Below are 288,358 nucleotides of genomic sequence, written 5' to 3' on the forward strand. Positions count from 1 at the left end.
ATGTGGCCATCATGATGCAAGGGAAGAGCGCCTCACCTTCGTGTATTCTCCCAAATCCGTAACCATGCTCTAATCATGACAGAAGGTCAGAAACATCAAATTGAGGGACATTCTACAAAACACATTACCAGTACTCACCCAAACTCTCAAGGTTATGGAAAACAAGGAAAGACTGAGAACTTGAACAGACTGACCAGCATATCTTGGACTGGATCCTGGAACAGAAAAGAGACAGTAGAAAAATTGAGGAAATCCACATGAAGTCTGTGGCTAGTAGTACCAGTGTGAATTTCTCAGTTTTAGTAAATGTACACTGGTCTCAGTTGTCAGTATTAGTGGAAGCTACAGGAAGGGCATAGGGGACCCCCTGTGTGCTATCTTTGAAACTCTTCTGTGAATCTGAAATTATTTCAAGATGAGAAGTCATTTTTAAAGTAGTGGAAAATAAACAAGGTGAGGAATGGTCTCTCCTCTTTCTCTTAAACACTGTCTGATCTACAAGGTAGAATCATGAAAGGAGAAAAGTGGGGCTGCTAGCTGGAGCTAAATTTACTGCCAGAAAATAGGTCTGCTTTACTCTCTTTGCTGTGATTTACGGTCAAGGACCTGGACCCCCATCGATCCTTGCTCTGAGCCCCCAGAGCAGGCGCAGGGTCCTCTGGGCAAAATCAATGTCTGGAGGTGACTCTGTGCATTTCACTGCCATCATAGAAATCCAGATTTATGTCCTGGGCAAGATACATCCCAGGGCAATGGGAAGGGGGAGAATGAGGAGTCAGGACGTTTGGGTTCCAGGCTCAGATCTGCCATTTACATCTGCATGATTTAGGGCTATGGGCTTTCCCTCTCTGGACCTTAGTTTTGGGAAATGGTCTCTATGTTCTCTTCCACCTCATATCATCAGGTTTCTTTTGACTGCAAACAACAGAATATGGCCATGGATAGAAAACTGTGAGTATAACAGAATATTATTGGGAGGAATCAATTGAAAAACTGAAGGCTCAGAAATGGGCACAACCAGTATTAATCAAGGTACAGTAATTGTTGCAGTAAGCAACTCACTATTTCAGTGGCTTAGTGCAGTACTATGTGCCACTTAGGTTACTGGTGGTGGTAGGGCTCTTCCTCTACACAGTCATTCAGGGGCCCAGGTTCTTTCCATCTGTGGCTCCTCCCTGCTCTAAGTCCTTATCATCCTCTCCATTAAACATTAGATGATGGAACAGAGTGAGGACCACGGATGGGAGGGTTGCCATGGGCCGTGTTGGGAATGGCACACGTTGATTCCATTTGTGTCCTACTGGCCAGACCTATGTGCACAGAAGCCTGGGAAATGTGGTCGGCAAGTGTTCCTAGGAAGACATGGAAGTGGAAACAGTACAGAGCACCAGCCACTTCTGCTGCAGGCCATGAGAATCACCCAAGAACTTTGCTGAGGTTTGACCACTGGGATGAATAAGTCCCAACCATCCAAAAAATTTCCATCCTTGCATCTCTCTGCCCAGATTTAGAGTCCTAAGAGAGTAATCAGCCCAGCTTGGTATCATTCACACTCCTTGGCCCAAGGGAGGGCGAGTCTCCCACACTGAGACTTCCCACATGGCGCGCAGTGGGGAGGGGACGTACCTCACAAGAAAACATACCTGCCGAGTCCCATGAGATGTGGACCAAAGTAAGGCAGGCCACTGGGGCCTGTGTATACCCCCTCGGGCCACATGTAGGATACAGAGTCCCTAAGAGAAAGAGCCGGTCCTTCAAGGCCTATCAAATGATCTGTTGATTGGAATAAGACTTAGAGGTGACAGGAGAAATGGGAAGTGTCCCCAGAAAGACTCACTTTGTTTCCATAGAATAGGGATTGGCAAACTGTGGCCTGCAGGCCACTGTCAATTTTTATGACAAAAATTTTATTGGAATACAGGCAAGCTCATTCACTTACTTACTGCCTATGGCTGTTTTCGCATTACAGTGGCAGTTGAGTAGGTGTGACAAAGAAGCATAGCTCAAAAAGCCTAAAATATTTACTTTTGGCTTTTTAAGAGAAAGCCTGCTTGCCCCTCACACAGGGGTGGCAGGAGGATGGATTGAAAATGACCTCAAATTCTTAGACATGCCTCCCATTGAGAAATGGGTCTCCTCTCCCCTGTGGCTCTGGGATGGAAGAAGTGAGGCAATGTCAGCTTAGTCATAAAGACTATTTCAAGTGCTGCTTCCTGTCTCTCGGAGCCATGAGCCACCATGTAAGAAGTCTGCCCACCTTGTTGGAGAGACCACATGGCAACAGAGGGGGCCCCAGTGTGCCCAGCCTTCCAGTCATCCCCACCAGGCCACTGTCCCTGTAAAGCCATCTTGGACCCTCCAAGGCCAGGTCAGCCACTAACTGAATGTCCCTGAGTGACTCCAGTCAACATCACCTGGAACAGAAGATGCACCCAGCTAAGCCCACACCAAATTTCTCATCCACAAAGTCATGACACACGATAACACGGTTGCTCCTTGAAGCCACTGCTGTTTGTCACACAGCGACAGAGATCCAGAACAAGCAGGGACAAGGGAAAGATGTGCTGACCACCATTCCTAAGGCCCACGACTGGGCACCCGGAAGGGGCTGAGGGGAAGGGCAGAAGGAGGGAGGTCGCCGAATCACACGGGTGGTCTGGGACTCATGGAGATGGACTCTGAAACAACCCAATTTTTAAACTTTGACCGTACAGGGAAAGCAGGCTGCTCTGGGAGAAAGGCAATGGCGTTCGACACAGTGGCATTGAACAGAAGCTGCAGATTCTTCTGGTCACTGCGGCATCCTCCTCCCCAGGCTTCTCGTGTGTTGGTGACAACAAAAAATAGAATTGACAACTGGTGTCACATGGCGGTAGTTGAGGAAATGACACAAAACAAATAGAGGTATGGAAGGGAATTCAGAGGAGGTGGTAGATATGGAAAAGAAAGAAGACCTGCATACGCATAGCTTTGTTTGTAAAAGGAGAGCGGAACAATGTCTGCCTCATCTCTCTGACCTGGCCAGGGAAGCTTCTCCACTCCTAAGGACCCACGCGATTACATCGAAACCATCCAGATAATCCAGAATAATGTCTCCATCTCAGTGTCTTAACTGAATCACACCTGTGTCAGGTACCAACAGGCTCTGCGGTATAGGATGTGGACATCTTTGCGGGTCTGTATTCTGCCTACCACAGTTGGTGTTTGTTATTTCTTGGAATCAGGATTTGGAGTTGTTTTTATTTTCTTTAAAATTTCATAATGAATCCACATCTTTTATACAAGAAAATACAGATTATTGCTTGAAATACAAAGCAGCTCTCTTGCCTCTCCTGGGTTGGAACTTGTGTCACAATTCTCATAATCAGCAATCTCTGTCCCGATGCCCCCAGGGTATTCATTGCTGGGCAGTGTTTCTGTCCCCACCCACATTTCTCTGGATTGTGTCAGAAGACACCTGGAAAATGCAACCTGCACACAAGCAAATCTGGACATGAGAAGGTGCTGAGGTATCACAGCGACGCTGGCCAGCTTCCATTAGGAACTGACTCTGGGTGGGGAACTTCCCCTGCCTGGCCACGCTGAACCTTCACACAAGGGTAATGGGGTGGGTTCTGTCATCTCAGATTTTAGAGTGGCTCAGAGAGCTTAAGGACTTACCAAAGAGCTGAGGGCAGATGGGCACATGCCATCTGCCCCGAGCAGCGGGGGGAGATCTCTGACCCCTTCTATTTCCACAGTGCAGAAAGGGACAAGCCCCTATTGGAAGGGGTTGGGACCCCGCAGACCCTTCTTGTCCCTGCTCTGTGTCAGCCACCTACCCACCAGGCTTCCTCTGTGCCAGGCATTGAGCACAGCACCCTGCAGTGAATACACACTAAGCCCCTTGTAACAGAGGAGGAAACTGAGGCTCAGGGGTCTCAAATGAATCATGTAGGTGACACATCAAAGACACGGGGCATTTCCATTCTAATCTGTGTGACTCTAACGTTCTGTATTTTCTGCTGACTCCCAAACCAGCTGGGGAAACATTAAAAAAAATCAGTGACCACTGTGTTAATGATCTGGGTGGACAAAACTTGTGTGTGTGCATATGTGAGAGCATGTGTGTGTGAGTGTGTATATGTGTGTGAGAGCATGTTCATGAGAGCACTGTGTGTGCATGTGTGTGAAGATGTGTGTGTACATGAGAACATGTATGTGTGTGAAAGGGTGCATGTATGCATGTGAGCCTTGACATGCATGTGTGTGCATGTGTGTGCAAGGGCATGTGTGTGTGATCACATGTGCCTGTGTTCACGCATGGGTATACCTGCATCCCTGTGCATGTGCATCTTACTTTTCAGTAGTCTGTGAACTACCTTCGGAGCCCGTAACCTTGGGATGAACCTCGTCTGCGTCACTGCTCTCAGAACAACCTGGGCCTCTGTTTTGGACTTGGAGGGGATGGGCTGGCAGCCGGGGCCTGGAGCACAGGGGTGAGGTTGGAAAGGGAGGGGCACAGAACCCTCCAGGGGCGTCCCAAGGAGGATGCCATCCATCTGGGACTGTGCACAGTGTTCACTGTCAGAAACACTGCTTGTGTTTGGGCCTAGCCTCCTCTGTTCCAAGGCTCTGACCTTCCCTGACCTTGCATGGAGTCAGAGGTTAAGGTGCACGCCCCACCTTCCTCTTATTAGGGTCAATGCCTCCAGTCCAGGAAGTAGAGTTCAAGGCCTCTAGGGCCGCTGCTGGCTCTGAAACGGCCACTGGAGGGAGCCCTTGAGCCATAAACTACTGACCAGACATTGGCTGAAGGGTGGAGGAAAGTTTGTAGCCGGCTGAGGAAGCGAAGCGCCTTAATGTGTTTTGGTTTGTGGTTTTCTCGTGTCCCACAGCAGTTGGGACTTTGTCACTACTCCTTCAAACATGTGTCCTTGAGTGTGGCAGAGCTGGGAAGGACTTACTAGTTCACCTTCCCTGCAGGAGGGCAGGGCGGGCGCCCTAAGCAGGTGGCGTGCGGCTCTGCCTGCCGCGGAACTGCTGTGACTTTGAGCAAGCGCCTGGCTTTCTCTGTGCTCCAGGGTCCTGATGCATGTGAGGATAAGGTACCAACAGAACCAACTCTGAAGGAAGCTGCTCCGCAGGCCCACGGAGCTCAGAGGAAGGCAGAGAGCTGGGCGGAACCAGAGACAAGCAAACCGGGCTGGCAGCCCAGGACCGAGCTGGGGCGCCCTCAGCGCGGGTTGGCTCAAGGTGCCACGTCCGTCCCTGTCCCCACCGGCCCTGCTGAAGGCCTCCTCTCCACCACTGCTGCCAACTGTCCTTGCATTTGTGTGGCCTTTCTGCACAGTCCCTGTCCTGGACGGGGGTCATCACATGGACACAGCCCCGCTTCTCAAGGATAGGGAGAGGGGTGTCTGCCCCTCCTATTTCCACAGTGCAGAAAGGGCCTGGCCCCCAGTAGGAGGGGTTTTGGATACTGGAAGGTAAACATAACCAATATCTGCCACATTCCTTACCTACATGGCAGGGGGATGGATCTGCGGGGACTCTCACGCTCTGAATAATAGTAACCACAATTTCAAGCACTTAGCTAGCACCTACCATGTGCCAGGCAGTATTCAAAGTTTCTTATGTGTGTATAAACTCATTTAATCCTCACAACAATAGGTGCTGTTATCGTCCTCATTTTGCAGATGAAGAAACTGAGGCATGGAGTGCTTCAACGGTTTTCCTAAGGTCACACAGCCGAGAGCTGAGCAGGGATGTGGCTCCGGGCGGCCTGGCTCTCTCAGCCCTGGGTTATGCTGCCATGCTGGGCTGCCATTTATGCCCCTTGGGTAACGAGTAAGGACTCTTGTGACCCAAGAAATGGAGCAAATGACAAACACGCACATCAGCTTGGAGCTTTTCTAAGCCTTTCCTCTATGGTCTAATGACAAAACCACTTTTCTGTCTGTGTAGTTCACCTTCACAAGAAAATCTTCATATTGTGCTGAATAGAAGGAAGGCAGAAATTGTTAAAGAAACTGCACTATGAATAAATAGGGATGAAATCTATTTCTTTGTAGACATTACCTCAAGAAGTTCACAGGGTGAGAAAGAGCACATGTTTATTTCTCAGGAGTGGACTTCCTGCCAGACTCTTGCAGCATTCACAAGGCGGGAAGCAGGTGTTTTTGCATGAAACAGACCACCAGGGGGCAGACCGTGCCTTGACGCCACCTAGTCAAGTTTTGACTTAAGAGGTGAATCTCCCAAGTTCGGTTTTTCCCAAGCAGGCTGCTTGCAAAGCAGCCAGGAGATGTGGCTCAAGGGACTAGAATTTTATTTTTATCTGCTGCTCATTTTCAGCAACCTGGCGGAAGTCTCTCTTTGGCACACAAAGGAAGCTCCTGCTTCCTGTAAAACGTGGGTGACCTTGTTTGGGGAGGTGGTCTAGCATGGTGGACCCAAGCCCCAAAGGATTTTTGCCCACCCTACCCCTCTTGGGGAAATTCATCTCTGCCCCCCTTCCCCACCCTTTAGCTATGGCTCTGGGTTTGCCTCTGACGCCTCTTCCCTGCATTTCCTACGTGGCCAGAGGAGCCGACTGGAGACAGATGGCCACTTGCCGGCTGCAGCCAGAGGGCTGGCTCGGCAGAGCACCCCAACAGCCTCCTGGGGCCAGATGGAGCCCCCCAGCCCTCCCATTTGGGGAAGAAGGAAGGGATACCACCACACCCCCTGGGGGAAGGGGGACGTGGTGCTAGAATTCCAGGTCGGAGGTGCCTCCAAGGGGCGCTCCAGGCAGTGTCCTCGGCCTTCGCCAGCCCCTGGTCCCAGGCAGAATCTGATCACACCTACCCCCCCACACCCAGCCCTCAGGACCGGGAACCCGCTTAGGCGGCAGCTCACCTCCCTGAGGGCCTCTCTCCTGAGGCCCGTCGCCAGCCTACTCAGGCCCCACTCAGGCGAGGGGCACCTTCACAGGTGCGAGTCCCCTGTGGCCCACCTTTCATCTCACTCTACCCTAGGCTAATGGTCCCCTGTGAAGAGTTGCCTCCTCCAAGAAGTCTGCTCTGACTCTTTCACTGCTCTGAGGTAAACAGCCACGTCTGAGCCCTGTGGGTCCCGGCCCCTGGCTCAAGCCCCAGAACACATACCGGGAATAAGAGGTGAGCGAGTGAACTACCCAGTGTTCGCCCCTGACAGTGGGTGGGTGTGGCTGCCCCCCCAGGCTGTGGCCATGCACCTACACACATGTACGTAGGCCTCTACGCATATCCTTTCCTCTACAAATGGGATTGTATCCTTTGTCTTATTCTGCCACTTGCTTTCTTATTTAAACCTTTGCCACAGGCTCCTGGCCCATCTCCTGTCTTCAGCGCCTGCCCAGCAAACCAGTCTCCATGGTCAAGTCCCTCCCGTGGCTCCTGCCTTCCCCGTTTCTGGAGCTCGGCCCCCGCCCCACTCCCAAAACCCAAGCACAAGAGGCTCTGCCCGGTTCTCTACACGCTGCTCTTCAGCACCTGCTGGCCGTCCCTTCATCCCTCTGGGCAACTCCAGAGATCAGCTCCCATGTCCCTCCTCTGTGAAGCCTCCCTGGATTCCTCCAGGACTAGATAAGGACAGAAATGACAGGGCTCTGCCTGTGAGGGGGCAGCTGAGGTGCGCCAGGACACCCGAGCCTCCTGGAGAGGCTACCTTCATTCCGCGCGGGGATGGGAGAGAACCACTAAATTTCCTGGGTATCCTTCACCCTGTCGTGGGGAGACCCCGGAGCCTGCTGCATTATTTAGCCAGAAAAAAATAAGATTCTGATTCATTGGCCCAAACACCCACAGGACATTTAGCGTCTGATAAGAGTAGATATTTATGGATGATCCTCCTGGCGAGATGCTATGGGGCACCAGGCCCTGGGGAACATCTGGGGACAGAACCTGACCCTTTGCAAAACCTCAGTCAGTGTATCAAGTCATCAGGTCACCTGAGAAGGCAGGACAGAGCCTGAGGAGGGGGAAGCCCAGAGAAGCTGGGTGGCTGCCCCGGACCCCGCAGTGGGGGGGTGCTGGGCCAGAACCCTTCTCACAGTCTGTCCCAGGGTCCTCACCCTATCTCCTGCTGGTTGCGGAGTCACTGTGCTGCAGGCAGGTGGGGGACACTCCAGAGAGCACCCAGTGTAATAGTCCCAGGCTCACCCTGCCCACAGCTGGCACGGAACACCTACCATGTGTGGCCCAGACCGGTGCATCTTGGGAGCAAAGAGAGCCAGGGGAGCCGGGGAGCAGGAGACAGCTTGTAAATGTGTGCTGTGGTTTCAACTGGGAAGCCCAGGGTAGAGGAATTTTGGAAAACATTGAGTCGTATTTGAAATGCTCCAGGAGATCGTCTCATTCAAAAGAAGCATAGGGTGGATTCCTGTCTAATGCAAGTGTTTGTTTGTTAGTTTGGTTTGTAGTGCCTGGATTTGAGAAACTTTTTATTTATTGCACAATCAACAGAGCAATAGTCACTTCTGTCCAGCTTGAGATCATCCTACACAGGTTTCCAATTGTTCTATAGTGGAATTTGTCAACCTTTCCTTCCACGATTTCTTTCAGAGCTTCAAAATTTAGAAGAAACTCATTACTCTAAGGAAGCCATAAATACTTAATTTTGGCTATTTTTTCTGTAACTCAATTTTTACCTTTAGCTCTTTAATTTTTAATATTGTGCTTGAGATATGAATCTAAATATCCCTTTGCTTTCATCAGATTGCAAGTCAATCATCTCAGTGTTTTGTGTGCCTGCTTTACCATCAGCTATTTAACTACAGCTGTTTTCATCTGCTGCCTTATACCTGCTCCTCTTGCAGAGGCTGTGTGCACATCCTTCTGGTTGTCTGTGCATTTGCACACACATATGTGCATATACACACTACCTTTCTTCTATGTAAATAGAATTCTGTTACATGCACTATTCCCAGGCTTGCTTTCTTCACTTCACACTACATCTTGGAGACATTTCCATGCTGCACGTAGAGGCCAGCTCCATTTGTTAGTGACCACACAGTATTTCCTAGGATAGATGTAACATTTTATTTAACCCCTGTCAATGAACATTTAGGTTGTTTCAAATTTCTTACTATTGTAAACAATGAAGCAAGGAACATCTTTGTTACCTGTATCTCTGAAAATATGTGAAGCATCAGAAACAGATTCCTAGAGGTGGAATTATTAGATCTCAAGAGTAGTTTGGAAACCATTCAGCTGGCAGCAGGCTTGGCCTAATAGGCAGGACCAGGGCTGACAGGTATGGATGCAGACTTGAACTTGGCACCGATACAGTGATGAATCTGTACAAGACTCTTCCCCTCTGTGGGTCTCAATTACCCTGTTCAGAAAGTAAAAGGGACAGTGCTTCTATTATGATGGAGAAAGAGCACCAGATTTTCCCTCCCACCATAAATGAACAGAAACCAAATAATACATAGGAAAGTTGGGCAGTGCAGGACACTGATTCCTAGAAGAAGGGAAATAAGCAAGGGGGAGCCCAGTGGCTGCCCTAGCTCACTACTTGAGGAGGTTACCCCATGCAGTGCAGCGAGGGGAGCTCAAACAGAGCTTAGTGGTCTCACTAGGTTTAGTAGACAGTTCAGAGTTCATGAAAGCCAAAAAGGCTAGAATTTTTGAGAAAAAATAACAGAGATGAAGGAGCTGTGCAGGAAGAGAGAACTCCAGAAATGTGAAATGTGAGTCCTTGACTGAATGTTGGTTGACCTGTATGTGTATGAAAGGAGATCAGCAAAAAAACACCCAAAAGGGAAGTAGAAAGGGCTAGAAAGTCTTCCTAGTACATGGGACATCAGTAGAATACTCAAAATGCAGTCTTCCATAGTGGGCAAAATTTGCCCCAGACTGAAGGCTACTCAAAAGCTCTACTCCTAAGTCCTGAGAGAATTCAGATAGATTCTAAGTAACTGAACTGTGCTCCAGATCCAAGCCTAACACAATCTGAAGGAATACAATGAAATCCAGCAACCAAAACCAATAAAATATGATCAGGCTTTCAAGGAAGCAGGAAAATATAATCGGGAGAAAAATTAATCAATGGAATAGACTTAGATGATAGAAATGAGAGAATCAGCAGACAAGAATGTTAAAACAGCTTGATAAATATATTCCAAGTGTTCAAGAAAGTAAAGGAAAGCATGCACATGGTAAGGTGAGGAAAGGAAAACATAAATTAAAAATTTTGTATCAGACTTCTAGGAATGAAAAATACAATATCTAAAATGAACAATACATTGAATGAGATTAAAAGTAAGTAGAAGATAAATGAGGAAAAAGGAAACTTTAAAAATATTATAAACAACAGTGATCTGGTTTTATATTTACAAGACACTTTTTAAATAGAAGCTGAAAACACAATAAATTTCCTCAAAACAGTGCTAACTTCATCCCACAAATTTTGATATTGTATTGTTTTGTTTCTTGTAATTGGAATTTATTGAGCTTCTTGGATTGCTGGGTTTATAATTGTCATTAAACTTGGAAATTTTTCTTCCATTACTTCCTTAAATATTTTTTCTTCCCCCACTTTTCTCCTCTCCTTATGGACTCCAATTACATTTATGTTAGGTTGCTTGAAGTTGTTCCATAGCTTGCTGTATGCTGTTCATTTTTTAATTCCTTTTGTTTCATTTTGAATAGTTTCTATTGCTATGTCTTCAAACTCACTGATATTTTCTTCTGCAGTGTCTATTGGCATTAATCCTGGCCAGTGCAGGTTTTTATCTCAAACTTTGTGGTTTTATCTCTAGAAGTTCAACGTGGGTTTTGTTTCAATTTTGTTTTTTTAGTTTTCTATATCTCTTTTTAACATAACAGCCTTTTCTCTGGCTTTTGAACACACAGAATATAGGTATAACACTATTAATGCCCTTGTCTATGAATTCAAGTGTCTCTATCAGTTCTAGGTTGTTTTTGATTTATTAGAATTTCTCTTCATTTGGGGCCATATTTTCCTTCTTTGCATGTCTGGTAAATTATATTGAAATATAATTTTTATAACAAATATTGGTTTTAGGTGTATTGCCTTATAGTTTTTGATTGGCTATCAGACAGTAAATTTTAGAGCTGAGAGGTTTTGAATTCCTATGAATATTGTTATGCTTTGTTCTGGGGTGTAGCTAAGTTACTTGGAATCAGTTTGATCCTTTTGGGTCAAAAGATGCTATTAAGATGTGTTAGGTGAGACCGGAGAAACACTTAGGCTCTGAGTAATTATTACTGACTTTACTGAAGCAAGACTTTACTGAATACTCTACCCACTGGCCTGTGAATTATGAGGTTTTGCAGTCTGGTTAGGCACTGTTTTTGAGAGTGTATAAGCTTTGAATACTGTTCCCTCTGACCCTGCAGGTGGTTCATTTCCAGGCCTCAGGTAGTTTACTTAGACACATGCTCTGATCTGTACTTAGCTGAATACTCCTGGGAGTTCCCTTGTAGATTTCTGGAATTCTCTTTCTGTGTAGATCTCTCCTTTCCAGTGAATTCTAAATTTTCTTGGTTTCTCCAGGCTCTTGGCCCCATCTTCTCAACTTAGGAAGTCTGCTAGACTCTGCTAGGTTTTGCCTTCCAGTCTTGAGGCCTGGAAACTTTCTCCAGGCAGTAAGCTGGGGCAGTCTAGGACTCCTCTCTTTGTTTTCCTATCATTCAAAAATCACTGTCTTTTTTTTTCTTTTGCCTAATGCCCAATATCTTGAAAACCAATGTCTTGAAACTATTTCCTTTGCTGTGTCTGTTTTTTGAGTTGTTTCACATGGGTGTGTAAACCTGGTGCCTGGGACTCCATCTCCAGCTGTAAGCAAAAGACTCACCCCAGGGAATTAAATTAGAAATCATTAACAAAAGGATATTTGGAGAATACTCAAAAACTGAACAACGTGCTTTTAAATAACCTATAGGTCAAAGAAGTACTAAGAGATATCAGGAATATTTTCAGTTAAATAAAAATGAAAATAACTGATATCAGAATTGGTGGGATGAAGTTGAAACTGCTTCTTCAGAGACTTGCACGGCAAAGAGGCCTTTATCTGTGAAATAAGATGCCTTGAGGCCCCCCTTCCTTATAACAAAACTATGGAAGAGATAGTGAGATGTTTCTTATTTGGAGAGAAATGCTCATTTTTGCTTCTTTCTAGGTCTGGGAAGGGCCAAAGGAAACATTGCCTTCAAAAAACCCACTCAAATGAGCAGATATAAATAGGAAAATATTTGTGGGTACACATACTGAGGGAGACGTTGGTGAGAAAGGCTGCCCAGCTCCCAGGCATTTTCCTCATCTGGAAATGACCCCAATTCATACAGGGTGGCCCAAAGTGTCTTTCCAGGATGTATTCTTGCCTCCATGGTCATAGCTGATTGGCCCAAATGTAAACATTTGACCTCAGCAGGACCAATCCAACTTCCTGACCCGACATTTGAAACCTGTCGCCAAGAGACACACAGAGATCTTTGGAACTGGGACACTTTAAAAACAAAAACTTAGCAAGTCCCAAGGTAACCCCACTGAGGCCCCCAGGGCTTTGTTCTTAAAGCAGCTCTGCTCTGGCCTCCAGTCCCATTACCTCCTCCTGTGCCAGGTCAGGGAGGTTTGGTTTTAATGATAGGCTGCAGGGCCTGGACCTTAGGATGTGTCGTCACCCAGGGTGAACTCCACTGGGCCCCTGGAGTGAAGGGGACCATGTAGCTGAGGTGTCATGTGAAAAATAGGAGCAGGGCCTCCATGTACACTTCCTTGAATGTTTCCCCCGGCCTCTCCAGAGCAAGGGCTTCCTACACTGTGGCTTGGGCTGTGAAGTTCTAAAAGATGCCCTTTATCATCCACAAATGTCTGATCACCACTTGCATTCTTTATAAAGAGTTATTGTTTTTTGGGTGTTTGCTTATCTGTTTGTTTTTAAATAAAAACGCAGTGTGGAGGAAATCAAGGGCAGCTGAGACCGCTTTGATGCATTTGAATCCAAAATCTCCCTGGTTAGATGAATTCACTGTCACAGGCCCCATTTCAAGGTGGGCCTGGGGCAGATTTGGGGTCTGCTGGAATGCTCTCTGTAAAGCCATAAAGAGGTGAAATAATGGCTGGAACATGAAGACCAACATCAACCACAGAATAGTATGGGGTATGTGTGTGTGTGTGTGCGCGCCCGTGGGTGCGTGCAGTGCAGCACAACTGGCTTGCCCACCCAAGATGGGGGCCCTGGTTGTTTCCTGGCATTAGACACAATCTCAGCCACTCATCTCACATGGTAACACAAAGGCCATGTCAGCCTGGACCGCATGTTCTCTCCCCACATCATGGAGGGAAAGAAGGGGCATCTCCTGCCTAGATTGCCCAGTGCCCCACAACCCCCGTCTCACTGTTGCTGGGATGGCCACCTTGGAGCCAATTACTGTGGCCAGAAGGATGGAGATGATGGCTCAGGCCAGTCCCTCCCTTCCCTCATGACTTTCCAGAGTAAAATCTGGGGACTGTAAATGGGACACAGGAGATGACCCCCAACATCTTCCCCACTGTCCACTTCCCAGGCCCAGGGCTGCCTCCCCATCCTGCCACCAGACAGCAATGATGGTCGTGAATAGAGACACAGCCCTGTGCTCTCACACACGATGTCTCACTGGAAGCGTAGAAAAGCCTTAATTTCAATTATTGCTAATTTAGAGAGATGGGATTAAGCTTCACACATGGAAAGCTGCTGGCCAGAGAGCACAGGGGAGGTCAGAGGAGGGCCTGAAGCTGAGCCCACAGGCTGGCCTCCAAATCCTCACTCCTCTCCCTACCCCTGGGAGGCCGCCTGTGTCCAGTGCCCCTGAGATTGTCAGCACGCCCTCCTGGGACAGCCTGCAGGCTTGGCCATTGCTCCATGGCTCATAGTAGGTATATTGGTTTCCTATGGCTGCATGGAACGAATTCCTACAAACGTAGCAACTCAAAACAGCACCATTTATTAGCTCATATTCCTTGACATCAGAAGTCCAGACCCAGTGTGATCGGTTGAAATCCAGATGTTGGCTGCTGTGTTCTCATCTGGAGCTCATAGTCCTCTTCCCTGCTTATCCGAGTGGTTGGCAGAAACTGGTTCCTCTGGAACACTGTCTTATAAGAAATATAAGCCCCTTGTTTGTTTATGCCACTGTCAGTTCTTGTGTGAGCCTCACCTGAGCACAGTTACTCAGGTAAGCGTCCCCACTGCACAGATGTGGATGCAGAGGCACGGGAGGCAGTGGTGGACCTCAGCTTGGAGACATGACTTCAGGGCCCACCCACGCATTTATAAGGTATTATGAGACCCCCAGAGCTTCTCTTCTGATTTTTTAAAAAATTGCTTCTTTATAGATGGAGAAACTGAGACCCAGAAAGATGAGGTACATTTCTCAAGGATTTTTTCCCTCGTAGGTTCAGAACCCAGGCCCAAGTGGGGACTTCCTTACTCCTAACTCAGAGCTGGGCTACCACTGCCCCACTGCCTGCCAGCCCCGGTCTCCGGCCTTGCTCTCCTGTTGGCTGTGCACAAGTCAGCCTCCTAAACAGCCCTCTGCCTGGAACAGCACCCAACCTCCGGGAGGTGGAGGTGGGCGCATCCTCTGGCAGACGGCACAGCCCATCCGCACACACCTGCTGGCATTTTATGTGCATCTGTGCACACCTCCCTAGCTCTGGCAGCGGTGGCCATACACTGCCTCCTCTGTGTGGAGTCAGAGGTCCGGCCAGGGCTTTGATGGCAGGGCTGGGGGTGTCCGGTCCCCAGCACCCCCAGACACGCTCAGCTGGGACCCCAGAGTACCATTGTCAGAATGCAGGCAGATCTCCTGTGCCTCCCACCAGCACTTCCAGGAGCAGCCTGTCAAAATAAATTGTATATTATGGATTCCGGGGAACTGGGGGAAACAGCTGTTACCAAAACGCCTGGGCTAATTTTAAATCTATTCATTATGCATGATTAATTACTCAAGCCCTGAGAAAGAGAAGTGAACAAAGCTCGCCTAGCACGAGTCAAGTCACCCAGGGATTTTATTATCAGAGCTGCCCCTCTCCTTTCGCTGTGGTTGCAAACATTATAATCCAAGGATAAATCTAGAGTTGTACAAAAGTTGTGATGGTGGTGCAGTGTTTGCACCCTGAATGCAACTCCCATGTTATTAACATCTTGTGTTAGTGTGGTACACCCGGCACAGTGAATGAACCAACACTATTACTGAAAGTCTGAGCTTTATTCAGATTCCCTTCGTTTTTATCTAACATCCTTTTTATGTTCCGGGATCCCACGTTGCACTTGTTGTCATGTCTCCTTCGGCTTCTCTTGGTTCTGAGAGTTTCTTAGATTTTCTTTGTTTTTGATGACCTTGACCTTTTTGAGCAGAATGGTCAGGCATTCTGTGGAACAGTCCTGGATCAGCATTTGTCTGCTGTTCCCCCCCTAATTAGACTGGTGGTACGGGATTTGGGGAGGAAGACCACAGAGGGAAAGTTCTAGGGTTTGAAGAATGCGCAGTGCCGTTTCTATCTACATACAGGCTCACATGGAATAGTTTCACTGCCCTAAAATGCCTCCAGTGCTTTGTCTGTTCAGCCCTCCCCCCACCCCAAACTTCACGGTTATTTTTCCTTTTCTCACATGCTGTATCCGTGGAATGATGCAGTGTGTAACTTTTTCAGACTGGCTGCTTTCCCTTAGCAGTATGCGTTTAAGATTGTCCCACGTCTGCGTGTGGTCTGCTAGCACATCCCTTCTCATCACTGCGCAGCATCCCACTGTGTGGCTCTGCCACGTGTGTCACCCATTCGCCCATGGCAGGATCCCTTGGTGCCCTCCAGCTTTTGACAGTTATGAACATCCATGTGCAGGTTCTTGTGTTGGACAAAAGTGTTCAGATCAGCTGGGTAAACACCTAGGAGCATGATTGCTGGATTGTATACAATATATAGTTTTATGTTAAAAGTTGCCGAGCTGTCTTCCAAAGCGTCTGTCGTTTTGCGCCCTCACCAGCACTGAGCGAGCACCCTTGCTGCCTGGCATCCTGCCTGTGGCCAACTGGTATCCAGGTTTTGTTTTATTCTTTTATTTTAGCCTTTCTAATAGGTATGCAGTGCCTTTCATTTTTTGTGTGTTTTATTTTGTTTAGTCTTTAATCAGAAGAAGAACCTGGAGGATTGGATAGGGTTGCATGACTGATATGCCTGCTTCCAGTGACGTGGGGTGAATGCCCAGACCTCAGCTCTGGGTGGGGCCTGAGCTGAGTCTCCCGCTTGTGATCGTCTGATGTGAACATGATCGCTGATGCAAACAGCCCTCGTCCTGCACGACTGGTCCTGCTGCTCTGTGATGGTACAGGTTTTTGAGACAGAACAGAGTTTGAATTTATCTACCACTTACTAACCAAATGACATAAGCATCTTACTTGAATCCTTGCTGCTCGAAGCGTAGCCATTGGACCGGCAGCATCAGCAGCTTGTGAGAAATGCAAACCCTCAGCCGCACCGCAGACCTTCCGCATCATTTTCACATGCACGTTAAAGTTCAAGAAGTGATGGCACACTAAACTCGGGGAGTCTCAGCATTTGTGAAGTGGAGGCCTCCACTGCTTCCCTGGGTCCCCATTCATACCGCTAATGTGCTGACGTCCCGATTCAAATAGGAGGCTGTTCCCCAATGCAGAATTGAAACACAGTGCTAATTCAGTTCCCTTGTATTTCAGTATTTCCCTGAGCCCGAGACTTAGATGGTCTGAGAGAAGCCCCCTAGGAGACCCCCAACTCCTTTTTCTCCCAGATCAGGAAACTGAGTCCCAGAGAGGGGAAGCATCTTGCTCAAGATCCCAGGCTGAGTGCCAATGCTGTGTCTGCAGGGGGCAGTCTCCAGGGTCCTTGCCGAGCCTCCTCCAATCCTGGGAGTCATAGGCACCCTGCTTCCCCACCCTGGCTCTGTTACTGCTGGATACTCAGGGATGCCATTTGTAGGTGAAATTGTAATATTTCCAGAATATCTCACCTGGCTTTAGTGCATCTGCATATCAACAGATATTCCTCAGGGGTGGTGAGCAGTTTATCTCCATATCAATGGGTAATTACTTGGGCACCCAAGGGCTTATCTGAACCTGAGAGGTGAGGGGGAGGGCTGGTTTTGCTTCTGCCGGAGCAGGAAAGAGAAATGGCCCCGGACTGCAGTTTGTAAGCAATAAACGGATTTTAAACTTTATTTCTCCCTTTGACTGATTTCGGTTTTAGAGGTATTTCCCTGAGGTTTCCTCTCCTCAGAGTCACACCATTTCCCTAGGGAAACTGTGCCCAGAGCTCATTGAAAAGGCTGTTCTCAGAGAGCCCGGCAATCGATGCAATCAGATTGGAAGGTCTGTGCCTCCTGGTAGAGAAAATGCTACTGGGAGAATGTCTTCTCTCTCACATCTGAGTCCCCCCTTGGGGAGTTGGGATCAGGCAGAAGCCCCTGCTGCGCCCACTTAGAGCTGCCCCCACCCCCAGGCTTGCAGGTCTTCCTTGAGCTGAGGCCGGCTCCCCTCCACCCACCCTCCGTATAGGGAGGTTCTCCTCTTCTCCTGTCCCCAGTCCATCTTCCACGGCACATGGCATGACTCCCACCCCCCGCCTCTTTCCTGTCCCCACAGTGCAGCAGGATGTGTGCAGCTCAGAGGGGCCTCCCTCCATTCCAGCTGCCCAGGCTCCTTCAGGCCCAGGGACACAGGCCTCTGAGGTCACGCAGCTCTGCACTTCACAGATAGCCGCCGGGGGGCTCAGACTTGCTCAAGGCTCCCAGCTTTACGGGATGAACCAGAACTGTCTAGACCAGATGTTCTGTCATGAAATTATCATCTATCATCTATCATCCATTTATTATCTATTATCTATCTATCTATCATCTATCTATCTATCATCTATCTATCTATCTATTATCTATCATCTATCTATCTATCTATCTATCTATCTATCATCTATCTATCTATCTATCTATCATCTATCTATCTATCTATCTATCTATCTATCTATCTATCTATCTATCTATCTATCTATCTATCTATCTATCATCTATTAAAATCTCCTGTCAGCCAACTTTGCTAGCTCCCAGAGTGGAAGGCCCAGTTGTAAGCCACCCTATGGGACCGAAAGCATCCATGCACCCATGGGTGGTAGGGCCCTGTTGGAATCCTGAGGAAGGGAAGCTTTCCTCACATGTCATTGGCTCCCAGCAGCCTTCGGCACCTTCGCCAGCTTCAGGGTCACATGTCAAAATGTCCGTGTCCTACAGGCTACTGGAAGCTGTGTGGAACCGCAGGTCCCCACCTTGCCAGAAAGAAGAGGATTCCTACCTGGACAATGGCAGGCTTGCAGAAAGTGAGGAAACCTTTGAAAGCTCCTGCATTTGGCCTCTTAAAAACACAGCCAGTTGCCTCTGCCTCCATCTGGGTTTACTAGTTTGGGGATGGGGGTCACCTGTTCATCCTAGCAAATAATCCAGAGGGTTCTGAGTCCCAGCTCATTTGAAAACCACTGTGATGGGCCATTTTTGACCTCAGGGGACTCTGCAAGGGACAACCCTGTGGGACTGAAAGCATCCATGCACCCATGGGTGATGGGGCCCCACTGGAATCATAAGGAAAACTTCCCTTCCTCAGGACTGTAAGAAAGTAGGTGCTGTGAAAATCAGGGCTTATGAAAGCACCCACTCCACCTGAGGGCCGGGGTGCAGGGAGAGCGCTGGACTGGGTGCCGTGGGCCTGCCGTGTCATCTGTGCCTCTCTCACCAGCGTCCAGTCAGCCAGGGGCCCAGCCTCCAGGCAGCGGGGGCTCATGAACCTCTGGAGTTACAAGGGGAAAGTCCCATTGCCCAAATTCAGTTCTCCTACCACTGCGTTGCTAAGGGCGATTGCTCCTGAGAATTAGCTGATGCAAGACTGACGATAGGAAAATCTTCCTTGGGAAGTGGCATTGCTTGGACTTGGGGAAGCTACCTGGTGTGCATATTGTCTCCATTCTTTTTCATCTGTTTTTCTCCTCCCTCCCCTCTCTACTTTGCTTTTACTTCCTATCCAGAAAACATTTTAATTTTGGAAAGAAATGCTATGTAAGCCAAAGTTATGTGATTTGTGAGAGTGTGGGAGTGGAGGATCAGAGGGGGGCATCTCAGCACCTACCGGGCAGGGATTAGCATTGAAGAGGATTCTGGAGAAGCATCACGCTAAGCCACTGTCCTTAGAGTGGCCCCAGAGGCAGCCGGGTCAAACACCCGATCATGGGGAGGCTCAAGGACTCCTTCAGATCCCAGGGGCCTCATCCCAGAAAAGGCTGGGGAAGAGGAGAACAGAGGGCATTTGGCTCCCATAGGGCACTTCAATTGAGTGTCGCTGTACCACGCAGCCTCCCTGCTCCTGGCTGAGCCTTTTAAAACATGTGACTGGTAAACCCAAATTTGAACATCTGGATTGCTCGAGGAGAGTCATAAATCCAGTAGTGAGGATGAAATCAATTTCTCAAATCAGTAGGAGCAGCTTAGTTTGGGGCCTGGAATGGCGGCTGCTGGGTTAGTCAAAAGGCTGCTCAGGAGAGAAGCCCTGGCAGGGGGTGGTGTGTTTTATGGAGGGTAAGGGGAGGGCCGGTCCACCTGGGGAGGCAGTCAAGCAGAAGTCAGTCAAAAGAGCACCTATGCTATTTGCAGCTTCCCAGGTAACAGCTCTCTGCGGTGTGGTGGGTGGGCTCGCAGCCTTCCCCCACCCCCGTACCCCGCTCCCCATGCTGGGGCCCTTAGGGCCACTGTCACACAGACCTGCTGGAGTGGATGCCTACCCTGGTCCATTGTTATTGCAATTAAACAGTTTACAAAAACCAGGCAAAGAAGAGTGCCAAAAGAGAGTTGTTCCATAAAAACAAAGTTGAATTCTTTGGAAAGGCTCTTTCTATACAGGGAAGTCCCTAAAAATAACTGCGATTGAATTAGGTGTGGGCGAGGTGACTTTCAAAGATTGAGCAGAGTTGTATAAATCTAAAAATACCCACACTTAAAAGACTTTATCTTAAGTTCTCACTTATCTTAAAGAAACCAAAATTAGAAATTGTAGATGATGTATTTGGGGTAGGTTTATGTAAGAAAGAGGACTGGGAACTCCAAAGGACTCAGAGAAAAACTGGCATTTCATGAGATTCATAGATTTTAATTTAAAATAAAATGTTTAGTATATTAGTATTTTATGATTATGTGGAATCGTAATAATCCTGATGGGTCATATTTGCCTCCTAAAGGAGTTTAGATTTTTCCTGCAGCAATGGAAAGCTGCTGAAGAATTGTAAATAGGTAGTGACATGACTGGGTTGGCTTCTCAGGTAGATCACTGACTGTACTGGGGATGGTCTGCAGGGATGAGGGGTGGGATGGAAGAAAGAAAGCAGTGAAGAGGCTAGAGTTTGGGTGAGTGTAAGAGTCCTGAATAAAGGAGATGGAGATGGAAAGAGAATCGGCAGATATGGAAGAGGTGGAACAGATGGGATGCGGTGACTGGATGTAGGGGTTTGTGGTCTGGGAACGGAGTGGATGGAGATGCCGTAATTAGCTCATGATGGCTGAGCAGCAAGTACCAGGGACCAGGCAGAAAGGTGATCGAAGCAAGATGGGAGCTGGCATGTGCTCTGCGCTGTGTCTCAAATGAGCTTCCCCTTCTTGCCTTTGTCCCAAGACCAACATGTGTCCTTCCACATCCACATGGAAGTGTCCGGTCTTTGACACCCCACCACCAGAGTTGATCCCCCAGCTGGAACCACACACCCACTCTCTCCAGAGCTTTTACATTATAGCACTGAGCTTACTGCCCTGAATCTCAGAGTCCTTTGTTGGTTCATCTCCCTTTCCTGCTAATTGTGAGTCTCTGATGCCAGAGGCAGTGTTTTCTCCAACTTCATGCCCTAATTCGTAACCCATGTCAAGCACATGCTGGCATCTCAAGTGTGTATATGTGAACTAATCAGTAGTGTTGCCTTCCAAATAATTATTTGAATTGTATTTGTTTCTCCATCTGCCCTACATGTGTCCATAGCTGTCTCTGTTGATAGTAATTTTTATGAAATATTCATTAGTTCTATCTTACCTCTTACCTCCAAAAAGAATATGATGCTAGGTATATAAAACACAGATGATAACAATGGCATTAACTGTGTAGGAATATTTTATAGAAATTAAAAGAAAAAGTAAATTTATCAGAACCTAAGATTATTATAATTTAATAATTTTAGATAACATGGTAATCGCATTGGATTTATTTCTAGGATTCCTGGCTTCCCAGTGTTATAAAGGAAATTATTTAAGCTATACACAGAGTTTTTCAAAATCATGTTTTACAAAACAGTTCCGTGGGATGCCAATAGACCATGGCAGTGAGCTAGGGTAAAGGGCCCAGGTGCGGGTGGTCTTTTCCCAAATTAGTTAAAAAGTTAAAGCCATCCTCTTTACTATAAACCTTCCTGAGGCTTGTCCGTAACAACGTGGGATCCTGAATCTTTAAGGGGCGTATTGGCAATTTCTGAAATCTCCCAGAGCAGTTCTCTCTGGAACCCCAGCCTGGGGAATATGGGTGTAATATAAGCAAGGATGCCACAGCATGAGGAGAAACAATGTACTCTGGGAAGTGAAATCTGCAAGGACTTCTGCCCATCCTCTTCACACAGGAGACGTGGGCTGAGGCCGTATGGTAGGAGATGGTGGAAGGACGGACGCAGAGAGCCTGGCTGTGGTCTGGCCTCCCAGAGCCCTTTGGCACATCAGCTGTGTTCCTATTTTAGGACACCTTTCTGCTTCCATTCTGTGCACTGATACCTCTCCATTTCCTTTTAAGGCATAATTTACATACAGTAAAATCCCACCTTTTTGTGTTCATTTGAGCCAACTCTGACAAATGTGTGTAGCTGTGTGACCACCATCACAATCAAGATACAGAACAGTTCTGGAAACCTCCCCCAGTTCCCTTGCATCCCTCTGAAGCCAGTCCTTGCCCCCACCCCTTGCCTCAACAAACACTGATCTGTTTTCTGACCCCACAGTTTTGCCACAGAGTGCCACATACATGGAGTCACACAGGACGTAGCCTTTTGAATCTGGCTGCCTTCTCTCAGTGTAGTTTATGAGATTTGTCACATTCCTGCACATGTCAGTGGTTCATTGTCTTCATTGCTGAGCAGTGTTCCCTTGTAGGGGGAATCATATTCGTTGCTTATTCATCCACTAATTGAAGGATACGTAGATTGTTTTCAGTTTTTGCCGATTACTAAAAAAATTCCTATGAATTTGAACATACATGCTTTTATGTAAATATAAGCATCATATCACTTGGCTAACTACCTAGGAGTGGAAAAGCAGGTATGTGTTTAGCTTTATACTAGAGTGCCACACTGCTTCCCAGGGTTTAAGGCCTCTGTTCCATAGGAGAGCTGGGGGGCAGGGTCTGCTGGGGCTCCCCGTCCCTCTCACTGCAGTTCCCTCCCCCATAGGGACCCCACCCATGAGACTTTGCACAGGTCTCTGGCCCCCAGTCTTTGTGGGAGCACCCAGTGAGGTCCACGGGGAGCACTTCACCTGGGTACAAATCCCCTTGTGTCTATAGCTCACGGGCTCCTGTAGCCTTTCCTTTGCCTACACTCAGCCTTTAGCGACGTATTAAAATTTTCGCTGAATCCTCGGTGGCGTCCTGGTTATGCAAGCGCTCACACAGTGGCACCGGTCTGTCCTCAGATGTCCGGTGAGTTGTTCGCCCTGCCAGCTCAGCTCTCTGATGGACGCAGGGTAAGGGTGGCCTGCGGACTTTGTTGTTGTGGTAGTAAGGGAGGGGATGGTGCCCCTTCCAGCCCTCTTCATCCTCTGCGGAACCTGGAAGTCCCGCGGCTAGAAATGTAAGTATCTGAACTTGAGCCCTGGTGCACTGCACAGGACAAGAGATGACTCTCGCCGCTAGTTGCCAGTGAATTCAGGGAGGTTGCTTGTTCCCAGCGGGGGACAGACCACTGTGGTCCAGTGAGGCAGAGGAAAGCGTCCCAGAGAGTGACTGACATCTGAGACCTGCTTGAACTGGCCGGGCAGGGAACAGGGTGTTCACCTGGCTGGAGCACGGCCGTGGGAACCAGAAGGCTGGGGAGGGTTGAGTCTGGGGTGCTAAGCAGGTGGATTCATGGAGGAGTCCAGAGTGTGGCTTCTGGAAACAGTCCTGCTGGCAGGTTTAGTCCTGGTCCTGCCACTTAGCCTCTGGGTGACCTCAGGCAACTTATTTAACTTCTCTGCTCCTCTGTGTTCTCACCTGTGAAGTCAAGAAGTGGCAGAGCCTACTTCGCACATTCGAGAGGGAGTGTATGTGTTGTGATGCAGACGGCACTGAGCGCAGGTGAGGCCCATCAGGATTGGCTGAAGTTCAGCAGGAGCCAGGCCATGAGGGGTCCGGAGAGCCGCAGTTCTGGTTCCGGACAAGGTCTAGAAAGGGTCGGGAAACTGCTGGAAGGTTTTAAGCAGGAGAGTGATAGGGCGGGTTTTGCTTTAGAAAGACTGAACTGGTGCCTAAACAGTGGAGCAAGGTGGAAGGAAATCAGAGGTGAGGAGAGCATTTGGGAGGCTGGGACGATGGGGCTGGAGTCATCAGGTGGCATAGGGGCTGCGGAGAGAAGCGGCTGGCTGGAGGGGTGGCTAAGGTGTGGGTAGACACACCTGGTGGTTGGTTCAACAGTACATGAAGGGGAGAGAGCCAGGGAGGGAGCCCAACCTTCCATCTGTTGAGGATGCTGCCCGGTCAGGGGTGGTGTAGAAATGCTCTTAATTCTCATCAGCAGGAATCACATATTCTGAATTTTCACATTCCCTGAGCCTTGTGTAGTAACTGGCATAGAGAATGCGTTCAGGAAAGATCTTTTGGTGGGAAGTGGGGAACGTCATCAGGTAAATCTCAGTGGAGACCTTTAAACCTCTAGGTGGAGCTTCACTTCACTGCTTTTAACCTTTCACTGAGTCCAAAAGGTAAAAGTACACTTTGAAGTGTACTTCACACAAAAGGTAAAAGTACACAGTGAAAGGTACACTTTGAAGTGTACTTACACAAAAGGTAAAAGTACACAGTGAAAGGTAACCTTTCACTGAGTCCAAAAGGTAAAAAAAATGAAGGGGTCCCAGAAAGCAAAAAATAGCAGTAAACCCACTTCTCTGGGAAAGATCCAGCTGCTTGTAACACAAATGCAGCCATTTTCTGCAACTTGCAGCTCGGCCATGACCGCAAGGCAGCCTCCTCTTGCATCGGTGGGAAGGACTGTCACTGCCGGGGAAGCTTGCAAGGAGCTCGCATCCATGGACGTTTGATAGAGAGGGTATCGCTTTTCACTCCCCCACTGAACTTCATCAGAGAGGTTCCCCAAACACAAAAGACACCTTTCTTTCCCTCTGTCTCTCTCCATCACCCATTGTTCCTGGTCTGCTTACTGCTCCCTTCAAATATTTCCGCTGTAAAATTTGCACGATTTCATGGTCAAAAATGGGTCCATTTTCCCTCCAGTGAAATGTCTCACACACTCATTCAGTTTATAGGAGGTGATCATGGTACTTTGTCCTTCAAAGGCCTTTTTGGCTTACAGTGGCAGCAGGAAGAAAATTCCTGAACAATCCTCTTTGAAATGCATTGTGTCTGAAGAGGACAGGGGCAGATTTTTCCAATAGGACATTTATTCTGCATGTCTCCTGTGGTCATCCAGGAGCACTCGGTTATGGATAAATTGAAAGAGGGAGACAGAGAGACAGAGACAGGCAGAAACAGAGAAAGAACCATTAAAAAGACCATCTTGTGTGCTGTCTTGTCAGTGGGTTTCAGCCCAGGGCAAGTTCACTATAGATTCAGTGAGACCAAAGAAATGACAGTAGAACGTTCTTGGGGTGAAAGCGTTATACCCAACTTTATTTCCACGGTGGCAGGTCAGTCACTAAAATCCCATCCACTCAGAGCGAGTCTGCATGCAGCAAGCCGGTCTCTGCCTCTGGGCCTTTCTGCCCACACAGCCGTCCTCTGGGCCTCTGTCCTCGGTGCTGCCACCACTCTGGCCTCTGCTCAGCCCAATGCTCTGGGGACCTAGGCCTTCCTTGGCAGGAGCCTAAGAGGGAATAGGGCAGAGATGCCCCTTCCTATAAAAGGGAACTGAAGCTCAAATTCTCAGAGGCACTGTCTCTGGGGTTCACCAGTTTTCCCAGAGGTGGCATACCCGGGCCCCCTCTCCTGCGCCTCCAGCCCTCACGCCTCTTTGGCTCATGGCCCCCACCCAGCAGGACTCCTGGTGCTACTGTAGCCAAATGGAGCAGAAGGGGCACCTGATTCAGCAAAGCAAGGTTTGCAAAGAATTACAGTTGGGGCTTTTAGGTTGTGAAGGATGGGAACAAGTAAAAAGAGGTAAAGGGGACGAGGGGACAGTGCTGTTAAGGTACCCCAACTCCAAGGGCAGAAAACCATTGCAGCCAGGCCTCTTATATGCTGGAAATGGCAGAAAGCCGCTGGGAGGCCAGTCTTCTCTCCCATCTCAGGCCCCATACGCCCTTCCCACCAGGCTCCTCATCAGGCATCCGCTATAGGTCTCCCCACTGCCAGGAGATCATTGCTGCTAAGCCACAAACGGTACTGGATTTACTGAATCATGCATTTATCATGATACCTCTAAGTCAAAGCCACTGCCATGGGGACCTCCCTCACCTCCCCAATCACTTCACCAACAGTGATGGGTCTCAGTAGTGTCACTATGTCTATTCATTCGGTCTGTTCTGGGACACACACACACAGTCTCTGACTCATGATCATCATGGCCATCAACAGACATGCAGCATCGGCTCGCTGTTCTTCCATCCTCAGGTTATACCGCAGGGAGGGCGTGCGTTCCTGGGCACTACTCAGAGGCAAGCGCAGTTCACTGTGATGACTGACAGGACATCCAGGCTCCCAGAAGGCGAGGCCCTTTCCAGTTCACCTGCCCCACAATGCCTGCCCACCCTCTGAAGCCCAAACATAGCCCTGGAAGGGCTGCCTGCCATGCTCTGTGATACAAACCCTCAGCAAGCTAGGTGACCAGATGACTCTATTTGACCTGGTGTCTAAAGCCAAATAGAGCTTCCAGGATGCAAGCGTCCATTCTAGTCCAGGCTCGGGTCAGGCAGCTCTGGAGGCAAAATAAACATGCCTGCAACAGGTGGAGCAGTTTCTTGGGGGTATCCGTGGCTGCTGCTAAGCAAGTTTCTATTCATTCTTTGCCCATTGATGTGCCTTCCCCGGGCAGCCATTGAGTAGTCGGCACTGAGTACACGGCCAACAAAGGCCAGTGGTTATTGAGTGCCAGTCATGTCCCTGGCACTCTCCTAGCTCTGAACACAGCATGCCATGTAATTCGCACCTTGTGACAACCCAGCAATGAGCATGATTATCAATTACACTTTACGAATCAAGGAAGAGTAGGTATTGGAGCCAGGGTTTAAGCTCACATGATCTGCCTCTAGGTCTCAGTCTTAACTGTTAGCTAGGGCAGCCTTCCACATGGTGGAAGGAATTCACATTAACACCAAGCAACATCTGACTTAACAATGTGACCAACTCATCCTGGTTTGCAGTTCTTTCCCCGTATTAGTAAGGACAGCCCCACATCCCAGGAGGCTCCTCAGTCCCGGGCACACCAGGGAAGATGGGCACCCTCAACACCCCTGGGCTCTAGCTTTTTTTTTTTAACTCTCCTCAAATAGAGCCTTTACCGGTCATCTCGTCTGGGCCTCATGCCAGGCTTGACCTCCTCCCATCGTGTCCCTGTGATGGGTTGTTTTTATCTATGCTCTTGCTACCCAGGGACTGGAGGCTTACCACTGTGCTAGGCAGCCCTTGCCGTCTGGCAGCACCGACTCTGAGCAAGGCAGTGGGATGGTGGAAGAGCAAGGGCCCTGCAGTCAGACAGACTCGGGTCAAATGTTGACCTTGGCATTCACCAGCTGAGTGACCCTTGCTGAGATACTGGGTCACACACAAACTCCTACTCAAACCTCAGATCCCCACAGCCCCCCTCCTCCTGCCTGAAGGTGCTCCAGGCCCTGGACCACATCACTGGGCTTGTTGGCTGGAATCCTTGCTGAGCTCCCCAGGTTGTGGGGGCCCATTTGAAGCCCCAGGCCAGTACAGCCCTTACTCCCCATACACTGATTTTTATCCATATCAAATGGCCCTGCACTTCTGGATTTGGATGTATGATCACACTGTGCAGCTTAGGACAGCTTCCTGAGGGCTGAGTGACGTTCTGGAAGTATGAGGGAGTCAGGACCTGCGGGACAAGTCTTGACTCATAGGACGCAGGAGCCAGGCAAACCAACCCCTACTACTTCCTTCCTCCATGCCAATGGAGAGTGGGCACAGGGCTTCTTTTGGTGATGAAAGGGTCTAAAATGTTATTGTATTGATGGTGCACAACTCCAGAAATACCAAACACTATCGAACTGTACATTTTAAATGGGGAAATTTTTCGGTGTATGAATTCTATCTCAATAAAGTTCTTACAAACACAAAACAGTGAGATAAATATGTTATTTTAAAAAGTGTGCATATTTAATGGAAGATATAGATATATAAAGTGAAAGTGAGAGGGAAAGAGACAGCCAGTGTGGAAGATGCTAGCAATTGTGGTGAATACAGATGAAAAGCAACCCAAATATATACATGTTACAGGTATTTAATGCACTTTGCTTGTTCTATTCTTCCAGCTTTTCTGTAGGTCTTTATTTTTCAAAATAAAACACTGGGGAAAAATGTACTTGCCATCATAGGACTGAGGGGAAAACCCACCCATCTGAGAATCAGTCAGTGGTTCCTGCCTCCTGAGGACTCTGCAAAGCCATTACTCTACTTACAACTAATTAGGCTCCTGCCAAATCGGCACTGCCTGGGCTGCTGGTCCCTACACTTCACAGTCAGAAAACTCAAGCTTTCAAAGCCTGATCCTCCAGGCGCTGTCCTGCTGTCCCACAGTCAGCAGTAACCTGATTTACAGTATTCGGGTCCCCCAGGAGAGCTAACTGAGTGCAAAGGCATCCAACGTGAGTCACGGTGATTCCCATGACTCTTGCCAGCTGGGCAGATCCCAGCGCTTCAGCCTGGACCCTCAGAGTCACAACCTCTGGCCCAGGTGTTGGTGTGTTGGACAAGCTCCTGAGAGATCCTTGTGCACATGCATGTTGAGGAACTCTAGATTAGACTGCGTGCGGCTCAACATGTTCTTCCACCTTCTTCTGGCTATTGGTTTTGAGGTTGCACAGCAAAGATTCTAGGTCAGAAAAGGCAGCTATGGATGTGACTGACAGCGGCAAAACAGGGTCACCCACCGGGAAGCAGTCACTGTAGATGTCCCCAGAGACCCAACAAATGCACATAGCCATGGGTCCTCTTAACAATGTGCCCTCAAGAAAGAAGCTTTGGGGTTGTCCCCCAGGCCCTAAGGACATGCCTATGGAGCAGTAAGGAAAGGGAGCTGGCAACACCCCCAGTTTTGTTCCCCAACTTTGGCCAAGAATGGTCCTGGCAGATGCTCATGGATCACTGCATACATTTCTTCCCACTCATGCCCTGCCTGGTGCCCCACATCAGAGGGATGACTCAGCCGCCGGAGGCTGCCTGGCCCAGCAGCAAACAGGTCCCCGGAGGGGCCCTGAGTAAAGATACCTGCAGAAGGGCTTGCTTCCCTAACATCCTTGTGCTTTTGAAAGAGGTCAGCCTTATTTTTCCCATCTTCTTTGTTAAGCTACTGACCTTTCATACCTACCTCCAACTGGGAGTTAGTAACCTGAAATATTATCTATGTTTACCTGGAGGCCTTTGACAAGCATGAGACAAAATAACCTCATTAAGTCCTCTATTTTTAAATGGTTAGAAAATGTGATCCACTCAGAAGGATTTCAAGTTCTGCTCCATTGAATAAGAAGATGAATCTTGGCAGGTGAGAGACATTTAAGTCCATTTACAAAGTTTTGTTTATATGCTGTTGAACTGTAGACATTATTTAACAGCTGAGTAAAACCCCGAATTAGTCATGGTCTGAGCTCATGTTTGTGAAAATGGAGAAAGAATCTCTCCAGTCTGAGTGAAGCCATGTTCCTGGTTTGAAGAAGGTTGGAGGCTTTGCTCAAATAATCTTATGAAGTTTCTTTGAACTGGAAGACTTTTAAATATAAGCGATTGCTGGTTTGCTGGTATCATTAGGTGGCACCAATTCAGGTGTTTGCCTGACTTCAGCTGACTTGTCCCCTGCTCTGAGTTCCATCAGGCCGTCATTCTCCACTTGACACTTCACATAGAAAGAGACTGACTGTGGTTGATTGTCCCCAGAAGGCTGATTATCTTGGAGGTCAGACCCTCAGAGGAGAGGCAGGCCTTGGGGTGCTCTGCCCCAGGCTGGGGAGTGGTCAGGCCAGTGATGGCTACAGCCAGTTCCCTGAGTCCAGGCCCCAGGTGTCGGGGCACAGAAGGAAAGCTTTCTCCCTTCTCGGCTGGCTCCAGGAGTGGTCAGCGGCCTGAGCAGTTAGAAAGGGGCTGCTGGGGTGTTTAAATGAAGTGAAGTTCTGGGAAAATTGAGTCTAGTCACCTAAGATCTTAGTGAGACAATGAGAGAAGTTTCCCAAACCATATCTGGGGGATGTGTATATAATCAACCTCACCAGCCCCCCAGCACCTTCTCAGCTGAGTCAACCTCATCACTGAAGACTTCAAGGGTCGCATCCACCATTCTGAGCTGTGTTCCTGCTTCCTGCAATATTCTCATGGCCTGTCCTTGGCTCAGAGTTCTTCCTTTGTTCAGAATATTTTGGAAATGTTATCTCCAACACTACCTACTTTTCTGGGCCAGCTTAGATGTAACCTCTTATAGGAAAGAAACCTACCATGATTGCTCTGTGAAGAAATTGTATCTTTCTCCTTTGAATTCCCTTAATAACTCATTATTTTCTCTCTCTCTCTCTCCCTGAAATTCAAATTTAAGTGGGTGCTTGCTATTTTTATTTTTTAAATCTGATGACTCCACCAGTTTGTCTGTATACAGGTTAGATATTCTCTATTAGAAATATAGATTAACACACTGCCTAAGGGCACAGTACCTCTGTAGTCAGACAGACCTGGATTGAAAGCCTGGCTCTGCTCTTTAGTGGCAGGACTTTGGACATAATTTTACTTGGTGTCTTAGTTTCTTCTTCTGTGAAATGGAGTATTATGGGCTGTATATTTGTGTGCCTCCCAAAATCATATTTGAAGACCTTAACCCCCAATGGGATGCTATTGGGAGGTAATTATGATTAGGTGAGGTCATGAGGAGAGGGCCCGAGAGGATTGGTGCTCTTATAAGAAGACTCCAGAGAGCTGGTTTGCTCTCTCTCCCCCCATGTGAGGAAAGAGCAAGAAGACAGCCATCTGGCCAGTGAGCAGGGCCTCACCAGGAACCAAAGCTGCTGGTGCCTTGATCTTAGACTCTCCAGCCTCCAGAGATGCCAGCAACACATTTTTATTATTTAAGCCACTAAGTCAGTGGTACATTGTTATAGCAGCCAGAGCTGACTAGTATGGGGGATAACAAGGGTCCTGCTTCTTCAGATCGTTGTGAGGTTGAATGATACAGATATGGTTGTGAAGACTTGGAACACGGAAGGGCACATAGTAGATGCCCAATGCACGTTGTCATCACGATCAGGTTGTGATCCCCTCCAAGCACAGACCACAGCTTATTAACTCTGCTTCCATCCCACATTTCAGAGCCTGTCAGTGCCTTGTTCTTGGTAAACACTCAGTGACAGTTTGCTAAATCAAAGAGTGTATTATCAATTGATATTTGAATCAATTATCAATTGAGTGGTGAGAAATGGTGCCCTCACCTGCTCTTCAATACAGCAGGTATGGCTTCTCCACAGAAATTCCATGACTGATTCCAAATTCTTTACTACAGGTACATACAGTTCCTGTTACTCAAAATCAAAAGCTTTCAGGGGGCTTTCCCTCTACTTTTTCTCTGGAAATTATTTGGAAAGTGACCCAAGGCAATTTTAAGAATTTGGAAAGGATCAGGTAAGAGGAAGGAAACATACTGGTTGATGTTTTACTCTGTTCTGAGCACTGTACATGCTGGTTTCTTTCACATTATCTCATTTCAATCTTTAAAACCATGTTATTATTTCCCTTTTTCCCATAAAACAATTAGAACTTCAGACAGCTACAGTTTATCCATGGTCACACAGACAGGAAGCAGTAGACTAGCACTGACACTCATCGAGGTGACTCACCTTCCTCTACCTTCAGCGTGGGGCCCCGTGTCAGTGACAGGATCAGCAATGGCTGCCTGATTAGCTGACCCACAGTTCAGAGCAGGGGAGGGCCAAGCACAGATTGAAACAGGACAAAGCTGGCACCTGCAATGAGGGCCAAGACTTGCTGAAACTAATAGTGAGGCTGGGGAGATGTTGGGATCCCGCAGAAACATGGAAGCAAAAATTGGGAGAGGTGCGGTCAGCACCAGGGACAGCTCCTCCAGCGCTTCCTGCTGAGGGAACATGGAAAAGCTGCTGTCCCCTGGTCCTGGCCAGCTCCAGCCCCTCCATTAACTGTCGAGTGGGCTCTGCTTAAAAAGACTGGTCTGTAAACCCAGCTCCAGGTTTCCTTGGGAGGGAATCGATCAACTGTCACCCAAGACTGGTGATGTCTGTTGTGAAGTGCTGGCAGTGGGTGTAGGGCTTGGCTGGGCTCTTTGGAGCTCTGCAGGCTGGTGGAGATGGTCTCACACACCGGCACCTGGACACTGTGTCACTGGTTTCCACTTCTCCCAGAGCCCAGAGCACCCTAGGTCCAGACAGGAGTCCCAGCTGAGACCCACTTACCCAAGATCTTGGCCATATGGTTTCAGGCACTCCTGGGAAATGTTACATTTTTATAGAAAAGGTGGGATGAGTAGCAAAAGATTCATTAAATTCCCCCAACTGAAAAATGGCATCTGGCTACAGTTACTTTAACAGCATTCTCAAACCTCTCCCTGAAATACCCACAAAATTTAGAAAAAGACAACCAATCACAAGTGCTTTGAAAACTAAGACTGATGATGGGTGAGCTGAGGCTAAAGTCTGTCATTTGCTGTGAGGCGGCTGGAAACAGATAAACCTAACCAGGCTTTCCTAATGGAAAAGCGAACCTCTGACAGTTACCACGTTCCACACATACACCACACACACATCACACGCGTGCTATGTACAAACACGACACATGAGGCAAAATGAGGAAGGGGCCTTAGAGACTATGTTTAGGCCATGGCATCACTTACAACTATTACAGAGCAAATTAGTCCAATTTACAATATTTCAGCAATAAGCTAATTTACCACTCAATGTTTAGCCAGAACTCCAGCTGGACGCAATTTCATCTGCCTCCTAATTTCTCTGCTGTTTGCATTGCACAGTGACAGGTACTTGGAGTGCGCACATTAAAGTTGGATGGAATTGATTCCTGGGATCAAGCATTTCCAGAAGGGTCTAAATAGCAACTTCTGGCTTTTGTTATTTTTTCACTGCATTAACTGGCTCTTTGAGCTCCCTGAAGGTAAAGCTTGGGCGAGCCAGTCCTTGTAGATATTGTCATGGAAGAAAATCAAGATGCAAGATTGCCCCTGGCAGGGTCCCCCTGGAAGGCCAGGAAGCCTTGGAGCTGCCCATCCCTGGCCCAGGATGAGAGGCTGTGGGAGGGGCACCTGCAGCACAGGCCAGCCTCGATTCCTCCTTAGAGAGCATATCAGAAATCGTAATACAAGCCCACATATTTCTGAGTGACTTGTGAGACGGCACTAGGAGGCAGACATTGGAGGGCTGCCTTCCAGGAGGGAATGGAGCAGGGAGTGGAGGCTGGGGGCCTGTGTGTGCGGGTGTTACAGCCACCTTCCCCGAGCCTCACCTGCCTCCTGGACCACAGCAGCTGTGACCCTGATGGCCCCTCAGAGCAGCAAGAGGAACACGGAGCATTTGGGTGCTTGGGTGGCAGCCAGATGTTTTGCATCATGGCACAGCCATCATCTCAGTAACCAGTGCCTGCTGGGAAGTAGGTGGGAAATCGTGCTCTTCTCGTTATACAGAGGAGGGATGTCGAGAGGTGTGGGAACTCTCAAAAAGTTGGCAGTCTGGGAACATTGATTAAAAGTGAATTATCCCTCCAGAAAAGAATGGACAAATGCAATTCTCCCCCTCCTTGGTGGTGTTGGGTCCTTGGGGAAGGCCTGCTAAGGTTAGGAAGGAGAGATCTTTCCCCTCCTTTCTCAGAACTCTCTGTCATCTGCCTGGGCCCCACTCCCATCCTGCGTTGAGGAAAGTCAGTCACTGATCAGGACAAGAGGCCTGTTGGGCCATGGTTCTGGGGTTCAGAGGATACAGCATTTGGATGAAGGCATTTGAACCTCTCCTATTGTACCCTCACCTAGTACACTCGCCTGATACCTTCACTGATACCCTCACCTGGTACCCTCACCTAGTACGCTCACCTGGTACCCTCACCTGATACCTTCACTGGCACCCTCACCAGGTACCCTCACCTGGAAGCACTTGCTCTCGTAGGATAGTCCCCTTCTGGATCGCATCTTTACTCCCAGGGCCTTGTTTGGTTTGAGAGGAGATACTCATCTCTTCCTAGGAAGTCAGGCAGGGTCTGGCTGGTGACCAAGAGGAAAAGAGGTGTGTTCAAGTTGCTTAGGACCAGCAGAGGCGGGAGCCCAGCCCGGCTCATGAGAGTTTGGGACCAGGGAGGGACCTCAACTGAGGAGTTTCCTCTGCATTTGAACAAGAGCAGAGGTGCTGGACATTTCCTAAGGGGGGTTGCCTGTCAGATTGGGTGCTGAGCCCTTTCCTGGGTTGTTGTGTGAATCCTCAGGGCCAGTCTGCGTGGCTGGGTCTCTGCAGGGAGGGCGGGCCCTGGCCCTCCTAGCCCTGCTGCCCACCCACTCTCATGCCAAGCTGTTTCTGCTCATCCAGTCATATAGCCTCAGGACTACCTGTAGAATAGCCATTTCTATTTTAAAGATCAGGAAAATGAGAGTTGAAAGAGACATGGGATGTGCCAGGAGCCACATGGGCGATAGGCAGCTGGGCGAGAATTCGATGGAGGTGCAGCTGCCTCTGAAGCTCCTGCTCTTCTGCATACACTTCGCTCCTCCACTCGCAGCTCGGTGCTCATCTTTTCTCTACCACCTGCAACGCCAGCTGCCCTCTGACACCTGTGATGCCTCTCAGATGCAGGAGGGCACTCACTGTGACCCGTGGCTAATGCCACTCCTTCTCAGCTGGCCACCGGGATTCTCACCCTTAGGCCATGTGAATCTTGGCATGTGAACTGGCCAGTGCCTCAGTCTCCTTATCAGTTAATACTTGACACAAATGAAATAAGATAATGTTGTAAAGCTCTTACTCCAGAATATGACACATAGTAGGTACTCGGTACCTTCTGTTGCTGATGTAGTGGTTACTATTATCATCCATGAACTGTTAGCCATTGCTGTTGTTAGCAGTTCTCTGTATCTGGCCTGTCCCAGCCTCACCCGCAGGAGGCCGACTTCAGGAAACCCATTCCTACATCTCCAAGGCACTTTTTCTGAACTGGACGGTGAAGTGATGTGAAAAAAGCATATCCCAGAAATCACACCTTCTAGCTAACCTGTGAACTCTAAGGGCTGGAAAAGGTTGAGAAAAAGAGAGAGAAAAGCAAAATGTCTATTTTTGTGCCTCGAGACAGACAGCCTTAGCAAAGTAACAGGTTCTCTTCAAAGTGCTCTTTGAAAAAAAGTTTCCTATTTTAGCTTAATGACATTCCAGACTGAGCCAAATGATTAAATATTGAAACAGGACCAGAGATCTTGAGTTTCATCCGGCTGATCAATTTAAGATGAAGCAGCAAGAGGAAAATGCAAATGTCAAATTACTAAATCCAAGTGAATGCTGAGCCTTTGTAAAATGTCACAGGAGGTAACCTGGGGCATTTTATAGTATTTTGACCTGAAAGGTAAGATGCAGAGAGACGTGGTGAGGATTCTTCCACCCAGTTCCTCCCCCCGAGAGGCTGATGCGATGAGCAAGGTCATCCGTGATGACTTCCAATGTACACGCTGTGGGATCAGAGCAGCAGCGAGCAAAGCCGGAAACAGGCACGACTCCTGCCTGGGTTTCTTCCTGTGAGTCTGGAGCCAGTGCCTGGCAGATATCAGAAAACTCTGGCACTCACTGAGTTTTGGAAGAGGAACCCACTGGCACTCACAGCTGGCCGCTGCGGCTCAGACCCTAAGCCTGAGTGCTTTAGTATGGGATTGACAAAGAGCGCTAAGTACAGCCTCGCCACTATACCCCACAACTAAAGACGCTGCAGCCATTGTTTACAAGAGCAAAAGACCGAAAAGGCTTGAATGTCCGTGGGGCTGGAGGGTCCACTTAAAGAAAGGTTTTCAGTAGAATTCCTTGCAAGAGGATGAGAGAGAGATTCTTTCCATTGAATACCCATTTGTACCGTTTGAAATGTTTTGGCATGTGTGTCCATCACCTTTATAAAAAATGAAGTAAAAAATTGAAATAAAAAATAATTATGATTAACGAACAAATCAAAAAACAGGTAAAGTCAAGAATTGCTTTTTCTGAAACCCGACTCCCACCTGACCTTGCCCTGACTTATATCTGCACAATGTTAAAGCACCTGATTTATTTGGAGGGCTGAATCTAAGTGGTTCAAGAACTGTGTTATTCAGTTTGTGAAATTAACTTACCTAAAGAGTTGCTTGGGCTGCCCCGTCTGGACACAACTTTTTTGCAGACCCAGGAGACATCTTTCCAAAATCAAGTCACATCCTTACTGAAATTCCTCTCACACTGCCCTTTTCTCTGGCACCAAATTCACATTCCCTGCTCACCATTGGTCAGTTAACACCAGTCCCTGGAAAGTGAGATACTGGGACTTTCTTCTGACCTCCCCCAAGATAGAAAAAGAAACATTAAAACTTTATCAAGCAGCTCACAGCCAAACGCCCACGAGAGCCACAATGTGGCTTCTGCCCTACACGTCAGTGATGTTCTGCATAAATTCAAGGAGCCTCGCAGAGGACTGGTAGCCAGAGTTTGGTGGCCTTGGATTTCCCGTCTCTTACTTCTCAGTTAGCTGCCCTACTGGGATTGAGAAAAGACAGATTTGATGCTTCCTGCTCAACTTATGGGAGAGTAAATCTTTGACATGAAGGAGGGACACAGTTCAGATTTGGCTCACGAGCAAAGAGATTCAGCACACAGAGATCATGCATCAATCGCACGCTGAGCTGTGACTTAGCTCCAGGTCACTTTCTCTGGGCTCCCAAAGCATGCTTTATTCTCTTTTCTTTGCCTCCTGACAGAGTAAAGGAGAGAGCTGAGAAGCAAGTCCAAAAGGAAACGCTGTATCTTGGATGAAAAAGTCTTAGGTGGGAGCTGGGCGAGGCAGTGAACCCAGTGGTGCTGGAATTAACCCAGAGGTCAGAGGCTGAGGCTCCGGGTTATCTGGAAGAGAATGTGTTTTTCAAAACGTTTTCTTTTGAAACAATTATGGATTCACAGGAAGTTGCAAAAAGTGTGTAGTGAGGTCCCAAGTTCCTTTTACCCAATTTCCCCCAATGTTGACATTTTATACAACTGTAATACAGTAGTACAACCAGGGAATTGACAGGAGCACACCCCACAGAACAGATTCCACCTGTTTTTTGAAAGCACCTGTGTGTGTGTGTCTGTGTATTGTTTCTATGTGACCTTATCACATATATGGATTTGTGTAACCACCCTCATAATCACAATACAGAACTGTCGGTCCCCACAGGGCCCCCTCGGGCCACTCCTTCAGAACCATCCCCACCTCCCCCACTCTCCACTCCCTGATTCCCGGCAACCACTGATCTGTTCTCCACTTTTACAAATTGTTATTTTGAGAAAGTGATATAAATGGAATCAAACAGATACAGCCTTTGGAGATGGGCTATTTTCACTCAGTGTTACTGGGAATGGATTGTTATTATAGGATCAATCCTCCATATCAATTAACACAATATGACTCTTCAAGCCTCCGTGTGTGGCTGTCTGACTTATGGAAAACCTTCCATAGGGAAGAGGTGGCCCACCCGCAGGCCAGCCCACCATGGGTGGCGGTAGGAGGATTGTAAAGAAAGACAAAGGGGGGACAATGACGCTGTGATCAAGAAGGTGAGGATGCTGAGGATGACGAAGATAAAAGTGAGATAATGATGAGGGCAATAAAGGTCTGGAGAAGGTGACGACGGTGGTGATGAGGGTCACAACAGGTTACGCTGATAATGAAGGTGCTGACCATCCTGGCAATGGTCACAGTGCTGCAGGCAGCGTGGACGACACTGTGAGGGCAGGAGGAGGGTGAAGGAGATGGTGATGGTACTACAGAACTGAGAGTGGTGCTGCTGATGAAGACGTTAGTGCTTATAACACATCATGATTTACATTGCTGCGTGCTCCCAACAACCTGGTAAAACAGCTGTGGTAACCCTATTTTATAGGTGGGAAATTGAGGCAAGAACAAGGGAGCTGTTGGAGTCTTGTAAGTGATAAAATAAGATACTTGATATTTCCTGACTCTAAATCCTGGATTCTGCATCTTTTGCATTCCACTGATCACTAACGAAGAACATGAGTCCTTCTGTAACACGGAACATCTTCCTGTCCCTTACTTTGCTAGAGCTCTGTGACAACCATTCTGGGTAGGCAGGAAGGCTAACCGTGGAACATGGGAGCCAAAGGAAAGGGAATTCTTGATCATTCCTGGGAAACCACTTTTAACTCATCTAGGTACCTGCAATGTTGTGTGCTCTGCTGTGAGAACCACGGCACCACAGCCGAAACCTGCTCTGCTGATAGTTACGACAAACCTCCAGGTGGGGCTGGGGTTCTTCTCTATCCCCCAAAGAGATCACAGCTCAGCTCCACCTCCGCCGACTTTGCACGAGCTTCCACGCCTCTCCTTCTGCAGCAGCCAGTCTGTGTGCAGCCGAATCAGACGCAGCTGATACCGTGTCTCCTCGGAGATGAAGAGGAAAGTAACTATGACCTAAACCCAGAAGTTAACTTGAAGCAAATGATTTCAACCCCCCCGACACACACACACAAACCCACTGGCTGACAGCCTTGGCTGCAGCCCCAAATGCCTCCTGCCGATCCCTCAACTCACTATTCTGTGTCATTGAGGGCCACATGCTTTTCTCTCCTGGGACTCTATGAAGTGTGGGAGCCAGGACCCCATCTGTTTCCTTCAAGGAGTTCATAGGAGGAGCTCAAGAAATCCTTTGTTGCTACAAATGAAGCAATGGGCTGCTTCAGGAAGGGGAAACTGTCAATGTAGTGTTTCTTGAAGTTTCTGAAGGCTACCTTCAGCTGAACTGATTGACTGGCCTGCAGAAGAAGGTTCTACAAACCCCAACTGGTTGAAACCTGTTATTTTGGATTCTCAAATCGAAACAAATTAGATAATTGACATCTGTGAGTGACCAGCCTCAACTTTAACCCAACTTTTGTCTGCACCACCCAGTTCCTCTGCAAGAGTTTTATTTTGCTTTTCACAAGTTTGTTTCAATGTAATGGAAAAAGAAAAGAAACAAAAGCACAGGTAACTCTGACTGTGCCACAGGAACCAGTTCCAGGGTCGGGGAAAGGTCAGGAGACCTCGCTGTCCACAAGGCTTCTAGGATACCAAGCACCCCTAACATTCCCTTTATTTCTTTTTTCACATGGTTAAAAATCCTCCTAGGGCAGTGGGCTCAGCAAGGAGGCTCTAAGCAAGCTGCTGCTGGGCTGAAATTCCTCAAGGCTGCCCTGGTGATGGCGACCTGCCCAGGTCTGGACCCGTGACTGCAGCTTGGGGCTGTGCCGAGCAGCCCGGGGTCCCAGAGGCAGCTGGACAGGGCATCACTCATCTTGTGCTTCCCAGGGTAGGAGAAGGGACGGGGTCTGTGAGGGCATTTCAGCCTCTTTTTCCTCGTTTGTTTTTAAAAAGTAGACAGTACTTCATAAGCCAATTTTTGGTGTAAAAAGATCAAATAGTACAAATATAGGAAAGTCTCCCTCCTTTGATGATTTTCCAAATCTCCTTCCCTCCAAGACATTTTTTCCTTCTCTGAGGTGCCTCTGTTGCTGTCATTTCTCACTCCAAGTTTATCCATTTCTAGGATTTGCTGAAAGAGGACAAAATCTCAGGTTTCCCCATTTCCTTCGTTCCTTCCCCCTACAGCTGCCCTCACCAACCTCCCACCCCATCTTCCCTTCTCTGTCTTTGTCCCATGAAAATCCCTTCCAAGGAAAAACATGGTTCACTGAGGTGTCACTTTTTTTTCTATGTATATTATAGAAATGCACAGAATGAGTTTTGACAAAGTATTTGTGACAGCGTAACTATAGATATCTCTGGGCATTTGGGGGAGTCTTATTTTCTGTTTGATGGTGTAGCTGAATTTTTTCTTTAATGAAGATGGATTATTTATGTAATTAAGGTGTTTTTTAAATATTAAAACATTTAAAATTCATACTTCTTGTATGATTTAACATCATTTGTCTACTGAGAGAAAGTCCCCAAAAAGCTGCGGTCAGTGCCTGGATGACTTAGACATCATGTGCCAGGCACAGTGGGGACTGTGCCTAACCTAACAGGGTTAGAAGGGGCTGAGGGCAAAAGGCAGGCTCACCCCTTCTTCAGGTGGGGATCAGAATGAAGGAGACCAACCAAGATGCACTCCCTGCATGGGACTGGTCAAATAAAGGTCAGAAATGGACTGCATGTCAACAGGCAGAGCAAAGCTTGCTAGGAAGGGCAGCAGATCTCTGCCTGGAACCCTGAGCCCTGCTTTGGGCGTCCAGCTCTGCCTTAGCTCTTGGCAAGCACTGTGACCTTTGCAGTTTCCTCATCTGTAAAATGGTACAATAAACCTTCCCTATACAGCTCATATACAGTGAGACCTACATCTCACTCAGCTGTCAGGATCAATGAGCATCCAGTATGAAAGGAATTGGAAAAATTAAAACTTACTCTGCAGTCACAAGGAATTATTATTATTGTATTATTATTTTATAGGACAGTTATGTAAGTAGGCAATAATAGCACACAGAATAATACTTCGGGCCTTAAAGAGATACAAATACTGCTTTCAGCCCCAGCTTCACCATTTATTAGCTCTGTGACCACGTATGTGCATTTAAGCAGCTTCTCTTTACTCAAGTTTCTCACTGGTAAAGCTGAACTTATGGGTTTCACATTGCATGGTTTAGTCAAATTTACTGAGGTATAATTTATGTACCAACAAATGCATCCACTCTAAATGTAGAGTTTGATGATTTTTGACAAATGCATCTACTCATGTAAACACCACTACAATCAATATTTAGAATATTTCCATCTTCAAAAAGGCTCCTTGTGACCCTTCCCAATCAATTTCATTCCAGACCCCAGGCCCAGCCAACCACTGATGTGCTTTTTTTTGTCACTGTAGATATTTTTTCCTAGAGCTTCATGTGAAGAGAATCATATAGTCATGTAACAATAAATAAAATAATTAATGATGAACAACAGCATGAGAGACATGCTCTAGCATACATGGAATAGAACCCAAGAAGATGAAGAGGCAACGAAGTAAAGGCAATATCTGAAGAGATGATGTAGACTAGTCCAGACAACAGTTGACTTAAGCACATCATGGTAAAACTGCTGAGAAGTGAAGACAAAGAAAAAATATTAAGAGCAGCTAGAGAAGGAATTACCTTCAAAGAAGGAAAAAAATAACAATAACCACTGACTCCTCAGCAGCAGTAAACAAGAAGCCAGCAGGCAATGGAAGATAATCAGTAAAGGGTTGAAAGATGAAAAAATAAAAGCTATGCATCCAGAATTTTATACCCAGTGAAAAATCCTTCAGGCATAAAAGGGAAATAAGGATGTTTTCAGACAAAGCAAAAGCTGAGAGAATTCAAGAATTCAAGAAATGCTAATGTGAGCTCTTCAGGCGATAACAATGAGCTCGGGTGGAAGCATGATACTGCCGGAAGGAATTAGGGACACCAGACATGGAGACTGATTATACATTATTTCCACATGAGCTGCACCACAGCAATTTTGAAGGGATTGCAGATGCTTTACCGTAGCTTAGCGCCTCATATAATCCATAATGGAACAATATTGCTGGCCAAACATTTTCTACAGAAAGAACAGTCATGATTATTTTGCAATAATACTGAAGAATGTTATTGCCATTTCAGAGGACTGTGAGATCTGCATTATATGCCCCGATTTGTTTCATTACAATAATCACTATTTGTGGACAACTTACACAAGCATTGTCCTAGGCATGGGGAATATCTAAGCAATAAGTGCTCCCATATAAGTTTGGGACATTTACTTCATATTTTTCCACTTGTATGAAGAGCTCTTGAGTTGTATGTTTTAAATAGGAATAGAAAAGGATAAATATAAATAAATTTGAAAATGTGTCTATTGGACAATGCCTGCCTTTCCATGTATATGCTGCCGTGTTGTTTTGTTTATTTTCGTTCAGCTTTTTAAGAGATGTTGATCTTGCTGCTTGCCTGAGATATATGAAAGATTTATATTAGGAAAGCAAAAATGTCTGCTATTTTTACTTTTTAAATTTCAAATTCCTAGAAGGTACTTTTAAAATCAGAATATTAAGTTTTAAATATTCATGGCAAATGCATTATATTCTCAATGGTATAGTTACAATCCATACTATGCTTTTATATTTTATTTTCCTACAAGATCATATGTAGGAAGATGCATGCGTTTTTAAAATTGTTGCCCATTGGTTAGATTTGAACTTTATTTTGTACCTAGTGTGAATGTAATACTTGTCTTTTTTCAGGGTTGTTTTTTTTTTTGGTCTTTTCAAATAAAAAAAGATGAGTCAACCCATTGATTTGAATTTTTAAAAAAATTACATGTTTATAAAGATGGTTGATTAAAAGGTAAATTACTTAAATCTTCAGAATTTGAATCTGTTCACTAATTGTTTCCATAATTCTAAATGTTTTTATTGTAATATATGGAAACATAAGCAGAACTGATAAATGTGAATCTGAAATGCATAGAAATGCTTGATTTAGATATCTTAATCTCACAAAAATTAGCAAAGTAGAAAAGATGCTTTTGTATAGGCACTTATTTATAGTTTTATAATTTTTCTTTTTAAATGTTCTATACCCTGAAGCTTTTGTGTCTGTAGTAATTAAGTCTTAATTGTTCCCATATTTCTCTCTGTCTCTTACTGGGTACTTTTTAAGAATCACCTATATTTTAGAAAGATGAACTTTTTTTATAAAGCTGTTCTTCCTGCGTGTAAGAAAATTGCTTTAGGAAAGCATTGTGTAGCCAAACTCCTTACATAAGCTAAATGGAAAAAGAATATATAAGATTTTTCCTCCATATCAGCTCAATGTTGTGACTGAGTGTAATGATTTAATGAGTATTCTAGACATTTTTTTTTTTAGCTATTAAGGAATCATCAGTGGGAAATAAAATATAAAGTTACAAAAAAAGGTGAAGTAATAGGATAGGCATATATATATATATATATATATATATATATATATATATATATATATATATCAAGCAAATACTCATAAAAAGAGAGCTGGAGTAGCTATATTAGCTTTAAACAAAATTTACTTTAAAGCAAAAAAATCATTACAGATAAAGAAGATCAATGCATAACAGTAAAAGAAAAAGTTCCCTGAGAAGAAATAATAATTCTAAATTGGTATGTATCCAGTCATATAGGTTCAAAATATATAATTAAATAAAGAATGAAAGAAAAGAAGCCATTCATCAGTTTGGCAAAAGTTTCTTTTTTCTCTATCTGTGGAGCATGGCTGAAAGAAATGTAAGTTAGCAATAACCTTGGCAAATAATTTGGCTTTATTAAATGAAGCTGATGAAGAGCAAATACTCAAGCGCACAGTCCCGTTCCCAGGCTCACTGCAGAAGGCCTCTCCGCCCCTGCACATGGACAAGGACAAACATGGTCATTCAGAGAAACTGCTTGAAATGGGGAAAAAATGGGATGCGCCTAAGTGCACCTTGATGGGAGTTGAGTTAACTGGAATATTCATCTGACTGGGTGACTTACAGCAGCTAAAATGAATGAATGGAGCTGATGCAAAGAGGTGGATGAATCTCAAAGACGTCATGTTGAACCACAACAAAAAGCTCTAACTGTTTATTATGTCACTTTCCCAGATGGCATTTCCTCCCACTGATGGCATAGGGAGGTTTGGTGTGCTCCAGGCCTGGGCATGGGGTGCACGTCTAGTGTCACTGCTGTGTTTCTGCAGGTATATGATCAGGCAGCTTGCCTCCTGTCTGTGGAGTGCATCAAATACAACTGCTTGGGAGCACTTTGGTGGAAACGTGCCAATTAGACTCATAGATACTCAAGAAGAGGAACTGAAAGAGGTGTCTGGGACCAACAGGCATAGCCTCATTCGTGCGCCATCAGGTCTGTGAGCAGCGTGGAGGGACCCCAGGTCAGGGAAGGTGCGCCAAGTCCTGAGATGTACTCTGGATCTTGCAAAGCTGACGAACACCTTTTGTCCTTTTGAAGTATAGATAAGGCTGAGTTTTGTATGTTTGCAGCTCTTTTAGACTGTTTTAACTTCAAAAGATGCAAGGTAGAGACTCGCCTTGATCAAGAGCATCATTCTTTAAATGTTTATGGCTTGTCTTCCCAACTAGATCCCTTGAGAGAACTGGCTGTCTCATTCCCTGTGCCGTCTACTGGGGGACCAAGCAGTACCTGCCGTGGTTGTTGGTAATGAGTGGTATTCAGTGACCTGTGCCTGACATTTCCTTGTAGACACACACATTGAACCCATCTGCATGCATTCATTGATCTACTCATGGATTCAGTGAACATATACTGATCACCTGCTCTGCGCCAGGCACTGATGACTTAAAAATGAACAAGATATGACTTACTCTTCAAGGAGCATAATTCAGCAGATGATGCAGAGATGTGCACAAACATCTGTACTACAAGGATAGGTGCTTCCAGAGTGTGATGCTCAGTGTGGTGTAGGCCCAAGAAGGGCCCAGGGAAGGAGTCCAGTCCTAAGGGCTGAAGGGATAAGGAAGGCTTTAAAATGAAAGTAACTTTGAGTTGGGTTATGAAAGATGGCCAGGGGAGGAAAAGACAGGATTTGTGGAATTGTAGAGATGTAAGCTAGATTAGTTAGTGTACAAGCAACTCCATGTGAGTGGGACACAGGATGGGTGCCTGGAGGGAGGGAAGGAAGGCTGCATGGGGAGATGAGGTGGGGCCTTGGGCCACTGGGATGGAGCCACAAACACCCTGCTGAGGAATTTGGACTCCAGTGTCTTGACAATGGGGTGGGGCAGTGAAGATTTATGGTTACAGAGGAAAAACGCAATCCGGGGTGTCTGTGGGCAGTGGTCAGGAATAGAAAGGAAGTCAAGAGAGCATTGCACACATCTAGGCTTGCGACAAGGACGGTCTGAACCAGAGACACCAGGCTGGACAAGGAAGAGGTTCTCTGGTTGGCTGTGACCATCAAGAGTCCACACTGAAGAATCACTCATCTCACTAACTCTCTTGGCCTCCTCAACTACAAATTTAGGCTGGGTCAGCCTGATCCCAAACTGTATAAACTTAAAAGATCAAAATTTCAATAATTTACATTGATGAGTAGGTAGCTTTGGAGACACATAAGCTTGAACTGTGGGTTGACTTTGCATCAGGTTGACCTTATGATGGGTGATTAATTTAGTAAGTTACTTATTGCTGGAAGTATTTGAGCAAAAATGATGACCAGCAATTGGAGGAACGATTGAGAGTTTTTTCCACTGGGTGACACTAAACAGGGTGAACTCTAAAGCTCTGAAGTCTAATGTCCAGGTAGATGGTCAAAGAGAAAACCTGCAGTTGATGGGCTCATGTTCTAAGACTTTAACTCATAGCTATAAAGCAGAGTTGAGTTTCTAACCAAATTTTATCTGGGTGATATGACTGTACATTAAAAGCGTCCAAGTGCTAACAAATGCTACTGGTGACTCATCTTATTGAAATATCTTTCTAAGCCATGGGAATTCAAGGATGAGATACAGAGTTCACCCCCCAGCAGGAGAATTCAGGCAGGGGAGAGAGTCTGTCGAGGGGGGCTACAGTTTTCTCTATGCCACTTTTGACATATTCATGCCTTTGTGACATCCCCTATGTGTCATCCTTTTCTAAGGTGAGGAAGGAAATCCCAGTGGGGCTCGAGGAGACTGGAACGTCACTAGCTTGATGTGTGGCAGCACTGCTCCTCTGGTTAATTGGGAGGATGCCCCCACACATAGGAAACAGGCTTTTGGTCATTTGAACAGCAAATGACTTGGAAGCCAAGTGGGGAAGTATCAAGAGTCCCTCCCTGATGGAGGCAAGGTTAGCTTGCCTGGAGTTCCACGTTTTCTGTCCCCCACAGTGTGACTCAAGAACAGAATGGTCGTGAATTGCTCAGACATTTTTCAAAACTCTCATGCTGGCTTTTCTGGTCCACACTGCAGGGTCAGTGCAAGGACAACCATCCCCCCACTCCTGGGGGCACTTAGGGGCAGCCTGACATTTGTCTCTGTCCTCAGTGGATATCAACAGGCCAGGGATCCTCATGATCGAAGTATCAGGTCAGTGGGGGTGCTCGTCCCTTTGGCACACCTACCATTCTTGGCCCTGAACCTGCTCTGTAACTTGCCCTGTCCTTCTCCTGTTTTCCTTCCCTAAGGTTACCCTCCCCACCAAACAGGGCCATAGCTGCTCTCCTCATACCCCAGCATCTCCCAGCTTCTGAGATGCCACTTCCTTGGCATGTGAATTTCCCACAAATCCAGTTGCTTGGAGCTGTCTCCCTTCCCCTAACACACCCAGACCTCCATACTCTTGTCCTTCTTTACACTGGGACTTAGTCTTGCCCCCATTTCATACTACTGAATTCTCGTCCCTCCTTCAAAGCCCAGTTGAAATGCCACCACTTCCATGAAGCTTTTTCCTAATCCTCAGCTGAAATGAAACTTTCTTTGGGGCTCTTACATGTTCTACTTATAATGATGCAATGAAACCTCTATGCCCATATTACAGTGACTGAGATACATGCCCTATAAGCTATACCACAAGCTCCTTGAGATCATAAACAGAATTTTATTCAAATTGATATCCCTAGCCCCAAGCATGGTGCCTAGCATATGGCAGATACTTCATGAAGGATTGTGGCAATACATGTCACGATGCTTAAAATCACCACCACCTAGGCACGCTTCAGATCCCTATGGAGACTGGAACATCCCATTAAGGACATTATCTGTGGACAGCTCCTTCCAAAGCTACAGTGGCTTTACCATTATGGCCATGAAGAGACTGCATTATTTATATACAGACATGGACTTAGAAATCCTTTTAAAATACAGTGAAAATGAGTGTCCTTTCAGTTTATGAAAAATTCATTTTTCCTTTCATGTTATAGAAAATCCATTTAAAGATGATAAGCACTCAAGGGAAATACATACAGCGGAACGGTCTCCCGCAAACACCTCTGGGCTGGAACTAGGTCTGCATAAACTTCAGCCCATGTGCTCTGGGCCTTTTGCCTCTAATGACAAAAACAAAGACAAACAGCCTGATGAAAATGGAAACAGTCTGCACATTGAGTATCTGTCTAAGTATTTGAAAATATAATTGGCTAAATTTTTACAGGTCTACCTAAGTGTTTTGTGTCCCAAGAGCTATGGCAATATCGGGCACAAATCAAACACAGAATATTTGAAGAGGCCAAACGGTGCACAGTGTTGGTATTTTTCCCTGGCATTAAAAACGGAAAATGAAAACCAGAAAGAAAAAGAAGCATTTGCCTGCATCGGGCAAGGAGTAGAATCAAGCAGATCAGTCAGCCACGGAAAAATGGAACGTGTGCCATGGCTTCTTTACCATCTTTGCCCACAAATGTGAAGTGTTCCCCTTTCTCGGACTGGAAGCCTGGGTGCCTCCGCAGGAGGTGAAGCCCCAACAGCCACTTCCCCTGGGTGCAGACCAGGTGCTGTCTGGGGGGCTGCAACGGACACGTGCAGTTAGCTCCAAGGTGTGGCTGCACTTGCGGGGGCTTGAGAAGCACAGCCCTGAGCTTCCCCTTGCTGTCCAAGGAGCCCCGAGAGAGGACACTGTTACTAGCTAGGGCAGAGGCCAGTGTCCCCACGCAGGGCTTTGTCACTGCGATCTGAGCCTTCCACGGTTTGGCCTGTCATAAAGGAAAGAGAACGACATCTGCAGAATCCAAGGGTAGCCTTCCCTCATTGCTCCTGACAGACTCCTCTAAAAGTAAATGCCAAGTTCCCATTCTTTTAGAAGAGTTTAGGCCCATGCAAAACTCAGGGATCAAGTTGTTGGATTTTTCTACATCTCATGAGGGAAGTTTCAGCCGCTTTAACAGCCAGTTTCCACACACTCAGTTAGGTTGGCCACGTAGGCCCTCAGACTGGGTCAGCATTAAGTATTAGCTTTTCTCTGGATTTCCCTGATCTCTAGTTTGACGTAAGGATCTGCCACCAGCCTTCCCTAAACGGAGCCGCTGGACCAGATGACTTCCAACCCCGGGGAAAGCTCTCCCGGGGGATGCGGAAAGGCAGTTGAGCTGCACCATGGGGCAGTCCTAAGCCTTCTGAAGCAATGGAAGAAATGGCGGCGCTGGAAAGGAAAGGGAAGAGGGACAGGAAAGCTGCATTTCTCTCTCCAGTGTGTTTCCTTTCGTGATCATGAGACTGAACACATGACAGACCCAAGCCACAGAACTGGTGACATTGGAGGGACCCTTTGCCCTCCGACCATATTGGAAAGTCACCTCTTCCCTAAAGAGAACAGGAAACAGACTGTGGGCTGCAAATTCTCTGCTGGGATCAAGGCTGATAGGCCTTGGTGAACAATTCCAGTTTCAGAATAAGTCTTTCTTACTCACCCAAAGAAAACTTGCAAATAGCTCAAGTGAGTGGGCTGACCTCACTGCTGTCTGGGGGCAGCAGGACAAAGAAGCACCAGTGGGGTTTGGGGGTCATTATATCAGAGATGGAATCTCAGGGCACCCCATACCAGCAGAAGTGACCATGGGTGGGAGATTTCACTTCTCCAAAACTCAGTGTCCTCTTCAGCAAAGATGCTAACAACCCTCTTGCAGGGAAAGGATGACATGGAATGCCACTGGGATCCAGGAAGAACTCAATTAAGGTTAGTGTCTGCTCTTCCCTGGCAGAGCCTGGGTGGGAACCAGGGACCAGCTCTGTGAGGGTTGGAACGTGGTGTTTTTGCCCAGAGTGCTGGGGTAGTGTGAGCAGATATCATCTGAGACTGCTGACGGGCACCCAGGGGAGAAGAGCAGCTTCAGGGACCTCAGGGTCGTGCCCTGAAATCAGGGGCACTCATGCAGATGTTCTTCAGTGAGCACTTTTTATGTGCCAGCTGCAATGGGGGGTGCTCAGGGAGTGCGACATCGAGTAGGCCATGCTGTCCAGTCTCATGGAATCTCTGGGCTAAGGCAGTGTTTGAAAGACAAAGGGCAACCTCTTAAAGGAAAGTGTCTATTTATGTTTATTCTTATTATATATTATTTAAATGTATTCAAACAGAAAACTACCCAGCAGTTCCTTAATTTTGTGGGTAACTTTTACACACTAGGTAAATAAAGCAAATTTACAAATAAAATATAAATAAAACCATATAATCAGTAACATTTAAATTCTCACAGTTTGATGTGACAGAGATGCTGTTCTCCTGAAAGTCAATGTTGGTTTAAAAAAAGGGATTTAGAAGTACAAAGATGTTGCCTCACATCTAGTGCTGTATTTAATCTAAATTTTAACTTTAATAAAATGCAGCCACCCACAGAATGGGAAGAAATATTTGCAAATCATATATCTGGACTTGTATCCAGAATGTATAAAGAACTCTTACAACTCATTAATAAAAAGCCAAAGGACCCAATTTTAAAAACAGACACAGAAAATGAACAAAACAGCAGTAGACTCATAGACCCTGAGAAGCGACGGGTGCGACGGGTTGTGACCATGGGGGAGGAGTTGGGGGAGTGAAATAGGTGAAAGGGATAGAGAGGCACAAACTCTCAATCATAATTTTAATTGGTCATGGGGACCAAAGTACAGCACAGAGAATATAGTCAATCGTTCTGTAACATCTTTCTATTTTGACAGATAGTAACAATACTTGTTGAGGTGATGATTTAATAGATACAGATAACTGTTGAATCACTATGTTGTACACTGAAAATCAATATAATATTGTGTATATCAACTATACTTCAATAAAAATAAGGTAAAATAAATTTTTTAAAAAAGAAGAAAGAAAAAGTTTACAACAACAAAAAATATCAGACTCTAAGGTATGGAAGCAACCTAAGTGTCCATCAGTGGATGAATGGATAAAGAAGATGTGGTACATATACACAATGGAATACTAGTCAGCCATAAGAAAGAAACAAATCCTACCATTTGCAACAACATGGATGGAGCTAGAGGGTATTATGCTCAGTGAAATAAGCCAGGCGGAGAAAGACAAGTACCAAATGATTTCCCTCATTAGTGTGGTATAACAATGAAGCAAAACTGAAGGAACGAAACAGTAGCAGACTCACAGACTCCAAGAAGGGACTAGCAGTTACCAAGGGGGTGGGGTGGGGGAGGGCAGGTGGGGAGGGAGGGAGAAGGGGTTTGAGGGGTATTAGGATTGGCACACATGGTGTCGGGGGGATCATGGGGAAGACAGTGTAACACAGAGAAAACAAGTAGTGACTGTGGCATCTTACTACACCGATGGACAGTGACTGAAATTAGGAGTGAATGAGGTATAGGGGGGACTCAATAATATGGGTGAATGTAGTAACCACATTGTTTTTCACGTGAAACCTTCATAAGAGTGTATATCAATGATACCTTAATAATAAAAAAAATACCAGGCAAAGAATTTGAATAGACATTTCTCCAAGGAAGATGTACAAATGGCCAACCAGCACATGAAAAGATGTTCACCATCAGTAACTGTCAGAGAAATGCAAATCAAAACCACAATGACATACCACTTTGTACCCACTGGGATAGCCATAATAAGAGTCAGACAATAACAAGTGTTAGCAAAAAATGTGGAGAAATTGGAATACTCATACATTGCTGGTGGGAATTTTAAATGGTGTGGCCACATTGGAAAACAGTTTGGCAGTTCCTAAAATGTTGATCATAGAGTTACCAGATGAAGGAGCAATTCCACTGTTATGCAGACAACCAAGAGAACTGAAAGTGGATTTTCACAGAAAAATGTGTACATGAATGTTTCCAGTAGCACTATTCATGATGGCCAAAAAGTGGAAATGTCCAAATGTCCGTCAACTGATGAATGGGTAAACATGTTTAGCCATATAATATATGGATAGTATGGATACAATAGTATATCCATGCAATGGAATACTATTTGGCAATTAAAAAGGAATAAAAGTACTGATGACATGCTACAATATGAATGAACCCTGAAAAGATTAAATGGAAGAAGTTAGTCACAAAAGACCATATTTTCTTTGATCCCGTTTGTATGAAATGTCCAGAGTGGACAAATCCATACAAAAAGTAGATCAGTGATAGCCTAGTCTGGGAATGGGGCGGCTCTGGGGGTGGAGTGGGGATAAGAGTAAGTGTTAATGAGGATGGAGGTTTCTTAAGTTTGTGTGTGTAGGGTGAGGACTGGGACAGGAAGCTTCTGAAATTAGGAGTGAAGGTCATTTCTAATATACTGGATATACTAAAAAAACATTAAATTATATACTTTAAATGGGTGGCTTGTATAGACGTTAGTTACATCTCAATAAAACTGTTAAAAAAGGAAAAGAAAATGCATGTCCAGCATGCCTGAAAAAATTAAACATGTATCCAGGTACTGTTAGTTACGCCAAGACGCTGTTTTCTAGTGTTGGATATTGAGAACCAGCATGGAACAGAAACTTCCCATGGACAATGCACAAATGTCAATTTCAACGAGATGTCCTCTGTAACTGAAAAAAGCTACCTTCTGGTTTTGAAGATGGTTAGCTTTGGGGAATTATTTAAGTCTTAATTAAATGGGTCCCTAATCTAATTACTGCTGGAATTGGGAACCAAACATTTTTTGTGTGGTTTATTTACTATTGTAGTTGCAAGTGGGAGCACATAGCAATGAATCTGCAGACTCCATATGGTTTACTGGCAATACCCTTTCACACCAGGGCTGGAAAGAGTCCAGTTCTTCTCAGAATACCTTCAGGACCTGGTGCCATGTGATGCCCCACCTTTTATCTATCCTCAAAACCTTCTATACACTGACATCCTTTGGCATTTGCTTGGCCCAAATGTGATTGTAAACACATATGTTGACTTTGAAATTCTAGGGTAGAAAGAGGTTGTTCAATGACCATGCTAGAAATCATGTTTGTGTGTATGTGTGTGTGTGTGTGTGTGTGTGTGTGTGTGTGTGTGTGCGTGTGTAGCTGTCATGCACATACACATGCATAATTATTGTACAGAAATCTCAGACCTGATTAATGAAACACAGATCAAGAGGCTACAGAGCTAAGGTTTTGGAAGGGAAACAAGGATATGAGCAAAAGCTGCAGGGAGAACATGGGTATGTGTGTTTACGGGTGCAGGGCCTTAGGCAATGAAATAAGCGTCTTCTGGGTGATGGGCCAGGTGAGGCACGGCAGGTGGGAGGCTACCTGGCTTCTAAGACCAGAAGTATTTGAAGAGGAGAATTTAAATATCAAAATGTCATTCATCCTTTCTGTTTCCATTAACTCTCCCTTAACAGCCCCTGGAGACAGCCCCTGGGCCTTTTTTGCTCTTTCACATAGAGATTTCCAGCTATTTTCAGGTAAAAAGAAGAAAACCCCAGACACAAAGAGCCTTTGGAAGGTGCAGCCTGGCCTAGCAGCAGAATTAGCCCAAAAAGCACCCAGAGGCGCTGGCTTGCTGCCAAAGCCTGGGGCCCCGCTTTTCCACACCTCTTTGATTCCAGTGGGTGGAGGGGAGAGAAATCAACTCAATTAACTGAACACCAGGCCACTAATTACACTCTGAGTATATAAGGACTGAGAAATCCCTCCCTCTCCTAAGTAACCTAAATGATGGTGCTGGCAGGTTCTCACCCTCTTGGATGCCGCCTTTCCAGTGTAAACACAAACCTTCTTTGCTACGTGCAAATCCCCCTTGAACAGGAACGCAGGTAGGCAGAATGCTCTTTGGTGTTTAGCACACATGGGAGTGAACACTGTGCCTTCAAAAAGCAGGTGGTGACCGTAGATGCTGTGCATGGGAAGCTCAGAGGTGAGTTGGATGGGGTTTGGCAAGTGGGGATTCAGAGGGCAGAGGGACAGTTTTCAATGGGACAGTTTTTTTTTTTTTAATCCTTGGGAGTCGTTTTCTGTGCCCCAGCACCTGGCTCAGGACCTGCTAGGCAGTAAAAGTACCTGAATGATGAGACCCCTTCTTCTGCATTCCCACTGCAGAGGCCCCTGGCATGGGTGCCTCCCCAGGATCCTGGCATCCAGGCACCGTCACCCATCAGCTTGCAGACAGGTATTGAACATGGCCACGGACACCTGGTGGGCATGCGGGGGCGGCACGCTATCTCAGGTCACATCCTGCCACTTTTGAACAGCATGGCCTAGGCAAGTTACCAAACCTTGTTTTCATCTATGAAATGAAGATAACAATACCTAATAATGGGATCAGAATAATAAATCATGAGCCACTCAGTGACTTTAAATGGCCACTCCTCTCCCCTCACCTCTACCTCCTGCCTCCAGATAGGCACGCTTCTCACCTCCTTCTGACCTTGTTAAAGTTATCTTTCTACTTTATGGCAATGTAATAAGAATGTCTTACTTGGACATTGCATACATCTGCATACCTCGTCGGATCCTCCCCCAACCTGGGTACGTATGGTGTGTTATTTCTGTGTACCTGACGGGAAAATGGCATTGTGGAGCCATTAGGTCACTGGGTGCCGGTCCCAGAGCTGAGTCCCAGGTATGCTGATGACAAACCAGTGCCTGTGCCCTCTGCTGCCCTTCACGGGAGGGGCATGGGGACCGCTGACATGGGCCGCAACTCCTCTCCCCTTATTAGCCTTATAGGTCCTACTTCACTCTTGGGAACTTTCAAATTTCTGCTTCCCAGCATCATTATTCAGTGTTTTTAAAGAAGTAACATCAATGTACTTGGTTGTAAAAGAAGCAAAGAACATGAGTGTGTAGCATGGGACGTAACGTAAGAGGTCTCATCAGTTCCCAGCCTAATGTCAGCCCCGACCTGGGCTGCCTCCATGAAGGTTTTGGAACATCCTTCCTGCCCTTTCACTAAGCAGTTACATAATGTGTATATATATTTTAATATGAATGTTGTCTTATAGTATGTATTATTCTGTGGATGACCCCAGCACTATGTCTTAAGGAGCCTTCTAAGTCAGCAACCTCATTGTTCAGGCTTCGGAGCAATCCACTGCATGGCAGATCTCTCTGTTACCTGGTCCCCAATGATGGACATTGTGGCTGTTCCCATTTTTTGCATTTTCAATAATGTTGCAGTGAGTGTTCCTAGACATTGGTCTTTGACCACATGTACAAAATTTTCTGCATTACACTCAGTTCAACTGCGGGCATCTCAGCTGGGACTAAAACGTGTCCATAATCTTCCATCGATTCTCTGTTCCAGAAAGAAGGGAATTCTGGGACTTCCACGGGGGGCAGCTCTTATTGCCACAGGGAATTCTGAGCACCTGTCCCTCCTCCCAGAGTCGTTCGGTGCATGGCCGGGTGAGCTCTTGGGTGCAGCTTGGACCACGCCATCACCTACTGAAACCTGCTCACGCATCCCCACTGTTCCAGCATAGAGGCGACGCCTGGAGAGCAGCCGTGGGCGCTTCCTCCTCTTCCCTGGCACTGCTCCGATGTCCCCACATAGCCACTGACCTTGAACTTCCTTTTCTAGACCGCTGATCACCTGGCCAACTCCCCTCAGCTCTCAGGTCACCTTGACCTGTCATTACTCCCCCCAATCCTCCAGGTGTCCTTCAGGGACTTCCCTAACCTGGACTGTGATCTCCACTTGCCTGCCTCTTCCACAGCAGGCAGAGCTGATGGGAGGAAGGACTGCATCTGCTGTGTTCACTGGTACGTCCCCAGGAGAGGTGTGAGCCTGACAGAGACCCTGGTGGTAAGCGATGAGTGAATAAATAAACAAATAAATGGGTAGCACTGTGCCCCTCCCCACCTTGGTGCTCCTCAGAAGCTGAGGATCCATCAGATGCTCAAGGGCACTGACACTTTGACGGAAGGCCTCTCCCAGGACCATGGGATTAGGCCATTCAGCTGATAAGTGTTTGTGCTGCTGCAGCAACAACAGGGCCCGGTTTCCCTCAGTCAAAGGGGAAGAGAGAAAAGGAGGCCTAGGAGGCAGGGCTGAGATGCCCAGAAGGCCTGCAGTTGAGGATGTCTTCAGACATCGGCCCCTCAGTGGTGTGCGGGCTGTGTACTTCCTGAGGACAGATGGCGCCTGGAGGCCATGAAGTCTGGGATCTTCATGATGGGCGGGGTGGTACTGCGCCCAGGCAGGGAGGGAAGGAGCAGCACAGGGCAGAGATGGTCATGGGCAGGGACGGGAATCCCCCGGTAGCCTGGGAACCGAGAGAGCAGCACGTAGGGGCACATCCACCTACACAGAACCGGACCTCACCAGCTGACCCTGGTGAGTCAGACCCCGCACAGCACCAACAGAGCCCTCGGAGGGCTGCGCTCGGGCACTGGATGTCCCCACGTCCTCGGTATGTGTTTAACATTGTGCAGTGATGCATTCCTGAGATGTAGTTATTATTATCCCCATTGCACAACTGAACAATGGAGACTGGAACTCAGAGAGGTGCGCAACATGCCCACGGGCTCAGGAGGTCCCCGCCTGGCTGCCTCCTGGCATTGCCGCTGGTTCTTCAGAGGACACAGAGGTGTGGACAGAGCCAGAGATGCCATCTGTATTTCTCTTTTCCTCTCCTCTTAGCCAGCTTCCTCTTTCTCTGCCACGTTCTAAGCCAAGCTGCTTCTTTGGAACAGACTCCGTGAGTAATTGTTCCTAGGAGCACACGGTCCCCAGGAGAAGACCCGTTGCCTTCATGGAAGGTCCGCACAGCTAAAGCAGATTGAATGCTTGAGGACTGGGATGTTTCTGATTTTTGAGGCATGTGGGTGAGGCAGGGTAATCCCTGAAGTTAGAGAAATGTGTAAAATGAAAGCTTCAGACTTTCTCTGGAGGGATACTTCTCACCTGAAAGGGGTGCATCTCTGAGTCCCTCAGCTTGCAGCCAGCAAGACATTGCACCAGGAGATCTGCAATGAGTTTCAGGGCAGCAAGTGCCCAGCCTTTATGAGTGGTTCTGACGGGCGGTAATGCAGGGATCCTCCAGACTGCACAGGGCCGGGACGGCAGCATCCACCCTATAGAAGAAGGAACCAAAAGACGCAGGAAGCCTATCACGTCTCAGATGGGGAGGGATGAAATCAGAGAAGAAAATGACTGTATTTGTCGAGAAACAGTAGTCAAAAGTAAAGGAAAATAGTTTGGTTCCAGGAAATCCAGGGGACAGGGTAGTAAGTTAATGAGATCACAAGGAAGCAACTTGACAGTTCCAGCTGGTGGGTTTGTCTGCAGGGAGCCCGGCCTGGTGTCCTTACAAGTCTGTGTCCCTTAATTGGGCTTTGCTGAGTGAACAGGGACCTGGGGACATAGTGATGTGCTCTGAGTGGTCCTGCATCAAAGGCTGCTTTGAAGGAGCAGCCAGAGGACGTGCTGGGTCAGTTTGGGAGATCGGAATGTGGTCTGGGCGTCAGGCAGCATAAACACAATCCCAAACTGACAGCAAAGTGGAGATGGTTGACTGAAAAGATCAGATTATAAAACATTATGTGCAGAATGATCTCATTTGGGTGAAGTAAAAACGGAAGGATCTGAACCGAGGTGTTAACAGTAGGAAGTGCTGAGTGGTAGGAATGTGTCGACTTTCATTTTTACTCTTGCTTGACTGTGTTTTCTGTTTTCCACGAGGTGCAAGCAGGGAGACCGGCCTGCTTTTCTTACCAAATCAGGGTCACTTTGCTGAGTTAACAGGGACCTGAGCGGTCCTGCAGAACCTCGGAAACAATGAAAGATTAATTTAAAGCCCAGACTGTTTAGGCGATATTATTAAGAAACCATGGCATACAAAGGGTTATTAACCCCCAGCAAAGCACTCCTAAAGACTAGTAAGAAAACACCAAGAGAATATTGGAGAAACGAGTCCAGAACACAAATAGGAAATCCACAAACGAGGACATATAAATGACGGGAACATTTGAAAATGTTCAGCCTAATTAGTAATCAAGGAAATGCCAATTAGAACCAGGAACCAAATTTTTCTCCACCAAATTAACAGGCACTGGAAGGGAGATGAACCCCCTGTGCCCAGTAAGGAGATGCTGTGGGCGCCCCCTTGTCACCTGCATCACGGGGGAGTCATTTGGCTATAAATACCAAGACCCTTGAAAAGGCCTGCACTCTCATCAATCCCACTTCTGTGAAGCTTTCTTTAAAAAATTAACTGTAATAATGAAAATGGGATGGTCATTATAACAGTATTTACAATTCTGAAAAAGTATAACTCCTCTAATGTCTGGCATTTGGTGAGTGGTCAGGTGACAGAGACAGGCCACTCAAAGCAACACTGGGAAGTGGTGTCCTAAGGAAGCTGAGGGGTGGGGGGACTAGTGTTCTTATTAAGTAAAAATGGTGATTAGCAGTACTATCCCAAATGAGGTAAGCAAAAGAACGGAAGCATCACAGAAAAGGACAACAACGAGGTGCACGGAAAGGCGACAGCCCTGTGCTGAGGAGGCGGGACTATGGTCAGCCCTGTCCCTGTATTTCCACAGTTTCCAAATGTTGATGCATGCTCATTACTTTTCTACTGAGGAGCTAGAAAAAAAGTAAAAACCTGATCACGAAGCTTCCTTGGGGCTTGGGGAGAGCTGGGGAAGCTCCAAGTGCAGGGGAAAATCAACCCAGCCTTGTACATGAAGGGCAGCCACCCATGCCATGGTCAGTTCTTTCTGGTGCCTGGAGCCTGGCTGGAGCTCCCAAGTCCAGGAAGGGAAAAGTCTTTCGCTACCACATTGTCTGCTAGACACATGGAAACAACACAGAGAACCAGGCTGGTATGGAGGGAGAAGCAGGGGTGAGAGGTGGGGAGAGTGTGTTGGGAGAGGGTGGTGCTCCCATGTCTGCTGCCTGCCAGCACCTGTGAGGTGCAGACCCCCAGCCCAAGATTAAGAGGCCCCCCAGTTTCCTCCTAATAAGTCTCTTCTTTGGCCAAACTCATTCAAACTGGGTTTTATGTCCATTACAAATGAAACCCCCTTCCTAAAATCACTGGCTATATGTTTGAGACTTGGGATATAGTTCCTATTCTCTAGGGACAGATCTTTTGGGGGAAAGGAAAAAACAGAATAATTTTAACTGACCACAGTTATGAACAAGAGAGACATGCCTTGGGTCTCTGCCTTGGGTCTAAATATGCTCTCTTGTTCCTACAGGAAAGAAAACAAAGAAAGAAGTGTGTGTGTGTGATTAAACACAACAAAGACAGCATCCTGTCCACCACAGCTGAATACTCAGAAATAGCTGAATGATGTCCAAAATCAGCAGCGTGCTCTCCCACCCAGGGTTTTCTGTCTCAGGTGCTGGTGGGTGACAGGTGTCTCTAAATCCAGCTCTCTTGTTAACTCTTCAGGATGTTTCTACGATATCTCACAGGGAAAAAGACAGTAATGAAGGAAAGCAGAACCTCCTCTGAGGCAGCCAGGGGTGGGGGAAGGTAAGGGTGCCACCTGATTGAGGGGCTCGTGCCCTCGGCGCTGTCATGTGACACAGTGCCCACACCGCAGAACCTTGTCCCACCAGGTGATCTCCATTCCAGCAGGAGCAGAGAGGGTCTCTTTGTGCCCCTGGTTAGTGACGTCTATCACCTCCAATCCGAAGCAAGGCTAAAGAGTAACAAGTGTATCTCCTGCCTGAAGTCCTAGAAAGCTCTGATCTTCAGGCTGTGCATTTGCATGAACTGCCCCTTCTACCAGAGATGCCCTTCTTCACAGGGTGAGTTCAGGACATAGCTCAGTTGGTACCTGTTCTTGGTCAGCCAACGCATCCTGGAGCAGCTGCCCCCTGCAGGCACTAACCTTGAGGGCCAGGCCTGCAGCGTCTTTATCACTGTGCCTTCCACGAGGCCCAGGGTTCTCCTGTAGTTTGTCAAACAAAGGGTGAACAGATGGGTACCACATGGGAAAGTGGACGAGATGCTTTATGATGACTTCTTAGATTGCCTTATGGACACAGAACTGATGTCCATAACCCCCCGGATAAGTGAGTTTGTATGTACAGGGCAAGCCTCTCCCAGCTTCTCCTCCATTCTCCTGGGTTGATCCCAAAGCCCCACACCCTGAGGAACCCCACCTCAGCCTACATGCGCCTCCCTGTAGGAGCTGAATTCCATCCACAATAAAAAAGTCTTCTTGATTCTCCCATGGATTTATTCAGTGAGCCTTACCGAACAAACAGCCCAGCCCAGGGAACTGGACCCAGGCTCTTGGCTAAGCATCATAGGACTCAGTGTTAGGATTTTGGCCCTTTTGGGGTCCCTTAGTTGGAATCTGCAGTGATGGGGTGGGGGTGGGACCTACCCAGGATGGTTTTGTGGGTTTTCAAGACCCACAGTTTGGCCTGCTTGTCTGTTGTAGGCGCTCTGCCCACTGATGGAGAGGATGCAGTGTCCAAAACCACCTTCAAGCCACCCAGAAACAGCTGATCTGAGCCCGGACAGAGGGAGTGGGAAGCTCCCAAAGGTGAGGGATGAAGCAGCCAGTGGCAACAAGGCCGCGCTCCCAAATTCACAGGCCAACCATTCCCATTCCCTCTTTTAATTGACAAAAGAGGTGGCCCAGCCTGGAAGCCATTTGGGGTGGCAAAGAATATGGGCTTTGGAGCTGAACAGAACCTGGTCCCACTGCTGGACCTGCCAATTATTATTGCAGAACTTGGGCCACCCACTTGATTTCTCCCAAATCTCTGTAAAGTGGGGGTGACAATGTGCTGTGTGGTGCATGGTAGAACAGCACAGAAGTGCCCAGCAGACTGCCACACACAGCAGGTGGTCCCAGCCCTTCCTCGGCTTTGTGTTGACAAGGAGAGGGAGCAGAGTGCAATTTCCGGGGGAGCGAGTGGGGTAGTCAGACCTGGGCCTGCAGGGAGAGGAAGAAGAGAGGGTCTTGCAGGAGCAGAAGGAGCTGGGTGTCCACAGGAAGCCAGGAACTTGTCTCAAGGCCAGTCTGCCTGGGCTGCAGCTCCGTGGGGTCCTCTCAGGGCCTGAGACCATCTCATCCCGGACCATATCACTTCCCAGGAACCTCTAGGGTCCCCTGGAGGGGACTGCCCCTTCTGGCCTGCCTCGGGGCATGTGGTCCACCCCTGAAAGGGCCCTTCCTGCTGCTAATGCGCCCTGAGGTGAGGTACCGGGAGGACAGGGACTCAGACTGAAGGAGAAGCCTGGCCTGGGCCCAGGTGCTTCCTGGCCACCTCTCCCACCTCCCAACCATCAGTGTTCACCCCTGAGGGTCCTGCTTCTGGGACTTCTAATTGACAGCCTGTTTGATGCATATTCACTGCTTCAGCATCCCTGAGGACATCCTCTTTGACCACAAGAAAGTTACACATGGAAAATGCAGCTCTTATCTGAAATCTCCCAGGAACTGTGGGGCTAGGATGGGGGGATAGATTAATTTGTATCTTTTAAACAAAAGAGAAATAAGAGGAGATACATTCTTGGCTGGGGAGCCAGGGATGGGGAGCCTGGATTTGTAGGTCCCAATGCTGTGAGACCTTCACCAGCCCTCCCCAGCCCCAGGCCTCTGACTTCCTTTCTGTAAAATGCAGTGACTGCAGTAGATGACTCTCAGGGCCCTGTCAGCCTTCAGTGGCCATGCCTCTGATGACGTGAGCTTGCTCATCAAGGTCTTAGCGGTGAGCAATCTGGAGCGAAAAGGGGTAGAGATGCCTCAGGGGCATCAGACCATTCAAACCCTGACTCGCCACAATTTGGGCATGAAATTGAGAGACCATGTGCTTGAGGAAAGACAGTGAGTTGCCAACAATAAACAGAAGACTCGGGCTACTAAAACCCCAACCAAAGTGTTGTGCTAAAAAAACAGACAAGAAAAGGTTTTATCGACAAAATAGAAATCTTCAGTTGGGGCTTTGTCCTGGCTTGACCAGAAGACTCACTGTGGGCAATGATATGGGAGTCTTCTCTCAAGGCACAGAAGGGCTTGGTCGAGAGTTCTACTCTCTCCTGAGGTCCATTCCCCACCCAACACCCCCTCCCACCCCAAACCTGCTGCTAGGCCTTCACTCCCTAGATTGGGGCCATTCTTGCTGATGCTTTAGATCAGACCCTCAGGAGTGGTGATGATGCAGAGGGCGAAGAGAAGATGGAACTTCGAAACCCCAGCTCTGCTGCTCTCCCCTTTTGTCAGTAAAACTCTCTAACCACTAGTTTCCCCACCTGTAAAATGGGCATAATAATGCCAAACTGTCTGTCTTCTTTTGTTAGGTAATTGAGGTGAAAACAATACTTACAGTATTATCTTAATAATATTTACAAATATTTAATCTTGATAAAGAATGTAATCAATAAAAGGTCGGTATTTGGGAAGTTTTTTGAGTGTGATGCGGGAGCCCCTAGCACGCTGTGTGGTCCACCTGCTTCCTTGCCCAGCAGGTGGCCTGAGTCCTCCTGGGGTCTAGGAGCTGCTTAGCAATACAAGTCTAAGTGATCCCAGCCTGGCATGAGGGACGCTTGTCCCCAGATGCTGTGTTTGGCCCCAAGCTCTTCTCTTTCACTCTTGATTTGATACCATCGTGGTGGTCTTCTCTGGTCAGTCCCAGCTTGGCTCTCTCATACTGTGGCCTGAGAATAATCTACTGCAGTGTAGTGGGGACAGACATTTCCTCTATTTAGCATTCATAGAGGGCTTGCCTGGCCAAGCAGTTTGTGTGCTGAGCTACACGCTACACAAGTATTTCCCTTCCACGAGTTCTAGAAAGAATCCAACTTCGCTGCTTTTTCCCCACTCCTCCTGCCGTCTAGGCTGCCTCTCTTCCATCCCCTCATGGAACACTGGGAGGGGTTCATGAGATGATATATTGCAAAACACCAAAATAGTCCCGTATCTATTGAAACTATACATTAAAGCCTTCCAAAAAAGAAAACTTCATGCCTAGAGGGTTTCATTAGTGGATTACCCCAAACACTTAAGAAAAATAATACTAATTCTATACAATATCTTTCAGAAGTTATAGAAGAAAGTAACACTTCCCAGTTGATTTCTGATGGCAGCATGACCTTGAACCAAAACCAAGCAAAGAATTACAAGGACAACAAAATATAGACTAATATCCTTTATGAACATAGATGAAAAAATGCCCTCCAAAACATGAACAAACAGGATTCAGCAAAATATAAAAAGGCTAAAATATCAAGACAATGTGTTTTTTTTTTCTAGGAATGTGAGGCAGGTTCAACATCCAAAAATCAGTGTCATTCCCTGTGTTGATTAAAGAAGGAAAACCACATGATTATCTCTATAGATGCAGCAACAAGATCTGACAAAATTCAACATCCATTTTTTATTTAAGCCACTGGTAAACTAGAAATAAAAGGGAATCTCCTTAACCTAAGATACATCTACAAACCATTTATAGCTCAATATAATCAATGGTGAAATACCACATGTTTTCAACTAAGATTGGGAACAAGGAAAATATGCTCACTTACACCAATCCTATCATACTGTTGAGTCCAAACCAGTGAGATAATACAACCAAAAATAAATAAAAGTCATGCATGTTGTGGATGACATGATTAGACAGAAAATCCCATACAATCTAAAGAAAATCTCTTATAAACAATAAAGGAGTTTCATGAGCTCTCAAAGTCAATATACAAAATCAGTTCTCTATCTATCATCTATCATATCTATATATATCATCTATCATCTATCATCAATTTATCTCTATTATCTATATATCTCTCTCTCTTCCTCTCTCATGTACATCTATCTGTATCTCTATCATCAAAGCAGTCAATAACTTGAAATCAAAATAGAAAAAGTGATACAACTTCCAATCGTATCAAAATATGAATTTCTTAGGTACAAATCTTCCAAAATATTTTCAGCACCTGTATGCTTTAAACTCGACAACCCCAAAGAAGGAAATCAGAGATCTAAGTAGATATATATCATGTTCATGAATTAGAAGACTCAGTATTGCTAAGATATTAATTATCTGCAAATTGTTCTACAGATTCAACATATTCCCAGTCAAAATCCAAATAGGATGTTTTTTTAGATGTGATAAGCTGATACCAGCATTTGTGTGGGAAGGAACAATAGCCAGACTAACCTAAGCAATTTTGAAAAGCAAGAACAAAGTAAGAAAAGTCACAGTAGTTTATTTCACGTCTTAAAGCTACAGGAATCAAGATACCATGATATCGGTGAAAGGATAAATACAAAGGTCAAAGAAATAGAAGAGAGTGTCCAAAATAAGAATCACAAATAAATTGGAATATATTGAATTGCAAAGGTAATGAAGAAAGGATGTGTTTTTTTAACAAATTGGTGCTTTTTAAAAAATAATGAAACCATTGGATATCCATATACAAAAGAACGAACCTTGATTTATCCCTCACACCTTATAAAAGTTAACTCATATATACCTAAAGTAAAACACAAAAACTGATAACTTTTAGAAGATAGGATGAGAAAAATCTCTGTGATTTGGGGTTAGACAAAGAATTCTTAGGTATAACAACAAATACACCATGCATAAACAAAAAAATGAGAAACTGGACTTTATCAAGGCTCAATAAGTTTGCTCTATGAAACACTTTGCAAAGAGACAGGCCACAGATTATTACTTGTAAGTCACATACTTAACATAGGCCTTACATGTGGAATTTATAAAGTAGTCAAAATTCAACAATAAGAAACAAAACATCCAATTAAAAAGAGCAAAAGATCTGAATGGACACTTTACCAAAGTAAATATATTTAGTAGGTAAATAAGGAATGAAAAGATGGTCAAAATACTTATTCAATATAGAAATGCAAATGAAAACCACAGAGATAACCTCTATACACTATAAAAATGGATATTTTTTTAAAAGGGACAATACCAGGTGCTCATAAGCATGCAGAGAAACTCCAACTCTCATTCATTTCTGATAGCAATTTAAAATGTCACAACAACTTTGAAAAATAGTATAACAGATTTTTATAAGGGGAACATTTTACAAGTCTTTGTATGAGGGAGCATAACCTTCATATCAAAACCAAAGCCAGTAGCAAAAAACAAAACCACAGGGTGGTATTCCTCAAAAACATAGAGGCAAAAAGCCTTAAAATCTTAAGGAAGAGAACGGCCAAACAGGAATGTCGAATTGATTCGGAGTGTAGTTGCAACATATAAATTTAATAAGTGTCCTAAATAAATTATAAAACTCCTACAAACTCAAAATAAAAAGACAAACAGCCTACTTTAACGTTAGTTGCATTATAATATTGTACACAATCTGGCAGTTTCTTATAAAGTTAAATGTAAACATAGACATTTATCAAGAGAACTAAAACATATGTGTTCTAAAAAAATGAGTACAAGAATGTCCATAGCAGTTTTATTCAGAATATCCCCAGATGGTATATAAAACAGATGTCCATCAATAGGAGCGTGACTAAACAAAATGCAGTTTATTCACGCAATAGATTTCTGATCAACAGAAAGGAATGAGCTGAAATCCATAACAGCATGGAAAACCTAAAAAACATGATGATGAGTGAAAGAAGCTTGATATAAAAAAGCACATGTGCAAGGTTACATGTGTTAGAGCAGCAGTTAGACAGACATGAGCCGAAGAGAAAGGAGAATGGCAGGCCGCCCAGTCTCTGCGCTGTCTCCCTTAGACCAACCCCTTTTACACTTCAGCACAAACTGATAAGCAAAAGGTATGGGTCACTGGGATCGTCCCAATTTTAAAGCATATGCACTTCAGGAAGACTTGTCCCAAATGACCCTGAGGCTATCATAATATCATTATAACATCATGTACCTTACGGTTTTGGCCCCACCGTGAGTTTCTCTTAGATGCTCATGAGAAAAATGATGAACACAAACTGTGCAAAGAAGCTACAGAGGACGGAACAAAACGATCCAAAAGATAGTGTGAGAATGACAAGATGGGAAGGAGGGAGCCAAATAAACCCCCATAAATGACACAATGTAAAACCCAGCGAGCAGCTTACCCACCCTTAGGGTCAGCCTGCTCCTCCGTCTCTGGAGTTTACTTTCATTTGCTTTGCTAAATAAAACCCCCCTGTGCTTTAACTCTCTATCAGGTCTCTCGACCACATTCTTTCCTTCTAGAAGACGAGAACTGAGGAATTCCACAATCCACTACTGGTTAACACATCCATAGGAATTGCAAACTTAATCTGATAGTAGAAAGCAGACCAGTAGTTGGATAGGGTTGGGGTGAATAGACTGGGAAAGGGCTTTTAAGACGATAGAAACATTTTGTATCTTAATAAGTATGCAGATTTATTTTATGGATGATGCATTTGTCAGAACTCATCATCGGTATACTTATAATTTGTACTTTGCACTATGTAAATCAAACCCCACTAAGAAAAATAAGTGGATCTGCACGGGGGAAAAGATGCCTCTGGTATTAGATGTGTAGCACACAGCACAGACTGACTCAGGTGATCTGAACGGCTACTAGATTGCCTTGCCAAAGTGGGGGCAGGCAAGGGGCCAAGCCTTTCACTGGCATCTGGCTTGGCCAGGCCAGTATGACACCCCTTGGTGGGATCCCCAAGTGCCAAAGCTAACATCTGGTTGGGAGAGGACTCCTGATGCTGATAAGCAGTATTTAAGAATGTGTGGTCAGCCATGGTCTGAGAGGAACACCCCTTTCTGTAACATACTCCCCTTACCTTTCTGCCAGAAACAAATAGTGTGGTTTTCCATAAAGTGCCCTTGAGTATTCGTGCAAAATCAAGGAAAATAATTTAACTGCTTTCTGAGTCTTGCTAAGCCCCCCAAAGAGTTTAGTCATTTAGTAAGAGATTTATGCCTGCCTCAGTTTCCCTGTGTTCCCCAAACATAAGAAAATATTTTGATGTCTCTAGCCAGCCTGACTCTCCCTCCCTCCTTCTCTTTGTTTCCCTCCTTCCTTCCTCCCTCTTCCTCCCTCTCTCCTCGCCCTCTCTCTCTCTCTCTCATACACACACACAACACATCCATGCACACATGCACACACTGCCTCTGTCCCCAGCAGACCCACAGGCAGGCTTTCTTCCTGATATGCACACACAGGCCCCGTAGGTGCCTTGTGATTGTTTCAACCAGCTCACAGTCAGGGAGGAGTGAATCCCCCCCCACACACAGACCTCCAAAGCTAAAGTGGTGCATGGGCTCCAGCTGCCGCTGCAGCAGCAGGACTGACTTCCAGCTTAGTGGGGAAGGATGCTTGTCTCTGTCCACTGTTCCTGCTCCCTCTCCCTTTATCAAGTTCCTGCTGTGGCACCCTCAAGCAGCCTAAATTGACAGGTGAAATTCCTTATCCCCCCACTTCATTTCACAGATGGGGAATCTGAGTTACTGAGCTACCCAAAGGCATGTGGTTGGTTAGGGGCAGTGACTGGGCCAGAATCTTAACTCCTGGCTTCTAGTCCAGGGTACTGTCTGCTGCATGGGGCTGCCTGCTTGAAGTCTCTTCCTGTCTCAGAAGAGGGCTAGTTCCCACTGGAAAGTCCTGGAAAGTGGCGCTCAGATCAGAGACTCCACCCATGGCATGTGGAGGGCGTCATGTGACTAGCCCCAGTCCTGGGGTTGGGCCATGACTAGGGTGACTTTAGAATCACCAGTAAAGCATCTCTTCCTTTCAGACCACTGGAAACACATCCACAGAGGCACAGACCCCAGGGACAGCCCCCAGGAAGCCTAGCGAAGTGTCAGACCAAGTTAGGCCACACATAGGACAGGGAGCAACCCGGCTTGGTGTTGTGTATGTTACAGGGGCTGTGGGGAGGACAGAGGAAGTGGAAGGCATAGTTTTGAAACATCCAACCTTCCCAAATGATAGGGCAGTGTAGTTCGGTGACTAAAGGATGAGCTTGGAATCCAATAGACCCAGATGTTGCCCCTGGGTAGATGTGTGGCCCTGAGCGTCAGTTTCTGAATCTGCTAAATGGGAGGAAACAGTCCAGAATTTACTCAATAAATGGTAGCAGAAGCTGACTCGTTTTAAAGACCTGTTTTTGGAACTCAATAGGCACAGCACCTGGAAGCCAGCTGTGGGCTTCCAGAGCCAGTGTTTTTTGAAAGCGACCAGAACTGAAGAGACATCAGCCCGAGAGGAGCTGTCCACTGCTTCAGTGCTGATCTGTCTGGAGCTCAATCCCGGGCAGCTCAGAGGCTTCCAATGGCTCAGGACCACTGATAAACATCCAGTCCGTGGTGATGCGGGAGTAAGGACAGGAGTGGGATGAAGACCTGGGAGAAACAGCTCTTGATGAGATTCTAGTCCTGGGGATGCCAGGCAAGCTCCGCTGCTCTGCTGCAGCTCAAAGACAGGAAATGAACAGAGGCCAGACAGCCTTAGAAATCACTCCAAACTCAGAGAAGCCATTGTTCATGGATCAGTTCACTACCTCTCTAACACTCAGCAAGATCAATCACACACTTTTGTGCTCCTGGAGCCAATATGGGTTGGAAAATTTTTTTAAAAGACGCTGCTGTTGCCACAGGCAGGCTTAATGGATTTTCAAGGCAAGATATAAACCTCACTGACTGGCCGTGTGGGCATGGTGAGTTCAGTGGAGAGGAATGGCTCCTTATCTGGGCCAGGCAGATTCTAGCTGGACTGCAGCTCTTTCTGTTTGCCCAGCTGTGGGGGCAGCTATGGTGCAGGTGGTGGAACCCTAGGTTGGGTAGTGGGGGGGGTTGGCATTCTAATCTCAGATCTGCCGTGGGCTATCTGTGAGACCTTGGGCAAGCTGCCTAGCTGCAAGCCTCCATGACCTCACCCTTAAGTGGGATGGCAATCCCTATCTTATAAGCCATAAGTTGGGGAATGGCCACAAAGTGCTCAGCAGTCCTGTCCCACAGGGACCTTTCAAGTTTACCTGTATCATATACTGACTTCCTATACTGCCCAACTGGCATTCAGCTCAAGGATCCAGTTTGGGAAGGAGGTAGAGGTGGGACGAAAGAATGGGAAGGATGTTTGATCAACAACATAAGGAGAGATGGGAGGCACCAAATCCGGGCATCAGAGCAAGAGTCACAGTGATTTTACAAACATGCACAGAGTCAGATGGGCCTGGGTCCATATCACCTCTCTCATTAGCTCTGACATCATGGCAAGATACTTAAACTTCTTAACCCCGGTTTCCTCATCTGTATTATGGGGATAAATATAGCCTCTCTTGTATAGGGCGGCTGGGAAGATTAAATGAGATTAAGCAGGCAGTGTCTGGATCATAGCCAGCCTTCAATAAATGTTCCTAGCATCCTGAGTCCCATCAGACAATAGTGCCTCAGCAACTCCCAGGAGGTTTTTAGCTGAGATTGACAGGTAGCAGCCTTCTTTTTCTCTCTGCTGGGCCCACTCCCTTCTGTGCCTGGCCTGTGGGGCCTGAGACAGCCATGGAGACTCAGGAATGGCAAAGGCCCTGTCCAGAGAGCCTATTCCCCTCCTCCCTGCTAATGGGAAAGTGAGCCTAAAGCCTACTCGTCCTGTTGGAAGAACTGTTCAGTTGATTCTGCTTGCCCAGGTTGCAGGTGGGGTAAGGGGTATGCACAAACAGCCTGCCTGGAAAGGCACCACCATTCTGGGAGTGGGCAGGAGTCAGTAGCAGAGAGAGTAGGAATAGTGAATCAGAGCTCTGGATTCCAGGCCCCAGTCTGCCACTTATCAGCCATATGTCCCTAGGCAAAGAATGTCACCTCTAAGATCCATTTTCTTACTTGTGCAATGAGATCCATCTCTGTGTCACTCCTAGAATTCCCAGGATCCTATGGAGTCACATGAATTAGCAGGTGTGTAAATGCTTTGAAAGTGGAGGCATGCTGGTGGGCTCAGGCAGAAAGGCTGGTAAGAACGTATCCCCAGGACAGCTCGGTGCTCCAGGTCCTGGAAGTCATATCTGAAGCAGAATGACATTTCTGTCCTCCAGGCTGGCATTGGCCTAACATTCAGGATTTGCTGCCACCTTTCTTTTAGGTCATTCTGTAGACCCATCTTCTCTGCAGAGCCACAAAAGAACCAGGCTTCAGCCTCTTTGCATTTGCTCAGGCACTTGCCTTCTCCTAACTCCTAGGACCCCCTTCCCTTGCAGAAATCGAGAGTCCCATGATCCCCAAAGGAACGTGCTGTGTCCATAGCACTTTAGTGGGACCTCTCTTGGGGAACTGGTGACATTTCAGTTTCCTTTCAGTTTATATAAATCTCTCATCTCTTCCTAAAGAGAGCCATGAGGTAGAAACAACCACTTCCACTGGTAGTACCGGTGTTGTATTTGTCTGTGTGTAGTGAAGCACACGTGTTAAAAATCCTGGGTAGTATAGTGGCATAGTGGAAACAACATGGGTTTTAATGCTCAGTAGACATGGATTCCAATCCTGGAATCTTAATCAGTTCATTCTGCCCTATCGAATGAGGCCTCCCTGGAGCGATTTTGAGGAAATTGTGAACCTTTCTGGGTCTTGGCTGCTTCACTTGTCAAGCTGCAATCAGGACACCTATGCTGGAGGGCTGCAGCAAGGATTCTCAATGACGTGTTCATGTGCTTGCCTCCATGTAGGACTATATTAAACCATCTAAAGGAGTGAGAGTCAGCTCTGGTTTTGAGCACTTTCTTGGGGCCCAGTTGCAGTTAATGACTCATGTGAATGCTGTCATGCACAACCCCTCACTTCTCTCCAGCTCAGAGAAGCATGACATGCAGCTCCAGCCCCAGTGTGCTCCCCGGTGGGCACACTCCAGACCCTGGTGCCTTGTGTTCCCTGATTAGGTGGGCCAGATTCTCAAGTCCCTTCACAAGAGGCAGTGAGGACCCTGTGTCAAAGTCTGGACAGGAACAGCCATTTCCCTTCCTTGGTGAGTGTGACCTCACTGCTGGTGTCTGGGGCCATGTCACAACCTGAGCTCCCTGAGGCCCAGACTGGCTGAATCCAAGGGGCTGGGGACCCAGTCACTGTGGAGGCCAGCCTCCCCACAGCCCTACTGGGAGCAGGAGATATGGTTCACAGCCAGCAGAAAATGACCTCTGTTCTTTAGGAAACTGAGCTAAAATATTCTGTGCCTTTCTGGCATTTTAATATTTCAAGAACGCAAATGATCTTAAAAATGATATGTGTGTATGTGTGCACATTCACTGGTTTGTTGCTGTTAGACCTGGCTACCTGGTCACCAACATAACTTTAGCGTTGCAAAGTTGAGATACTTTCAAGTTCCAGATCAAAGACACCTCCTTGGGAAGGTGACTGAGGACCTCTGGTGTATGCAGACGGGGTCAGTCGAAGGAGCTGGTGGTGCTGGCCTCATCCTGACCACCTCTGTTCCTTAGCCTCTTTGAGCCTCTGTGTCCTGATGTTTAAAATGTGGATGAGAAGGTCTTCTTGTCATTGTTGCAGGGGTAAGGTACGATAACATGTGGATGCATTTTGTAAACTACATTATGTAACACGCTATGGGCTTGTTAGTTAACACTTTACCCTGTGGTTCCTATATGCACTGGGGGCCCCTCAGCAAGGGTCTCTGGGCCAGGACATCAGACCGATCTTAGAGGATGTGCCAGGTGATGAGGTGACACCTAGATGGCCCACGTGCTCACTTCCCACAGACTGTGCTCCTCTCATGATGGACCACCCTACACAGCCCACTGAGACTGCAGCTCCCCAGACCTGCTGACTGGGAAACCTGGATTTGACCCAGGGAGCTAAATGTCTAACCAGTGCCTCGAGTTTCTCGGGTGATTCTGATAAGTAGTAAGGTGTGAGACTCATGGGTCCAATGGTGCTGCCAGAAACAGAATACTTGATTCATTTACTCCACAAACAGTATGTGGACACCTGTCTCATGCCAGGCGCTATTTGTGGGGACACAATTTTGGGAAGTGGCAGAGAGTCACTTCACTCTGATGTCATATACCAAGTAGCTAATGATGACATGTACCCAACCCTGCTTTCTGCAGGCTACATGCTGGTGGGGAGGGGGCAAGGGAAGAGGTAATTGCTGGCATTCTGTTCTGTTTCTCCTCTGGGAGGCAAAGCTCCGCACACACATTGTCTTAGTTACTGTTTAGCAAGGCTCTGAACTGTAAAGAAGAAACCTAGGCTTGGTGAAGTTCAGTAAGTTACCTGCGGTCCTATGAGGTCAATGGCATGTTGGTAAATATTCAGTCATGGGCTCTCAGGGTGGGAAAGGGGAGCTCTGATCCATGCAATGTTCCCACCGGGCCTTGACAAAAGGACAGAAGGGCTACAGTCTCTGCATAATCTCCTGAGGGGAAGCTGAGATCTTGCATGTCCTGAGTCCCTTGAGCTGCCACAAAGCCATGCGAGCCACCCTCTTCTCTTTCTGAAGAGCTCCAACATGTTATGTAATTCAGGATCCTTACTAAATGGAAGTTGCTGCTTCACCAGTGGCAGGGCAGATGGTGTGTAGCTAACGGATGGCAGCAGCTGGAACTTGGGCTGGGAATGCTGAGTACCAGCCACATCAGGGCTCTGCTGAGGCTGGCTGTGGACAGGCAGGCCCGCCCAGTGTGGGCACTCAGGGTCAGATAAAGGCATCTGTTGGCGAAGGGAATGCCTAGAGGATGTCACAGCAAGTCTCAGCATCCCCCCAGCAGGCTGGAGAATGCTGCAGAAGCTCTGGGACAGAGAGGAACAGAGTGCCCCGGGGGGCACAGCCGCTGCCCTGGAGCCCGCGTGTGGTCATGCGGGGTGCAGAGATGTGCTTCTTCCCCTCACTGGGATCCCCCAGCTCAGCCCAGAGGGAGGAGCATTGGCTTTTGGGAAGCTCAGCCGGGACAGGTTGGGGAGGTCTGGCTGGGCTGGTGCTCAGGCCGGGGCAGGTGGCACTGGGGCATGAAGGTGCCCAGGGGTCCCTCCTTTTTCTCAGACAGACTTCTTTGACTCCGCTTGTCTTGGATACACATTGGGGAGGTTTGGGGTGGGGGGAGCTACCAGGAACCAATCATCCTGCACAGGAGGCTTCAGGGCTGCTCTTCCCTGTGTGTGTGTGTGTGTGTGTGTGTGTGTGTGTGTGTGTGTGTGTGTGCGCGCGCGCGCGCATCAGCGGGAATTTCTGTGATCAGCCAGATTCAGAAGAGAGAAAAGGAGGGGGAAGAACAAGAGGAGAGGAGAAAATTGGGGGTGGGAGGGACAGACGGAGAGAACAGCAGTGGGAGAGAGGGGAGAGGAGCCCAGCGGAGAGGACAGAGGGAGAGCGAAAGTGGGGAGCAGGGCGGAGAGGGGGAGCGGGTGGGAGCGGCAGCGAGAGCGCAGGAGGGGAGAGCCGGGAGGCAGAGGTGCTCGGGGCCGCGGGGAGGGGCTTGGAGGGGCGGGCTGGGCGCCGGAGGAAGCCGAGGCGGAGCGGGGCCGCAGGCGCCGGCGGCCGCGATCCCAGGGCGCTCCGAGCTCGCGGGAGGTGGCGCGGGGTCCGGCTTAGCCGCGTGCCCACGTGCGCGCCCGCGGGCCGGCGCGGGGCTCTAGGGTGGCTGCGCACCCCCCAGGGACCCATGGGGACCGGGGCCGGGGGTCGCCGGGCTGCGGCGGAGCCGAGGGGCTGAGCGGGCGGCGGGCTGCGCCATGGCGGCGCCGGGCTGCGGGCCCTGAGCGCCGGCGGCAGGCGCGCACCATGAACTCGTGGGACGCGGGCCTGGTGGGGCTGCTGGTGGGCACGATGGGCGTTTCGCTGCTGTCCAACGCGCTGGTGCTGCTCTGCCTGCTGCACAGCGCCGACATCCGCCGCCAGGCGCCCGCGCTCTTCACCCTCAACCTCACGTGCGGCAACCTGCTGTGCACCGTGGTCAACATGCCGCTCACGCTGGCCGGCGTCGTGGCGCAGCGGCAGCCGGCTGGCGACCGCCTGTGCCACCTGGCTGCCTTCCTCGACACCTTCCTAGCCGCCAACTCCATGCTCAGCATGGCCGCGCTCAGCATCGACCGCTGGGTGGCCGTGGTCTTCCCGCTGAGCTACCGCGCGAAGATGCGCCTCCGCGACGCCGCGCTCATGGTGGCCTACACGTGGCTGCACGCGCTCGCCTTCCCAGCCGCCGCGCTCTCCCTGTCCTGGCTGGGCTTCCACCAGCTGTACGCTTCGTGCACGCTGTGCAGCCGGCGGCCGGACGAGCGCCTGCGCTTCGCCGTCTTCACGGGTGCCTTCCACGCGCTCAGCTTCCTGCTCTCCTTCGTCGTGCTCTGCTGCACGTACCTCAAGGTGCTCAAGGTGGCCCGTTTCCACTGCAAGCGCATCGACGTGATCACCATGCAGACTCTCGTGCTGCTCGTGGACATCCATCCCAGGTGAGCGGAGCCCCCGTGAGAGTGTCACCGGGGGGAAGGGGACCCCCATCCTTGCTCCAGTGTGCGGCTTGCTCAGTGTCCAGCCCAGACTCCATCTCAGTTTGGAAAATGGAGGCGGGGGAGGGGCCAACGCTGTGAGTCTTAAGATAAGTGCTTAGAGCTTCGGCCAAGCAGGGCACCCGGCTGTGGGCAGAGTAATATATACTTTTGAAGCAAAGGGTGGAAATCACAGGGAGTCAGAACTTCATTGGACTTATTTAATGTGTTTGTAGTTTTCACTTTCGATAGCGTATGAGAAGGCAGTGATCTCAGTTCACGGCTTAAGTCCTTTAAAAGGTTCTAATCAAGCCCTGAGTGGCGGCCTCGGTGCTTAGGGAGCCCCTTAAGAGCTCTTCAAATGGCAACTGCTGTTCTCTGGGTCTTCCCTCCTTGGTGTCTGGTGCTGTCTCTGTCTCCTGTGTATGTGAGTCCTTGGGCTGCACTCCTCGGGGTTCCTCAAAGGAGCATCGAAGGTTCCATGGGGATGGGGGCTCTTCCTGCCCTTCCCAGACAGCACTGGCCTGTGTCTCCCAGGCGTGGAGCCTTGAGGCCCCTGAACAGGGAGAGTGTCACCCCAAGGCTCCTAGGACACACCTGCCCACCCCGTCTCTGCCCTCACCTGGTCACTGATTCTCAGTTTAGGGGCAGTTCAGGTGTAAGTACCCCTGGGAACCCCTGCTTCTCAGGGAAAGAAGGGGAAACTCTTAGCTGAGGTGTCCTGAGCTCACCTCAGCTTTCCTGATGGGGATAGGAAATGGGGGAGGGAAATGCCTGCTGATCTCTCTCTCTGAGGACTCTGCTGTTTTACATCCTGTCATCTCAGAGAAGGGCTTGCCCTCTGTTGCCATGGACCCTAGAAATGGGTACTTTGTTGTCCAGGTGTCATGGAAAGTGAGGCAGAGAGCACGGATGCCGTGAGGCCAGTGCAGGGAGGGAGCTCTGTCCCTAGGATGTGAATGCCCCCCCCACCGCCCCAACTAGGAGAAGCAAGCTCAGGGCTGAGGGGGACAGACCAGAGGTGTCAGTCTGAGCAAGGGCTCCTTCACTGTGAGATTGTCCTGCCCATGAGCAATGAGAAGTCCTTGAACTTCACTGTGCCTGCACGTAGAAGGGCACATATGTGTGTGTTCGTTGTTGTCCCTCAGAACGGCCCTTCCTGATTACATGGTGGACTAAATAAAGCTTCTTCTAGGCACAGAATCTCTCTCACAGAGTCCTGTACAACACAAATGCAGGAATAACCAATTGCACAGTCACCAGGGCATCTGAACATGTGCATATAAGTGTGCAATCTTCACACAATCACATGTGTTCACATATAACCTGCATGTGTAACAAATCACCACCTGTGCATATGTCACTGTGCACACTGACACGAAGACCTGGGCTAACTCACTGCCTGTCTGCTCGTGGTTCAGTGTCATTTAAGGAAGTATTCTGCGCTTCGCCGTCTTCCCGGGAGTCTTCCAGGGCTGTTCCCCTTCCCATCACCCAGGGGCGGGAGGACCTCACTTTAGAAGGTGCACCCGAAGGACTTGGACTGGGAAGCCATGGCAATGTTGTAGCTCCCAGGACTACAATGATTCCCTCTCCACGGATCTAACAGTGGAGGTGGGGTTGAGCCTGAAAGGGATCAGCTCTTATTCAGACCAGTACGAACCCCCTCCCTGCTCTCCCTCCAAGTTCCAGAACAGGAGGGGCCGGAGCTCCCTTTCAGCCCATTTAGGATGGACGGCCAGCTCCACTCTTGCAAATCTCTCACTAAATCCAGACCAGACACAGCACAGAGTTCAAGGGGGTCTCAGGAGTGGAGGCAGCAGCTCTGCTGGCCTCCAGGCCCCCTGCTCTTCTCTAGCACCCTCTGGGGGGACCTTCATTTTTCCCAAGCCCCTGAGAAGGGGACCCTGCAGGACCAAGGAGCAGCAGCCATCCGCACGGGGAGAGGAAGGGTTTCTGGGGTAAGGACCACCCTCGGCCAGTTCAGACGGGCCTCACTGGCCAGGGGCCGCCGGCCTGAGGTTATAGAGTAGTGGGTGCAGGTGACGACACTGCCCTCAGTGCATGCAGCCTGCCTTTTCTGTGGGGTGGCCCAGAGCCGGAAGGTGGTGATGGCCCACATGGGAGGGTATCAGCTCCCAAGAGTGGATCCACAGGCTTCTTTCTTGATGGCTCCAAATTCTTGCTCCCAACAAATGAGAAACTACAGAGCTAATATGGGGGCAGGGGCTGTCTCTAGAACCATAGGCATTAGCTCCAGAAAGATCAGCCATGCCTCCCCGGCTGACTGGGAGCTGAGAGCAGGGTGGGGATCAGAAGAAGCCAGGCTTCCTTATCTGGACAGACAGGGAGGCAGGTGGAGTCTTTGCTCACTGGAAGTTTTACTTAACAGCCACCACACTAATGGCCTCCTGGGACTTAATTAAAAAGGGACCCATTTTGCGTTCCCCGAGGCCTAGGGTGGTGTTTGTCAGGAAGCTCCCCATCGTGCCTGCTCTTCCTGCGGAGTGTTAAATGCGGCAGGTTCTGGATGGACTCCTTTGCTTCAATACCACAAAAAGATTGGGGAACCTCTGCTCCAGATGAAATCTGGGACCCTGAGAGACATTCCCCACTCCTGCCTTTTGGAGATGGTTTCTCAAGTTGCTACATTCATCAAACAGTTTGCAATTCCTAATATTTATTACCTAGCTGGTCCTGGAACTGCTCAGTTTACTTGGTTCTGTTCTCCCAAACCATAGCTCCAGAGTAGTAGTTGCCAGGTCTTCTCCTGGGTCCTGCCAGAGATGGGCTCTTGCCTGATGAGGGACACAGGTGGGGAGCTGGGGCCTTGATGCAGCAGGCCTGCTCTCCTGGTCCAGCTGAGGGGCAGGCACCACACCAGTGTGGGTCCATGATTTCAGTGGAATACTCAAGGCCTACTAAGGCCTACTGGGTAGGGACCCTGGAGGACATCAGAACTGTGGCATAGTAGATGGAAGCGCCATAGAAATAACCGCACTGTGCTCCTGATTTTACAGACGAGGAAATTGGGAGACAGGGGTTGCAGGGCCCTTGCCTGATGTAACAGATCCAAAATGTGGCTCAAGCCCAGGCTCATACCCCTGGGATTTATGGATGGGACAATAGTGCAAATGGAGGCTCACAAACCAGCTATATAAATCTTCAGAAGTTCTAAATTAAGCTTACAAACTGTTAAATATGTTCTTTCTTCCTACTTTGACGAACATGCATGTTTAGCACTTTGCAAGGCTGGTTTCAAATTTAGAATTCTAAGGCTCCTTGGAGTTCGGCCTCATAGGTGGTGGGGCGAGCTGAGCGGGCCCCAAGCACACAGCCCCTGGCCTCCTCCCCAGCCCTGCCTGTGCCCAGCACCACAAGGGGCCTCCCATGGGCAGCGGGGACATCGCAGGTTGTGTGTCCACGTGCTGCTCACCCTCGGGAGGCCGAGCCCAGGGAAGATGCCTGCAGGTGTTCTGGAAGCAGGATGAGGGCATTCAGGCAAGGAATACTGTGTTCCAAGCACTTAAAGCCTGGCCTGGAAAGGAAGATGCAGGTTCTAGGTGGGTACCCCCCTTTAGCCCCATGGACTCTCCATTTCATGGGGACAGTGGGGGCTTCTCATTGTCCAGGACCCAGCACGGGGACCCTTCTGGCCAGACGTGAGGACAGGACTGCTGATGTGCTGTCCTGACCCCAGACTCAAGGCTCTTCTCCACCAGCAGTCAGCTTATCCCCTTGCCTTTGCTTTGTTCTCCTGAAAGCCAGGAAACAAACTTAGGTCTCTCTGCGAGTACTCAGAGGGTGGGCACAGGACCAACTACGTCATCTGGGGGTCATTCCAGATGCAGACCCGCTGTGCTTTAGTCACGATCACCTCATGTAGTCACTGTTCAGGTATCCCCAGCCTTCTCCGTCCCCTTTAGACATGGCATAAACCTTCCTGGCCCTCAGCTTTCTCATCTGCAAGTGACAGCTCAAAGGGTTGCAAGATTTCAGGGAGCTCAGTTTTGCAAAGCTATGGAGGGAACACAGGACAGCAAGTGCCAAGTGACTTTATTACTGTGCTGTTCTGGGAGCCAGTGAGCTGCTCTCCTACTGTGATTAAACAATAATAATTATAAGGAAGAGGGCTGCCCTGCTCCCCTCAGAGCCTGGGGCACTACCTTGACTTCCTCATGCTGCCACCTCCCTGTTCTTACCTGGAAATCAGGGGAGCTCTGGGAAGAGAACATGGACCCATTCTCTTCTTTTGCAGGAGTTCAGGGAAGCAGCCATGTGGTTCTCGACCAGGAGCACAGGACTGGGAGGCAGTAACTAGGGGTAGCCCTGCCTGAGCCCTACTTTCTGGGTGGGCAAGTCCCTCTCTTCTCTGAGCCTGTTTCCCCATCTGTGAGCTGGGTGGGATGGATGAGAGGATCACTCACCGTCTACATGACCTGGAGTCCAGCCAGTCTGTCCTAGGCCCATGGATGCTAACACCACACACAACATCTGCCCAGTCACCCTCTGTGTTTGCATGGCACGCCAGGCACCATTGCTGTTAGGAAACAGCATCCACTTGGTCCCTAGTGGCCCAGAGAGGGGCACAGAGCCCCAGCACCAGAGTCCAGATGCAGGCTCAGCCCTCCTGCAGCACGGTTCCTAGTTGCAGCTTGCTCTCTCTTCCTCCCCATCCCTCCCAATGCACAGGGCAGGAAGAGAATTTTTGAGAGGGATCCCTGTGATTTTTGGGTTTGAGGTAGTGCTAGAACTAAAAGTTGTTCAATAAATGTATGCTGAATGTGTAAGTATCTTGGTTAACACTTAGAGTGTTGACTGTAAGTCAGGCACTGTCCTGGTTAACACACTTTTTGCGTGTTAACTTAGTATATCTCCATAGAACCCTATTAGGCAGGCTCTCTTATTACCCTCATTTCAGAGATGAGGAAGCTGATGCACAGAGAGGCTGCATAATTTGCCTAAGGCCCACACAGCAATTAGTTGGTGAAGTCCAGGTTTGAGCCCAGAAATCTGGCTCTGGTGCTGCATGCTTACACCATGGTAATTGATGACTTGCTGCCGCTCAGGCATTGCCCTGTGGCTGCAGGGAATGTTGCAAGAATCACTGCTGTCCACTGGCATGAGATGTCAGTTCTCGGAAGGTCCCAGGACAAAGTAAAGTCAGGATCAGGGCGGGTTAGAGGTGTAGGCAACAAGCTCTTGATTTCATCCTTGAAGCTGTGTCCCTGGTTCCCCAGGGATGTGGCAGTCCCTTAGCTTCACTGGCCTTGGTCTCTGAAGGAATCAACTAACTTCTCCCCCAAAGACCTCCTACATAGTGTCTGTAGCTGCAGGCAGGGCTGAAGCTTTGGGATGGAAGAAACAGGGCTGAAGGTGTGGAGAACAGGATGCACTGTGTCCTACTGCATACAGAGTCCAGGCCACCCCAGGTGGAGAGAACCAGCTTTGCATCACACGGACAAGGGTTCAAGTCCTTTCTCCCCTTATCAGCTGAGCAAATCATTTGGCCTCACTGAGCTCATGGTCTTCATTGTAAAACTTGGCAGATGAAATGCACCTGGCAGGTGAAATGCTCCTGGCAGGACCAACTGTGGTAAAGATAAGAATTAGAAGTTCTACTTAAAGAGTATGGACGTGAAGCATCACAGGTAATCAGTGAGGGACATGACATGAGTAATAAGAAGTGTGTGTATTTATTTGCACTTGGGCACTGTGTTAATCTGTGCTAATTGTGTTATGTGCTTTATGCTTTGAATGCATTTCATGCATCTGTGTGCTTTATGCATTTAATTCTCAGAACAGCCCTTTGCAGCATATTATTATATTACTATGCACCTTTTACAGACGATGACCCTGAGGCTTAGTGATGTCACATAGCATGCCCAAGGCCACACACCTACAGCAAGACTTGACCTCAGGTCTCTGGCTGTTCCTGCACTTGAGGCCACTGCCTGTGTTTACACACAGTAACCCACTGTGACTGGGCAGGCCCGCCCGTGAGTCACCTCTCCCCTCTCACACAGTGTGCGAGAACGCTGTCTGGAGGAACAGAAGAGACGGCGCCAACGTGCCACCAAGAAGATCAGCACCTTCATAGGGACCTTCCTCGTGTGTTTTGCACCCTACGTGATCACCAGGTGAGCTCGGCCAGCAGGATGTGAGCATGGGGCTTTGGAGAGCAAAGCAGGGCCAGCATGACCGTTAGTAGTCACTGGTCTCTGGCCACATTTTTCAGACAGTGCAGCGGGGGCGAGAGTGAGCCTGACAGGTGTGGTGGGAAGGAGGGCGCATGCTCTTTCTCATCAACCTCTAATTCTCTTGGATTAGACTCAGAGCCAGAGGAGCATGAAAACCTCTTTCCTACTTGATTTCCAAGTCACATCACCTAACCCTTTATCCTCAGGCCTCAACCAGGAAAGGAAAGGGGTGAAAAGACAGAGGAATACAGCCGGCACTGGTTGGGTTCCTGCTGCCTGCTGAGTGCATAGAGCCCAGCCCTTCAGGCATGCTGAGCTCGGACACCTGGGTCAGGGCCAGGGCCACAGGCCACCTGCAGAGGGAGCAGGGGTCATGCTCTGTGCCTGGCCTGGTGCAGGTGTCCTGCAGCTCTGGGGCTCTCCTCTGTGAGTCCGAGCATGTGAGCCTGTCACGTTCTCTCTGATCCCAACCCCTCAGGTTTGCTATGTGCTGGCCTCAGGGCTGCGCCTTCCAGAAGCCAACCTGTTCTCACTGCAACGTGCTCCCCACTGGAGCCAGCAAAAAGAAATGCACCATTCAATCCGCTTTGCGCACTTGAGGGGAAAAATCCCACACCTTTGAATCCGAAATGGCCTAACTCTTCGGGAAGCTGCCAATAAAAGGGATGTTGATGTTCTGTTAGGAGCTGGATGTTGAGCCCGGGAAATAGAATCTGTGCAAGATTGTGTGTGCATATGTGTGTGTGTGTGTGTGTGTGAGAGAGAGAGAGAGAGAGAGAGAGAGAGAGAGAGAGAACACAGCCCGTCATCCTAGGCTCCTCGGCTGGCAAGGACCTGGAGGAGACAGCCTGCCTCACTGTCTGCCAGAGCAGGCCTGCATGTTCCAGGGCCGGGGAGCCACTGGCCGGGTCTCCCTGTGTCTCCCCGCCCACCTCTACACTGAGCGGAATGAAGCCTGCTTCCTTGTATCTCCCTTCGTGCTCCCAGTCCTGCCTGCTGCGGCCAGGAGGAATGTGTCCCCACTCGCGGGGGCCCTGATGATTTGCAGTGAGCCTGGCTTCCCCGCAGCAGCCGCCTTTTTCTCTTCTCCAGAGAGCACAGCCCCAGAGTGTCTTTCACGGTCTTTTCTGTAGCTCGCCACTTCCTCTGGGTAAGTAGAGTGGGCCTGCATCTCACTTTAAATGTGGGACCTAGGGCAGCTGTCTGCAGGTCTCTGGGTGGGTCTGACCTAGGTGAGCAGAGCCATAAATTCTTCCTTCTAGAATTGTCCACTAGACCTCAGCACTGTTGACATTTTGGGTGGGATCCTTCTTTGTGGTGGATTGTCCTGTGTAATGTGGGATGTTAGTAGCATCTCTGTCTTCTGCTCACCGCCCACCAACAGCTCCTCTTTGCACTTGCCTCTCAGTTTTGACAACCAGAAATGTTTTCAGACATTGCGAAGTGTTCCCTGAGGACCCGAATCACCTGTGGTTGAGCACCCCCAGTTTAGACCAACCACATGCAGCCATGAGTTTGTGTGGGGTTCTGGGTTTCCAAGGGACACAGAGAATAGGTTTCCACTGCAGCAGAGAGGTTACCAGCATGGGCTGTGGAGTACGCCCACCTGGGTTCAATCCACAGGTCCATTCCTTCGTGCTGTGTGACCTTGAGCCAGTGACATCAAGTGGGTTCCATTTGATGTCCGAGCCTCCAATCCCTCATTGGCAAACCAGAAGCAAGCAGTGCCTGCCTCTTAGGGTTGCCCTGAGGGTAAAGGGCACTGAGCTCGGGAGCGTGGGAGGCACAGTCCTGGCATGGGTGTCTGTGGTCAGCACCCTCCTGCCCCCAGTATGTAACAGCACCACCCCCAGGGCCAGCCTGTGGCACGAAATGAAGGGATTAACTCCAGAGTGGAAAGATGCCTGGGAAGGGAGGACATGCAGACCCCCTCCTCTTAGATGCCTTGGTAAAGGGGACCTGTGGGCTGTGAGGTGAACTTGAACCCCTCAGAGGAGAACAGGTCATGTGGCTCTCACTTGACACTATTGGATTTTTGTCTGTCTTCATTTCCCAAAAGAAGTTCCCTTTTTTCTGATTATAGCTCGGTTACTCTAATGGTTCCCAGTAAACCTGATGGTAGATTCACAACTCAATATGTTCCCTCCAAATGAATTTGATACATTTTGAGTTTTTAAAAACATTCACAAAGCTGCTCATCTTGTATGGGGACAAATGGCCACTTACTCAGGAGAAAAATGCATGCCCAGGAAACCTCATAAATACACACTATGCCTCCAGTGACACCAGCCCCTTCCCCCACCGCCACCACCCTACCCAGCTGTTGCCTTGGCTTCTTTATGTCCATGTATATGGAGAGAGAGAGAGAGAGTCGGGGTGGGGGAGGCAGGCTAAGAAGTCCCACCATCGGCCATCTGCAAGATGGAGACTCTGGACCGTGAATCTGCAGGCCAGAGAGCCTGGGTGATGGACTAAGTCTTGGTCCAAGGGCTGGAGAAAATGAGACGAAGTGTCCCAGTCCAATCGGTGCGGCAGGAGAAAGGGGCGAATTCCTCCTTCCTCTGACTCTTATACTGTTCAGGCCCTTACGATATTGGAGAATGGCCACCTGACTGGGGAGTCCCTGGATTCAAATGCAGAGCCCACCTGGAAGTGCCCTCACAGACACGCCCAGAACGTGCCTTCTAGGTGCCCAGGGCCAGTCAGGCTGCCATATGAGAGTAACTGCCACACCTCTACTCTTGGACTCATACCAGCCAGCTGCAGCTCCACTGGCCCTGGGGGGAGCCACCCTCCCCTGGGATGGGCAGAAGACCCTGGGGACTTCCAGACATTGGAATCGTGGAGGTCACCTCCTTGGCCACAAAGCACAGGCTCTCCTGGGGGCAGCAGGCACCGCCGCGTCCCTCCAGCCTGCCAGGTGCTCAGTGATGATGGTTCCAGGGAATTGAGTTCCGCTGCCGTCTGGGCCCTAACGAGCCAACCTGGAAGATGAAGCAGCCTGGGCCCAGCCCGGCCAGCCTCCGAGCCGCCCCAGGGACTCTCCTGGGGGTGGTGCCGACTCATTATTCTCGGCCCCCTTCCTGTCCAGGGAAATACAAGTCAGAGCCATTGAGGCAGCAGTGGGCTGACCGTGCGGCAATCAGAGAGAAGTAAGAACACACTCTGCCTCTTCAGCTCGCCCTGTAAGTCCCTGCTCTGTGCCTGAAGCTGGACCACCCTCCATGCATGACAATAGCCTCATTTTTAAGAGGAAGATCCTGAGGCTCAGACAGGTCCCAGCCTTGCCCGATCCAGGACTGTTCGGCGGGGTTCCAGCTGGGTCTGCCTGGAACCCAAGCCTGGTGGTGCACCCCCCCTGCTTCTCCTCCAAGAGCACAAGGGTTCCTGCTTTTCTCCCAGAAGGATGTAGAAGGCAGGCGATGCCATGACCCACTCAGAACCAGAAAGCTACAGTTCCGGAGATGATTGAGATCAAGCTGTTCAAGTGTCACTTAAACCCCTCCTTGAGCTGTCAGCGTAGAACAAACATTTCCCACAACTGTGCAATGACTGTCTATCCAGGCAGCCTACCTGCTGCTCCCACCCATTCGAGCCTTATAAGTGGAGACGTGTGCAAGTGGGGATTCACGTCTGGACAGTGGTGGGTGCACTGGGATCTGGCAGATGGGAACACTGAGGCAGAGAAAGCACTTCTGCTGTGACGACTGCCATCCTTTTGAGTTGAAGGAAAGATCCGGCTGGTTGGGAAGGGTTCCTTTCTCTTTGTCCCATCTCTATTGGTCTGCCTGATAACTTTCTCAGATAAAGAAGCATCATTCTTGGGTCAAGAACCATTCAAGTTCTCAAATTACCTTAATTTGGGGACACAAAGTCTTTATAACTGCTCCTGTCACTTACTGGACACCTTGCAATACACCCAGGAGGTACCTACCTGGTCACACTAGTGCAGCTCTCCTGCAGGGTAAGTACTAGAACCCTTATCTCACGGATATTCGGAGAAGATGAGTCGCCCAAGGACACAGGAGTAGCGACTGGCGCATCCAAGGGCTAAAGTAACGGACCTATCGGCGATGATTTAGCTTTGCGGCCGTGCTACGTTTCCAGAACCTAGGGACCAGCCCCTGGAAACACAGAGATGACCATATGCAGGGTTTTGATCCAACTTCCTATGCACAGCTTGTGTTCACCTGCAGCGGGGCCCCGAGGCCATCAGCACTGGCAGCTGGCGCTGTCGGCAGACTTGGCTGGCATAGTGCTCGCCATGCAGCAAATGCCTTTCAGAGAGACAGTCCCTCCATCTGCACCCAACCAAAGAGCCGCCTGACCTGCACGCTGGGGCATGTCAGATGACAGCGGAAAACATTTGGGAACCTCCATTTCACTTGGAAGAGGAGTCATTACCTAAAAACTCACTCCCTCGAACTGGCTCCTGTTCCTTAGAGCCCTGAAGGGTCACACTGGGCTCTTCCCAGAGTGTTTGAGCAGGGTCTGAAGATCTGCAACAGATTCTCATCCAAAAGCTCTAATTAAATTATTCTGAATTAAAATTCATACAGCTAGAAGCATTTGTAAGGCTGTTACCTCCGCAGCGATACGCGCTTACAAATCGTTGTGATTGTCCCCAGTCATCGGAATGGGCCCTGGAGGCATCTGCAGATCTGTCAGCCCCATTATTGTGGCTTTTCAAAGTCATGGAATTATGTAGATGGCAGAGGGGCTTAATATGCAGGTGGCTGTTCCGATGTTAATATTCTATTAATAAAAATGCCTTTTCCATTCTAATGTCTCATGAAAATTTAAAGCATCGGGTTATTACTTACTCTTCAAATGTGCAGAACAAGTTCTCCAGAAATCTTGGGAAGACACCGGGCTGGCTTCCTAAAGAATGTTCTGTGGCCTGTGTTCCATTTGGTGCACAGAGTTTGTGTGCACGCATGTGCACGTGTGTGTGTGTGTGTGTGTGTGTGTGTGTGTGTGGAGATGGTGGCAGGAGATGACGGAGGCCCAGAAGGCATAAAGAGAGGGCGCTAATTTCCATTTTACACTCAGGAGTTGAAAGTAAAGGTCCTTGATGCATCCTGGAGCCGAGTCAGGGAGCTTGGAAGAGCGTTCTGGCAGCAGGCAGCGTGTGGTCCCTGGTGCCCACTGTCCAGGGTTTGAAACCTGCATCTTCCACATCCAGGCCATGCATTCGTGGCACATCACTCTGTATGGTGGGGAGACACTCTGAGGGGGGCCTGAGACTTCATGAGGCCATGGTCGAAGCCTGAGCTCTTGGGGAGGAGCTCTTGGGTCTAGGGCTGTGGGTGTGATTGGCCCTGTTCTCACCCCAGAACTTGGTTTCCTTAGAGATTCTCACTGTCGAGCAGAATTGAGACCTTGGTCTTTCCAGGCATTCAGAGAGTGCCATAGAATTCTGGGAAATGTACCCTCATCCTCCCTCCGGGCACCAGGACTGCCAAGCTGCTGGGTGGTCCCTGTGGCTGGAAGGCCAGGGGGTGGGCTTCCTGGCCTCATCAGTCATTTGCTGTGACAGCCAGCACAGAGGCCTGCCAGTGACCCAGAGCAGAGGGCTTCCTGATGACAGAGGGGAGCAAGGCTCCCCAGAGGAGTTCTACCCAACAAATACAGAGCAAAGGGGTGCAGAGGAGGGGCTGGGTGCCTGGGGAGGAGGGAAGATCTGCAGGTACCTGTCGTGTGTCACCCGGGGTCAGAACAATACACACCTGTATGCCCTACTTCCAACTGGTTAGCAGGCTCACCCTCTGCAGCGGCTCCCACCTCCCTCTCTGCCTGGGCTCTGCCCCAGCTTTCCTGGTGAGCCACCTGCATCAGTCACCTGAAATGCTTCGGAAAGCAGGCTCCTGCCCTCATCCCCTCTCCCTCAGTCCCTCCCGGCAACCCTTCTGCAAACCCTGGGGTCGACCTGGGTACCAGGAGTTCCAGGTATGCCATGGGGCTTGATGCCACTCTGATGTTGTTATGGCCAGGGACTCATGAACAAACAAATCATGCCTAACAAACCCTACCTGCCCCCGGGGTTCCTCACTGGGTGGGCATTAGTGTCCCAGAACTGCCTTAACAAGCTGCCACTAATGGAGTGGTTTAGACAATAGAAACAGACTGTCTCCGTTTTGGAGGCTGGAAGTCTCAGATCAAGGGGACAGCAGGGCTGCTTCCTTCTGAGGCCTCAGAGGGCACCCGCTCCTGCCTCTCCCTTGGCTCCTACTGGGTGCTGGTGGTCTACACTGTTCTGGGCTTGTGGAACACCACCCCGTCGCTGCCTTCATCTTCACATGGTTTTCTCTGCATGCGCTGTGTCCACATTCCCCTTTCATATGGTCCCCAGTCATATTGGATGGGGCCACACTACTGCAGTGTGACCTCTTCTTAAGTAATTACATCTGCAGTGACCCTATTTCAAATAATGCCACATTCTGAGGTCAGAAGGGCTAGAATTTCAACATATGAATTTAGGGGGACACATTTCAACCCACCACAGGGGCTACAGCAAAAGGACACAAAGTCCGATTTCACTAACACCTGAGCCCAGTAGTCCCTAAACACGGAGGCCTTGGGTCAGAGCGAGGTGGGAGAGGGGCCGGAAAAGGGAGGCCAGTAAACCAGTAAAAGTAAAAGAGAGAAGAGGCAGAGTGTGACTCTGCCCATGAGGAAGATGTGACCGGTCAGAATAACAGTGCCGTTTCCTGGAAGGGAGGGTGTCCGGAGTGGGTGAGCAGAGCTACACTGGGCATCCGAAGATGGGCTGGGGCATTGCATTCCCTTTCTAAAAGGTCAGCTGGAGGGGACCACATGGTCATTCCCTGCAAGAACTAGTTACAAAGAAGCAGTCAAGGAAATATGGAAACCCTTGTCCCTTCTCAGCATCCTTAAACAAGCTGGGGCTTGGAACTGTCAGAGCTGGGACAGAGCAAAGCCAGCCATGGCAGGTGAACGTGCGGGGCCCGAGCTGTGGACAGGCGAAGCAGAAAACTGGCCAGCCAGCCACATCTGCTCCCAGGAAGAGGCATTCTAGCTTCAGCCTGGGGCTCAGCCACACAGGAGCAGTGTCCAGAGCAGATCTGGGCTGATTCAAAGTACCTCTTTGAATCAATACCTGCCTAGAGGTGCTGACAAACCTGGCATTTGTCAGACCCTGGCATCTCAAAACAGAAGTTGTTATGTACACTGTGGACAGGGGCAAGTGACATAAGTTCTGGGAAGCCCATAACTTGATGGGAATGGAGTTCTTGGGGCTGGCAGGGACCCTAGAACTCTTATCCAATCTCCAAATACTAAGATTTGAACTTCAGTGTGGATCCTTGTCAGGACTCGGGCTGCAGTTACATGGAGCTCGCTTTCTCAGGTAGGAGATGCTGCTTGCTCCTCAACCTCTCTGAGTCTCAATTTCCTCATCTGTAAAATGGGAACAATAATTCCCACTCTGCAGGATAATTTTAAGATTAGAGATTGTGCATGTCAAGTCTTTGGCCCAAAGGAGAGACTCAATTATTATTTCTGAGCCAGACAGAGAGTTCAGACATTATGTAAAATCTCTGAAAAGCAAATGCAATAGAACTTAACCTCTTAATTATCTAAAGTGGGGAGATTTTAAATTGTCCTGAATTATTTTATTCTGTAAAATCTACAGAACATGTAAATAATAATTTTGATAATGCTGGATGGTCTGATGATGTTTGGCTCTTTAATTAAATCCTCTTGGGTGAGCCAAAATGCTAGGATTGCGTTTAGGAATAGTCTAGAAGACTAGACATTTTAGAAAAGCAATTTGGTATCGCATAGCAACAAATGTGTTGGCATTCAGTTATTTCATTGTTATTATTAGGTGTGAATTCTAAATTTGGGTTTTTTTTGTCTGCTTAAAATGCATCACTTCCCAAAATAGATTTCTTCAAAGTACAGATTTCCCAGATGCTACGAGCTCCATTTCCCCATTTGAGGACATGAACAGGAACATGGCCACTTTCTCCCACGGGGTCAGAGAGGAAGGACTGACAGGGCTTCTGGAAACAGGAGCCAAAGAGACACACCTCAGAATGGGTTCATGAAGGATCTAGTGAAAAATGGGGCTTTGAGGTGGAGGATCACACCCCATCGACTGTTCACCCTCCTCTTTGTGAGTTTGTCCTCACAACCTACGTCTAAGGAAGGCTTCTGGAAAAGCAGTAAAATTGGCAGGGCAGAGCTCACAGCCCAAGCTGTCCTTTCTGAACCTGGGTCCTCACCTGGGCAGCCCGCCAAGCTGAGAGCTGCTACTGCCTTCCACCCTGCAGGCACCCAGATAGAATAGGTGCCAGAGCCCAGTCAGAGCACGCTGATGCGCTGTGTGATGGTGGGCAGTCCCTTTCCCTCTCTGGGCCTTGATTTTCTCATTTGACAACCAGTGGAGGATGGTAATTTATGATCTCTAAGCTCTCTCCCAGATCTGTGGGCCTTTTCTATCTTATATTAATGCTGGATAATGTCCGTATATGGCCACACTTGAGAGAGGAGAAACAGTGGCTTGATTTTGGGGGATTCCTTTTACACAGAAGATAGCTTTGACTAGCTTGCAGCCAGGCACCAGACCACTGCATGGAGCTGGTCAGTGGGTACCAGGAGACCTCAGAACCACGCTCCTTTGACGCATGCCCACCATTGTTGGTGCTATCGTCGTACATCGCTGCTTCCGTGCTTGTGACTTAAGGAGGCAGTCTCCAAGAAGCTGAGGTTTGGCCAGGAAGCTGGGGGGCCTCGGGGAGGTCTGGCGCACGCAGTGGCTGTGCCCTCCCTCACGGCCTCCCCGTCTCTCCGCAGGCTGGTGGAGCTGTCCTCCGCAGTGCCCATCGGGTCCCACTGGGGGGTGCTGTCCAAGTGCTTGGCCTACAGCAAGGCGGCCTCCGACCCCTTCGTGTACTCCCTGCTGCGGCACCAGTACCGCAAAAGCTGCAAAGAGATGCTGAACCGGGTGCTCCGCAGGCGCTCCCTCCGCTCCTCGGGCCTCACGGGGGACTCCCACTGCCAGAACATTCTGCCCGTCTCTGAGTGAAGGATGCTGTGCCCGCTGGACGATTTGGAATGAGACAGCTGGTGAGAAGCGGAGAAGGAGGGCTTGGGGCCTCTGGGTGGACACCACCAGCCGCCACCCACCGGGCACCCCAGTGATTCCGGTCCCCTGGCTTGTGGGGCGCTGCTCCCTGCTTCCTGGTTCCTCAAGGGCAGAGGTGGGGCTGCCCTGTTTACCACCAAAGGATGACTGTGGTCACGTGCTCTGGCTTTTCTTTCTGAGAAGCTCCCCTGAGCCCCTGGACTCACCAGAGGCCCCCCAGGCCATACCTGGAGGATGACTGGATGTGTCCAGGCATGACCGAGGACACACCCTCCTGGTGGCAGGTGGGGGGAGCATGACATCACTGCTCCCTAACCACTGGACACTGGGCTCCGTGCCGAGGAAAAGTGGGGTCTCCGCGGGACACCCACCACACTGAAGGTGAGGCTGGTGTCTTGCACGACTTCTTCTCCACATGCTTGTGGCGGCGGCCTTCACCCAAATATTACGCAGCTGGTCCTCACTATATTGTGTCTGGCTCAGACTCCCAAGCCCTGTGCCCAAGAGGAAAATGTTTAACAACCAGTGGCCACCCAGGTGTTGCTGACCAGTTGTCTTGGGAATGGTTATGTTGGATTCAACTTTTGACCCTCTCCTCCCCCAAAAAGCTTGTTGTAGACAATCGTAGCATGAAAATGGTTTAAATAGGCAGGTAATATACGTAATGCTGTTCTCTGAAGTCTGAACCTGAGGTCACCTTCCTGTGACTTCCATGTCATACCTGTTGGAGCCAAGGAGAGGCAGGAGGAAGGTGTCTGGCTGGCGTCCCCACCCCGGTTTGTGACCTGAATTTGCAAGAAGCATTTTTCCTTGTCTCACACATTTTGTCCAGCACATCCTGTGAGATCATGGACAAGAACTGACCTGGGCAGGGTTTTAGCCTTGATTTTAAGGCACTGATTTCCAGGATCCTAGTGGCTCAATATGCTGGTTTTTTTGAGTCTATCAAAAGAAAGTCTGTCCGAGGTTCCGAGGTGACTGAGAAAGTTCTGCGTGCTAATGAAGGAGCAGTGAAATTTTTATTGAAAACCTTAACTGTAATATATATGCCAACCCATTGGCAACCACACTCTTGGTTTAAATAAAAACCAGGGTGAGTGGACCATGCTTTCCACCTGTCTGTTTTCATTTACCATCTCAAATTAATATGTGAATGCTGAGAGCAGTTATTTCTCAGTCCACCTTCCTCCAGGGTAGGAAGGATGGGGAGCAACAGACTCAGATGGCTCCTTCTCTTCTTCTGCTCTATACATCGAACTTTGGAGGAGAAAAGGGGAGGACATAGTCCAACAGGGACCAACCAGGAAGAGCCTGTTGCTTGTCACTGCCAAGAGGCCCCAGTATTGAAAGACAGAGAAGTGCTGTGCATGTCTATTTGAAAAGATGTTGTCTTATCTACCTTAGCTCCTCACTTAGAAAGCAAATAACTGAGCCTGACCTAGTCTTGCCTAGTTTCAAGGTCTCCACGGAGACTGGAACAGAGACAGAGGTAGCTTCTAGGCCTTGATACCTTTCCATTGCATTGGAGGTGTGCTCACACCTGCTTGGAGGGAAAAGTGGGGCATGGACCCTCCCAAATTCCATATTTAGGGACATCATGTTGGCAGCTTGAAGCCAGCCGTGATGGGAATATTTACTCTAAGAAAACCAGCAAAGGCTATGTAAATCAGGTGTTTTTCTGCACCAAGAGCTGGTTGTTAAACAGCATACCACTGCCCACACATGACTTTGCATGTTACTGAAAAATTGCTCTATTCAGAGTGCATTTGGCCACTCAAATTTGAATCGCAGCAGACATTCAATTTTGTGGAGCTTAAAATTCCTACTGACAAGCAGCTGTTCACCCTCCATTGTCCCAACATCAGAAGTACCAGTGAGGTTGAAAACAAGCATGGAACCAAAAAATTATACCCAACTGAATCCGACAATCTCCCTTTACACAGAAATACTCTCAAAATTGGGCAACAGAGGAGTAGTGACCTAGTGGGTGAGGTCATTAGACAGCCAGATTCAAGCAGCAAAATGTTTTCATCAGTGTCAGTTTGGAGGAATAACCTCGTCAAATCCTCTTTCTGTACAGGCAACATATTACATTTCCAGAAGCGACTAGATCTCTTACCTCTTCTTTAGCAAAGAAACAAGATCTGTCACCCACAACACCATGGATCTTAAAAAAATACATCTCATAGTTTTCACTAAGCCTCTAGGACTGCTAAAAAATAAAAGGAAACCACAATAAAACCAGGTGTATTGGTGTCACATAGACAAAACCCCAGATAAGTCAGTTAATTGGGTGTCTTCATTATTATTTAGACAGGCACGAAAACCCAAGGAGAAGCGAGAAGAAAATCACTGCATTAGTGATCAGCACAATGCCTCTGCTACAATTTCCTTAGATGAACGTTTCCATTCCTCTGTATACAGTCTATGAAATCTTCTCAGCTTCACTATTCCCATGTGAATTGCCTACCTCATTTGGTAATTTAATTTATCAAACGTAACATAGTTTTCTCAGGTAAAACTTAGAAACATCGAGCTCAGCAGCTATGTCAAAGGGCCTGGGATTACGTACTTGACTGCAGTCTGTCGGAAGCCTTGATGTTTAAGGCCCAAACTCTGGTGGGCAGCTGGACTGGGGGTGAAGGCACTTTAAGAAGCTTGAAAATAAGCACTGGGATGGAGGGGCCATCAAATTCCTAAACGCACAGAGAGGGCTCACTTGCTAGCCCTACACCATCAGAATTTGTAGGTTTAAACCCAGCCCGTGATGCTTTTTCCAGTCACTCTTTAATGACCCTACCTTGTCCTTTGGCTTCTTCCTGAAGGAGGGGGTTTCAGAGTCCTGGGACCTACTAAGGAACCAGCACCTCGGATGAGTGTCATAACATTTGGAGTTTGTGGGTCTCAGCTGACATCCCAAAAATGTTTCACTAACAGCCCGCCTATTGTTCCTTAGAAATTGGTGGGGGGAGGAGGGGAGGTTGACTCGAGTCATCTCACACCAACTGTACATCCCTCTAGGAGTCAGCTCAAGTCGTCTGTCACCATGAGCAATAAACCTCTCTCCTGTTTGTGAAATTAGCTTTTTCTTTCCTGGTGCCTTTCTTTATGAGAGAAGGGTGTGACCCTTGACGGGATCGCAAGCTGTGCAGTTTTATAATGTAACTCAAATGCAGGACACACTAATTTGCCTGTGATTTTAATGAGGATATTGTATCAAGTGCCAGAAATGCCTTGTATCAGTTCATACCCTTTGGACCATGAGCTGAAAGGTCTAGAGTATCTGGGATGGAAGTTTTTAATGCACTTTATTATCCCTAAGAATTACCAAGGGAGCTTGTTTCAATGCAGAGTCCTGTGTCCCCTCCTCGCAGATCAGTTGAAGGAGGTTGGATAGGACCTGGGATTCTACATTTTCCAACATCAGGGCCCAGGTGACTGTTACAGGTGGTCTTCAAACTACTCCCTGAGGAAAATGATCTTAGACACTTGGATAAACTCCATGAAAAAAAAAAATGGGTCTTTCTAAATATTCTGCATTTCAATTTGTCTGGTATCTTTGCCTAATTCTACAAATAGTTCAATTGCCAGCCTTATTCAAGGGCTGAGTCATTTTGTCCTCAGAGGAACACAACGGATCCCTCTGTGCAGTTCTAAGCACCTGCTTTCAGAAGGCGATGGTGGAACCACAAAGCTGCCCACCCTCACCTACAAAGGCATTTACAAAGCAGCCTCATTCCTTTCCATGGGGCTCCCAGGTGGTAAGCATGAGGTATTGGGGCGCTGGCAGGGGATGGCAGCACTGGCCGGCCCACAACCAGGATGCTTTGTTAAGCAGAAGGAAGCATGGCACAAAGAAGGCCCCGGAGGGACACTGGCTTGGTCTTAATTTGAACCGTGCCCAGGCAGCCTGGCTGTGGGAGGTGATGACATCTGGCCCCTCTGACCCTAAGCACAGCTCCTCCCACCCCTTCCCACCCAGCCTCACACACCAGGGGTGGAGCCGGACTGAGGCAGGGCCAGAGGGGTCAGTTCTGGCTGCCAGGCCCTGCTGTGGTCTCTCGTTGGCTCCCCACTTTGTCTAGCATGCTGACCCTGCCAGCTCCCCAAGAGCAGCTCCTGCTGAGGACAACAGTCCTCACAGCTGGTGTGCACTGGACACCAGGTCCCATGCTGAGTATTGGGGGTAGTGTTCCCACTAATCCTCCTAATTATCCTACGATGTAGGTACGATTATATCCCTTTCTTACAGATCTGGGACGATCTGTAGGTCCCCGGGCCACAGATAGAGAATCTGAGGGGCAACACAAAACTGGGCAGTGGCCTCCAGAAGGGTAGGCCAGTACCAGTGGGCCGTCCCCAGCGTCACCCGACTAGCGGTGCAGGGCCTCAGGCTTGCTGCTGCCTGTCCAATTCGGCCACAGCCGTGAAGTCAAAGGCCTCCTCAGGCCTCCTACAGATGCAGGAAAGGAAGCAGGAGCTGTACATTTCCGGGGATCAGCTGTCTTGGAGGGAGGAGGCCTAAGGCATGGAATCATCCATCTTCCCAGGGAACCTGCAGCAGGCAGCAAAGTGACCAGCACCCTGGCTGCACTCAGCCTGACCCACACCTCACTGCTCAGAAGCACTGGTTTGGGGAGGGTCCAGAAAAGCAGGGTCCTGGAGCAGCTTAGAGAGCAGCACGTGACAGCTGCAGGCTCCAGCCCAGAACTGAAAACATACTGTAAGAACTCCTTAGACATTTACTGAGCCTCTTCTGTAGCCGGGCCCTGCGCCCTGTCAGTCTCTGGGGGAACAAGGAATTATTCTCGAGTGTAGGGGGGAGAGCTGCTCCAGAGGAGTGTGCGTGTGCTCAGCACTGGGGTGCAGAAGGTGGTTGAAGCCCTTGGTTGGGAAGAATGACTCTGGAAGGCTTCCTAGAGGTGGTGACCTTGGGCCACAACTCACAGTGGGGAAGAGCATATGACAGGACCCAGAGGAGATGTGAACATGCCTGGTGAGGAGTCTGATGGGGTTAGAGCTCAGGGAACCCAGGAATTGTATCAAGTGAGTGGGAAATGCCTCCCGAGAGACAGCAAACACGATTCGAGGCCAATGACACATGGTCCAAGTCTTGAACCTGGGAGAATCAAAATTAGATGACTTTTAGAAGGAGAAAACATGGGGAGAAATCCACATAAATTTAGCTGCCGAAAAAGAGAAGGAAGAAATAAAAAGAGAAGGATGGAAGGGCCAGAACACACGGAATTTATTTTGAGGGGCGTCTACATTATACAGCGGGGGGGGGAGGGCCATGATTCATTCTTCAGACACCAACCACATGGCACATGCCCTGGAAACAACCTGGGCGGGAGCAAAGGTATGTCCTCGGTAGAGGGCGCACACACTCACTACCAGCGCAGGGTCCTAACGGGAACTTCCACATACCCCCAGGGGCAACTGGAGGAATTCACACCACAGAAACAACCACATTTGCAAGTTATCCTTGTGCTATGTAGCAATCCAACCACACTCCCTTCCACCCACTCTTGTCTTCTTGTACAATTTGCTCATGCAGTGTGTCAGGTAAATATGTATCTAGCATTTAAAGGTCAAACATTCTGAATTGAATCAATCTTAGCAGTGCTGTAGTTTATCACATATACCCATATGTAAGGACTTTAGAATAATTTAGGTTGTTGACTCAAAAGACTATGCGTGCAACTTGGAGGATGCATGGCGCTTAGGAGCACCGACTCTCGGCATTTCCTGTGTCTCTTCTCGGCAGGCCCAGGGACTCTGTAGTCAGTATCTTATTCCCTGGCACAGAATAGTTGTTGCACGTGTTTAATAGAACCTAACATCCATGATTCGAGTGTCTCAAAGAACCTAAAATCTGTATTTAGAAACAGGAAGCCCACTTTAAATTGTGAGAGTCAGATCATCAACATCAAGGCCCAGCCTCAGTAACGCCCCATTTGATCCACAGGGAATGTGTTTGGGGGAGCTTCGGATGCCAACACAATACCACACAAATGATCCACTGATCTGAGCGAGTCAGTTTCCTAATGACAAGATCAGAGTGATGGCTCACACCTGACTAAAATACCAAACACAGCCCCCAAAGGCCACCCCTGCCATCGCCTGGCACTCAAGACATTTAATACCAAATCTTTCCTTGTTTTATTACTAGTGACCAAAACCTATGCTGTAAAAACCTTCCAATGTCAAGTTCCCCTGCAAACTGAAATCATTCCAAACCTCAACAATCCTGTTTTAAAACAAGCTTGTAAATATATCCTCTTCTGGAACATTTGGGGGACATTTAAGGTGTCTCGCCAATCCCGTCAGAGTCTTCCCAGGGGAGACCTGGCTAACTCCAGATCGCAAACAGCCTTGGAAGTCCAGGGACAAATCAAAATCTCTGCCTTACCTTCATTGTCACATGGGACATTTTTATAAACATTGGATAGGCCTGTCTTTATTTTCTTAGGCTCATTTGGGAGAAGAAATTCAAACCCTTGCCATTTGGCTGTGTATTTTCCATTTTGGTGAGACAGCTGTTAGGAGGACAAATCTATCCCTCTGCTGTGGTGTCATGAGGAAGTCCAGCAACCCCCATCCATCCTCCCTAACGGAGCACGCCTGTCCCCACACAGAGGCGTTACCCTGCCGCATGCCCAGTGCGGGAACCATCACCGCCCTTACATGAGAAGAGACTGGCTAAATGCTCCCTTTAGAACTCCTGGAAGCTCCAAGAACACCAAAGCCAAATTCTTTGCATTCCTTGAATTTTCATAGATTTCATTACTTCTTGGTGTCCTTGCAAAGTGGGGAGGGGAGACTTACACCACCCATGCCTTAGGGCACCTAGAGACCAGACCAGTAGATGACAGAAGGGAGCTCACATTAAAGAAAACTAAGGAACACGCCAGCTAGGTTAGCATTCCACATGAAAATGCACTTTGTATTTGGACACTTTAAAAATACTTTTGGAAAAAAGGATTTAGAAAAATAAAAGATAAAATTTCATTCCTAGGGACAAAGTGATCTGCAAATGACTGGCTCCAGTTCAGTATCTGTCTCTAATGTAAGACCCGTAAGAAAATCAATGTATTAATGTTGGAGCAATGCAACCATTAAATGTGTGCCCATGACTCTGTGTGCCCATGAGTAATAGGATATGGGTTAATGTTCACAAACACATACATTTGCACACAAATGAAGCAAAATTTTAGCATCCTCTAATATTTGTTAACATTGTAGCTTTAACTTAATTTTCTCCTAATTTATTAAACAGAAATGCAGCTCTGTTAAAAAAAAATAGCTGAAGCCCTTCCAATGTGGCAATATTATTTTTCATGTAATACACTTTCCAATAGCTGTTTCTCTGTTGCAATGAAACTCAAGATTTTTTAACCCAAGGCCAAAGGTGGCTGCTCTGTTTACAATGGCTTGTGTTTTGTGAATACATATCAAACATTGTGATATATTTTTATGATAGAATTGGTAGTTAACACAGGGAAAAGTGTACTTATTGTGATCCTGTCCAATAAAGTCTCCTGTTATAAAATCTTATCCATACTTTGATGACTTGGTATAAATACATTTTTATTATGTACAAGTTCATTGTCAGAAATGCTGGGCTTCCATAACTTCATGATGGCATGTAGGTTTATATTTTCTCTCCTCTTCTATATTGTTCCCCAGTTTCTCCCCCACTCCCGCTCCCCAGATGCTCCTGGCCCTCACGCAGCCTTCAGCGGGGTAGGCATGCATCCTTTGAGGCCCGCTGTTGACTTGCCCGACCCACAGCGGCCAACCCCTCCCAGACACACCTGCTTCTAATTTCAAATTTCCTCTCTTCCTTCCTTCCTCCCTCCCTTTCTTTCTTTTCTTTATATCAAGCATCTTTGCCCTTTTCCTAGAGGGGAAAGATTTTTTTCCTAATATGTCCAAAGTCATGGTGTGTATTTACCCACAAATGTGGAAAACGAGAGGTTTACCATTCATGAAGCCTCACAGCCATCATTGCCAGCTGGGTTTGGATTTAGTCAGAGGAGCCTCCATGTGGGACGGCGTAAGCAACAGGGAAAGCTCCCACATCTCTGATAACGAACTTGACCTTCACCAGAGAACTGTGCCTGTATTTCCTTCTCTTCACGAGGCAACCACACTGAAATATTCAGTTGACATTTGTCATGTAACATGTCAAAAACCAAACGCATTGTCTACCTTTCTCTTCCCACCCTCCTCTGGGCCCCCAGGCTCAACCAGAACCCACAGGCCTTTCCTCTTCTATATTTCACTTTGGTTGATGGTGTTACCATTCCCCCATCACTCCACCTAGAAACACCAGGCCTGTCCTCGGCTACTCTTCATCCTCGATATCTAACTGACTGGGTTATTATACATTATCTTGAACAAAGACTAGAATTCTCTGCTACCACTGCTTTCTGAACTCCTCATATTTTGCTACCACTCCCTACTCTACCCTAGTTTTTTAGCTGGTTTAAACAATATAGTTCTACAGATTTGCCACGTTGCAGGTATGACTTGAGCACGTTTACTTTTCCACAGCACCCTTTCCTCCTTCCCCAGTGGGGACAGGGACGTTTTACTCCTCAAAGGTTTGTGAGGAATAAATCAGCATCACACATAAAGCACATAACATAGTGTTTCACATTAGGAACAGCCAACTGATACTGCGATAGCAGGACGTTCTGGGGTGCACTACACTGCACCTTCTTTAGCATAGTGCCTCCTGCTTAACCAGACAATTAACTTATAAAATTAGTAACTTCATCAGAGCAGCGGCTAAGAGCCAGAGCGCATGTGACGAGATACCAGCTTTACATTGACTTGCTGTGTGGCCTAGAACAACGACTTAACCTCTCTGCGCCTTGCTGTTTTAATATGTAAACTAGAGATAATAATATTGCCTCATAGTGCTGTGGAATCATGGTGCTCTAACTGCTTAGAACAGTACTTGGCACAGGGGCAAGCGTTCAGTCAACACTGGAGGCTAATATTAGTGCCGTCTTCCCAGATGGCACACCATCAATGCAAAGGGCCTTGGGTCCCCAGAAGGGACGCCTGGGACAGGCAGGCATGGGGGAGATATCACGGGTACGGGGGCTTGGCCAGGGCTCCTTTATCTTATCCCATCCCCACAGTGCCCACAGATTCATTTCTGAGCAGATTCACACAAGCCTCAGCCTGACACTTGGCCCTGGATCTTAGCAGGAAGACCCAGACGCAGTGCAACCAGGTGTGCAGTGCTTGGCCTCCCCAACTCCCCCTGGGGACCCACAGTCCCCTTCCCAACCCCACTGGGCCCACGAAGGCCTCTGGAATGGCCATTATGCATGAGGCATCATTGCCCTTGGGGAGCCTGGGGGGGTCCCCAGATATCCTCTCTGCGGGGTGTCCAGGCTACTGCTTTGACTGGGCCTCTTCCTGCCCTGCAGAGCTGACCGGAGCTGCCTCAAGGAGGGCTGAAATGTCCTCAGGGGAGTCGCATGTGGGTCACAGCCCAGCCCGCAGGGAAACAAGGAAGATAGAAGAGGGAATGGGAGGGCTCCCCCAGCAGAGGGCTTGTCACCGCCAGGGGCCATCTCTGGGGTCAGTCCTGGGAGGAAAGCCCCTTGTGCTGCTGAAGGGGATGAAGAGTTACAGTCTCCAGGTGCCTCCTGTGTTCCAGCAGCTGCACGAAATACTCCCAAAGGGTCACCTCACTCAATCCCCTAGGGCTCCTGGGGGCTGCTCTTCTCCTCCCCATCTTACAGGTGAGGAACTATGATGGTCACTTTTATGTGTTAATGTGACTGGATGAAGGGGTGCCCAGATGTTTGGCTAAACATTATTTCTGGGTGTGTCTGTGAGGGTGTTTGCCGATGAAATTAGCATGTGAATGGGTGGGCTCAGTACAGCAGTTTGCCCTCCCCGGTGTGGGTGGGCATCATTTGACCTGGCAAGGGCCTGAAGAGAACAACAGTGCAAAGGAAGGAGGCATTTGCCCCTCTGCCCGATCGGCTGAGCTGGAGCATCACTGTCATCTGCTCTTGGCTCTCCTGGTTCTCAGACCTTCGGGCTTTGAGAGCATTACACCACCGGCTCCCTGGTCTCCAGCCTGCAGCTGGCAGGTCGTGGGACTGTTCAGCCCTCATAACAGTGTGATCCAGTTCCTTACAATAAATGTCTTTATATATACATACATGTGTGTGTGTGCCTCTAGCCTGTGGGTTCGGTTTCTTCAGAGAACCCTGGCTAACCTAGGAACCGACAGGGATGGAGCACCTCACGCCAGGTGACACGGGTGCTGTGTGGAGAGCCAGGTCCATCTCTCCCATGCCTGCTGGCCTCTCTCCCCTGCTGGGACCCCACAGTCAGGCTGGTGGGCTCCCAGGGAAGCACAGTCCCTCAGCATCAATATCCACCCTGCTCTTCACTATTTCCCTCTTTGCTGACTTCCAAGAAGGGTTAAAGATGGATGTTTGCAAGAGTCACATTCTGTCCCAACCCCTCACTTATTTAGTGGGCCCTTGTACAAGGCTCTTCACTCTCTTAGCTCCAGATTTTTCATCTTCAAAAATAAAGCCATGGTGTGAGGTGGGACATATAAATCCATGGAAAAGAATAGAGTCTGGAAATCAACCCACACATATATGGCCAATTGATTCCAACAAAGGAGAAAGCAGTTCAGCAGGTGACAGGACAGTCTCATCAAATGACGCTGGAAGATCTGGATATTCACACGCAAAAAGAAATAATAAACCTTGACCTATACCTCACCCCATGCACTAAGGTTAACTTGAAATATATCACAGGCCCAAATGTAAAAACTAAAAACATACAACTTCTAGAAGAAAACATAGGAGAAAATCTTGGCAACTTTGTGGTAGGCAAAGGGAAAGATGTCTTTGAAAGAACGCAAAAGGCACGACCATAAAATGAAAAATTGATGTGTTGGACTTCATCAAAATTTAAAACTACTGCTCTTGAAAACACCACTAAGGAAACAAAAAGATGAGCTAAGAATGGGGAAAATACTTGCAGTATGTGTTGTCTGGCAAAAGAATTGTACTCAGAATATATAAGATAATAACCCAATGAGAAGGGGCAAAAGATTTAAACAGACAGTTCTGAAAGGTACACAAGTGGCCAACAAGCACAGAAAAGTGCCCGATGTCACTAAGCCATCAGGAAAAGCACGCACAGGATGAAATCCACACAGGATGCCTGAGACCAGCGATCCCAGTGCTGGGAAGAGTGGAGAACCACAGGAATGCTGGCACACTGTTGGTGGGAATGCAAAACGACACAACCACTTTGGAAAGCAGTTTGGTAGCTTCTTAAAAAGGTAAACATACAGTTACCATATGACCAAAAACCCTAGGTTTTTCCCAGAAGAGATGAAAACATGTTCTGCGGAAAGATGGGTACATGAATGTTCAGAGTACCTTTATGGGTAATAACCCAAAACTGGAAACAGCCCCAATGTCCATCAGCTGTTGAATAAATAGTCATATTCTGTAGGATTCCATGTATATGAAATGGTTTAAAAGAAAAAGACAAAACTAGTCTCTAGTGACTAAAAGTAGTATACAAATGGTTACTGGGTTTAGGGTAGTGGACACTATGAAAAGGTACAAAGGGACAGTTTGAGAGTGACAGGAATACTGTGTGGTTACACAAGTCTATATACCTTCGTCAGAGCACATCCAACTGCCACTCCAAACGGGTGCATTTTACACAGCGTGAATGTAATTAATGCTGCTCAACTGTACCCTTCAAAATGGTTACATCGGGCAAGTTTCTGTTTTTTACCACAATTTTTAAACAATGAGCACACAGAAAACGGGATGCATTTTATTATGTGTAAATTAAAACTGAATAAAGTTCATTTAACAAGTAAAGCTATGTATCTCTAAGATATCTTCTAACTCCTGGAAATCTTAATATACGAAACACCTTCTCTTCCCACACTCGGAAATTTTTCACATTTCCACCCTGCCCACAAGTCTCCTAATAAGATGAAATTCATCTGTGTTAGCAAGTTTTCCTTTAGAGGAAGGGTTTTTAACCTTTTGTGTGCTATGGACCTGCTGGCAGCCTGTGACCTCTATGGATGCATCCTCCAACAATATTTTTTTAAAGAATGAAGCAAAACACATGACATTTCAACATAAACCAATTACATTAAACTATTGTTGCCAAAATATTTTTAAATGTTTGCAACATAGTATAACACATTAAGTAACACATTTGGTACAACACATTAAATAACAAGATCTAGGAACAGTCTAAGAGTTATCATCATTTCAAAAGATAAACTTAAGCAATATTTCTAATACCTGCAACAACTGTGAAGTGACGGGAAGATTCCTGAGATTGGTATTGGTGACAAAGTTACACACCAGCTAGCACCACCCCGCCCTGCCACCATGACCCACTCCTTACTTATGATTGATGGTGATGCTAAATTTCAGTTAGAAGTTAGTGAAAATGAAGTTGTAATTTTCCATCCAATTTCATAGACTGACTTCTGTCTGGGAAACCTGGTTTGAGAACCCCCAGTTTAGTGTGTGATTTTGACCTTTATTGCCTTGGTGTGACACTTCTCATCAGTCTTCTTTCCGCTAAGCCTGAGGTTCTCCCCTGACCCCCAGGAAGGCGGAGAAGGGAGCCTGGAGCAGGGTGGTGGGGCCATGGAGGGCTCCAGGAGCTGACATCGCAAAGAGCTGGCGATGGCTGCAAATGGAGGCAGGGCAGCCAGGGGACGGGGAGGGGCTGCCCTGACGTGTCATGGAGGGCTGCTTGAACCTCTCTCCTCCTTTAAAGCGCATTTCAGAAGTGGGGTGCAAGGAGGGGCATTTCATGGGCTCACCCAGAGTCTGGAGCACCCAGATGCCAAGGGCACTCACTACAGAGCTGAGGGATGGAGTGGCAGCATCAGGAGTGGACGTGAGCCGGTGTCGGACATGCCCCCTGGGCACAGCCCAGCTCACCTCGGGTCAGGCTGGACACAGGGTGGTCCATGCTCCAAGCTCCTTTCTCCACCTTCCCGTGGGTGAGGGGGTAACCTAACCCCAGGCAGGCTGTGTGGTGGTGGCAGGGCTGGGCAGGGCTGACCCCCAGTGCCCAGCGCACAGCAACCTCTGACTCCGTCTGGAGGTGTACTTCCCCCCGGGTCCTAGGCTTTACATTCAGGGTGCTTTGCTCTGTGCACTGCAAAAATAACCAAGGAAAGAAACACATAGGGGTGGCTACCTGCTGAAACGCACAGACTCACCTTGAACTGAGGCCCAGAGAGTGGGGTTGACTCAGGTCACTCGGGAAGCCGGTGGAGGGGCCGGGAGCATGGCTGGTCCAGGCTCTGCTGTTCCCTCCTTCCGACAGCTGGCTGGTTGGGAGGCCTTTGTGTGGGGATGGGAGGAAGGATAGCCTCGTGGGCAGGCACCCAGGGAGTCCGCCCTGTGGACACACACGTGGTTTGACACAGAGTGGACATCAGACATCAAGGGTACTTTTGTAGATGAGAAAAGCATGGCCCAGAGAAGCAAAGAGGCGCTTGCCGACACCAGCAGCTGCAGGTGGTAAAACAGAACTTTGGCCCTAGGTTAGTGGTTGCCAAACCTGACCACACATCAGAATCACCTGGATCTCTCATTCAAAACACTACTCCTGGGACCAATCCCAAACCCACACAGTAGGAACCTCTGCTGTGAAGAAGTGGCCCAGGTGGCTGCAGTGTGTAGCCTGTCTTGGGGCCCAAGCCATTCCCAGGTGTGCTTCCAGAATAGGTCAGTTGGGCCCTCTGACCCCTGCACTGGGCCCCAGCCCAGTGGGCAGAGAAGGCAGCAGAGTGTTCACCCATGGACTTCACATAGGGGCTGACTCAAGAAAGATCTTTGCTTTGTTGGTCCATTGCTTTGTTTTTGTGGCTAAATCCACCTCAGGAGGATGGGTGGGTGGGGGGAAGACTTCATTAGGTCCATCATTATTTTAATTTTCAGGTTCTCCCCTTAGATCTGAAGAAAGGCAGAGGATGCATCTTACTCCTGTCTGTATCCTGTCAAGTGCTCAGCAGAGCCAGGCACATAGCAGGCACTAAATAAATGCTCTGTAATTGAATTCCCATTATTAGCTACACTGTGTGAGTGGCACTTTCACGACAGATTTTCTGCCGCCTCTGGAGTTTCCGCAGACATTGGGAGTTGCTGAGAATGCTGCATGCCAAGTCAAAATACTCATCATGACACATGCTGTTTGCAATTTCCACAAAGTCACTCATTACCCCATAATGTGCTTGGGGAGGAAAACAAACTGCACTTGGAAAGGCAGCTATGCTATAGCTGGTCACGGTGCTGCCTTGACACTTGGTGGCCTTGTTAGGGGCACTTCTCTGTTGGCCATAACCAGGGGGATCCCAGACCTAGCAGGACTGGATGAACTTAACTGCACAAGTTCAGACACAGGTGTCAGACAAGGTCAAGAGGCTCAAGGACCCCAGGAATCACAGTCCCCACACAGGAGCTAATTGCAGCAGGTTTGTCTGCAATCCTGGGCAACCTTTCAGTCATGGGTTCCTCTGCTTGACATTTTCCCCTGTTTATCTCATTTTAGAAGGAATAGCTGTGCAGTGCAGAAGTTTGCTCCTGGCCTTATTAGGTGCCTCCTCATAACTGCAGGTTTTTAAGCAAGCTCAAGGCAGAGCCTCTCCTGGAAGTGAAACCCAAAGAGAACAAGAACCAGAAAAGTGCGTAGGCATTGGGTAATTGCATGCCCGTGTTTCTAGTGGTGGGCTCAGGCAAACAGAGTAGCATATGGGCTCCAAACTGAAGGAAAATGGAAATGAAGCTCCACTCAGACAAATGGCAATCAAAGCAAGACATGAGAACATTTCTGGACAAGGCTTAAGCTCTCTAGCTTGTTATTTGCTTGGTGACTTAACTGGGTCATTGGCTCTGACATTTCTCCCCAGACCCCTGGACCACACTTGGCTGACCTCTCTTTTCTCTTGGGCAGGGGAGGGTTCTGGGAGCAGCTCCAGGGCCTCAGGTCACTGGACACCAGCCAGGGCGCAGGTGGCCTGCACTTTCCCTCCCTGTCTCTGCTGTCAGCTGCTCTCACTTTAATCCAACCAGCTGCAGACCTAACCAGGGTATTTAAGGGCCCCTCACACTGTCCTCTCACACAGCAGCTGCTAGATTTGTTTTTTTAGCTTGGAATCCTGCTTAGCATCTCCAGCAAGGGTGACTGGAAATGTCATGTGTTTGGGAATCAGAAGGGCCTAGTAGAGGATTCATTCATTGCCATCTTCATGACTTTAACTCTTGAGCCACTGTAGGGAAAATGGAGGTGCCAATGGCCAGGATACTCCCCCGATCCTGATCTACTTGTCCCCTGCACACATGCAATGATGTAACTGGCCTACTACGCAGGTACATGCTTGCACACGTGTTGGCAATAAGCCATTATTGTCTGTGTTCCTATATAAAGACCGCCGCCCAGTGCTCTGCAAGGAGGAGAAGGCAGATTGTGGACTTGCCAGATGCAGATGTGGTTCTAGTGCTCAGCCCACCGTGGGGACAATAAAGCCCGGTATAGAAACCTTTTAAGCACAACATTCTGTTGTCATTATCTGGTCTCACCAAATCCAGAGGGAACTTGCCCAAGCTGAAACCCTCCAGTGCTATAGCCACCATCAGCGAGATGGTGAGAATGGTACCCAAACTGTTAGAAGATTAAGCGAGCATCTCTGGAAAGTGCTGGCTCATAATAGGTACTCTATTTATGTTAGTTTCCTACTTAGCCTCCAGTTTCTGAGAAATTCATCACGTTCCCTGCTGTGAAGGGCAGGCTCCTTAGGGTTTTTGGAATTTCTAGCCTCCCAGGGCAGCATCTTTGGAAGAGACAGTGAGATATTAATGACTGCTTGGTTTTTAGTATCAAAAGACCAGAAACTACCTACTGCCTATCAGTTGGGAATTGGCTTAATAAACCACAGTTTGTTAAACTGTATGTGCGGCCTTTTAAAGCTCAGGTGGAGCTTCATATACTGATGTGGAATAATCTCCAAAATTTATTATTAGGTTTTTTTAAAAATGGGTTACTGCATACACTATTCTCGTCGGTGAGAATAGAATCCTTCCAGGGGTTTCCCACAGCACCCAAGACAAAGATAAGATGACGTTCTTCTCAAGGCCCAAAGTGCCGCCAGTTCTGAGGTCTGCCAGTCTCCCCGAACTCATCCCTCTCATCCTGCAAGGATGCAATCCAGGGGTGCGCTGCAATGACCTTATCAGAAACAACACGAGCACATTTACTGTACCTCTTTACTGCCCCTGGTTATTATTGTTAACTTTGATTAAAAACACACGTGCACATATTACCTATTTCAGGTGTTATCTAGGGACAGAGTCCGTGTGCCAGGAATAATGGTTATGCCTCAGAGTAATTCTATTTCCTTCACCTGCAAAAAGGAAAAGCATTTACATTGCTTTTTAAGGAAGTCAGGCATGAACTCTAGCTAGGGCAAGAATTAGATGGAAATTCTGTCAACTGAGATCAAGAACATGGAGTGAGAAGGATGGGTCCACCTGAGGGTGTGTTGAGTCTCAGGTCCCACTAGAGAGTCCAGTGCACAGCTGTTTAGATGATTTTGAAGAAAGAGGGAGAGTTCTAGGATGGAGACAAGGATTTGGGAATCATAGAGATTTAGGAGGTGGTTGAAACCTTATGAGTGAGAAACAGTAGATTCAGTGAGAGACCCAGAGTACCCCAATGTTTCCAAGGCAGGTGGAAGAGAGATGGATGGAGATGGAGAAAAGATGCAGACAGCGGTATGGGGGACCTGGAGAAGTTTCAAGGAAGAAAAATGGAGTATAAAGAGCCAGTGTGATGAAGCCATTTCAGTAGCCTCAGCCCTATCCTGTTGCTGAGGGCAATGTCTCCTGTGTTTACAGTTGACTGATGTTAGATTTAGTCACATCTACAAAATACCTTCCCAGTAACACTTAGATTAGTGTTTGGTTAAATAGCTGGCTGCTCTGGCCTAGCCAGGTTATTGCATAAAACTAACTACTACACATCCTCAGTCAAGCAAACTGCTAGTCTCCTGCTCCAGGGAGACCTCTAACAGAGGGTCTTATCCATTTAATAAAATATTGGTGGAATCCTCTTATGGCTTGTCACTAAATTATGAAACACAGAAGCTGCTGCAAATCCACTTTCTCAGACAATTCTCAGCTCCATCTCTAAGATACAAGGAAACATCTTATTTATCCAACATTGTAGTCTCAAAGTGACTTTCTCCACAATGTGTTAGCAAGCAGGCCCCTTTTCAATGACAGTCAGGAGCTAATAAAATGCTGCCTCCCACACACCCTTCTTATGGTATGTTTATCAAGACAAAATAGCTGAGAAAATAAAACCACAGTAAAGGAAGGAGACCAGTTAATTACTAAGCAAATGCAAAATTAAATCAACTACCCACAAGGTCAGTCAAGGGACACACAAAGAGTACAGAATATGACACCTAATATGTAAAGAGTGGAGGAGGAAGAAAAAGAAGAGAGGAAAAAAAGGAACTTTTAGATTATTATTTGAAATAGCATAATAAGCGAGTTAAGTTGGACTGTTAGATAGTAAAGAAGCTTCCCTTGAACCTTTGATAACCACAAATCTAAAGTCTGCAAAGGCAATAAGTGCATATCTATCAATAATCACCCTAAATGTAAATGGACTGAATGCACCAATCAAGAGACACAGAGTAATAGAATGGATAAAAAAGCAAGACCCATCTATATGCTGCCTACAAGAGACTCACTTCAAACCCAAAGACATACACAGACTAAAAGTGAAGGGATGGAAAAAGATATTTCATTCAAACAATAGGGAGAAAAAAGCAAGTGTTGCAGTACTTGTGTCAGACAAAATAGATTTCAAAACAAAGAAAGTAACAAGAGACAAAGGACATTACATAATGATAAAGGGTTCAGTCCCACAAGAGGATATGACCATTATAAATATCTATGCACCCGACATAGGAGCACCTAAATATGTGAAACAAATACTAACAAAATTAAATGGGGAAATAGAATGCAATGCACTCATTTTAGGAGACTTCAACACACCACTCATTCCAAGGACAGATCAACCAGACAGAAAATAATAAGGACACAGAGGCACTGAACAACACATTAGAACAGATGGACCTAACGGACATCTACAGAACACTCCACCCAAAAGCAGGAGGAAGCACATTCTTATCAAGTACACATGGAACATTTTCAAGAATAGATCACATACTAGGCCACAAAAACAACCTCCATAAACTCAGAAGGATTGAAATTGTGCCAACCAGCTTCTCAGACCACAAAGGTATGAAACTAGAAATTATTTATGCAAAGAAAACAAAAAGCCCACAAACACATGGAGGCTTAACAACATGCTCCTAAATAATCAATGGATCAATGACCAAATAAAAACAGAGATCAAGCAACATATGGAGACAAATGACAAAAATTCAACACTCCAAAACTGGTGGGATGCAACGAAGGCAGTTCTAAGGAGAAAGGATATTGCAATACAGGCCTACCTCAAGAAAGAAGAACAATCCCAAATGAACAGTCTAAACTCACAATTAATGAAACTAGAAAAAGAAGAACAAATGAAACCCAAAGTCAGTAGAAAGAGGGACATAATAAAGATCAGAATAGAAATACATAAATGGAGAAGAATAAAACAATAGAAAGAATCAATGAAAGCAGGAGCTGGTTCTTCAAGAAAATAAACAAAATAGATAAACCCCTAGCCAGACTTATCAAGAGAAAAAGAGAGTCTACACACATAAACAGAATCAGAAATGAGAAAGGAAAAATCACTACAGACATCAGAAATACAAAGAATTATTAGAGAATACTATGAAAAATAATATGCTAACAAGCTGGGAAACCTAGAAGAAATGGACAACTTCTTAGAAAAATACAACCTTCTAAGACTGACAAAGGAAGAAACAGAAAATCTAAACAGACCAATTACCAGCAATGAAATTGAATTGCTAATCAAAAAACTAAGAACAAAATTCCTGGACCAGATGGCTTCACCACTGAATTTTATTAAACATTTAGTGAAGACCTAATACCCATCCTCCTTAAAGTTTTCCAAAAAGTAGAAGAGGAGGGAATACTTCCAAACTCATCCTATGAAGCCAGCATCACTCTAACACCAAAACCAGGCAAAGACAGCAGAAGAAAAGAAAATGAAAGACCCTGATGAACATAGATGCAAAAATACTCAACAAAATATTAGCAAAATGAATTCAAAAATACATCAAAAAGATCATCCTTCATGATCAAGTGGGATTCATCCCAGGGATGCAAGGATGGTACAATATTAGAAAATCCATGAACATCATCCACCACATCAACAGAAAGAAGGACAAAAATCACATGATCATCTCCATAGATACTAAAAAAGCATTCAACAAAATTCAACATCCATTCATGATAAAAAGTTTCAACAAAATGGGTATAGAGGGCAAGTACTCCAACATAATAAAGGCCATATATGATAAACCCACAGCCAGCATCATACTGAACAGCGAGAAGCTGAAAGCCTTTCCTTTAAGATCGGGAACAAGACAGGGATGCCCACTCTCCCCACTTTTATTCAACATAGTTCTGGAGGTCCTAGCCACGGCAATCAGACAACACAAAGAAATAAAAGGCATCCAGATTGGTAAGGAAGAAGTTAAATTGTTTTCAGATGACATGATATTGTACATAAAAAAAAAAACTAAAGAATCCACCCCAAAACTACTAGAACTAATAACTGAATTCAGCAAAGTTTGAGGATACAAAATCAATACACAGAAATCTGTTGCCTTCCTATACACTAACAATGAACTAGCAGAAAGAGAATTCAGGAAAACAATTCCATCAACTGCATCAAGAAGAATAAAATACCTAAGAATAAACGTAACCACGGAGATGAAAAACCTATACCCTGAAAACTACAAGACACTCATGAGAGAAATTAAAGAGACACCAACAGATGGAAATACATCTGTGCTCATGGGTAGGAAGAATTAATATTGCCAAAATGGCCGTCCAGCCTAAAGCAATCTACAGATTCAATGCAATCCCTATCAAAATACCAACAGCATTCTTCAATGAACTAGAAAAAATAGTTCTAAATTTCATATTTATCAAGACTCAAAATCTGTCCCATGTGCTTGCTTAGGTATTTGCTTTCCTTCTTTTAATGTCAACTATTAGCAACTTGAGCAGATGTCCCCTGGGGGCCACACTTCCACTATCAAAGTGGAAGTGCGATGTCCCTGAGACATCCACGTGGCCACCTCTGAAAGACAAGCGTTGTCCCCACAGAACAGTGCTAACCTGAACGAACCCAGCTGCGGGGCTGGCCTGCACTGTGCAGTCACCTGCTTTAGACCTGGATGGAAGGGGTGCAGGGGGTGTGAGGGCCTTGGGATTCTGACCCGCCTGCACCTTGCCCATGTGCTTTCTGCTCTTAGCTCTCTGCAGCTCTTATGCCTCTCCTGACTTTCCAGTGTAGGTCCATGATGACCAGCATCCTCAAAGGGTGTGGTTGTACATCTGACCGAACATGGACCAACATTTCTCTCTTATTGTGGACCAATAAGATTCAGTAGATCACGGAAAAAAAATGATCAGTTATGGGCAGCTGAGGTTCTGGCTGTTCTGACGGTTGCTAAGTAAGCATAATTTACCTGCTTCTTCCTTTTCTGATACTCTTGTCTCAATGGCAAGAAAAAAGAGTAGTGCCCAGGACCCTGCAGCAATAAAAAGTGTGAGATTATTGAGGTAAAGTTTGGATCCACCAGACCAGGCATTTCCATCTGAAGATCCAGGGGCCCCTTGGGTTCCATGAACTCAAATGGGGAGAAAAATGCTTCTTTGTTTTCACTAACTTCTACAATTTGGCATTCCTGCAGTTAGGAGTGTAGGTGACACTCCAGAGCACAGGTCTCAATATCTGTGCCATTGCTACCAACTGTAACCCCAGGCATCTCCAAACCACATTGCAAAATTCTCTAAGCAGTATGTCTGATCATCACTACAGAATTTTAGTCAATATGAGTCAGCTGCCAGATTTTGCATTGAATGTGCTCATAATGAAGCACATATTAACCTATTACACATATTACTTTTATAATTGCATTTCAATGTAATAAGTCTCTGTTGTAACCCTATGTACATTGTTTCATGCATTGAAAAACATGATTCTAAGAAATCCACGGCAGGGAAAAGATGCAGACCCTCTGTATGAGATAAATGTTTTCCAAACTGCAGGGATGATCCTAGCAGTCATGGGTCAGAAAACCAATTCAGTGGGTTGCAACTGACATTTTTCTTTAGGAACAGATAATAAAATGCAAAATATCACAGTATATCATGGTATAAAGACATATCAGACTTTTATTATTGTATGGCACGTGTGTACTGGTTCACAAAGTAAAATGTATTTCTCTATAAGCTTGTGGTTGAAATGTTCAGAGGTCACAGTGCTAGGCAGCAAGGTTTGTAAGGGCAGGAATCGTGTTGGTATTTTGCTCACCACTGCTTGAATTGTAGGACATTTGGCTAGAGTTGGAGAATTGGTTGGTGTGGAAAACTCCACACATCTGGTTTCAGAAGAATCTCTTGGAAGATACCTGTGAATCCTGTGACCATCAGCTCTGAGGCATGGCGGTGCTTGGGGTTTGTAAGAAGATGCCACACCTTTCCCTGTGTGCAGAGAAGATGCCACCCTCAGCTGGAAGGGAGCTAAGTGGGTCTCTCCAAGCAGTATAAGACTTTCCTGGCCCCTAGGGGTGCGGTGGTGTCTCTATTGCACTTTGCAGCACAAGGGCTGTAATTCCTGGTTTGTTCTTCCACACCCCCATGCAGACTGTGAGCTTCTTAGGGAGAAGGGCTGCATCTTATTCAGGAGCATGTGGAACAGTGCCTGGCAAGCAATAGCTGCTCAGGAAAAACTTTACAGTAAACCAATCAATTCCTAGATGAAGCATGTATGTCAGAGACACACAGATGACTCCTCATTTTTGTCTCCTCTCCTAAACCTCATGTAAGAGGGATTCCTCATCTGTTGTAAATGCAGGTTGCAAAGGACTCAAGTCACAGCTCCTGCCTTCACCTCTGCAGCAGACCAAGTGTTTGCACCCCCACCATTCATGTTCAAATGCCTGCAACTAGGATGCAGTCTGACCTCTGGACTTAAAAAGGTTAAGAAATGCCAGCTTCCAGTAGTGAGGCCCGTTAATAGGAGGGTTTGTGGTCAGCCAGCCTTGGTTTCTCTTACCTCATCCAGGGCATGTGTGGTGGCATTTCACTGTGATTTCCTGAGCACAGTGCCTCTCACAGGACAGGCCCAGCTGCTCACACGTGGGTGTATAGCGTCAAGCCTCTAACATGCACACACACACACACACACACACCTCATCTCACGGAACAGCCGCCAGGACTGCTGGACTCCTGACTGCATGAGAAGGTGCCTTTGTCTCCATCCCAGTCTCCATGGAAACCTTGAAACCAGACAGGACTAGGCCAGGCTGAGTTATTCGCCTCCTAAGTGAGGAGTTACAGCAGAGTCCAGTCCCTGCGGCTAAGAGTTAATAAGACGGCAACTTTCCAAATAGACCTCTAGGTACTGGGGCCACGTAGTCTGGGGACGGTCCTTCAGATAGAGCCAGAAGTACTTTGCTGTAAACAGTTAGTGCTGGGGCCAAATAGGGGCTAATGTCTGCTGAGGAAAGACCATCTATTAATATTATATAATTACTGTTAAGTAATAATAGTGAAAATAAAGTAATAACAGCTATCAACAGTTGAGCCCTTGCTCTGAGCCAGGCACCAGGCAAAACGCTTTACCTGAAATTATCTCCTGTAATCTGCACAGAGATTAACCCTGCTATAGTTATGTAAGCCTGTTCAGATCCGCAGACCTCCCACCTCCTCCCTGCGTGGGGGGTACCCTGGGTCCGGCTGCTTCGCTCTGCTTGCCTGGTACCCGTTGCCTTTTTCTGGTAACCACACTTAGATCTTCCTCTGAGAAAGGCTCTTCCCAGCTCTCTGTCTGGGTGGCGCTGTTTGAGAGCTGATCCCATCCCAGACCCAGGGCTGGACATGTGACCCAGGCCTGGCTGACTGGCACCTTCCTTGGCTGTGGTCATACTGGTTCATGGATGGGCACTGGACACAAGGAAGCTGCCGCCTATGAGGGGCAACTCCAAGATATTGCAGGAAGTACTTATAAACAGGCCTTGCGACACCAGAGTCACTAAGTTAGTATGATGTAGGTCTGGAAGGGCTTGGAACCTCTTTGGGTTCTCTGTTGCCGTACAGCAAGCCATCCCAAAACTGAGTGGCTTGAAGTAGCAACCATATCATTCTCTCTCATGATTCTGTGACTTGCCTGGGCTTGAAGGGGAGGTTCTTCTGCCCCAAATAATTATGGTTGGGCTGCAGCCATCGGGGGCCCTGAGGGCTGGAACATCCAGGGGCAGTCAGGGCTGCTTGTTGGCTTGGAACTCAGGCGGCCACTCCCCACCTCTGTTCCTTTCACACAGAATCATTTTGGTGCCAGGAACCATAATTCGGGTGGGGGCATCCTGTCTCCTACTCCCTTTCCTGGCCCAGGGGACCCCCCACCCCCACTGCCTTTCCTTTCTCTCTTCCAGGAGAATCAGCAGAAGGAGCATGGAACATTTATTGAGTTTTTCTAGGACAATAAAGGCAAACAAACAAAAAAAATCCCAAGAAATGTAGAATGTAGCTTTTCCTGTTAAGGGGTTACAAACACGATTGATAAAAGATCCCTTTATTTGAACTGCTTGGAGACAAATGGGATTTGTTCCCCTAAGGTAATAAAAATCACCTTAAAAGTGATCTTGGTAACTCCATCTCCTCTTAGATCTCCTATCTCCCAGCAACAATTTTTGGGGGACTAAAATGGAGTTAAATGCTTTGAAAAGATTCAATCAGGTTCTAAAAGTTCAAATAATGATGCCCTTGTTTTCCAGAGTAATTGATATGATTTTAGAGGCCTAGTTATATTCACTAGCTCTTTATAGGTGGGGCAGGAAGAAGGAACATTTAACAGAGTTATTTCTAATCAGAAGTCACAAACTCATGCCCACAAACTACATCTGGCCCCTGGCATTATTTTTATTGTATTGGTATCCAACATACACATCCCCCCAAATCCTGATTTCTGGCTTTTCTCAAGAAGTCAGCTGATCTGGTAATGCCAGGCCACCTTTCAGTGTGGTGCTTGGTCATTCTGGGCTGGGCATGCACAATGCAGACACCCCAGTCTCCAGCCTGGCACACCCGAAGGCTACCCCTGTCCTGAGTCCCAGCTGGGGCCTCCTCTCACAAGCCACTGCCCGGTCCAGGGCAGCAGCCAGTTTGGACAGACAAGTCCTGTGAGGAGTGACTGCAGGCTTGGTGCTGGTAAGAGAATGATGGCAGCAGTTCCAGCGAGGCCCTGACTTCCCCAAGCCTCTAGGGGGAGGCCCCTGATTCCCTGTGGATGTACCCAGAGCCAACCAGGAGCCTGCCCTGGGATTCCGGGCCCCTGGGCCTCCACCCCACCCCTCCCTGCATGGGCTGGTGCAGCCACACACTCAGGCTTGAAAAGGCTGGCCTGTGGGGGCCCGATTAATCCCTGACCTTGAGGAAGAGGGTCTGGGGCTGACTCAGAATCCCTTTTCCTGAAGAATGATTTCAATTACAATATGGAGATGGGGAAGTCCTAATCCAAACCCTTCTGGAAAATCTTCAGGAAAGGAAGCCCCACAACAGCACACAGTCAGAAGCTGGAATGGCTGCATTGCTGCAGATTGCCAAGTAATGGGGTCACCCCTGGGGGCTGGGCGTACATGCTGTCTCTCACCCCGGCCCAGCCTGGAACACCTGAACCCTGGGTCTCAGTTTGAATGAACACAAGGCGGTGCCTCTTCTCACAAGCCACTGCCCACCCAGGACGCCTGTGAGGCAGCCAGGTGATTCACCATCCAGGGAGGTCATAGGGATTTGTAGAAACACCCTCTGATCTAGCCTCCCATGAACATTTGGAACTCCAGGGCTTTGGGGCCTCAGGAGGCAACCCCTCTTGGTGTAGAGGCTGGGAATTGATGAGGGGTGCCAAGTGAAGGATGCCCCTAGAAGAACCTCACATTTTTCTTGCCTACAGTTATTTTTCAACTGCTTGATAGATGTTAAATCCCCAACTCATGTCAGAAACAAGAATGTAAATCAGCCTCTGGCATCTATACTAAGAGGGATGATTGATAGTTGGTAACTTAATACGTGAGCTGATACCGTTAATTTTTCAGTAGCTTGACACATCTCTAGGAAAACACATTATTTCTTGCAAGACACGGCTACTGTCAACGTTTACCTTTCCACAGAAGGTACATTTCTTTTTCAGCATGGTATCAGTTGTTTTACTTGGGCAACATTACATAACACGGAGATGCAAAACTACTTGAGCAGACAAGGACCATAAAGCTTAACTAGCTATATCCTCTCCCTGGCTGCCCCCACCGGACAACCCCGGCGGACTTCTGATGGGCATCAGCGGGCAAAGCTGGCGCACCTTTGAATCCACTTCCGATGGATAGAAAAATAGCACGCTTAGCTCCCAAAAGTATAATCCATTAATGAAAGGGTAGCATATGTTCCTCTTCCAAGAGAATGATGACTTGTGTTTTCTCCCCACTAGTACAAAGAGGAGGTAGAGCATTTCTGTGCTGAAGTTTTCCTGAGTGAAAGAGAACGCTGCCTGAAGACATGCTTTAAGATTCCATGGCCTCGGCTTCAGTCCTGTCTGCTGACGGGGAAAGTGGAACCGGCTTGGAAGCACAGAGGCTGTGGATGGCTTCACCGTTTTGAAGTACTAACTGGGCAAGTTAGACATGCTGGACTTGAGACTGGACATTTCCACTGGAACCTGAGGCACAGAACCCCTTCGAGCGAGCCCTAGAGGGTCTGATCTGTGATGTCGCTGTCCCCGCGGCTGCTGCTCTGCTCCAGCCTTTATCTCTCTCCCCTGGCTGCGTGGTAGCTTCTACCTGGTTCCTCCCTTCCCCAGTCTTTTCCCTGCCAACTCCATCCTTCTTGCCATTGTCAGAACTTTTTTCCTAAAATGTACCGCAAATGAATTGGAGGAAGCCCGCTCATCCTTGGGTCTGTAGCTGCTGTCAGTGTTGCTCAGCTGCCTTTGTGTGAAGATATGGACAGCTGATGCCCCCAACTTAGCTGGACTTCACAGGGTGGGGTGTATTTTTATCCCAGAACATGTCATTCCCCTGCAGCTGGAAGACCTCTGTCTCCTAGTCCCACCACCCACAAACCTTCCTGGGACCATTCTCCAAATAAATTCTCTGCAGCCAGGTTCTTGTCCCAACTTTAATTACACAAAACCCCAAACCAAGGCATATGGTTACACAAAATACCCCATCGTGGGCACTTTTCTGCCCCCAATTCCCTTCTTTCAAACCTTTTTATTATCTATCCTTTTATGAAATGCTCTCCTCTCAAAATTTCTGCTTACTGATGAACTGATAAGAGCCTAGGCAAGTTACTGGCCATTCCCAGGTGCCATTTTCCCATCAGTAAAATAGAAATAATTATACCTCTCTTCCTCTCTTTCACTGCTGTCTTGGGAGACAGGGTGGGCAAGCTAATGGGGGAGAAGTGCTTACCAAGGTACCAGATTTGCCAAATTTAGGTTTGCAATTAAACCCTAAAGCCTGTCCTGCAGTTTCTTGATTTTTTTTTTAAAAAGGCCTATTTATCCTCCTTTCTTAAGAACTAAACAATTTTTCCGCTCAGTTTATTAAAAGAAATATTTTTAACATGTGCATGTTTAGATCAAAGTATCCACTCACTGAAACGGCCCCTCACTCGGTTCCCGCTCTCTTGTATTTTGTGGACTAGCCTGTGTGGCCTTTGCTAAGCTCCCGTGGGCCTTCTGCACCCACGGAGTCCTGCTCCAAGCCTAACCCAGCACCTGAGGCCTGGCATGACCTCACCCTAGCCTTTCCTTGGAGGATTCTGTTCCCTCTCTGATGTGGGGACCCCTAGAGCTCCTCAAGTACAGCCCCCCTCATTCCTCCCCATGCTGCTACACTGACTGTCCTCTCTCCCTGGAGAGGCCCCAGGTCATCAGAGAAAGCCGGCCAGTCCTAAAACGGCCATGGACACACTGGCTTGCCTGTTGATGTCTGGTTCCAGCAATGAGGTGGGGGCTTTTTTCACCCCAAGTCCTCAGTGCCTGTCAGGCTGGGATCACAGTGGACAACGCAGGCTTTTGGTGTCAGAGCTCACCTTCTGACCAACCTCCGTTTTGAGGGAATCTGCAATATATTACTTAGGCAACACACAAGACTTCCTTTACAGAAGAGGTAACATGATTCCCCATGGCCGTTGGGTCAGTTGGGGGCTGTTTCTGGGTAGGATGCCTTCACAGCTTGACTCTAAAGCATCCCAGGAGGTACGGCAGATACCTTGGCCTCTTCAAGTTCAAGGTTCAAGGTCGGCCCCTAACTTTCCCTTCCCCAGCTCCCCTGTTGCTCCTGAGGGCTGTGCTGGTTCTTGATTGGCCAGAACTCAGGACAATCCTCAGTCCATGTTTTCCCTCTGGGCTAAATTATGTACTTAAAGGTAGGAGTCTGTTCTCTCTCCCTCTGGGCCCCCGACTCAGACGTAGGCAGGCCCAGCACTTCGGGATGGGCAGGCCCTCACTTGGACTCCCTCTTCATTGCATGGGGACAGCAAGCTCTCTGAAATGACCGGCTACAACACCACCTCTGGGGGTGGGGAAGACTTTGGTTTGTGAGCAGGGAAGCCTTCTTTGGCTCAGCTCTCTACCAAGTGGCTGGGGCTCCTGTTCCCCTAGTATACCTCCTTGCGCAGAGCCTCCTGGAACCCCTGTGCGGGCAGGCGGGTAGGCAGGGAGACCCTGGGTGTTTCTGCACCTCCGGCTTTATAACCCTCAAAAGCAGCAACATCCCACCTCAGTGCTAGTGATCCCATAGCACCAGGGGTCAGCACGACAGACCCAGGGCCAGCTAGAAGGTGCCCCCGAGAACCAAGCCAAGGGCCGCATGTGGAGGAAGCCCCGGGGTTGGCAGCACCACTGAGCAGAAGCTCTGCTCGGAGTCAGAGCCCACATGCCATTACCCAAAGGATATCAATCCTAAGTAAATACTTCCGGGAGCTAAGCGAACATGTCTGCTTCTTCATACTAAAAGGGGTCAGAGCCTCGCACAGTTCCACCTGCGCAGCCCTAACCAGTGGCAACCGGTTACACAGTACCCACTCCAACCGCACTTCCCCATCTGCATAAGAACCTCTGGGCCTCCCCCAGGGGCCTGCTGGGAGGAGCAAATAAAGTAATGGATGTGAAAATCCTCTGTAAACGGAAAAGTACCTTATAAATGAAAAAAGTTATTTACCCAGTGTTCTTTAAAAAAGAGAAAAAAAATCCAAAAGTAATAAAATTGATTTCTAGGAAGTGACCTTAGTAAAGCAGAAGGGTCCCTCATTTCCTGTGTGCTGATTCTGTGTCAGCACCTGCCAGGATGCTTTGTTCCACTGCCTCCCTTAGGATGGCTAAAGAGACCCTGTCTGGTCACCCTTGCTGGCCCACTGTGCAAGCGAGGACACTGGGTCTGAGCAAAACCAAGTGACTTGCTTGGAGTCATGCAGGCAGTGAGTCTCAGAGCTTCAGGTCGAGTCCATCGCTCTCTCCTCCCAATGCCTGAGCTCTCTCCAGTGGAATAGATGAAGACCACCCAAACGAGAACAAGAAAGGGCTATTTATTCCGAGCCAGCTATGGCAGGGAGTCAGCTACCATCACTTACATTTTGACAGAGTAAAGCAGAAGAGCCAGAGAGCCAGGAAGGAAAAGGGAAGGTTCCAGGCGTGCCCTGACTGGAGGCTGGCGGCCTGGGGCCACTGGGACAGGCTGACTAGAATCGGGGCACCCTCTGTCATTGGTTCGGGAAGCAGACTGGACTTAATCTAGTCGGTCCTAACTTGGAAGCAGGGACAGAAATCAGGGAAAGTGTCAGTTATTAATCAAGTTCTGTTGCAGAGGTCATTGTCCGGCTTCCCAAACGACTGCAAGATGTAGCAAGTCTGATTCAGAGAGAGCAGGCTGGTGTCCTGGGCAGGTTTCTGCAGACTGTGGGTCAGAATTTCTGTTTTGATATCTGTTCTGGCTGTCATCCACTTGTATATTCAGTTTCTCACTCCCCTTTACCACCTGACTCAAAACCTACCCCCTTCACATCAGGACTCATGTCTTTACTAGGGTTTTCAGAGAACACAGATAATTCCATTCCTAATGAAGTAACCCAACAAGGAAGCACCTTGCCTTTCCGTTAACCAGAAGAAGTAGCTTGAAAAGTTCTTTCCTTATAGATCATCTAGAAGGTGTGAAGCAGCATTTTGAAATATCACACTTACATTCTCTGCAAATGCAACATTATCCAAGGTCACTGATATGGATTCACCAGGCTGCAAGTTCCCACTCAAATGAGAGAACACAGGGGAATCCATGGCTCTAACAAGGTCAGACAACTGAGGCATTTTTATTCTCACTTTATAATCCTTAACAATGGCTGCTGAGTTAGGAGGTGGTACGCAGAGCCCGCTTGAGAAACACTAGGATTAGTAGGTGATTTGGTGAGGACGTTCATAAAGGACTTCAGTGCATAATGGAACATCTGAAAACTGGAGCTGAAAATACCTCAGTAACACAGTTATTCTTTTTAGTCACAGTTTAGCATTTGGCTTTTAGTTTCTAAAGTTCTAAGACAGACTAAATTAGAAAATATATGCAAAAATGTTCCTGAGTTCAGTATTGCTTATGGGTTGGAGATGCTAACTTTGCATCAGAGAGACCTGAATCTGAGCCTTGTGTCAGTTAGGATAAGGATCTGCTGCATAGAACCTAAAATCCCCAAAAATCGAGGCTGAAATGAGGTTAAGTTGGAAATACTTAAAGGAAGACAGCTTTAGACTGATATGGTGGCACTTTGGTGTCTCCAGGCCCCAGGCTCTGCCACTCTCAATACTTGGTTTCAAGGTCAGTATCAGATATGGCTGCTGGAGCGCCAGCCTTCCCGTCTCTGTTCCAGGCTGATGGAAGGAGAAAGGAGAAAGAACAAAAAGGCTCAACTCTTTTTACATCACATTATCAAGAATATATAACAATGGACAATTTAAAAATGTAGCCTTTTCCTTTCCCTATTATTAATCCTAAAAGTAACCCCTGAACATACCCAGGGTTCAGTTTCTAAACGTAAAGGAGATATTAGGTAGACCTTTAGATCGTTTTCCCCAGAAGCAGCTTCCAAGTGAGGATTTGTGTGGAGGGGATATACTGGAAAAGGAGTCCAGGAAACCTGGCAGGGTGTGGACCTGGAGAGGAGTCATCTAAGCAAGGATGTAATGTTAAGCCACGTCCCACCAAGGGTAACCTTGGCTAGTCCTACTGAGAGTTCTGGGGACAGTGTAGGGTCAACTCAGAAATGTCCTGATCAGAAATCAATGGAGTTGGAGCTTAGACCCAATAGTCTTTGGGGATGGGTACCCCAGGGAGCATGCATTCCCAGGCACTATGGCTCTGTAAATACAGCAAAGCGAACCCTGAAATTTGAGGGTAGCCCTGTACCTAGAAAGGCCATTGCTGGCTCTTGGAAGTAAGAGCTCATCTGTAAGCAATCTGTTTATTTATTTGTCTGTTTTGAGTTCAAATCAATTAAGAATTGTATACCTACCAGAAAAGAGAGCAGTTCTTTGATATTTAGACCTGTGAGTTTTTATGGACAGTGGCTTAAATGGTAGAGTTGAACCTATAAGCCCTCCGTGGATACCTATGTCTATATGTCTGTAATTCAGAAAAACCTTTACCTCTCATTGTGTATTTGATGTTTTCTTATCTTCAGAGGATATTAATAAACTAAATTACAAAGTCTCTTAAATTAAAGGAGCAAGATCTGATTGGCTTATAGAGAGAAAGAAACACTTATAGAACTTATTTCCTAAAATTATCAGAAAAAAGAACATTAAACTTCTAATACTTTAAATATGTTACTTAACTTCGAAACATTTTAGGAATCCATAGAATTAAGGCAAATCTTTGGCAAATGAGACTAGTTTAACAATTTTGGTTACAAAAACAGCTATGTCTTTTCCAATTTAATACTATATGTAACGAGCTACATTTTATTCTACTGGGCATGTTTTTTCCTATACTTACTCACTTTTACTAATCAAATAAGCTAACATTATTCCTAGTTAATGTTTTAGGCTGTGAAAATATAAATTTGTATTCAACTAAATTGAAGCATTACTCTGACAAACTCTCCATTTTAACAGTAATTATGTTTTGTAATATGTCAGTCTGAAGATAATTTCTAAGGTCTTTAAGCAATTTAAACTCTTGGACTGATGTTGCATTAATTAATGGATAATCATTGGGAACCTAGATCATTTCTAAGCAAGATGAATACTGACACATTGACTATTAAGCATAATTGTGAATTTATAGACCTTTCCTTCTTAGTTTTATATACTTGGGCCAGATCAGTGAACATGTGCATTTTTGCTATTTTCAGAGATTCTTTAAGGGAGATCTGTGGCTACAGAAAGTCATGTGGACCCATGAGCTGTTACCACTCTGAAGTGCTGGTGTGTGACACGCTCTCAATTAGCCATCCCCCAGTTTGCTCTATGAAAGAGAAGTTATTAACTTGGTTAAAAATTATAAATGTTACAAGAGGTTGAGACTATACTAGAAGCAACAGTGATAGAGAAATACAACTGTATGTGTGCTTCTATTTTTCAAGAAAAACAAGTAGTTTGTCCTAAAGGAACATTTCTCTGATTTTTTTGGTCTCCAGATACCTTTTGCCTTCATAAAATTCATGAATGATCCCAAAGAGCTATTGATTTTAAGGTGATAACTATCAGTATCTTCTGTATTTGAAATTGAAACTGACAATTTCAAAATGCTTAGTTATAGATATAATTGAAGAGAACAATGAATGCACTGTCTGTTCACAACATCTTAGTATTAGCACTAAATTACCAGTCCTCAACAGAGCCGATACCTGTCCTCAGGTAATGTGAGTCTATTCCAGAACATGAAGGGGCTAATGAAGAAAAGACTTGGAAAGTGAATTCATTTTGTTTGCCTTGGTTTTTAATACCCAAATTTGGAAACTCTTATTGAGTCTCCCGAGTTTGTATGGATTCATAATTACTTGCATAGATTCACGAGGAACTTGTCCTCCTTTTAACCTCTTACTGGAATATAGTTGGGAAAATTGGTTATGCACCAAGGTCTTGCCTGGATTGTCCTATTTGAAAATGATGTCTATGTAATCAAGTATGGCCATATTTTGTTTTGTTTTTTAAACAGCTTTATGGAGATATAATCTATATCATATAACTCATTCAAAGTGCACAATTTAATGGTTTTTCAGAGTTGTATAACCATCACTACAATCTATATAACATTTTCATTACCCTAAAAAGAAACTCTATACCCCTTAACCATTACCCTCCCCCCATCCCCCCTCTTCCCTCCCCTATTCTCAGGGAACCTCTAATCTACTGTCTATGGATTTGCCTGTTCTGGACAGTTCATGTAAGTGGAATCATACAACACATGGTCTTTTATGAGCAACTTTTTTCACTTAGCACAATGTCTTCCGAGTTCATCCATGTTATATGGCACTCTATTCCTTTTTTTGGCTGCATTTTATTCCATTGTATAGCTACATTTCGTTTCTCCATTCATCATGGACATTTGAATTGTCTCCATTTTTTGGCTACTATGATTCAGACTGTTGTGAACATTCCTGTACAAGTTTTGTGTGGACACATGTTTTCATGGGGTACATATCTAGGAGTGGAATTGCTGGATCATATGGTACCCCCATGTTTAACAGTTTGAGAAACTGCCAGACTGTTTTCTAAAGTGGCTGTACTTTTCTCTAAAAATAGCTCATTTTTATTTTTAGATCTTCTCAATGGTGAAGGTTCCAAGCATTTTAAATACATTAACATTGTCTAAGAGGCAGGGACACCTCAGTCCATTTCAGCGATGGGGAAACTTGTCCAACTTCACCCAGCTGGTGAGAGGCAGCCCTGGGATCAGGCAGAAGCCCACCCAGCCCCAAAGCTCCATCCCCTCCTTCTCGATCCCACTGCCGCCCAGGAGGTGCAGGGACCTGTGACCAGGCTCTCTCCTTCCTCCACAGGCCTGGGGATGCCCCAGAAGCTTTCTCCTTAGGGTTCAATGGTCTTCCTCTTCTTCCTGCTCCAGAGAATCCCCCAGGCCTGGGGCAGTGTGTTTAATATGAATCAGCAGAAGGCACAGAACCAGGTCCTGATGTCCTGAAGTCTCTGGACTCCCCAGAGCCAGAGGGGATGAACCCAAAGGACAGTGGCTCTTGCCATGTCCCCAGAACAAATAAAGGAGTGGATCAACCAGGTATCTTCCAGCATAGTGATTAACTCAATGAATCAAAGTAGATGATCTGGCTGCATGCATCTATGCATGCACAACTCTCAGTTTCCTCACTTGGAAAACAGGAATATTTACCTCTACATGCAGCTGTGAGGGTTAAAAGTCCTACAGCAGAGTGCGGGGAACATAGTGCCCAGAGGAAACTATTTAGCTCTGTCTCTGCATCTTAGTGCTTGCAAAGTGCCAGGTGCCAGCCTAGCTGCTCACGACAGGCAGTGAGGAGGGCCCTGGTACTATTCCCATTCTGCAGATGAGAAGACTGAGATTCGCCGAGGTTACATAATTTACCCAAGGTTGTGCAAGGAGTAGGAGGCAGGGCTGGGATGACAGACCAGATCTCCTGGCTCCAGGGATAAGGCTCTTCAACACTTTGCTCTACAAGGACCCAGAAGTGAGTGAGGTGGAGCAATGTACTGAAAGGAACAGATGGACAGTTCAACTCATCTTCACTGCTCAGTCTTGCTCCCAAGAGAGGCCTGGCAGAGGCTCCAGAAAGAGGCCTCCTGCAGATGTTGACAAAAGGAGAGGTGTGGACAGAGTCCATTAACCAGGTGCTAATGAGCGTGTGTGGAGCATGGCCCCTTCCTCTGGCCAGATTGCTGTCATGACAGATTAGATAAGAGGAAACACCAGCATGGCGCTGGCCTCCCAGTGCTCAGAAAGCCCACCAGGCTGCAAAGGGCACAGGAGCTGCACCTCAGGACTGTCACCAACTAAAAATCAAAATAGGACTGGGGGGCTCAGGACAGCCCCCAGCTGTCAGGTTGTCTGAAGCAGACGGGGTGCTCTGACAGCAGACGCAGGCCCAGGGAGCTGCTTTAGGGCTTCGCACGTCTCATCAGTTCCTCGCCAAGACCTTCACCAGACACGATGATCAAAGAAGGGTCTCTGTCTTCTGTCCTCTAATTCCTGAACTGCACCCCATGGCTCCCAAGGCTGCCGTCACTGCCTGGAGGTCTGATCTGCTCCTAAGAAAGGTGGGCCAAGAGGCACAGACCCCAGGGCTGCTCCAGGACCTAATATGGGTCTCCAGCAGGACAGAGGTAAGAGCGCTGCCCCGGGTCCCACCCCTGCTTGGACCAGACCGCCACCTTGGGTACACATTGCCTCCCCTGCACCTTGGTTTTCCTCTCTCTGAACCCAGGGCGGCTGGACTAGTTTGGGGATGGGAACATGAGGACTCTCTGCTGTCACCCTTCCCATAACCACAGCAGAAGTTGCACCATTCTTTTCCACTGAGCCAGAACCCTGCCTCAGAATCCTTCTTAACACAGAGCTCCAAGCCACTACCGCTGATACATCAGAGTCGGCCTGTAAGAGGAAACCTGGTTGCCACGCTTGATCTGAGGTGCACCTCAGCTCTAAAGGCCTGTCATTCTGCTCTGCACTGGAAGCCTCTACCCAGTGTGTTTCACGTCTCTGATTTCTTTCTTCTAGTTTTCCCTGGACTGCCTGTGCCTTGGCTGGGAAGGTGGGGCTGTGTTTGTGTGGCAGGGGACAGGTAGGCTGGAGGTAGCCCCCATGGCCTTAGGAGAGCTTGTCCCGGTACCCACAGCTCAGCTGCAGTTTCAGGGGGGTCCCACCAGTCTCAGCAGCTCTCCGGCCAGTCCCACTGAGTGTGGCTTTGTGGGCACAGCAGTCCCACCACTGTGACTACCCCACTGGGTACAAGGATTTCAACACAGCGTGACAGGGGAATTTGAGTTTCTCCAGGCAGGGTGGTGACCACCAGGGCCAATTCCACACCTGCAAGCCTGGGATGCTTTTCGGGCTCAGTCCCACAAAGCACCATGTCAACACAACACCCTTTCATCTACATCGTGACTTCATACCTTAACCACATGATCTAGTCTCCAAGTTGTTCCTAACGTCTTGCACAGAGATGGAATAAATCCTGTGGTTTCGTTGAAGTCACAGCGAGTGAGCTGTGATCACTGAAGAATCTAAAATGTCCTACAACAGAACACAGGTGGTATTAAAAAGGGCAGCATGCTGTGGCCACCTGGGCCTTGAATGGGAGAACAAAGATAAAGAGACAAGGATTCTCTGCCAGAAACAGAGGTTGGTGTTGATCTTACCCTACAGAAAAACATCCAGGCAGAAAGAAAACCCTTCTAGACATCTTTTAGATGTGTTTCTACTCAAATATCAACCTTTACTTACAAAAGTGAAGACTTTTGAAGAGGTAAGAAGACATTAAATAAATTCTTTTACAGATTGCACTTTCTGAAGTCACATTTTCTTATAAGGTAATCTTAAGAACAAAGCACCACATGGCACAAGGCTAGTCCAGTTCAATGAGCATCTTATCGAGCACCTGCTGTGAGCAGGGAGCCACGCCAGCCCTGTGGGAGGGGGTAACTAGGGGGATGTTGCCCTACCCTGGGGGGCTGGAGGCCAGCAGGAAAGAGAAGCAGACGACCACCTCCAGCGGAAAGGGATGGAGACCTGCCTCTCTCAGGGGCCCCGAGGGCCGCAGATCTGTTCAACATGTCTATGTTATGAGAAGGCAGAAGGCTTCCTGCAGGAGGTGGCATTTGCGACAGGTCTTGAGAGAGAAGCAGGAAGATTTTAAGCTGCAGGGAGACATACATGCAGAGGACCAAGCTGAGCTCCTAGGTGATATCCAGGAGGGGTGAATGGCTGAAAAGCAGGGAGAAGTCGAGTAGGAAAGAAGCTCCAGGAACTAAGTCAATGAAGGAGTTTGGGCTTGAAGGCCGGCGAGAAGGAGATGCTGTCTTATGGCAGCAAAGGGGAGCCACAGAAGGGAATGATCAGAGAAGCAGCTCCAGTAGGACAGAGCTTTAGGAAGTTGGGGTGTCAGTCCTCCACCAGGCATCAGTGGGCGCCACAGCCAGACTGGCCTCTGGCGTCCACCAGTGAAGTCTGGGCTTTACTTTGCAGGAGCAAATGAGACCCAAAAGGCTGCCCAACCTGAGGCCACACACCAAGGCAGCACCAGATGAGAACCCGCAGCTCCAGCCTGCAAGCTCAAGACACCTGTTAATTGGCTAAGTCTGATGGCAGGCCTTGCAGGGGGCTGACAGTTGCACAAACACAGCAGACTGATGGATTACGGAGCCTGTTACTGGCAACGAGACTGAATCATCTTGGCACCAAAGGTGGCACCAAAGGTGGCTTCTGGGTTGGGCATGCCAGGAACCTGACAAATCCAGTCTGCTGATGCACTTGGAATGGCTAACCCTTCTGAACTGTACAGCTGCAAATGCTCTGTATCACCATCTGTCATATTGAATGCCACGAGGGTAAGATTTTCCTATAGTGGGTCTGACGGTGAACTGCGTGGCCTAATATGGCTATTGAAAGTTAAACTTAAATTAATGAAAATTATGTAATACTAGAAATTATGTAATTAGAAAGCTGCACAAGCCACATTTTTAGTGCTTAATAGCCACATGTGGCTACTGTATTAGCACAGACTACAACATCTCCATGCTCATAGAAAGTTCTAGTGGACAGCACTGGTTTCTAGCAGGGGTCAGCTAACTAAGCCCCAGCCTGAGGGACAAATCCTACTGACAAATGTTGTGAATAAAGTTTTATTAAAACACAGCTGTGCCCAGTCATTTATGTACTGTACATGTCTGTTTTTGGGCTATAACAGCAGAGTTGAGCACTTGTGACAGAGAACGCATAGCCTGCAAAGCCTAATTTACTATCTGATCCTTTGTAAGAGAAGTTTGCAATCTCTGACATATACTGTTAAGAAGTTGCATGAGATCTTTTCTGGAAAGCTGCTCAGGGGTATCCCCAGGAGTCATAGTGGGTCCCAAGGGCCAGGATGACTTTACTCAAGCACATGCCTCTCTTGGGGAGGAGGCAGGGAGTACATAGCTGTCCGCACCAGTCCTGAGCTTGATGGGGACACAGGATGCCCGATCCCAAGCAGGCACCTCCTCGGGGGTGATGGACCACAGGGAGAGGTGGCAGGGCTTGGGGAGCTGTGAGTGCACCCAGGAAAGCCACACACTAGGAGGAGCTTACTATCTGCTTCCTTTATTTTTCTCATTCTTCCCAGGTCAGTGGGCAGCAACATTAATAAAGAATTAGACAAACTCTTGCCTCGTGTGTTCTGCAGTCACCCCTCTGAGCCAGTGCTCCACAGATCATTCTAAGAGCTCTTCATCAAACTGAGCCTAATTTGAAGGTCTGGCATCCCACACATCAAAGATAACTCCCATAGTGATGGCAGGCCGGCTCAGGGGTGCTCATTTCCCTGAAAGGAGGGCCACAGGCCAGCTTCCTTCTGGTCCTTTCCAAGTCCTAGTAGGTCAAAGAGGGGGGCAGGCTAAAGGTCTGGTCCCTCCAAAAGGCTGGCACCCCCAGGGCTTCTAGACCCACAGGGGGTGGGGGGATTGTCGCCGAGGACCCGGCACACATGCAATGAGCCCCATGGCACACTGGCTGCCTATTAATTGCTCTCTAATTATTTCAGCCTTTCTCCCCTTTTATAAACATGATCCTTTGTTGAAAGAGAAACTAAGGTGATTCAAGAGGCTGACCGATGCTCATTCAGTAATGTGTCTATTCCCAACTGAGTGCCGAATTTATCTATCCTGGGGCCAGAGACGGTGCTTTTTTCTCTTAGAATGCCCACAAACATCTCAAATGGTAACATTTGGGGTGGTGGGCCTGGGAACGCTGCAATTTTAGCTGTGCAAAATTCAAATACACGGAGAACTCTTGCTGTTGCACAAACGGGAAGCAGGGGTTTCCCTACTATGCAGCCAGGAGGCCCTGAATAGACCAGCAACTCTTACACCCAGGTTGATTTGCTGAATTCTCTCACTCCTACCAGCCCTTCTCTGTTGATCCGCCCAAGTTATTCGGGTAAATGGGAACAAAGAAAATATCTTAAGCCTTCAGCTTTCCCCTCGGGACCAGCCTTGCAAGACACACATTCTCCCAGGCCTCCTTGAATTACAGAGAAAACAACAGGGAGCAGGTTCTCTATGGGGCTATGACTGGGGGTGGTTTAATTTGCAGGGGTCCGGAACATGTCTCAGGTGTTGGGAGGTCACCCGCGCTGCCGTCTCTTCCGCCCCCGCAGCTTCAGTCGCCTGGCTGGCAGGCTGACAGGCTGCTTCCCGAACTTCTCCATAATCTCTCTGATCCTAGCTAGGTTGGTTTTGCTGAGCGCGAAGTCACATCGTGTGGCCCCCATGTCGTAGCCAACCATGCAGTTCTTGGTAGCTGAGGTGAAACCTTCTGCCTTGACTGTGACCACATACTCTCCGGGGTTCAGGAGGCGCCAGTAATCCCCATCGCTGGCTGTGAAAAGAAAGCAGGGAATTCAGGGGGGTTCTTTTGTAATGCAGATCCCACCAGCACTGTTATTCCAAGTCTCCCAGCCACAGAGAGACTCAGAGCAGGCAGTGTGGAATTCAAGCCCCTGCAGATGCGAATTCTTAATGCATTTTGGAAGCCAAGATGTTTTCCTCTTTGGAAGCCACTGTAATGGTTTTAACAGGCAGGGGTTGGGGTGTAGGCTCCCTGCAGATGGAAACGGAGATGGAGAAACAAGCACTCACACTCCTTCTTTCATGACAGTAGGAGCCATTCACTATGCACTTGAATTTCCAAACAGTACGCCCTCACCGCAAAATGCCGTCCTGAAAAGCCATCGGTGCCTGGCTGCCTGGCTTCCCTTGGAACAGCTATAAATACAGAACAGTAATTTTCACAAGAGGTGGGCTCCTTGCTTTTGAAAAGAGAAGGAAAGGACTACATGCGATGAGAGCCAGATGACCTGGGAGAAGAATCTGTACCTCATTCTGTGGCCCCAGGGGCCAGAGAGACTTGGAGCTGCCAGAGCAGTTACCCATGGGTGCTGAAGGCTGAACCCCGTCCTTCCAGTCAAAGCACCTACTGGGACCCGTATCCATTCTTAGCCCTAGGCCAGGTCCTTGTTGCATAAAGAGGGGTTTGAGGCCAAGGCTATGCTCCCCAGGAGCCTGCAAACAACTGAGGACACTTAGGCCCCTGACATCAGAGAGGCTGAGAGGCTGATAAGGAGACACCAGTGACTGGTGTGAAGCACATGGAGGGGCAGATGAGGTGGGCACAGATCCACTGCCCCATTCTGGCAAACCTTGGATGCAGGTTGTATGATACTCTTTCTCCGTGAGCAACCTGACGCCCCGGGAGGCGTAGTGTCCTGCACAATGTTGCACAGCTGGTATTCAGGTGTCAGGGCCAGGCTCCGTTTTCTCCCTTAGAACAACCTGAGTGCCCTGCCCTGTCGAAAGCTTCGGTTCCAGATGAAAAAGAGAACAGGCTGGATTCGTGGGATGCTAGGTAGGCACTTTTACTCGTCTAAACAAGTTTAGACATCTGAGTTTACTTAGGCAAGTTTACTCGTCTAAACAAGTCTGGGAGCCTTCTAAGGCATGGACAACAGCTCTGTATCTGATATGTAAACATGTATCTCCCACACAGACATGCATGGCTCTTGGAAGCAACATGTTTAAATTCATATTACAATCTTTATTCATGTGAGACACCCCCGTACTGCAGTGAGCTCACAAGAACACGGGATGTAATGAAGAGTGAATTACGTAGGCAGCTGTTTGCCACATGAACACACAGCCTGCTCATCGGCAAGCAGGCCTCGACAGGAGAGCTCCAGGGACACACACCTGGGTGGCTTGGTGTTTCTCAACTCTTTGCCTTGTGTCTTCCTCTAGCGAAACTGCACGGTTTCAACTAAATATGATGCCACCTCAAGGCTTTTCAGAAGGCAAGAGCCACATCAGACAGTCTTCCTCTTGCAAGCAGGTGGCCTGAGCTCCACAGTGCAGTTCACCCATTAAGACACCTCTCTAGGCTCCCCCAGCCCCAGGGCGAACCTGAAGGAGCCACGCCTTCGTATGTCCAACCTGTCCCCCTCCCGGACCACATGTCCTCTTCCTGTCGGCCCTGTGCTATGCTGTAGGCTCCTGAAGAGCCTGTGTCTTAGTCTTCAGCACTGAACCCCGCGTCATAAAGCATGTCCTCAATGAATGCCCATTCGGCTGAATGGAAAGAAGCAGAATGAACAAACACAGAACGAAATGTCTTCTGAACAGGAGAACCGATCACGCTAAGTCTCAGCTACTCGGGGCGCTTTCTCCTCGCAAGCACCAGGGTGGAGGAGTCAGGGCCAAGGGCTGGCCCCCTACTGGGGACCAGAGGGTCCGAGGGGAGGCCTCTGTGGGAACACGGCCCTGGGGCACTCGGAGGTGGGAAACACCCCAGGAAGGGGCAGGGTTCTCCCTGAGGGAGGTGCTCAGACAGCCCAGGAGTGAAGAAATCCACAACTAATAAATACTCACCACGTGACTACATTTTGTTTACAAGAAGCTTCTATATTCTCCCTCGTCCCCCAGGTGGCAGAAGGCTCCCTCCTAACCCCTCCCCAGTCTATCTTCCAAACGGCGGCCGGCCTCCTTCCTGTCATGTCATGGCATCCCATCTTTATACCTGCCCTTGGAGCATGGTCAGGTGGGCAATATACCCAAAGTCCCTAGGAGGCCCACATCGTTGTAATCCCAGTTCCTGACTTCCCCACCCATAGCCCACACATCCCTGCAATTCCAGCCACTCTGTGGTTCCCTGAATGGGCCACACACACACACACACACATCTCACACTTCTGCACCTTTGCATATGCTGTTCCCACTGCTATTCCACAACTCTTGTGCTGAGTCAACTCTCTTTTATCCTTTGAAAACTCAGGCCTTAATATTCTTTTTAACTGCCTAAAGTTTGTTTCTTAATAATGAAACCAATTTTTTTGCTTAAAAGTAGTTTTTTTGTAATTTAATAGTAATTTAAAAGTAATCCTATACCCCTGTTGGATAAATCTTCAAAGAAAGTCCAGCAAGTCCAAACTTACTCATTTTTGAGGAAAAACAGATGAGCATTTGGAGATGGTGTTCCTGTCAGCCTGAGGATCTGTCTCATTCAGGTGTCAGGGCCAGTGCTCACAGCAAAACCCAAACTCAGGCCCTGCTGAGCCCTCCCATATCACATGCCACCCCCTCAGTGCCCGCCACTCTCCAGCTACAAACTCCCAAGAGTTTGTCCCTTAACTCTTGACTCTGAACCTTTGTAATTACTGTTCCCTCCAACTAGAATGCTGTTCCCTGCTTTTCTAAAGGCCAGCTTGTGCTCATCCCTTCTGAGAGGGTAACTTCCTTGGCTTTCCCACAGTTTCTATATATTACCTGATTCCTTTCTTTCTTGGCTCTTGTCACAGACTGAAGTTCACTTTAAAATTTTCCTTTATAATTACCAATGGGTCTCCCCCACTAGAATGTATCCTCTTTGAGGTCAGGGGCCATACCTTATTCACCAAAGCATTTCTAGTCTGGCACACAGAGGGTGCTCAATAAGATATATTTTAAAAAGTGAATGAAACTATCAGGCACTCGCTTAGGTTCACAGAATCAGAATGAAGGGTGTCAGCTCTGAAAAGTTTCTGAAAAAGGTAATCTGATGTTTCTATTTCTGAAACATGAAGGCCTGGAACTCTTTTCTGCCTGGCAGGAACCCTCTCCCCTAGAGGTTCTTGGCTAGGCTTTTCCAACATTTATCTCCATGGCTCCTGTTATCTCTGCTTTTAACCCTGACCACCAAAAAAGTCTATAATCACTCACTTCGTGAAACTCAGGGGAAGTAAGGTTACTGTGCCACTGAGCAATCAGGTCTGTGTTTGCAGGTGAGCATTCCATGGAGCTGCAGGGGGAGGCTGACACACACCTCGCATCGCTCAGCAATGGAGGACAGAAGGGACAATCCAGGCCCTAATGAAAGTCCATCCGTCCACAGGTCGGGTTAGAGTCCACCAGACAAAAGACAGTCACGTGGCATTCTGAGCCAGGTGTTCAGCCAACATATTTACAAGCATTTAGAAAACATTCTTACTAGCCTCTCTCTCTGGAATTTCATGTAATACCCCTGTTTTATGCAAAAATCCCTCCTAAAATAAACCTTGCCAGATCACATAAGTAAGCTCAGAGAGAAATCAAGGCAAATTCAGAGCTTATGTTGAAACAAATACAACAAATGAAAGATGTTAAAACAAATACAATAAAGGTCCACGTGTAAAGTGTGGAGTTCATCAGTCATAATGCACTGGGAAACTCTTTACAGGGGAAAGCAAAGGGTGAGGGAGATGCATTTCCCATTAGTTCATCAAAACTGCTTGATTACAAGGGATTCAAATTCTGAGCTCATTAGGCAAAGTACTTTCTTCTGGTTTGTGGGGCCCCAGGGACTTTTTCTCTCTCACTCCATTTAAAACCCTCCTGTTTTCTCCCATTGCATACAAGGCACTAATAGTCCAAGGAATGTTCCAGGCTCCTTCATGAATCACTCTTTTGCAGGAGCTCATTAGCAATGTTTAAAATACAAGTCCTATGCAGAGCCAGACCAAACAGCCCCTTTAATTGATAATGATCACCAGCACCGTGCACATATCTGGTGCATTATGAGTTTGCAGTCCTTGTTTGTTGAATGAATGAATGAACAAATCAGTGGATGCCTATGAGGGGTTTCTATGTACCAAATGTCTTGCTACACAGTGGGAAGCCTCATCATCAGATCCTCAAGGACAGGTGGTAGGGATGTTTAGAAAATGTGGCTGAGTGAAGAAATGGGTGCCCACATGGTAAGAGGGCAGTTCATGACATTACACACCAGCCTACTGTTCTACAGCATTTCAGATGCATTTCACTCATTTAAACAATAACTGGTCTTCTGTACAGGCACATCGGCAGGCAGCCTGGCACTGAAGATCATGTGGGCCAGTCTGAAACCCAGCCTCACCCCATCCCAATGTCCCGGGGTCTCTGTTTCCTTGCAGGTCAAATGGAATCATTTTGGGGGAGGACAGCGTATCTTAATGCATATGAACAAACTCATTCATTCATTCAACTAATACTTCCTAAGCACCTGAGTGTCAGGTAATGTGCTTCTGATACCATGACAAGCAACACAGTCAAGGATCCTGCTGAAGTATCAGAGGCAGAGGCAGAAACAAATGACAGGCGTGGTAAATGGAGCTCCTATACAGTGTTAGGAGAAGCACCAGGGAAGGAGACAGCAAGCAGGTGAGGGGGAGGAACAGGAAGGACAGCATGAAATTAGTGGGCACATTAAAGGGAGGCACAGGTGTACAGCATTAACTGGGGGTCTCAGTGGGGCATTTGAGAGAAGACCCAATGGGGATGAGCTCATTAGCAATGTTTAAAATACAAGTCCTATGCAGAGCCAACCTGGGGCCTCACTTCTTGGGGAGGGGGAGCTGGGGTAGGGGAGGCAGAGAAGAGGGGCAGGTTGCACAGGGGTCCATTATCCCTATTTGCCCAGGACTAAGGGGGGTTCCTGAGACTCAGGGACTTCAGTTTTAAATCGGTACAGTGCTGAGCAAGCAGGAGAGTTGGAGGCACCCAGAAGCTATAGGAAAGGAGGTCTCAGAAGTAACCAGAGGCCTGATCCCACATGGCCATGAGTTGACCCAGTTGGCCTGGGACTGGCCCTATTTTAAATCTGAAAGTCACACATCCTGGTACCAGGCAAACCAGGGCAGCTGGCCACCCCAGTGCAGTGTAAGCTCCTAAGCCAAGGGGCACAGGGCAGGCCATATTAAACGTGCTGAGTCGGCACCATGATGTTTCCACCAGCTGTTCACGTGTGTCTGAGGTCTGAGTAGGGTTTTCCCATGGAAATTCCAATTTCCTTTCTCTTACTGATGAGTTTGTCTCTGGGGGGGACCTGTAGTGGGTTGAATGATGGCCCTAAAAGGGACCACATCCTACTACCCAGACCTTATGAATGTGACTTTATTTGAAAAAAGGGTCTTCGCAGATGTAATTAAAGATCTTGAGATGCGATCCTCCCGGATTGCCTGGGTGGGCCTTAAATCCAATGACAAGTGTCCTTATAAGGAGGAGACACAGAAAGAGGCCAAGAGAAAGAAGAAGCAGAGACTAGAGTGATGCAGCCCAGAGGCTCAGGAATGAGCCCTAGGAGCTGGAAGAGCCAAGGAGGGATCCTGCCCAGTAGCTCCAGAGAGAGCCTGGTCCTGCCAACACCTTGATTTCAGACTTCCAAACTCCATCACTGTGAGAGAATAAATTTGTTTTTTTCCAAGCCACCCAGTTTGTGGTCTTTGGTCACAGCACCCCCTGGAAAACACAGGGCCTGATGCCCTGCTCGCTGCAGCAGACCCCAAAGCACAGTGTATCTGCCCCCCTGGGACGCAGTGCTCCACAGTCCCCCCAGCGCACAAGGTTCTGTGTGTTTCAGCAGGCCTGTGCACATGCCACCTCCACCAGAACTATAGCAGACCATCAGATTTAAGCATCAGCCTATTCTCCTCTACATGCACCTGTCATTGCATTGGGCTGCAGATAGCTGTCAAAGTCAAGGTCACCATGTCTTCATTTCCCACGGAACACACCAAGTGCCGTCCCAGATGATGACAGTCCCTGGGGCACAGGAAAAGTCTGGACTTGTTTTCATATCACTTCCTAATCAGCAAAGAGTAAGGCAACTCCTGAAGACTGTGGGCTGTTTTCCAGCCAGCAGGGAGGCTCTGCAGAGAAACGCCCGGGGCTGGGGGCAGACACCTGAACCCAAGTCCATTCACCTCTTAAACCGCCAGTGGTCCTTTAACCTCTTTGAGCTTCTGGTTTTCAACTAAATAAGGGACAGAGAGAAGCCAGAAAGCACAAGCTGAAAACCTGCTTTTCAGGGTCTCTGTGGAAAAGTCAGAGGCAGGCAATATTTGTTCAGCTCTGACTAAGACATTTCTGGCACTCAACGTATGATTTAAACTCAAGTATAACACTTCAAGGAAACAGGCATGTCCTACTGTTTATATAGCACTTACCTGTTCGGATGTCATGGTTAACGCCTTCGACGGAGATAATGGCATTGGGAATTCCTTTTCCGTGTAAATCCCTCACAATGCCTTTGATGCCACGATGCACCTGCCCAGCAAACATGAGAAACAGGCTCAGTTGCCCAACCAGCACAGTGAAGAGGGCTCTGAACCGCACACCAGCCCAGCGCCACCACGAACCCTTGCAAAGCCACAGCTAGCTGGAAAGGTCCCCGGCCCTGTGTGGACTTGGTGTGTAAATTTCTGCATTCCTTTGGGTCCATGCACCAGAAACTCCTCCAGTGGAGTCAGAGTATTCCAGAGGTTTAATTAATATTAGGATCTGAGATGGTTCATAAGAACACATCCACTAAAAATGGAATTTGTTATAGGCACATTTATTTTGACGTTCCCAGACTACACTGACTTACAGATTTAACGACTTCATAGTGAGAAAGGAGTCAATCCTATAAACTACAACTCAGCCTACAGGGCCCTTCCAGGACTAGCTGTGTCACATGACACACACCAGTGCTGCACCTTATGCCTCAGTTTCCCCTTCTGGGGAATGATGTGACAATCTAAGGAGACATACCATCATTTCTAAGGAAACTATATATTTACTACTGTGCCTGGGCATTTTATCCACAGGAGGTTCTTTGGCTAAGTCAGAATCATTACCTTAGAATGATCAGAGCCTTCTCACTCTCTTCATATATGAAATAAAAAAGGGCCTCGCTCACAAAATTCTAGGGTGGGGGCAGAAAGTGTGCTCATGGCTTCCCAAGAGGGAGGAACAGGTTCACACCCTGTTCGCATCATGCCGTGGAAGTGCACGGTGGGCTGCTCTGACCCTCTGGGGACGCTCACGGACAGCCCTGGATGCTGGATCCTGGGGCCGACCTCGGCCACCTGTGCGGAGGTAACAGAGAGCAGGAAGCTGGCAGCCTGGGCTGCAGGCTGCATTGTCTGTGGCAGCCCATGGAAGAAGGGCAACCTCTGTCTTCAGCCTCAGGATCATACTCCCTAATGGACGCGAGTCGCAGTGGAGCCACACAGCTGACAGTCCACACTCGTTTTTGTTTAGTTCTCCAGTTTCAAGTTAGTCTGCTTCTTAGTGTGGTGTGGGTGTTATTTAGTTAGTTTCAGCACCGAACTAGAACCGGTTTACCCAATGCTACAAAGTGGGCCTGTCTTGGAGCGCGGGAGGAAAGGAAGGCACGCGAGGTCCCCAGTGAATTCAGCAGAACTTCCTTGCCGGATGCAGGCAGAACTGCGGCATGCACTTTATTATATATTATATGTTTGATATATATGTAGTCATATACATACATATATATAGTGAGTACTGATCTCAAGTAACCCCTGCCACCTGCAGCAGTGACTCTTCAGCCTGAGGGCTGTTCTGGGCTCAACTGCACCCCCTACAAAATGCATATGTTGAAGTCCTTACCCCCAGTACCTTAGAATGTGACTGTAGTTGGAGATTGTGTCATTAAGGAAATGACGAAGTTAAAATAAGGCACTAGTGTGGGCCCTAATCCGATCTGACTGACGTGCTCATAAGAAGAGGAAATCTGGACACACAGAGGCACCCAAAGTGTGTACGCACAGAGGAAGGGCCACTGAGGACACAGCAAGAAGGCGGCTGTCAGCGAGCCATGGAGAGAGGCCTCAGGACGAGGCCAGCCCACCGACACCTGGCCTTGGGCTTCCAGCCTCCAGAGCAGTGGTGTCTGTTGTTTAAAGCACCACCCCCCACCCTCCATGTACATTGTTATGCAGCCCCCAGAAGACTAATACAAGGAGCCTGGGCATGCTGGCTTGGATGTGCCGCCACCGCCCCACAGAGCAGCATCTGAGAACCCCTAACTAATCTCACTCACCACGGCCCCGGTGGGAGCCATCAACACTGACTCAGAGCTCACTTTCTAGGGGTCAAATCAAGGGCAAACAGACAATGGTTCACTCCAGCACCGTGGCTGGCCCGGGATGACTGCCGTGGCCTGAACCACTGATGTGATCTCATGCCTCCAGCCACGGAGAGGGCCTCATTCCTCAGCCAGCCCCCCATCCCAGCTGGGGGCCCACGCCACACCTGCTCCATGAACACGATTAAGGACTCCCGATTATTCTCCCACTCCTCGGGCAGCTGGCTCTCGTGGGGATATTTATCACAGCCCACGTAGATGGACAGCTCGAAGCAGTTTGTATGAAGGTAGCTGAAATCGTTGAGACCTGCCAAGCCAACCAGACATTTTCACTTAACACTCAATGCTCAGAGTGGCACTGGGGAGACCGCAAGAACGTTCCAGAACACGATTCAGTAGACTTCATTTGAACAAGGAGATGTCAATACCTAGTACAGATGAAAAATTAATTAAAGCAAATGCTGGGGGATGGGGAGGAGATAGAGAGAGCGGCCGGAACGGCGTAGGGGGAAGACAGGCACACACCTGCGAGAACATCTCTGACAGCAGGACTGAAATACGTGCTTTCTACATAAAGTTCTGTTAACGTTATTAAAGTCAGTTTAACACTATTTTTAGAATAAAGGTATCATTAATTAACAGTATGGGTTTTAAGTATTATTAAATTAATGTCTAAAGTTATGCTCCTCTCAGCTACAGCTCTCTAAGTTTTCTATGCTAACTCATTAAAACAGCTCTCCACAGCACTATTTACTGAGGGTCTTACCTAAGCCGGCACACTGCATCCACTGGCCACAAACCCAGCACAGAGGTAGGTGGCATAGTACAATTTTACAAATAAGAAAATTGAGGTAGAGAAGAGTTTTAAAATGTGTACAGCATCATGTGACTGGAAAGAGCCAGAGTCAGGGTTAGAACCTAGGTGTGTGCGATGCCGAGACCTTGGTCTTATCTCCAAATGCGGCATGGCTGCACGGGAGCTGCAGGGCGAGCACAGTCGCCCACTGAGCCTGAAAGCAGATGGGCTGCACACATCCTGGCATGTCTACAACAGGATGAAGCGCACAGCCTGGCACGGGGCTGGGGCCCTGGAGTAGTTTCCTAGGGCTGCTCTTACAAATGACCATGAACTTGATGGTTTACAACAATAGAAATGTACCCTCCCATAGTTCCGAGGCCATAAGTCCAAAATCAAGGGCTTAGCAGGGCCACGCTCTCTCCAAGGGCTCTAGGTGGGGGCCGTTCCTTGCCTCTTCTGGTCCTGGTAGCCCCTGGTTCCTTGGCTTGTGACTACTTCACTCCAACCTGTGCCTCTGTCTTCACATGGCCTTCTCCGTGTCTGTGTCTTCTCCTCTTCTGCCCATTATAAGGACTTTTGTCAATGATCTAAAGGCCCATCCAGTTAATCCAGGATGACCTCATCTTGACACCTTTAATAATACCTGCAAAGACCCATTTTCCACAGAAGGTCACACTCACAGGTTCTGGAGATAAGGAAGCAAACATATTTTGTGAGGCCACCATTCAACCTGCTCCAGTACCCAGTATTTCCTAGATGAGTAAATGAATGTCAGATGGCATAAAGTTCCAGGAGCTCTCTTCCCAACATCTTTGCTTTTGGAGAACAGGGTGATCAGCGAGAACGCACTGCAGCTGTGCCCTGCATGACCTAGCAGGATGAACCTCTGACAAACCTTCCGTGGGTTCTGAGGGGCAGGACTACAGACAGCAGAAGTTGGAGGGGCCAGTTCTCTCTGTGTTGACTGAAATAGGTCCCGCACTCCAACCAAGAGTCACCATCCCTTCTTCCTCTCTTCTCACTTAGCTTGCCAAAAGGTGCCATGGTGCACTGCTCAGCCTAAATGTCTATTTAAAAACCATGGCTTTGGGTGTCGACAGCAATTCTGTATCAATCTGCTGACTGACAGCTAAAATAACAGGCAAAATGGCTCCAAACACACTCTTCCTACCAGATTCCAGATCAGTACCATTCCCATGTTATCAGCCACAGGACTTTGATCACATTTGAGATAAAACAAGAACAGCTGAGGGCAGTGGAATATAAAGGGTGGGACTGTGTCGAATGAATGGGGAATCCTTTGCAGAGGCCTGGTCTGGTTGAAGAACGTGGTCAAAATGCCAGGTCAACTCATGCACTCATGCCTGGAGCACGGACTTACCGAGAGCACAGGGGGGATGGTGGATGACATGGCCACTAGTCACCACAGCTGGGACATCCTGGGAGCACTGGGCTCCTCTGTGCATGTAACATTTTCATTATTCCTAGTCTCTTAGGCCTTGTTAGTACTGAAATAAATAAATATGATATCTAAAAACTCTGCAGTGGGCCTGCCATTTTGCAATACACGTCTTTAGACACTAGCGGTGATCAGAGAACTGGCGAAATGATGAGAAACCAGGTGCACGTGGCAGAAGTGCACAGCCAGGCTGTCTTTGCTGCTGACTCCCAGCTCTTTGGTGAAGGTTGTAAGCTAAGGATACTTGGTAATAAATGACTTCAAAACAGAAACACGTGGGCAAGGAGCTGGTTGTGACCCAGAGAGTTCTTCACAGCCTTCACTCCTGGCTGGGGACAGCAAGCCACTCCTTCGTGTTCTCTTTGCCTGGCATCTGTTCTTGTCACATGCTTTCGTATGGGACATGGAGCTGTGTGTTCCTTAAAGCTCTGAGTGCCTGAACTATCATAACAACTGCCTTCATCATCAGGGACAAGGCACAGGCTGGCAGCCGAGGTACATCTCCATTACTTTGGAGTTAGAACGCGCATATGGCCGAAGAAGTTCACTTGGAGATTTACTGAACTTGCTCTCCACTGCCCTGCTCTCTCCATTAACCACGCCTGTCAGTCACTGCTCACCAGCGGGCAAGAACCAAACAAAAAGATGGAGCGGAGGAGGAGAAGGGGGAGGGAGGAAATTAGAAGTCACATTTCATTAATCTGCAAAGAAATGAATCTGCAGACTTCCTCACATGGCCAGGAGGAAGGATGATTAAAAAGGCTCGAGCCACCACATGGCTGTGCTACAGAAGTCCCCGAAATAATGGAAAATGAAAAAAAATCCAATGCTGCCTATGTGATTATGCAGCAGACAACTTTTCACAACGCTTCTATTGACCTGACTCTGGCAAATCCAGCTGTGTCCACACCCAATGTAATCACAGCAGCCATCAAAACCAAACAGATATTTCACATAAAGGTTATTATAGTTTTTTAGGGCCAGAAATGAAAAGCAAGAAAGCTCTTTGGCCATCAGGAAATTTTCTTGATGGGATTTGCATTTACTTTTTTACTTTGCAGAGTAAAACCAGGAGGAGATACATAAAATACTTCTGCTTGCTACGCAACCAAGAAAAAACTGGCCAGTTCTCTGTACATGTTTTAAAATGGCCACAGGAACAAATATATCTACTACTTTTTAATTTCTTCTTTCCTAAGGGTGGAAACACACCTAAAAAGTATGTGAAGGCTGAATCTCTAGCCAAGTAAAATAATATTGAAGTTGATTAAAAGAGTACAACAGAGAATAAGGACGTGATCGTAAGAGGCTTCATGGTGAGCCTGCTCCTGGAAGAGTGGGGAGGGCAGGGGATGGGACTTACCATAACTGTTTCTATGACATAGAACACACCCACGACTGTCCCTACATAAGCCTCACAACCGTCCCAGAGCATCCTCACCATCACCATTCTCCTTCTCCTCAAGCTGACTTTACAAAAGGAAAATATAGGGCTTCAGAGAGGTAGAGTTACCTGCCCAGGGTCACGCAGCATCTAAGTGGTGAAATAGAATTCGCACCCAGATCTATTTGAATGGCACATTTTTCGAATTTTATCAGTAGTTTTCCCAATGCCCACAAAGGCAAGAAAATAAGAAATGAGCATTATGGTTGCGGTCTTGCCATCCCCAGGCAGAGGGACATCACGTAATGCTGACATCCTCTTCCCTCCTCATTTGGGGGCCCTTGGCCAGGTGGAAACAAAGTGCTTATCCTGAAAGCTGGACCGCTGGGTTCTCTGTGGCTGCTGCGAAGGAGTTCCTGAAGTCTCCACGGGAAGGAAGCCTCTCTGGTCCGGTGTGGGTGCTGGGAGCAATACCACATCCTCCCCGCATGGCATTTAGTAGTGCTTCTACCAGGTGCCCTGGCGTAACTGGAGGTGGTCCACTGACTCCCCACAGGTGGGAGCTTTGTGAGTCCTCACCACGTTGGCCTCAGGGCACACCTGCAGCTCAGGGTTCACACCTGAGTGCACAGTGAGTGCCGCCAGTCCGCAGGCTTCTGCACAGGACAGCCCGCAGTGGGAGCAGCTCTGGGCAAAAGCCCTGGCCGAGGACCAGCACCACCATGTGCTCTGCCCCTTCGCTGCGTTTCCTTTCTGGCCGCTATTTCCCCTAACCCTACAGTTGTCCACCTCTGACCCTAAAAAACCCGAATATCTCAGTGGCTGGGAGCAGACCAGAGTCCAGCAGAGCCCAGCTCTGTCCCCTTCTCCCTGGGAGAGATCCCTTTGTGTCTAAGCCCTAATTATCTCATTTATAAACTGGAGGAGGCCCCACGCCCTGGAAGACTGTGGGAAGGATGCAAGGGGCAGTTAGGGAGAGTGCTGGCCCCTGTGCATGGGTGACTATGGCAGCTATGACCCAGATACTAGCAGTAAAGGGAGGTTTTGCAAGGTCGTGGTTTGCAGGGCCCTGCCTTTCCCAGGGAGCTCGTGACCATTCGGCCCCAGAGGACAGCAGGCCCGTCAGACTTACTTCCTGCGACAGTGTGCCAGGAAGCCCCATTGACAGTCCCGTCCTCTTTCTGGAAGTCTTCTGTGTGGCACACCCTCCTTCTGGCGTCGGTCATGAGGCGGTGTGTGGAGGCATACGAGTAGGCCAGCCAGCGGAACACGTGGTCGTCGGGCGTGGGGGTGTGCTCCTGCGTCTTCCACAGGGAGCGCACCATGTCGTAGGGGTACGCCACCACCAGCTCCCCCCCCTGCAGGTTGCCGCCCAGCACGAAGGGGATTTTTTCCATCCAGGCTATGACTGCCCTGGTCTCCACTGCCACCTGCGAACATTCCAGATTTAAAAACACTTCAATAAATTAAGTAAGGACACTGCTTTCTCTTTCCCCGGCTTTCCAAAAACAAGGACAGAGTTGCAAAAACAATAATTTTATGGCATAATCTTAGCAAAATTTGGAATTTCAAAATTTGTTCTGGGAAACCTGGATTTCATGGAAATAATGGATTAAAAAAAGGGAAGTTTCTTTTCACAGACTATTCGAGTTAATTCACAAAGAGAGGATGCCAGAATTAGAGTTATCAACACTCTGCAACTCCAGTGAATTAAGGGTCAGGTAGGTTCCTCAGCAGACCACACAAAGTATGACCGAGCAATGTGACTCCTGATAGAAGAACACAGCCCTCCAAAATATCAACCCCGAATATGACCGAGCCTCTAGTCCAGTGGTCAACAGAGTTTTTCCTGTAAGTGGCCAAATAGGAAATATTTTAGGTTTTGAGGGTCACGCAATGTCACTGCAACTACTCAACGTCACCACTACAGCAGGGAAGGGCCACAGACCCCATGCAGCTGAGTGTGGCTGTGTTCCAGGGGAGCACCATTTGCCAGAACAGGCCCGGGTAGGCTATGGTTTGACAACCCCTGGTCTATCTAGCCTAGCCTAGCCTGAATCTCGCTCGAGGAATACGGCATCGCAAGCTCCCAGACAACAGGACACGCTACAGGACAATCTGGTTTGTAACCTAGTTGTCACAAGATAAACAAGAGCAACAACAGTAACAAAAGTGCAAGGGAAAAAGGACAGAGTGACAAGGGAGAAACCTATAGTTTAAAGTAGGCAAAAGATTTTGACCCCAAAGTGAATGGGCTTTAGTTGGGGCCTGATTGAAACAAACCGTGAGAGAGTGAGAACAATAATAGAGCAAATGCAAACACTCACTGGATATTTTATAATATTGAGAAAATAATGATAGAATGGTAATGGTTTTAAAAGAGATATTATTGAAATATTTAGGAAGCAAGTGCCTGGGATTTGCTTCAATTTTCTCGGGGAGGAAAGTGCCTGAAGATGTAGATGAAGCATGAACTGGTAAGCGTCGAAGCTGAGAGGGGCACCTGGGGGTCCTTTACAGCTTTCTTTCTGTGTATGCCGGACAGTTTTTATGATAAAAAGTTAAGAAGGAAAGAAAGAAAAAAGAAGGAAAGAGAACCGACAATGTCGGAAGTTTAAGTTGGAAGCTTGGTGTGGTGAAACGCTGATCAGTGAATCAGATACTTACCATGTTACTGATCCTAGGAGGATAATTCAAGAAGAACAAAATTGATAATGGAAAAGAAATGAATATTGGAAATGGTGTAACTGTGCCATGTAGAAGGTTGATTAAGGAGTGAAACTGACTTGATAGGACTCATGAAGTTGTGCTTTTGTTTTTATTCCTGAACACATTAGGGGCCCTCCATTGGACCCGTCACAGAACTTAGCTCGTTACACAGTATTGTTATTCACGCATGTGGGCCCTCTGCTTCCATATATTTCCATGTGATAAACACCTGTCAAACCACCATCCATCCCAAGAACCAGAACTTACTGACAATTTCTGTGCACATACGTGATTCCCTCTGACCCATTCTTCTCCTGTTTCGCACTCAGAGGTTACCTCATGTGCTCAATGACCTGATTCTGATTCTCCATCTTTTTATTTACCTCGGTGTGTAAGCCTAAAAATATATTATTTGGTTTTATTTGATTTTGATCTAAAAAGGGGGCAGGAGGTGACCATACTGATTGCCGTCTTCTGCAATATTTTTTCACCCAATTTACGTTTCTAAGACTTCTCTGTGTTGCTGCATAAAGCCATAGTTCAGTCTTCTCTTTAATATGAATGTCTCATCATTTAAATCCATTCTTGTGATGATGGGCAGATAAGTTAATTTTCAATTTTTTGCTATAATGAACAGTGTTGCTTTGAACTTTCTTGTAATGTCTTCTACACACATGTGCTGAAATTATCTTGTAAGAATCACCAAAGTGGAAGTGCAGAGTCTCAGGACATATACATATTCCATTTTACAAGATATATTATTTTCCAGAGTCACTGTGCTAATTTACACTCTTACCCACGATGTGTAAGAAGTCCCCCGTCCCTAGCGTCTCCCACAGCTGGCTACCGTCAGACTTGATCGTACCCATCCGTGGGTGTGAAATGTTCTCATCTGCATTCCTTGGGCTGAACATTTTTTCATGTATATTAACCACGTTTCCTCTTTCATCCTCCTCTTCTATCCTTCACTCATTGTGTACTGAGTTGTTTATATTTTCTTGTAATTCCTTAAGTACTTAGAAATTCTAATACTTTTCCAATCATATAATTTGCAAACTTCCTTAAGTTTGTGACTTTTCTCATAGTTTCGTAAATCACTGATGAACAGGCTTTCTTATTTTGATGTAGTTGAGTTTATTCATCTTATTTTATAATTAATGTCATTTACAATAGCCTTTCTCACCCTGGAACTAATCACCTATCTTATAAAGTTTCACTAAGAGATTTTACTGTGAATGATTATTAAATTATATCAAATGCTTCTTCTGCAGACAAATCACTTCATGTTTTCTCTTTGTTTTCTATCATGTCATTGATTTCTGCTCTTACTTGTTAATCACAATCATTCTACATTATGGGGCATCTTTTTTTCATTATCTTTTTGCTTCTTTAGTTCATCTTCAGCCTTTCCTCTTCTGGAATATAATCATTTAAAGGTATGAAATTCCTGAAAGCACTATTTTTCGCTGCATGCCACAAATTTTGATATGTGAGGTTTTCATTATTACTGAGTTCTAATTATTTTTTAATTGCCAGGATGGTCTTTAAAAAAAATCCTATTATTTAGAAGTTTTCTTTTTTAATTTACTAATAAGTGTATTAATTTCACTAATCTACTTTCTGTCTTCTAACTTAGTTGTATGGTGGTGAGAGCTGACTCTTATTATCTGAAATTTCTGAGATTTCCTTTACAGCAAAGAGCATCATCAATTTTTGAAAATGCTCCAGGGATTATTCAGAAGAATATGTACTCTCTGTTGGTTATAGAATTCTTTTAAATCCCTATGTCAAGCTTGTTGTTATTCAAATCTTTCTCTTTGCTGGTTTCTTAACTAACCTATCCATAGCTGAGAAAAGTATTGGTGATGGGGGTTTGTGTAAGTCTCCCTGTGTATCTAAAGAACAAGTTCAAAAAACGAAATTCTAGCCTTAAAGGTAAGACTGAAACCTAACGACTTTCTATGGCTGTGTTCAAAGACTTATCTCCTACAGCCTCAGGGCTAAGAAAGCTGGCAACCATTTTCCAATTTTTGTCCAAGGGTTCTGAAATTACATCACTGTAATCCTCAGCCTTACCATGTATTATTAGTATGTTAGTTTGAAAAAAGGGGGGATTCTGTAGGATGGAACTGGAAAACATGACAAAGGATTCAGAAGACCCAGAGGCTCTGAATCCTCTACTCCCATAAGCTGCCCTTGGGCACCCCGACTAAACCGCAAGGAGGCACCACTGTTGGACTCAGTCACTTAACTGACTTCTTGACTGTCTGGGTAACATCGGCCTGTGCTTCACCAAATGAGGCAACCACCCCGGCCCTCCTCCTGTAGGTGGTACCCACATGCAGTGAGTGGAGCTCTGAGGCAGGGCTGGAGAGCTGCCCTCTAGCCATTCGTCCCGTCTCCCTCCATTCCTCAGGAACGGACCGTGCAATGGGCTTGTCTAAAATACAGCTTTTCCCAGCCTTCCCTGCACTGGGTTAATATTATGTTTTGACTAAATTCTGGCCAGTGAGATTTAAACAGAAGTATTTGGTAGGAATTCTAGGAGTGCCTCTTAAAGGTAATTGAATTATCTGAGAGAGGAAGACCTTCTTTTTTTCTCTCTCCTCTTCCTCCACAGATGTGCCAGGTGCAGCATCAGCTGATGACACGGTGGAGGCAGAAGGAGATGAGTTCTTGGTTTCAGGTAGTCATGAGGTTTCTATTTGGCTGACCACGTGCCATCTGCTCCAGGGCCCTTCTCCCTCATTAAGCCAACAGTACTATGGTTTTTCTGTTGTTGTTGCTGAACCTAAGCCTAACTTATACAACAGTCAAGGCCCGGCCTCTGGCCCATATGAGCAAAGGCCAGGGGGTTGGAGGTAGTTACTATGGGCAGAGGAGGCAAAGGAAGCATGCGAAGTTTTGTGAAAATTTTTCTTCCACAACATACTCTTTGTGAAACAAGACTTAAGAAATTTAGGGGAAGCATTTCTCACCCAATTGCTTTTTTCTTTCTGAAGGAGCACCGAGAGGTAATGAATCCAGGGGGACTTATTAAAATAAAAACTATGTATCTCAAGAAATCACGGCCAAGGATAGTTTTATAGCTCTGCTAATGATGGGGGTAATAATGATAGCAAGGAACATGCACAATTCAGGGGAAGCTGGTCTTTTCTTTCTTTTCTGAAGCACTATGTGGTTGGAAAGAAATATAAATATATAAAGTGATTTCTCTTTATTGATTTCTCTGTGAAGAATCTCCTCAAATACCAATTTTAAAGGTGGTTAACTGTCCAGTACAACTCCATTCTTTTGGAGAAAACATGAAAGAAAAAACGGTTTTGTCTGGTTCTTAAATGTCATGTTCTCTGCAAATACCAGTGGCTGTTAACTTTGGCCTCCCGCTACTCTGAAGATCCTGGGGTGTTTCTACTCACCGTGGCATTTTCAGACAGAAACCACTCAGGGATTGCAATATAGTGATTGGGAACTTTCCTTGGGATGTTCTGTCGGCCCTCTGCCTCCCAGAGCGGTGTGTTTAAGTCAGGGAAGTTGTTGTTGATGTCGATCCCGTCGTGGGTCCAGCGTCCCAGAGACCAGCCTCCCAGCTCAGAGCCCTGGGAGACAATTCAGGATGTGAGGGACCCACAGGCTTCTGGTCAGTGCTGGCGCTCTCATACAAGAGGCCTTCATTTCCATCTCCACCTGGGTGTCTCTAAGCCTCTACACATCCTCTGAGCCAGGGATGGTACCCAAAAGAGAACACTGAAACATTTTTTGTTGATATTAGGGGGATGATGGGTAATACAGTCAAATCACTCCAAAGAGGCAATATAGAGTGCTTTGCATGGCAGAGCTCAAAATGTGCAAGGTCCCTTCTTCCCCTCTTCTCTCCTCTGACAGCTTCTACACTAGTCAGATGAAAATCCTATAGAAATGGATTTAAGAGTCCATCACTGCAAAATCAACAGCCACCACAATCAATGCATCCCCCTGCTGTGCCCACAATTCTGGCTCATAAATCCTTAACCAACTGGTATTGCAACTGGTCCTGAAAATCCCTACCCATTTGTACCAATAAACACACCAAAATTCTGTGTCATAAGGCTTGCATTTTATAGGTACCATAGTTTTAGGTATAGTTTTCCATTTTACTCCCAGATAATACTAACTATACTCTAGACACAATCCTATACATATGTATTATATTCTATATGGGTGACCTATACATGTAACCTATTATGATGTAGAATTCTACATCATAAGTAGAATGTGAAATAGAAACAGTACATCAAAATAACAAAACAATTCTCTCCAGAGGACTGATGAGAGGATTACACGTAATAATCACGGTGAAGTGTGTGCCTTAAGTGCTTAATTAATGCTAGGTGTTATTACTATTCAACTCTACTGTCATCATTGCCGACATAACAGTATTATTATTCACATGTACTTTTCCCAGTTTGTTGGCGTGCCCAGCACTCAGGGTCCCATAATTCTCACAAGCCTGCTTTGCATTGTTCCTAAGCCTACTTCCCTGCATCCACAGAGCCACTCAAAAAGAAAGCTGGTCATGTAGACATCAAATCAGCTGACGGCCCAGCATGCAAGAGGAGTGGAGCATTACCCCCTCGTAGGCCTTCTCGTAGCCGTCGGGGTTGAGGGAGGGGAGGATGTGGATCCGGGTCTCCTCCACCAGACGGATGATGCGCGCATTCCCAGCCAGGTACTCCTGGCACAGAAACTGCATCAGCATGAGCGTCAGCTCCCGGCCCAGCACCTCATTGCCGTGGGCCCCTGCGATGTAGTGGAACTCAGGCTCACCTTTACGCAAAGACAGGAACAGACGCAGGGTCATATCAGATGATTCTAGCAAAACAGCTCTTATCGTGTGTTAGGAAGAAAAATTTCTCAGTAATATAAACTTACAGTTTTAGGCCTCTCTGTTCTTTCAAATAGACCTTCAAAGTTATATCAGTTAAATTTTTTTAAATTCCCAAATAGGTAAATAAGAAAACGTCTAGAAAAATCTTAGATGACACCAGCCACAGGGAAGTAGTGTGTATTCGTATTTAGCAAGAATAGGTAATATAACACGGTGCTTAGGGCTTAAAATTTACTAATTAAACACAAGCCACAGTTACTTTTCTCTTTTGGGAGGCAATTTTTTTTCTCAAAGGAACTTCCCAGTCAATTTTACAAGGACACAAAGATAAATAAATATAAGCCCAGAGGGCAAATCAGCAGGGACACAGTTTTGTAAGGAGGCTGCCTCTGAGCTTTTCAGTGTTGGAGTGGCCAGTGCTGGGCATGAGCCGACAGCACTTCCTGCCTCACCGGCAGAGCTTCCACTACTGAGGAACTGCGACCCTTCAGGAGAAACTTCTGAGAGAAACCCCTGAAATACTGATGAATGTTAGACTTGAATGAATCAGATAAACATCTGCACTTAAATATCAGTGGATTTCTAAAACACTCACAGATTTTTACCAAAAAGAAAATCAGAGAAGGCCCTCTGACCTGGAGGGGAACACGGTTTTGGGAGTGACTAAACGGGAAGTGACTGAAAATAGGAGATGCCTGAAAACAGAACCGAAATAAAAAATCATTTAGGGACCCTCCTCTAACTTGAGACATTAAATGACCAGGGAGTCCAGAATTTTCTTTAGTAAAAGGACTCAGTCCTGTCTCTGGCCACTTCTTTGTTTAGTGTAAGTGTTCTCAGAGCTGGAGTACAGAATTCATACGGTCCATTTGGAGAAAAAGCGAGTATTTCTAGCTTAACTATGTCAACAGCTCAAAATACAAGTCAAGAGGTTCACAAAACCAAACTTCCCAGACTGTGAGAGTGGGCGCATGGAGAGCTCTTGCCCTGTGCCAGGAAGGTTTTCACAGGGAAGAACCATGTCCTCACTCTTCAAGGAGGCACCAGACATGAAGGGACAGGCGCATCACAGTGGAGCAGTCTCACCGACTTCATGTTCCCCGGGGTGGTCAGAAACCTCCACAGCATACAGCTTGAGGCCCTGGTGACTCTTGCCAATGTTGTAAATTCTGGTGATATTGGGGCACATTTCATTTACAACCTTCATCAACTGAAAGACAAAATGGAGGTAAGGCTTCAAGCAATGATGACTATGCGTTAGCAGGGATGCAGCTCCCAAGGAGACAGCTCTCGGCCACCCCCTCCCACAGGCCCCCTGTGCAGCTACCCTCCCCACACACCAGTGCTGTCTCCTCTGCCTGGAACGTTTTCCTTGTGCCCCTTCTGCCCTATCCTCTCAGCACCCCTTGGTTGTGGTATCAACTCCCTTGATGTGATTTTCATTTTCTGGGTTGTGGCTATCACTTCCCTTGGTTGCGGCTATTATCTCCCTTGGTTGTGGTTATCATCCCCTTTGTGGTTATCACCTCCCTTGATTGTGGTTATCATCCCCTTTGTGGTTAGCACCTCCCTTGGGTATGGTTATCACCTCCCTTGATTGTGGTAATCACCTCCCTTGGTTGTGGTTATCACTTCCCTTGGTTGTGCCTATCATATCCCTTGATTGTGAAGACACTGTTTGCTCCCTCCTAGAGCTTAGAGAACAAGAGAAGGGAGTCATATGATGACCGCATGCACTGATACTACGTGAGGGGATAAGGGAAGGCCATGATAATGGGAATCATGCAGTTAAAGGGTGGGGAAAGCAGGCTTCAACAAGGAATTGAAATAGAAATGTTGTTTGCTGAATTCTGCTCTTAAAGTTAGTCAGCTTCAGTGCGCAGGAATGAGATAGCTGCCATGGAGGAAAGGAGGGTTCTGCTAGCAGCAGGAGCATAAGCCGCCCTCAGGGACAGAGAATAGAGACACCTTCCCCAGAGACTGCCTTGCCTCTGATCTCTGAGTACCCATAAGTGAGATGTTAAATAGCCTTGAATTGCTGAGTGAAATTGTTTAGCAATCCCGAAGTGAAAGAAGATCTTTCAAAGGGCATCTTAGCCAGGCACCAGACTAGCCACCATGCTCATGGCAGAGGCAGGAGCATTCACAGGACAATCCATAACAACCAGGAGGGGAGCAGGTGCTGCGGAAGCAGGGAGGATGGACATCCATCCATCAGGGAGGGCTTCCTCCTTTAGAAACCTGAGCGGGAGGCTGCGTGGTGGTGGCTGGAGAAAGACATGGTCCAGGGGGACAGCATAAACCTGGGTGTGCTCTATCATCTTTCAAAAAATTCTTGGTCAATAAATTATCCATAAAACGTCTTTGTAAATTGTAAGTAAACAAATCTCTCGCCAATTTTATGGTGTGTTAAAACCTAGAACTAGAAAATCAGTACTAGGTAGAGTTTCTGACACGGTCGTCACATTGCAGTGTGTCTCATTTGCCTTTCATCACATGGGTCTGCAGGGCCCGGGCGAGTGCGCTTCAAGAGCGTCAGTGAGCATTTCTACAGGAACGGAGGGACTGACGGCTGCCACGGCGTGGCTTTCAGGGCACTACTGTGACAGCACAGGTGCAGCTTGGCCAGCCATCCAGGCTCAGTTCTCTTGCGGCTCCCGGGGGAGGCCGTGCCTCACTTTATGCTAACTCACTTCATGTCACAATATCCAGGTGAGAGAAAGAGAAAGCTGCCTCTAAAAAAATCTTGTCCACAAGAGGGTAAAACCAGAAACCCACCCTAGGTAAGAAACAGCATTGCAAGGAAAACGGATTCCACACCCAGGGCCACAAGGGATACATGTTGTAGGGTTGAAATCATCAGCACGAGAGACGCAGTAATAATGTCATTAGTGATGTTCACAATTGCAGTAATAATACATTCTATTTCTCTACTAAACTTCACCATCATGACAACGAGGCAGAGGGGACTGTCCCCATTCTACAGATGTGGAGTCTGAGGCTCAGAGAGACATAGAGTGATTTGTCCAGGGTCACCCAGCTGGTACAGGTTGAGCCAGGGCTTTGGACTCTCACTCTTAACCTGTTTGTGACAGAGCAGCAAAGCAGTGAAAACCAGCAATTCTCTGCTGCATATTTTGTTTGCTAGTCACTCTGACTATTCAGAAAGATGGCACAGCACAACTGGCATCGGATTTGGGTCCCCATGTACTAGTCCCTGCTGACTGCACATTCTCAGCTGCCAACATCGACCTCAGCAAATCCTGATCAGCAGGTGATTTGCTGTGTTGCCTTCAGATCAAGGATTAGTTCTGCAGACAGCCTCTCAGTGCATCCTTAACTAGGCAGTGAACACAAGCACTGAGCACAGAGCATGGCTGTCATTCAGTGCCTACCATCCTCTCCCTTTTGATTAATGGCTGCAGAAATATGCCACCTGTGTTGGAGACCATGCCCTTGACTCTGGAAAAGACAAATATCATCTTCCTTGGGATGCACGCCCAGCCACGGATGCAGTCTCTCACTATGAGATGACTCTCTGCTGTGGGTCATCAGTCACCTCTCTGTACACTCCATTTTTATATCAGCCATGTCTTCCTTCCTTGTACTGTGGTGTCACAAGCATCATTTCCCCACACAGCAATGAGAATGCACACATTTGAAGAACCTCCTTCTGTGAAGGTTCTTCCCAATTCTCTCTGCACAGTGGGCCTCTGAAAGGCCAGCACGGTTTTTCCATCAAGGGCCTGGGTGGTGATCCACCTTGATTATTCCCAAAAAGACCAAGGATATTTGTGTGGAGTTTAGATCTTAGGAGTGAACGTTTGCATCTTGACAGTCATACAGAGAGTAAGGACTAGAACTTCCTCCTGGCCTTGGAGCAAAATTCTCAGCAGGGGATATCACCCCAGGGAGGCAAAATTGGTTCTTTGGGGCTAAGTTAGATACTACAGTGCTTTGTGGCCCTTTAAAACTGAACTCTACCCAACAAAATCTTATTCCTAGTATTTAATATAATGGGTGGAGGATAACTAGGAAAAGTGTTTACAAAAACTCTGTAGGGGAGCAGTAATGAACCACAGCTGAGCAACATTGCCTTAGAGCACCTGGGTCTGCAGGGCTCTCTGCCTCACTAAGACCCTGTTTCCTCATCTCTGGGATGAGAATAAACTTTGCCATCCTTGTATCAACTGAATTTGAGGCTCTTTTGCTTCCCTCTGTCCTAAAGGAAACAGAAGGAAGTGCTCCCTTTTCTATTCAGTTTCTAGGAATGTATCAGAAGGAAATTTTTCATAAAGAAAGGTAAAATTATATGTAGGATGACACTTCTTGCACGATTCAAGCTTTCTCAGTCTTCATGGAAAATTGGGAGATGTCCAAATGCTCCAAAGCTGGAAGATGGCTGAGAAAACTATGATGTATCCACTTACTGGAATTTTCTGCAGCATCACCATTACAATTACGAACACAGCATGGAAAATGGCTACTGCTGGCTGAGAAAAGCAGGGCAAAATTGTAGCCATCCCCTGATCAAAATTATATGAATTCTGTGAATATAGAAATTCAAACCCTGGATAGAAATGGGGGAAAATGAAAACTGGGGATTCTTAGGGTAGTGGGTTGGGGAAGGATTCACCTTTAGACTTTTGGTTTGTGTTTGAGGGGTATACACAATATTGTCTGTCTGGTGCATTAAATGTTAAAAAAAAAAAAAGACAAAAAGCCCTCTTCCACTGTCTTTACTCGGTTGCTTGAGAAACAGATACTGCGTGTGCTGAAGTGGAAAGAAGTCCCAGAGGGAGGGAGAGAATCATGGCAGGAGGCACCCCACGGGTGGGGCTGGGCATGCACTACCCGCAGGCATCCGCCCTGCCCTGGATTCCTGCCGCCATCACCTCCCCAGGGGCGGCCAGGCACGCGCAGGCGAGCAGTCTCAGCCCCGGCCCGCAGCCCAATGCCCCCGACCCTCCTTAGGTGCCCCGGAGACGGACACCTTAGCTGGCTGACACCGCGCCACACTCTGATCATCGGCCAACCACGCAGAGCCTCCTGCGCCCCTGGGAGCTGCCCATGCCGTGCCCCAAACCAAGATCACAACCTGAACTTTCCCCGCAAAGCCACTTCTTCCCTCCCTGTGCGGATGGTACCCCAGCCCCCTCAGAAGCTTGCCAGACCCCTCTCCTCTCTCTCCCCCAGCTCACTCCAGCAGGTCACTAGGACTAGCCAGTCCCCCCAGAAATGCCTCTCCCCTCATCCTCCCGGCCAGGTGGGTCCCTCTCCCGGGGGCTGTGGCCCTGCTCACCAGTCTCTGCTCCATGCAACCTCCAGACTGACCTCCCCGACAAGCAGCACATGTAAAGAGCCGCCTTTGATTCTCAGGCTCAGGACAGAAGCCCCTCCCGCTCTCGGGGCCCTGTCCTCCCAGCAGACTCCCACCTGCTCCAGAAACACGTTGCAGACTCCCGCCGCCACACCTTCCACACCTTTGCTCTCGCCATGCTTGCTGCCAGTGTGCCCTCCCTTCCGCCTCTGCCTGCCCAGGCCCCGGACAGTGGGTAACCCCACCTGCCACCGAAGCCCTTCCTAAGCCTGGCTAACCAGGCCAGTCACCTCTCCCTCTTATTCCCCAAATACGTCCCCGTAGTGACCTCAAATGTGCATATTTATCTAGTACACATTATACATTCATGATACAATGACAGTCTCTGCCCTCATGATCCCAAGAGGAGACACATAACATACATGCAGACAAACAGATGACCGAGCAGCGATGAACGGGGACATGCTGTGCAGGCCTGCGGCGCTCCCCAGACAAACGAACTTGCCCCGCCTTATAAAACCAGCGTCTGTGCAACTTCTCCCTTCGTCTCCTCCTTCCACCCCCATGCAGTACATTTTTCTGTTTTCTCTTCTCTCTTCCCGCTCCTGCTGCTGTTTCTCATATTTTTGTTTGTTGGAATTGTCTCTTTCAATCCTAGGATAAACGAACATTTTTTTTCCCCTGAAATAGAAAGATTTCTACAGTAATCTAGCAGACTCCATACGGGGAATTGCTATAAACGCTGGCTTCTTTCTCATCCCCAGGAGCCAGGAATGCAAAAGGCAAATCACTTCTGGCTTGCACACTCTTCACGATCGATGGGTGCTCCCTGGACAGCTTCCAGTTGAGAGCTGTGGGGCCCTGGGACCTGGGAGGGGTCACCTAGCCTTACGTGCAGGGGCTGCATTGACCACGTCAAGGTTCCTCTTAGCTTAGCACCCACCAACTGTGGAGAGCAGAGTTGCCTGGGGTCATGAAGCATACTGCACTAGCTCTCCTCACATGAGAAGCTCCCTGGCTTTCCACGGAGGGCAAGTATTTAAAGACACTAGCTACCTGGGCTCTCTGCAGTGGCTCATTTTAAAATGCATTCAGATATATTGCTTTTGGCATTAATTGCACCAAATGAGTTGGTATTTGTCTAATTCCTGGGCTCAGAAACATGTCTTGAGAGGTCCAGGGAGCAAAGCTGAATTAATGCCCAGTGCTCTGTGAAATGGAATGCTAAGCAGAGTCATATAAATACCTGAGAATGTAGAGCAGCCGGAATGATTCACAGACCTCAAGTCCAAACACATTATCCTCATTTCTGAAGAGCAAGGCAGCAAGACAATTTCTTTAGCACGTCCTGCCTCTAAGTCTGTGCTGACAGGTGTCTGGAAGCTGGAGGTGAGTATCTCAAATTAATGACATCGAGACAAACTGGGTTTGTTGATTCCCTGGGATGAAGCAGAGAACCTTCTGGGCTCAGCCTAATTGCTCCAACCTCAGGAACGTGTCCTGTGCTTGTACCGGGCAGCTGGTTCCTTCCCTCAGCACCAGTGTTCCCTTGCTTTGAGTCATGTTAATCTGCTCTTGGTGAACCCCTGTTCTGTAAACGTGTTGGGAAGAACATTTACATTTATTCCATCTCTTCAAGCAGATTCTTAGATACCCAAGGATTTCTGATTTGCCAGCACCTCCCCGAGCCTTCTGGCACCATGCTGGGGGCAAATGTGAGCAGGATTTCACAGGCAGAGCACCCAGCATAGGAACTGCTTGTCCAATATTACGTTATACATAATACACATATTACATAGAATATATATATATTGTCCTATATATGAGCTTGTCCTAATAAATGTATGGTCCCTGCTCCCTACCATACCCAGTATGCAAATGCTGTCTACAGCCCAGAATTACTTGGTTTTTGTAACTCAGTCTGGGGGGAGTCTCACCTGCAGTCATCTTTTTCCCTAACAGTACTAAGAGCTACGAGCTACAAAAGGTTTCAGCCGGTAGTTCTGAAGCCTGGCTGTCCATGAGAATCACAAGGAGAGCTTTTAAACATTTAGATGCCCAGGCCCTTCTTCTAAGGTTTCTGCTTTAACTGGCCCAAGGTGGGGTTCCAATATAGACATTTTCCCAAATTTTCCCAGGTGATGATAATATGCAACCGAGAATGAGAATCAGAGAATCTGAGTAACAGTGAGTAGTGTGATATATTCCCTCCATGACCCAGCTTTCCCATCAGTAAGACAAGGACAACACTGTCCCCGCCCACCTAGGGCGGGTGGAGGGTGACCACATCTATGCAGGGAAATTGCTCAGGGAGGTAAATTAATGCAGGTTCTGTAGGAGGGCTTCCTGCTATTACCACTGTAAGTGATATTCTAGATTCTTTTTCTTCTCCAACTTCTGCACGTGACTACCATCCTCAAGTCAGTGTTACCACTCAAACAGCGATTCTTAAGAACTAGAGTATTAAACCAGAAAAGTCTGGGGTTTGAATTCTGTTTCAACCTCTGACTGGTAAGGCAGGCTTCCTCCGTCACCCAAGCCCCCAAGGGGCACTCTCAGCCTTATAACCACAGCATTCAGTGTGGCCTTATCAAACCAAAATGATCATTCGGATGCCTATCCCAAACATGTCATCCTAATTTCTGGGGAAAAAAGTGCACACTGCTGGGCACATGAAATAATGCTTTTTGACAAATCTCGACCTCACCTGGCGCATTTCCTTATAGTTGTGGTGCTTGAAATCCAGGTCATCGGTGGTAGTCATTTCATTCCGCCGGTGATAATAATTATTTGGATCTAGGGACAGAAATATGGTTTTGAATTCACTCACATCATCCTATTACTTGTTGTGGCTCTTTTAGGTGCTTGATTCATGCGGAGACATGGACAGGGGTGAGAGAGACAACTTTCAAGAAGCATCTTAGGAGTAAGAATTAGCCAGGGGTAAAGAGCATGGGCCTGGAGCCCGAATGCCTGGGTTCAAATCTCTGCTCTTCTAGTTAGGGGCTGTGACCGTGGGTATGTCGTTGGAGAAGTCTCGCCTTAGTTTCTTCACCAGAAACAGAGGAAAGAAAGGCACTTCCCTTCTGGTTTACTGTTCAGATTAGTTGGGATAATCTCTGTGGCTACCAAACTATCAGCACGAACTGCAGGAATGAATAAGTGAATGAACAAATTGTCACAACAACACACATAAATGGAAATTTCTGGAACTGTAGTGGACACAGCAGTTGCTTACCCAGCATTCAGTCCACTTCCATCCTTCCTAACAGAAGCCCTGTGTTGTTTGGGAATCCCCACTTTTCCCCTTCCAGGAAGCAGACCTCGCCTCCCAGCTCCAGGCTCCAATGTGACTGGTCTAAGCTGATCAGACACAGAATCTGGCCATGCTCACGGGTCCAGATTGAAGGGAAGACTTTAATGGCGCAGAGGATGAGTGAGCGAGGATCTCTCCAGGGTGGAGGACAGAGAGAACCAACCCCATTCCATCAGGAGCTACTGAGTCAACAACCCTGGATCCTGATCAGCCTCCCTTGGGACTTCCAATCCATGAGATAAAGAATTCCCTTAACCATCAAGCCAGCGGGAGCCGGGGTTCCTATCATGGGAGCTGGAGCACCCGCTTACTGCGTACTGACACTGGTGACCTCTGGAGACTGGGGTCCAGGCAGCCAGGGAGGAGGCATCTGCTCTCAACTCAATTCTCTTCAGTGTAAACTGACTTCTTTTTCTTCAATACCTATAAGCATGTATTGTTTATTTAATTATGAAAATAAAGAACACTCAGAAGAAGGGAGAGGTCAGGAAGGAGGAAAACTGAGGAGGGTAAGTGGGAAGGGAGCACCCAGTGGGCCTTGAGGTCCTGCTCCTGATCAGACGTAAAGCAGGGAGGCTTATAGACCCTCAGCCGGCCTTGTGACACCTCCGTCTGGGGGAGCTCAGGTCCCCCTCCAACAAAGCGAGAACGTGGTGCTTTAGATAGGACAGTATTAACCCTGGAGCCCTGTAAGCAGGGTTGGAACCACAGTTGCTACAGGTTTTATACAAGTGGCTGAAAGGGTGACTCCAGAGGTGGCGGCAGCAGGTGATGCAAGGGCGAGCACCTGCCCCCCGAGGTATCCGGGCAGTGAGTCCCAATGCAGGCCACCACCTGCGGTCCACGGACCAGCACTTTGGCTGCTGGTTAGACCCAGCCCAGATCGACTGAATCAGAATCCACATTAAAAAACAAAAATCCCAGCTTACACCACAGGCTGGGAAGTTTGAGAAGCACCATGTTAAAGTACTGAACACACTGCCAGTGGGACAAGGTACTCAGCACACAGCACACACATGTGATTGCATGTCTCCATCTCCACAGCCACAGGCCGTGATGGCCACACCCAACTTGCCAGGGTTCACTTAAAGCCTAGGACCCCCCCTGAGACCTGAGGCCACAGGCAACGACTTGAAAATCTCATTGACCCAAACACTGAAAAGACTGTTTTTAATACTCACAAAAGACTTGCTAGTAATACTTTTAGAAACAAATACTGTTGTTGAAAAGGAAATGATGTGAGAAGGCAAACTGGCATTTTGTCCAGGAAAGAAAAGAGGAGGCAATTTAGGTTCAGCACAGGTCCCCCAATTATTTTTCAAGTTTCTTCCTTTTGGGAGTGTACGCTGACCACACCCTCAGGAGAGCTGCCTTCTCTCTGATTTCCAAACCTGTATGTCTCAAAACAAAATTAATATTTTTCACATTAATTTACCTACATGCTGTTTTCTAAGAGCTATTTGACAACCCCCAAGTCCTGGGGGTCTCTTTCCAATATTCTTTAAAGCCCCCATTGTCCTCACAAACAAGTTATGCCTTCAAAGTTCTTAAAAAGGATTGAAGAAACGAAAAAAGAGCCCATGGTTGGCAACATCCTCCTTCCTTACGACTAATCAATCTGTCTAAGGATATGGAAATAAGTTCCAGAACTGCCTCAGAACCACAGATGAGTATTTTTTACAACGTTCAGCCTCCCACATTTTGAGTATCTCTTTACTTGTCTGCTTATTCTGATTGGGTGTAGCTTTATTGAGAACCTACCCAGAGTCCACCACTCTAAGGAGAGATGAGCGGAAACCAGGCCCACCAGCCCAGAGCCCAGAGTCTACACACACACAGCCAGCCAGCCGGCCAAGCCCACCGTCCCCGTCTTCCTTCTGTGGACAAAAGATTCCTCCTGTGGGGATTCTATTTTGGATGATTCAATGGAACTGCTACGCCCGACACACAGAGGCATGGGCATGTGACCCAGGTCTAGCCAGTGAAAACACACACGTCCTCTGCCCCTAGTCACCGGCTCAGAGACGATCCCAAGACCCAGAATCCACACCAGGCCCATCAGATGACTTTCTGCCCAGAGCCAAAGGGAGAGAGTTTCTTCTGCTGGAGTCATTCAGATGGCAGGAGCGGGTCGGGGGTGTTAGTGGCCGACCTCCCCATCTGTGAGGCAGTGAGGAGGGGAGCCCTGGCTGTACCTGGCAGGCACTGAGATAACAGGCTGTTCTTGCCTGAAGCCAGCGTCAGCTCCAACCCCAGGGCTTTTCATTTACAGGAGCCAACATTTTCCTCCCCCTGTCCCCTTAAGCTACTGTGAATGGGACTTCTGACATTTGAAACGGAAGTGCTGGCTGACTCTCCTCACAGACGGAGCCCTGGAGAATCGGGCTCCTGCTTCTCTCATGTGGCTGGCTTTATACGTCCTATGTACTGAGAACCGGTTGATGGCTCCCAAACACCTTGGCTATGGGGACAAACTCGAAGCAGGGCTCATAAACCTAAAGCCATCTGCCCAACTTTACATATCTTATTTGACTACCAGAATTCCTGCTCTGCCCAAACTCATCTACTGCCCATGCCTGCTTTGGACTGGATCATGCACCCCCAGAAGAAATGTTGGCGTCCTAACCGCTAGTACCTCAGGATGTGACGGCATTTGGAAAGAGGGTTTTTACAGGAGTAATCAACTTAAAATGAAGTCCTTGAGTGGGCCCTGAGCCATCGTGACTATTGTCTACTAGAAGGGGGAACACGAGCACAGAGATCAGCGCTCAGGGAGAACGCCGCGTGCAGGTTGAAGTGGAGGTCAGGTGCCCCACCAGCCAAGGAACACCCCCGCCTCCTCGCTGCCACGGCCGCCCGCTCTCCCCGTCCCGTGTCAGGCTCCGGCTCGCTCTGCAGGACTCTGTATGAGAACGGTAATAATCCCAGACCAAACCCTGCTACTGGGAATCCAAGGAGAGGACAAGAATCCTGGGCTGTTCTGCTCTGCTGTTTGCCACCTTTGGGCTGCAATCTCACCCGGAAGGAGCAGCCCCTCAGCTGGCAGAGGAGAGGCTACCTTTGCTGGAAAGGGCCCCCCTGCAATCAAGAATCACTGGACTCACAATTCCTTAGATACACTTTATCCAGAACAGGCAAACCCACAAGACAGAGCAGATTAGAGGTTCCCAGGGATGGGAGAGGGTGACTGGCAAATGACTACTCGGTGGGTCCAGGGTGTTTTTATGGGCCTGTGACAAGGTTCCGAACCTGGAGAGAGCTGTGCTTGCACAACCCTGTGAACACACGAAATACCATTGAACTGCACACTTTAAAATGGTTAATTATATGTTTTGGGAGTTTTGCCTCATTAAAAAAAAACGACTGCTGACCTTAAAGTGCTGTCGGAGGACTAAGGAGGACTCGGAAGCACACAGCCACAGCAGGCCTTTCCTTACCTGCCTCTTCTCCCAAGACACGCCTGCCGTTACGGCCTTGTGATCTCCCTACGCACCAACAGCCCCAGCGTGAGCCCTGAGCACAGATGACCTGGTACCATATGCACACGGGGCACCAAACCCTTCTGCAAACGGCTGGCTCCCTGGTGAAAGAAGTCACCTGTGTCCTGACCCCATCAGATTATTCTTGTGACAAGGCCATTCCAGGAGCAGCAAAGAGATGAGGACCCCCTGGCAGAACCCAGCTGGATCCGAGGCAGCCAAAGGATCAAACCCACAGCTCCACGTGGCTCCAAAGAGGAGGCAGCACAGCGTTCACGCCTGTCTCCATTCGCCCCCATTTCTCATGACCCTACCAGGAAACATCGCCACTGTGCTGCACACAGAGGTCCAGAGCCCCCTTGATTTCTTGTCTGCAGCTGCTTCTCCAGACAGTTCCAGGGCCAGTTGGCAGCCTGACTGACAGGAGGAACTATCAGCAAAGACACTTTTCAAGAGTGTTGCTGTTTTTACAGTTGCCCAAGATAATCAACATTGGGCAGAAAGTTGGACCAAGAAGAGAAATCACACATTTTTTTTTAAACTCAGAAAGGGCAAGTTGCCTTCTGTCACGGGGACAGGCTACTGTCTGCAAGGCTCCTGGATCCCTCTGAAGGGAGAGGAACTGACTGAGGGAAAGGATGCCCAGCACATGTCCCTGGCTACGATGCTGTGAGGCTGTGGGCCTGGCCATGCCCATCTTATCTCGGAATCCTTGGGCCTGGCCTTAGAAAAGGCACTTAATGTTAGCTGTATGAATGAGTGAGGGATGGATGGATGGATGGATGGATGGATGGATATTCCAATCAAGTTATTTAGGAAAAGCTGGTTATAAAAAATGCAACACTTTCTATGGCCCAGGAGACCTCTGAGAAGGGGCCCCATTTATGCTCTGATGGGCATGAGAAGCAGGAGGTAGAAAATGACCCCCTGGTTAACCACCCAAGTTAACCACCCAAGGTACCCCAGATATACTGGGGTGGGGGCCCAGGGCTTTCCAATGCTACATTACGAAGGCTGGAGTTTTTTCACTGGGAGGTCTAGGGAAGGGTGGTGGAGGAGTTGAGGACTCCCCAGTTGTACAGGGAAGGAATCATCTCCAGTTTATAGGTGAGGAAAGTGGAGCACAGAGTATTTCTGTAAGCTGCAGGTGACCACAGTTCCCACTGGGCAGAAGAGGAATTTGAACCCAGATCATATAAGCCAGCCCATGCCTTTTTTGTTCACCAGGCTTCCCCTGACAAGGACATAAAATAATCTCTTTTCTTTTCAGACCAGGGGAGGCCAAACAAGGAAGAAATAAGGAGAGGACAGGGGGTGGCTGTATACAGTTAACCCCAGTGAGCTCCTATATTCTCATAGAGAGGCTGAAGACCTCACCCTTAGCAAAAGGGAGCCTCAGTAAGGGAGACAAGCAGCACCTCTGTGATGTCCTCTTGATTCCTGTCTTCTCAAAGCCACACCTGGACCCAGATCAACAATCAAATCTATGGGCCAAAAGGGTTTTCAAACTGTGGCCAGACTTTTTGAAGAAATGTGGAAGGTGGCAAATAAAGAGATTTAAAATCTCCACAGCTCTGCCGACCCCAGAGCCCATCCTTCCCCCAGTTCATACAAACTGATGAGAGGGAGCCGGGCAGCTGAAACATAGCTCAGCAAGACAGGCAGGGGGGCAGTGGTCACAGATTTTCTTGGAGATTTATGACTGGGAGGGTATATGCACCAGAAGGAAGGAGATGCAGCATGTCACCTGGCCCTGGCCCGCCCCCAGGACTGCCTCAGGGCACCACCTTCAGGAGCTCCTCCAGGCTGGAGGGAGACATGCTCCTTTCCAGACTGGCTCATCACAAGGTCCTCTGAGTGGAATTCAAGAGCCCTGGACAGCCCAGCACTGGGCAGAGGGAGGGCAGTTGTCAGACCTGGTGGCCAGGAGGATGGGCAGGAGGAGGGTTGACTTTGCCCAGAGAGGTCAAAGTCACATGTTCACAACAGAAGCTGTTGAGCAGCAGCTCCTGGGACTCACCCACTGTCACCCCCTACCCTTAGGGTCTTTCCCAGAAGGGGGCACAGTCCTGTGCAGAAATCCCGTGCAACACAATGGGGCCCTTTTCCGAAACCAGCAGCACACACTGCAGTATTGTTTGCAAGAGCAAAACATCTGGAAATCACCAGTGCTGAGGTCTGGAAATCAGCTGGCGTGCATCTTAACCTGAATTCTTCATTATTAAAAATTCATCTTAAGAAGCTTTCCCCAGCTTCTGATCTTAGTCCAAAATGGATAAATCGATTCCAATTTGGGGAAGAGGGCTTTCTTTTACTTTTTAAACAATGAACAGTATTTTTTTGAATTAAAAATATTTTTAATTGTGGTAAAATAAATATAACATATAATTTACATCTTAACCATTTTTAAGAGTACAAAGAGCATTAAGCATAGTCTCACTGCTGTGAAACAGAGCTCTAGAATGTTTCCATCTTGCAAAACTGAACTATAATCATTAAACAATACTTGCCACTTTCTTTTAGTTTTGAGCTTTAAAAATCTGGATTATAGACCATGGTATAGAGCAATTCAATTTCCAGTTCAAAAATTTCTGGAAACATTATTCATGAAGTCTTAAAAAAGAAACACCTTCCTCTGCCCCCACCTGAGAGTTCACAGGAAGATGGTTAAGGACAGAACAAAAAGAAGTAGAAGGAAAGCTAAATGAATTTTTCATAAACAAGAGTTCCAGGAAAAAGATTTTGTGCGGTTGCATTTAGACCACAAGGTCATGTTGGGTTTGAGTGGCTGAGCTGGTTGGTTCGCCTGTGCCTTTGGCCTCATTAACTTGCACAGAAGAACCGTACCAGCCACAGGGCAACGAGCAAAGGTCATCTATCCACATGTGCTTGGGGGCCCCTGTGTCACCTTGGGCCCTTGGAGGTGACCAACAGGCCAGCATGCATGAAGGCCAGCTCCTCTCTGGGCTTACCACAAAGAAAAATGCCCCTAAATATCTGGGGTTAGAAAACAGAACCAGTCCAAATTCAAATTTGCAATCTACCCAGGTTTCACACTGTAACTCTGTCTTTGTGTTCAAACTGCCCTAAGGACCTGTCTTCAAACACACATATACTCCGAGAAAAACTTCACAGGGAAATATTTATTTCATGAGACTCTCACAGACTGCCCTTTGCCCCTTACCTACAACAGATGAATTCCTGCCCACAGGAGAGACCATGACCCTGCACTTTAAAGCAAGCAGACCAAGGCTGTGCTGAGCGCGACCAGGGAGAGCAAGCCTCCTGGCCTGGCACAAAGGGGGCCTCACAGACACTGCCTACATCTGTGCGTACAGATGTGGAGGGCTCAGGAAAGCCCAGCAGGCCCTGGATGGCAGCCGGTGGGACCTGACTGCAATTCCAGGATGAATCAGCCACAAAAGGAGGCCCAGGTCCAAAAGCAGGCAGGCCCCCTACATTATCTCTGGATCAGCCTTGAAAAGGAACACCCCCTTTGCACCAGCAGTCCCCCCTTACCATAATCTAATCCCATAACTGACACAATAATTGTGGGCATGCACAATGACAGAGAAATAAGATTTTCACTGTGGGGTTCTTTATAGAATCAAAATATTGGAAACAAATGAACTTCTAACTCTAAGAGGCAACTTAAAAGCATGGGACTTTGTCTCTGGACTAGCATAACGGCATCCACAAGACAGATGGTCTTTAATAGTTTTAATGACATGAAAAAAGTTGTGCAATCTAGTAATACAAACATGCAACAAAAATCTGTCTGGTGGAAGATGGGCAGGGTGGTAGATAGGCCCATCTTTCTCACCAGTGCAGAGTCTGTGCTCTAAAAATTCATACTTAGCAAAGCAAGATCACAGATATTATGAGGTTGAGAGAAAAGCACTAAATAACATTAAACATGCTTTGAAAATACAGTAAACATGCATTCATGGTGGGAGGTGGGATGGGTAGAGAGGCAGCCGAGAACCTCACAGCTGGCGGTGCCCTCCCCCAGGCTGGAGAGTCCCCACCGCACACCAGGTGAGAATGGGAACGCTGCACTGGAGGAGAGAGTGAAGCAGAGGCGACCCAAAGCCACTTATTCCCTACGGCCTGACTGTGGGTGCTCAGGAGGGTGGAAATTCTTACAGGCCCTAATGCAGGGCCTTAGGAATGTCCTGGAGGCCAGCTTCCTGGAGATGTCTGGTCGGGATGAAGGGGCTGCAACCTACAGGCTCCATATGGGTACAGACTCAGAAGTTCTGAAACACACCTTCAGACAGAGCCAGCTACGAGCCAGACCAGATCAGCCTGACCAGAGCAGACCCAGAAAGGATCCAGGCAGCATGTGGGAACCCAAGCCCCCGAATTCCTGCCATCCTGAGGTCACATCAGGATACCATCACATAAAATTAGGGCAAGGAGAATACAGCCTAAAGGAGCAAGCATTTGCCCAAAGACACAGGCATCCAAGTGAAGTTACTTCAGCAGATTTATGTGTGTGGTCAAGTTTAAATTTTTTTTTCTACCACTGCCTCTACCCAGTGTAGAGGGAGCTCTCAAGGACAATTAAACGTGTCACCAAAAAATTTTTATGCTTTTTTTTTTTTGCCCACTTCTGAGTGGTAGTGTTGAGTGAATTTGCAAATCCCAGTGGGCGAAACCACAGTCAGCAGGTTACTTTGCTATCCAAAACATTCATGGTGCTTCTGAGTGGGATTCTGGGAGATTTTCATGTTCTTTCTTACCTATGTTTTCTGAATATTCTGCCATAGACGTAGCAACTTGTTTTCTTTACATGAGAAAAAGGTGGCTTGGTTTATTTTTCATTTGTCTCAGCGAGGCACCTGTTCCCCAAGAGCACCCCCACCCTGCAGCAAGTACAGAGGGTAAACGCACCTGGCAACGGGCAGCCAAGGACCTCCATCCTCATGCAGATGCTCCCGTTATCGAACCAAGACTGAGGGTTTATGCGAATGTAGCGGGCGACCATGGGGACCGGCAGCTCCTTGAGAACAGGGATCTCCTTTTCACTGTTTCCTTCAAATATCTATTTATGCACAAGGAGGAAAAAGGAGAATCTTTTAGAGCTTGGTTATCAAGGGGCAGAAGAGTCAGTAATTCTTTCATCCCGCCAGGTCTCACTGGGGAACTCCTAATGTGTGCTGGGCATTAAGAGGAAAGAGAAATAAGTGAGTGTGGACCCTGCCCTCAGGAAGTGCTCATCTAGCGGACGTGGGAGGCACAGGAGAGGCCCCGGAGATATGACAGGTAAGATGTGCTAGGGCCATGGCAAGGACAGTCGCAGAGCTGTGGGGTTTCAGAATAAGGAAAGGACCAGGCAGAGCTTTGGGGACCAGATGCCATTTGAACTGGCCTGGAAAGAAAACTACTTAGATCTTCATGGGGGGCAGGGTTTCTAGAGGAAAGGAACAGTAATAGCTGGAGAAGCCCAGAGATGGGATTCAGAGGGAGAAGAGCAACTGGCTCACTTTTACAGGAACACAGGAGGAGTGGCCCCCGGGGAGGAGGACGGGACACGGGATGCCACCTTAGGAATGTTCACCTAAGAACCTGAGGAAGAGGGAGGCAGGGCCATTACTGGCTAACCTGGAGCAGAAAGAGCAGGGTCATTAAAGGAAGTTTGGGAACTACTATAACTGAACCGCTGTGAGGGGCGCCAGCATAGCCTATGTGCCACGTGCCTTCCAGGGCTGACCTGTGAATTTGGGAGGGACTTCATTTCAGCAGCTCAGACTTTTACACTGACCCTAAACATGGGCTCTTGGTGCACAATTTCAGGGCCTGGAAGGGGTCATTACCCATCAGATTCTATGGTTGACTGACACAGAATCAGCCAATATTCAGGTGCAGACATCGGGCACGTGCTACCTCTCTCTGCAGAGCCCCACACAGCCTGACACCGAGGGCATGGTTAGAGGGAAGAAGACACTCACCATGTCTCCAGATCCATTCTTAACAGTGACCCATGTATGGCTGTCATTGCTCACCATGACCTTATAAGAGGTCACCCAGTCACTCCTAAGAGAAAATAAAACATCATTGGGACCACACACTTCAAAGTACCTCTTCCATGTAGGGGTATAGGAATAATGAGAGTGGGTCCTAGAGCCGGACAGCACTGGTCCCAGCCTGGTGCCACAATCCTCCCCTCTGTGGCCTCGGCCACACAGCTGTCCCACCTATGCTACTGTTCATTCATCCACACAGTGAGAATACCAAAGTGCCAAGCTTAAAAGATTGATGTGAGCATTTAACGGTTTAACACCCTTTAGCACTTAGAACAATGTCTGGCCCCAAGTAAGCATTAAGTGTTGGTCACACACATAAAGATACACAGATACTTATGTCATTTGTTTATACTTAACATTATAGCACACACAGTATTAGCAAAAGTTGCAAGTTGGTCTAGAAATTTCATTTGGAAAACTGATTTGGGAACATAACAAATGAGATCCCATCAACCACAAAAACAATAGCTTGAGTCTTTAGGAGATTTGGGTTCTCCGTGGCTGTCACAGCCAGGCAGACAGTTCCCCCCACCCCTCAGCAATAATCCAGTGACAGCCGGGCCCGAAGCCAGGCCCCTGTCATCACATCCTACCGCCCAAAATTACTGAAGCTAAAATGGCCATAATTTGGCTTCCCAGAGTGGAGGTCAATTTGATGGACTGGGCAAAAAAACAACCTTCATGTGGAAGACACATTTCCCCCTTCGGCCCCAGTTTTTTTGTGACATTAACTGTTAAGCAATACACAGAAGTCTTCCTGAGCATCACCCTTTTTAATTTTTAAAATACTGGAACTAAGCACCAATTTACCTATCTTTTAGAACATTCTGCCTGCTGAAGCATTTGGAATCCTTTTTCTACTGTGAAATCTCCTTGGACTCGGGATCCAGATAGAGCCCAGTAAGGTTTGAGTTTTTAGTCTAAATCAATACAGCCTAGGAAAGTTTGTTTAGAAAGCAGCTGGTTGTATTCATTCGGGTTCATCTGACTGGCTTGGAAAAATTATTCTTAGGTGCTTTTTTATACATGCTTGGAAACAAGCTCTCACCTCCAACCTTCTTTTCTCTCCTCTCTCCTCCCCACCGGCTTTGTGTGAATACCTGCTGGAAGCCAGAATCTATTGAACAACACATTCCTCCTTGGAGGGTTATGGGCTTAAGCCCACGTCTGCAGATTTAGAAGCATTAAACTTGCCTTTTGAAAGGCTCCTCAGCAACAGCTCATGGTCCTTTGCACTGGAAAATTACCCTCACCCAAAATAGCAACCTGTTTCCCACATTCAAATAATTTCCAAATGACTTGCAACTGCAATCCCTTTCACCGTCCGTGTTTCTGCTGATAACACCCCACAGAGACCGGGTAGGGCAGTCTGCAGAGGTGGGGGGTGCGGCCTACAGATGCGGAGGAGATGGATTTAGGGAACCTTTCAGTCAAAAGCAACACACAGTAAGAGAGGCGTATGAAGAAAAACTAAAGTAAGTTCTACATATAAAAGGGGAGAGAGAGAAAAGGAAATGAAAGCCAAGCAACAATTTCTCAAACTTAGGAAAAACAAATATGGACAAACCCACAACTCAGCCTGAAGGTATTAAACTGTTTATGTAGCTCAAATCTCTCTGAACTGCAGACCTACGTCTCAGCCTTCCACCTATTTGACATCTCCACTTCATGTCTCAGCAACATCTCAAGTTTAACCCGCTCACAAGCCAACCAATTTGTCTTCCGCTCTGTAGCCTCACCTGGGGTCTACCAGAGTCCCTGCTTCCAAAAAGGCACTGCACCCCCACCCCCAGGGGGACCACATCCCACCATCATCTGTGGTAGCTCTCTCTCCCTCCCTCCCGCATGTCAAATCCATCATCAAGTTCTGTCAGTTTTACCTCCCACATCTTTCTACGATCTACCCAATTCTTTCCATCTTCACTGTGTAAACTTGTTCTTAGTATAATTTTATTGTCTTTTTAATGTGAGATTTTTAGTGATGCCCCCTTTGCCAATCTTGATATTGGTAGTTGGTGTTTTCCTCTTTTCCTGATCAGCCATGAGTTTATTTATTTTGTTCATCTTTTCAAAAGAATCAACTTTTGGTTTTGTTTACTCCCTTTTGTTTCCTACTAGGAACCATATGAACTGTATGAAACTACCATATTTATAGATTAAAATAGAATATCAGCAATTTCCTAAGGCTCAAACTAATATTTTATTAATTTCTGATCTTAATCTTTATTATTTTCTTCTTGGTACAATACTTAGGTTTGATTTGCTGTTCTTTTTGTATAGTTTCTTGAGATCCCTGAGTTTCAGGCTTTCTCCATTTCTAACATTTGCATTTAAGGTTATAAAGTTCCCTCTGGGCACTGCTTTAGTTACATGCCATAATTTTAATGTGTCATATCTTCATTATCATTTAGTTTAAAATATTAATTCTAGCTGTGATTTCTTATTTGATTATAGACTATTTAGGACTGTTATTTTAAATTATGGATACTGGGGATCTTTTTTTTATTACTGATTTGTATTTTAATTCCACTATGGACAGAATATATACTTTGAATCATGTAGATCCTTTGAGATTTGTTGAGACTTCCTTTATGAACCAGCATATGGTCAATTTTGGCTAATGTTCCATGTGCACTTGAAATCAATGACCGTTCTGTAATTGCGTGCAATGTTCCACACACATAATTTTGATCAAATGTATTAACTGTATTGTTCAGATTTTGTGTCCTTAATGATTTTTTTGTCTGCTTATTCTATCAGTTATAGAAAAAGGTGTGTAAAAGAATACCAATCTGACTGTGAATTTATGTTTCTCTTTCTGATTCTCTCAGCCTTTGCTATATGTGTTATGAAGCTATGTTATTGCGTGCATACAGATTTAAGACTGCGACATATTACTGGTAGACTGACTCTTTTATGATTAGGAATTTCTAATCAATGCTTCTTGCCTTAAAGTCAACTTTGTGTGATAACAGGATAACTAACCTTGCTTTGTTTTGGTTAGAATTTTCATGATCTCTCTCTTTCCATCCTCTCACTTTTAAACTTCTGTTACCTTAAATTTAACTTGTGTCTCTTGTGAATAGCATATAGCTCAGTTTTCTGGGGTTTTTTCTTCAGTAAGTACGATAATATTATTCTTCCATTGGAGAACATAGTTCACTTAAGTGTAATGTAATTAGTGTTATATTTGGATTTAAAATCTACCACCTTACTATTCATTTTGTTTGATCCATCTGTTTCATTTTCTTTCTTCTCTTTTGCATTTTTATTTGAGAAGCAAATATTCTTATTCTGTTTTCTCTTTATTAGCTTAATAGTTATACATTGAAACAGTTCTTTTCATAATTACCCTAGAGATTACAATATGCATCCCTGAGTTACTAGTCTTATTCAAATTATAATTTCTACCACTCCATGATAACAGTAGAACCATACAACACTTTAAGTCCATTTACTGCACTGTTTTTTACATTATTTTGGACTTTACTTTTAATTCTAGATATATTTTAAGTTTCATAACATTACTATTTGTACAGTTAATATTTATAAATCTACTTATTTATACTTTGTGATATTTGTCATTTATTTTTGCATATCCACATTTCCATCTGGGATCATTTTCTTCCTTTTCAAAGAACTCCCTTTGCTATTTCTTTTAAACCAAGTACACTGGCAATAAAGTTTCTGTTTTTATTGCCTGACTATGGCTTTATTTCACCTTCATTTTTCAATGATATTTTTGCTGGGAATTCTAGGTTGATATTTCTTTTCTTTCAGTACTTTAAAAATTTGATTGTATTGGCTTCTGAGGCATTGTTTTATTTACATACACATATATACATTTTGAAACTACTGTTGTGGCATTTAGTAAATGTACAATAAGGTACAAGTAGAGAAGCAAGTGCTAACCATTTTAGCTCAAATCCAGCTTTGTTGTTACTAATTATGTAAACTTGGAAAACTACCAAACCTTTCTGAAAATAACAAGGATACCTACAAGGAGGTTACATATTAATTTATAAATTAAGAGATATTATCGTATACTGGCTAAGACCTCAGGCTTTGAGGTCAAGAAGCTCAAACTAAAATACTAGTTCTACTCACTAGGTATCACCTGTGTGAGAATCATGTGCCCTCTGAGCTCCGGCTGTTAGATAAAGTAAAAACTCCACCATCATTGCACAGTAACTGAGGATTGGATGAGGTAATGGATGTAAAGTCTGAGTATAGTGCCTGGAACATAGTAATTGCTCATAAACAGAGCTCTTAATAAGAATAATACTATCATAATTAATATGCTGAGTCAAAATAGAGGATGAAGACTTGAACTGTTAACATAATTCAGATGTTCCCTCCAGACACTTCCAGGGAGTGACTGATCCTCCAGCTTAACCCTTAGCGCCCTGGTAATGATAACAGTCTAATGTTGCAGCTATTAAGTGATTAAGAACTAATTAATCTTAATTACAGTTAAGAAGGTTGATAATCCAAGGTGATAGAAGAAATATTTACCAAGTTATAATGCTGTGCTAGGACTGAATTTTGTCTGAAGGTTCTATCCACATGAAAAGATGAAAGCAATGTTGGATGTGTTAAGCCCTGGTCCTCACCCTGCAGCTACTATAATACAAATATCATGCCAGCCTCTGAGAATACAAAATTAAATTTTATATGACCTCTTTACTCCAGGCTTTTACAGATGAATGAGGAAGACAGGGAAGTAAACTGGAGATTTCAAAAAAAATAATGATTAAGTGCTGTGATGTGGCCAGTTCAACAATTAGTGGGATGACAGAGAAAGGCTGTGTGGCTCAGAGGAACGGAGGCGGCAAGGGCGGGACAGGGAGTGCAACATACTCCTTGTCTAACAAAAAAGCCACATATTTTATCCTTTTGTGGCAGGCATATCCATCATTATTAGAGAGCCAGCTTCAAAGATTGGAGCCTTAATGTCCATGTTTCCTGGCCTCCTAATCCTCAGGGAAGGTTTGAAATTCATAGCAATTTGTAGCTTTTTTTCCACACTTCCCTCAGAGAGATTTTTCCACATCACAAAACCACCTTGACATTTAATTCTCTGTGACTGGAGATCTCAACTAAAAGCAATGCTGCCCAAGTAAAGAAGTGTTTGCGTCAGACCAGAAAGAGGAAAATGCTATGCAAGCTGATTCCTCTGGGCTCCAGCAAGCTCCCTCACTTATAAATAAATTAAACAAATAAATAAATAAAAACCAAACTAAAATAAAACAAAACAAAAACTCTACCATTGTATGAGATTACCACACTTCCTACCAATCCAGCCTTCCTTTAGATCAGGAAAACAGAGAAGGTGGGCTACAAAGGACAAAATCGGAACACATTTGGATATTTTACTACCTGATGCTGATTTGGTTTAAATAAAAACCAAGAATGTCCTCCATCAACAAAATGACAGACTAAATGCTTATAGAGCTTTCTATTACAGTAAAACTAGATCCTGGTAACACTAAAACAAACACATGTATTCAACAATCAGTAGGCTTGCAAGAAAGTAAAGGAAATCCCCAAGGGAGAAAAAAAAAGAGCTATTAAGTGTAAAAAAAATAAAGTGAATGGTGAGCAAACAAAAAAGACAGAATTGCCTTAGGGAAAAATGCAATAATAGTGTAGGGATCAATACATTAATCTGGGAAAACAAAAAGTAGGGAAGTGGACCCAGGGCTTTTTCCTGGAAACCTCAAAGGGGGCTGAAATAGTTTCAGAACAGTAATACCCACTTGGCTCCCAGAAGAAACACTCATGAATCCTCTCTAAAGTCATTAACTGAGGCTCTCAGAGGCTTCACTAAGTTCAATCACATAGAAGCTTACAATTTAAACAAAAATATCATTAAACAGACCAGAAAACACTCTCCATAAGAAAGAAACAGCAGAAACAAAAAGCAATGAATTTAGATCTCAAAGAATATAATTGTCTATAAAGAAAACTCAAAAAAAACCCCAAACCTATAAAAATGATTAGACTTGATAAGAGTTCAGCAAGATGACTGGACATAAGGCTACTATATAAAAATTAATTATAGTCCTATACACCAGCAGCCAAATATAAGTAAACAAAAATGTGTTATATTTATGGAGAACATTTCACAGAAAGACATTTCAAAAGACATGAATAAGTAGAGAGCTATACCATGTTCATGAATAGAAAAATATTACAAAATTCTCATCAAAAATCCCAATAGCATATTAAAGAAACTTGACAAATGGATACTAAAATTTGTATGGAAGAAAATAGTCAAGACACTTTATGAGAAAAAGAAACAGTGGGGGAATTGCACTATGGACACATACAATAAATAGCTGCTCAGTGAACAATAACTAGTTTTCTTCCAAATGTTTTAGACAGCTCCTGGGCAATGTGAACACTGTTCCTTTGCTTATCAAAACTTGTCTTTAAAGACAGGGACAACCTCAGCCTAAATCTTGCTCATGCTATCATAGATGCCACCTTTGTTCACTCAGGATACCAAATACTCATCAGTATCAGGCAGAGGAGTGTACCCAGCCCTGGGGCAGAATAAATCTCAATGCAAACCTGAGGGCTTAGGGTTCCATGGGGAAAGATACTGAGCTGCAACTGTGATACTGTTCAAAGAAATACAGAGAACTTATAAATTGTGTGGCAGAGGGGTCACCTGACCTCATCTAGGGCTGGATGGGGAAGGTGTTCCTGGAGAGGTGGTGTTTGAGATAAAATATGGATGATGAAAAGGAGGTAACAGGGTGAGGACTGGTTAGCATTTTAAGCCAGAAAGAAAAAATACAACAGATTCAATAATAATTTCAAAAAGTTGGCAGAAGACTATAGCTGTGATAATAATAATAATAATAATAAATAAGTACAATTTCCCAGAACTGGAAAAATGTGAGTTTCTATATTTCAAGGTCACATGAAGTACCAGTTACAATAAGGCACAACACTGGGCTGTTTTTAGCAAGAGGAATAAAGAAAAAAACTCTAAAATTTTACTGAGGAAAAATAATTCGAAGTTTGTAAGTATGAATATCCTCAGATCTTTATAACACTGAAGGTAAAGAGGCAGTGGAAAAATGTTCCAAATTTTGAGGGATAACAAGATATTTCTTTTTGGGATGATGAAAATGTTCTAAAATTGATTGCCATAATGATACCACAATCCTGGAAATATATTAAAAACAATAAATTGTACACTTTAAACAGGTGAATTATATGGTATGAGAATTTTATCTCAATAAAGGTGTTAAAAATTCTTAGGGAAATTATTTCCAAACTACCATGCAAGGGAGAGGTCAACAAAAATGTGTTTTTAGGCATTCAAGGAGTCCATAATTTTATTTCCCAGGCTGCATTTCCAGATGATATGTCACCAGAATAAGACATGGGATCCAAGAAACACAGAATATAACTCAGGACAGAGGGAGAGAGAATTCCAGCAGGATTGGGGAAGGGACAAGAGTTATGCAGGAGGCCTGGGGACCAAACAAATTCAGATGATGACAGAGCCAGATGGCTCCAGGAGGGACATCTCCAGAAAGAAAATGAGAGAGAACTGTAGATACTACAGATACATTCAGAGATTTTCAGGTCCATCAAAAAGTTTTGGAATGAGTTAGTGTGAGGTGCCTAGAAAACCAAGGAAACCATGAAAAAGAAATAATTATTACCTCCAGTAAAAGCAAAAAACATTGCATAGGAGAGGAAATGTAATTATAGTATGCCATATGACCCAGCTATTAATAGTTCCATGATGCAAATATGAAATACTGATTTAGCAATAATTGATGATACAATGTGTTTGGAAGGGTGGTAGGAGAAAGGCAGAGACACAGAGCTAGAGAAATAGAGAGACAGAGGGGATAAGTGTGTGCGTGTGTGTGTGTTGGAGGTCGGTCAGTAAGAAACTTAAATTCTCACCTTTCATAGTAGAAAGTCAACAGATAATAACTAATTTAAAACAATCAAGACAGAGTACTAAAAGCATTTAGTTCAGAAATATAGGAATTAAGAAAAATAAAATAGAAGAAACAGCTACAAAGTTTGCAGTAGTTCTTGGGACACCAGGAGTTGGGATGGAGGGGAATGGGATAGGGGCTATTATTTTTAATTATAGGCATTGCTATTTGACTTTTTAAACTATACAAATGATTTGTGAATTGAAATATAAACCCCCATATTTCTCCCTTTCTCATGTTTGCTATATTCCTCTGGCACTTTCTCAACTTTTCCACCCAGTTCACAGTCATTTTCTTCCAACTTATGCAAGAATTGAGGCCAGTTTATATCTCAGTTATAAATTCAAAGCAGGATTAAAAAACAAGGTTTCTTTTTTCTTTTTCTTTTAAGACTTCACATTTTACTGTTAACTCTGGAGAAAGTCAGTGGAATTTTATATGAATAAAATTGGAAAGCATTTTGCTTTTTACTTCCTGTTGTCCGCTTTGCATTCTAAGTGTATTGCCAATTGACTAGTCTGTTGGCCATGCTAATGTTATTTTTTAGATAGACTTTAAAGAAAAATCAGAGATTAGAAGATTTATTTAAAAAGAAGAAAAACAATGCCTTCTACAAAACTTAGCAAAGATTTTAACTTAAATATGCTTAGAAAAATCATGGGCTCAACCAACCACTCCCTCAACCTAAACTGAAACAAGCATAGTATGAAAAGTCTCCCCCGGAAGACAGAGGTCTTGGTAGAAAATAGGAAGCTTCCTACCAGGCATGAAAGCTGTTATCTAGTGAACAAAATCCACCCCATGAGAGCTGTACATTCTCAAGCCCAGCTGGAGTATCTAGAGGAACAGACAGAGCCCCTGGGGACAGATAGGCGACATGGCAGCTGCAAATGTGCAAAGTGGGCTCAAAGACTCAGTCCACCACATACTAACTTTAAGAGCAAACTTTCTCAATAAGAGTTAATCGTTAAGTCCTAACTTCTGGAAATGTTGTAAGGAGCAAAGTTAATACATAAAACCAACTTACTACTGAAATGGCTCAACACGTTGTAGTTATTTCCATCGTGGCTGTGTTTTAATGAAACGTGATGTCTTCCGGTGCTGAATGACATGACTCAGTCACTCATTTGACTGCAGTTTGCCAGAATGAGTGGAAGGGGCCAGGCCATTGCAGAAGAACATGCGCCCAGACGAACCATGTCTTTTCCTATTTGAAAGTCTCTGTTTCTCCCAAATCAAAATTACCAAATGTGGCTTGGAAATTTTTGCCAAAATGGTTGGATACATATCAGGGATTCCAGGGATACCAGAAGCTTTTGGGTAGAGGATTATGGGGTGAAACATCCATCTTCTGGACCTCAGCTGTGCCTTGACCACAATTCAGAATGAATAAGAAAATCCACTAGCCAGGCTTCATGGAGGCCTCTCATACTGTGTTATATGCAGATATTCAGTGTGTATGTATATATATATATATATATTAAGAGAAAAGTGAGAGTGAGGAACAATGCCAGGATAAGGCAGAAGTCACCTTGGTCCGTAACAATGGCCTTCCAGCATGATGTTTATACCACCAAGCCACAGCAGCCAAATGGAAGACTCACTAACTCAGCTGAATGCCCAGGTCATGGAGGGTCCCAGCACAGTGCCCGATTCCCATTCTCCTCTTCTTCCTCTCCACTCAGTTTGGCCATGTGCTCTGACTTGGAAGTGTTTATTGCATGATTATTTACTATCTTTGTGCAAAAGAAACAAACAGAAGATAATGAGACACAGCCTTCATCTCTGACACCATTTCACCAGTTTGCAGCTGCTGACTCTGCTTTGCCTTCTGATAATGATGTGCATCTATCCTCATCTCCACGAGCATTACACAGCAGCCTCAACCCTTCTAGTTAACCTCACCTTTTTGTTGAAAGTAATGCCCTTTTTGTTTTGAAGATCAGATATAACCTATCTTTAGCTATGCTGGTAATTTTATTTGGGTTGTTGTCAGTGTTAATTGTGCTCTGGTTCCATGCTGCTTGGATTCTGTGCAGGCTGCCCAAGTAAGCTCTGTTATTTTTAGTGTACAATTTTGCAAAATGTGAGGTCTTTAAGGACTGGTGTGTTACCACAGAAATTCTCTCTGGGATGAGACAGAATCCATGGTTTGCCTCACAGCCGTCAGCTGCATCTAGTGTGAGCATCTTCTGTGACGTCCACTTTCCACCACACAGGTCCACCTGGTTCCAATAATCAGGCTCATCAGAGTGTAATTATGAATACCAACTGGATCCTGATGACATGGCAGACACGGTTCTAACTTTGTTCCCTATTTTGTTCCATTTAATCAACACTACAAGATAAATACTATTATTATTCTCATCCTACAGAGAAGGAATTGTAAGCACACGAAATCAGGTTACTTGCTCAGGATCACACAGAAAATGGAAAGTTCTCTGCCTCTCCTGTGGCAGAAAATACAGTGCCTGGCAGGATTAGTGCCTCCTCTGCAAGCTGATGCAACTGGGCACAGAAAGTTTAAGGGACTTTCTCAATTCACCAAGAGGTGGAATGAGACACCAAGCCCTGGTTTCCTGGTGGTTTTTAATGGGCTCTTAACAACTGAAGAAGGGTAAGAGCAGTTAAAAGGTATTAAAGGTAATAAGTCAGGTAGCAGAGGTTTAGAAACATTTATCATGCAAAGGTAAACACTAAGAAAGGTAATTTCTCAGCAAAAATTGGAAGGGGGAATAGAGGGAGAGGATAGGATATGAAGAATTATATAAATTTAATCATTTGCTCATAATAGGATGTTAATAGTGTCTGAAGAAATACTGTATTAGAAGCGTTATGTAAAATTTAGTCAGAGGAAGAGCCACCATAACTAAATCACAGACCTTCTTAATTATCTGAGGAAACACAACTCTATGGATATATACAAAAACCACAAAGTGGTTCATAAAGGTTGGAATAGAAGTATGAGGGTATAGGTTTCAGCAAATCCAAATACAGAGAAATGCAAGGTGCAGTTGTAAAATCTGAAGGATGCATTCAGGGAAAAAAGCATTCAACCAGACAAAGAATGGCACCACATGATTCCAAAAGAGAGTGCACAATAAGGCATTAAACAGTTATGAATTTCTGTGAACTAAAATGTAGCATCAACATTAATGAAACAAATTACAGGAGACATGAGGAGGGAGAGAGACAATCTCTCAAGGACATGATGGATCATTAATATAAATATTTAGGAGATTATATGCCATAATTAATGAGGTAAATCTAATTACTATACATGAAGTTCTATAGTCCAAAAACAAGACTAGTCTTTCTATTCAGGTATTCATAGAGCATTCAAAAAAGTTGTCACTGTTTTAGGCCTCTGTTTCTTCACACAGCAATGTAACTCCTTTCGGGGTCCCAGACCCGATTCCAAAATGCATATGTTTGTGTGTGTGTGTGTGTGTGTGTGGCGGGGGGCAGGGTGGGGGTCCCTGCTATGTTCGAGAACTCAACTTAATTCTGGCGCTATTTGCCCAGGGACAGCACCAGATTCCCCAGGTTAAGGGCTCTGTCCTACAAGACTTCCCCCACACCCCCGACTCCAGATGCCAGGTGCATGGCCCAGGCTGTTGTCTGCGCTTCTGACCAACAGGCTATAGATTGGAGGTTCCAATGACCTCCCCCTTAGGTTTGATTAATTTGCTAGAGCGGCTCAGAACTCAGGAAAACACTTAATACTTTTATCAGCTTAATAAAGGACACCATAAAGGATACAAGTTAACAGCCAGATGAAGAAATGCACAGGGCAAAGTCTCAAATAAAGGAGTTTCTACCCTTGTAGAGCTTGGGGCCTGGGCTCTGTGGCAAGCAGATCCAGTACGGTTCCCCACGCATGGAAGCTCTCTCCAGCAGAGAAGCAGGGTGCTTCTCTGAAAGGAGACAGGTTCTTCTCATGTTGTTTTATGAGGGGAGGGCTTGACTGCATTGTCATGACTGACTAAGCTCCTGGCCATTGGCTGACTCAGCCTCCAGCCCCTGCCCTTGGGTGGGTCCAAAAGTCTCTCATGGGCATGACAAGACACCCATTTCACATTTAAGGCCCTGAAGTATTTTTAGGAGCTGTGAATGAAGACCAAATACATGGAGGAAATATATATTTGGTCATCTGAATGACCAAATACATATTTCTTCTATATCACAGCCTCAAAAGAAATTTCCAAAACATGAGGGAATTAGAAAGTACAGATAAAATTCTCTGATACAATGAGAAATGCATAAAATTGAAAACTCTCCAAAACTCTCTTGCCCCAGGAAATTGAAATCAGTTTCCTAAACAATCTTTGATCAAAGAGAAATCAACCCTGAGACTACAGAATGTCTAGGAATCAATGATAATAAAAATATTACCATCAGAACCAACAGGGAACACGTAAAGCAGTACTTAGCAGAAGTCTCTGAATCTTACAAACTTACTTTACTAAATAAGAGAGAAAAAAGTAAATGAATTAAGAATCCAACTCAGTAAGTTAATAGAATAAAATAAATCTTAAAAAAGCAGAAGAATCGATCTAAAAAATTAATTAATGGATTCAAAAACAGAAAAATAGCAGAAGCAGTCCTAAATAATTTCAAAAAAATAAATGTTTGATTTTTAAAAAGGATTTTAAGAAAGATAAGCAAACCATTAGGTAACCTAATGAAGAAAAAAGAGGAAATGTACAAATACTTAAAAATAATGAGAAAATAATCACTGATCAGAAGAAATTAAAAGAATCTTTAAAAGACAATTTTCCTAAATCAAATACAAATATGTCTGAAAACACAAATTTCTAGGACAATAGAAATTATGAAAACCAACTGAGGAGACAAAATCTAAACAGTCTGAGTATCACAGCAGAAAGAGAGGAAGTCCTCAAAGAGCTCCCCCCCAGCCCCTCAAAACCACATGTCTGGATGTATTCAAAACATAAAAAAGGAAGGAATCTACCCTCATCTGGAAGATTTGATACCAAAAATCAACAAATACTGCTTACAGAAAGGAAACATTAGCCTAATGTCATATACGAATATTGATGCAAAAATCCTAAATAAAATATTAGCAGGCAGAGCCAAGATGGCGGCGTGAGTAGAGCAGCGGAAATCTCCTCCCAAAACCACATATATCTATGAAAATATAACAAAGACAACCCTTCCTAGAATAAAGACCAGAGGACACAGGACAATATCCAGACCACATCCGCACCTGAGAGAACCCAGCGCCTCGCGAAGGGGGTGAGATACAAGCCCCGGCCCCGCGGGAGCCGAGCGCCCCTCCCCCCAGCTCCCGGCGGGAGAAGAGCAGGCAGAGCGGGAGGGAGACGGAGCCCAGGGCTGCCGAACACCCAGCCCCCGCCATCCGGGCCAGAGTGCAGGGCCCTCGATACTAGGAAAACAGGGCAGCAAGAACAGCGAGCGGGCACTGGAGGCTGGGCGACAGAGGACATAAGAAAAGCGCGCGACCATTTTTTTTTTTTTGCTTTTTTGCTGCTTTGTTTTGGCGAGCGCTTTTTGGAAGTCTTAAAGGGACAGGGACCCCAATACTAGGGAAACAGGGCAGAAAGACCAGTGAGCAGAGGCCTGAGGCTGGTGCTGGAGAATAAAGAAAAACGAGTGGCCATTTTTTATTTTTATTTTTTTATTTTTTTAATTTAAAAATCTTGGTTTTTTTTTTTGTGGTCGTTGTTTTGTTCTGGTGGGTGCTTTTTGGAAGTCTTAAAAAGGCAGGGCGGGACAGTTAATCCAGAGGTAGAAAATCATGGGATCTCTGGGCACCCTAACCCCTGGGCTGCAGGGAGCAGGGAGGCCCCTTACGGAGATAAATAGCCTCCCAGCCGCTCCTGCTCCAACGCGACTCCACCATTTTGGAGCAGCTGCCCGAGCCAGGCCACGCCCACAGCAACAGCGGAGATTAACTCCATAGCAGCCGGGCAGGAAGCAGAAACCCTGTCTGCGCGCAGCTGCACAGCACAAGCCACTAGAGGTCGCTGTTCTCCCAGGAGAGGAGGGCCACAAACCAACAAGAAGGGAAGTCCTTCCAGCTGTCACTCGTCCCAGCTCTGCAGACTATTCCTATCACCATGAAAAGGCAAAGCTACAGGCAGACAAAGATCACAGAGACAACACCAGAGAAGGAGACAGACCTAACCAGTCTTCCTGACAAAGAATTCAAAATGAGAATCATAAACATGCTGACAGAGATGCAGAGAAATACGCAAGAGAAATGGGATGAAGTCTGGAGGGAGATCACAGATGCCAGAAAGAAGATCGCAGAAATGAAACAAACTCTGGAAGGGTTTATAAGCAGAATGGATAGGATGCAAGAGGCCACTGATGGAATTGAAACCAGACAACAGGAACGCATAGAAGCTGACATAGAGAGAGACAAAGGTTCTCCAGTAATGAAACAATGTTAAGAGAACTCTGTGACCAATCCAAAAGGAACAATATCCATATTATAGGGGTACCAGAAGAAGAAGAGAGAGGAAAAGGGATGGAAAGTATCTTGGAAGAAATAACTGCTGAAAACTTCCCCAAACTGGGGGAAGAAATAATCGAACAGACCACGGAAATACACAGAACCCCCAACAGAAAGGATCCAAGGAGGACAACACCAAGACACATAATAATTAAAATGGCAAAGATCAAGGCAGCTAGAGAGAAAAAGGTCACCTATAAAGGAAAACCCATCAGGCTAACATCAGACTTCTCGACAGAAACCCTACAGGCCAGAAGAGAATGGCATGATATATTAAATGCAATGAAACAGAAGGGCCTTGAACCAAGGATACTGTATCCAGGACGACTATCATTCAAATATGATGGTGGAATTAAACAATTCCCAGACAAACAAAACCTGAGGGAATTTGCTTCCCAAAAACCACCTCTACAGGACATCTTACAGGGACTGCTCTAGAAGGGAGCACTCCTAGAAAGAGCACAGCACAAAACACCCAACATATGAAGAATCGAAGAGGAGGAATAAGAAGGGAGAGAAGAAAAGAATCTCCAGACAGTGTATATAACAGCTCAATAAGCGAGCTAAATTAGGCAGTAAGATACTAAAGAGGCTAACCTTGAACCTTTGGTAACCACGAATTTAAAGCCAGCAATGGCAATAAGTACATATCTTTTAATAGTCACCCTAAATGTTAATGGGTTGAATGCACCAATCAAAAGACACAGAGTAACAGAATGGATAAAAAAGCAAGACCCATCCATATGCTGCTTACAACAAACTCACCTCAAACCCAAAGACATGTACAGACTAAAAGTCAAGGGATGGAAAAACATATTTCAAGCAAACAACAGTGAGAAGAAAGCAGGGGTTGCAGTACTAATATCAGACAAAACAGACTTCAAAACAAAGAAAGTAACAAGAGATAAAGAAGGACACTACATAATGATAAAGGGCTCAGTCAAACAAGAGGATATAACCATTCTAAATATATATGCACCCAACACAGGAGCACCAGCATATGTGAAACAAATACTAACAGAACTAAAGGGGGATATAGACTGCAATGCATTCATTCTAGGAGACTTCAACACACCACTCACCCCAAAGGATAGATCCACTGGGCAGAAAATAAGTAAGGACACGGAAGCACTGAACAACACAGTAGAGCAGATGGACCTAATAGATATCTATAGAACTCTACATCCAAAAGCAGCGGGATATACATTCTTCTCAAGTGCACATGGAACATTCTCCAGAATAGACCACATACTAGGCCACAAAAAGAGCCTCAGAAAATTCCAAAAGATTGAAATCCTAACAACCAACTTTTCAGACCACAAAGGCATAAAACTAGAAATAAACTGTACAAAGAAAGCAAAGAGGCTCACAAACACATGGAGGCTTAACAACACGCTCCTAAATAATCAATGGATCAATGACCAAATCAAAATGGAGATCCAGCAATATATGGAAACAAATGACAACAACAACACTAAGCCCCAACTTCTGTGGGACGCAGCAAAAGCAGTCTTAAGAGGAAAGTATATAGCAATCCAAGCATATTTAAAAAAGGAAGAACAATCTCAAATGAATGATCTAATGTCACAATTACCGAAACTGGAAAAAGAAGAACAAATGAGGCCTAAGGTCAGCAGAAGGAGGGACATAATAAAGATCAGAGAAGAAATAAATAAAATTGAGAAGAATAAAACAATAGCAAAAATCAATGAAACCAAGAGCTGGTTCTTCGAGAAAATAAACAAAATAGATAAGCCTCTAGCCAGACTTATTAAGAAGAAAAGAGAGTCAACACAAATCAACAGTATCAGAAAGGAGAAAGGAAAAATCACGACGGACCCCACAGAAATACAAAGAATTATTAGAGAATACTATGAAAACCTATATGCTAACAAGCTGGGAAACCTAGGAGAAATGGACAACTTCCTAGGAAAATACAACCTTCCAAGATTGACCGAGAAAGAAACAGAAAATCTAAACAGACCAATTACCAGCAACGAAATTGAAGCGGTAATCAAAAAAATACCAAAGAACAAAATCCCCGGGCCAGATGGATTTACCTCGGAATTTTATCAGACATACAGGGAAGACATAATACCCATTCTCCTTAAAGTTTTCCAAAAAATAGAAGAGGAGGAAATACTCCCAAACTCATTCTATGAAGCTAACATCACCCTAATACCAAAACCAGGCAAAGACCCCACCAAAAAAGAAAACTACAGACCAATATCCCTGATGAACGTAGATGCAAAAATACTCAACAAAATATTAGCAAACCGAATTCAAAAATACATCAAAAGGATCATACACCATGACCAAGTGGGATTCATCCCAGGGATGCAAGGATGGTACAACATTCGAAAGTCCATCAACATCATCCACCACATCAACAAAAAGAAAGACAAAAACCACATGATCATCTCCATAGATGCTGAAAAAGCATTTGACAAAGTTCAACATCCATTCATGATAAAAACTCTCAGCAAAATGGGAATAGAGGGCAAGTACCTCAACATAATAAAGGCCATATATGATAAACCCACAGCCAACATTATACTGAACAGCGAGAACCTGACAGCATTTCCTCTGAGATCGGGAACTAGACAGGGATGCCCACTCTCTCCACTGTTATTTAACATAGTACTGAAGGTCCTAGCGATGGCAATCAGACAAAACAAAAACATACAAGGAATCCAGATTGGTAAAGAAGAAGTTAAACTGTCACTATTTGCAGATGACATGATACTGTACATAAAAAACCCTAAAGACTCCACCCCAAAACTACTAGAACTGATATCGGAATACAGCAAAGTTGCAGGATACAAAATCAACACACAGAAATCTGTGGCTTTCCTATACACTAACAATGAACCAACAGAAAGAGAAATCAGGAAAACAACTCCATTCACAATTGCATCAAAAAAAATAAAATACCTAGGAATAAACCTAACCAAAGAAGTGAAAGACTTATACTCTGAAAACTACAAGTCACTCTTAAGAGAAATTAAAGGGGACACTAACAGATGGAAACTCATCCCATGCTCGTGGCTAAGAAGAATTAATATCGTCAAAATGGCCATCCTGCCCAAAGCAATATGTAGATTTGATGCAATCCCTATGAAACTATAAGCAACATTCTTCAATGAACTGGAACAAATAATTCAAAAATTCATATGGAAACACCAAAGACCCCGAATAGCCAAAGCAATCCTGAGAAAGAAGAATAAAGTAGGGGGGATCTCACTCCCCAACTTGAAGCTCTACTATAAAGCCATAGTAATTAAGACAATTTGGTACTGGCACAAGAACAGAACCGCAGACCAATGGAACAGACTAGAGAATCCAGACATTAACCCAGACATATATGGTCAATTAATATTTGATAAAGGAGCCATGGACATACAATGGCGAAATGACAGTCTCTTCAACAGATGGTGCTGGAAAAACTGGACAGCTACATGTAGGAGAATGAAACTGGACCATTGTCTAACCCCATATACAAAAGTAAACTCAAAATGGATCAAAGGCCTGAATGTAAGTCATGAAACCATTAAACTCTTGGAAGAAAACATAGGCAAAAATCTCTTAGACATAAACATGAGTGACCTCTTTTTGAACATATCTCCCAGGGCAAGGAAAACAACAGCAAAAATGAACAAGTGGGACTATATTAAGCTGAAAAGCTTCTGTACAGCAAAAGACACCATCAATAGAACAAAAAGGAACCCTACAGTATGGGAGAATATATTTGAAAATGACACATCCGATAAAGGCTTGATGTCCAGAATATATAAAGAGTTCACATGCCTCAACAAACAAAAAACAAATAACCCAATTAAAAAATGGGCAGAGGAACTGAACAGACAGTTCTCCAAAACAGAAATACAGATGGCCAACAGACACATAAAAAGATGCTCCACATCGCTAATTATCAGAGAAATGCAAATTAAAACTACAATGAGGTATCACCTCACACCAGTAAGGATGGCTGCCATCCAAAAGACAAACAACAACAAATGTTGGCGAGGCTGTGGAGAAAGGGGAACCCTCCTACACTGCTAGTGGGAATGTAAATTAGTTCAACCATTGTGGAAAGCAGTATGGAGGTACATCAAAATGCTCAAAACAGACTTACCATTTGACCCAGGAATTGCACCCCTAGGAATTTACCCTAAGAATGCAGCAATCAAGTATGAGAAAGACCAATGTACCCCTATGTTTATCGCAGCACTATTTACAATAGCCAAGAATTGGAAGCAACCTAAATATAGATGAATAGATGAATGGATAAAGAAGATGTGGTACATATACACAATGGAATACTACTCAGCCACAAGAAAAGGGCAAATCCTACCATTTGCAGCAACATGGATGGAGCTGGAGGGTATTATGTTCAGTGAAACAAGCCAAGCGGAGAAAGAGAAATACCAAATGATTTCACTCGTCTGTGGAATATAAGAACAAAGGAAAAACTGAAGGAACAAAACAGCAGCAGAATCACAGAACTCAAGAATGGACTAACAGGTACCAAAGGGAAAGGGACTGGGGAGGATGGGTGGGTAGGGAGGGAAAAGGGGGGGGAGAAGAAGGGGGGTATTAAGATTAGCATGCATGGGGGGGTGGGAGAAAGGGGAGGGCTGTACAACACAGAGAAGGCAAGTAGTGATTCTACAACATTTGCTATGCTGATGGACAGTGACTGTAAATGGCTTTATAGGGGGGACCTGGTATAGGGGAGAGCCTAGTAAACATAATACTCGTCATGTAAGTGTAGATTGATGATAACAAAAAAAAAAAAAAGGGCAGTTCCTGTGTGGTAACCTCCAACGAGTTCTACACAAGGGTATAAAGGGCATATAAAAGTGTAGGCAAAGGGTCTGTTTGTGTTTATACAGAGGATCAAATCCTAATTGGGCTACCCCGAAAATGAACTAAGATACAATATGAAAAAGAACTTCCAACATCAGCACTCTCTGGAAGACTCATGCCAGAAGATGATCATCAAAAAACCCCAACAAAGATCCACGCACTGCTACAGCTGTAGATGCACTCATCCCACCAGTTCCTGGACTTGCCATGGGAATGAGGAAGGAGATATCTAAGCTGGCCTGTGCATACAGTAAAACAACAAATTTGACTGGATCTATACTGTTGGAACTCAACCAAGAATTAGGACAAGTGCAAATTGTAGTGCTCCAAAATCTTACAACTACAGACTATTTACTGTTAAAAGAACATATGGGATGTGAACAGCCCCCAGGAATGGGTTGTTTTAATTTGTCTGATTTCTCTCAGACTGTTCAAGTTCAGTTGGACAATATCCACCATATCATAGATAAGTTTTCACAAATGCCTAAGGTGCCTAACTGGTTTTCTTGGTTTCACTGGAGATGGCTGGTAATTACAGGTATGCTTTTGTTATGTAACTATACTCCTATTATGTTAATGTGTGTGCGCAATTTAAGTAGTAGCTTAAAACCTATACATGCTGAAGTTACTCTACAAGAAGATATGTCAAAGAAATAATCAATCTTCCCATGTTTCCTTCCGCCTGCTACTTCTATAGCTTTTCTTCTTCCTTCCTAATTACAACCCTTAAATAGAATTCGTGCCTCATATCAAATTTATCGAGTATCATAATTCTTCCAAGTGGTAAAGATACCTCAAGACAAATGCTGGGCATAGAAGCCACAGGGCATAAATCTGCAAAGAAGTAAAAAGCTAACCTTTTCAAACAATAAGGCTTCTCTCTCACTTACCAACTTCACATTTCCCTGTATGGCCCCGGAAGATGACTGGTTAGCCAGAGACGGGTAAGATTCCTCAAGGGAGGAACAACCTAAGACAGGCACAGTCGCAGGGGGCCCATCAGGTGAGAAATTGGGGATCAACAGAGGTGAGGCTTAGAACCTCATCCCCCTCTGTTCTGAGAGAAATCTTCTGCATCCGTGGATGTTTTATTGCCCTTGTCTAGCTTGGATTAACACATAGTCTACAGGTACACACCTGATCATCTACATTTGTTCTCTTACAACACTAAACTATGTTTTCTACCTTTATCTTGTATCTACCTACCACTTCAGCATTTTATTAAAAATAATAATAATAAAGAGAGAAATGTGGTATCCACATATAAATCAAGTATAAAAATCAAATGAGTATTCATATTTGAACTGACTGTTTATAGTTCATAATGCATGAGCAAAACCGAAAGTTTCTGTGATGACTGCCCTTGTACTGTTCACCATGTAACTTATTCACTATGTAAGAATTTGTTCTCCATGTAAGAACTTGTTCGTTATGCTTCAGAAGATTGGAGACTGACAAGAATTAGGCTTGGGGTGGATTAATGATTGTGCATTGAGCATTGACTCTCCTATACAGAATTTTATTGTTGTTAACAACCATCTCATCAATAAATATGAGAGATGCCCTCACAAACAAAAACAAACAAACAAAAGTACACACTTCCAATTGTAAAATAAATAAGTAACCGGGATGTAATGTATAGCATAAGGAATATAGTCAAAATATTGTAACAACTTGGTATGGTGATAGCTGGAACCTAGAATTATCATGTATATAAATGTTGAATCACTGTGTTGTACACCTGAAACTAATGTAATGTAATACTGTGTGTCAACTACCCTTCAATAAAAAATAATTATCTACAAAAAAAAAAAATTAGCAAATAGTGCCATTCACAACCACTCAAAAGAGATAAAATTCTTTTGTGTAAATCTAACAAAACATGTACATGCTAAAATTAACACTGATGAAAGAGACCAAAGATTTAAATGAATGAGAAAACATTCTGTGTTCATGGCCTAGAAGATTCAATATGGTAAAGTTGTTGATTTTGCCCAAATTGATACATAGGTTTAATGTAATTCTTATTAAATCCCAGTAAGACTTTTTTAATGGATATAAACAAGATTGTTCTATAATTAATATAGAAAGGCAAAGGAACTAGACTAGCTAAAACAATTTTGAAAAAGAGTAAAGTGGGAGAAATCCACCTACCCTACTTCAAGACATTATATAGCCACCATAATCAAGACTGAGTGGTATTGGTGGAGGGACAGACACATAGACTTGTGGAACAGTACAGAGAACCCAGAAATAAATCCACACAAATACGGCCAAACTGATTTTTAACATAAGTGCAAAAGCAATTCAGTGGTAGAAGGTCAGTCTTCTCAACAAATGGTACTGAAGCAATCATGTTATCTACAGCCAATCATATATCTTACATTTAATGAGATATATCATTAAACCTCGCTAAAAACACTTCACATAAAATATAGCTCAAAATGGATGATAGGTTTAAATATAAAATGTAAAATTATAAAAGTCTAGAAGATAATATAGAATAAAATCTTTGGGATCTAAAGCTTAGCAAAGAACTCTTAGACATGATGCCAAAAGCATAATCCATAAAGGAAAAAAAATCCCAACAAATTACTTGATTAAATTAAAAACTTTTCCCTGAGAAGACAATATGAAGAGGATAAAATGTAAGCTACAGACTGGGAGAAAATATTTGCAAACCACGTATCTGACAAAAGACATATCTAGAAAGAGTAAAAACACAAAGCAATGAGAACATGGACATGAAGACAGGAAGAGGCATTTCAGTACAGAGAATATACAGATGGCAAATGAACACAAGAAATGATGTTCAACATCATCAGCTACTAGAGAAATGCAAATCGAAACCATGATATCACTACACACCTATTAGCAAAGCGAAAATAAATAATAATGCCAAAACCTAATGCTGAAGAGGATGCAGAGAAACTGTATCACTCACACATTGCTGGTGGGAATGTAAAATGATTTAGCTGCTCAGGAAAATTCTCTCTTACAAAACTAAGCATGCAATTAGCACAGAAATGTATATGACCTTACTGAAAAAAAAAACCTATTTAAAAAAAACACAGAACAGTGCAAAGAATTAAAAGGAAAATCTGAACAAATGGAAAAGCTAACTCCATGTCCTTACAGAGGAAGATGTTCTGATCTTGGGGATAACATTCTCCCAAAATTAACCACTTAAGTTATGGCAATCTGCTCTAACGCATCACCCAAAATTCTTTTTGGAGATAATCTAGACTTATTGAAAAGTTCATATGAAAATAGAATATGGCAAGAATAGCCAGGAAACTTCTGAAAAGATTAGTAAGGAGGAATAACTAGATCTATGAGACAGTGAAACAGTATATGCTGCAATAAGTCTAGAGCAGTGTAGAGGTGGCACATGAAGACAGAGAAATGGGACAGAATAAAAAGTCCAGAAGTAAACCCTGTTATTGTCAGGAATTCATAATATCATGTTGGGAATTCATAATATCAGTTGGTGTCTTAGTCCCTTTGGGCTGCTATAACAAAACACCATAAATTGGGTGCCATATAACCAACAGAAATTTATTTCTCTCAGTTTCAGAGGCTGGAAGTCTGAGATAAGGGTGGCAGCATGGTCACATGGGGGTCCTCTTCTGGTTTACAGACTTCTCATTGTGTCCTTACATGCTGGAAGGGGTGGGGAGTTTTGTGGGGCCTCTTTTATAAGGGCACTAACCTCAATCATGAGGGCTCTATCCTCAGAGCCTAATCACCTCTCAAAGGCTGCACCCACAAATACCATCATGTCTGGTATTAGGATTTAACATGAATTTCAGGAGGACACAAATATTCAGGCCACAGCAGTTAGAGAAAACATGGAAAATAATGTTGGGACATCCTAGTAGCCATTTGAGGGTAAAAAGAGTCTGATCTATTATATACATGCTATGCAAAAATACATTCTATATGGTTCAAAGATTTCAATGTAAAAATTGAAATCATAAAAGCACTAGAAGAAAATACGTAGAAATTACTTACATCTTCAGAAAGGGCAAGACTTTTCTAAGTATGATATGAACCTCAAGAGACTGAGTATGTTAACTATATAAAATTCCAAATTTTTATACCACAGAAGATAGTTTAAAAAAGGAACATGAAAGGGAATAATTGGGTAAAACATGAGTAACTCAAATCACAGTCAAATAACTAATTTTGGGTGGATGCAGTGAGACCTGAGGTACCCACTGAGGGTCTACCACACTGGATTGGTCTTACTGATAAGATTCTTCTCTCTCCACCTAATGAGAGAATCTCCCCAAATCCTCACAAACCACTCCCATTAGCTTAAGCAAATACCATTTGACATGGCAAATGAACAACGTCAGTCAACTAAAAGGACCCATAAGAACCCTTAACCTCAGCTGTGAATAGGGTATTGTCTACTTTCTCATACAAGTAGGGAAAGTGCTATTAAATCCCTTTTCAGTCGGAGAAGGAAGAGTCCAACAAGTGTTCTCCTAGTTTTTAGGCCAATTTTCTATGGAATCAAGAGGAAGCTGGCAGCTTCCCCTTCCTGTCCATCACCTCCTTGACAGAGCTTCACAGGCTCAAATCCCGGCTGTGGCCAAGTTCTAACTCTGGACAAGACCACTGCTCCCCAGAGGTCTAAGCTTTTGTAGCTTCTAGAAACAATATGGGAGAAAAATGTTTTATCTTTTATCTACCGTAAACGCGGGCATGCACAACACTCCAGAACACAGGTGCATGCTCACTGTGATCCTGTGCCCTTCACTCTCCCCCTCTCTGCTGGAACCACAACCACACAGTTGAATGGTTCTGCCACATTCTCAGTGCAGGCAGCTGTTGGACACTGAAAAATCAGCCCATTGATTTATTGGCTTTTCCACTTTGGACTGGTTACAACTTAAGAATGCAGACCATAGAAGAGAATGTTATAAACTTAGCAATATTATCTATTTTCCATTACCTCCAGTAAGAAATGACTACCAGGGAAACAGAAGGAAAATGCCACTTGGGGGCCAACTCCAATAAATTTGGGTAAAGGGTGAGGCAGTGCCTAGTTAAGAAGCCCCACCGCAGAGAACTAAAAGTTAAAGGAAGGTATTCAAAGTCCTCCAGATCTAAAAGAGTTACTCAAGAGACCAGGAAAAGAGGAATCCAGTAATTATCTCATAGGAATCCTAATGAATGGAGAGGAGAAGAGGGGCCATGATTCTGCTCAGTTACAATGTGTGTGGAGCATGCAGCCATCTGGCAGGCACTGCCCACAGGGGAAGGTCCCTACTAAGGTATGACCTTGCATCAGAGAGCGAAGGGCTGGGGCAGTTGGGCCAGGGGAGGGCTTCTGGGGGCTCTACACACTTTTGCTGTAATAGTACTATTAGTTTTCTAGAGCTGCTATAAAATTACTGCAAACTCAGTGGTTTAAACAGCACGTATTTATTACCTTATAATCTGGAGGTCAGAAGTCCTGAAATCAAGGTGTCAGCAGGGCTGTTCCTTCTGGAAGCTAAGGGGAGACTCTGTTCCTTTGCTTTTCAAGCTTCTAGAGGCCGCCCACACTCCCCACTCCAGGCCTCTTCCTTCACCTTCAAGGACTCATGCTGCCATCTCTTCTGTTATTCTGCCCCCCTCTTCCACTTTAAAAAAAAACCTGTGATTACACTGGGCCCACCCGAATGATCAGGGTCATCTCTGTACTTTAAGGCCAGCTGATTAGCAAGCTTAATTCCATCTGCAATCTGGAGTCCCCTTTGCCACGAAACCTAACACAGTCACAGGTTCTTGGGACCAGGACGTTGGCATCTTTGGAGTCCATGAATCTGCCAACCACAGGCCCCTTCTTCCATAAAAACTTTTTAAAATTATATTTTACAACTGCACTGGTATAAAGATGAATATATTAAGGTTCTTAATATTATATATTAATATAAAAATGTTCTCTTTGACCTAAATGGTCATTTATTTTCTCCAGATTATAAGAGAAGCGAAGCGCTTTCATGGGCCCCTAGAGGTCTTGAGGCCCTAGACACTGTGTGCATCATCCCCCGGGTGGCCACATGGCAGCCCCTGGCTGGGCCCAGAGAGCGCTCAGAAGAGGCCCACATGAGTCTGTTTGTGGGCCTGGAGGCCTCGCGGCACAGGGGACCCGGGAGCGATAGTTGGGGGAGGAGGGAGCGGAAAGGACAAGTCTTTTCACTAGGGGACAGAGAGAGAAACCAGGTTAGGATGCTCTCCAGAGCTCAGTGTCCTCCTCCACACAATGGGGACGAGAAAGGGACCTTTCTGGCGGAGTCGCTGAGCACGCCATGGGAGGCATGCACAGTGCTCAGTAGTCCTGCTGCACGGAACCAACGCGGTTTTATTTTTAAACATTTCCCTGCTAGCCAAATTAATTTCAACCAAATAGAGGTGTCACAGGAGTATTTTTGCAAAATGTCAGGCTCTACTTCTTAGCCCCACATGACTGGCTCAGTTCTAAAGTCTTTCCTGGGTGTCCTTTCGGGACGCAGGTGCACGGGGGGCCTCAAGCTCCGGATGGCTGGGAGAAGGGGGTCCCTGAGAAGGCGGAGGGCTGAGAGGAAACCAGTTTATAAAGAACAGCAGCTATGGTTCACTGAGCATCTTATGTCCATAACATGCTAGAGATTTCCATCCATGTCTCGCCGAACACTCACAACCCTGAGAAAACAAGCCATCACCTCTTCTCACAGACCAGGAAACTGAAGCTTCAGAGGATGAGAAGAGCGCCTAGACTGCCCACCCACTCAGAGCTGGTGGCTCCTGCCTGTTGGTTAAAAACTCAGACCACACAGAGAGAGCCAGGGCCGTCGGAGAGAGGAGAGAACACAGTTTGAGCATCTGAGCGTTCCAAGGAGGCTGGCAGCAGAGAAGACCCAGGGGTTCAGGCTGGGGGCTCGCATGTGAGCAGGACCGTCCATGCAGATGGGAAGGAATCGTAGGAAAATGGCAGCCCAGCAGACTCCTAGGAGGTGCTTACTGCCTGCCAAGGACTGTCCTAACTGCCTGCCATGTATTAACTCTTTTAGCCTCCACAACAATCCCATGGGGCAGGGACATTATTATCATCTCCATTTTACTGGTGAAGTAAGAGACACAGAAAGGCTCAGAAACACAGCCAAGGCCCTGAGACCACAGAGTCTGGAGCCCGTCTCACTCCAGAATCTGCACCCTTATCGGTTCACCGACATCAGGTGAGGACCTGGTCATCTGGGAAGTAAGGACGGCAAAGGAGTAGGAGGGCTGCGCCCTCATGGGGCATGGCACCTGCCCTCTCTGGTTTCTGCACTCAAGAACCCTCCGTGCTGGGTGGACTCTGGCTGGAGGCGGCTCTCCAGCCTCCGGACAGGAGAATCAGGACATGATCAGATCAGAACAGTTTCAAATGATGCAGCAGGAAGGGGTGCTCGTGAGCCTTCCCAGTAAGGGCACTGATGTGGAGCTGGGAGTCCTACTTGCTCCCTGGGAGTGACATCAGTGCCAGGACAAATACACAGGTGATCAAATAAAGCCAAGTGAGGACACAGAGCCACTGAGTGGGTTTCAGGAGAGTGGCTGAGGGCTGAACCTCCAGGCAGCAAGAGTGGCAAATGCAAAGGCCCCAAAGAAGGAGCGGGCTTCTGCACCTCGGAACGAGGAAGGGCTCCTAGCCCGGAAGTGAGGTCAGAGAGGGGGAGGTGTCCACACCACAGGGGGGCCTCCCCACCAGGAAACAGCTGCAAGAACACACCAGCCAGGGGGTGCCCGGCAGCCTTCTGGAGGGCTTCCTGGGGGGTCACAGTGGGGGGACAGGGACCCTTGAACAAAGCAGGATGGAAGCTTCGCCCTCAGGAAGGAGCTCTAGGGCTGTTTCCATCTCAGCGATGTTACCTTCCAAGAACGATTCCTTTGTCCTGGGCCCCCAGAAAACTTAGGATGAGCCACACGGCCGTGAAAGCTCTATGTAATTTCAAATAACTATCCCAACATGTGGAGACATAATGTGACATGAAGAAATGATTGCGTGCCTGGCCTTCTACATGAACTTGGAGACGTTTTCACTAAAACCCCCCATTTATGCCCAACTCCACAGTTTTCAGAGGGGTTAGAAAGGAATTTGGGAACTTCTGCCCACCAGTGGCCAACATTTCGTTCCCCGGTCAGTGAGGCCAGGCAGCGTGCCCGTCTGGAAACACACCCTCCCTCCCAGGAGGGTGATTTGTGAAGTGCCAGGCAGCCTCCCTCTGAGCTCGGGATCCCGGGCCCTCCCCCTGTGCCCTCAGGGCTTGTGGGGGGCCCAGCACCCCCTGAGGAATGGGAGAACCAACCAGGCAGCCAGGCCCCCTCCCAGGACTGAGGAACAGATGGAGATGAAGAGAAAGCAGCAGCCAACGCTTCTCCCTGGGGAGACCAGAGGTCCATCCCTGGCACAGCCTGAGGCCAGGGAGGCGCAGGGAAGGTTCCGTCCCCACCCCCGAGTCCAGTGAACATCCTCCAGCAGCGTCTCGGCCTCTTCTTACCTCCAGCTCTTCCTCTTACACAGAATCCCCGACTCGTCAGCTGTCCCCTCATCTTGTCTCCTGAGTGAGGGTCCAGTGTGTCTTGGAGATTCTCCCCACAGGGATGACACTGGGGCTCACCCTGTGGCCTCAAGATACACAGACATCCGCGCCTCTCTGACCCTCCGTTCACACCCCATGGCTCCAGTCATCACCTCTCCCACCCCTGCAGAGTCCTCAATGGCCACTGTCCTCCCCGGTCAACCCTCCCTCACTCCTGACGCCTCATTTCTCCCAAGACATCCCTGAACATGCCCTTCACCTCTCGGGAATCAGCCTTCAGCCTTTCACTCCTTCCCTACCAGCCCTGGAGCTCAACCTCACAGCCCTTCCACCCCAGCACGCTCTGTGTCCTGCCCGTTCCCACAATGCCCTTGTCCCAGAACCGCCTCCAGCTGCACTACTATCAACCCTTCCACCCCCTGGGGAGAAAACACCACCAGTGTCCAGTGGGACCATTACAATTCTAGGAGCTCCGGACGCCGCCTAAGCCCTCTCTGCATCTGGACGCAGAATCTCCCAATCCTTTCCCGGTGACTTTTCAACCTCTAAACCTGCCATCCTCACTGTCTGCAGAGGGCTGCCCCTCCAGTGTGAAGGCTCTGAATCCACCTCGGCTTTACTCCTCCACTTTTAAGGTCTCAAGGGACCAGGAGACCCTCCTCCTTTCCAGGGTGAGCCCCCCACTCCTCACTGCCACCGCTGTGCCCCTCGTGGACCTGCCCCATCAGCCACTGTCCCCTCCTGTGAACACAGCTGTCTGCAGGACAAAGGGAAACAGGCCTTCCCTTGGCGTTGCCTTCCTTCTGGGTTGGGTGCCTCAGTCTCTCCTGCCCTTCACCATCACAGTTTCCCAAGGGGAAGCCCACGTTCAGAATCTCTGCTGAGGCTTTCCTCTGACAGAGAGAAAGCCAGCTTCCTCAGGCTGGGCTGAGTCTTTCTACCACCTTTGTGTTCCCGGCCACAAACCTGGCTCACAGCCGAGCTCCCACTCACCTTGCTCTAGTCAGCCTGCCTGCTTTTTAAAAACCAAGCCAACTAGCTGAACCCTCCCCAGTCCTTGCAGATCCATCAATCAAACCGCTGCCCCACTTTAAGGACACATTTATAGACTCTCGAGAGAATGAGAATCATTTTGTTTATTAAACCATTAAAATTTAAAACGTTTTTATTTTAAATTGCCTGTATTTCGCCCAAGTCATTAGCAGATCTAGTCACCTCCAGCAGAATAATTAACTTTTCAATCATCACATTGGTTGCGATTGTAACCCTCATATATCTAATATACTTTCTGAAATTAGGGAAATAAAAGATTGGCTTTTATTAGCATACTAATGTTTCACTAAACTGCAGTGCAATGGGGAAGGATAATTTATATTGGTGAAAAGTATAAATTATTCAATATAATAAAAACAATTATATTTTATTATGTTCAAATAGCATGAATTATTTGAAAAATTTTCAAAACTAGAATCATAGAGTTTTCCATCAGCTTGGCTATGAACTAGTCAGACCTCCCAAAGCTGCTTTCTCATCCTCCACACCTATAGCATAGGTGTGAAAAGAGTGCTCTCTCCCCATCACATGGCAGTGAGGACTTTGCTATTTAGTGGACCTGTTAACATACTGGATTCTTCCACTAGACTCAAAGCCCCGTGCAGGCAGGCCACTCCTTGCTCACCTTTGCATCCCTAGTACTCAGTACAGATTACTCAGTAGCACATGAAGGAGTCCATAGACACCTGAAGAGAATGTCAGGAACACATACGGTGATGGATGTTCATTTAAAAATACCAACTATAGACATCCTCTAACTGAAAAGTATTGATGGTATTCTTAAATATATACATTGTGAACTCCAAAGTGCTTCTGCACTCCAACAACCAGATAGAAACCATTTATACACAGTAACATCCATTTGGCTGACCCCAAAGGGCTGGCAGGCAACCCGTTTCCTTTCTACTTCTAACACATTAACCAACCACAGTGTGATGCTCTAAGATTGAGGCCTTGTTCTACAGATTAAACCAGAAAAATCATACTCTAATCCCCACGGTGCCATTGCTCGTCTTGGTCTGAATTCCAGTCTGCGTGTGACCCGGACACAGCACTCGGCCGTTGGAGAGTTGGCAGGACTGTAACCTGCACACAGACCTCAAGCTGTTTAGGATGCTTCCTACAGGGACACTGCATGAAGGCGCCCTCCAGCGGTGCTCCTGTGACAGGAGGAAGGGCCAGGGGGCAACGTCCCCACAATCCCACCCGCCCCCTCCAGGTCCCTTCCCCTGCCACCATTCACTCAGAGCAGCCTCACCTGTCTGTGTTTTCCAAATGTTTCCAGTTTACCAAAGGAAGGACCTGTGATAAAAACAAAGCTTGAAAACCACTATTCTAAATAAACCCTGAGGTGCAGAGGGAAGAAAGTCCATTTACTGAGCACTTATTATGTTCTAGGTAATTTTAAAGCGTTATAACAATTTCACTTACCTTTAATCACATCTTTATGTCACAGAGAGTAGTTATGTTGATTCAGAGAAGTGCAAACTGAGGTTCAGAGGAGGGAAAACTCATAACCCACAAGAGCCGAGAGCCACACGGGATTCTAAAGCCACACTGTTTACACACTGTCCTCTGGAAATCCTTCTCAGCCTCCCCTTTCCACAGCTTCTCCTCTCTCTCCGCTTATATTTAAAACTCCCACTCGGTCATTTATGCTCACATTGACGAACTCATTACCATTTGGTGTGAATGAACCTTAGTCAATTTCTTACTTCCTGACAATATTCACTCATTAAAGAATCATTGATGGAGCACCTAGTAGATGCCTGGCTTGGGACAAGGTCCCAGGGACACAGACTGTCCAAGCGTTGCCTCCATCATCAAGGCCCTCACAGACTGATGGGGAGAAATACAGAAACCGATAAACAGGAATATTAAAAATGATGCTGGGAGCAGCGTGAGCACTGAGGTCCTGGGCAGAGGGAAAGAGGAACAGCCGGTGTCTTCCTTACTATTAGTATTGGATGAGATCTATCACTGGTATGCTTTGTGGCCATACTGGAATAGATCCCAGTGCTTCCGGCATTATTCATGCCTCTAGGAAATAGGGCTCAGATACCAGGATGTGTCTTTGTCCCACCTCCTCTTCAGTCCTGAGTGCAGACAGTCCTATTCCAGGAGGTAAGACAAACTGAAACCCATCAGATTACTTTTCATTGTCCTTGAAGAATAATTTGACTTGAAATACATTTAGACACACACACAAAAAAACAAAATAAACAAAACCTGCCTCTTAAAAGCAATTCTGTTCCTGTTCTGGTGTTCTCTCTCAGATGTTCTTGTCCTAGGCTAAGTCAAAGGAAGATATCGTTCACTGCAATTCCTTGTTCACCCAAACCCTCTTGTGTTTCCAGCTGAAATGGAATGTGAGAATTATCCCTACCCTGCTCTGTCTTTCTGATCCAATAGTAACTCAACTACTGGGCCTCTAATGATAGTGGTTAGGCCGGTTAGTATCCAAGCTTTAAGGTAGAATTCTTGCTCTCATCCCTATGGACAATCTCATATCAGCCTTTCATTCCAAGTTCCCATTTTTCTTGAGCAATTCAACTTCCCCAACCCCCAAATTCTTGTCTTTCAGAATCTAAACAGTGAAAATAATTGTAATGGTAATAAGCCGCTGATTAGAGGAAAATGCATACCCCAGAGCAAAACTAGGCCTAGAGGAGCAGTACAGAAATGCAACTGAAAAGCAACTGAATAAAATGTGATCCACAAAACAGCACACAGAGTGAATGTTGTCAAAATGCACGAATTATCCCAGCTCTGGAAATTTATTTGAAGGAAATAATTCATAGGAAGAAATAAGTATGAAAATGCTTTCTTGCAAAATGATATGTGATAATAGAAAATTGAGGCAGTAATAGAGGCATGTCTGAGTAAATTACAGGCTATTAAAAACGATCATTATGAAGTCTGAGTAGCAGCATGAAAAATGTTATGGATATGTTTTTAAGTCAAAAACATAATTGCATACATAATGTGATTACAGATATGTAAAAAATTATGTTTGCTAAGGACAGTGGAACATGGACAGTGTTTTAAAGCATCACTAGATGTAATATTGTCTTTACCAAAAAAAAAAGGTTCGGAGGAAAATAGATGAGTCATTACATGGCAGCTGTCACTGTGTGAGAAAGTCCTCTTTCCAGTGACAATGACAGGCAGTTAAGCATGAGCACAGATGCTAGGTTCCCTTCTGTTCTCCTGCTTTATTTATTAAGGTTGACCTTTCCGGGAATTAAAAATTAATCTAATCAACAAATCACAAACAGATTTTATATAATTGCCAAAAAGTAATTAGTAAATACTGGAAGGTGTCAAGACATGGAATCTGAGAGTGCAGTACGCATGGGGAGGGGGGACAGGGCAGGAGGGCTCTCAGCTGACGAGGCCACAGTCAGTTTCCTAATGTCACGGTGTAGGGGCCTTTGTACCCTTGGTTTCTCAGCTTGGACATTTGTTAGAAGAATTTGAAAATTCCTCATTTACATTCAGAGAGCACCCCAGGTCCTGAGGACCCTCCTGGGCCTTGATTGGACTCACAGGGCAGTCCCACAGGGCAGTCCCACGGGGCAGCCCTGCCTCCGTCTCCACAACCAGCCCTGGGTGAAGGGGGAGACGTTTGGTGGGTTTTAAGCTCATACATTTCTTCACTTATTGTGGTAAAATATATGTAACATAAAATGTATCATTTTAAGCATTTTTAAGTGTACCATTCAGTTGCACTAAGTACATTCACGCTGCTGTGTAACCTCCGTCGGTATCCTTTTCCAGAACTTCTCATCGCCCCAAACTGAAACTCCGTGCCCATTAAGCAATAGCTCCCCATCACCCCTCCCCTAGCCCTCGGCAGGCACCAGTCTCACTCTGTGGATCTCACTATTCCAGGGACCTCACGTAGGTGGAATCATACAGGGTTTGTCCTTTACTGCCTGGCTTACTGCACGCAGCATAAGGTCCTCAAGGTTCACCCAGGCTGTAGCCTGGGTCAGAATTTCCCTCCTTCTTAAGGCTGAATAATACTTCATTGCATGTATGTACCACCAGTTGGACAGTTTTAAGGGGCTGCAGCCCACCTCTCTTGGGATTATACCAGGTCATCTTGTTACAGTCCAGCCCCGACCCTAACCTGGCTTCTGAGAAATGGCTTCTATCTCTTTCTCAGGCGTCACCCCAGCTCACCCTTCATTTCTACGACTCATCCAGCAGTTCTTTATTTGGGAACCTGCTGAGGCTTCCCATCTTCTTCGCAGAGTCTCGAAGAGTCATGACTTCTACTGAGGCTTGGACCTGTTACCTGTTGCTCACTGTTGGTCCAGAGTTCCTACTCAGCCTGTGTTCAGCCTGGTTCAGGGCACCAGTCACTCACCAAGACGGAGTCGCCTGCCAAAGCTGCACTGTCCTGACTGCACCTCGGTCTGCTCAGCCTCACCTGCCAGGTGGATCTCTCTCTGTGTTCCTGTCCTGGAGGAGGGTGTCCTTCCAAGAGACGCACATTCCAATTATCTTCCTTTCTATTGCCTATCACCAGAGACCTCTCTGCAACCTGCCTGTCTCTGTCCAAACCCTAGAATACTGGACCCAAGGCATGAAGTCTAAAAAAGCACCGGTCCAGCCCCACTTACAGCCAGAGTGAGTTCCTTCCTTGAGTGATGACACCAGTGAATTTGGTCAGGCGTCTGGCATCCACTTCAATCCACTGATGGAGGTCATTCCTTCCTGCGCACCACGCCCCGTCATAAAAATCATTTTCATTAATACCTGCCTGCAAAGAAAGAGAGATGTTCTTCAGAAAGACTCAGAATCCAATTTTTTTCATGAGCCTGAGAAGAAGGGAGGGGGAGTAGAAGATAATGAGGAAGGAGATAAAAAAATCATTGTGCCCTCATCTCCTTATTCTAAATCACAAAAGGAAGTTGCTTATTACTAACAAGTTGAAAATATTTTAATATCTTGAATCTTCTTGCCCAGCGTGAAAGATGAAATTAAATGAGTTCTCCTATTACTCATTCATCCAAAGACACAGACTGTCTCCTACATACCAGCCTACATGTGCCAGGTGCTGGATACACAAAGGTGAGTTGTTCCCTCCAGAACCTCACCATCCAGGCAGGAAGAAAGGTGTGAACATAAATGAATTAGAACACAATGGGGCATGTGTTATATCAGGAATAGGAACAAACTTCTATGGGAGCACTTAAGGATAGCACAGCTACCTTGGTCTATGGGAGAACAGGGCAAAAAGCCCCCCGGTGGAGGTGATAGTTGAGCTGGGTGTTGAAGGGTAAGTTCATCTAGTGAATATTTACTTTTTAGCGTTTTGGTCATTTGATGTCTTGAGTATCAGCCACTCTTGCTACCATTCTTTTATCTGAATTTACAAGGTAGATGAGGCTTCTGGTCTGGAATTGGCCCTTTATTATCACCAGTTGAAAAGAGAATTCACTAACCTTAAAAAAAATAAAAGGATATTTGGACCAACTGAAACTTCCTAATTTATTAAAAACCTTTCTGTACTAATCCCATTTTTCCATGGCTATTTCACAAGTACGTAATCAGATGAGAAAAATGTCTGCATGATATACAAAAGATAAAAATGATAGGTCAGCCCATGCTCCCTACCTGTGACCACTTTCCAGCTCAAGCCCTGGGACAGCCTTACCTTTAATGGGTAATGGTGATGTGAAATTCAGAGTCCAGCGTCAGCAGAGCAGCAACTTGGCAAGGGTCCCATTAGCAGAATTCTACCCATCACTACATGAACTAATGTAAGCCACGTATCAGGACCAAAGCAAAATAAGTGCATCCCTGGTACACTCCTGAAACAATCTTGAAAGAGGTTTGAGGGCAAAAGTCAGAATACTAACATACCATGGTCTTCCAAAAGCACTACTATCTGAAATGAAGGTGAATATGAAAGCTATTAGTCAACATTCTCCAGAACTCCAGGGTCTGGTGGCACACAGGGTCTGCAATAAGGACCTAGAGGTGCTGCAAGGCTCCACCTTCTAGAACCATCAAAGAAAGGCTGAGTTTCTCAAGTGTATGTTACCGGTCCTTCACTGTGCTCAGTGAATTTTGTTAAAGTGGTGGTGACTCTAGTAAGCAAAACCTCTCATTGCCCAACATTGCCAGTCAACAAGGCGATCACCATCCCAGCCTGAAGGCTATAATTACACAATCACTCCTTTCTTCATTGAAGGCAGTTATTCTTCCAATGACAGAAACCTACAACACTTAACTTATCTACACTGTCACAATTCATCTTCTTCCAAGAAACCATTACATACACTTAGTTTTTGTTGCAACTGGTGTTTAGAATAGCTTCACTCATTTATTAAAATGAACCTTCACCATGCCTGTACTACATGTCAAGTCCTGGCCCAGGCAACAGGACTGTAAAGGTGGGAACCGTTTAGCCCTGCCCTCTTGGGGCTTAGACTGGGTAGACAGCCTTAAGTCTGTACATGGGGCTTGTGTTTGGGACTTGGTATCTTAAAATCAGTCACTGCACAGTACGGTGGTTAAGAACTTGTGCTCTGAAGTCCTTCCTGGATGTGAATCCTGGCTCTGCCACTTGCATGCTGTATATCAGCTCAGGCTATTTGCCTAAATGCTCTGTGCCTTGGTTTCCCCATCTGTTAAAGTGGAGACAATGATCATTTCTCCCTTAGGGTGTTAACTGTGCTACATTAGGGCCTGGTACACAGCGTGGGCTCAAAAAAATAAGTGCTCAATAAATGTTAGTTTTCAGTATATTTCGAACAATGACTATTGGGCAGGTCATGGAAATGTGGGTGTTTTCCAAATTATTTCACATTTTACAAAACTCTAGGGAATTACAATACTATTCCAGTTAACTGTTGTCACATTTCCTACAACTTTAAATATCCAGAATAGTGTTATAAAATCTGAAAAGAGAGGAGACCCATAGTCTAAAGTTCTAACAAGAGTTCATGTTGCCCATCCCCCATGGTGCGTTTGGCAATGTCTCGGTCATTTTTGGCTGTTACACTTGGGGGAGGTGCATGCTATTGGCAAGCTAGAGGCCAGGATGCCGCTCCCCATCCTATGATGCTCATGAGAGGCCCCAGAAAGAATGGCCGCATCTAAAATGTCAATCATGCCAAGGCTGAGGATACCTGGCCATGAGCTCAGCAGGCCAAGAACAGAGCTTCCACAGAGCCCAGGATATTCACTCCTATAGAATCATGGAAGCTTGGAGGAACTATCCTCATGCCCTTCAAAATCCGCTAAGTGGGATTCAGCACTAAATTTTAGGTCCCTGGTTTTGCCAGCCTGGATACTTTGCTTATGCTGTGAATCTCAGTTCTTCCTGAACACAGTCAGTTAAATGTAGTAGGGTGTCAGGGGGCTGGAGAGCCCTTCTTGAAGCTGACTCACTGGGAAATGACAGCCACCTCTGCAAAATCAATTCTGGATTTATAAAGCAAGTGCCTGGGAGAACTCAGTGAAACAGGAGGTAGAAGCCCCAGAAAAGTCACCAAATTACACCCTGGTGCAATATATGATATTAATATGATGCCTGAGAAACCAGGAGAGGGCACATTTATCCCTTCTTGTTTAATAATGCAAGAAACAGTTCATAAATTTTAGAGAAATTTCAATCAGAAGTCATTGAAATAAAAGGCTGGATTCCTTAAAGTATAAGTTAAGTCTTGAAAGCACCATAACATGGAATGATTACTTGTATGACACTGCCAAATAAATTAAGAATGTAATTTTCTCAATGAAATTAAGTTATTGTATAATTTATTTACCTTAAAAAAGCCCACCAATGCATCTAACAGACTAAACTTTGCTTAAGATAAATGTGGGAATTATTAAATTCACAACAAAGAGGAAAACTGATAGCATCCATTTAGGAAAAAAACAGGATTTTTCTATTTCAGGATGATGTAGTAAATACTTTGGTATTTTTCCATGTTCTTCTCCCAAAAATTTCACCCAAACAAAGAAAAGATAAGGAAATACAACCTTGATCTCTGACAAAATTAGAAGACATTTATAATCCCTAAATTACAGTATATGAAGACAGAAGTCAGATGGAGAAATCCTGACTGACTCAGCAAGAGGAGGAAATGCTGACTTACAAGGTGCACAGCATGAGAAGCGAGCCACGCAGAACCTAAAAAGCTCAGAAGTTAGATTATTAAGTATCTTGGAGGGTGAGACAAAACTGAAAACAGGGAATTGATTCCAAATGTGTATAAAAAATCAGATTCCCATATCCCCACTCCCACTCCATAGAAGACTTGAAATTTTTCTCTTAAAAAAATAATACCACAGAGGCTCTGTATTTGGGGACCCCAGACACAGAGGAAGGCAGGTGTGATGTGATGGGTAAAAACAGGGAACTCAGCACATATCAGCATCCTGCCCCAGCTCCCTTCCTCCATCCAACTCTAGAACACAGGCAGCCAGGTTTAGAACAAACAAAAAATAAATGAACTGAAAATATAATGGAGAACCAAAGAAAACTTCAGAAAAACTAGAATTAATATCCCTTGAAAGAGAAGATTTACTTGCATGAAACAAGAATAGGATATTCTTACAAAGGAAAAAACACGGCACAAGAAAGAGCTCATGGAATGTGAAAATTCCAATAACAATAGACAATAAGAGAAAAATAAGAAAAGCTGAGGAAGAAATCCAGAAGGCTTTTATGGGAAGAAAGTATCAAACATTTCTGTAAGATAATGTCCCAAATCTATAAGGCTTAATTAAGTCTCTGAAACGCTAAGAATCCAGTACAATGAATACAGTAAGACCCATACCAAAGTATATCACTGTAAAACTTCAAAACATCAAAAATGAGTAGATTCTACAAGCTTCCAAACAGGAAATGAATAATAAAACAAATATATAAGCACAGCAAAAGGCATACGAATAGTACCAGAATTCTCAATAGCAATATCTAAAGCTGGAAGAGTGGAGGGATAATGACTTCAAAATCCTAAAGGAAAAGATTTTTAATCCTAGAATTTTATATTCAAACTATCAGTCAACTGTGATGGTAAAATGAAGACATTTTCAGATTCACAGATCCTCAAAAAATGTCTCACTCACCATTTCCAGGAAACTATTGGATGCACTCCTAGATGCACTTAAAAATGAGGCAGAACACCAAAAAAGGAATATACCAGTTCCAGAAATCAAAAGTTCCAACAGAGGAGAGAATTCTCAGAACGATGGTGAGGGAAGTCCCAGGAAAGCAGCTACACAGAAGACCCAGAAAGCAGCCCATGCAGAATATAACCTGAAAGGATATCTACAGAAACATAAAAACAAAAGTGAGATGAAAAATCCATTGAATAGGTTGGACCTTGGAGAAAATTATATGGAAGGGTACATTAGCAACCCAGATCTATTACAGGGTGTGGGATGTTTTTAAAAATAGAAGCAGATCTAGGAAAACAAAAAGGTTTTAAGAAATGATATAAAATTAGTGTTTCTTGGCTCAAAACTACAATATTTCTTGGTTCAGTAATACTTAGTGTGAGCAATATTTACAGTCACAACAAAGAAACCCTTGAATATAGATTTACCCAAAATTTGAGATATAATTTTATTGGAAGAATTAAATAGGGGTAAAGGGCTAATAAAAATGGGCTGAAATTCTTACCTCCCATCATAAGAATTAAAAAATAAAGTAAAAAAATGTATAAATCAATACATTTCAATATGTGCATTTTACTTAGAAATAAAGATTTAAACTCCCGAAGAAGCAATGGAAAAGTTGAAAGTAGTTGTCTCATTCACGGCATTTGAGGGCAGGCGGGGACTGGGGTGACATGTGGGATGCATTGACAGGGGACCTTTGTTTTGCTTTTGTTCTTTCCAACTTTATTGAGGAATAAGTGAGAAATGTATATAGTTAAGGGGTACAATGTGATAATTTAATGTTCATATACATCATGGAATAATTGCTAAGGTAAAGATTATTAACACAGCACATAGTTAACTCTTTTCTTGAGTGTGGGGTGAGAATGCTTAAGATCTACTCTCAGCAACTTTCAAGTTTTCAGTGATGCCATACCATTAGTTATTGTCACCATGCTATTTATTAGATCCTCTGAACTTGTTCTTGTAACTGAAAGCTTGTCCCCTTTGTCCTGCATCTCCCCATTTCCTCTTGCCCTCCACCCCTGGCAACCACCATCTTATTGGTTTATTTTGTTATCACCCTTTAACACTTTGGTTTCTTCAACTACTTCCTTATAAAACTGACTAACATAAATTTATAATTTAAAAAGAAAAGGGAAAGGGATGAATATATAAAGAGGGTGACTGATGTAAAGCCTACTTTGTTTATTCTTTTATTTTGCAGTTGTCTGCAGAGCACCTACTATGTGCCAGGCACTAAGCAAAGTGTTTTGCCTTATGGTTTATATAGAAAACAGTGAATCTCAAGATCACTCTGCTGTTGTGAAGTCATTGTTCTGCATTGTATATAATTTATAATCATTGGCTGCCTCTATACAGAAACACCTGGAAGCAAATTAAAACACTGTATCTAAGTGAATGTAACTATTCAGCAATTTCAGGGTAACTGACTTTCAGTTGCCACTCTGCAGATATAGCCCAGGGCTACTTAGGCAGAATTAGGATGGAATGATAGTTATTTTAAATAAGTATTTTTGAGAACAAAAAATCTTAGAAGCAGTGGCTGAAACTTTATAGGTTTCCAACAAATTATTGCCACTGAAGGAGGCGGTTACCTGAAAATGTTAGATGTGACATCTGATTAATATAGTTAAGTAACAAATCTCCCATAAAAGGGCCATCATGTGGTTTGAACACTCCTTCAAAAAATCTGTGATAACCCTTTGATAAACCCACAGAACTTCCCAGGTGCAAATCAGCTGATCTTTCTTCAAATTAGCAGAGCGCCTTGTCTCAGTTCAGACCTTAATTATCAGTAAAGTTGGTTAAAAGAAATACTCATTGTTTTTGAAGCTATTTTTAAAACCCCAAACCAGTTTCCTCAATATTTCCTTGCAGTGGCAAAGGAAAATAATAAACATCTAGTTTGAACTTTTAAAAACCTTTTATATAAAATCTATTAAATACACCATAAACCGTTTATTAATTGTTTAAATAAAGAAAAGACAGGGAAAGAAATACACTTGTTGAAAAAGACAATAAAGGTATTTCACATCAACATTCTAATTCAACTCACCTAAAATTTTGGAAGCACTTTGGTCACTATCACTGTATATCTCTGGAATATGCAGTTTAATTCTTAAAATATGTAATAATTTACTCACCTATCAGCAATCTACATAAAGACAGATGTGTCCCCATGCTCTGGGAAGACAGCACAGCATGGAATATCCTTTGGAGTCCCATGTGGACTAAGTTCAAGTCCTGGTTCTACAGCTCATTATTTAAATACCCCAATTAGGCCAGCCTGTCTGTAAAATAGAGACAGAAATAGAATCTATCTGATAGGATTATTGCATATAGTATATGTGAATGACTTCCCAATCACATGTCAAGTATTGTATAGTGGTTGGCACATAATAAGCACTCAATATAGGGAAGCTATAGGGGTGCCCGCATGACTCACTGTGTTTTAGGCATGTGTGTGCTGAGACCCATGGCTGAAATCTTTTTATGATATAATTTAAGTGTCCTATCAACAAGTGAAGTTGGTCACTTCAGCCCACTGACAGATGTTCACTTGTCTTAATGAGTCACTGACTTTTCTTAGATATTCTATTTTTACTGCTTCTTTTGTTCTGCTGTATCTTTAACTACTGACCTATTTTCTTGGCATTAAGCTCATGATACCTTTGAAAATTTTAAAGGTGCATCTTTGTTTTCATGTTTATTTTAGTAATCATACCTTTATGTAAGCTACTTAATCCCTATTTCCGTTGCCTAAATGCTCTTCCCAGGCCTACCTGACTCCTTGCTGATCTCCTTCAAGCCAACTTAGCCCAAATACCACCTCCTCAATAAAGCTCACTTTGATCACCTTTAACGATAACCTGTCCCCTCCCCAGAGATGGCCCTGCTGACCCCCACCGCTGTCTCTGATTTTGTTTTGCATTTCTTCTCTCCACAGCATGTACCATCTTCTAACATGCTATAAAAGTTATATTTTATCACATTTCTTGCTTTTATGTGCCTCCCCCACTAGATTGTAAGCTTTCGGATGGCAAGGACCTCGGTTTTGATCATTGCGGCATGACAAGCAGTGAGACGGGGTGCAGCACAAGGTAGGTCCTCGATAAATAATTGCTCCGACATCAGGACTCTTTCCGTTTTCTCATCATTTGTTCTCCAGCCCTGGAGGTGGGCGTGTGTCAATGAAATGAAGAAAAAAATGAAAGGCCCTGTTCTGATGTTCTTTCTCGCCCCCTCTCCTTCCCCCTGCCCGTCCTCCACACCCCCACCCACACCCTGGCTTCTCCACTTGTGGAGTTTGTTGCGTCCACTGAAGCCCTAGCACAGAATGACCTGCACACATCCCAACTGTGCACGTCCAGAAGACAGCCTGGCTGCCCTGCGGGTGGCTAGGTAGAACCCCAGGGGCCCATCCCCAGGCAGCATCATTTGAGAGGGGAGTTGGGTTGTCCCAGTGGAATGGACATGAGGCCCCATGGGAGTAACTGCTGACGCCCTCAGACTTTCTGGGCCCCACCAGGATATGGGCCTAGAAGATACTAGGGCTCCAGCCAGCGAATGGGGAACGAGTCACAAGATGGGAAGCCGGGAAGGCCACCAGCTGGTGAATGTGCTGACCCTTCTTGAAGGTGCTGGAGAGAGCACAGGGCCCACCTACAGCCAGAGGCCTTGACTTTGAGTCTCAGCTCTGCACTACTCACTGTAGGGTTTAGGCAGGTCATTTAGCTTCTGACTTCAATTTCCTTATCTCTAGAAAAGTTTCCTTCTGAACATACTGAAGATGAAATGAAATACTAATTTATGGAACTTAATAAAATTGTAAAGAAAAATTCACATAGCAAGTGGAATAGATTCCACATCTGAACCAGAGGGCCCTGTGGTTCCTTAATAACGTGCAGTTCCCAGGCCGGGGAGTCTTCATTACTCCAGGGTCCCTTTCCTTGCGTTACCCTGCTCTTCTGCTTGGTTCTGCTGACTGCTCACATGTTTATGATGCAAGCGTCTCCAGAATTCTTAATAATAGCACATTAGCATTATAATGATAAATTCTCATTTTGAAATTTCCAAGAGAGTCATGATTTAAAACATTTGGTCCTGTTATTACCATAAAAATCCAAATTCCAGCATTTTAGCATCCACACACTGTCTCCCAGTCTTGAAGCCAGATGCAGAATAAAATCCCTTTATCAGAACAAGCCAGACGTTGCTTGGTTTGGAAACTATACCCACTGTGATTACTTTTGCCTCCACAGCACCTTGTACACAGGTAGCCCCCAGCCAGGACTTGGAGAGTTACAGCAAGATTTCGTGCATCCAGGCACATGCTGGAGGCTGATCACACTGGAGGCTGAGCACCCAGAGAACTGGAAGGGTTCTGAAGGAACAGACAGGCTATGGGGGCAGAAGATTCTGGGTGCAGACAACTCCGGCAACAGGCAGGAACAGGGCACGTACAGGATGGTGCCTGAGAAAATGGTGTGGCCCTATGCTAGGTTCCCGTGTACTTCCTGCCAGGATAATTACAGCCACCACATTTGTGTGGTGGGGTTGGGGGGTACCAGGTACCTCCGGGCCCAAAGGGATGGGGCTACAGACAGTGAGACGTGCCCACACATGTGAACTTCAGCACCCGGATGAAGCCTGGCTCAGTGTTCTGTAACTGACTGTATGTCTTCCTGCGGGTCTATCTGAAGCCACCAGCACGGGCCATTTTCAAGGCTCACACTTCATTTCAAGGAAAAAGATTTTTAGGATATTGGACACAGATCCTAATATCAGCATCCCAGTGCTCCACAGAACTACTTTATCAAAATGACTGACAAGAGGAGCATGGTGACCTCCTGACCTCCTGGTGCTGAGCCATGGCTCAGACAGGCGCTATTACAGCCAGACTATGCTCGTGAAAGAGGTACCAGAGAAGAATTCCTCTCTGCGATCAGACTCTAAGCCACTTTCTAATGCACGTGAGAAAAAACGTGGGCCACAGAACCTCAAATGACTGTGACCAGGCTTCACATCTGGAGATGTTAAATCACTGCCCCATGTTTTTTTCTTGTGACATCAAAACGTCAACTTATTCTTCAATACTCTGATCTGAGCATCGACTCTCTTACACCCCCGATTATAGGCAGGAATTGTGCTAATATCCTGAGTTCCATCCATGCCCTCAGTATGTCATTTCTGCTAACCCTGTGTCAGGCTCATACTCACCTTTAGAGTTTTAAGAATTAAATCGAAACCCAGATCTTTGAAGTGTTGAGCGCTGCTACAATTTGCTCAAGGCTTTGCAGCTAAGAAAGCATCCAACACAATAACGGTGTGGGGATGAATCACTCTAGCAGTGGCACTGTCTCTGACTCCACCTTGCTTAGTTTAGGAGACATGGAAAATCTCTTAGGGTCCTCCAAGGATTATGCAGGGACAGAAAAGGTGATGAGCTATAATTTAATGACCCACCTAAATAGAGTTACCTCCTAAAACCAACTACAAGCATTAGCAGTCACTGAGACTTGAAAAAGTTCTCTTTGAGACTTGGTTATGTTAATTTATAATCCGTCTGTGGCTGATCCCCGAGCAGAAGCAGCCAGTGATTGTTTCTAAATGAGATCATATCCTCAGAAGTGAGTTAATATATAAAAAGATCCTGGGCACAAAGGAAGAATAATCATAGGTGATGGGACAAATCATTGCCATCCTGCTGGACTGGGTCTCTTCCTTGACTTCTTGGAAGATCTAGCTTATCCCAAGATACCGATGAAATGTAAACTTGAGTTGCTTCTCTAAGCTTTTATTATTAAATTGAAATAAGCAAAATTCCACTGGCAAAAAAAGCTACAGGCATACCTTGTTTTATTATGCTTCTCTTTATTGTGCTTCAAAGATACCGCATTTTTTTCTATCCTGAAGGTCTGCGGCAACCCTGTGTCAAGTCCCGCATGCCATTTTCCAACAGCATTTATTTACTCCATGTCTTTGTGTCCCACTTTGGGAATTCTCTCAGCATTTCAAACTTTTTCACTATTATTATATTTTTCTTGGTGATCTGTGATCAGTGCAGCGACCTTTGATGTCACTATTGGAATTGTTTTGGGATAACACAAACTACACCCATATAAGACAACAAACTTAATGGATGGAACTGTTGTGTGTATTCTAACAGCTCCACTCACTGGCCATTTCCCCATCTCAGTCCTGCTCTTGGGGCCTCCCCTAGTCCCTGGGACACAACAATATTGAAATTAGGCCAGTTAAAAACCCTACAATACCTTCTAAGTGTTCAAGTGAAAGGAAGCGCTGCAGGTCCCTCACTTCAAATCAAAAGCTACAAATGCCTGAGCTCAGTGAGGAAGGCACATAGGAAGCCAAGAGAGGCTGAAAGCTGGGCCTCCTGCGCCAAATAGCCAGCCAAGCTATGAATCCAAAGGAAAAGTTCTTAAAGCAAAGTAAAAGTGCTACTCCAGTGAATACATGAGTGATAAGAAAGAGAAAACAGCCTTACTGCTGATATGGAGAAAATTTTAGTGACCGACCTGGATAGAACAAACTAGCCACAACATTCCCTTAAACCAAAGTCTAATCCAGAGCAAAGTCTCTTGAATACTATGAAGACTGAGAGGTAAGGAAACTGCAGAAGAGAAGTTTAAACTTCACAGAGGTTGGTTCATGAGTTTTAAGAAGCTGTCTCCATAATATAAAAGTGCAAGATAGAGCAAAAGTGCTGATGGAGAAGCTGCAGGAAGTTATCTGGAATGATCTACAGAATTCATGAAGGTGGCTACACTAAACAACAGATTTTCAATGTAGCTGAAATATCTTCCTATTGGAAGAAGATGCCACCCTGGACTTTCATAGCTAGAGAGGAGAAGTCAATACCTGGCTTCAAAGCTGCAAAGGACAAGCTGACTCTCTTGTCAGGGGCTAATGCAGCTGGTGATTTTAAGTTGAAGCCAATGCTCATTGACCTTCTAAAAATCCTAGGGCCCTTAATAATTACACTACATCTACCCTGCCTGTGCTCTATAAATGGAACAACAAAGCCTGGATACAGAACACCTATTTACAACCAGGTCTACTGAATATATTAAGTCCATTGTTGAGACCTACTACTCAGAAAAGAAGATTCCTTTACTGCCCTTTGACAATATGTCTGGTCATCCAAGAACTCTGATGGACATGTACAAGATTAGTGTAGTTGCACAACATCCATTCTGCAGTCCATGGATCAAGATGTATTTTGATTTTCAAGTCTTATTATTAAGAAATAGATTTCATAAGGCTATAGGTACCATAGACAGTAGGTACCATATAGGCACCATAGACAGTAGGTACCATATAGGTACCACAGATAGTAATTCCTCTGAAGGATCTGGGCAAAGTAAATTGAAAACCTTCTAGGAAGGATTCATGTTCTAAATGCCATTAAGAACATTCGTGATTCATGCGAAGAGGTCAAAATATCAACACTCATAGGAGTTTGGAAGTTGATTCCAACTCTCATAGATGACTTTGAGGGGTTCAAGACTTCAGCAGAGGACATAACTGCAGGTGTGGTAGAAACAGCAGAAGAATGAGAATTAGAAGTGGAGTCTGAAAATGTAACTGAATTCCTGCAATCTCATGATAAAACTTGAACAGATGGGATTAGTGTCCTTATAAAAAAGATGCCCTCCAGAGCCCTAGAGCCCCTTCTACTATCTAAGGACACAGAAGACAGCCATCTATGAACAAAGAAGAGGGCTCTCATCAGACATCACTTTGCTGGCACACTGATCGTGGCCTTCCCAGGCTCCAGAGCCATGAGGAATAAATTTGTGCTATTTAAGCTACCCAACATATGATATTTTATTATAGCAACCCAAGTAGACTAAGACAAAGAGACAGGTGTTTCTGCCATAACATGGCAAATGCCATTCAGTAAAAGCTCAGGGCCTGCAAAATCTTGTACTGTTAAAGTAAGCTCACAGGAAAAACTAGAGTTTTTCCAGACCATTCAAAATCTGTGCAATTCTATAATCAGGAGACTTAAAAAAAAATCAATCCTAAAGAACACTAACACAGTTAAGAAGTCATAATTGCTTTAAAATAATTAAATACAGCTATAATGATAGGAGTTGACTTAAAAAAAAAGTGCAGGCAGTATGATGGAAGGAGTAGGGGAGGCAGGAAAGCTGCTGTGTTGTGGGGAAAGGGCAAAATGCACAAAGAAACTCAGTGATAGGCCTCCTAAATCAGAGCACTCGGCCACACTGAGCCAGAGGAACACGGCATGACAAGCAGCGTGTACAGGACGGAGGTCCGAGGCTTCTGGGCTCAGCTGTGTTGGTACCCTGGGTGCCTGGTCCCACAAAACATTAACGTACTGGGGGACAGGGTGCACGAACCAACACTACTTTGGTGTCATAATGACATCATTCCCATATTAGCCAATCACATATGAGCAAATTCGCAACAGCAAAACACAGTAGCAGACCCGCCTACACCCCCGCTTGGAGCAGACGTCTTCACAGCAGCCACGGTGCCCTTAATCATCGTGGCAGTTTTGCACAAAGGCCAGCTGAGCACCTACGCCTGAGCAGACACCGTGCTGAAACAGCGTGGGAACGCCAGAAGAATAAGACTCACGTCATGTGCAAGAAGGTTGTCATTTGGTGAGGGTGACAGATGAGTAAATCCATGTGAGATAATAGTTCAAAAAGAGAGATGTACGTGGTTTAATAGTCACCCCAGGTGTGCACAGAACATGTCTATCTGCTGACTTGGGGCATTTTATGGGGTCGTTAGGAATAACAACTGCTTAGCTCACATGCTGCCTCTTCTGGGAAATCTTAACAAAGCCACTCTACCGGCCTGGTGTCTGTTTTCTACATGACAGAGGTGGTAATAACAGTACTTGTCTCACATGGAGGGACAAATGAAGTAATGCACAGAAGCGCTGAGCACAGTGCCGATACCTATCCGAGCCGATTCCCGCCCCCCCTCTGCTAGGGACCGAAGCGTCAGGAGGACGGGGGATAAACAGGGGCCTTTCGTCTTGGCTGTTTCAGAGCCGGTGAGGTTCCTAGAAGGCGGCAGACACTCCACAACGGCCAGCCGGGTCCTCATGGCCCCAAGTACAGCACCTGAGAACTGCTGAAGGCAAGCCTCCTGTTTCACTCCTTGGTTCCTCACATCCCGTGACAGTGGCAGCGCTGGTGGGGGCAGCTCCACTTTGCTGACAAAGACACTACGCCACAGAGATAGCGGGCACCTTGCCTAGAGCCCACTAGCAGGAGAACCAGGACGCAAGCCCAGCCTGCAGGCACGTGCGTGCTGGGCAGATGACAGATGTGCCCGCAGAGCCCGGGCCAGCAAAAGGCTGGACTGACCTTGTTCACATCCCCCACTGCAACACTTATACCGCTTCTTACCCTGATGCCTTGGTGTTTCTCACACATAAAATCCCATTAGCTTGATGTGCCTACAAAATACTCTTATGTGAGACAAGAAGTGGTTATTTTTAAACAGTATTTCAAACTGTGTGTGTGGGAAGATGCATTCTGGAGCACCTGTGGTAGAGGAATTCATGCTTCATGGGGCGCTGATTCTGGGAGGTAGGAATCACAAAATGGGCCCTGACCTGGTCACTGTTCCCTTGGAGGGCAGGGTGTTGTGTGTCCAAGCCCCTCCCACCTGCTGCAGACAACACTTCACTCTCTGGCCACCACCTCATGACCAGGGGGACGGGGGCGCTGGCTCGGACCTCACTAGTACAACTTCACACTCTAGGAGCAGGTGTACAGGTCTGCTTGTCAGGGGGCATTTGGGGCAAGAGAAGCCACTGAAGGAAAAATAAATCCACCCAAGGACAGATGGCACTGAGGTTGTTTTCCATCACTCCCTTATTTTCATCCTGACTGAGGGCAGGAGGGTGGCTGCCAGCGCCTTCAGCCCAGGGAGTGTGCCTCTGGAGAGCCCAGCAGCTGCTCCCTGCTGGATGACCCGTCTGCCAAGGGGACCTCCCGCACAGCCCAGCCAAGGCAGGGCAGTAAAGAAATTGCCGTCTGCACTTCAGCCAGATCTCCACATGACATCCTGTGTGCACTTCCTGTGGGCACTGTTCGGGCTCGCCGGGAAGGGAAAGGAGGACAGACAAAGCCCCTTCTAACCTGGGGTTCTGTTCAAGGAGGCGCAGGTAAGACCAAGGAAACAAGTCAACCAAATCAGACTTCAGTGGTTAGCCTTGATGGCCCCCCATCACAGGGAGGAAAGGACCACCTCCCTCCCAGAGGGCTGGATAGGATGGTGCATGAACAAGAAGGGTTTGGAGACCACACTTGGTTATGGAGATGTTGAGAAAGAAGACTAAAATATGAGAGAACCACACAGGACAGCACATGATCAAATGCTGAACTGAGAAGGGATGGACCAGCAGGAGCTGCAGCAGGAGGGAAAAGGCATCACAGATGGGCTGGCAGGACACACCACCTCCCAACAAAGGTGTCCACTGCTAATCCTAGAACCTGTGAATATGCCAGGGTACATGGCAAAGGGAAATGCAACCGCCATTAGGGTTGCTTGAGATGGGGGGAGGAGCCTGTATCATCCAGGTGGGGGCAATGCAGTCGCAGGGTCCTTAAGAGTAGAAGAGGGAGGCAGGGAAAGAACCAGAGAGATGGCGGCTCGAGAAGAACTCAACCTGCCATCGCTGGCTGAGAAGACGGAAGAGAGACACAGCAAGAAATGCAGACGCTTCCAGAAGCTGGAAAAGGCAAAGAAACATACTCTGTCCTAGAGCTCCAGATGAACACAGCCCTGCTCAGGCCTTGGCTTTAGCCCAGTGAGACTTCCATGCTCCAGAACTGTAAGAGAATAATTTTGTGTTGCATAAATAGCAACGTTTATGGTGAGTTTTTGGAGCAGCAGGAGGGAACAATACCGGATCAAACAGGTTTTCACTGCGTGGTCATGGTGCCAGGAAGGGAGCTGTGGGCAGGGGGCCTCCTGGGTAAAGGCCCAGAGTCAAGAACTACCCAGGGTACAGAATGTGCAAGGAGCGCGCCTTCCTGGAGCAGGAGCTTGGCAGTGGTGGCCAAAGTTACACGGCTCTAGAGACCCGGGGAAGAAGGCGAATCACAATACGCTGGGCATGGGAGAGCCACTAAGGATCTGGCCTGGGGGAGCCACAGAACAGCCTGGAAAAGGTGTATGGTGGAGGTAAGGAGTGCTGGCAGGGAGGTGCGAGAGGACAAATGCCCACAGGGTGCAGCATGCTCCTGCCCTTTGCAGACAGACCATGGGGACGTAGACCAACCTGGGTCCAGGTCCCAGCAGCATCCTTTTCCTTGGGGGGCTTTGGAGAAGGCACGTGTCCTGGGGCTCAGGGCTCATTCTGTAAAATGAGCGGTCTGCAGCAGTGCCCTTCCCGTGTGAGAACTACAGCCAACCCATCTTAAATGTCATGTGTGGTACCTGACCCAAGCTCAGTCACCCATCGCCTAGCAGCCAGCCATGCGACCACAGTGCTTCCCGCAGCACTGTACCTGGATGTTGAGTCTCCCTCGATGTGCCCCAAGACCGTAGCGCTTCGAGGTGGATGCATGCAGCTGGAAGTCTGTGATCTTTAAGGTTTCCAGACCAAGAGGTGGGCAACCTAGAAAGGACAATGCTAGTTAAAAACCAGGACAGCTATTGAAAGAACTGAGTTTCTGGCTTTCTAAACCTGGCCACATGCTTCTCCATTTTCCCTGAAACCCCAGTCACTCACCGTCGCAGCCCCACCCCCACATGCCCAGGGTTTCCAGATAAATACTTTCGACTCAGTTGTCGACATTACGCCAATTTTCTTTATTGTCAGCATTTCCTTTCTAGGTGCTTCTGCTCTGACAGGGCTTCTCTCTGTTGCTGTCCATGCTACTGTCTGAGGCTGTTTCCAATGAAGTATTCTTCCACAATGTGACTCAGCCAGGGAGCATTAATGGTTAGAAAATTTGAAATTTGAAGCAATCCCATGGCTGAGCCCTGAATATCAATATCAATCAGAATTTGTTTATATTGCTTCAGCAACTCTGGCCTTTGTATTGTGCACGCTAATGAGCAGGGCAGTATAAATAGAAAAAACCTATTATTTTCCGTTCTTGGCCAAACTGGTAATTTTGAGAACAGCTACTAAAAGGTTGGTCCCAGCTGCCCCTGGAATAAGACGCTGGCCCTCGGGCAGGCCCTTGGCGATGGTCCCAGTCTAGACCATCATCCCTACGGATAAGAGCTTTAACAGCAGCCCTGGGGCTGCACGCCAGGCCTCCTGACTCCTGGGCGGCTGTCCTCCCCTCTCAACCTGCCACGGGGTGAAAACCTCCAAGGGACACCATCTCCTTCAGATCTGAGCCTGAAAAGAGAAAAATCTCCAGAATAGAAGGGGACAAAATCTATTTCTACTAGAAGTATGAGAAATCCCTAATGTAACAAATTTAAAAAGCCATGTGGGTCACTGCTGAGACGGGCATGCCCCCAGGGAACCCCAGGGGCGCCTGGGGATGGGGGGGTGGGGGAGGGGTTCTGTCCATCCATGACAAACCCCCCACAGGGAAAAGGCTCCTCTGGCCTCAGGGGGCTGTAGGAGCCGGGCAAGCAGCCACCAGGCCTGCTCAAACGGCCCCTGGGACAGAAAGTCTGTCCAGGTGCTGCAGCCGGAGGAACTCAGCCCTGCCAGGACCTGAGATGCCATCCAGTCCAGCCCCTGAGTTCCCAGAGGAGGAAGCTGAGGCCCCGAGACTGGAGGTGAGCCGTGCAAAGGAGACCTCGGACCCTGGCCTCCAGGTTCTCAGCTCCAGGCTGCCAGACAAGGCCATGAATCTCCCCTAGTCCTGTCCACATCTGCCAGGAGGCTGCCTGGATTGGTAAATATTTATCAGCCATCTGTTAAATACAGCAACAATAATTGCTTCCAGAAAAAGAAAACATCTCATGTGGATATGAACCTTTTTATTTCAAAAAGGAACTACCTGAATAAAACTGCATGTTCATCAAAATTGCTCTGCTGTTGGTATGTGGAAGGAAGCTCTGTCACGTCCTCTCACGAAGACATGCAGGATGAAAAGAAAGCCCCAGAGGTGAGGTGTTTCTAGTTTGCACAACAAACATCTATTCGAAAGCTCAACGCCTGCTCTCTCCAGGGACTAGGCCATCACATACATGTGGCATAAGTGGAGTCCATGGGGCCGGCAGATCAGCAGCTGCCACATCAAAGGTCCGCTCTCGCCCGCTCCTGAGATGATGTGATAGTCCAGAAAAGCCACTCCTGTCCACAGCACAGCTGACGATGTCTCTGGCGAGGAGCCCAGATAAACACGCACACACACACACACTCAATCTGTGCAAAAACGTACTCTTCCGTGAATCCTAATGAGGATTTTTTTTTTCCGTATTAGAAGACACTCTTTGGAGAATTTAGTTTTGTTTGGAAGCCTTGTCTGTTGTCCATGCCACCAAAAAAGATGCTAGAGATAGACCACCACCGAGCAAACCAAGGTCCTTGGCAGCTAACAACTAAGTTACTGGTGGCTGGGTTTGGTGAGGCAGCTCTGGTTGTAAGAAACTAGCAACAGTTAAGCAGGGATGGGGTCACTGGAGGGATGGCAGGAAGCTTGCAGAAGGGACTCAGGACAGGTACAGGTGGAGCACCTAGAGCCCTGGTCACCCAGGCAGCACAAACCAAGGACCCCGTGCTGCCAGGCGGCCGGACTCCCAAGGCACTCCCAGCCACATCACAGCTAACAACCTCCACTTAGCCACTCAGCGCACGTCCTGTGTGGCTGCTCACAGAAAAGTGGGTGCAGTTAGCGGTGGGTGGGTGCTGGGCCTCGGTACTCATAACCAACAGGTGCACCTGACCAGGTGGTGCTGTAAGTGACTGCTGGCCATGAGCTGCCTGCACAGCCGTGGTGTCACTGGCCCTTCAGCACCTTCCCCCGCAGCTTGGCCCTACCTCATTTCCTCTCCAGTCACCCCTTTCTTGAAGTTTTGCACTCTGCGCTCTGGCTTCTGTGTGCAAGCACAGCAGTTCTCCTCAATGGGCCCTTTTGGACTCCTTAGCCTCTTCTAGGCCTCCCCTATCTGCCCCCCCTGGGCTCCCTCTCCTTCCTGCCCCCATGGTTTCTCTAACATGAATGTTTTAGTCTCTTCCGGCTGCCACAACAAAATCCAGACTGGGTGGCTTATAAACAGAAATTTATTGCATGCAGTTCTGGAGGCTGAAAAGGCTAAGATCAAGACCCCAGCATGATTGCCTTCTGGTGAGGGCCCCTTCCTGGCAACCTGTGCAACCCAGGGCCAGGGGAAAAGAAACTTACACCCAGAACCCACTATCATCAGCAGCCAACAGTCCAGGTGATCAAGGGTATTTTCAGATGCACAGATATTTAGAAAATTCACCCCTTCCCACCAGACCCACAGATTCTTGCTGCAAGAACTGTTGGAATCTTATGCAAGACATGGACACATAGACAGACAGACGCCAGGCAGTAGGAGCTGGGTGCAGAAGCTCCCCCAGAAAGAAGCCAGAGGACTCTCCAACCAAAGAACTTGAGAAGCAATGCAAACTTTGAACAAGAAGTGAGAGTTCCTTTGGTTTTAAATTCTCAAAGAAAAACCCCGCCCACCCAAAGAGCTGTCAATCATGGTACCACCTCCCAACATGGAGGGCTTCTCCCGTCCTTCAGAAAGCCTTCCTGAGAAAGACAGGAGTGCTGCCTTGATGATCAAGTGTTCTCTGGAGGAGAAAGGAGTGTTTCAAAGCTTAATTTAAATACCCACAGTCAGAAAGTAACAAGGCCAGAGGCTGGAACTATAATATGCTTACATTATAACCAAGATTATAATGTCAATGGAGGAGATAATTACTAGGTTCAAAGAGTGCTTGAAATCAATGGAAAACCCAGGGCAGCTCGTCTTCCCTCTGTCAGAACTCCAAGTCCCAGCCAGCCCACTGGAGCAGCGCTGGCAGGCCCGGAGCAAGGACTCAGCCCGCGGGCCAGTCTGCTCCAACAGCAGCCACGGGCACGCCCCTCCCCGCAGCCCCCTGCTCGTCCTCCCAACACAAACAAATTCCTTCCTCACCAAATCAAGGTTTTGTGGTTCCTAGGAGGAAAAAGAGTCTAATTCTCAGAAGCATGTGGGTGAGGAGAACATGAAAAAAGGTGTGAAAGAACACTTCAGGAAGATATTAATTGGAGATTGGCGCTGTATCATCATCTGGAGGAAAGAGAGTGACAGTCATGGAAGATGACTCTACTTTTCCCTTAAAGGCAACACAGTTCTCTAAGAACACCCTGTGCCTGTGCGGAGCTGGGGGCACCACCCCACGGGCCTGTGCTCGGCTCCTAGAGAGGCGGGCAGAGATGGGATCCTCTGCCTCATTCTCCCACCGCACTCTGACCCCACACACAGTCAATGAAACCTGCCCCATGCTAAAATTCTCCGCATTGCAGCCACTATACAAAATGGATATTAGCACCATCACACACATTTACTGGTCCTCCTCCTCCTTACCACCATAACTCACCGTATGTGCACACCGGCTCTTTAATAAATCCTAACTGCATTTATATCATGGCAGTCTCTGTGATCCAGTTACAGGGCAAAATCAGAATATAGTGCATACATTAGAATTCTGAATTTGGAACATTAATTGCAACACCCCATTCCCTAAAACACAAAATCTGTCTGGGATAAGCTATTATTAGAGTCAAGTCATGAACGTTATTTTTAAAGGGTGGTGACTTAAGGAGCAATGGGGCTGACATGCAAGCAACTACCATGGGCCAGACCCTCTGAGGACGTTTTGTCATTTCACCTGATTAATGATCATGAGAGATGGGCCTTAGCATCCCTATTTTACACAGAAACTAAGACTCAAGCAGAGCTAAACAGCCTCTGAGTGTCCGAGTTAGAATCTGAGAATTAAGTGTGACATAAAATCCCAGGCACAAGAAAACTTGAGTGTGACATGAATGCAAGTTCCACCGAGGTGTTTGGGGTCACATCAGAGAAAGGAAGAGGAGCTGGGACAGGCGTCACCAGTTGGCAGAACAGAGCCCAGAGCCGAGGCCGGCTGGCCTGCTGTGATTGCCTGCTGGAAACGGAGCAAAGAATTCTTCAAGCCTTGGACACCACTGCCAGGGACAAGCTCACAGCAGTCGTGAACTTCTGCTTTCATTGTTGCCTATAAACTGAATAGCTCTGACTTAGGACATTCTTTCCTTCACCTTTCTGGACTTGCCATTGCTTTTGATCAGAGAGAGCATGGCAACAGCTTCCCAGAGCACTAGAGAATGTGTTTGCCATGGCTTTTGGCCCGTCTCAGACATCACTGGCTTCTCAGAGTGCAACGCCTCCTTCAGGGTCCTGGGAAAGGAGTTAATCTCAGCCTTATCTAATGCCGAAAGCTCCTTCCTCATGGCTGGACTCCTCCAGGCAGCAGATCTCATTCTGACCAACACCAGAATCTCTTGGGAAGTTTAAAAAATAGCTGGAGCCCAGATTCCTCCCCAGAAACCAAAGGACAGTATGCAGAGGGGCTGGGCACTGGTCTCTAAAGCTCCAGGCAATCTTCAGAGACCTGCAGAACTTGGCAGGTGTCCCTGACCTTAAGGCTACACAAGCCCAGGGATTCTCTGCAGTGGGACAGGCAGAGGAAACCCTCTGGGAGCCAGGTATCTGCCCACGCTGGCTGAGCCTGTAACCCCAGAGCCTGCCCAGGGCTGCCTGCAGTCTAGACGCACTGACCCCTCCTCAGTGGCTGCCTCACTTGACTTCCTACCCCCAACCCACCTCTGCCTAAAAAGAGTACAAACCTCACTGTTACTGTCACATGGCAGCAACTATGCATTTTCATCACTGAATTCCCAAAGCCCAATTGATGTTTTACAAGTAAAGGAATGAATCTGTAACATGATTCAACAGAACTGATAATCATCATATTTGCATCATCATGGAAAATAATACTTTGTTCTTTGTACATTACTTATAAAGCCCAAAACAAGAATTATTGGTTCAAAAATAGTATTTCTCAAACCTCCATCACTTGTTCATTATCTTCATGAATTTTTTCATATGCAGTACCACCTGTACTATTAATTACTTCATATTTTTATTTAAATCAGGTGATTTTAAAGGAAACATATTCATGCATGAGGAAACCTTATTACTAGAAAATAACATAGAAAAATACCTTCATGATCTTGGAGTAGGCAAGAAAAATTTTTAACACAACAAAAAGCCTTAAAGGAAAATATTGATAATTGGTCTATATTAAATTTAAGAATACTTGTTATTCAAAAGACACCATTATTAGAGTGAAAAGGTAAAAACCAAGGAGAGTGAGAAGGTATTTGCTATGAATGTATCTGACAGAGATCTCATATCCATAATATTTTTAAGAAAATCAAAGAAACAAAAAACCTCCTGATAATCAATAAGAAAAACAATGAGCAGAAGGCGTGAACAGACATTCACAAAAGAGGGTCAAGTCATGACCCTCTATATGACCCTCTATATGCTATACTGAGTAAGCATTAGTCATTAGTCTTCAGGAAAATGCAAATTACAGCCACAATGAGATACCAGTACATATACCAATATGATTACAATTAAAAAGACACAATGTCAAATGTGGGAGAAGATGTGAAACAGCACTGCTGGTAGAAGTGTTAGGTGGTACAACCAATTTAGAAAATTCTCCAGGAGTATTTACTTAAGATATAAATACTCATGCCTATGACCCAGCAATTCTACTTAGGTCATATACCCAACAGAAACATGTTCATACACACACTGAAAGACTTATGCAAGAATGAATCCAGCAGCACCATCTATAATAGCCAAAAATGGAAAATAACCCAAATGCCACTATTAAGAGAATGAATAAATAAACTGTGGTATAGTCATGCAATAGAATACTATTAATCAATGAAAAGAAGTGAGCCAGAACTATACACAGCATCATGGATGAATCTCATAATGTTGAATGAAAGATATCAGACACTAAAGAGTATACAAGGCATGAGTCCATGAATATTAAGTTCAAAAATAGGCAAAAGTAATCTCTGACAGTGGTTGTTACCTTTGAGGAGGGACAGGGGTGGTGACCAGCTGGAGGCAGGAGGGAGACCTCAGAGGTTCTGGTCATGTTCTGTTTCTGATCTGATAGTTATTATAGTGTATTCACATTAGGTATGAGTGGTGTATATGACAGTCCAGTGTGTTATATTCTTATGATTTCTAGACTTTTCTATATACATGTTATACCTCAATAATAATAATAATAAAACTTAGCTTTTCCTGACTACTACATCATGCTAATACTAACCTAAGTCTATTTCTCCAATTCAGAACAACTAAAGAAAAGCTATGCTGAGTCAAAAAAGCCAATCTCAAAAGTTGTATACTATATGATTCAATTTATATAACATTCTTGAAATAAAAGAATGACACGGATTAGAGTTCTCCAGGAACTGGGGCCTGTGTGAACAGGTGTGTGGCTATAAAGAGGTGGAACCAGGAAGAAGCCTTCTGGTGATGGAATGGATCTGTATCTATCTGTTGGGGGTATTTCCATGAAACTACACATGGAATACAATTCCACAGGACCACACACACACACACACACACACACACACACGTGCACACACATGGATAACTGGTAGAATCTGAATGTGCTCTGCGGATGCCTACTGCCTGATTTTGTTATTGTACCACAGTTATGCAAACGGTTATGCAAAATGTCAGCACTGGAGGAGGCAGATGAAGGGAGCAGAGGACCCATTTGTTTGCAACTTTCTGTGGATCTATAATTATTTCAAAATTAAACGGTTTTTTTTTTAAAGGATCTTAAAAGGAAACACTTTCTCACAATGTGTTCAGGGTTATGTAATGTGTAATGTACCTCATGAAATCACAAGTTGTACAGAGGCATCACAGAATTTGGGGAATTCCAGTTTAAATTTTTGTAACTTCTCCCAAACTCATCCTAAAAACCTATGAAGATCCAGAAAAGGAAAGATTCCCAACAATGCTCCTACTTAGTATAAAATGTGGAAGAAAATTCACCACGTGAGGGTTAGAAGGAGACAGTTGAGGGAAAACAAGATGACCAGAGGAAGATCAAAAAAACACTCCTCCCCTCCTGTACACCTCCATTTTGAAATCCAGGGCCTGCAGCAGCTAGAAAATTGAACACCCATCTCAAAAGCTCAGATGTGGCTTTCTAAGGTGGTCCAGGTACTCATCTCTCCTCTCAAGTCAGCTTCCTACAACCATTTGGATCAGAAACTCGCAGAAAACAACAGAAGCATGGGGAGGGCAAACTGTCACACAGCATGAGGGTGAGGGGCAAAGACAAGAACACCGATCACAGTGTATGAAGGTAGTTTATATTCTTCCATGTAGCCCATCAGGTGGGTGTGTCTAAGAACCAGCAGCGAGGGAAGAAATTGGCACCTCACAGGAGCAGAACTATGTGAAAGTAAAGGGGCTGCTAGAAACTGGAAACCGTACTGGGGGTTTTGTATGTTGACCTGGTCAGTGTCTATAGATTGGAAAAACAGCTTAGACTACCCCCCAGTGGGGAAAATCTGGTTGTATACTGCCTCACTGAAAGATGAATAAAGGACAAACACTAATAGGCAAATCTGTGAGGAATACAAATTCCACAAAAAGAACACGAAAAGAGACTACCACCCAAAGACTCAGAGAAATAATGTACCTTTGAAAGGGGTTTCATGTAATAACCAGGAAATGCATTTCCCAGAAATTGTCCATCCTAAGTGTAGAAAAATATTTAAAATAAAGCCAAATATAAAAAAAAAACCCTACAAATCCAAAGACAGAATTAAAACCTATAAGGAAAGACCTATTATTTTTTAACATGGATCTTTGCCAGTGCAGTAAAGAAAAACAAATCAAAGGTATGAGAAATGGACAGGAAAAAACAAAATAGTCATTATTTAGCATATCCTATGATTTTGTACCCAAATCCAAGTAAATATGTAATTGCTATTAATAAGAGTTTGACAAGGTTATTAGATATAAATCAGTACACAAAAAAATCAACTGTACTCCTGTAAACCAGCAATAAAATTAGAAAACAAATTAAAAGCATCACAGAATAGCAAATACATAAGAATAAATCTATCAGAAGATATGCAAAATCCATTTATTGGGACATATTTTTAAAGACCTAACAAGTAAAGGGATATACCATGTTCATGGATTAGGAGACTCAATATTGTAAATAAGTTCATTCTCCCCAAATTGATTTATGGGATGAATTCAACTCTAATAAAAATTCCAAGAGAGTTTTTGAAGAACCTGACTAGATGGTGTAAATACACACACGTGCACAATGAGTCAAGAATAAAAAACTTCTAAAGAAGAACAAGATCTTGCTTTACCAGATATTAAGCTTTCTTTTAAAGCTATAGTAGTTAAGAGAGTAAGGTGTTTCATGTATGAGTAGAAAAATGAATTAATGACAAAGAACAGTGAGCCTAAAAACAAAGTCATACATCCACGGATTCCTGATATCCAACAGAATGAGGCTGCACTGCAAAGTGGTGGGGAAACAATCATTCCATTTGAGTACTTACACAGAAAAAAATAAAATTGAAGTCTAATCGCATATGATAAACAGATAAATGAAATCCTTTCTAGGTGTTTAAAGATTGAAATGTGAAAAATTAAAAAAAGGAAAAAAGAAAGCTTTAGAAGTTAGTATAATAAAATATCTTTATGACTTTAGGGTAAGAATGGAGTTTTTAAAATAAACAAATAGCAGCAATAAAGAAAAGGATTTATATATTTGACTATATTATAAACAAGAACTCCTGTTCATGAAAAGACTCCACAAGAATGAAAATAAAGACACAGAAGCAGAGAACATATTTGCTATTGACACAAAGGTCAAAATTCATAATCAGAATGGACAAATCTATAAGGAAAAAACTTTGACCCAGAATTTCACACAAAAAAGGATATTCAAATGGCAAATAAATATATGAAAAGGTGCTCAACCTCATTAATTAATAATTGAGAAATGCAAATGAAATCACAGTGAATTATCATTTTACATCCACTAGACTGGCAAACTATTAAATAAAGTCTGATCATACAACAGTTACTCAAGATGTGGAGCCAGGGAACCCCACAGAGTGCAGATGGGAAGCCAGAAGCACGGCCACCTGGGGAAAACAATCGAACTCAGCCATTCCACACCTAAATGTATTTCCTGGAGACTCGCATGCCCACAGGCACCAGGGTGCATATACAAGGATTTTCATGGTAGCAATTTTAATGAAGAAATCTATTTTAAAACAACTTCCATTTCAAGTGAGTTAAATTTCTTTTTGGGGGTGGGGGCAGTGTTTTAGGGTATGACATGGTGAATTGGATTTTCTGCTAAATCCATCCCAGAGTCCGTAATGTAGAATATAAAGAGAGTCTCATCACAGAAGCATTGAGAGGATGGAAAGAAGACAAGAAGAGTATCTATCACAAGAACATCCCCAAGACCAATGAGAAGCTTCTGTGCTGGCCTCCGTTGGCCTCAAAGGAGCTGCAGCACTGGAATCCCTCCTCCAAGACGGACCCAGGTGACCTCAACCAGAGCCACACTTGGGGTCAACTGGGCGACCGAAATGAATGGAGCCTTTTAGAGCTACCCATGGGTGTTACTGAGTACCTCAGAGCTCTGCCCCCTGACCCCTTGTCTGGGATGCACTGCTATGCTGGCAAGACCATGATGGCTACCGTTTCAGACCAAGGCTTCTGAAACCTGTGGTCCTGGCCAGTGACACTCCCCACAAGGCATTAAGAATAGTCAGTTTATAGTGTACTGTGGGCAGCAGGGAGCCCAGGACCCCTAATTAAACCCAGTGAAGACCCTGACACAAAACCATTGTTAGAACAAAGTAAATCTCTCCAAATTGTAAAGGGCTGCTAGAAAAGTTTTTCAAGGTACGTGTTTCATCTTGGAGAATGAAGAGTAACTTTGCAGGCATGTTGAGATGGAGTCAGAAGTGGAGTAAGGAAAAAAGAGGCCTTGCTTTTCCAGACCATGTTTCTCAGGCTTCCTAACCAAGATTTGTCCAAGAGGGGTGTGGCTGTTCTAATTCTGGCCCCTGCCTCCCCTTCTCACTTGAAGGGAGCCTGAGATACAGATGTGGTCACTTATCACAGCACCTGTCAGGGAAGCCAGGCCTATGTCAGCCACTCCTCCTTCAGGGCCAGGAGCTGGGACTCACTCCCCTGCCCTCGACAGCTGTGCCAGACATCTGGGGGAAGACCAGAGCTGAGCCCCAGAGAGCCATCTGGCAACAATGGAGAAACATTCACACAAGGGCTTCGATGAAAAACCAAATGGTCTGTGATACAATGACATGCCCTCAAGTTTGAGACACATACACACACCGAGTAGGTCAATCCCCAACATGACACCTGACAACGGCCTCCAATCTCACCAGGCCCAGTATGAAGGAGAAGCACTGAGGGACTCCCACTCACTAGCATGCATTGCTTTGAGAAAACCATCCAATTTCCACGATGGCAGGAAAACATGCTTCTTTCCTACAGATCAAAGACCATGTTCTTTGGGGTGGCAGCGCTCTGTCCTGGGTCATGGAGAATCCATGTGCACACACATGAACACCTGTTCCATACCCCAGAACACGAGTTCCAGCCCAGTGCAGGCACTCAGTAAATGAGTTTGCCATTCTTGTCAAGTGCTACCAGCACTGGGTGCACCTGGAGAGGAAGAGGACAGGGGCCTGTCCTTCAGCATCCATGGCCTACCAGAGCAGAAGAACCAAGCTTAGGTGTCACTGTGATGGGAGAGGAGGGAACCAGGAGGAAGACCAGAGGAAGAGCTACAGGAAAGCAGAAGAGTGGTGCTGAGGGCAGGATGCCTAGAGGAAGTCTTGCAGAACCCTGAAGTTCTAAGGCAGGGCTGGCAAGCTACAGCCCAGTGAGAGACAAATCCAGCCCATCCTCTGTGTTTATATGGCCCATGAGAGAAGGATGGTTTTCATATTTTTTAATGAGTACATTTTAAATGGTTTTTTAAGTGCCTATGTAATATCCTTGATTTGCTTCTTGGCCAATAAAGCATACGATATTTACGACCTGATACTTTAAACATGTCTGCCAACTTCTGTAACTAAGGCACAAAAAAATCCCAAGATAGCAAATAAAAATCACAAATGATGCCCATTGAGAGCTTACTGTGCACTGTGTGTGCTGTCCTCTGCAGACATTATTTAATCTTCACAATAACCCTATAAAGGGATACTACCCCCATCTTACAGAGGAAGATACTGAGTCATAGAGACATTAGTAACTTGCACAGTGGCCTACAGTCATTGAGGGAAGAGCCGGACCCAAACTGTCCTCTTGATCACCAACTTAGATGCTTGCCCAGCTCTCTACGGAGGAAACACATGAACCATGTTTTCAGCATGGGACATGCATGAGAATCAAGCCCCATCTGGCTAGAAAAAAAGGGAGGCAGAGGCCAGAAATCAGTTAAATCATAGTGGGTTCTAAATGCAAAGTACGAAATTATACTACAACCAATGTATAGTAAATGGTATGGGCATATGGTAACACTGTTTATAGTAGCAAAATATTGGAACCTAGACATCCATCATTAAGTGATTTAATAAACTAGAACATGCCTATAATAAAAAGCCACACAACCTTTTAAAAAATGAAGCTATTCTTTATCTTCCTGTATTAGTCAGCTATTACTAATACTGTGTAACAAATAGCCACACATTCATAGCAGCACACAAAAAACATTTATTTCCTAGGTGACTACAGATCAGGTGGGCTCAGCTGGTGGCTTCAGGCTGCAGGTTGGGCCCATGTCTGCTCCACTTGTCTCTCAGCCTCCTTGGACCAGTGGCCAGGGCACACATACTCTTCTCATGAAGATGGCAGAGGCGCAAGAAGCAAATGAAAACAAGCAAAGCTTCTTAAGTCCTCGACTCAGAACTGGCACCTTGTCACTCCACCTTATTCTACTGACTCATTTAATGGTCTCAACAAGGCACATGGACTAGCCCAAAGTCAAGGGGCTCTCATCTTTTGTGTTAGGAACTGCAAAATCATGTGGCAAAGGTGCGGATGTAAGGAGAGGTGAAGAACTAGCCAGTTGCATATACTATTACAGAACAATGTCCAAAATGCATGCTGGATTCCTGCCACAGCTGACACTGCTCCTCTGCCACAGGGGCGCCGTAGACAGATTCTCTCCCTCAAAAAGCGGGTTCCACATCTGACACAAGCCCTTTGATGGCATCCATTCACATAACTGGATGTGGGTAATATCTGTACTACCCACCACCTTGAACACCAAGCAGGTAACACCTGCTCCACCTTAGACATGATACAGGTAACATCTGTTCCACCTGCCATCTTACACACGATGTAAGTAACAGCTTCATTCTGTCGTCTCTCCAGCAAGACCCCCTAGGTCCCTGAAGAGATGCTAAGAGGAGACAAACGCAGGGTCCTGAGAGTGCCCGGATGCACATCTGCAGCCCCATTTCACCCAGCACCACCCATAGGTGCCCCCACCCAACCCCAGGCCTGTGTTCCTAACTGCTATGCCATCTGTTCCCATTCACACCACCTCCATGGCCATCACATCTCTCTTGCTTCTACATTTGCACATTAGGAACCTCTAGGCTTCTCTTCCTCTCAGGCTTGTCCTCAGTTCCTTGGTGTTAATAGAAAAATAATGTAAGGAAGTTTTATAACCAAGATCATTTCTAGGGCACTCAGTGAATCAGAGCTGTACTGGCTGCCTTTGAGATCAGGAATCCCAAGCTGTACAGACAGAGCTCTGAGGCCAAGGTGAGCAATCCTGAGATGGCCAGCATTGGGTGCGGTGTATACTGTGGCAGAAGGAGCAAAGTTCAGGCGTGTGTGTGTGTGTGTGTGTGTGTGTGTGTGTGTGTGTGTGCATGTTCGTATATGTGTGTAGAGTAATGGGCCCTTGAGAAATCTTTCTGAAAATGCCTCTCAAGATTTTAATAAATTCCAAGTCTGATTATGAAGTATGAAGATTGCTCAAACCAACACTGTGCTTCAGCTACTAAAAAATCTGGACAAAATACTGTATTAAAAGCACTCAAAAGATAGTCAAGAACTCCCCGGCCCAGATCTGATGGCAGCAAGAACTGAGGGAGGAGAGGCCGGCACGGTGCCACTCTGGCCCTGTGGCATTCGTGATCCTGAAGGAACAGCTGGTGTTTTATCAGCCTGCTGGGACAAGGGGGCAAAAGGCCCACCCAGGATAGGATCCTTATTTCCATCCATTTAATTAAAACTCTAAAGGACCACACTGCCAGGGGGAAACCAGCATTGTGCATGTTTTCAACCCACCTTCCTGATAGGCGGGGTCCTCCCAGTGGCAGGGGGCAGTATACATGCCTGCCGACTTTAAAATGGAATATAATTCTCATTTGTTAAGTGATTGCAAAAGTTCACTGTCATTTAATTTCTGTTTTTATTCTAGGATGCACTGTTAGTCATATCTGTGATTCCTTTGATGGCAAATTCTTGGTTAGAAACATAGCCCCAGATCATTATATTGTGCCTAAGGGAACACGCAACTCCCTATGTGACAATCAACCCTGTTACACGGTTTGTGGGCTCACATGGCAGCTGACAATGCATCCTACCTCTGTAAATGCAAACTTATGAAATGCTCTCTTTATTTTAAGCAGCTGTACTACCAAGCAGAAAGTCTAGAATTAAAAAATCTTGGGTCTGAATCCCCAGTTTGCCACTTACAAGCTGCATAACCATAGGCAAAGGACTCATATTACCAAGTCTCATTTTCCTCATCTGAAAAACATGGACAATGCAGATATTAACAATATCCACAATACTCAGGGGCATCAGGAGATGTCAAATATGAGGCCCTGTGCTGGTAACCACTGGGGGCTTAACTTAATAAATAGTTACCATTATTAATATTAGCAGAAGTGTGATTGTGGATACCATAGTTTAGAGAAAGACAGGATCCAATAATAGTAATGGCAATGGTAAATAATGGTAACAGCCATCACTAGTGGGCCAGAGTTTTCCCGTGAGTCTAGAACTAATGGTTTTGACCATCCTAAGGTAAGTAACTGAAGGACCAATACATTTCCATGACTGAGACACCAAGACCAGCACCACATGTCACCTACCCACATCGGCTCTGTAAGGAGAGGACTTGCTCTCTGACCCCAGGGGCCCCTGGGGTCAGTTAGGAGATAAGAAATGCACACTGAAGGTTATGGGAAGCTATGAGGCCCCACAAGACAGAAAATGATACTTTCTTCAGGGAGTAAGGGGGAAGGGCTGGGAAGGCAACTAAGAGCTCCAGGAAATTGAGAAATGACTTTAGTCAGCTGATGGGGAAAAGCTGGCTGTGAGTTACTGTGCAGTGCGGAAGGAGGGCGGCCGTGAAGGCTTTTACCCCAAATGGAGGTTGGAGAGGGTGCAGGCCTAGAAATGAGTAGCTGGCTGCTGTGTCAGGGGCCTATGCCCTCCCTGGACTGCTGACAGACACGGGCAGGAGGTGCCCCGAGGGCCTCACTCACCCTCTCTGGCACCGTCATGGGCCACGGGAACGCTGTGATCATCGTTGGCAGCCTTCTCAGAGCTCTTGGTTCTCACCCCTTTTCGGTTGCTGTTTTTACCTAAAAGAATGAGAGAAATGCCTTTACATCCACTATAAGAGTTGTTCCAGGACGATGAGGACACAACGGTCCTCTGCAAAGCAGCCTCTCTAGCCCCCTGCCCATCCCCAGTGATGGCACCTTGGCATCTGAGGTGCTGGTGCCTAAAGGAAAGGAAGCACATCATTGTGAACACCCGGGGGAATGAAGTGAACGTACACCTGCAGGTCGACGCTATTCTAAGACTGCAAAACACCCTGTGGTCATACCTTTGGCCCTCACTGGGGCCCGGAGAGTGACACATTGCCTAATTGATAAAACATAACTGGAACTCCAGATTCCTGAGCCCAAAGCTGCCACTGTCCACCATGCCAGGCTTCTTCTACCCACTCTCTCCAAGGGCCTGGCTGACTGCCTGAGGGGTCGCCACCGATTGGAGAGACTCCCTTGTCAGAGTCTAGGAAGCCTGCCTGCTCAAGGCCTGCTGGCCCCTCCAGCTTCCCCTCACACCATGCTCCTGCTCTCTCTGTTCCAGAAACATTGGCCTCTTTTCAGCCTTCAGTTCATGTTTCCTCCCCACCAGAACTCGGCATGTGCTTTTCCTCCTCCTGGAGAGCCCTTCCATTCATCTCCATCTAATTAATTCCTGCTGATGTTGTAAATCTCAGCTCTGGTATCCCGTCCTTGAACTGGCATTCCCAAACTCCTCACCTAAATCAATGCCTCCTTTGATGGGCTCTGACAGCACCTCTCTTAAGTTGAGTTATCTCCAAGCAGAGCCTGATGCAGGGGTTCAGACGCATGTGATATACTGAGGGAGAGCTCTAAGGGGAAAGGGGAAGAGGAAGGCTGTATTCTCAGCCCAAGTCTGAATCAGCCTGATCCCGTGGGGAGCTCTGGAGCAGGAATTACACACACTATTGTCCCCAACTGGAGACATGGGGCTGTCTTTTCTACTGCTGCTTAGCCTCTGGCTACAGACTGACAAAGTGGGAAGTGGAGGATATAGGTTTCCACAGGCAATGCTCTGGAGAAGAAATCAGCTGTGAGCCATCACAGCCAAGACCCCAGCAGCTGGGGGAATGGGTGTACCTGCCAGGAAAGAGGGCCAGGGCAGGGCAGCAGGTGTGTGCGCCCACCACAGGTCCATACACCCAGGCTGTGTAGAATCAGCACATTGACAAAGGTTGGTCTGTTGATGAGGAAGGGACCACATCTGGTTTTACTTACTGCTTTGTCTGCAGAGTCTGGTATGTAATAGGTGGATGACTGAATGAGCGAGAGAGTGAACTACTGAGTGGGTGAAGGACCAAACAAACACAAGACAAGAGGCAGGTCTGTGGACAAAGATACTTGGCTTGGACTTCTAAAAGCAAGTTGAAATACCAAAACATCTAGTGGATCGTGCCAATTAATGAATCATTTCAGACTGTTCTACAGTCACACACACAAAATAAAAAGGTTCTTAACAAAGAAAACTTAAATTTTCAAAAAATTTAAAGGGCACATTGGGTCCAGCCATGGGTAATCCTTTGGACTTGGTCATATTCTTGGATAATACCTCATGAGAGTGTCTGTCATTTTTCATGCAAGCTGAAAAATCACAAAATTAAGGGTCCCCTCAGGTCAAAAAAGTCAATAAACCAAAATGCTCAGAAGGCTGATTCAGAGGACCTGGGTGCAGGTGACATCAGCCTGACGTTACCTTGGCATTTGCCCCATTTCTATGGGTCGGAATGTCTCGGCTGATGACCTCCAAAAATGGCCTCTTCCAAGGAGTCTCACTGATGGTCTGTAAGGACCTTGATTGTTTGGAAAAACCAGTGCCATAACTTTGAGTCTGATTTGGCAGAAAGATAAGATGTTAAAGAGAAGAAAAGTTTCATGAAATATGTGAGGAAAAAGTCAAAGTTCTGGAAAAGAATGTTCTATCCCAACCCTCCCCGGCAGTCAGCCATCTGCTGTAAGCCTTCTCTCTGCCGGGACACCTTTCTGGGGCCTCTGTGGACAACACAGAAGTGAGAGTCACACAGCCTGGCCACTGACACCCTCAGCCTCACCTGCCATGTGCCAGATCCATGCCCTTCATGAAGACGTCCCAATACAGCTCTGGGAATCGAGTAAAAGGCCCTGTGGGCAGATGTGCTACCACCCTTGAGGGTTTGATTCCTCACAGGGACTGACCCACAGGTGGGGAGCAGATGCCCTGAGGGGAGGGACAGAGGAGCAGAGGCCCTGCCCCCTTCTCTGGGAAGACGCAGTTCCAGACGGGCCTAGGGATCAGGTTGCAGCCCAAGGCAGCCAGATCTGCTGCTGCACTGCCCACAGTGTGTCCTCAGGTGGCCCACCTCACCTCTCTGTGACAAGCAGACTGGGAGACACGGTACCTGTCCCAATGGACGTGATGGCGGAGAAACAGTCTGCCTGCAACGGCAGACCTGCAGGGACCACCGAATGAAAGACACCTCCCGTCTTTCCCTCATTAATGACATTATCACCAAGCACCGTTCCAGCTGCTGGCAGAGTAACAGCTAACATGTGGTGCATGATTCACAATCCGCAAGGCATTTTCACACAGATTCTAGCATTCGATCTTGGCAAGCAGTGCCTGAGGGCAGGAAGCTTCCTCTGAACAGGATTTACAGACGGGGACACTGAGGCTGAGAGGGAAGGAGACCCAGTCAAGGTTGCCGGTTGCCGGCAGAGCCAGGAGGGAGCAGAGCCACCTCCCCAAACCCGCCCCGTCTAGGCTTCCCAGTCCTCTCCTCCCTTAAAGCAAGAAGGCAACATATGGTCCGTCCTGATGAGAGAAGCAAGCAGTGTGGAAATAGTGTACAGAGAAAGAGTCGGAATCTAGTCAACAACTCCATCTGGGCTGCGTGACAAGACTGAATTCCTTAAAAGTAGCAAACTGAAGTGCCAAAGTGGGCCACACGTTCTATTCTGGTCTGTGGTGATGAACATACTGCTTGTGGTTGATAGGAAACATCTCTCCCTTCTCTGCACAAGAAGCTCCCAGCAGCCACCCTCCAGAAATCAAACATATTTTCTTTGCTGCATATTTGCCTTCGCCCCAGGAAATTCCAGGTCGGCAGCATCTGCGCGCCCTCTTGTGCAGGACTCGGCCTAGGGCCCTAAGCTCCTCTCCTGCCTCTCGCTCAGGATCCGGCTTGGGAAGAATAGCCTGCCCCAAATGCACAGCAGGTTCTCAGGAGCCCCCCAGAAATGCAGACGACTGTCACAGCTTCCCCGAACACCAGGACACGCGCGCAGCTGCTGAGAAGCCTCACACGAGAGCCGGGACGACTTGGCAGGTGAACGTGAAAAGCCTGAAGGAAAGTGGTTAGAACCAGGGCTCCATGCAGGAAGAGGGCCAAGGTGTGGGGAGGGAGCCACTTGTGCTCATCCAATCCTGGGACAGTCAAGCTCCTGGAGGAAACAGGAACCGGGCCACCAGGTGAGTCCCCAAAGGCCAACTGAGGGGCTGAATGAGGCATTTGTGTCCCGTTAATCAGTGACCTCACTGGTCTGGGTTGGAGATGGAGGCACCAGTGCAATTTTCTCAGTCCTTTTTACCCGGGCTGGACCAAACTCAGTCACCCAACCAACCAGTCAAAAGCCCTCCCCTCCCCGTCAGCTGGGTCTCTCCTGGGAAACTCGCTGGTCATCCTCTGCTCCTCCGGGCCAGCCTCTGGTGCAGATCTGGTCTCCCTCAGGGCCTCTGGGGCATGACAGACAGACAGTCCCAGCCTCTATGCAGCAGCAGCCACCTTCCTGACTTGCAACCAAATAAGAAGCCCTTTGCCTTTAAAGAGCCACCACCAGAGCAGCCGGTGTGCAGAAGTGTGTCTGGGAGGTGGTTTCAGGAAGTTCAAGAGAGGAAGTGAAAGGGAAGAGACATGGGGAGGAAATGCAGATAACTCAGACCCACTGGGACTCCACCTGCCTGGGGCCCCTGGGGAGCCAGCTAGAGGCTGCCTCTGTTCTGCCCCTCTGAAGGCTGGGGGGCTGCACATTGGCCCATGGAGGATCCCACCTCAGAAAGCACAGCTTAGTACTCACCCCATCCCACTGAGGAATCTGAGACCTGGAGAAGTCCCACGAGCCCATGGACGGCAGAGCTCTGTCTGAATCCCGAACACACTTTACCAAATACTTATACCCACTTTGAGCAATTCAATATTCCATAAATATCTATGACATTAGAGTCACAAATTAACATTTTGAAGGTGTTTTATGCCACTCTGACCATCCTATGATGCCCAGATGAGCAGCAACTGGATGCCAGCCAGATACAGACACCAGCCCTTCCCCCAGAACTCTGCAAAGACACCCTAACTTTGTGGGCTTCATGATCCCAGAGCAAACCATGGTGATGGGGAGCTCAAAAGGCCACAGAGGGCAGAGCCATGGCTGGAGACACCAAGCCTGAGAGTAAAGGTGCTGTGTCCCTCCTGAGGAAATCCAGAGGAGACCCCCACCCCAGAACGCCAGCCTCCAGGGCCCAGAATGCCCTTGTCACAGCCCTGAAGGCACCATCCACCACGAGACCTGACAGCCATGGACGCCTGAGGCACACGGGAAACACAATGGCTATTTTTAAGAACCACAGCATCCAGTCCAGCTTCCCCAAACATGGAAGTGTCCCCCCTGCATTATCCAGGCACAAACCCCAGTTTCTGGAACCATGGGCACAGGCAGTGGGAAGGTTCTGCCAGCATGAATAGTTGAAGGAGGGGTGGCTTGCTGATGTACATGAAGCGACCTTTTCTGTAAAACATCCTTTTCCTTGGAATTTTGTAAGGAGTTTCTCTGGACAAACACTGGATTTAACTTTTCCAATGAGCATATAATACCATGATATAGAGTCTTTTTATTAATTGTTTAGCTGTGCTTATAGCCTTGTGATTGCTTTTAAAACACATAGTGAAATATTTACAAACACATTCTCCTAATCCTCACACTAGAGCTTTGCCCAGGAGATGTTTCCATTTGAAGGCCATACACAGCAAAGCTCTCTGAAGAGAGATGAAGCAAAGCTCAAAAGTGAAGTTCTCTCCAGAAATGGCTAGCAGTGCACAACAGAAGGGGCTTTGTTTACAACCAAATATGCTCAAATAACGTCTTTGGTTATCCCCCTCAGTGGCTGGGGCCCAACACAGTACAAAATGCAAACTCGCTGGTTCTGGGCACAGACATACAAACGTGGCTCGCTGCCCACTCTGCAAATTCCACAGGCTCAGGACTATGGACCAGGACCACGGATGGGATGTGAGAAATGGAAACTGGGATCTGAGACTGTCTGGATCCCATAGCATTCCAATAGCCAGGCTCTAGAAACTACCGCACTTGGCTAGAAGTAGCTAAATAAATGGAATTACAGAGAAGTAGGTAGCTGGGTCCCTACAGAAAAAACATTCTAGCCATCAGTACCATTCATCCAATAAGTGAATGAGGTGGTAAGAGCCCATCAGTGGAAGTGTCTGAGCAGAACAGGCAGCCCACTGTCGGAATCTTACAGTGAACAATTTGTACATGAGGACTACTTGGTTTCCTTCAAGTTCTAAAACTCTGGGATTAACTGATGTTCACCAAGAGGATCTCAGAAATTGTACAATGCTGAGTCTCACTCTGCCTCAGACAAGGATTCCATGGTTCTATATCCTGACAGTGATGGTGGGTCCACGAATCTGTACATGTGATAAAACTGCAGAGAACTGCACACACAGAAGTGCATGTAAAAACTGGTGAAATGTGGAGTATGTAATCTAGTTATCAGTACTGTCCCACTGTCATTTTCCTGTTTTGATGCTGCATAGAACAGTGATTCTCAACCCACTGAGGGTATCTGGCAATGTCTAGTGACATTTTTGGTTGTCATGACATGTACTTCTGGCATCTAGTGGGTCAAGGCCAGGAATGCTGCTCAGCCTCCAGCAGCGAACAGCACAGCCCCCCACCCAGCACACATACACAGTTGGTCCAAAACGTCAATACTGCCATGGTGGAGAAATCCTGAACAATAGTTCTAAAAGACGTTATCACTGGGGGAAGCTGGGAGGAGGTATGTAGGACCTTATGGTACTATTTTTGCACTAGTACACATCCTGAGTCTATAATGATTTCAAAATAACAACTTTTAGAAAATTGTTTAAAGATACCACTCTGTTCAGTATATCAGGGCTCCACTTCTCTGGGACTCTGCCAGCCACTCATGGAAAAATGCAGTGGTCTCAATTAACTAAAGGATTCAGCTGTCCAAGACACCTCCAGGAGAACGTCAGCACAGGACATCCATTGCACATTTCTGTGGTAGCAGGAAAGAACAGCCAAGGGTCAAAGCCAAACTCACCATAAGATCACGTCCCTAATGCCCTTGGTTCCCTAAGCAAACCCTCCTTTGGGATTACGACCAGAGTCCCTCTGAGAGCCTGCCACATGGAACATTTGCCTCCCATCTTACCACGAGCCCAACCTTTATGCAAGACAAAGGCTCTCTGGAAAATATTCTATCATCTGTAAAGACAAAGTACATGATAGACTTTTAAACTAGTTATATATGCTTCTACATTCTTTCTCATCTCTAAATCTCTCACTCCCACTTCTGTGCCTAGACAGCGCCTTGTGTGTATCTTGCACCACCCACCCAGTGAAGCCAAGTTCAGAAGTTCACATTAAACACTCCAGGCTGTGGCATGATGTTCCCTCCTCTGTAAATGTCTTCCTACGATATTAAGGCAACTTGCTTATGAGCCTGTCCAATACAGAGATGAACGCTTCTATTGTTATCATTAACCATACATATATTGAGCCACCACTTAAAGTGGGGAAGAAATAATTTTCTCTTAGCGCAGTTTAAGTGCCCCAAAGTAACCTTTACTTCCCTAATCAAGGTCATTCTTAAACCAGTCTCCCCCAGTTGGAGTCCAGGGTAGAGGGTTCCACTGGCTAAACACCAAAAGAGGGGAGGGGGGCAGGAGTTGAAAGTATGCAATAAATGTCACACTTTGCTTGCCATAGTTGGAGATGCTCTAAAAAGACCCACACAATTCATTAGAAATGGTGGCAGTGCCCCTGGAGGCCTTGAAGCTGAGTCTTTGGAATTTTCAAAGATCTGTTTTCAGTTTGGGGATCGGTGATTCAGCCTTCAGCACACCTGCAATTACTTTTTCAGAGCCCCCCAACTTCTGTGCATGCCACAGGGGCAGGGGCGGGGCTGTCTTGCCCTCTCTGCCCTGGAACTTCACCCAGAACCTGGTGCTCAGCAGGGTCCTGGTGACAATCTGCAGAATGAATGAACAGGTCAGAGAAGGATGAGCACAACCATCAGCTTACACACCAGAAGCTTTTGCTGAAAAACTTCTAAAACAATTGACAAAGTAAAGTGAGGTATCAGGTGCAGCTAGTCTTCTTTGCAGATGAAAATGCTGAGGTCCAGGAAGCGAGGGCTGAGCCCCAGACCTGGGTGTTAAGTGTGGTCTTCAGACTCTCAATCTGGGGCTTCTTCCGTGTTCCCCCGTGATCCCTGCAGTAAATCCCAGAACTTCACAAATGGGTCCCCCATCCACTATGCCCAGGGCTACCCTAAACACACAGCAGACCCTAAAAAACAAAAACACATGCAAATTTGATTCAAACTACCCAACATAAAAGGCCTTGAGTTAAAAAGCACAGGAGACAGGCTTTCAAATCTCCCAAGCCAGCAACCAACACTGACTTAAGCAGGTGCTTAAACTGTCAGTCTCAGCTTCCTCTTTGTAAAATAACAATACCCACCCCTCAGAGCCATGGAAAGAATTAAATGAGATGGCGTACCTAACGCTCCTAATAGAGTCACAGCAGACCTTCTACAGATAGGAGTTCTCTTCCCATTCCTATACCTGTTATTAAAACAATATGACTTTTACAAATCTTAATTCCCACAGTTGCCCAGAAGACATTGGAAATCCTGGATGGTTCTGTTCAGGGTTACACAATTACAGGACTGCCTGCCTATTCATAGAGCTGCTCACAGACTGAAGCATGGGAGAAGCCCTCCCACCCTGACTTGTACGTGCAAACGGGCTACTGAGATGGGCTCATTCATTCAAGAATCCCGGGTCCCCATCTCCACCAGCTTCCCACTGCCTCCCTGCTCACCTCCATGAACAGTTTAACCAAACAAAGGCGATTCCTTCCATGCAAGGAGCTGTGTCATGGTCTCCGGAGCATGTATCCCCTTTCAAGGAGGGCCATTACAAGGCCAGAGAATTTGGCTACAATCCTGCTACTGCCCAATCTTGAAATACTAGCACCCCAGCCCTCTGCAACTTGAGCAAAGAACGTTTGGAACAATTAAGAGAAAGTTTCCCTTCACAAGAAGTGTAAGAAACCAAATGGAAGTCATTTCCCAAGACAGGGCTGGCAGAAACAGGAGGGACTCGGGAAGGGTGTGAGAGATGCCTGGGAGACTGAGCACAGCAGGCTGCCAGGCGCCACGGGGCCTTCCCGGCCTGCACAGCTCTCCCTCCGCGGGCGCAGGAGTCCGGCAGCCAGCCCAGGGCTCCCCGGCAGAGGGTCTGCCATCCTGGCCCAGTGGGCAGAGGGAGGGTGTTGAGGGACGCTGGCTGAGTAAAGGCCCCCGCTGGGCTTTCCCCAGAGGCCGCTGTGCCTAAACGGGCCAGCCCTGCACGCCGCCAAAACGGAAATTTGCTCTCAAGAAAAACGCCCTGCAGAAAGACTGAAAAAGTAAGTGGGGTAGGAGTAAGTGTCGGGCAGAAAGAGCCCCCGTCCAGTAAATCTCAAACGTGGAGCACGAGGGAGCCAGCTCCGCAGTGAGCTTCCCTGCTGCACAGTGGGTCTGCCTGAGGGGAACGGCGGTCAGGTTTAAGTTCTGGGGAGCTCGGCGGGGCCAGCGGGATGCGCGGGGCAGACCTGGAGGGGCCGCGGAGGCGGCGACGGGCGCTTTGCGGCGCTCCCCCACCCCGGACACACGCACAGGGAAGGCAGCTGCCCCCTCCGAGCCGGCGGGCCACCGCGCGACAGGCGCACAGCCGTGGGCGCCCCCTCGGGCCGCCCAGCGCGGGAAGTTCCTCACTTACCCGGTGGGGGCGTCCCGGGAGCCAGCTTCCCTCTCTTGGGAGTTTTCCTGGGTTTGCTCGCCTTCTGGGGCGGCCTCGGCTCCGGCGGGCGCGGCTCCCGCTCCTCCTCCCCGGCCCCCGCGGGCAGCCGCGGCGAGAGGGGCTCGGGCTCGGGCTCGGGCTCCGGGCGCGCATAGTAGGGCTCCCGGTTCCAGATCTCCTGCACGTAGTAGTCGGGGTCCTCGAGGGCTGCGCCCTGGGCCCCGACCCCGGCCAGGGCCACCGCCAGGAACGCGAGGGCCAGCGCGGCGGCCCCCCGGCGGGCCATGCCCGCTCCGCCCCGCGCCCTGGGCAGGGCCGCGGTCGCCGGGAGCGCCGGGCGGGCGGCAGGCGCGGACTGCGGCGCGGGGCAGGGGGCCGGGACGGCAGCGCGGCGCACGGGGCGCAGGAGGCGGCCGGCCGGGGCGCGTGTGACCCGCCCGCGGGGCTGGGCCGGGCTGGGCTGGGCCGGGCCGGGGGCGGGCAGGGGCGCGCCTAGGCGCGGGGCGGGGGCAGGGGGCCGGCCCCGCCCTTCCTGCTTCCCTCCTTTTCCCTGCGGACCCCGCGGAGCCCGCCCTTGGAGGCAGGTGTGGGAGCCCCCTCAATCCTATTAACTGTCCCAAACCTGCCCCTTTCCCCGCACCCCCGAAGCCGGTCCGGGCACTGTTTTCCCAGACGCTCCAGGGAGTTTCCATCTAGAAGGAAGCTCGAGCAGTTTCACAGGTTGGAGAAACGTGATCCACCATGAGAAAGGATTGGCCTAAGGTCCTGAAGCAAATTAGAGCCCGGAGCCCAGCCCCGGCTCTCCTGACCCCTGCTTGGTCCCTGGTTCCACACCCAGCGCAGGTTCCCCACTGGCCATACAAACCTGTCTCTCAGCTCAACCATGCCGCGGCTTCAGGAACCGTGAAAGAGGAATTCTGAGGCCCCAAGTCTCCAGGGTTCCAACGAGTAGTTCTGTGAAGGCAGGGCCCAGTGACCGGGGGACCCCTGCTTGTGTCTGAGATGGCGACTCTGTTGGACGTGGAGAGAAGGTGGGCTTATCCTAAGGCTACCTTCCTGGGGGACACTGGTTCATCCAGAAAGCAGGCTCCTGCCTAGGGGGCCCTCCAAGCAGGCTCACTACCTTTTGAGAAAGTACCTCCTGCCCTTGGACCACTTTGGGTGGGCCCTTCAGGCTGGGACGTCCGGGACGCGGGGCCTGCATTGGTTTCCTCTGGCTGCCGTAACAGTCACCTACAAACTTAGCGGTTTACAACAACACATATTTATCATCTTACTGCTCCTCAGGGCAGCAGGCTGAGCAGTGTCACCAGGCTAAAATCTGCATGCTGCATCGTCCAGAGGAGCCTCTGGGGAAGAGCCTGCTTCCAGGTCAGGCAGGGTGTTGACAGAGTTCAGACCCTCCAGGTGGTAGCATCTGAGCCCCTCACTGCTGGCTGTCAGCTCCCTCCAGTCTTGCTCCTGCTGGCTGCCTGCAACCCTTCTCATGCTTTCCGGGAGGGGCTCCTGGCAGCCTCCCTCTGGTCCTTGCATGTGGTCCCTAGACCCTGGAGCCAGCACTGGCAGGTTGAGTCCCTGCTGTGGCTGCAAGCCTCTTTGACTTCCCCTTCCCACACACCTTCCCTCCTAGCAGCTGGAGAATGTTCTCTACCTTTGAGGGCTCCTGTGACTAGGTGAGCCCACCCACCCAGTCCAGGACAGACCCCCCTTAAGGTGGTAACGTCAGTCTCATCTGCGAAGGCCGTTTTGCCATGTAACCCGAGTTACAGATCTCCAGGATGCATGTAGGGCATCTTTGGGGGCCCATTCTGCCTACCGAAGGGACAGACTGACCCTCAACCCCGGGTTGGGCTCTCACCTTCCCAGTCCCTTTGGACCCTGCCACTCCAGAATGCAACTGAGCTGAACCTGGGCACCTGAGCAAGGCCTCCTCATTTCTCTGGAGTCTCACTTCTGAGCCCACGTAGTGGGCAGGACTTGTGCCAAGACAGCTGTCATCCTCTGCCACTGGCCAATGCTATTTGCCACCTTGTGTTTTTTCAATCATCCCCACACAGGCTTCCTAACTAGGTCATCCTGTAGGGCAGGTCTTCTGAGCTCCCAGGTCACAGTTCAAAGCAGTATGGCCAGAGTGAGAGGAGGAGGCTGGACTCTGCTCTATCTCCAAGGGCCAGGAGGCCTTGGACCTGACTGTCAACCCACCCCCTCTCTATCCCAGGACATTCTGAAACCCAGAACCAGCTCAGATCTCCAAAGTGACAGAGGAGAAGGGCCCCCTTCCCCTCCCACTACTCTCAAACAGGTCTGGGCTGGGCTGGTCCATGACCTCCTCTGGATCCTTGCCAGCCCTCCTCCATAGTATATCCTCAGGGTTCACTCACTCGGGGCTCTTTTATCTGAAGCCAGGCACTCCAGACAACAAAACAGTTCTGCAGGAGGCTTCTGTGGCGAAATAGCAGCAAGCAGTAATACACCCAGAAGTTAAAGCTAGCTGCAGGAAGTACAGCTAAAGCATTTCCTAGATTCCTGGCCAGAAGGGGCCTCAGACACCACCCAGCCAGGCCACCCAGCATTGCCCCCAGCAGAGACCCCAGAGCTTGCTGAGCGTGCAGACACCTGGGCTCCACCCCAGCCCTGCAGAACCTCCTGGCATGTAGGATTGTGCACTGGCATGTCAAATAGGCTCTGCTAGTAATTCTCATGCAGTCAAACTTTGAGACTTCCCCCTCCCATTTTACAGTGGAAGAGTATGAGGCCTAGATCTACCCAGACTTAGAGCAAACTAGGGACAGGACAAAAACCTGCTCTTCTGCCTTTATCCGATGGCAAAATTCAAACAGTATGAATCGTGGTAGCTTCAAACCAGTAAATTCTAAAATCATTTTACTTTCCTTGTACCTCTTAGGTAAATAAAACATGCATCTACCCAGCAGTGCCTAGTAAATGCTCCGAGAATGTTCCACGCAAACCTGATTCTCAACACATCCCTGGAATAAGGAAATGAATCCCACAAATCACTGCTCTCTCATTGCCTACTTGTTTATTTTCCTTGGAGAGACGCGTAATTAAAGCAAGCAGAACAAATAGAACAAGAATTGATTGCATTGACACCAATTCTCCCGACACACAGCAGCCCACTGCACAGCTTCTGGAGCTGCCGGCCTTTGTTTACCTCTGGTTCCCCCTCTCTGGGGCTGCTTGCCTGGAAATTTGCTGGGCACAGCCAGAGCTGGTGAAGCTTAGGAAGACAGGATGGCAAAACTGACCTCATTCTCTTGCTTTCCAAGCCTCATCCTGCTTCCCAGCCCAGCCTGTCTGCCCAGGAGGTTCCCCTCATTCTTCAGCCTCTCAGATGAAGATCTTGTCCTATTTATGCTTTGCCTTCTAACACAGCTGACCTATCAGTAAATCCTATTGCTTCTTGTGGCACTTAGTCTTTAACTCACCTCCTCCTCTGTTCCCACAGGCAGTATCCTTGTGCATGTCCAGAGCCCCATGCCAGATTGTTGGAACACTTGCTCAGCAGGTCTCCCTGCTCCTGGCTTCTATGACTTGCTGCCCTTACTACACAGGAAGCTACAGCTTTCTCCCTGAAGCACCCATTTATAATGTTGCTCTTCTAGTGAAGAACCTAAAGTGCTTCCCAATCCCTTATAAACCCCACTCCTTTGTGTAGAAGTCAGGCTCACAAACTTACCCGGTCTTAGTGCTCCTGGCTCACCAATGGGCAACAATGATAAGGTATACTCTTCATTTCTCCCTGCACAGCATTTATAAGCTCTTTATAAGCTAGTGATTATTATATTCTGCTAATTTTACATCGTAAATAAAAATGATAGAGTACAGAAAGATAGAAAATTCTCAGTAAATCTTTGTTGCATGACTAATGTTGGCTAAGGGTCTTTCATGACATTAGCAAAGAGTGCTTATTTCTGAGAACTTTTTGTTCTCCACCTAATAATTTGTTTAATTTAACTTAAGTCTGGGACCCTAAGGTAGGGCTGTTAACATCTCCCAGGAGTGTAAGTGGAGCTTGGTAAAGTGCTAACTTTCCTTGGACATCTGCTGTGCTATAAACCAAACCCTTCAGCTGGGTGTGTAGCAGCAGGTGCAAATATGCAAACCAAAATGGCAGCTCAGAATCCCTTCTGGTTTCTGAGTTCTCCAAACGGTGTTCTTTAAAACCATTGTTGCTTCAGTTGGGAATCTGTTACATGCATTTCTGTCAAGCAAGGAAAAGCAACGTTTATCCATTCATTCATTCCTGAGACTCAGGATTCTGTTAAGCCAATTTCTGTTATATTACATAAATCTTTACTTGTCAAATAATTCTCAAACACCTTACAGAGCTAATAACTTTTCAAATATTTATGAGCCCCACAGAGAAGGTTTATGTTAAGCTGCTTGACAAGGAACAATAGCGCATACAGGTCCAGAGAACATTCTGTTGGAACAAATGTTGTCAAGACATCAATACTCTTGTAGCATTTTTTGTAACGGACTCTCACACCTGCTCATTTCCCTAATTATCCCCGAGACTTTTATACTCGGTGATAATGAAAATGGAATTTTTTTTTAAGATCAGTAATTTGAAGAATTAGCTGCTATATAAAGAAAAATACATGCTCAGGCATAGTCAATGCTAAAAATACAGTCTCGAGATAGATGCTCATGGAGAGAGATACTAAGTTGTTATGGCAACTATGATTATAATCATGAAGCTGGAAGGTTTTTCCCGTTATTACTCTGTTGAGATTGATGGTGTAAATGGTGGTGTCCTTTGTAATGTCCACAATCTCATTACTACATAATTACCATTTCATATTTAATTTTCAAGATGTCTCTTCTTACTCCTGTGCTCTGTAGATCTGGCATATTTTGATGAGCCTTATTCTTAGTTCATGGATGCCCCTTGCAACTTGGTCCTTCTCCTCACTATCACCTCTACCCTCTGATGTCATTTTCATTTGCCCTAGTGAAACTTACTTTGGCTTGAGATATTCCATCTGTAAACAATATGATGCTGTTGTGAAAACTGGGAGGAAACCACGCCAACAGATACTTGGGGACACGTGGAACCTAGGTTGACAGGCTGTTCAGCATCCTGAGAGATTCAGCATTTCTTGGACACCCACTATGTGCAGGATAACTTCCAGATATAATTGGATCTAACCTCTGTGCTGGTTTCTCTGTTTTAACCCCCTCCCATCTCCATCCCTCTCAGCCCACAGAATCCTGGAGGCTGTCCTTGTGGGTTGAATATCCCTGCCCTCTGCTTGGGTATGTCCAAGAAGAGGTGCCAGCAAGAGATGGGAGGCTGGGGGGCGAGAGCCATCTGGGGACTTCTTGCCCTTGCCCCCAACCTGTCCACACCCCTTGCCACTTTAGCCCAGCGATCTTGGCAGTGGCTGCATCTTTGTGCTGCCCTAAAGCCCCCTTCTTCAGCTCCAGCGCTTCAGGCCAATCAGCAGTAATGACCGCCTGTGGGTCTAAGCCTGCTGTCACCAACATCTGGTTCCTGAATACCCCAGTTTGTCCTCTCAATCCTGCCCATGCTTCTGGGCTTTATCGGTTCATTTCAGTTCATTTGTGTGTGCATCTGCTCCTGCAGGTCCCTGACTGACACAATCCTCCCAAGGCCAAGAAGGATTCTCCTCCATCTTACAGCTAAGAACAGTCAGTTGCTGAAGGTCATCGATTTAACAAGTGACTGAGTCAGGAGTTCAACCTGTGACTGTCTGGCTCCAAAACTTCTGCTTCCATCAGGCCTGATACAATCTCAGGCCAAAGAGAATTCTCACACCCTCACAGCCCAAGATGTACTTAGTTGAGTGCAGAGTAAGGGGCGTAGCACAGGAGCCCAGGGCTGGTCACAAGTGATTCTGGAGGATGCCTTTAGCCCCCAGCCACTCTCTGGCCCCTCCTTCCATGGGATTGGGAACTAGGGATCTTAGTCCCTCGAATTTAGAAATTCTAGAGCTGCTCCTGTGGTCACTTAATGCATGAAGTCTAAGCGAGAAGAGCAGTAACCTTCAGGAATCAGTATGCATGAAGAGCTCAGTGCGAGAGGCCAAGAAGCAAAGCCTAGGCAGACTCTGCCCCATGCCCAGCCCACCACCACCACACTCATGGCGCTGCTGCCCTCTGGCCCCGAATAAGAAGAAAGCATTTGGAACACCTGAAGCTCTCTCCCTGATGTCAGGGCACAGGGCTCTCTGAAACAGCAGAGCCAAAGACAGTTACCTGTAAGCTCTGGAAAGCCCCAGGGTTGGAAAAGACCACGTATACCTGCAGCCCATTCTCAGGCAACCAGTTTCTGCAGGAGAACATCCCTGCCACTCCCCACATCACAGAAGACACTAAGCTTGATAGAATGGAGACTAAAAATATAATAAGAAAGTATCATGAGACTAATAAATTTGAAAATCTAATAAATTCCTAAAAAATATATAAATTGCCAAAGATGACACAAGACAGAATCCAAACAGACCAACAATACTAGAAATTAAAATGGAGTCAACCAGTCTCTGTGAAGAAATTCAGGTTTTACAGGCGAATTTACCAACCTTTTTAAAAGGCCAAAATTCTCATCTTATAAAAGTTTTATACTGGGAAACAGAAAAGGAGTGAAAGCTGCTAGATCATTTTATGCAGTTAATGTAATCTTGATTCTAAAACCAGAGAATAACAATATAAGGAAAGAATATAATGGGCTCATTTCTTTATGAGCATAGATGCAAAAAATCCTAAGTCAGATATTAACTAACTGACCCCAACAGCTTATCTTTTTAAATATGGTCTAAGAAAGTTGACATTGTTTTAGGAATACAAAGATTGTTCAACAGAAGAAAATCTGTGTCTGTAATTCATCACATCAATAGAGCAAGACACAAAAATTGTATGATTATCTGAATCACGTAATGGTCAATGAATTATCTGACGCAGAAAAACATTTCTTAAAATTCAACACCTACTTAGGAAAGAAACTCTTAGCAAACTACAAATAAAAGGGAACTTTCCTATCTTGATAAAGGCTATATACCAAAAATCTGTAGCAAACATTGTAAATAATGGACTCAGTTTAGATGCATTCCCTGTAGGACTGGACTGAAGGCCACGTGTCCACCATCTCTGTGATTTTTTCACCTAGTCCTAGAAGCTGTGCCAATACTATAGGGAAACAAAAGGACAGAAAAGGTGTAAAGTTAAGAAGGAAAGAGAAAAAAAAATTATTATTAAAGATTAATAATCTGATTATTTATCCAGGAAAGACCTGCAGAATCATCATAAAGAAATAAAACCTAGCTTTCCAAGATTGTCTGATGAAAGATGCACTTTTTTAAAATCAATAACATTTCTCTACACCAGTGATAAAAAAACAGAAAACATAATACGAGATACTTACAGAATAGTAGGTCTTTATGACTGCAACTATCTTGGAATTTATAGGGAGACATTTTTGAAATTTTAATAAAGGACATAGAAGAGGTCCTGAACAAATGGCAAAATAGTCCATGCTCTTTCATGGATAACTTAATATCATAAATATGTAATTATTTCCACCTCTGCTCTGCAAATTAATATATAAGTAAATTAATTATATATAAATAAATTATATGCAATAAAAAATCCAGTTGGATTTTTTGAGAAATTCAATAAGCTTATTCTAAAATATATATGGTAAGAAGAACATCCTGAAGTAGCTAAAATAGCCTTAACTTACCAAAGTAGGTATTAAAACCTTACGAAGTCTCAGCTGAAAACAAAGAAAGAGAAAATGGAATAGAAATCATGATATTGGCACAGAAACAGAACAGAGACTAATGTAACAAAACAGAGAGCTGAGGTACAGACTTATGTGTAGTGTAATGAGGACACAGAATGTGAGAATATTATGAATCAAGGTAGAATATTCACTCCTTGGCATTGGGAAACCTGGCTCTCCTCATAGGGTCAACTCTAACTGGATTCTTACCTAACACCATTCACAAAGGTGAGCTCCAGAAGGATTAAAGTGTTAAATGTGAAAAATGAAATTATAAAGATAATAGAAAAAATATAGGAAAATGCCTTCATGACCTAAAGATGGAGAAAAACTTCTAAAATAAAACCTCAAAGGAATAAACCATAATGTAAAAATAAGAATAAAAATAATTGCTTATATCAAGATAAAGGATTTATGTTCCACAAATGACACCCAGGACAAAATAAATAGGCAGACAGCATATTGGGAGACAATGCCAACAATGTCTGAATCTGACAAAAAATTTATATGTGTGTTACATAAGGAAGAAAAAGAGAAACCCCAATAGAAGAATGGGCAAAGGATACGAACAGGCTGAAGAGATGACTTAAGAGGCTAATGACATAAAAAGAGATTCTCAAAGTCATTATTAAGCAGAGAAATGAAAATGTAAATGTTGCATTATCAACTGGCAACTATCAGCTGGGCAGAAATGAGAAAGCCTAGAGAGTGTCAGATGTCAGTGACAATATGGGTTCTGGGAGCCCTCAAGCACTGCTGGTGGGCGTGGAGATAGGTGACACTGGTCTGGAAGGCAGACTCATGTTCCCTGATTCACTCCAAAGGAACGTATGTCCACCATACCTGAATGCTCATTATTTGTATAAGGGAAAATATTAAAGATAATGAACACAATGAAAAAGAAAAATTCAGCCCATAAGCATTTTTTTTCCTGCTAAAGTTCTTGTCCCAACAGAGAATATTACATTAACTCAGGATGCAAATCAGAGAAACAATTTCCACATTGCCATTTGAAAACAGAAGACTTTGGTCAACCAGCTGAACTGATTTTTTCCTTTTCACTGAATTGAATAAACCAAGCAACTCTGTGGCATTACCTTCTACTGTCAGCCCAAATTCATTATTTAGTAATGCAGATTATTCTGTTCTTCCATAACTTTCTGATTACTTTTAGGGAGTAACAGATGCAGGAGTAGGTAAGCCAATGCAGTATATTAAAGCATTTGTAACAGGCCCTTTTACCATATAGGGACTATATTATACAAATACTCCTATACTGTAAGAGAAAATAGATCCCTCTTCTCAAGCCACAATTACCTGATTAAGATCATAATACTGAGCATAATTCTGAAAGCAGAATCAGAGTAGCTCTCTAAATTCAGTTTAATTACATCTGCCCTTAGCAGCACAACCAGGAAACACATTTTTTTTTTTTAAAGTCTTGGCCTCATGCCTTCACACCTGGGCTTCACTGACAACTACCTCCGAGTTGTAAATCACATGCTGAAACACAACATGCTTTAGAGGGATTCGGACATGAAGGATGAGTTCTTGGGAGCGGCAAACACTCCATTTCCCTTCTGCCTAAACACATTTTTACCTCCATGTGCAAAGGAAGGTAAGCTGTCACATCCAGTTACAACGTCTGTAGCTAAGAATACATTTCTATTTCTGTGAAGGTTAACTTCCAAGGCGGAAAACCCGATGTTATCCAACCAAACTTGGCAACCGCTGTAACAACCTGGATAAAATTCTGAAATCTTTTTTAAACCCAAGCTTTCAAACTCTAGTGGATGGAACAGAAAGCATATTTGTTCCTATTGTTTCCATTCTACATCCCAGAGGTGGGAGTGAGAGGTGTTAAATACTGAAGTGTTTACATTTTATATCTTAACATACAAAGAGCGCCCAGTTACCCAACCAGGAGTGGTCCCTCTGAGGATGTGAGCCTGAGCGTCTCTCCCACCCTGACTCTACCCGTCACTAGCTGTTGGCCAGCAACAGAGTCAGTCCTAGCCTCAGTTTACACATCCTTAAAGTGGGAGAATCCCATCCTGACCTAATAGAGAATTGCAGCGAGACTCTAATAAGCTAATGCACAAAACTGCTTTGCATGAAGCTTGGTGCATAGCAAGTACTCGGTAAAGGACAGATGCTACTGGTATTTGCTCTATGCTCTTGTCCTATTGGAAGGAGGGTCACACACATTACTACCTAATGGAGAAAGGCGCCTCCACACCACACCCTTCATTCCTCCCTCATCACACCCCCACACTATTCCTGCTTTTGCAAATGCTATTGCTGCTTCCCAAGGTGTCAGGACCCTTCCTTTCCTGGCAGACTCCTGCTTGCATGTTAAGGTCTCACTCCTGGAAGCCCTCTCTGACTGCAGTGGGGGATAGGTCTCTCTTCCTGTCTTCTGGGCTCCCACGAGCCTCAGGGCATTGTGCATGGGGACAGCAGTGACCTCCCCACCACCCAGTGAACCCCTCCGAGGGAGAGAACAGTGGAAAGCAGTGGGCGTCTTTCCTGCATGCAGAAGGTGCTCCATAAATGCTGGCTGGATGGCTGGATGGCTGGATGAAAAGAACTTGAGAACACAGTCCAAAGCCTGATTTCTCTCCATGTCTCCATGTGGCACAGGTAGGTGCTCAATAAAGAGGCATTCATTGAAACTGGCTTTCAAAGACCCCATCACCTGAACTGCATGTTTCTCCAGGTGACCCCTCCTGGCCTTCTGGGATTGGGAAGCCCGCCTGCCCCAGCCCACGGCCTGTATCACCACCCAGGCCTCAGGCCCCTCAGATGTGGGTGAGGATCTCCTGGAGGTGGGTGCACAATGTGAGGAAGATGATCCCCCCTCCTCCCTTGAGACCAGGGCATGCTTTTCCTGTCTCCCAGTGATGGAGCCCCCAGGCTCGGGGGAGCAGAGAGCATCCCCCAGTTGGCACTGCCACTTTAAATTTTACAGGGGATCTTGTTCTCAAAGGAGGAAAAGTTGGAGCCAAACCAATTACTTTTTTAAACACCTCAGAGAACCAAATTAAACAAGGCTCGCCAGGCATAGCAATAGCCTGACAAAAACAGGAGATTTGGAGAGGAGTGGGAAGATGGCGGCGTGAGTAGAGCAGCGGAAATCTCCTCCCAAAACAGCATATATCTATGAAAATATAACAAAGACAACCCTTCCTAGAATAAAGACCAGAGGACACAGGACAATATCCAGACCACATCCGCACCTGAGAGAACCCAGCGCCTCGTGAAGGGGGTGAGATACAAGCCCCGGCCCCGCGGGAGCCGAGCGCCCCTCCCCCCAGCTCCCGGCGGGAGAAGAGCAGGCAGAGCGGGAGGGAGACGGAGCCCAGGGCTGCCGAACACCCAGCCCCAGCCATCCGGGCCAGAGTGCAGGGCCCTCGATACTGGGAAAACAGGGCAGCAAGAACAGTGAGCGGGCACTGGAGGCTGGGCGACAGAGGACATAAGAAAAGCGCGCGACCATTTTTTTTTTTTTTTTGCTTTTTTGCTGCTTTGTTTTGGCGAGCGCTTTTTGGAAGTCTTAAAGGGATAGGGACCCCAATACTAGGGAAACAGGGCAGAAAGACCGGTGAGCAGAGGCCTGAGGCTGGCACCGGAGAATAAAGAAAAACGAACGACCACCTTTTTTTTTTTTTTAATTAAAAAAAAATTTTTTTTTTTTTTTAAATTAAAAAAATTTTTTTTTCTTGTTTTTTTTGTGGTCGTTGTTTTGTTTTGGCGGGTGCTTTTTGGAAGTCTTAAAGGGGCAGGGCGGGCCACTTAATCCAGAGGTAGGGAATCCGGGATCTCTGGGCACCCTAACCCCTGGGCTGCAGGGAGCAGGGAGGCCCCTTACGGAGATAAATAGCCTCCCAGCAGCTCCTGCTCCAACGCGACTCCACCATTTTGGAGTAGCTGCCCGAGCCAGGCCACGCCCACAGCAACAGCGGAGATTAACTCCACAGCAGCCGGGCAGGAAGCAGAAACCCTGTCTGCGCGCAGCTGCGCAGCACAAGCCACTAGAGGCCGCTGTTCTCCCAGGAGAGGAGGGCCACAAACCAACAAGAAAGGAAGTCCTTCCAGCCGTCACTCGTCCCAGTTCTGCAGACTATTCCTATCACCATGAAAAGGCAAAGCTACAGGCAGACAAAGATCACAGAGACAACACCAGAGAAGGAGACAGACCTAACCAGTCTCCCTGAAAAAGAATTCAAAATAAGAATCATAAACATGCTGACAGAGATGCAGAGAAATACGCAAGAAAAATGGGATGAAGTCCGGAAAGAGATCACAGATGCCAGAAAGGAGATCGCAGAAATGAAACAAACTCTGGAAGGGTTTATAAGCAGAATGGATAGAATGCAAGAGGCCATTGATGGAATTGAAATCAGAGAACAGGAACGCATAGAAGCTGACATAGAGAGAGACAAAAGGATCTCCAGGAATGAAACAATATTAAGAGAACTGTGTGACCAATCTAAAAGGAGCAATATCCGTATTATAGGGGTCCCAGAAGAAGAAGAGAGAGGCAAAGAAATGGAAAGTATCTTAGAAGAAATAATTGCTGAAAACTTCCCCACACTGGGGGAGGAAGTAATCCAACAGACCACGGAAATACACAGAACCCCCAACAGAAAGGATCCAAGAAGGGCAACACCAAGACACATAATAATTAAAATGGCAAAGATCAAGGACAAGGAAAGAGTGTTAAAGGCAGCTAGAGAGAAAAAGGTCACCTATAAAGGGAAACCCATCAGGCTAACGTCAGATTTCTCAACAGAAACCCTACAGGCCAGAAGAGAATGGCATGATATATTCAATACAATGAAACAGAAGGGCCTTGAACCAAGGATACTGTATCCAGCACGACTATCATTCAAATATGACGGTGGGATTAAACAATTTCCAGACAAACAAAAGCTGAGGGAATTTGCTTTCCACAAACCACCTCTACAGAACATCTTACAGGGACTGCTCTAGATGGGAGCACTCCTAGAAAGAGCACAGCACAAAACACCCAACATATGAAGAATCGAGGAGGAGGAACAAGAAGGGAGAGAAGAAAAGAATCTCCAGACAGTGTATATAACAGCTCAATAAGCGAGCTAAGTTAGGCAGTAAGATACTAAAGAGGCTAACCTTGAACCTTTGGTAACCACGAATTTAAAGCCTGCAATGGCAATAAGTACATATCTTTCAATAGTCACCCTAAATGTTAATGGGTTGAATGCACCAATCAAAAGACACAGAGTAACAGAATGGATAAAAAAGCAAGACCCATCTATATGCTGCTTACAAGAAACTCACCTCAAACCCAAAGACATGTACAGACTAAAAGTCAAGGGATGGAAAAACATATTTCAAGCAAACAACAGTGAGAAGAAAGCAGGGGTTGCAGTACTAATATCAGACAAAATAGACTTCAAAACAAAGAAAGTAACAAGAGATAAAGAAGGACACTACATAATGATAAAGGGCTCAGTCAAACAAGAGGATATAACCATTCTAAATATATATGCACCCAACACAGGAGCACCAGCATATGTGAAACAAATACTAACAGAACTAAAGGGGGATATAGACTGCAATGCATTCATTCTAGGAGACTTCAACACACCACTCACCCCAAAGGATAGATCCACTGGGCAGAAAATAAGTAAGGACACGGAAGCACTGAACAACACAGTAGAGCAGATGGACCTAATAGACATCTATAGAACTCTACATCCAAAAGCAGCGGGATATACATTCTTCTCAAGTGCACATGGAACATTCTCCAGAATAGACCACATACTAGGCCACAAAAAGAGCCTCAGAAAATTCCAAAAGATTGAAATCCTACCAACCAACTTTTCAGACCACAAAGGCATAAAACTAGAAATAAACTGTACAAAGAAAGCAAAGAGGCTCACGAACACATGGAGGCTTAACAACACGCTCCTAAATAATCAATGGATCAATGACCAAATCAAAATGGAGATCCAGCAATATATGGAAACAAATGACAACAACAACACTAAGCCCCAACTTCTGTGGGACGCAGCAAAAGCAGTCTTAAGAGGAAAGTATATAGCAATCCAAGCATATTTAAAAAAGGAAGAGCAATCCCAAATGAATGGTCTAATGTCACAATTATCGAAATTGGAAAAAGAAGAACAGATGAGGCCTAAGGTCAGCAGAAGGAGGGACATAATAAAGATCAGAGAAGAAATAAATAAAATTGAGAAGAATAAAACAATAGCAAAAATCAATGAAACCAAGAGCTGGTTCTTCGAGAAAATAAACAAAATAGATAAGCCTCTAGCCAGACTTATTAAGAAGAAAAGAGAGTCAACACAAATCAACAGTATCAGAAACGAGAAAGGAAAAATCACGACGGACCCCACGGAAATGCAAAGAATTATTGGAGAATACTATGAAAACCTATATGCTAACAAGCTGGGAAACCTAGGAGAAATGGACAACTTCCTAGAAAAATATAACCTTCCAAGATTGACCCAGGAAGAAACAGAAAATCTAAACAGACCAATTACCAGCAACGAAATTGAAGAGGTAATCAAAAAACTACCAAAGAACAAAACCCCCGGGCCAGATGGATTTACCTCGGAATTTTATCAGACATACAGGGAAGACATAATACCCATTCTCCTTAGAGTTTTCCAAAAAATAGAGGAGGAGGGGATACTCCCAAACTCATTCTATGAAGCTAACATCACCCTAATACCAAAACCAGGCAAAGACCCCACCAAAAAAGAAAACTACAGACCAATATCCCTGATGAACGTAGATGCAAAAATACTCAACAAAATATTAGCAAACCGAATTCAAAAATACATCAAAAGGATCATACACCATGACCAAGTGGGATTCATCCCAGGGATGCAAGGATGGTACAACATTCGAAAGTCCATCAACATCATCCACCACATCAACAAAAAGAAAGACAAAAACCACATGATCATCTCCATAGATGCTGAAAAAGCATTTGACAAAGTTCAACATCCATTCATGATAAAAACTCTCAGCAAAATGGGAATAGAGGGCAAGTACCTCAACATAATAAAGGCCATCTATGATAAACCCACAGCCAACATTATATTGAACAGCGAGAAGCTGAAAGCATTTCCTCTGAGATCGGGAACTAGACAGGGATGCCCACTCTCTCCACTGTTATTTAACATAGTACTGGAGGTCCTAGCCACGGCAATCAGACAAAATAAAGAAATACAAGGAATCCAGATTGGTAAAGAAGAAGTTAAACTGTCACTATTTGCAGATGACATGATACTGTACATAAAAAACCCTAAAGACTCCACCCCAAAACTACTAGAACTGATATCGGAATACAGCAAAGTTGCAGGATACAAAATCAACACACAGAAATCTGTGGCTTTCCTATATACTAACAATGAACCAACAGAAAGAGAAATCAGGAAAACAACTCCATTCACAATTGCATCAAAAAAAATAAAATACCTAGGAATAAACCTAACCAAAGAAGTGAAAGACTTATACTCTGAAAACTACAAGTCACTCTTAAGAGAAATTAAAGGGGACACTAACAGATGGAAACTCATCCCATGCTCGTGGCTAGGAAGAATTAATATCGTTAAAATGGCCATCCTGCCCAAAGCAATATACAGATTTGATGCAATCCCTATGAAACTACCAGCAACATTCTTCAATGAACTGGAACAAATAATTCAAAAATTCATATGGAAACACCAAAGACCCCGAATAGCCAAAGCAATCCTGAGAAAGAAGAATAAAGTAGGGGGGATCTCACTCCCCAACTTCAAGCTCTACTATAAAGCCATAGTAATCAAGACAATTTGGTACTGGCACAAGAGCAGAGCCACAGACCAATGGAACAGACTAGAGAATCCAGACATTAACCCAGACATATATGGTCAATTAATATTTGATAAAGGAGCCATGGACATACAATGGCGAAATGACAGTCTCTTCAACAGGTGGTGCTGGCAAAACTGGACAGCTACATGTAGGAGAATGAAACTGGACCATTGTCTAACCCCATATACAAAAGTAAACTCAAAATGGATCAAAGACCTGAATGTAAGCCATGAAACCATTAAACTCTTGGAAGAAAACATAGGCGAAAACCTCTTAGACATAAACATGAGTGACCTCTTCTTGAACATATCTCCCCGGGCAAGGAAAACAACAGCAAAAATGAGTAAGTGGGACTATATTAAGCTGAAAAGCTTCTGTACAGCAAAAGACACCATCAATAGAACAAGAAGGATCCCTACAGTATGGGAGAATATATTTGAAAATGACACATCCGATAAAGGCTTGACGTCCAGAATATATAAGGAGCTCTCACGCCTCAACAAACAAAAAACAAATAACCCAATTAAAAAATGGTCAGAGGAACTGAACAGACAGTTCTCCAAAAAAGAAATACAGATGGCCAACAGACACATGAAAAGATGCTCCACATCGCTAATTATCAGAGAAATGCAAATTAAAACTACAATGAGGTATCACCTCACACCAGTAAGGATGGCTGCCATCCAAAAGACAAACAACAACAAATGTTGGCGAGGCTGTGGAGAAAGGGGAACCCTCCTACACTGCTGGTGGGAATGTAAGTTAGTTCAACCATTGTGGAAAGCAGTATGGAGGTACATCAAAATGCTCAAAACAGACTTACCATTTGACCCAGGAATTGCACTCCTAGGAATTAACCCTAAGAATGCAGCAATCAAGTTTGAGAAAGACAGATGCACCCCTATGTTTATTGCAGCACTATTTACAATAGCCAAGAATTGGAAGCAACCTAAATGTCCATCAATAGATGAATGGATAAAGAAGATGTGGTACATATACACAATGGAATACTACTCAGCCATAAGAAAAGGGCAAATCCAATCATTTGCAGCAACATGGATGGAGCTGGAGGGTATTATGCTCAGTGAAACAAGCCAAGCGGAGAAAGAGAAATACCAAATGATTTCACTTATCTGTGGAATATAACAACAAAGGAAAAACTGAAGGAACAAAACAGCAGCAGAATCACAGAACTCAAGAATGGACTAACAGGTACCAAAGGGAAAGGGACTGGGGAGGATGGGTGGGTAGGGAGGGATAAGGGGGGGAGAAGTAGGGGGGTATTAAGATTAACATGCATGGGGGGGTAGGAGAAAAGGGAGGGCTGTACAACACAGAGAAGGCAAGTAGTGATTCTACAACATTTTGCTATGCTGATGGACAGTGACTGTAAAGGGGTTTATAGGGGAGACCTGGTATAGGGGAGAGCCTAGTAAACATAATATTTGTCATGTAAGTATAGATTAGTGATAGCAAAAAAAAAAAAAAAAAAAAGGGCAGTTCCTGTGTGGTAACCTCCAACGAGTTCTACACAAGGGTATAAAGGGCATATAAAAGTGTAGGCAAAGGGTCTGTTTGTGTTTATACAGAGGATCAAAGCCTAATTGGGCTACCCCGAAAATGAACTAACATACGATGTGAAAAAGAACTTCCAACATCTGCACTCTCTGGAAGACTCATGCCAGAAGATGATCGTCAAAAAACCCCAACAAAGATCCACGCACTGCTACAGCTGTAGATGCACTCATCCCACCAGTTCCTGGACTTGCCATGGGAATGAGGAAGGAGATATCTAAGCTGGCCTGTGCATACAGTAAAACAACAAAATTGGACTAGATCTATACTGTTGGAACTCAACCAAGAATTTGGAGAAGTGCAAATTGTAGCGCTCCAAAGTCTTACAACTACAAACTATTTATTGTTAAAAGAACATATGGCATGTGAACAGTCCCCAGGAATGGGTTGTTTTAATTTGTCTGATTTCTCTCTGACTGTTCAAGTTCATTTGGACAATATCCACCATATCATAGATAAGTTTTCACAAATGCCTAAGGTGCCTAACTGGTTTTCTTGGTTTCACTGCAGATGGCTGGTAATTACAGATATGCTTTGGTTATGTAACTATACTCCTATTATGTTAATGTGTGTGTGCAATTTAAGTAGTAGCTTAAAACCTATACATGCTGAAGTTACTCTACAAGAAGATATATCAAAGAAATAATCAATCTTCCCATGTTTTCTTCTGCCTGCTACTTCTATAGCTTTTCTTCTTCCTTCCTAATTACAACCTTAAATAGAATTCGTGCCTCATATCAAATTTACCGAGTATCATAATTCTTCCAAGTGGTAAAGATACCTCAAGACAAATGCTGGGCATAGAAGCCACAGGGCATAAATATGCAAAGAAGTAAAAAGCTAACTTTTTCAAACAATAAGTCTTCTCTCTCACTTACCAACTTCACATTTCCCTGTATGGCCCCGGAAGATGACTGGTTAGCCAGAGACGGGTAAGATTCCTCACGGGAGGAACAACCTAAGACAGGCACAGTCGCAGGGGGGCCATCAGGTGAGAAATTGGGGATCAACAGAGGTGAGGCTTAGAACCTCACCCTCCCTGTTCTGAGAGAAATCTTCTGCATATGTGGATGTTTTATTGCCCTGGTCTAGCTTGGATTAACACATAGTCTACAGGCACACACCTGATCATCTACATGTGCTCTCTTACAACACTAAACTATGTTTTCTACCTTTATCTTGTATCTACCTACCACTTCAGCATTTTATTAAAAATAATAATAATAAAGAGAGAAATGTGGTATCCACATATAAATCAAGTATAAAAACCAAATGAGTATTCATATTTGAACTGACTGTTTATAGTTCATAATGCATGAGCAAAACCGAAAGTTTCTGTGATGACTGCCCTTGTACTGTTCACTATGTAACTTATTCATTATGTAAGAATTTGTTCTACATGTAAAAACTTGTTTGTTATGCCTCAGAAGATTGGAGAGTGACAAAAATTAGGCTTGGGGTGGAATAATGATTGTGCATTGAGCATTGACTCCCCTATACAGAATTTTATTGTCGTTAACAACCATTTGATCAATAAATATGAGAGATGCCCTCACAAAAAATAAAAATAAATAAAAATAAATAAAAAAAAAATAAAAAAAAAAAAAAACAGGAGATTTTCCAGGGACGCTCCAGTCTCTGGCAGGGGTCAGCCTGGTGGGGACTGTGCTGCTACTGTCAGCACCCCCAGGGTCAAGCTTCAGGAGGTCCCAGCACCACCGCTAATTCACGCTTAGCTTCCTCTTTGGAGAGAGAAGTGAGGCTTCTGAGGTGAAGTTAAAATAGCATAACAACAATTAAAATCAACATAATATTTTCTTTTTCAAATGAAACCTTCCCAGGTATTAGTTACATAAATAAAATCCCTTTCTTCCTTTGGGTCTCCCTTTAAATCTCACTCCCTCAGAGAGTCCTTTCTGGAAAATTCTATCTCAAGTAGGACTGACCCTTCTCCCCTCTGTTCCTGGCTCTGGGTCCTATTGTTTTCCTTCAGGGCACCCACCACACTCTGTCTTTCTTGTCTGATTGCTCTGAGGCTTGGATAAGGTAAGAGACTGAGCTGGGTCGGTGGCTAAGGGAGGAGGCTACAGATCTGAGGCCCAAGGTCTGAGTCTGGCTCGGCCACTCACCAGCTGTGTCACAAAGCAGGTCACCTCACCTCTCTGGGCTTCAGTGTGAAAAAGGGGGATAATAGTTCCCAACTCACAGACATTGGGGAGAGTGAGTTAGTACATGTAACGTACTCAGAACGCCTCACTACAGCGAGGGCTAAACTCTATTATTATTATCCCCACTCTTAGCTTCCTGTGTCTTATTCACTAAGGTAGGACCCACTGAGCACAATGCCTGGTATGGGGCAAGTGTTGAGTACATGCTGGCATGGGCGCTCCCCAGCCCTGGCCATAACTGTGTTTCCAAACTCACCCCACTTCTTTCACTCACGAGCCCCTTCTCTGGCCGACCGGAGTGTCTGCCTCTTGGGCATTCCCACATCGGGCTCTCGCACCTCCGCCAGGGCCGCCCCTGCCTCAGCCACCCCTCCACCCCTTCCTGCTAGCTATGCATCTCTCTCCCACTTCCCCACCCCACCCACCCACTGGAGCCCCCAAGCACCACGTGTCTCCTTCTTCCTAGGGAGGAGACAGCCCTCCTTGCACTGGGAAGCTAGAGTCCCTGAGAGGGCATCAGCGACCATGTTCTGGGCCAGGCGGGAGTTGGCTGTGCTGGGAAGTGGCCCCAAGACAAGGACAGAGCAGGGCTTTGCGCTCCCTCACTTGATGCTTGCACTCCAAATGCATGTGCCCCCCCACTGAGGCTATTTCTAACAAGTGTGTGCAGTGATGTGGATCATCTTTCAACAAAGGCAAAGAGGGAATTTGAGAAAATAATGAGGAGCACGACACAGCCTGGTAGCTGGGCTCTTTGTGGCCAAGTGTTTCCAGATTTAAGGATAGTGCAACCTTGATAATGAAACCATGGGCCCAGAGAGAGCAGTGCTGGGGAAGAGCAGGGACCCAAGTCGCCTGGTTCTAAGGATACCACTCTCTGTGCCACAACCTTTTAGAGCCTCTGTCACCCCATATGCAAACTAGGGGGCTAGGCAGGTCACCCCAGAGGCCTCTGGTCCTCCTTCAGCCCCTGGCCTTCTGATGCACCCTGACAGAACCCCTGAAACTTCTAACCCAGGCAGAGGATGCCAGTGACCAAGACATGGCCCAACCCAGCCCACCAGGTTCCTGACTTCCCTCCCTTCCTCCAGACAGCTACGGGACCTTCAGGGGTCTGCCAAGTAGCTGCTCCCCAACCATCCCTGCTATAAATCATGTCAGCCTCACTTAGCTCTCTCTGAGCCTCTGGGCATGTGTGCATGCTATCAGGATAAACTTTAAATTAGATCCAGAAGCTGCAACGCTTCATAAAAATCACACCGCAAATTCCCTGCCATGGAATGTCAAACCAGAAAATAATAACAATAACTAATAAATACTACATTTTGCCCCAGGGACCCTGAATTCCCCCAAACTCAGCTCCACAAGACCTGGGGGAACTTCCATAGATAAATCTATGTGGGACACCTCTCACATTCCCTCTGGATTCAAGCCCTTCACTGCATTTCTAGGAGAGAGAGAGAAGTAGGATCCCACACCACCGTGGGCCAGAGTGAGGGAAAGCAACCCCCCCGAATGGTGCCAAGGGGAGACATTAGGGAAGGAGATCTGTGCTGCTTTCCATACGGCCGCCTCTCCCGCAATAACCAGCCCGTCTTCTTCCACCAGCGAAATTTCCAACTGCCCAGCAGCTGCCACACCAGAAAAGTGTGTGTGTGTGTGTGTGTGTGTGTGTGTGTTCTCTAAATAGCTGCATTTCCAGGAGGGCTCCCATCAGCATGGAGTGCTTAAGGAGAAACTGCTGCTGTGTGGTTAGGATACCTGTTCTGGCTGCCAAAAATGATTTGATAATGTAATTAACATTCAGGCTGAAACTGAAGAAAGTGGTTCAAATCATAGTGACTCTTTTCAGGTGCCTCCTGATGGAAAACTCTTTCCTTTCAAGCCACACAACTTTCTGTAATTAGAAAAGACCACCACTCAGGTCAGATCTTTTTTTCTCAAATTTCTGTTCATTTTACGACGTTATCATGAAAATTCATTTACTTGGGGCAGATAATACACAACGCAGCAGCCCTGCTGGGGTGAGCGTGGGCGAGGGGCCCGTGGTGTCCTTCCCTACCCCCATGCAGCAGGGCGAGGACCGTGCCCCGCCTAAGCCTCCCCGGCCCACGCTGACCTTGCGAGGATCACTGGGTGATGAGGAGCTGCCCCTGGGCACTTTTCCCCTGAGAACCAGCCAAGAGTCCCCAAAAGTGTTGGCATATCTGGAGAATGATTTTTTAAATGTTTCTTCCACTGTTCCAATCATAGAATCATAGATGCCCTCCCCCGGGTTCATTCGTGCACTCAGAACAGTGAGCATCCGCTCCGGACCGAGGGGAGAGCTGGACCCTGTGGGGTCCTGGAACAAGGGGATGTTCACGGAGGCATAGCTGCTGCCTTCCTGGAGCTTATATGCCAGAGGGAAGGGTAGAAGGGTTAAACAATAAGCCAATACATCAACAAAACATACACCTTAAACACCTAAGAAAGGAAAGAGCAAGGAGAGAGGAAATGAGCGAAGATGCTAGGGAGGGATAGGGACTGGAGAAGGGGTCCATTTGGGATAACTCAGGGAGCGAAGCCCGCTCTGAGGATGTCTCCGGGGCCACCTGGCCCATCTGCCTGGGGGGACAGCTGCACAGCGACCAGGCAGCCAAGGGGAGTCCGCTGGAGCATCCGAGGTGGGCGGAATCTATGTGATGGTCAGAGTTGATTGAGAGTTTAAACAGCTGTGAAATTACAGACTGTGCAAAAAGGTGCCCAGGAACTTTCTGCTATGATGGAAATGCTGCATATCCTGATTTGGGTGCTGGTTATACATTTATTAAAACTCAGCAATTATATACCTATTTCCCTTTATGTAAATTTCGCTATACTTAACATTATACTTTAATTTGTTTAAAGACTCTTTTAGAGCACTTTTAGGTTCACAGCAAAATTAAGAGGAAGGTACAGAGAGTTGCCATCTACCCCCTGGCTCCTCCCCCACCACACAGCCTGCCCCGTCATCAACATACCCACCAGGGTGGCACATTTGTTATGCTCAATGGATCTCCGTTGACGTGATTGTCATCCACAGTCCAGAGTTTATCTTAGGCTTCACCCTTGGTAACCTTTGCCTATGGTTTTGGACAACTGTGTATATGACAGGCATCCATCATTACAGAATCATTCAGAGTATCTAACATTAATTTTAAAAATTTTTAAACAATAAACACACACAGAAAAGCAATGAAGTTCATTCTTAACTCACTAGGCTTAAGAGAGCATTTTATAATAAACTACTGTATTGATTTTATTTTTTAAGAGGCAAGTCTGTCATTCTGAAGCTGTGGTTTCAGGCATTTCGCTCTGCTCAAGCACAGCCTGCCATCAACCTCAGGCAAGACGGCCCCCACACAGGTAACACAAGAAGCCCTCGCCAGAGCAGGATCTATACGGGGCGTGCATCATAGCACGCTCCCTTCCCTGCTCCCTGAGGTTCTGTATCCAGGAAAGGTTTCCAGGGAAGATCCTGCCAGCCCACATCCCACCCGTGACAGGTCTTCTGGGCCCAGGTATGACTTGCCCTTGGCAAGGTCGTTTTACCTCCCAAATTCTATAAATTCAGACTACAGCCCACACTAGGCTTCACGTTTTTTAGAAGCATCTTTTGCCAAAGTATCGAATCTGTGTTGAATAAATTAACTGGTGCCATGCCCAGAAAGCAGCTCTGTAATTTATGTTCTGCATGGTTATGCATGACAAATCAAAGCCAGAGTACCTGCCATTTGTTAGCTTTCCCCAGCCATTCATTTGGTTCTGAATGCCTTTGTCTAGGGCTGCTTATATCCAATGATGCTTAATTGCTGGGCTGTTCAAAGCCCCTGGAATATTTCTCTTTTTGTTGCACATTACTAAATCTCTATTGACACATCCCCAAATACAGAGGTTGATAGTCTTCATCATCTAAAGCAGGACTCAAATGGAAAGCCAGTAAAAGCTCCCTGAGGAACAGCTTTCAACAAGTCATTCTGATTTCATTTAAAATAAGCCAAAGAGGCAAGGCAGGAGGGAATGACTATCCCACGCCTCGCTACCCACACTGTTCCTTGATAGCAGAGGGCAGGGCTTGGGGCTTCCCCAGTGTCCAGTGATGGCACCACCCAGGGGGGCTGTGGAAAGGTCAGTAGGTAGGACCAGCACAGGCCACTGTGCAGACGTTCCTGAAACCCTGGCGAGCCGCCAATGGCCACGTCCCCTCGGAGCCCAAGCCCACCGCGTCAGCTCACCTGCACCACGGGGCCCTGCCCGTCTGCCCCATCCTCTGACTCAGCCCTCTGTTTTCTCATCTGCGCCAGCTTGACGCCTTGTCCTGACAGCAGAGAGCTGGACCAGGGCCTGCTGGGACCCCTGGCTAGGCTCTGTCCCGCCCCTCTCTCTGGGCATCCAGGGCCTTGGATCTGGGGTTCCTCTTCAGATGAATGACCAAGACCATGTGCTCTCCCCAAGAGAGGCCTTCGATGTCCCATCAGCAGTACTCAGACCTGACACCACTCCCACACCTGCAGGCTCTGAACACCGCACAGCTGCCAGGCCCTCACCTCGGAGCCAGGCCCCCAGGTGGGGAGTCCTCCCAGCCCCTGGCCCACAGGTGGCAGTAGGCCTCCGAGAGCGCCTACCCAGATATAAGTCCCAGTGTGGCTCCGCAGAGTCAATTACTAAGTGTTTCTGGAAATGAGCTGGACTGTAACAGAGTAACATAGAGGTGTCAGCAGTTTCTCATGCAGCGAAGCCTCACTCTCTGACTCACTGTTGGCCCTGTGCTTGTTTCCAGGGGCTGCTGTGACAAACTGCCACAAGCCGGGGTCTGGAAGCAGCACAAAGTTATCCTGCCACAGGCCGGAGGCTGGAAGTCCAGACCCAAGGGGCCAGCAGAGCCGTATGCCCTCCGAAGGCCCTCGGGGAGGGTCTGTCTGCTCCTGCCTCCTCCGGCTTCCAGATCTCCAGGCGTTCCTGGCTGTGGCCTCGTGGCCTGAGCCTCTGCCTCCGTCTCCACAGGGTCATCTTTCCTCTGTCTGTACCTGTCTGTTTTCATGTGTGTTCAAATTTCCCTCTTCTTACAAGGACAGCAATTGTATTAGGTTAAGGCCCACCCTAATGCCTTCCTCTTAACCTGATTAAATCTGCAAAGGCCCTATTTTCAAATAAGGCCACATTCATAGATACCGGGGTTAGCGCTTCAACATATCATTTTTTAAGGGACACGATTCAATCAGAACAGAAACTGAATTATGTTTTCCTTGACGTATCTAATCTGGTAACTCTTCCTTGATGAATTCACTCAGCAAGCATTTATTGAGCACCTATTATGTACCAGGCACCATGCCAAGTGCTAGAGACTCCTGACCTTCAGGCACCATGTGATGTGTGATAAGTAAGCAGGTGACCTCAGTGACACAGGACACTGGGAGGCATGGCAGCACCTGTCTCGGGCAGGGGCCCTCTCCCAGACTGGGAGCATCAGGGTGCTCCTGGGAGGGGAGGGGACAATAACAGGGATGAGAGCTGCAGCTGAAGACTAGCCACCCAGGCAGTGGGGCCCTGGCAGGGGGACTTCCAAGAGCCCAGAGATGAGAGAGCGTGGGGTCTGTAGATCTGGGTGAGTCAGCACAGCTAAGGGGAGAGGTGCTGAAAGATTAGAGAGATGCCCAGGGTGCACGTCCAGGTGACAGGGGACACCCACCAGCTCGCTGAGGGCAAAGGCACCCCCAGTACCCGGGGGCTCTGGTTAGAGGTGCCATGGTCACATGCCCACTGGGAGCGAGCTGCTCTGCCCACACCGTCTCCTGTAACCTCACAGCAACAGTGCACAGCTGAGAAAACTGAGGCCCAGCTCCCCAGGTCATGTGAAGGGCAGCAGGGGCTAGACCCCGGCGCTCTGCTCCCAAGCCCAGGCCCCCACCCTGCACCTGCAGACAGCCCTTCTTAGTCTGCAAGGGGAAAGGAGAGGATGGGCTGGTGCCCAGGGCTTGTTTTCCTCACAGACACCCTCTGGGGCGCTCAGTACAGAGCTGACCACTGCAGGGAGCACTGCCGGGACTCGGGAGCATGACTCAAACGCGCCCACCTCCGACGCAGGCCAGCCGTGAGTGGCAGGCACTCGGCTCGGCTGGCCTGGGAAACAGCCCACTTTTGCCATTTGGCTCCCATGACTTATTAATGTATTTTTTAAAAACATCCTCAATCCAGGTTATTTTTGTTTCCCTGAAGTCAAATACCAGGTTCGATTGTTTTGTTGCTATTGTTTCCTGTGCCAACTGACTCTCCAGGTCATGAAGGACCTGCCAGCCCGGGTCGGTTTCTCTCGCTTGCAGCCACACCCACCATGGGGAGGGGGCTCCCGGCGCCCGCGAGCACTGGCCTCGCAGAACTGCCCGCGTGCTGGAAGAGCACTTTGTGATGCGGTGGATCCCCAGGCTCTGCTCTGGAGAGGAGCAGCTGTCCATCTCCATTGTTCTTGTGGGAGCTGGCTGTTGGGCTCCCTGCCTTGATTTGATTAACAAGTCCAGAGTTTGGCAGAGACGTTCTGAGAAGAATCTGGATGGGCTGTGTGTATACTTACAATAAAAGATGGGCTGTGGGTATTGTTAGCTGAGCATGACTGATGCCATGTTTACTAAGATAGGAGCCATCAAACCCTGGCCGTTTTAAGTTATAGACAAGAGATGCCAAATACGTACCGCCTTATCTAAATGCTAGAAAGCATTTCCCCTGTCTTAATTCTCTTCCTAATGACGGTGTGGGTGGCAGGGGCGTGGTGACAGAGCCCTGGGATTATTGCATTACGAATGTGTTTGTGTGTGTAGGTGGGTGTGTGCGTACTTCTAAATGAATATAGGTATGTACTCACCGCCTCCTTCCCACAGAGGGAATTAAAGGTGGCCGACAGAGCTGCACATATAGAATAGGAAAAAATAGATGAGGAAATCAGGGCAAGCAAGATAGAAAGTGAGGAATAAAAATAGAGGAAGGGAAGTAGAGGAAGCAAGTGGGTGTAGGGACAGGAAAGAAAGACAAATGCGAGGGCAGCAAGAGAAGGGGAAGTGGGGACAAAAAGCTCTGTTTCCATAGTGACCAGGAGCTCCGGGTCCACAGAGCTAAGACTCCGGAAGTGCCCGGGACTGACTGCCTAGCCGGATGCAGGGGGCATCATCCCAGGGCTGGTCCAGCCCGGGAGGCAGGCACGTGCTCTGGAAGCTGGGAGCTGCCCTCAGCCCTGGCACCTGGTGACAACCTGGCCCTGGCCACACCTGATGGCCCCCAGTGGGCACCACTCATCCCCTCCTTGGGGATTTGGAGTTTCTCCAGAGAGACAGGCAGTCCGTATCAGCTGGAGGCTCGTTCTGTGGAAGGACTGCGTGAACTGGGAGGGGCTCTGAGCTGCCCCGTGGACTGAGAAGCAGGGACATGAGCATGGTCACTGAAGGTCAGAGCAGCTCTTGCCAAGGTCAGCTCTGGACTCTTTGTGACCAAGCGTGACTGTCCTCTTCTCCGTCAGTCTCTCAGCAGTGTTGACCCCTGTGGACAATGGCTTGCTTCCCAAACACTCTCCTGCCCTGGATTCTGGAATGCCACACTTCCTCAGCCATCCCCCGCTGCCCTGACCAGGCCTTGTCCTTCCTCGAGGCCTAGGATGGTCACAGGCCTTAGCCCTGGGTTGGCACCTGTTCTTCCAGCTCTCCCCCTCCTCTCCCTGGCAGATCACTTCCTTTCCTGTGGGTTTAAATACCACACATGCAGAGCAGCCCCCAGGCGGCGGCAGCCCCCCTGAGCTCCAGGTTGGCATACCCACAGCCTCCCGGATGTCTCCCTTCAGATGTGTCCACATCTCAAACCTAAATCCAAAGTGAACTCTGGATTGGCTCCCCCACACTTGTTTCCTCTTCTCTGTAAATGACGCCCTCTTATTCCTGCATGGTGACGTAAGCCAGAAACCTGGTACTCAGCCTTATTTTCGCACCCCCAGCATAGCATCCACAGACCTTGTCAATTCAACTTCCAGGTGAACTGTGAGTCCCTTTTCTCCTCTTATTCTCTAAAATCACTACTCCCATCCAGGCCGCCACCATCTCCAGCATGAATTTGCTCACGAGCCTCCTGACCAGTCCCCATTTCCACTCCGGCTTCCCTGCAGTTTGCTCTCCTCACAGCCACATGCACCAGTTGTGAGAAGTGGATCATGTTATTCCCCTCCTTTAAATCCTTTCAGTGACTCACAACACTAAGAATCAAGTGCAAACTCCTTTCGCAGGCATGTGAAAATGGACCTGCTGTGGTCCTGCCCCCTCCAACAGCTTCTCTGGCTCCTTCCCCACCCCTCCCCCAAGCAGTTTCTTTCTTTTCCTCAAGTATGTGGAGTGTTTCCTGCCCTAGGGCTTTTGCACACACCATTCCTCTGCCTGAATGTTCTTTGCCCTGCCCTTCATACACCTCATCCATCTCACTCTGCACAGCATCCCCCAGGGATACCTCTTCCCACCTGTCTATCCAAAATAAGCCCCACCTACTGTTCTATGTCAGCCACCTGCTTGTTTCCTTCCTGGCACTTAACACACCAGTTACTTTCTTATTAGCTTGTTGCCTGCTTGATACCAACTTTCCTTGCTGGCCTGTAGCTCCCTGAGGACAGGGACTGTATCTGATTTGCCTTTACTGTATCTCAGAGTCTGTCCAGAGTAGATATTCAAAAAGCATTATTTTGAAAGCTAAGCAGCAAGGAGACAGCAGGGGACTGAGCAAGTTCTTCCAGGTGTTCCCCTTCTGGTTCTGGTTGCTCTGGAAGCTGGTGTGCACCCCTAGCCCTGAAGTTCCCCTGGAGACTTCTGGAGTCTTCCAGCAAAGCCCACTCTGGGATTGCTCAGGTTTCGGCTCCTACAGCCTAGCACCCAGACCAGAACCTCTCCCCGTGCCCTCTGGGAAACCACCTGCCAGCTCTGGAAGCATGTGGATTTCAGGGCACTTGGTGTGAGGCTTGTGCTGTTCTCAGGCTTAAAGTCTGATGCTGCACTTTTTGCTTCTGGAAAATGTAAATACTATAGTTGGGGAGGCCACCTAGGCCATCGCCCATTCCCAGGCCTGGGAGCACTGTGTTGGCCACTACCGAGCTTGGATTGCATCCCAGGGGGTAGGGGTAAGATGCTATTATTTGTGCAACAGTGGTGGCTGGGTGCAGGGGGCACAGGGGTTGGGACCCATGGGAGAGGGCAGGAATCCTGGGGCCGAGAAGCTGCTCTGCATTGATGGATGAGCTAGAAACTGGGTGAAGCTCTGAATTACCCTGGGCTTCCATGTCCAGGTCTGTAAGATTGAGACAGCCAAGCCACCAAGTCCCCCGGTTCAATGCACTCCCCACCCCCTGCACACACACCCCTCACACACACACTAGGTGTGACAGGGACTGCACCTTCCCACAGTCCCATGGGAGTGTGTTTTCTGTGCTAATCATTTTTCTCAGATGGCTTTAAGCTCACTGTGCCCTAGGCTTTCCATGTGCATGCATCTGCTCCTCAAGGGCAGGGCCCTGGGGTCTCAGCCCCTCCCTTAGCCTGGATCTTTCTACATTGTCTCTGGTGTCCCTTTCAGCTCTCCACTCACGCTGCCTTCTGCCTGCCCTTTGCCAGGTGGAGTGGGCAAGGAGGGAGAACAGACGAGAGCAGGTGGGAAGAACAGACAGAAGGATAGAGGGCAGCAGGGAGGCCAGCAGAGGGGGGCTGGGGAGGGAGGCTGAGCCTGGCTTTCTTGAAATTGAGCGAGGTTGGGCAAAGGCACAGACGTTCATCAAGAGGGAGAGAGTGGGAGACGAAAACAGATGTACACACTCACCAGATGCCAAAATATTCAGAACGTCCGTGAGTCTTCCTAGAACCTCTCTCTAGAGAAAGCGCATAGAAACGATCCCTCGTCTGGTTTCTAATTAAGGATCTGCTTTAATGTGCTGGGCCACAGGAAGAAAAGTTACAATGACTAACATTTTTAATGTCATTAAAATAATTAAATCACACATTCATTTCTTACACTCATCCTGGATTTTTTTTTCAACACTTTCCTTCAATACGAAATGTCGCAAAGACACTGGGGAGTTTGGAGAGAGCCTGGGGACAGACCCTTCATTTTAACTGCTACTCTTTGCAAAGGGATGTAATAGGTTTCACAACCCATCTAAAATTTCTTTCTATTTTGTATGCATAATAATAGACATAATGCCTTAGATTTTAATGGCCCCTTCCTAGCAATCAAATGTGCTCTAACGTTCTCTTTTTGTGCACTGAAGAAGGGAGGACTACTGGCCCCATTTTACAGAAGGAGCCCTTTGATGGTAGCACAGTAAGCCCTAGTATACCCTGAATGCTCACCGCACCCTGGCACCAAGCTGTTCATACACTAACATTTACACCCTCAACAATCTTTTGAGTTCTGAGCCAGGATTCAAACCCAAGCAGTCTAACACATATACTTAAACACTATGTTGTACCATTTGTTCAACAAATATTTGTTGAGCATCTACACTGTGCTAGGCACTATGCCTGGTGCTGGGAATAAAGCAGTGAGTGAGTGAGACAGATCCTCATACCAGAGGGGATGGCATTGTAAGAGAAACACATATCAAACCACTGATGAACATGACAACTGCATGCACAGGTATGAGCCAGGAAGAAAGTAAAACAGGGTGATGTGATCAAGAGTATATGTCAAGGTGACGCAGGAGTCAGGGGTGACATTTAAACTGAGTGCTGAATGACAGGTAGGACCCATTTGCAGGAAAATGTGGAGCAGAGCATCCCAGACAGAGGGAAACATAAGGATCTAAAATGTTTCCATTATTTAGCTCAGTAATTCCACTCCTGAATATCTGTTGTAAGACAATAATTCTTAATACAGAAAAACAATATTCTCTGCAGCTTATTCATAGTAATGAAAACAAATAGAAATGACCTAAAATCCAATAGGAGAAAATCTCAAGGAATCATGATACATATGCTTGATGAAATAGTACATAGCCATGAAAACATTTTACAGCCTTCAGTTCTGACTGGGAGATAAACCCCGTCTGTACAACTCTGACTGTATCCTCCCACTTAGTATAACTAAAAACCTTGATAGAAAATATGAAATAACTATTAGAATCCTCTAAAAAATATAAATAATAGCCAGCAGTGTGGAACGAGAAACCAAAACTTGGAGAAATACAGATATGGCCATGTCCTGGGGTTCCCTCCCATGTTTTTCAGCTTAGACACTAAAGCAACCAAACCTTGGAACTGTGCACCAGATGTGAACAGAATACATTCTAAGAGAGATGCTCTCTTTCTAGCCAGAGAACCAGCAAGACGGCCCCTGCAGTACAAAGTGTGGGGGTGGGGGTAATCCCCACGTTGTTTTATTATTTTCTCCTTTTACTCGCCCTATCTTGCCCTGCATAGGCCCCAAACATGACGCGGTAATATTTCAGTATCAGGAGTCATGGAAGACATGTGAGCACTTGAAGTTCTGAGAAAGCTGTTTCCTCTGACTAGAGGGACTTGGAATGGGACCCTGCAGCCCAAAGAGGGGGAGGGGAAGGATGCTTTAGTACTTTGTCTTTTTTTTTTTTCCAGCTGCTTTGTCTGCAAAGTGGACTCAGTCATGGAAAATGTGTGGGGACACAGGGAAGTTAAAAACCCCAGCTTTCCAGCCAGAGCACTAGGAAAGGGGGCCATGGGAGCTGGAACGGTTGGAAAAAGCTGGAGAAAGATCCTTTTAATCTATGTTTAAAGACCCAGGCACACCTCTGAACTGTGTATGTGTGCAACTGACACAGAGCAGCATGGACAGGCTTTGAGGACTTCACTATGCTCACTGACCACCTCCTAGACTGGACTCTGGGTGGTGCAACTGCAGACCACGTCTGAACAGCACAGCAAAGGCTTTGAAAACTAAGCTGACATGAAATTGCAGCCATAGCAGATGGGTAGGTTTTTAATCTAACCATAACCAGGTTGGTGGTCTGGTAAGACACAAAAAGTCAACACTTACCAGAGGCTTTTAACAGCACCCAGGTCTCATGACACAGTATTCAAAATATCCAGGATACAATCTGAAATTACTCAACATGCAAAGAACCAGATAAATCCCAGCAACTGTCAAGGGAAAGACAATCAACACATACCAACCACAAGATGACCCAGGTGGTGGAATTATCAGACAAAGACTTTAAAGCAGGTATGACAACCATACTCCTTAAAGTAAGGATGAACAATCTTGAAACAAATAGAAAGCTAACAGTTCTCAGCAAACAAATAGAAACAGTAAGAAAGAACCAAGAAGAAAATTTAAAACTGAAAAATGCAGTAGGCAGCTTTTTTAAAGAAAAAAGTCACATAATAACAGTCACATAAAGGGACTAACAGAATGGAGATGACAAAGGAGTCAGCTAATTTGAAAGTAGATCAATAGAAATTATCCAATGAGAGAGAGAAATGAGATTGGAAAAAATAACAGTCTTTGAGTCCTTTGAGATAATATCAAAAGGTCTATTATTTATATCTTTGAAGACCCAGAAAGAGTAATGCAGAAAAAAATGAATGAAAAAACTGTGCTTAGACACATCATAATGAAACCACTGAAAACCAAAGATAAAGAGAAAATCCTGAAAGCAGAGAACCAAATGATGCATTACAAGTAGAGGAACAGCTATTTGAGTAACTGCAGATTCTCATCAGATACCATGGAGACAAGAAGACAGTTGAAAAGTATTTTTAAAGTTCTCAAAGGCAATAACTGCCAAGCCAGAATCCTGTACCAAGCAAAAATGTTGTTTGGGAATGAAGGTCAAGTAGACTTATAAGCAAGAGATTTTTTTCACTAGTAGTATACCAATTGAAAAAATAAGAACAATCCAAAACTATTTTGCAAAGGATTTGTAATAACTTTGAAAAATTCCTATGACCTAATGTTTAAAAAAGATCATGATACAGAATTAAATCAATAGTCTGATTGCAGTTATATCCAAAAATACTATTCGTAGAGAAAAGGTGAGGCACGTGTAAAATAAAGTGCTCTCAGCGCCTTATTTTAGTGAAAGAACTATTGGTAGTTTTTTTCTTCATTTTATTTTTCTATGTTTTCCAAAATTTTAGCGGATGATCAACTATTTTTATAATGTTAAAAAAATTCGTTGAAAAGCACTGATTAGTATAGAAAAGGGTGAGTAGAGGTCTCAATTTTGGTACAGAAACATGTTTATCAGTGAAGATTTCTTTTTTAAAGAGACAAGGTAGGAGGGAGTGCCCAGCAGATGAGGAATGTGGTGCACTGTATTACAGCTCTCCCCCATCTTTATGAGGTTCCAATTTTTCAAGATAACTAAGAGTTAAAAAAAAAAAGAAATGCGTGAAGTTCAAAATCATTAAACATGACCCGTTTGGCCTGCCTGACAGTTCTTAATTCTGTTTACATGGAAGAAAGGTCTTTATGGAAAAGAATCTCCAAGATGCTAATGGTAGTCACTGCCCCACAATTGCTAAGTTCATCAGCATAAAGGAAAAAAAAAAAAAACCCCAAACAAAAACCAGCTAGCTTCAAATGGGCAGCCAAAGCAGATTTAAAAGCTGAAGGAATGTTCTGTGCAGGAGACAAGAGCCAGCAGCAGCCCACCAATCCCGAGGGACCACTTCATGGACAGCTTACAGAGGCGCCAGACTGCAGACATGCTCGGAGGCTCTGATGCAAACATGCTGTGCCCTGAAAACTCAGGGGCCGTGCATGACAGTAATGGAGGGGGCCATGTGTGCCATTGTTAGCCTGAGCAACGGAGGAAAACACAGATGTTTAGAAAGGTAAAAGTACCCCCGGATGTCCCGTGGGGTGCAAAATTGACCCTGATTGGGTATCGGTGCTCTACTCATTATGGAAACTTCACAGGCAATGATTTTTGAAGAGCAAGAGGTGATCCAGTTCTCTTTACTGCAGGTATGGTCACTGAGGCCAGCAGAGCACAAAGGAATAAGGACAGACACACAAAAAAGGTTCAAGATTTTTTTTAAGTTGAAAAGGGTAACATTTTGTCTGGACGTAATTCAGTTTTCCTTTTCCCTGTTTTAACCTACTGCTATTCCTTCGGGACGCCTGTTTTAGGTACTCATTCATTCATTCCAACCACACTCATTGCATGCTGTTTCCAAGGTTCCTTACTGGGCAGGAGCCAGCCTAATCAGCTCACATCTGTAGCCATCTCCTCAGGCTGCAAAAATAATCACAGAGCTTTACAGTTTGTAAACTGTACTTTGTCTCGCAGAGCGTCACAACATTTCTGAGAGTGGAAATTACTCTCCTAGAGAAAAGGAGGTTCTGAGAGGTGAGAGAACATTCTCAGATGGGGGGGAATTGGGGGTAGGAAGCTCTCCTTGATGGCATCTCCCCAGCTCTCATGTGCAAAAGGGACAGTACATATGTACAGTAGATAGATACTGATATAGATACAGATACGGAGATGCAGATGTACAGAGAGAGAGAAATCAGATAGGGCAAAATGTTAAATTGAGTCTAGGTGATGGGCACAAGCTATTCTGTAAGTGTGACAAAGTTCATTAAAGGTTAGGGATTCTAGTTCCCATAGCAATCTGTGAACGTTCAGCACATGACAATGAGCGCCTGCTGTATACAGTCCAGCACTGTATTTGAAAACCCCAAGCCCAGCCAGGCAGGGCCCCTAACCTTAAGAAGCCCATCACCCACAGAGAGAGGGAGGAAGATGTGGCCCCTGAAATCAATTTAAGCCCCAACCTGGTGCTTTCCAAAACTTCACACATAAGGTTTTAGAAGGGAGAAATTTGGGGGTACCGTGCATTGGCTATTTTCCTCAATTCAGTGTAATGATTAACATATAAAAAACTGCATCACTTAAAAAAATCTGAGAAGTCCAGCTTGAACGCTTGCCTAGTTCTTCGGCAAGTTTCCAGAGCTCATTAAACAGTGGAGATTATTAGAAAGAATCTCACACACTTATTAATTTTGTTTTCCAGTGAATCAAAGATCATCTTTGCCAGCCTTTGCTAAATCTGCAGAACACATCAGCGTTTTGATTGCTAATTAGCGTACAGAGAGAGATAGTGGCTTCAACAACAATTTCACATAATAAAGTAAATTTAATTGAAATGCATAAATTTTAAAAGAACCCTCTGATTTGTAAACATCCTCTTGGAAATCTTATGCCTATGCAAAAATATTTGTAAGTTGTACACATCCAATGAAACGGAATCTCCCAACTATCACTTGAAAAGGTAAAACCTGTGGCTCCTGCAACACTGCATTTCCTCACCCAGCACACTGGCCACATTGCGTTTTCATCTTCTGTTTACCTGTTAGCTCCTCCTCCAGACTGTCAGAGTTCACTCACTTCTTCATTCATCAAATATTGATTGAAAAATCTGCTAAGTGTCAAGGCTCTATTCTAAAAAGGAGAGAGATACAGTGGTGAACAAAACCCGAGCTTAGATTTAGAACCTTTGCTTAGTCAAAATTAGGCTCCATCAGTCAACAGTCTACATTAGGCAAAAATGCCCTACTTTCATTGATTCCCTGGGGCTCAGTGTGCACCAAACACATACACAGCCAGGCAGGGGCAAATTGTCGGGAACACACAGTTCCAAACTCTGAAACACAGTTCCAAAGCCCTGTTCCCCTGTGGTCAGGGCCTCCTTGGTTTGCCCCAAGCCCCTGCTGAAGAAGACTTGACTAATACGTGCCCCCTCCCATTGCCTGCGTCCAGTGCAAATCTGTCCCATCTGTGGCTATTTCCTGGGAAGCCGAGATTCTCTGAGGGACCCTGGTTCTGCTCAGCTCCCCTCCAGCCTAGCTATTACCCTGGCCCCTAATAAATAAAACATGCCCAAAAGGCCTGCTCAAAACGAAACACCTTAATGGCCTCATTAACTTTCTTGGGAAAACTGGTGCCCAAGTGCACACCTCTAAGGCAACCCCAGACTCTTGCCCTCAGCCTTGTGCCTACCTCCCAGACCTGCTCTCAGTGGCTGCTCTGAGGCCTTCAGGCTGCTCTCCGCAGCACCATCTGAACTCGAGGCAGAGGTGCAGTCGGCGGAATAAAAACAAACCGCTTCCAGCAGCCCGGTGGCTCCAGCTCGGTTTATCTTGGGGCTGAAACATTTCAAAGGAACGCAGGCCTCCCCCTTGACCAGGGCCTGGCCTGGAGGCACAGCGGCGCGAGTGGACTTCTGGCTGTCCCGGTGCGGGGTTCCTGGAACTGGCTCCGTGGCAAACACCCGTTCAAAGCAGCCCCGGCCTTGCCGAATCTCACAGCACACACAAACCAAAGACACCAAGCCACTCGGACCTCCAGCTGGGGAGTCAGGATTTGAAAATTCAGAACATGCCTGGGAGCTGCCATGTGCTTTTAATTTCCTTGTTATGGTAAAAGCAGGGAGAATAGCCAAAGAGCCGAGCCAGAGAGTCACTGAAAGAATGCTCCCCAAACAATTCACAACGGCATTTCCTGACATTAACTTTAATTGGATAGTTTAATGTTTGATTATGACAGTTCTTTCACAGTTGTAACAAATGAATGGCCCAGAAAGTGGCCAGCACTTGGTAATGAGCTAATAAATCTTTCATCTCCATAGCACAGATCTGGTTGGGGGCAGCCGAACTTAACCACACTGGATCTGCCACAATGTCCTGGTTTATGGGCCAGGCTTGAGTGTCCAGCCACTCTGTGGGGACAATTTCACTGCAGGTAACCCCAACAGAGAATATGGACCAGTGAGTCTCCCCAGTTGCTAAGGGCTGAATGTTTGTGCCCCCCTCCAAATTCATGTAGAAACTCTCCCCCCAATGTGATGGTATTAGGAAGGGGCCAAGGGAGGTAATTGGGATTAGATGAAATCATGAGGCTGAGGCCCCCCTAACAGGATTGGTGCCCTTGCAGGAGTCAGGTGAGAGCTTACTTCCTCTCTGCTCTCCATTTATGTCCCAATGATGTAGTGAGAAGTTGGCCACTTGCAGCCTAGAAGACGGCCTCACCAGCATCCGACCACACAGGCTCCCTGACCTCAGACTTCCAGTCTCCAACTCTGAGAAACAGATTTCTGTTGCTTATAGACCACCCAGGCTGTGGTACTTGTTACAGCAGCTTGAACAAAGTAAGACACCAGTCAAGGAGGGTCCCCAAAATAAGGAAGGGACAGACCACCCTTACCTTACTGACTGGCAAAGAGACCACCTATAGGAGGGGCAGGGTGGCAGAGGGAGGGAGCCTCAGGTGTCTGTTACCGAACAGAGAAAGGGAGGTGAGAGGATGTGGGGAAAATGGAAGTTCCCAAGGCCAGGACCCTCACATGACCCTTAACTACTTGATGATGTCACTGGCCTCCTGCTAGGCTACTGCTTCCACAGCCGTAGGCAAGAAGCTGTTGCTGACTGAGTCACTATGTAGAGAGCTCCTCCCAGTGCTCTGGGCTGAGGCAGAGACAGAGGTGGATTATGGGCCTGCAGACTGCTGGGTGCAGACGTGATTCTAGTGTTCCACCTACCTCCATGAGAATAAAGCCAGGTATGAACTCTTTTACCCCAAGAATATTCTCTTGTCATTTCTTGGTCTCATTAAATCCATAGTGACCTTGCCTGGGGCTGAAACGCTCAGGCAAGATGGGAAACTCCAAAAATGATACCTTGAACAGCCCTGAACCTATAGAACTTCATTCCTAGAGGTCTGTGTATGGGATAGTAAGGTACTACTAACCTTACCCAAAGAGCCCTGGCCCTTTCCCTTGGCCCCTGGAGGGTGACTCTAAGCCCTTGGAACATTCTTCCTGGTGAGAGTGTCTTTTTTAAGTGGGGGCCCTAGGCCACACTGGGTGGTCCACAGTGTGATTTGTAGTAGGTGCTTTCTTTGGGCCTCTCATTATCAGCTCCATCTCCCGGGGGACTGCAGACGGAGATCGGCCATGAGCCATCAACCAAGTCAACCTGACCCAGACCCAGGAGAGTACTGGGCACCAAGGCTCAGGTGAGCTTCTCTGGTCAGCAAGTTTTAATGTGTGTTACTCAAATCACTGCCAGGAAAGGTCCATGATTCCATTAGGAGAGGACATGACGGGGCTTCGAGCTAGAACTCGGCTGCACTCTGCCAGTACGCCTTCTCCCTGGGCCGATTTCACCTGTGTCCTTTCCCTGAGAACAACAGCTTTCAGTGTGTACTTTGGTCCTTCTGGGAAATTGTCAAACCAGAGAGAGACTTGTGGCTTCTTTTCTGCCCTTCTACCTGGGGGAGAACAGCCCCAAACTGATAAAAAAGCAACAGTTGAAAAAAACAGATAAATTGGACTTCAACAAAAAGGGAAGATTGTGCTTTTCGATTCCTCCACAACTCTCATTTCAAATAGAAGTAGAACATGTCAGAGTCAAAGTCCCTCAGTTAAATAGAATAAGTCACCTCATGCCAAAGGATGTCCGCCATGTGGACATTTAGAGTGGCACCTATGTTCCCGAACTGTGTGCCACACGAGGAATGCCAGGCAGCCACCCACAGTAAAAGTCATGAGAGTTTGCCATAATGTGAGAAATGCTCAGGTTGTCATATTAAGTAGAAAAACAAATCAGGATTCAGGATTCAGGGCCTAAGTCTGAGTTGTTCTAACAGGGTGAAGGGTGCTGATGAGCTAAGAGAGCACATGAGTCCAGGAAGGCTCAGGGGAAAGGGCAGGCAGTGTGGGGGCCACCAGGAAGCCAATGGCCTTTGTCCAGGGCTTTCCCAGACTCAGTGCTTGGCCATGCAGGTGTGAGGTCAGGAGGCACCTTTGCCAAATACCATCTTGTGGGGGGTAATATTGCCCAGTTCTTATGCACCCCTCCACAGGTGCAACAGCCAGTTCAGGGCAGCCTTTGCATAAAACTGAGAGGCCACATTCCTGTGGATACAGTGAAGGTCCCTGTGGCCAGGATTCTCATTTGGCCCTGGTCGGCTAGCTCACTATACACGCATGGGCAATATGTTGTTATTGACTCTATATAAAGAGCTCCACCCAGTGCTCTGGGCGACACAGTAGCACAGCTGCAAGGCTGCAGGAGAGCAGAGAGGAGACTGGAGTGGTGGCAGGACCGAGGACAGAGACTGAGACGGCTGCAGGGGCAGAGAGGCCCAGAGGCAGGGACCAGCTTGCTGCCTGCAGACTCGCTCTGGGAGGACGGAATTCTAGTAATTGACCTGCCACCATGGGAATAAAATTGGATATAATCCTTTCATCCCAAGAACGTTCTACTGTCATTTCTTTGGTCACAATGAGTCCCTAGTGAACTTGTCTGGGGCTGAAACCCATTGGCAAGACACACCCTGTAGGAAACCCTTGACCAGTGGGGTCAGGAGTTAGCAAGGTATCTCTCACCTTGTTCCCTGGGGGGACAGTTTGAAGATACCTTCCACAGACTTACCAAAAAAGTCTGCAGGATCTGGCAACTAGCTGCCTTTTGCAATGGCCCACTCGATAGTGCATCTGATGTGTCTTTGTGCCAGCGCTCCTTCCTCCTGGGCCCGCCGCCAGCCCCTCTCTGCTCTCAACAGCGCTAAGACAGTGTGTCTGCTTAAAGTCACATCTCCCCCTGGAGTGCAGGGCTCTGGGCACACGGTGAGCCAATTTGCATAACAAAAACAAAGGCTTCTGGGGAAGGAAGATTCACCACTCCAGTGCCTGTACACTGAGCTCCAAGTGTAGGAAGTGTGGGAGGGACATAGCTTTCCTAGTAAAATCAATCAAGGGCCCCAATAGGGAATGCACAGGGGAGGCTGGGCTGCTGGCCCAGACTCAACACAAGGGCACAGAGCCCACGCAGGTTTGTTCGGGATAGCATTGTGAGAGTTATAACAGTAGGGTCCCTGGAGCACAGCTCCACGCTATAAAGGGACAGGTGTCCACTGGAGTTGGGACCTGTGGCAGAGATGGGAAGATAGCCAGAACCAAACCACCCTGGTATAGCAGCTTCTGTGTAAATTAAATGTCATGCTCAGTATGATCCTGGAACCAAGCACCGGGCCCAAGCAAGCGTGAGCTGGGAGATAGACAGCGAGGACTTCACAAGGATGGACAAGCAGGACCAGTTTCCAACAGCGACACCGTGTGGCAGTGAGAGGCAGCCGCAGTCCCGCTCGGGCCACTGACCTCCAGGTCCCCTCCTCCAGCGCCTACTGGGAGTGGGTTGCCTTTGGATTAAGTAAGTCCCAAGTGTTCTGACCCTGCGAGGGGAGGGAGATATCTCAAGATGGATGAGCTATTAGAAGGATCAAGAAGAAAGCCGAAAATGACGTTACCAGATTTGTACTTCAAGATGGAAGAAGAAAACGCACCCAAATCTGGGCAGCAGCTGTTTGGGCCACTGACCTAATGGCAACTTATGCTTCCTCGTCCCTGGCCACGGGGTCTATTCCCATCTGCTTCCTCTGCATCCAGACCTGGGTGTCAGGAAGGATGCCTTGAGCTGCAGGAACTGAAACCCCCAGGCTTAAGTGATGATGATTCATTATCTCGCAAACTTTGAATCCTTCCCTGCCTCTTGCAACCTGCGTGGTGGCCGGTGGCCCATGGTGGTCCTTGGCTTGTAGGTGCAGTGCCCTGACTTGTGCCGCCATCCTCTCCTGGACTTCTCCCCTGTGGGTCTATGTCTGTGTCCAAATGTCCGTCCTCTTATAATGACACCGGTCATCCTGGACTTGAGCCTGTGCTAATCCCGTTTGACCTCATCTTGACCCAATTACACCTGCAAAGACCCCGCTGCCAAGTAAAGTCACATTCACGGGCTCCAGGTAGACAGGAATTTGGGTGCACTACAAACTCCAAGTGAAAAATAGCTCTTATGAGCCACGTGCCAAGAGCAGGCCTGATTTCTAGTCTAGGCTGTCTTGGGGAAACGAACAAGTGGGCCTGGTTCTTCATTCTCATGTGGGCTCCCCCTTCCATGCCCTCCCCTCTGAGAAGGCCCTTCTCCTCTCTGCCCATTTCTTTAAGCCGAGTTTCTGGATGTGCCATCATTGTGCAGTTTCAACCCAATTCCATGCACAGTGACGGCAATCATGTGTCCTGTCTGCTACATGTCAGGGGGGCTTCGTTTCACATTCCCCTCAATTCCCATGCTCCCCAGAGACCAGATGCCCACCCATTCCTGCTCTGCACTAGAGGGCAGGAGTCCACAGCATCTATTGCTTAAAGCCCCATCCTGATGGTGTGAGGCTGCTGATGCAAACTTTGCCCTGGCCAGAAAGGTCCAGAAACTGGGGACAGAGCCAATGGGGGCCCCAACAGTTCCAGCAGAGAGCTAAGGGGTCCCCTTGCCCACCCCATAGCCTAACTGACCTTCCCACTGTGGCTGCCGAGTTTGGTGCCAGACACTTATAAGCTGGTATAATGGGCAGAAGCACAAGCCTGGAGCCTCCCCAGGTGGTTGGGAGGAAAAAGAGTCACAGGGAGGGGTGGGGTCAGGGAGGGTCTCTGGGCCGAGACGTCGCTAACCAGAGAAACAAGCATGGCCGCCAGCACCAGCATCTTCACCTTCAGCCATGATCACTGGGTTCTTTACCAGGGGTTAAGCGCTGTGCTTTATATGCATTGTGTAATTTTTTTCCACAAAATAACCCTGTGAGGGCAGCATTATCATCTCCATTTTACAGATGAGGAAGCTAAGGTTCAAAGGCAGTAAACCACTTCCCAAAGCCACCAGGCAATCCAGAACTCAAAGCCAGATTTGCCCAAACCCCAGAGCATCTCGTCCCAAACTGTTATTCCCTGTTACCTCCTGGAGATCCGTCAGTGATTTCAGAAGCTGACGGGTCAGGAGCTGAGCGATTATTCAGAAGAATCAAGAACTGTCTGTGGCAGTTCTTGACTGCATGCCAGCTTCCTGCAGAGTGAGTGCATCAGGCTGTTATAGGGGTTCTGTTTCTGGGCAATAGGCACACATAAGACGGGTTATCCACACTTCACACGTCTCCCAAGTGAGGCCGCTTTGAGTGCCATCCCAGCACCAAGACGCACCCAGACAAAATGGAAATACACCTTTAGTAGCCTTGAAAAGGAATGAAGGTCTTGACTGCATATCTCAACTCAAGGGGAATTACATCTTAGGTCTCAGGATTTCTTTAAAACATCCTCTACTCATTCCTCGAGTCTGATGCCCACGGCAGTTCTTCCTCCTGTCTCCCCACTCTCCCCTCTCCTGGTTGCCTGCCTGGGCCTCCTGCCTGCCTGGTCTCTCTTCCTCTGGGAGTGCTCACCAACTCCCTTCCCTTGGCTGCTTCACTCTGCTTCTGAACCCCTCGCCTCCGCCAGGAGGAACACCAGGCCCTTGTGCTGTTCCCTGGGGTTGGGGGAAGCTCTAAGTATTACCTCTCATCATCTCCATGTCAATCGCAGGAGGAACCTGGCTTGGGGTGGGGCAGGGGTGGTCAAGATGGCGAGGAGGCAGAGTTGGGAGCTCTACCAGATTCCAGGCCCCAGCGATGCCCCTCCCTGGGCCTTGGCCTCCCTGACAAAATAAGGGGGAGCCCTCGTGGCCCCAGGGTTCCTCTCTTGACACTCAGGCATGGGGGTGGGTGCTAACAGGTGGACCTGGGCTCTGACCTGACCCCAGCACTTCCAGCTGTGGGCTCCCAGGAAAGCCATGCTTCCCCGCCAGCCTCAAACCTCCCTTCCACATGGGGTTGTGGGGGACCAGGCCCCAGCTGGCCACAGAGGTGCCTTCCCTCCTTCCTACTGGAACACGAGACATTTTCCTGACCTTCTATAACTTCAAGGTCCCTCCACCTCCAGACTTCTGTTAGCTAGCATGCTACCCCAGCATTCAGCCCTGCTGGAAGGAAAGCAGCAAAACACTAAAACACGGTACTGCAGAGGGAACTGGAGCTGGAGCTCTTTGTGTGTTCCCAGAACCGAATACCCATCCTTAAGAGAAAACTCCCTTTTTCCACAGTCTCCTGACAGTTCCTGGAAACTAAAATTCACAATGAGCTTTCTCCTCTCAGCATCCTGACTGCTTTTCTGGGAAAGAAACAAGCTTTTTGAAAGTAAAAGCCTCAGGCAACATTTTTATTTTTCGGGGCTCTGTTTTGAACATGCAGGTTTTAATCTTTCTAAACAGAGAGCCCAAAGTTCAAAGAAAATGAGGAAAGATCAAACCCTACAAGCAACGAGCCCAGTTCAAATGTCCACTAGCCCGCAGCTATCGCCGTGCACATATGCAAAAGCCCCACTGTCTGTTTCTGCAGCTGGATGGGAGGGGGTTGGGGTGGGGGGCTTTGTTTGCCTCTTAAATAGAGTTAAGATTTCATTGTTCCTAGCTCAAAGAGGCATAAACACAAAAAATACCACCAAGAAAACAAATCTACAGAAAACTCTCATTTTTACAAGAGGTTTGTATTCCCCAAGCCCCTCTCTCTCTGTGATCAGTGTTTCTCACACTTTTATGTACACACGAATCACTTGGGAGACTTTTTTTAAAATGTGTATTCTGATTCAGTAGGTTGGGGCTAGGCCTGAAAGTCTGCATTTCTAACAAGTGCCTAGGTCATACCCAAGCTGCTGGTCTGGGATCTAGTACCTCATTGGCAGCACTCTGTCTCGTGGCCACCTGGGCTGCAAGGCAGCCTGGGAGAGTATGCATCTAGCAAAAAGGAAGGGGGTCACCATGACAGACACTTTCAGGAAGCAGGAAGTGGTGCTAGCTGCAGGCTGGCTGACCGGCAGTGTCTGCCGAGGCCATCTCTCAAGTGCTCGGGACCACTCTTGACTGTTGAGTGGGGACCAGGGGAGAGAGGGGTCATTCATAGCACGTTTCAACATGGAGCAGGTGGTGGCAGTGGGAGGCAACTCTCACCTGTGTCACGGGTGGGACACAGCCCAAGTGACTGATGGGGAGAGTACAGGTGGAACACAGCCCAGGTGGCCCTCACTGGGGGACAGGGATGGGACACAGCCCCGGGCCCCTAAAAGCCTGGCCAGAGTGCCAGCCCTGCCGGCCCCCTGATCAGGTGCCTAGAGCCGATACAAACCACAGGCTCTGCCTTCTGTTCTCCCTCTACTCCAGGAGCAAGTGTGGCATGTGTCCTGGTATCCTGGATACCACATGGGGACATAGAGCTGAGAAGGGCACCCATCCACTGAGCCAACTGCGAGGAGTGCCAGTTAAACTCATCCTGCAGATGCACAGAGCACTCAGTGTTAGGGAGCATGGTGGCATCTTCTCCAGAAGCACCACGCCGCCCCTCAGGCACAGGCTTACCATGGCGATGTCTTCTACCTGGGCCTGCCTCGGGGAAGGCTGGAAACGGGACCTGCGTATAAGCCAGACCAGTAAAGAGGCACAGAGCAGGACCCAGTGGGTGGAGGGTGGGTAGGTTCAGAAAGCCTCTCTTCTTGGTGTCCTAGTGGGTTTGGACCTTCTGGGTCCCATGGTGGTTCTGGGGAGGCAGTGCAGAAGGAGCCCAGCCTTGGAGTCAAACCTGGATTCTAATCCTGCCTCAGCCACTGACCTGTGTGCAGCCTCAGCAAAGTTACTCACCTGCCGCAGCCAGGTTCATTTCCTTCATCTTTAAAATGAGAGGAGAGTGAGGTGTAGTCCTGATTTATGGGATTGCTGGGAGGCAGACCTGATGCTGCTTGTGAAGTGCTGGGCTGGGGTGGTTCAGAAGCCTGCAGGGCACAAGCCCGGGGTGGTGACCACGTCTGTGGAGGGGCCGTGTGAATGTGACCTCCTCAGGCCCAGACAAGCAGGCTCATGCCAACTGGCACACCAGTGAGCTGAAGGCGAACACGGAAGCCCACTGCACCAAAGCGCCGTGGGAGTTCTGTCCCGGAGACTGGGAATGCTCAGAGTGTGAGACCTGGGCTGCACAGAAGCCAGCCTCGGGACCGGGAGGCACGCAGCCGGCTCTCTGTGGGAAACTCGGCGAGAATCCAGGAGCTTGAAGGACCAGCCGGCACACCTTTCCCTCCACGGACAGAGCTGGCAGAGCGCATCCGGAGGCCCGGTGCTCCTGGAATCAGAAGCGGAGACTTAGAAGAACAGAGTGCCTAATGGCCCCATCTCGCCATTGAGGTTGTGCCCAGTACCTGGGAATCGTCCCAAGGTCCTGACTACGAAGCTCTGAACAGCCCTCACCACTGGGACAACACCCCCCCCCCCCCGCAGGCTCCCTGCACCCCGCTCCAGCTGAGGCCGAAGCCCCCTCCCTGAGGACAGGGAGGACCCAGAGCCGGCAGCCCGGCCCTCCTTCCCCTGGAGGTGCTGTCCACACTCACCTCAGTGCATCATCTTATATCCATCCTGCGACCAATAAACCCTCAGCCTGACGTCCACAGAGATGCCAGGAATTCAGCCTGCTAAAGGAGTGTCTATGCCTGGGGATCACCTTCCAGCAAGTTTGCACATCTCTGACCTAAATGGTTTGTGCGGTGGTCTTAGCAACAGTGCTCATCAAGCAGGCTTACATCCCTCATTCCAGGTTCTCCGAGGAGCTGCCTGGTCCACCAAAGAAGCATTTGCGTGTATCAGCTTTCCTCCCTCAGCTTCCAGCATTAAAGTGCCCACTGAGTGTTTGGAGGTGGGAGGAGGGGAACGGCAGCCCAGGGCTCTCTGGGATCAGACCAAGATTCCCACACTGGTGGGCACAACAAAGTAAACATCCTCAGAGCCCTAGGGTGAGCCTGGTACTTCTCTGGAGCATCTATTGTCCCCATGGCAGGTGTATTCATTTTCTAGGGCTCCCACAGCAAAGTATTGCAAACGGGGTGGCTTATACAACAGAAATGGACTGTCTCACAGTTCCGGAGGAGGGGAGTCTAGAATCGAAGTGTCGGCAAGCCTAGTCTCCCTCTGACAGCTCTGGGAGAGGATCCTACCTCGCCTCCACCAGCCTCCGGTGTTTCCTGGCCATTGTCAGCGCCCCTTGGCCCACCACCACAATACTCCTTGTCTGCCTCCATTGTCACGGGGTCTTCTCCCTTCACGTGTCTGTGTTTCCGTGTCTCTGCCCCTCTTACAAGGACATCAGTCCTATTGGACTAAGGGCCACCTTCCTCCAGTATGGCCTCTGCAGAATGTACCTCTGCAAGAAACTTACTTCAAATAACATCACATTCTGAGGTACTAGGGGTTAGGACCTCAACATATCTTTGAGTTAGAGGATCTGACTCAAACCATCACAGTGAGTAATTTAAAAGCATTGTTTTTCTATGTAACCCAACATGGATAAGTGAGGGAATAAAATGTAAAATTCACACGAGCTGAAATTAAGACCCTCACAAGTGCAGTAGACTGGACCCCAGATGTCTGTCTGTCACCTCCTCTGCCTTAGGGAGTGCTTAGGGGCGAGCTCAAAAGCCAGAGTCTTGGGCCAGAAGACCTCAGTCAGTCACTTATCTTGGACATGTTACTTAGTCTTTCTGAGCCTTATCTTAGATGAGATGGAAGCAGTCAAAGTATGTAAACCTGGGGTCCATAGGCATGATGGCTCACAACCACAAATGTGCTCAGACCCTCCAGAAGGTGCTGGAAATATTGTGACAGAATTTGAAATAGGCAGGGAAGATGACTGGGTATCCTGCATGTGTGCCCTTCCAGGGCTATCTAATTTTCTAGGGGCCTGCACTTCTTGTCTTTGAGCTATTCAACAACCCTAGTGGCATAAAAACTTACAGCACTGGAAATGATTCTCATCCATCAAGGACAAATGAGTTTTGTCCAGTGGAATGCAACTGATTACTGACCTGTGGACATTGGCCAGTTTTGTATCTATTTCTAAATTCATTTCAACATTCCTGATTGCCTCTGTATGTATGTTTTTAAATTTTTCCTTTGAAATGTTTGTATCGTACTATTGATTTCCTCATTAAATGAGGAGTTAAATAAACTTGCCATGTGTTCATTACATATTTCCTGAGACTAATGATTTTAACCTTTACAAAATTATCTTTTAAACAGGTGCAACAAGGTAAAAGACTTGCATATACAAGTTCTGGGAAAATTGAGAAATGTATGGTCACAAATGACAATAGCAACAGCAATCATAATAGGAGGATGTGATGCCTCCAGGGATCTCAGTCGACTCAAGCATAATCTCAGAAGGATTTGCCAACTGCTCAGGATGTGAGTGACCAGCAAGAGGCAAATCCTTGGGTGGCCAGGAGGCTGCAGGAAGGTGGGACAACCCCTTGGGCCTCGAAGAGGGCTGTCCTTCAGCTCCACAAAGGGCAGAGTGATGAAGTTATATGTGAAAATTAACAAACAAGATCATAAAAAGATCACTGCTCGCTATACAGCCAGGCCATGCGCAGGCCAGCAGGCTGGAGCCAGGCTCCTGAGATATGGCTGACAGCCCCCGGGAGTGAAGGTCCAGGGCCAAGGCCGTGGTGGGGCTGCCCAGCAAGACGGATCCACCTGCACAGAGAGCACAGGCACCTCAGTCCTGGAGGAGCTCCGCCCTCCTGCTTCCCTTCCCAGATGGAGGGGCCAGAGCCCCTGCTGCCCCCCAGAGTAGAAGAGTGTGTGCAGTTGATGATTCTAAGAAGGTATTTTCATCTCCAGAGCTGACATCGTGCAGAGCTCCCCCACTTGGGGCAGGACACATGGCCCCGCAAGCTTTAAATGTCAGGAACTCATCCATGACGTGCCAGCAACCCACACTTGGGGTTGATGCTGACCTGGGTTCAAATCCTAACTCTCGCCCTTGCCTGCTGTGTGACCTCAGGGAGGTACTCCATTCAGTGTCCTCAGGCCATAAAAAGAGAGTGACACTGACATGCACCTGGTGGCCTGTGGGGATTACCTGGGAGCATATAAGACATGCTGAAAACAGTGTCTGGTACAGAGCAGACCTTAGCTAAATATTTGGTTCCCCACCTTCTCCTTGAAGAGTGGAAACACAAGGTCTTATGTGGGCTCTCAAAGCACAAGCCAAGATTTTGCCATTTCACATCCAGCTCTGACAGACTCACTCATTTCTGCTGTCTGGGTCTTTAAAATAGGGGGAGCTGCCCAGGGCATGGAATCCAAGCATTTGACATTGCTGTTTCTCAGGATCTGGAAAAACCGAGCTGCTTTCCTAAGAAATGACTGCAAAGTTTCAGCGAAACACTGTTCCTATTCTCTCTTCCTCTTGACCCTCCCCAGGTGAATGCAGTCCAAGAACTCCTGGATAGGGCAAAGCACATCTGAGGCTGGCTCATCAGGGCTATTTGCAGAATTTTCTACAAGCCCCTGCCCTCTAGAAACCAGACAGACTCTGCTGCATTCCTGACGTTCTGCCTCCAAAGGGAAGAAGCAGCAACACTTCTTTCCCTCATTCAGTTGCTCGCTGTTGTCAGGCATCCAGAGCTGGAGTGTGGGCTCCGCAGAGCAGGTGTGGGGTCTCAGCTGTCCCGGAGCAGCCAGCCACCCGCAGGTCAGTGTGGGCTGCTGGGCCTGTTATCCAAGGTGATGGAATTCTCTGCTTGGAAAGCTCACTGCGCCCATGAAGGAATTAGCATCCCGTTTCTGCCAAATGAAATACTAAGTGAAAAACACTGCTTTGAATCAAAGGGAGCCGGGCAGAATGTGTCCTGAAATAACTCAGTGGAGGCGCTCCGCCTGAGCTTCTGGTAGCTACATCAACCTCAGGAAAGGCCAGGAGTGCAGCTTCTCTCTCTCCTACAAAGACCACGCTTTTTCTGCAAGTCATTTTCCCCCAGAAAACTATTACAAGAATGCAACAGGAGTTCGTATTTTCTTCTAAAAATCATGCCTGCACACTGTGAGCTGTGACGATGCGTCTGCACCAACCACTAAGCAGAGTCAGCAGTAAGCAGCTGATGGGAAGATCTGAAAACACAGAGAGATGTTCCCAGACTCCACTCCCCCAGGAGGTCCCTCTCAAACGCACCTGTTTCAAGTGCATTCGAAATGATTCCATTAATTGCAACCCACGTGGCTGCCTGCTGCCAAAGAGCTGGATGAAATCTGCCCTGACCCTTTTCCGAGGTGGGTCCAGGTCCCCAGCTCTGGGAGAGAAAGGGAGAAGCTGCATCAACGTCCTCAGGGTCACCTCTGGCCCTCAATTTATGGTTTGTGGCCCACTCACCTCCTCCCTTGCACACCCTCTGTTGCTCGTGGTGCCGATTTAGACTCAGCCCTGCAGCTTCTACACACACACACACAAATGCATACATACCATTCACACACATACATATGCATGCACGCATCACACTCCTGTGTGGTGCTCATGGGTTTGTAGATTTTGGGGGGTAAGGGGAGGCAGGGAGGGAGTGCCTGGGCAGAGACTGCTACCGGTTCACCTCGACAGGCTCCTTCCTCTGAGCACATAGACTACCTTTCCCAGCTTCCCTTGCGGGTGGGTCTGTCCATACAACTCTAGTTCCAGCCAATGAAAGGGAGCAGGGATCATGGTCCATGCACACAGAAGAACACTCTTCAGCATAAAAAAGGAATGACCGACCCCACTGTGTCAGGATGAACCTCAAAAACATACATTCACATTATCTTGTAAAAGAACGGACCCAAAAGACCACATATTGTATGATTCTATTTATCTGGAATGTTTAGAATAGGCAGATCTATAGTGAGGAAAGGTGGATCAGGGATCACTGCAGGGTGGGAACAGTAAATGGGCACAGAGATCCTATGGGGGTGTGAAAATGTCCTAAAGTTACTAAAAACCATTGAATTGTACATTTGATATGGGCAAATTTTGTGATATGTAAAATATACTTTAATTAAATTCTTAAAAAATAAAAGAAGTGAGTATGTCATTTCTAGGACCAATCTGTAAACCCTCCCACAAAGAGAGGCTGTTTCCCTCACAGTGACTGATGCAGACAATGATGGAGCTAGGTGGAGGGTCCCTGGGTCCCTGGGTGACTGTGTGGATGGGAACCAGCCGCCAGGCAGTCCTGTGAGCAAGAAGTGAACTGCCTGGTGTTGAACTGCTGGCTGTCTGGGTTTTCTTGTTAGAGCAGCAGGCTCACATTAGTTTGTACAGTTAGTTCCAGGGCAATGACACATTCTTCCATTTGATTCGTATTCTGGTTCTTCAGC

General features: G+C 46.7%; 2 protein-coding genes across 3 annotated transcripts; one reads left to right on the forward strand and one right to left on the reverse strand.

The window, feature by feature from the left end:
• The first annotated feature begins 71,898 nt into the window (after window positions 1–71,898).
• On the forward strand, window positions 71,899–89,375 carry GPR26 (G protein-coupled receptor 26). Its single transcript, XM_036898969.2, has 3 exons — window positions 71,899–72,857; window positions 78,920–79,033; window positions 87,914–89,375. The coding sequence occupies exons 1-3, from the start codon at window positions 72,190–72,192 to the stop codon at window positions 88,143–88,145; spliced, it is 1,014 nt and encodes a 337-aa protein (XP_036754864.2). The 5' UTR covers window positions 71,899–72,189; the 3' UTR covers window positions 88,146–89,375.
• Window positions 89,376–125,788: 36,413 nt separating this feature from the next.
• On the reverse strand, window positions 125,789–239,319 carry CPXM2 (carboxypeptidase X, M14 family member 2). Of its 2 annotated transcripts, XM_036898639.2 has the most exons (14): window positions 238,874–239,319; window positions 229,716–229,814; window positions 214,611–214,720; window positions 198,561–198,700; window positions 164,900–164,984; window positions 163,842–163,992; window positions 154,858–154,946; window positions 147,917–148,040; window positions 146,573–146,769; window positions 145,383–145,562; window positions 140,387–140,684; window positions 135,780–135,919; window positions 133,691–133,790; window positions 125,789–127,083 (listed from the first exon to the last, which is right to left on the reverse strand). In XM_036898639.2, exons 1-14 carry the CDS (start codon window positions 239,178–239,180, stop codon window positions 126,830–126,832), a joined length of 2,274 nt encoding a protein of 757 aa, XP_036754534.2. In that variant the 5' UTR covers window positions 239,181–239,319; the 3' UTR covers window positions 125,789–126,829. The 2 variants fall into 2 exon arrangements, with proteins under 2 accessions (XP_036754534.2, XP_057362423.1); XM_057506440.1 differs by lacking the exon at window positions 229,716–229,814.
• Window positions 239,320–288,358: the final 49,039 nt, after the last annotated feature.

Source organism: Manis pentadactyla, chromosome 8 (assembly GCF_030020395.1).
Source record: "Manis pentadactyla isolate mManPen7 chromosome 8, mManPen7.hap1, whole genome shotgun sequence".
NCBI classification, from domain to species: domain Eukaryota; kingdom Metazoa; phylum Chordata; class Mammalia; order Pholidota; family Manidae; genus Manis; species Manis pentadactyla.

Coding starts and splice junctions, on each gene's coding strand:
- GPR26 (XM_036898969.2), top strand. CDS start 72,190: ATGAACTCGTGGGACGCGGGCCTGGTGGGGCTGCTGGTGGGCACGATG. Junction 72,858..78,919: donor CTCGTGGACATCCATCCCAG/GTGAGCGGAGCC, acceptor CCTCTCACACAG/TGTGCGAGAACGCTGTCTGG. Junction 79,034..87,913: donor GCACCCTACGTGATCACCAG/GTGAGCTCGGCC, acceptor GTCTCTCCGCAG/GCTGGTGGAGCTGTCCTCCG.
- CPXM2 (XM_036898639.2), bottom strand. CDS start 239,180: ATGGCCCGCCGGGGGGCCGCCGCGCTGGCCCTCGCGTTCCTGGCGGTG. Junction 198,701..214,610: donor GAGGGAGACTCAACATCCAG/GTACAGTGCTGC, acceptor CTTTCTTTGCAG/GCAGGTATTAATGAAAATGA. Junction 133,791..135,779: donor TAATCGTGTTCATGGAGCAG/GTGTGGCGTGGG, acceptor TTTGCTGGGCAG/GTGCATCGTGGCATCAAAGG.